Source organism: Leptinotarsa decemlineata, unplaced genomic scaffold (genome assembly GCF_025532065.1).
Source record: "Leptinotarsa decemlineata unplaced genomic scaffold, Ldec_3_MD MMD2_tig00000199_RagTag_RagTag, whole genome shotgun sequence".
Classification (NCBI taxonomy): Eukaryota; Metazoa; Arthropoda; class Insecta; order Coleoptera; family Chrysomelidae; genus Leptinotarsa; species Leptinotarsa decemlineata.
In genome coordinates, this window is record NW_027412544.1 from 13431378 (window position 1) to 13716091 (window position 284714).

At 34.7% G+C, this 284714-nt stretch overlaps 5 protein-coding genes and 1 long non-coding RNA gene across 7 annotated transcripts in view; 3 read left to right on the forward strand and 3 right to left on the reverse strand.

The window, feature by feature from the left end:
* Positions 1-5711: 5711 nt before the first annotated feature.
* On the forward strand, positions 5712-83445 carry LOC111508268 (prolyl 4-hydroxylase subunit alpha-1). 2 transcript variants are annotated; one of them, XM_074172970.1, is made up of 11 exons: positions 5712-5930; positions 62676-62860; positions 65981-66132; positions 67725-67830; positions 70183-70417; positions 70499-70681; positions 74524-74763; positions 75636-75860; positions 78272-78337; positions 78412-78577; positions 83115-83445. In XM_074172970.1, the coding sequence occupies exons 2-11, from the start codon at positions 62688-62690 to the stop codon at positions 83198-83200; spliced, it is 1632 nt and encodes a 543-aa protein (XP_074029071.1). In that variant the 5' UTR covers positions 5712-5930; positions 62676-62687; the 3' UTR covers positions 83201-83445. The 2 variants fall into 2 exon arrangements, with proteins under 2 accessions (XP_074029071.1, XP_074029072.1); XM_074172971.1 differs by having other exon boundaries at positions 5713-5930; positions 70499-70660.
* On the reverse strand, positions 42304-58183 carry LOC141481444 (uncharacterized). The gene is made up of 3 exons (XR_012464984.1): positions 54687-58183; positions 52002-52242; positions 42304-42487 (listed from the first exon to the last, which is right to left on the reverse strand). It is a non-coding gene; the product is annotated as an uncharacterized lncRNA (long non-coding RNA).
* A 102-nt stretch (positions 83446-83547) lies between the features above and the next one.
* jdp (DnaJ domain-containing protein) lies at positions 83548-142129 on the reverse strand. The gene is given in 6 exon segments (XM_074172976.1): positions 83548-85481; positions 104847-104983; positions 104986-105031; positions 116573-116689; positions 123874-123975; positions 141559-142129. Coding segments are annotated over 6 exon segments (669 nt in total). The 5' UTR covers positions 141646-142129; the 3' UTR covers positions 83548-85301.
* Positions 142130-168586: 26457 nt separating this feature from the next.
* On the reverse strand, positions 168587-169746 carry LOC141481445 (uncharacterized). The gene is made up of 2 exons (XM_074172978.1): positions 169508-169746; positions 168587-169444 (listed from the first exon to the last, which is right to left on the reverse strand). Exons 1-2 carry the CDS (start codon positions 169657-169659, stop codon positions 168733-168735), a joined length of 864 nt encoding a protein of 287 aa, XP_074029079.1. The 5' UTR covers positions 169660-169746; the 3' UTR covers positions 168587-168732.
* Positions 169747-206485: 36739 nt separating this feature from the next.
* The window catches only part of stumps (DBB domain-containing protein stumps), a 148445-nt gene continuing 70216 nt past the window's right edge, over positions 206486-284714 (forward strand). Inside the window, exons 1-4 of the mRNA XM_074172979.1 lie at positions 206486-206644; positions 257911-258047; positions 270935-271313; positions 274505-274719. Coding sequence (XP_074029080.1) covers positions 258038-258047; positions 270935-271313; positions 274505-274719 — 604 coding nt within the window. The 5' untranslated portion in view covers positions 206486-206644; positions 257911-258037. The remainder of the gene's footprint in view (positions 206645-257910; positions 258048-270934; positions 271314-274504; positions 274720-284714) is intronic.
* LOC141481538 (uncharacterized) lies at positions 213462-214795 on the forward strand. The gene is made up of 3 exons (XM_074173163.1): positions 213462-213472; positions 213522-214182; positions 214394-214795. Exons 1-3 carry the CDS (start codon positions 213462-213464, stop codon positions 214793-214795), a joined length of 1074 nt encoding a protein of 357 aa, XP_074029264.1.

Below are 284714 nucleotides of genomic sequence, written 5' to 3' on the forward strand. Positions count from 1 at the left end.
AAACAACTACTCTCGGGGCTTCTTATGTGCTTCTTCAATGGCCATAGTTTCAAATCACTCCTTATATATGTTTAGCTATAACTGGTGAAAGTGAATATCCCATTGGACAGTTCTTCATCTTGCGAAAAGAATTCGTCCATCAGTTGGAAATAGCAGCTCCGTTCATGAGCCTGCTAGTAAGTCCATGATTACTTCTATAGCAAGTTCGTTCTATCTTTCAGGTCCTCGTATTCGGATAGCTTCGATGATTGAAGTGCTTCTTCGACCGGAACGTTCGATTACCTCCAGTAATTCGACAAAATACCTTGGATTCTTCACACAAGTCTCTACACCAACTTTCCTGTCGAAAAACACTTCAAATCATACAGAGGAAGCTATCCGAAAATAGGGACCTGAAACAAACTTACCGATACAAGCATATATATATATATATAATATATATATATATATATATATTCATATATATATATATATATATATATATATATTATATATATATATATTATATATATATATATACCACCTGCACGGTACTGACGATGCCACAATAGGCTGGGACAGCTGTCTTACCGTGGCTCCTGAATTGAAATCAATATGGACATGATCAAAAAGTACTTATCTATTCATTTTTTTAGATTTTCATGGAATTATTTTCCAGCAGCTTGACTGCATATATATATATATATATTATAATATATATTATATATATATATATATATATATATATATATATATAATAGTAGAGATTTAATTGATGGGTCATGATACAAATCAAAAATGAAACAATTCGTGGACACACACACCAACATTTTTGATTTGTATCATGACCACTCAATTAAATCTCCACTGTATTTATATCCTGTACCCGGATGTCACGCAGGTAGCTATAGCTGCCTACGTGGTCATGTTAGATGGAACCACAAATGTGCGGTTGGCTTCTGTTGTTGACTCCGTGCGTATGTATTGTTTCCTGCTTTCGGCAAACAAGTGTTGCCCATCTTTACACTTTTGGAGTGTTGTGTCCACGAATTGTTTCATTTTTGATTTATATATATAATATATTATTTATATATATATATATTATATATATATATATATATATATATAATATATATATATATATATATATATAAATAGATAAGTACTATTTTGATCATTCCCATATTAATTTCAATTTAAGAGCCACCGATAGACAGTTGTTTCAGCCTATCGGGCATCGTCAGTACCGGGCAGGCGGTCTTCGGTTGAAGACAAAATGTAAATAGCCAAGAAAAGTACTTAATGAAAATAACTGCGTGAAAACAAGCGAGACATGAGTGGAGACACCCAAGTCAACTTGCCAAGTTTTATGTCAGTGTTGGTGATTTGACCAATCAGCCGACAACTGCGGTTGCAGAAATTGGGAAAGCAACCTGAAATGCCTTCGAAAAAAGAATCCACATATTTCTAGAAATGATATGAAATCGAGAAAGGTTAATGCAGTCAAGCTGCTGGAAAATAATTCCATGAAAATCAAAATATAAAAAGATGAGAACTCTGGCCATTGAAGAAGCCCACAAGAAGCCCGAATCTGGTTGAGATACGTGGACACGACACATAATATGGAAATGCAGAACTAGACACCTTCTGAAGCACATCAACAACGTAAGTCCTTCCATCACTTTCACGATGCAGAAAAAAGTCTACAAAGAATTGCCATTCTTAGACGTATTGGTGAAGAGGACCGACAATAAATGGGAAACATCCGTATACGGAAAAACCACTCAGACGAAACAGTATCTGAACCAGGAATTCAACCACCATCAATTGAATAAGAGAAGAATTATCAAAACTCTAGCAAACCATGCTTTTCAGCTCTGTATTACAAAGGAAAATAAACTAGGCATCATCAAAAATTACCTTCAACGGAATGGTTACTTCAAAGTGCTGGTGGAACAGACCTTGGCTAGAAGACAGCAAGAGCACCAAGGGAAGCCACCACAGTCAGTACTCGTACTTCCCTGCATCAGAGGATTGTCGAGAAGGATAAGAAGAACTGGGTCCAAGTAAAACATTAGAACCTGATTCAGATCTGGGAGCATTATCCGTAGCAGCCTCAAGAAAACCAAGCCACCACACGTGTACTGCGATTCCAAGAATTGCATTTACTAGATACCCTGCGAGTGCGAAGAATTATACATCGGTGAAACTAAGAGGCCATTGAAAGTTCGCATTGCCGAGCCCAAGAAACACACAGAGCGAGGAGAAACCATCAAATCAAGAATAGCAGAGCATGTTTGGACTCATCAACATAACATCAAGTGGTCTCAAGCTGAAATCATCCACAAGGAGGAACACTGGTTTAGGAAAAAAGTCAGAGAAGCTGCATATATGCTGTCGAATAACGCATTTAGCCAAACTAGCGTAGAGATACGCAACATATGGGAACCTGTAATCAAGCCGAACACGACCAACTCCCGCCATACGGTCTGCTACCGCTAAAACCGATGAAGTGGAGAGAGGGAAGGGGGCATAGGTGAAACCACTCGAATGACCTAAATAGTCAGATCTGTGAGGAATAAGTCCAGTTATCACCCGAAGATGATTGTGGATACTAACAATCGAAACGTCGTGAAGTAACTTGGCCTGAAAGCTTAAAAATTTTTATTTTCATTTCTTGTTAAAAATTTTCAATTTTCATCTCGTTCAAAATTTTTGATTTATTGCTTGTTGCTTATATATTATTTCATTATAATTTCAGTTTGCGCCTGCTGCCTTATTTGTAACACTCCTTTGCGCGTCTGCTGCCTTTGGGCTTGGTAGCTGATTTTCAGGCTCCCTCTCCGGAATCTGAAAATATCATGGTCATTTTTCTAAACAATAAACGGCTGATTGATCCCAAAGTTTAGATAAAATAAATATAGTTTAAAAAGACTAAAAAAACACGCTTTTATAGCATACGAAACTATAAAATTAAAAATAAACATAGTTTTAAAAAAACACGCTTTTAAACAACATCGAACTAAAAAGTTGAAAATATTTTTTTAATAAGCTTAAAACAATTACGAACGAAAAATACTGGTATTATTGTGAGAAAAAACGTGGGCGCTTCACCATATTTTTCTATATCAAGCACCGTCGCCTTTTTTACAATAATACTAGTATTTTTCGTTCGTTATTGTTTCAAGCTTATTTGAAAATATATTTTCAACTTTTTAGTTCAATGTTCTTCAAAACCGTGTTTTTTGTTTTTGAACTATATCTATTTTTCAATTTTAAGTTTCGTATGCTATAAAAGCGTGTTTTTTAGTCTTTTCAAACTATTTCTTGTAGAGTTTGAAACGCACACTTTGATCAAATGAGCTCTGGACGATACGACGATAAAATAAAATCGAAATATTTACTGGTAGCTGTCAAATTTTTATTTAAGCAGTAAAGCCGCTCTTCAATTAGTTTTTGTTCAATTTTCAAACACATTCGCAATGAAGTATGAGAATTATTAAAAATGGGATATGATAATCTGTTTTATACAAACCGGGGAGAATGCAGAAGCAGCAACCAATTTGTATCACGAGAGGTATCCAGAGAGAAGACAACCTGTTAGATACATTTTCCCAAGATTGCGACAGAACCTAATTGATGGTGGTCAATTTGAAAAGAAAAGGCATAAATTATATGAATCAAATAGGGATAAGGAGTTGGAAGAAATAGTCGGTTGAGGAGCTGTTGAAAACCTAAAATCTATGTATTTCAAAGATGACTCTAGCAAAACATCAAGAGTGTTACATTTTTGGAAAGGTAATTTTGAGCTTCATTGATATATGCAGGAGTATACAGACTGTCCCATTAAAAAAATAGTTTTCCATCAATAATTACTAATATCTCATATGCAAACATAAGTTTTTACACCATTGAATTTTACGTAAAAAAGTGCTTTATGGATGTTTTCATAGAAACAAGAAATGACAGAAGAAAGATTACAACCTGCTCTAATTCAGAAACGATGATGGATGATAACGATGATAAATTTGGGAATCAAAACTGCCAGAACTGTGTATTACGTCCTCGTTGAATACAACCTACGTTATGGAACACCGTTTTTGGGGACTATGCAATTCATCAGCACTTCTGTCTGTATTAGTACTGCAGAAACGGGCTATCAGGTATATGTGTAAGATTAAACCTCGTGATTCATGCAGACACAAATTCGTTGAGCAAAATATTTTAACAGTGATTGATTTGTTCATTTTGGAATCAGTTTGCCTCATTTACAAAAATATGTCCCTATTTGAGGCTTCATGCCATTCTTATAGCACCCTTTCTACTGCGTTGAAATTGCTGATTCCTTTTACAAATTTGGTGAGGAATTGTATTTATTACAATGGGGTCAAGATGTTTAATCACTTGCCCTCAGATATAAGACAAGCAAATTTGACCAACAAAATGTTCAGAATAAGAGTAAAAACTTTTTTTTGATAGACCCTATTATAATTTGCAGGAGTTCAATAATGATAAATTTGCGTGACAAAATGTGCATATTTGAATTTAGATTATAAAAGATTTTTGCTTATACCTATTCTTGTTTGGATATAAATGTTTGTTTGTCTGGTGCAATGGGTGTGTATTATATATAAGTATATATTTTTATATATCTACTATATGAGTGTTGATAATATTTTTAAACAAGTCTGTACACAACCATGTTGATACCAAATTTCGGCGTTGATCTGTAGTGTATGTTCTAACTTTACTTTTTTGTAAGTTTTTATATTCACATTTTATATTTCTATACTTACATTTGTATTTATTTTCTCAAGCTTTATCTACAAGATTTATTCTTCATGACAATAAATTATATTATTATTGTTATTATTATCGACATGCGGTTTTCACCATCAAGTTTGTCATAAAATTCGACTCCCAGACACAGCCATTAGAATGCATCTATCTAATTTGAAAACATGAGGCCGCTCACAAATACAAGCGTAATTGTACTTTTGATCACCAAATGGCAAAAAATTTCCATTTTTTTCACCGGAATATCCATCATCCAGTTGGAAAATCTTCTTCCATGAAATGAAACGCTATGATTTCACACATATAGGTATTAGATGAAATTTTCAATGAAATGTACATTAAAATCAAAACTACACCTGTGAATGCGAATAATTCATTACAGAGAGCATTTTTTCAATATAACTAAAGTACTTGTGATGGACGATTTGGAACCTTTGGTGTATAGTTATAAATATTATTGGAGTTTTTTCCCAACACCAAACCATTCACTGTTACTGTTTTTACTATTTGTAAACGAAATAAGGTGAAGGAATTACCTATACATCAGAATTAATTTTTACTTCTATTACAATTTTTCTGTTTTTCTTCACACTCAACATTCCAGTTCGAACAGATCAATGTATGCCTCTTGATATCTCAATATACCTATATTTTGGGTTACATTGTTTTTATTGTCGTTTTAGAAATGACATGTACCTCGAAAGACAATTTTCCGATCGCAAAACAATAAATAATACATATATTTGTAAATCAATCATAAACGTGTGTGCTGTCCTCTATCGGATATAATAAGTTTTGCGTAAAGTACCTTCAGAATAAAACAATGGTATAAAGCTTATAAAAAAGTTCTCTGAACCAAAGTCGAAACACATTTACTTTTGCTACTACTTAGCAGATGGCACTTGAGTCCCTTTTCTTTTCTAATCGATTTTCTGATCTGTCAAATGGCAAATGGTTGTGGTAAATAAACAATAATTATCAAACTCCACACCACACTATTCTTAGATCCATGGTGGAAGTATTTTAACATGTGTTTTATAAATCGGAGTGCACTGAGCATCAGTAGTGTCATTGTTTATCTGCACGTAGTCCGGTTTTGATTCTGTGTGGGACTTCTTCCTGTTTGAGTTGGTTTCTAGAAGACTTCTATTCTGGTGAGTAATATTTTGAAGTAAATTAAACCGTATGCAGATCTCACAAAACTATGATATCTAATATTACCGGTTTTCATAAAAGTTGCAGTGGGTTTTCGTTGAATGTTTATAAACATGAGTTTTCATTGATTACTGTTCAGATAATGTACATTTCCAGATATTTCTAGTTAGTTGATAATGATGAAAGAGAATTGATGTCATATAGGGGTTTTTCAAAATATTATCCAATGACAATCTGAGGAAGGAACACATTTGCAAAACAACTTATTGTTGACGAGTACAAAATATATTCAATGACTATCCAAAGAAGGAAAAACTGTTTCTTGAAAAGTAGTAACTCCAACTTTTAAACTTTAAATGAAAAAATACCTCCTTGGTAACTACAAGTTATTATCTCAACATATTTTGTTATTGAATTCATAAAAAGTTTGTCAAATTACCAGGACAATAAGAAATCAACAGAATTTATATTAATTAAAAAAATATAACATTTCAAAAGTCATCAAATTAAATTATGAAATGAATGTTCCTTCAATAACGGAAAATTCTTTGAAAAAAGGCTTATCGAACATTATCTACTTACTTCCTGTTTCTGGGATGAATGAGCGGATTATCTGATGACTCTTTTTTGTAACTCCTTAATATTTTCAAGAGTATAGAAATAAGTAAACAATAATGTTAAATCTGATGATCTTACTAGCCATCCTGGCAGGGCCCAAAAATTCTATAAATAGGGTTTTTTCGAGGGTTACCTGGCGATTTGAATTTTCAATATTTGGGTGGCCACCTGTTACGGGTGGGAAGGTGGGGGTCGAATATTACATGCTGAAAGGACAATTTGAAAATAGAAATCGTTTTTTTATCAAATTTGTCCGTTACTAAAATTTTATTATGTAGTTTATGGAGTGAAGTTTGGATCTGAATTTCTGATATGCAGATATCAAATTGTTAGAAAGACTGGTTTGGACATTTTGAAATTATTTGCTTAGGTTTGATATATTATATAATAATAATAAATACCTACTATCAGTAAATTTATAAAAGAACTATAAGTAACAGTTTTTCACTAAAATTAATTCTGTTATTTTTTCATCATCTAAAGTTTTCAAATATTAAAAATTTAGCATCTTATTGAAATATATATATATATATATATATATATATATATATATATATATATATATATATATATATATATTTCAATATTAAAATACTGAAAATGTAGGATAATTAGTATACAGAGTGTCTCACTTCTCATGGAAACACCCTCGTATCTTCCGTAATATTCGAGGTAGAACGATGAAACTCTCAGGACTGACGGAAATGCTCAAAATGCACCTACCACCTGAATGGGGTTGGCCAAAGTGATATACACTGTCCGCCACTCGCGATGGAACACCCCATTTTTACTGTGTAGTATTTCTATTTGTACGGTAAAACATATTAGGGGGCAAAATAGTCTCAAAATTCCTTCAGATTCGTTATCAGGACTACCAACTTACTACGAATACACTTTTTTTCTGAAAAAGTTTCAGTCCTGAAAAATCCGAATTTGTCTCACTTCTTATGGAAACACCCCCATATCTTCCGTAATATTCGAGGTGGAACGATGAAACTCTCAGGACTGATGGAAATGCTCAAAATGCACCTACGACCTGAATGGGGTTGGCTAAAGTGATTTGCACTGTCCGGCACTCGCGATAGAACACCCCATTTTTACTGTGTAGTATTTCTATGTTGTTTTTTTTCTATTTATTGTATTGGAGCTGCACCTATATTGAAATGTATTTTTAATAGCATATGTCGGTATTTTTCAGACTAGAAGTTCTTATTTTTTAATTTTTTTATTTTCAATTTTAAACTATATCTACATTCTATGTATGTTGTATGTTGTTTTCTTCTATTTATCATTGTATTGGCGCTGCACTTATATGGACAATGTATTTTTCATAGCATATGTCGTTATTTTTCAAACTACAAATTTTTATTTTTTTATTTCCAATTTCTATAATGTTAATAATATGTTTTATATAGTATTGTATATTAGGGTTACCTATTTCAATAAATATATTCTTCTTCATAAGTGTTATAATTGATTCGAATATCTTCATCTCTGATATGCATTATTTTCCGCTTGAACAAATCATCCGGTTGATAACAACAGCCTGCAAGGTCACATTCACCACTCTGAAGTTTGATACGACATGAAGGCAGATATTGAAATGCATCATTTGCATAACGAATAGCTAATGAGTAGAGACAGTAGTATCAACAGATTCATTCACAGATCATCGAAAAAGGTAGTTCTTCAATCCCTTTTTAGACTTAGATTTCCCAATTTATATCTTTTATTATGTTTTTATTTAATGTTTTTGCAACGAATGATGTTGCATAATTTTTCAACTGAGAAAAAATGCGATAATTACCTCGATAATTACTGTAATTATATATCCAAAGTTTAATAACGAACTTATTGGTTGTGATATTTATAATAAAGCTCTATAAAATTTTATAAAAATTAATTGTTATCGTTCTCAATAAAATCGAAAGTTAATGTTCACAAATTGTACAGATTGGGGCGATAAGGTAATTCAAAAACCATTCAAATTTGTAAAATAATCACTACAATTATTTTGGAATAAGTGAAAATCGATATTTTTACGATAATCGCCATTCGAATTATTTTAAATGAATGTTTATGTTGGCACTTCAATCTTATTGAAAGGCAAAGTAAAACTTGGTCTGTCATTGTTTAATTAGAATATTGACTTTCATAGGCATGGGTTGTATCATTGTAATTTTTGTAGAGGTGCTTCATTTTTTGGAAAATGAAATACATGTGAAAGAATAGTTTTCAATTAGTTTAGTTTTTGAACCTATCCATTTCAGACAGAAAAATCTTTCCTCTTCACAATATTACTTTAGTAGTAACTTTTCCGTATCTCAAGCATTTCTACTAGAAAGATAGTGAAAATAATTACAAAGGGTTTCGGGCCCTCGCCTCCCATCCAAAAGCGAGTCCAAGTAAACCAATTTTCGAACAAGCGATTTCGAAAATCGGAAATCCTCAATGAGGTATTCCTCTCTCTCCATTGAAATGATTTTCTGGTCAAAACTTGTCTTCCTTACAAATATATTGACGACTTTTTGGATTTCTGGTAAAAGTCATCTCTGGCTGTTATTCTTTCATGCGGCAGTACGTTTTCTATGTACCACCCTGTATTTGTAAAAAACATATATAGTATTTCCAATACCAATTGGAACAGCACAGAGAAGAAATTCCCGCCTCGACATAGGCGTCGGCATATTATTTTTCAGTGGTAGTTTTTCAGTTACTTATTCTTACAATCATAGCAATTGATCACCACATGAAAAATTTTTCTCAACTGAATTTTTCCACCATGGGTAATTATGAAAAACGTAATTACGCAATTTAAGGTAGTTGATTACCGAGTCGAAAACTCTAAAAACAATGAAACCACAAATAATCACACCGAATTCTCGTCAAACATATATTTACAAAATAATAGAGGCCAACAAAATTGCTAGAAAAATCAAAATTCTTCTTCCCTATATTGGGATGAGGTGGAATCATCATCGTGTTGAATAAAGATCGGATTTATGGAACTTTGCAAATAATATTTGTTCTCTTCTTTTATAACGTGGGCCACACAGTTCTTCCACACATCACTATTACATACTTCATTTACCACTCGCCTTATATTGTCAAGCACTACAGCATTCAAAGTCGGTGACTGATAACATTTCCGCAAGCTTTCTTTCATTCTGGCGCAAACCATTTCAATTGGATTGAACACACAATAGTATGGAGGCAAACGTAAGAGAATATGACCACGTGTTCCACACATCGAATCAATAATATATTCTTTTTTATGGTCGCCAGTACTACCTTTTTCGTTGGAATCTTTTCGGGTATTTCCATGTCATGATTTCGCATGAAATCAACAATATCTGCTTTTTCGTGTTATTGTTTGGTATTGTAGTCAATAACCGAGAATGATGAACCGAGTTTGAAGGAATATTTGGGAGAAGCTGCTCACTGAACCAGGTTTCGAATAAAGCCGCAGTCATATTTTCGTGGTAATCAGCAGACGAATCTTTTATATTTTTGGCCGACAGAAGCAAAGCGTTAGGTACGAAACCACTTCCATTCCCGGCATGCAAAATTATAACACGATTTCCCTTGAAGAAGATATGTTCAAAGCACAATACTTGGTTTCGTCTACCCAGCCATATTTGACAAATATTCTTGTCGGAGTTGAACAATGCGTGTCGATTCCATTATGACCATCCAATTGTTCAATTTTTTATATTTGAAACCACATGACAATAAAACACCTCGTAAAGTTTCTAAATATTTGTAATTGTAATCGGAATAGTCGAGTAATTTATACCAAATCATTTCCAACGTTGGTACTTAATTTTTTGGTATATACCATAAATTGTTCGCCGAATCACATCTTTTGTAACATCATCAACGTTTGCGAATTTTTTATTCCTTTGTTTTCCTTTCATTGCATGGTCAATGACATCCCCTATTTTAATGACTCGAAGAACTGTCGAACGAGATAGTTTCGTTAACTCGCATATTCTATTCACAATAGCATTCTGTGAAGTGTGACAGTTTTCCTTCTTCAAGCATTCATGAATATTTAAAATTACTCGCTGAACTTGAACATGTAAATCCGTATTTTCAAATTCCGGATCCTTGTCGATTGACATAGATTCCTCACAAGTAGGAGATTTGAGCCGGTTCTAAGCCTCCCCCCACCACTATGACGTATTAATTGCTTTTTTATTGGTTGTTGTTTGGTGAAGTCAATGTGATGTGACCTTGAAGGGTGTGGTGTATGGATCGTTCAGAAATTTTTTCCCGGTTCTAATCCTCCCCCCACCAATATGATGTGTTATTTGCTTTTTTTTTGTTGTGCAGTGAAGTCAAGGCGTTGTGACCTTGAAGTGTCTGGTGCATGGATCGTTCAAATTTTTTTTTCATGTGAGATTTTGTGTGTGTATGTGTGTGTGTGTGTTAGAGAATGCACGGTACAGGGTTTCATCATGTGCTTGTTTGTCTATGTACAAACATACGTCTGCATACTTCGAAGATCCTCCAAGTAATGAATGCTCCATCGGTGTGAGGGCACCAAGTTAGTAGTGGAGTGACGTCACAGCAATAACCGTTCAACGGCTAGAGAGCGACATGTTCACTCCACGACGTGTGGCAGAGTAATGCGTATTCATCGGTCTGCTCTCACCTCCCTCGATGTAGTGAAGGATGTGACGTAACGCCCCAGACTCGCCATCAATGGTGACACGCAGGCGGGCGAGGACTGTGCTAACGTCTGTCTTCTCCGAGAGCGCAACGACAATTGCTTGTTCGGCTATCGCTCTCGAAGCAGTGAATGATGTGACGTAACGCATCACCCTACCCTCGCTATTGATGGTGACACGCAGGCGGGCGAGGACTGTGCAAACGTCTGCCCTCTCCGAGAGCGCAACGATCACTGCTTGCTCGTGCCGGCAACTGTTATCGCATCAAATTGGGAGATGGGCTTGGCTGTGACGTCAGGCATCTCTAGTGGATAGCAACTAGCAATGTGAACCTTTCACGGTTTCATGGTGGGGGTGACTCGCACTGTTTAATATAAAAGAAATGCCTGGCACACTATGAAATCAGTAGACGAATATATCTGCAGCAGTTAGCAATTGGTAGAGTGTTATTCAGTTCGTAATAGAAGGAAGACGGTGAGTGTATTTGTCTGTTGGAAATTGTTTATATTTTCATATATATTATCATCATGTCCGTTTCAAAAGTAGACTTGAATAAAATTAATAATTTGATTGTACAGGAGGTTGAAATACTAGAGCAAAAGGCCTTATCATCATTGCCAATTGATGAAGTGTACATAATTAAAAATATGTCAACTTATTCTACACGATTTGGTAAATCAATTTTATTAACTTTGCAAGATGTGAGCAATGATAAATTATTTAAAACATGGCTACCAAAACGTATTTCGTTGCAATTCAGTGATGACGATATATCTTGTATCAACTCATCAGGTGGTAAATATACGATGGTGTATTTAGGACAGAGCCAACAAAGTTTTGCTGGCATGAAAACGCGATCTCTAGTTAAATTCAATATGATTGAATAATAATTGTAATAATTTATAGCGAATTTCTTTAGGTCATAGCTTACAAAGTTTTTTGGTGTGAAAACGCTAACTCTAGTCAAATTCAATATGATTGAATAATAATAGTAATTATAATGAATTTCTTATTGTTTTATTAATATTCATATATTAGATGATAATTATATGGAAATATAAACATTACTAACTTAGTTGAATACACCCACTTTGTAACTACAAGTAAAATGGGAATGTGAGTATTATATCACTGAAAAATTGGAGGTTGCTTATTGTTTTTTTTTTATTCGATTTCAGTTCCACCATTTAAAGATGTGGATGCAGTACGCAAGTCAAGATTGGGTCGATGTTGTAGATCTCAAATCATCGGTTCAACATTTGTCGTCTAAATTGAAGGTGTTGGGTGATGGAGCCGAACATGCAAGCAATTATGATATGAGTGTATGCTATGATGAAAAACAAATCGAATTATGCCTTCGTGATGCTGAGAAGTATTGGAGTGGTGCAGAAGTTTGTAACAAATTTTTGGATAATGAATTGGAATTGTGGCAACTTTGTGAGGTTATGATTGAACTGAACCTAAGAAGATTCCTGTATAGCCTCCAACCATACTTGCCAGAATGGATTATTCATCACTTTGAATTGAATGATGAAAATCGAGAGGAAATTGAAGATGGTCGCGAAAATGATGATTATGAGAAAGAAGTTATTTTAGATAGTCTATATGTTCCTGTAAATCATAAATAATGTCAAATAAAAAACTTTGAATTATTTTCATGTTTTATTTATTTAAATCTCATGAAATACAATAGAAAATGATTACAAAACAATAAATATGATATAAAATACAATACATGATATAAGTCAGTTACAAATAAAAAAAAGATCATAAAACAGTATATGATAGAGTGAAAAAAAGTGTCAATATCTGCTATGAACTGAACCATCCAATGCATTGTATGTTAAAACTGTATCATGCAAAATTAATGCATATACTTTAGTGTTGTCTGGAAACTTGGTCTTCCTCGTCTCAAACTCAATCTTTATATCAATAGTTGATGATTTTGTTGCATTCGGTTGATGGGAACAATCGATGACGAATAGTGGATTCTCTCTAAATTGCCCAATGTCCATCAGAGGTTCACTCATATCTTTATCATAATAACTTCGCTGGAAACTCTCAAAAGCATAATAAGCAGGAGCATCAAGTTTTTTATCGAAATTCAAATTCCAACGCTCATATGGATAAACTTCAGAATTCAAGTATACTCGAATACTATTGATATCAGCAGTTGTGAATTTTGTAATATCCTGTGTTCTATCTTCAGATGTGGTAGTACTTTGGAATGCGATGATGACAAAACGAGGAGTTTCCAATGCATTAGTTGTTTTGATGGCCCATATGTCTGAAGAAGTCCCACGTAATGATGGTAGTTCATAGAGGTCCCACATACGATACGCCAACTTGATTTTGGCATTCAGACCGCTTTTGTTTATTCTACTCAAAAGTTTTAGCTTGTGTTTATCATCTGGTACAATATGTCTTATTTTCCATTCGATTTTATTTATTTCCAAATCAGCATCAACCTCACCTATATACGAGTTTTTGAATGATCGAGCGATAATCAAAATCAATTCCTGTTTGGCATTCAAGATACTTTTGTTGTAATCTTCAGCAAAACCCATCAAATATTTCAGTGGTAGTTTTCCACTAAAAACATGACTGTTTGTATCCAAGATATCTTGCTTCAATTGTGAAAGTCCCCAACCAGATGTCAATAATGTGTTAGCATGAGATTGTCCAAATGATATCATGGTTTTCATTGTAGATGTTATCCCAGGTTTTCTAACAACAGCCACTTGTTCACCACCCATTTCATAACGAATTTCGTCAAAGAGAAATGCAATTGCATTATTCGAGAGATAGCATGTTTTCGCTACATCTTTGGGGGTGAATTTACCTTCTATGTAAATGAAGCTGTCGGCAATATCTAGTATAACATCTTGATTATTGATTGCAATTCTGATTTCATCCGAATTCCTGAATAGCGGTGATCCATAGGGCTTATATGTGTGCTCATGTAAACTTATGAGAGAATGATCGAGCACTGGTTCATTGAATATATTCAACTTTTCACTGTTTGTTTCGAGCACCATTGTTATTTTCTCACTTTCAATCCAATCGATTTCAAAAATTTAAGATCACTCACAGACAGAGCGTTATGTGCTAACTGTTTAGCATACACTTGTGGAATGAGCTTTTTTTTATGCACACTTTTCTTTTTATGCACACCTTTCTTTTTGATAGTGCAACTCGTTTGGGATTGTTCAATGCGATTTTGTCTATTGTAAATGAAACCCATAACAACAGTTATTCGATTTTCTTCAATTCCAAAATAATGAAAATCTCTTCTTCACTTCCAAAATCGATAAGGTTATTTTTTTCATCCAAAATACGCACTGTAATGTTGTGAATCAATTGACGACCTTCTGGACTGACAGGCATATATATAATACTGTGTGGTTCTTTAGTAAGATTGTAGCCAGGTTCAACATCAATATCGAATGAGAAAAGAATGTGAGATTCTTCACCATTTATATATGAACCTGATATTATATTGCAATCTAAGCGGATAAGTCTCACAGTTGTAATGTTTATTGGTAATGATGATTCATGTATCTGATTTGGTGGAAATATTCCATGAGCGAACCCCATCATTTCTGCTATAGAATTTGGATGTGTCAGATCAATTTCATATTTGGATCGCATTTCACATTTGAATGTATTATTATTGGCGTGTAGATAGAAAATATCATCTGCAACGACATCATTTGGTTTTTTATCATGAAACAATCTGAACCTGATATGTTTCTGTATGACGGCATTGATCTCTTCTATTTCGTAAGCACCACATGGAATTTCAATTGTCAACTTTTGGGGTATCGATGAGTTGTCATTACTGATTCTAAAACTAACTAAGTTATTAGCTTCAGTTATATTATTGATTGTATTGCATCCATAGAATCCCAAAAGTCCTAATCCATAACGACTGTTCCTATCCAATTCAATTGGTGGAAAAAAATCCGCACTCAAGACACTTGTCCCGACAGCTTGTAGCTCGAACTTTCGTGACATGACTGATGAATATTTTGAAACACATTTCAATTTATTATTGTACACAGCAACAGCACATTTGAGACAATTTACACTTTTTGGAAGGTGTTGTATTGTAATAAGTATCATTTTTATTGATACCAATATTCACATCCTCTATATTACAAATACAACACATAGATTTTCGAGGTATAGGACCATCATTAACATCCGAATCTGAATTTTGATCGTGGTGGTGCTCATAACAATATCTATGTTTCATTATATCGATGTCATCTTGCAAATGCTTAGGCAACTTTTCCCAAACATATGCAATCTCATGTGCAACACATGCAAGTATCACTTCCTTAGGCATATTTGCAAGCATCACTTTATCCATTTTTTTCAAGGTACCATATTTTGAAAACATTCTAAGTGAAAACCCCATTCCCTTGATAGCCTCCCGATCCAGTTTTGGTGTTGAATCCATTTTTATTTGGAAAATTATTTAGAGAGAAACTGCAAGCACAAGTGACCACAGAGAACTGTATTAAATTTCTGTTGTCGATCATAGTTATATTTGATTTTTACATTCGAACATTTTCGAAAGAATCGAGTCAATTCCAATGGTGGGGGTAGATCTCCAAAACTATCGAAATATGTGACTTCTTTCCCACATTTTTTATATGCCACCCAATGTGTTCCTGGTCCACTTATTCCATCTAAATTAACAATAGCTGTCTCGTTTTGTTTTGGACCTGAAGATGGTAATCTATCACGCATAAAAACACCACGAAAATGTGGAATTTTCATTTTTTGTGCATAATAACTGAGATCGAGATCAGTAAGAGGCCTCTGAGGTAGGGGTTCAATCAGTTTTTTGTTTTGTTTGTGGCTTTGTATGGTTTTAAATATAGTCCTAAACCTTTACGGTATGGTTTGAGATATATTCCACTTCCGCGTTTGCCTAATGCTACAGCCTCCATGGTTTTATTGTGACGATTGGCTTCCATTAAAGCCGCTCTGCTGGCTTTTGCCGAATTCACGGCCTTGGTAATACCAGCAGCGGCTCCCGCCAAACTTCCTAGTGCGGATAGTCCAGCAAAAATTGGTATCAATGGTAAAAGTCCACCGATCTTGGGAACAGGAATTATGCGTGGTGTGCGGATTTTCTTCTTTCCACCGGCAGCTTTAAGGTATTTACGTGCCGCCTGCAATGCCACAGTGATAGCTTTTTTGCTATTATTCGTCACAAATTGATTCCCACCAGCTTTCTTCAATACATTTCGCACTTTATGGACTATCCCAGCACCAAACGCAACTTTTTTAATATTATTTTTCTTCGATTGTTTCCTCTTACATTTTTTCTTATTGGTACTACAACCCATGCCCATATGTCTTTTCGCTTTCATAATGTTGGTGACAAGTAATGCAGCTGCTCTTTCCCCAATACTCGCGTCCTTTGATTTAACCCTATCCCAAGCGCTGTATTCAAGTTCTTTGTCGGCTAAATGTCTTGCTGCAAGATCAGATGGATGCTTAGAATATTGAATATCGTGTTTTTTGCATTCAATATCTAATTTATTGATTCCAGGATCGTTACGAGCTAAACGTTGTTTCAATTTTGTACCCGGTCCACAGTATTGATATCCTCCAGGTAGATGTAATTCGAAAGGAAGTTTGTTTATTAAATCATTAACAAAACCACAACCTCTTTTAATTTTACGATCACTTTCAATACGTCCGTATCGTTTGATGGTACACATTGAAATGAATAAGCTAATAACATTTATATAGTCTCCAACCACGGCACGATGCGCATTGTAAAACAGAAAGAAAAGTTTGCTGTAGATAATCTAGATGAGAAATTTGGGTGTGGATTGAATGGACAAAGAGTATTCAGACATGGTCCACTACTTCCATCATCAGTTCGAGGACTCATTATAGGACCTTCAAATTGTGGAAAGACGAATGCAATGATATCACTATTAACACATCCACAAGGATTGAGATTTAGAAATGTGTATCTCTATTCGAAGTCACTCAATCAACCTAAATATCAGTACTTGCGAAGTGTTTTGGAACCTATAAAAGGATTAGGTTTTTATACATTCAGCAATAATGCAGAAATAGTGGAACCCTCCGACGCTAAGCCTAATTCTGTTTTCATTTCCGATGATGTGATATGTGAAAAGCAAGATATTATTAGATCATATTTCTGTATGGGACGTCATAAGGATGTTGATTGTTTTTATCTAGCACAGACATATTCACGGGTACCCAAACAGTTAGTGCGTGACAATACCAATTTCATTATAATGTTCAAACAAGATGAGACGAATTTACATCACATTTATTCAGATCATGTTTCACCCGATGTAACATTCAAACAATTCCAATTGATGTGTGTTAAATGCTGGGAGGATCAATATGGATTTCTAGTAATTGATAAGGATAGAAAAATAGATGAAGGTAGATATCGCAAAGGATTCGATAGTTTTATATACCCATGATCTTGTTTTTGAAACTTATTCGATCACTGAATATTGTAGAGGTCACTTCATCAACGAATTGAGCTATAATTTAAAAAGGGCATTATGAATACAAAAAACGATTCTGAACATAAAAACAATGAAATGAATTTGAAACGTCAACTAGTAGAGACAACAGAAGCTGTCAGACAGAAATTCAACTCTATCAAGAATGATAATATTGAAAATCGTTCGACACTTGAAAGATTGTATGAGCCCATAATGAAACCATTGAATGTTTTATCATCAAACGCTACTTCTAAATCAGCAGTGTTATCACCAAATCGTGGATCTGTTCAATCTACTTCAAATTATCCCATGAGTACTCCAATAGGAAGAAAACAATCTTTTGATGGTGTATCATCTGTGAATAGTGACACGAGCACACTTCAAGACGATATGAGAACAACTCTATTCGAAACACCATCATCGTCCCACATCGATTCCTCGGATCCTGACATCTCACCTGTTATGAATGAAAGTGGTGAAGATGTTTTGATGAAACATTTGAATAATGTAAAATCTAGAAATCCAGCATATGATGGAACATTTGGCGTACGTATGGATCCAATTACACAAAAGCTGAAAATGGGAAGTCTAGTGGTACATTTCAAAGATGGAAACATTTCATTTTGGGATGCTAATAAAGTGAAAAAATATGAATGCGCAGGTAGTCCAGAATTATATGATATGATCTTTTTGAAGAATCCACAAGATGTTGATAATGAAGAAACTCGTCAAGTATATTCCAAAATATTGAAAATAACGAATGCTCCATATAAACAATATCATCTGAAGAATGGTTTTAAAAATACAAATTCTAAAAAATTTCGTGAAGTCATCAAACCACTATTAGACTCACGACAATATCCAATTAGGAGTAGAAGTAAAATTGGTGGAGCACTCAAACGAGTGAAAATGGAGAAAACATATAATTCTAAACCTGCGAATTATGTGTACTGGAATTCACCGAAAGAGTTAGTTGCTCGCCTACGACTATTGGTAGCATCAAAGTCAGCTGGACATACCGGACATGATAATGAAATAATTTCAATAATTGAAGAATTACGTGAAGAAGGTATAATATATTAATATATATCCATAAGTAATGATCACTGTCACATCATCATTCAATGCAGTAACATTATCACTTTTTTTCTCTTTAATCATATTGAAATAGAATGACTAATGAAGTAAGTGATATCAAACGACAAGTTGTTAATGAATTACATAGACCTGCAAGACGTAATTTTCGTAGAAGAATAACTACCATCAAAGGTTTTGCAGATCTATGGCAAATAGATCTAGCTGAACTACAACCTTATGCAAAAAGTAATGAAGGATACCGATATATACTTGTAGTAATTGATTGTTACTCAAAATATCTATGGACTGTGCCAGTTAAAGATAAAACAGGTAGTACAATAACTAATGCAATGAAATATGTACTGAAGAAAGCCAAATTTTCCCCTAAACATATACAAAGCGATCAAGGGAAAGAATTTTTTAATAGAAGCTTCTCATCTCTCATGCGAGAATATAATATCAATCATTATTCAACATTCAGCACAAAGAAGGCAGCTATAGCAGAAAGAGTGATTCGTACAATAAAGGCATGGCTCTACAAGGAATTTTCGATGAGAGGTCACCACAAATGGCTTGATATTCTTCCAATTATAACTAGTAGATATAATAATAAAGTTCATCGTACAATAGGTATGGCACCCATCAATGTTGATTCAACAACAAAATTGAAATTCAAGGGTATCAATGGAATTGGAGGAAGACAAAGTAAACCCAAATTCCAATTGAATGATATTGTACGTATAAGTAAATACAAAAATATTTTTGAAAAGTCTTACACTGCGAATTTTACCACGGAGCTATTCAAGATTGTTAAAATTAATAAAACCATCCCAACGACTTATAATCTTGAAGATATGAATGAACAGCCGATTAGAGGATGTTTTTACGAAGAAGAGTTATTACGAACCGAGAATCCTGACGTATATCTGATTGAGAAGGTGTTGAAGAGAAGAAAAAATAAAGTATATGTAAAGTGGTTAGGTCTTCCTAGCGAACAAAATTCTTGGATTGATGAATCAAATATGGTTTAAATGTATCTAATGGTGACTTTTATGAATAAAGTAATATTAAAGTTCATTATTGTTTTCATTTCAATTATAAGTATGTGAATTGAAAAATATCGCAGCGGTAAACATTGCCCCAGCCATTCGCAATGTTCTGTGTATACCAAACCAAATTAATTGTATACTCCATTCCCGCTTATATTTTTCAACTCACGATATTGAAAACACATTATCATTCCCAAAACTAATCGCCGTCACTTTGAAATGCAGTATCCAACTCTTTTTGCCAATTATCTCTCACTGATAATGCCGTCTCATAAAGCTTAGTCGACTGCTCAAGCTCAGCCTGAGCTTGCATTCTCGAACGTTGATGGAATTGCTTATCTTTACCTATTTTTGAACGGAGTTCATCAGCATCTTTAGACATTCTAGCCAATTCAACCTTCGCTAATGCAATCTTGGCATCTAATGCTTCAAGAGTTTCATTATTAGCATTAATAGCTCGCTCACTCTTTTCAAGTTCAGCAATAGTCATCTGTGCCTTTACAAGACGGTATTTTGCTTTCCTTTTCATTTCCCCAATCCGATGGAGGGGACTGAAAGAAGATAGCGGTTCAGCTTTCAAATCACTCTTCATTTCTTTAGGAGTACCTTTTGGCTTCCTCTTCGATCTGTCACTTTTCGTTGCGGGTTTTTTCTGTCGCACAACACTTTTGGATTCTTTCTTTTCTTTAAAGTCAGTGACAATCGATGAAGATGCCTTAGTAACCTTCCTCTTGATTGTTCTAGATTTCTTATCAACACCAAGAGGAAGGGTAGATGAAGAGTGTTTGAGTGATGATAATTGTGAAACGATCGGATTTTCAATAATAATTTGCTCATTTGGTTCTGGCACATCTGCAAAGTTAACGAAGTCGTTAATATCAAAATCATTTATCGAATCTTGACTGGATAAATGTAATACTGGAATATTTTCAAAATCAGTCTGATCGATATCAACAAGTGGTGAACCATCTTCAGCAATCAATAGCGGCATAGAGCTCATGATTATTAAGGTCTGAGGAATGATATGTGATAGCAATAGAATGTGGATAGGAAAGGTGATGATGTTACTGAGACCTCACCATTTATAGAAGAAAATAAACTAGCGCATGCGCTCTTTCATCAACTGGCACATGCGCTCTCTCACTAAACTATTCACGCATGTAACAATCTTTGTCATTTAAGAGGAAAACTTTGTGTTGCATGCATGTATTTTTAAATGTTAGAAAATAATACAAATAAATTCAAAATATATATATATATATATATATATATATATATATATTTATTAATAATAGAGGACAATAACGATAATAAAAAATATAAAATGAAAAATGTTAATATGTCTCTGTGGATGTGGAACGTTCTTTGACTCTATTCCTCAATAGTTGTTGCTCGTGCGTCAAACACCAACATTGAAAAAAATGGATTCTCCTATTGGGGTAGAGTTGACCAACCTTCTCACACAGATCCCAAGTACTTCTACATGCATTGCATACATGATTCCAACAATTCATGGAATATGTATCACAACGCAAACAACGTTGCAGTGGAGTTGGAACGGCAGCACAGGTACCGCAAATATTTCTACAGATACCTATATTGTTAAATATTATAGGTTCGGAACACTTCAGACACTGTAACTGTTGTTGACGATAATCCGATTTTGTTCGCTTCGGTGGATGAGAAGGAGGCGATAGTTGAATCCGCAACACGCAATCACTACACATACCAGTACATGGATTGATTGAATCCTTAGGTCTACTTATTTGACAAAAGTAGCACACAATAGCCCCTGCAATCATCATTGGGTAGACACACACTTTTGGTTTTTCATTCCACTCTTTTGGAAACGGCATTTTACTAATTCGATTAGAAATATTAAGAGATGACTTACAGAAACTCTGAATGCTCTCTCCTACACCTACGATCTCTATTTATACAAATCAACATCATGTGAAAGTATAGTGGGATAACTTCTCCTACTATTCCACTCTAAACGAGTCAAGTGGGAGTCGCATCACCTCCTATATAAGTCGACTTGCAAACCTAGAGTTCATTCATTCACTCTCTACAACTGTGATCAAACAACAACAAGATGAATACTGCAAAAATAAATGCTGCATTAAATAGAATATCTGCTGTTGATGAAAACAATTGGATAGACGAATCAGATGATGAGGATGTCAATGTTCCGCTAGAGGAAGTGATAGTTGAAGCAGAAGATGTTGGAGTCGATGAAGATGAGATAGACGAAGTTGAAAACGAGGCCAACCAAAGCGACGAAGATGATGACGTGATGGAGTTTGAGAGGGTCATGGATGAAGAAGGAGATGATGAAGGGATAGAAGCTGACACAACTGAAGGCGATGGTGCTTTGAGGATCGGTATGCGAACGCTCAATGTCAGTGAGACACTGGAAGATCCCTTGGATTTGTATTGTGCAATGGATGCATACGTATTGATCAGCACAATAGATGGAGAGAACAAAAAACTATGTTGGTGCTGCTTTCGGTTTTATTCGCATAGAAACAATAATGGAGGGTGGTATGCCCATGTCAACACCCACAACACTGTCTCAATTATGGAAATGGGGCAGAATTGGTGTGAAGCTTGCGAGAGGCCACTAACAAACTTCACTCGAGTATCTACATGTATTATATGTAATAATGTCCAACCTGTGGCACAATAACCGTGGACCTACTGGTCAAAAAAAAACAACAGCCCTTTTCAGGGCTACATTATTCACACAAACAGTAGTTAGTTGTATTAGTATTCATAGATTATATGACAAATGAATACTTTGACTAATAAAAGTCTAAGTAATTTGTTAGTCTTTGAATATCTATACATTATATGACAAATAAATTACTACTTTGACTGAAAAGTCGATATTTGGAATTTGATAGTCATTGAATATCTATGCATATGATGAGTACTACTTTAAATGAAAGTTGAAGTTGGCATTTTGTCAATCATTGTATGCATATAATGATGAATACTTTTACATACATACATTTTGTTTGAGACTATAATGTTAACAATGGTATGAACCTGTTTCTGTTTGAAAGTATAATGATAGCTCTGAAAAGAGCTATTTTTTTTATTGTTTCAGTCTTCAATTGTAGCCCTGAAAAGGGCTGTTTTTTTTTATTAATCCATGCAATGGTATGGACTAACGCTCCTCATCATCATCAGAAACAATGATGATTGTATCATCATCTGTATCTGATGATATACTGATGATGTCATCCTCATAATCATCTGAATCAGACGATATACTAATGGCATCATCATTAGCATAATTATCTAGCTCGTTATCCTCTAGATCGTCTAACTCATTGACATCCATCTCTAACTCTGCCTCTACTTCCTCTTGCATACCTTCTTCCATACGTGCCGGGAAATCATCAGGTAGATCATAGATACGTTGCAGCATTTGTGCAAAATTTGTACTGAAATGATCGAACGTTGAATCTATTCCATGTACCTGGATGGGGCCTGTACTCGTCATAGAACACTCTGGTACACTCATCGGTTCGGTGGTGGAATCAGCACTCGACATTGTGGAAGAATGATATAGAACTGGGATTGATGCTTTATTTATATTGGAAAAAAAAGGAGGGGGTGAAGTGTAAATGTAGAACAATTCAGTGTTTGAAATTCGAAAGCAATAAGAATGACAATTTTCTTGAAATTCTAAGTGATTATTATTATGAGAAACTCTGAGTGATTATTATAAAAAAAACTAATAAGGGAGAGGGAAAAAGACACTGCCCCAACCTCGCAGTGCCTCGTGTACACCAACCAAAAAGTGTGTACTCCGTGGAAGGAAAGGAAAGGAATAGAAAGGATGGGAGAAATGAGGAAACGATTACATATCATCGTCTGAATTCAGGACTTCATCAATCAGGATAGGGGATGGTGGAGGACTATCATCGGACTCATTGTCAGCGTCACCGTCATCATCGTCATCGCTGTCGTCGTCGTCTGTGTTTCCGGACTGTGTATCCCATTCGTAATCATTCCGCCAATCATAGGGATCTGGATAATCCCCATCAGACAGGTCCGCTTGATCGGTTCCAGTAACGTGAAGCACTTGTATCCGATCATCATAAATTATGTCATCATAATTCATCGAGTGAGGTGCCGTCGTGGAGGTAACGAAACCTTCAAACCTTCATGGATAGAAGCCCAGTAAGGATGTTGATGCGCTGGGTCACTGTACGGCTCAGTAGTTGAATCAGGTTCCATGTTGAAGGTGGCTGATCAACTGAATATTCCAACAGATAATTCCTACTTTTATACTTTTGAAAGGGAGTGGGGGAGGAGTGGGGAGGAGAGGGGATTAAGTGGGAATGAATTTCAAAAATGACATGAGCTATATTCCATGAAAGAGAAAATTGAAAATACTATATGAATTATATGAAATATACTTATTGATTTCATTATGAAACATATTTTCTTTCCAAGAGATTATTTACAATAGAATAGAGAACACAAAAATTGATGTGAGGTATTTGCATAGAAGAACTTGTAATTGAAATAAAAAAAGGAAATAATAATGAGACGAAGTGAAGAAAAATGCTCCAACCATCGCATTGTTCAATGTGTACCAAACCAAAACAATGTACACCCTTAATTTCACTTCTTTTTTTTTTATTTTATTTTTATTTCCTAAAATTACAAACATAAACTTAAAACTATCTTAATTAAATATTCCTAACTAACCTAAAACTAATCTTACTACACTTACACTTAATCTATGGGAAAGTTTTTATAAAAGTCACTAACTTTTTATAAGTCTCTATCGAAGAGGTATCTGCTTCACACTTTTTCTCCAGAGATGCATACTTCCGATCTAGTTCGGCTATTACTTTTTCTGCTTCCCTCCGTCGGTTAACAATTTCAGCCATTTCGCGCTTCCTTTTAACCAACGCGGCCTCACTAGCTCGAGAAGCATGTTCTGCTTCCTTACATCTCTGTAGAAAACTGTCCAACATTTCACTAACCTCTCCGATAGGCTGTCGCACTTGTGGCACTAACACTTCAGGATTCGTCACCGGTGTTGCCAGCATCGGCGAAAGCGGCACCACCGACGGAGTGAATACGATGGGAGCCTCCTCCGATGGGGACAATACAACTGGTGGCTCCTCCGGAGAAGGCGCCCTAGATCACTCTTGTCAATTGGTTCGCTTATATTTTTCAATATTTTTCTTTGCATGTCATAATGACCATCTTTTGTTAATTTAAAACCAATCCCGGGAGGACCTCGAATGACATTACCACCCAATTTTCTTTTTTACCAAACTTATCGATTGTTTTAGACATTGTGCACTCTACGATGATTCTTTTCAAACTGATATTTCTTTCATTTACATTATGCTATATACTTTACAGTAATTGGTTAGGAAAATAGAAATGAAACAAATAATATTTTTATCATTTTTTATTCATCTAAGTAACTTGGTAAAAGTGATACATATACAATACATAATACAATAATCACAAATAATCACAAATAAGAATGTTCCGGTTTGAAGGAATAAGCAATAATACTTCGAATTATAATTCAATTATTCATCTCTACAGTCAACAAATTGATTAGTTGGTCTAAGGCGCTCTCTTGAGAAAAAGAATGAACGATTTCAGACACCCAACGAATGTTATCATTAGGATCATTTCGATAAAATTCTATATCGCTATGACCCCATGGAAGAGTTCGAGTGGTATTCGGAATGATGAATCTCTTGTCGTCATGATACGATAAAGCGACTTTATTTTTCAATTCAGTGTAAATATCATGCAATACGCTTCTGAACGAGTTCATCTTCCTGAATATCATACCTCCCTCTTCAATGATTTTTTCATAGTCTTCACATGTCAATTCATTCTTTATAACAGATCGTTTCACACCTTTGGCCTTCTTCAGTTCACCATCAACAGATTTCACGTAATACGCTTTAGCACCTGTACCGTAAAAGCTGATTATTGGATCATTTGGGAATTCATCTTTGAAATTACCCAGAACTGACTTTGTCACTGGAATATTGAATTGGTTTCCTATTTTATAATTAGATGTATCGAACTTATTTATATTATTTTTGATAAATTCATAGAAATTGTCTGTATTTACTTTGAGAATAAGGGAGTCGGTATCAGTGTAGAGTAAGGACGCATCTTCTCCAAACTGTTGTTTGATACATCCATAGAAAAAATCATACATAACTGTTTTAGATAATTCTAGAATGGAAAATCCTAAATATAGTGGTTTATCATAATGAACTTTTACTCTAGCCAATTGAATGGCAACAAAATTTTCTGTAAAAATAGAGCATTTTTTAAAATTTGGTCGAGATATGAGACAACTAGCACCTATAGTTCTTTTTATATTTTCCCAATGTGTAATGAGTCTAACATCAATTCTATTGTCTACGTTTTCCATTGTTTTTCCATAGACTGCATTATTCATTAGTTTGTAGAAATCTTTTTCAGATTTGTTATTAGACCTATTACGCATTTCAGTATTCAAATCTATATAAGGCTTCATCCAACATGATTGCTTAAACCTCAATACTCTATGTGTGTTCATCACTATCAAACCATGATTGACAGCTTGCTGTAAGTTTCTATAGTGAACAATATATTTTCTTTTGTCGTTTAAATTTGGAATTAATTTGGGAACTTTCGATTTTGCATATGGAGGTATCAAACGTTCAACTAAGAATGGTAAATCGGAATGTTTATCATGAAGTTCTTGGGGATAATGTATATCCACTTCCAATACATATCCATGAGGACTATCGATATCCACATTCATTATATCAAGATTGAGAATTTCATGAGGTGCTAACCATGAAAATTCACCTGTTGGTAATGGTTGCGACATGCTGTGACCATATAGATTTGTTGCATCCAAATATGAAATGAATGAAGATGGTTCATTTGGATTATAATCCGGTAAAAATGTATTGTTTGCTTTATGTTTCCTTTCACTACATTGACTTATTCCACCACGAATACCTTTTTGAAAGAAGTGAACCATATCAATATCAGTTAGTAATTCCAATTCAATATTAGTATATTTCAACATGGCATCCCACGATAATCCGGGTGCAGTGAAGTATTGTGCCGAATCCAATTTATATTTATCAACAGATATATTTCTAAAGTTTTCAAAAATGTCACATAATAGTAACACATCTGACTTTAAATATAAATCAGAGTATTCACCCAAATCCTGACATTCGAATAAATTCCAAACAAGTTGAGCTCTCCCATAATCATTATCTGATATATGTTCACAATTGAGTTTATCATAAAATTGATTTTTGGTTGGAAGTCTTGGATGATTCAGTTTTTCGATGTCATCAACAAAACTATAGGGAAATACACCTTTCTTTCTCATCCAATTGAAATTTTCAATTTGTGGGAAATGTTTGCGCATCTCGATACACTGATCAGATGTTAAATTTGCACCTAAATTCTCCAAAGAACTAGGCATGAATCTGAAACTATCAATGAATCTCATTTTCAAATAATTCTTCTTCACCCTACCATCTTTATCCGTATAGGAGTGTGTAAAGAGATGTTTTGTGAAAGATGTATATTTTTCATTAGTTTGTGGGATGACATCCACTTTATCTTTGTTTTTATACAATTCCTTTATGAATAAATGACAATCATATCCACTGAGATTGTGAAAAATTATAGGAATGAAATTTGGCAATTTAAAATTCAAATTACAAGATGAATGAGCAGCAGGGGACCTTTTTTTTCCTGTGAGGTGACAATGATCCCTCACTTTGACTTCGCCATCATTAAATTGTTTGGAACAAATGCCACAATTTGTGGCAGAAGCAAACTGTTCCTCTTCCTCAGGAGTTTGTACATCCATAGGAATAGGAAACCTGAGATGATTTTCATAAATATTTTTCAAATCATCTTCGATTTTGCTAACGAATTTTTGGGCTGCATCCACACCCCTATACGAAACAAATTTTGATAAATCATCATTGTATGAACATTTAATCAAATAAGCAAATGAATAAGGCTCATGTTTGAATGTCTTGATCGAATACGAGTATTCAGGATTTGTTTTAGTGGTTTGAATCGGCTTCAGTACTGATTCAAAATCTGCATACACTACAAATGGTACCTTCATTTGTTTCTCAAAGTTTTCAAAAGTTAGTATATTTTCAGGTACCGTTTTCCCATATTTATTGACTTTGAAATTGGTTGATGGTGTTGTAGTACTCAAGTGATTACAATCATTTATCTTATGACGTAATAGTAATTGTTCATTAGAAAAATATAATAAACAGCCATCACAAAAATATTTCTTATGTTCATGAGCCGATAATTGGCTTGAAACTAATCTTGAAAGATCTTTGATCCAACAATAATGATTATTACCGAAATCATCTGTGATAAGTAACAAATTGACATCTCTTCTAAGTCTTCTCTGAGAGTAACGTAATGGTCCAATTATTTCATACATTATTTTACCCTTCTCGAATTTACTTTCTAAACCGTACACATTAACTGAAATATCATTCTTGTCTTCAAATTTCACAATATCTTTCAACTTTACCGGAAAATTCATACCTGTTACATCTATGACTGTACTGAAATGTGGATACGATGAAACTTCTGATGTTCTATCGATTGCAGGATGTAGTGCTGAAGTGATAGCCCATGCAAAACAATGCTGATCTTCATTACGGACATTAACCACGGCCTTCCTACGCTCAATACATTCAGGCAGCTTCACATATGAACATCCACTGAGCGGGCTGTATTTATTAATGTTCAACTCCAGAAACATGATTTTTTCACAAGTCCAACCTTAAATACAGAACAATATTACTAATCCATCCAATTAAAACTTGGTAGAAATGTTTACCTGAATCACGTTCCTGGAATTCTGTAGTTTGAGCGATAATCCCATTTCGAAATCCATCAAATAAGGAATTCAAATCAGTAGATTGATCAACTGTTCTATTCTGTGAATTAAATGATTTCGTTTCCTTCAGGTCTTGTGTTTGTAGAATATAACTCCCAAATACTTCCATATTCACTTTGATGATTTTGTGAACCCTGATATCCGATTCCAATAATTCTATAACTTTCTGCCTGATTTCATTAAAGAATAACATGTAATCGGTGGAAACAATGGAACTCTGCACCCTGTATGTCGCAATCCGACGTTTGAAGGCGCTCTTTATAATTTGAACACCATCACTGAATTGAACACATGTATTATTCTTATGTTGTAGAGTTCTATTGTGAGAATTCACTTGAGTCAATGGAATCATCACATTACAACAATTACATGTGTACATAGGTGCTGCAGCGTCATCTAATCTCACTCGTTTCACTGATGGCCCTCCTTGGCAACTCTGGAGCTGATGACGACGAAGGTTGTCACTACGGGTAAAAGATTTACCACATTCACAAGAATACATTTTCTATGATATGTTCTCACTAACTCACTCGATGGAAACTGACATAACCAACACTCGCCCGCTTCTTAAATACCATAATCCACGTCGCCTGCGCATCACCGTAGAGAGTGAGGGTAGGTAAGGACACATCGATGCATCCGCTAGAGATGCCTGACGTCACAGCCAAGCCCATCTCCCAATTTGATGCGATAACAGTTGCCGGCACGAGCAAGCAGTGATCGTTGCGCTCTCGGAGAGGGCAGACGTTTGCACAGTCCTCGCCCGCCTGCGTGTCACCATCAATAGCGAGGGTAGGGTGATGCGTTACGTCACATCATTCACTGCTTCGAGAGCGATAGCCGAACAAGCAATTGTCGTTGCGCTCTCGGAGAAGACAGACGTTAGCACAGTCCTCGCCCGCCTGCGTGTCACCATTGATGGCGAGTCTGGGGCGTTACGTCACATCCTTCACTACATCGAGGGAGGTGAGAGCAGACCGATGAATACGCATTACTCTGCCACACGTCGTGGAGTGAACATGTCGCTCTCTAGCCGTTGAACGGTTATTGCTGTGACGTCACTCCACTACTAACTTGGTGCCCTCACACCGATGGAGCATTCATTACTTGGAGGATCTTCGAAGTATGCAGACGTATGTTTGTACATAGACAAACAAGCACATGATGAAACCCTGTACCGTGCATTCTCTTACACACACACACACATACACACACAAAATCTCATATGAAAAAAAAATCTGAACGATCCATGCACCAGACACTTCAAGGTCACAACGCCTTGACTTCACTGCACAACAAAAAAAAGCAAATAACACATCATATTGCGGGGGGAGGATTAGAACCGGGAAAAAATTTCTGAACGATCCATACACCACACCCTTCAAGGTCACATCACATTGACTTCACCAAACAACAACCAATAAAAAAGCAATTAATACGTCATAGTGGTGGGGGGAGGCTTAGAACCGGCTCAAATCTCCTACTCTCACAAGTAATGTTATCATTTGTTTCAAAAGGTCTCCAGAAAGCCATATTGATGAAAGTATTCAAATACACAGATTTTCACAAAAATCGGTTTTAAACGATGATACTGGAACCTTTGGTGTAAAAGTTGAAAACTTTTTCTAGAGATCAATTACCCTAACACGAAACTGATATTTTTGCACTCGACGGTGGTTCCACTGGTTAATTACCGAAAAATCAATTAAGATGATCATCATTTAACGAACAAAGTCCACATCGGACCAAGAAACTTTAGGTACATTAACAGCTAACCCTTGTCTTTAGATTCAATATCAATTTGCTTCTCCTGAAGATGCTAACCTTGTTAACGAAACGCGCGTCGAGTGCAAAAATATCAGTTTGGTGTTAGGGTAATTGATATTTAGAAAAAGTTTTCAAAAATCGGTTTGCAAAACCACTCACTTCCTCACCTAACCCTACGAACACACGGCACTGATGAAGAAAAAGAAATATTGTGAAACGGACAAAAAATTAGTATTCAGCCAGTCCAGCTAGCCGAGCCTTTATTCCTCAACTACGTTTAGTAACTATCTGAGCGACTGGGGGCCACAGGCAAGAAATGTTTATGACTGTACTCTTATTTTTATTGCCGTTCCAATTGGGAATGGATAGACTATATTAACGCGGTATCAAAGAAGTTTGCCATTTCTACATCTAAATTATCCATTGCAGTTTTCATTTCTGCAGATTGTATGATGTGTATGATTGGCCGAGACCGCAGGTCGAGACTGTTTGACTGTATTTGCTCGTAGTTGCTTCAATTTCAAGTTATTTTCAAGAATATTGAATTGTTACCGAAAAAATCGGCTCGGCAGTACGACATAGCATATTCTTAATTTCTCAAAAATGTCTTTTTTGTACAACTGTCATTAAAAGTGACATTTCAGAATTAGAACAACTGCTGATATCAATACCTTGCGATGTTGAAGAGCCTTGTAATATATTTAAACTATCTGTGTTGACAATTTCATGGGCATTAACATTCAATTCTTGAAGTGAAGAGGACGATGCTGTAACGCTGGAGCTAGCTGTTGGGATTATTCTTTCAGCTATAGCATTTTTATAAGAAATAGATTGATCGATGTAACCCTGAGCTACTATTGTAGACTTCCATCCTCCGTGCTTCTTAATATCTGTCATATTTGCTCCTGATTCTGCTAGCAAAAACAGAAGACCTTCCGTAATGCCCTTCTACATGAAATAAGAATTACCAGTTACTTCTGATTCACTTATTGTAGTCAATGTAATATAAAAAACATATTATGTAAATTACTGTGAAGTGAAAAACCCCTGGCGGTTGAAGCTTCAATAAATAAAAAAACAAAGTGTTTGTTGGTAACCAGGTGACACGGCCACTTCACAGCAAATGTGATAACAGGAAAATAGTTAACTGACAGGAGATGTCAAAATGTATTTTTATAGAAATATCAAATTTCTCTGTTTTATTATGAAAACTGGACAGTTGTACAAAAAACTTTGTAAAATATTTGTGTTGAAAGTAAGTTTTATTTTGTTCGTGAAATTGCTCAGCTCGATACGCTCGTTTTGCAAATTTTTTCACTCACAAAATAAAACCTTACTTTTAACACTCATATCATAAAAAGCTATTTTTTGACAGTTGTACAAAAAAATAATTTTTTTCAATGTTTTTTTGAATGTTTTCAAATATTGACCAACGTTCTCTCATTTGCGTATAAACTCTCATCAGTTATACGTTTAGTTGAGAACTGAAGTATACTTCTTTTTTAGATTTGAAGAGAAAAAGTTGCATTTTGTTTAAAGAGTTTTGAACTTGTTACTATTTCGTAAATGTCCTGGTCTATTCTTTGGAAACCACTGTTTTATTGAAAGTCCTTTGTGAAAAAAAATATATTAATCAATAATTAGTTAGAATCATTAGAGTCCGTGGAGTCTTAACATCGAAGAGGTCACAAACCATCACTGAAAATGCCAATCGTAGTTATGGGCGAAACATTAATTCCTCTACTGGACCACGATCTTACAACACACATAATTTTCTCTTCGATGAATTACATGTGTTGAGAATCGAAAAGCCTCCAGCTTCAACAATATTGTGTGATTGTTAACTAAATTGTTGAACGTCTTATATTCCTCTGACCAAGCTCGTATTTAAAGTAACATTGTTTTCCATTTATTTTGCCGGTAGGAGTAAGTCAGTCAGTGTTACAACGGAAAATTATGTACAATTATAGAAAATAAGTGTTCATCAACTATACCGCACAAATCTTGATGAAATTACGGTAAAAGATATGTTCGAGATTATACAATAAGGATGTTGTAGCTTCTTACTCCTCCTGTTCAGAGAAGTCGAGACCATGTCGAGTTCCGTGTGTGAACCACAGATACGATTTATTAATTCTAAATTATGTGAAATGATGCAATCGGGAGTAATTACTTCATTTCAGTATAAACAAATACATATTCTACATAAATAAGACATATGAATAGTTTCTTTCATAATCTGCTTTTTCGACTAATTAAACAGAGCACACATTTAGCTGTGTAGGAACACGTACGAGAACAGTATTCTTTGAGGGACACTTTTTGTGAAAACTCAATGTTTTTCAAGACTGTTATAAAAAGGATCCTCAAAGGTGTAAAGAAAGTCAAGTGGAGAAGTTCATTTCAAAAACTTATTGCGTGATATGAACATGAAAATGCCAATAAATATTACTGGATTTTTTTCCAACACTAAAGCGTTATTTTTAACACCTCGACACGTGTTTCGATCACCAAGTGATCATCTTCAAGAGGAAGATCATCACATGAGTTTGATCTTCCTGTTGAAGATGATCACTTGTTTATCGAAACACGTGTCGAGGTGTTAAAATAACGGTTTGGTGTTGGGAAAAACTCCAGTAATATTCATTATTACACCAAAGGTTCCAAACAGTAAATCACAAGTATGAAAATGCCAATTATCTATGTTCCCATGCCAATTATCTATATTCTCATGCCCATTATCTATGTTCTCAAATTTTCTAGAGAACACAGGAAAATAATAGAAAGTATAAAAAAGTTACTCATTATGAAAAATTTTGTGAATGTACCTATTTGGGTAACACTTCAGTAAAAACTGAGTACTGAGTACGACACCAACCTGTGTATTCAATTAAAGAATATCCTTCCCTGGCACTTGATGCTTCTTTGATATTCGTGAAAAATCTTGTCCCAGTGGTAATGTATGGTTCGTTTTATTTGAATACTCAATATCATGTTTCAGAATTCAGTAAAAGTTAAAAAAATAGTTAGGGGAAACAAGCTTGAGCTTGTGAAAAAATATTTCAAGGAGTACTTGATTTTTGAAAATAGTTTTGGTTTTCTACTTCTCCAATGACAGACATTGTGTCTCACATATTGAATTTCCCTTTCTTATAGATTTTAAATAATGATAGTTATCATTATCAATAAATTTCAATAAAGTTCAAACAAGATCCAAATATAACTAATCAAATAGACTGTTTTTACATAAACAAAAAATCCACTGGCAATCTCGATTTTAGGACGAGGAAAAATTTACTGTAATACTTTGTATTTTGTCACAGGTTATAATCAAAAACTATATTCTGATTAAATTGATGGTATTTTTTCTGTGAATTTCGGTAAAGAAAATTATATTGTGATAAATAAAAGTCAAATTATATATCTTCGCAAAGTGAGAGGCAAAAGCAACACTATAAAAATGTACCGTGCTCTCTACTGTACTCCATGTCAAAATAACATATACATGGAGGTCCAGTGAAAACAAAAAGGCTAACTCATCATAAATGGCATTCGGGAAAAAATTCACTGGGAATCGCATATCTGAAATTTGACCATTTCGTCGTATAAGGAAAGAAAACTTTTTAGGTGATTTGATTCATAGCCAGTCTTCAAGTATGCCCACTGATTATATGCGAAAAGTTTTCTTTTCTTATACGAGGAATTGGGCAAATTTCGGATATACGGTTGGTTACCTCGTTCACAGGCAGATGGGGCGATGACAAACATGTTGTTAGTAGTCCGCTTCAGCCTAGTTCGAGGAATGATACTCTGAAGTTGCATAATACCTAATGATTGAAGCTGGTTTATCACTCACATTTGAATGATATTGTCAACGCATCATACCGTGTTACTCCTAAATAAGAATCAAACAAGTTTTATGGAACTTTTACAGTCCCAACGATAAATGTCAAATAATAACTTATTATCCAATTGCAATGATGTGCTTATGCAACTTATATATTGTGTTGATGATGAGTTTCGTTATATATTATCGGATATTCATGAAGGCCGAATCATGAATATAGGGAAGTAATTCAGTACAAAAAATGACTAGGTAATTATTTTCACCAATAGGATTCAAATGTTGTTATAACCTTTACGTCTTCTGCGAGGATTACACATCATGACACTTTCCCGTGAACCTCCAGATCCGGATTCGCTTATTCATCGATCCAAGAGACCGATCTTCTCATGGGATCATACTTGCATGTCTTGAATTCATTGAATTTGAATTATGAAAATAAGTCATCATAAATTGATTGACTGTAGATACGTAACAAATGAATTGCAAAGTAATATGATCAATCACGTTTGTTGATTGCTCTAAGAACTGCTTGATAGGTTGGAGTAATGTAATAATAATGTCTTTATTGGAACGACGTATTATATGGAACTACAAGTGCTAGGTAAATCACTGCTCAAATTTTCTGTTACTTTCATGTACAAATGTGTATGAATATTTGCATTACAATGTTTTCACCAAACTGCCAACTGAAACTTCAAAATCTATAAATCCAATATATTTCATCCCAATGAAATCATTATATTTCATTTTTGACCACAGATGACTTCGATGAACGTGTGGAATTTTGCGAAGATGTGAGTGGGCGGATAATTCCTAACCCTAATTATAGTTCCTTAATCTACTGCATTGCTGTTACGGGCCAGTTTGATCGTTAAGTAATAATGAGTTGATTTGAAAGTAGGATAAGGCGCCTTCGTACTAGATATTCGCTATTCGTTTATATTTGAACGAGACGTTTCTTATAGGACCACCTTAAAAAATAAATTCTTTCAAAATATCCAGTATTTTTAATGACTCACGCCAGCGCAACTAATAGTAACAAACTATCTTAGAAAAGCTTTAGATCCTCCGAAATTTACATAACAATTAGTAGGTTTAATATTAATGGGAGATCTTCCATTTCACTTCACATTTTGATTTACATCTCACCTTCAGAAAACCATGTATTCTATACTTGATAAAAGAAAGACTTTGATAAACTAAATAACTTTTCAAGGAACAAGCTATTTAACCTATATTACTAACTAACCAGTGCAAATTTTATTTTTGATTCAAAGTCATTGAAAGAACAATTGAATATATCTAAATTTTGGAACAGTCTGTCAAGTAGCGATATTCTTCCCAAATTTGTTCGATTATAATTCTCAAAAAACAACTATAAATCCCAAATACCTAACTCTATTCAATGGGAAATAATTGAGATTATCATCATTTGAAAAGGATTTGTTGTTTCGGGTAAATGTCATGAAGCAATATTTGTCTATATTGGGGTAAATCTCATTCAGTTGGCAGTTTTCACATCTGAAAATATGTTAAGGTTATCTGCGTGCAATATAAATTTGCAGTTGGAAATAGACACATTGGTCCGCCATTGAAACAATCGCGGTAATTTTAATTTGGCCATAAGTCCTAAGATATTATTGTTATTGTTCATTGTAAAGGGTACCTATAACATGCATAAAATTCAACATCAGTTGAATTTTATGCACCTTTAAATATTATCAAATTTTGATCCTGATTAACTCATTTATTTTTTAACCTGATTATGTTATTTTTTTTTCAAAATAAAAGGAACTTCTTCTCGGATCATCAAACAGATGCAATTCCTTTTGAGCATGCCTGAAACTATATGGTAGATGTGTAAGAAGTCTGTGTTGCGCACATATTGAAGTGAAGTAACATGCCACGAAAAAGGCCACCTACGAACAAAAATGGGCCTCGTGTTGCGTTCATAGAGAAGTGAAGTAACATTTCACGGGAGTATATTTGAACGCTAATTCGTGGAATGCCTTGGAAAATTGACATTAGAAAAACGACTCATTGGTTCTTTTTATCCGTTCATTGTTTGTGTTATCGTTCAATTGTTAATTTCTCCATAACTATTGTAAAGAATAAAGAACACGCAGAGAAAATTCAATGAATTATTCAATAATTCATAAATTTGAAATAATCAGTGAAGAAACAATGTATAGGGAATGCATACATGATAGTTAAGAGCTACAACCAAAGTATCTCAAACCTAGATGATAGAAACATAACATGTTTTTCCCTCCTACATTATGTTCAAATCGGGCCCTATTAGCAAATATTTTCGTTATGAAATAATCTGGGATACATTTTCTCCCAATTAAAAGCATATCCGTCAATTTCCAATTGCCACGTTACATGTGATCCATTATTTTGAACATCATACTGGGTATAATAAACTATCCTTGAAAAATAGAGATATTATCGTATACTATTTTGTAAATATTCAACAGGAAAGTAATATGTAGTACGTAGTTATTTTTTTATATTCCAAAGGCATTTTTGAGATGAGAGATCGCTCGGGTAGCACCACCGCCCCTACCTCTCAAAGATAACATCGTCATTTCTGAAGCAATGTATTCAAAACATCTGTTTCGTGTTCAAAAAAACCTTGTTTTTGGGTTAACCAGCTATAGCCCTCTATACGAACAACTCTCAGAAGTCGAGTTATGCAAGCGAACGATTAACTTAGTGTCGCCTTTTAACGTTCTATTCCAAGCACAAGTTTGAAGAGTGATCGTCCGGCCTCTGAGCTCGAACCACCGTTTTTCACAACAGCGGTCGCTTTAATGACTGGAACAAACCTCACGCCAAACCAACCTTACCGCCCTGAGACATTAAAAAATTATATACTCAAATTATATGCATTCAACAAACAAAGTAACCCAAACAAAGAAAGGTGCGTGATCAAAGTATGATCACCACGCACATTTGCATCTATTGGGTAAAATAAGTCTCCTTGCGCTAGCCAATCAGATTTAACTGCCATCGACTGGCGAAATTGATTGTTAGTGCCGTAGTGATTTTCACACCTATGGTGTGTGCATATACGGTATTTCGAAATTCAAAGTTTTTAAAATGTCAAGTTCTGATGTGGCTGAAGAAACTACTATTTGTGTCCCTATACTCCACCTAAAAAATATTCCTGTACCCAGCCACATATTGTTTAAAAAATGAAATTTCGGTCGTTCCTTAGTGCGACTCTGTACAAGCAGCCCTGTCTGGGAAATCACGAGCACTATGCATGATAATGTTTTGGAGCACTCTGTTGCTCCAGATGAACATACTATAGACAGACAAACGCGGACGGGAAAAACTTTATTCCATGTGGTGATGAACGATGTACAGTTTCTAAGCGCTTCTCAAAGACTTCATCGAATACATCCCTGCACTTATCTTGGAGTCACGAAATCTCGTATCGTGTCTAATAAAATACTAACTGTTGGAGTGAGGGGCACCATGCAGATTCTAGTTACGAGTTTCTCTTAGATGCCATGCTAAAATGCTGAACAATGGGTAGTCATGTATTTCATTGAATTACGTTTTTCCGGATAAATCCATTTTTGGCCAGGGAATGTTTATCAAATAACGTTTACAAACTTTTTATCGCCTCAAGAATTTTAAAAATTTTCTGGCAACCTTCTGATCACCTTGATGATTTGCACGGGTTTCTTTATAACAATAATTAAATTCACTTTAATATGGTGGATTCCTCAAAAGTTCTAATGAACTCTCGTAATTATGAATTTTGGTTTGCCTCTGAAGCTTCGTAATGAAAAGTTGTTGAACGCTATTGTGTAAAAGTAATTTTCAAGCACTGATATTAGCTCAGTCTGAAAACACAAAATTATTTCAATAAATTGATGGATGTAGCCGTTACTACGTAGTAGGTAATCATAGTGAAGAAAAGAGAAATGAAACTTTCTATGTTTTTTACCACTTTTATTTGTAACTCACGTTACTGCAGTTTCGTCTTATACGTCCTATAGAGTTTATTGTATAAGTTTTAAAATGGTCATATAGGACGAAACTGCAGTAACGTGAGTTACAAATAAAATTGGTAAAAAACATAGAAAGTTTCATATCTCTTTTCTTCATTAACAAAATTATTTTGTATGGATGTGATCGACCAAACGAAATTAATTTCTGCTTTTCATAGTGGAAAATAACTTGCGACGAATTTTCCAAGTCGAAGACGTTGCACAGGTGCCTGATGGTTTCACTTCAACTCTCTGCTCGGCATTAGCTAGGTTAGTTGTTGTTTTTCCTTTGGGTGTCTGCCACAAATGTGCGGTTGGCTCCTGTTGTTGACTCCGTGCGTATGTGTTGTTTCCTGCTGTCGGCAAATAAGTTTTGCCCATCTTAACACTTGGCTGCACTAATTACCAATAGCCAGAAACACGTGTCCGCGGTTTGCCCCTCTTTTTGGAGTGCTGTGCCCACGAATTTTTCAATTTTAGATTTGTATCATGTTCATTCGATAAAATCTCTATTTGTATTTATATCCTGGACCCGGATGTCACGCAGGTAGCTATATAGCTGCCTACGTGGTCATGATAGATGATGCCTGGGAATGCTAGGTCTTCTAATTGAAACCACAAATGTGCAGTTAGCTCCTGTTAGTGACACCGTGCGTATGTGAAGTTTTTTCATTACAATTGGCTGCACCGCGCTGATGAGGCCAATAGTCAGAAACACGTGTACGCGGTTTGCCCCCATTTTTTGAGTTTTCTGTCCACTAATTCATCCCTTCCTCTTGTGGTAAAAGTTATATTGGTGAAACTTCGAGGCCATTAAAAGTGCGTGAGAATAAACATGGAGATTACATCAGAAATAGACAATTAACAGTTTGTTTGAAGGTGATTGACAATGTTTCGTGATGAATTTCACTAGTTCGGACTTCCATTGTCTACTATATAAAATGATTTGAAATCCCTGAAACAAGAAAAAGAATAATTAAAAAAGAATAGTTGAAAATAACAATTATATTAAGCAACAATAAACCTGAAATGAAATGATAGTGAAATAACCTACAAGTAAGAATATAATAATGGAATAAATAAAAATTAAAGGAATGAAAAAAGAAAATAATAAAAAATAAAAAAGTGTAGAGATTCCAAGTCACGTTAGTTCACTAAAAGACAATTAACAGGATGAAAATTGTCAGAACACATTTTGAAAACAGTCGGTGAACATCGAGTTGAATGAAACGAGACAAAGACGTAAACTTGAAGAATCAGCTTATATCATCATGTCTGGATAGAACTATATTTCGAACAGCTACTTAGAAATCGATCGTACTTCGCTACACGTTTTGAAGAAATAGATGGATAGTGGCAAAATTACAATAAACTGATATCAGAGAACACCTCTCTTTAAGGATAGAACGCAAGAACTACAAGAAAATCCTTAAGGCTCTCTAAGAGAGTAGCGAAAGTAGCGATTCACATTGCTAGGGATTGAATCCATTTGGAAAAACGTTATCAGGAAACTCATTCCACATAAACGCAACTCTCCAAATGAAAGAGTTCGTGAACAGTGAAGTTCGAGGTATACTGAGTTGAACCTCAAAACGACGAGCCGCCACAGTCTGTTACGTATGTCTGATATTTACCGCTCTTGGTGGAATCAAATGTGCCAAATCACTTTCCGCAAAAGTATCTATAGAAGAGAGATGAATCTCTAACCTTTCTTCGATGTTCCAGACTATCAAGGTTGCAAATGATGTTCGCGTCTCCAATCAGACGGATGGTTCTTTTCCAGCAGCTTCAGGGTATGCTTAGAGGCGGAGCTCCATACATGAAATCAATTCTCTAGAGAAGGTCTGATCTGAGCTTCATAAAGTATCAAAAGTTATTGAGGTGCGTACAGTTTTCTGGTTCGGCACAGTGTCCCAAGCTTTTGAGAAGCAGCGTTTGCATCTCTAGCGACATGATTGTTCCAAAACATATTGATGTCCGTTCTAACCCCCAAGAAACGTATCGAAGCAGAAAGCGGAATTGTCTGGCCTGACAATGTTTCGGAGACATTTATCTTTTTGGAGAAAACCGATGCCTGGGTTTTTGTAGCATTGAATTGAACCTGGTTACTTTCACCACAATTGAAAATCACTTCTAGATCTTCATTGAGATATGCAACCTCCTGCTGCCGATGAAGATGTGCATCCACAGTCAATGTCCTGGAGTCCAACTGGAATGACGAGTTACGTGACTTGTCGTCAGCAAAACAATATATATACTATTCTTGGTTTTTTCATTATCGTTGATATACAAGACTTGGAGACAATGGAGACAATATGGATTCCTAGGAAACACCAGCGTTAATGGTAAAAGTATTCGAGAGATATCCATCAACGGCCACTGGCAGGGAACGTTCTTTCAGGAAGCAGGAGAGCCATACAAAAAATAATCCGGCAAGTCATATAATCGAAGTTTGGCCAGCAAACCCTCATGTCACACACGGTCAAAGGCCTTAGAAATATCCAACGCAACAGCTCTTGACTCTCCGTGTTTCTCGATTACGTTATTCCAAATATGGGTGACATATGATAGAAGGTCGCCTGTTGATCTTTGTTTCTGAAAGCCATATTGATGATCGCTCAAGATGTTAAAGCCTTTCAAATATCCAATGATATGGTGGTTTCAGCTTTCTCCATGATTTTTTATATCACTTGTATTACATCGAATGTTTCAGAAGTCAAGCATCAACTATAAAATGTCTATAAACGAACAATAGAAAGGTGATTAAAAAAATTAAACATAGGAAAATTATTCCTAACCAAGTTACTTAACGACGTTTCGATTGTTAATATCCACAATCGTCTTCGGGTACTAACTTACATTCCACTGATTATTTGATTCATCATCACTTCATTTTTATTTGAGGTCATCATCTCATTTTTCACGTAGTAACGGCTACATCTATCAATTTATATCCATGCTATCGTAATATGTGATTAAATCGAACTGCAATTTTAGTTATCAGATAATTTTTAGAATAGGATACTTTCCGAATTAAATGAGGAAACATGCGCTTCCTGGGTCGTTGACCCAGTAAATAATTGGAAAATTCATTCAATTTATTATTTTTAGATTTGGAATAAAAGATTATTCTTGCACTATTTCAGTCAAAGTTTCGTATGATTTTCATCAACCAAATCAAATTGGAATGATTCTTATTTATCTAAAGTAATTAATCTCATCCATTTGCAGCGAACGTTAGTAATTGAGAGGCAAGCGACTACAAAAACAATAATTTCTCTCTGATGCGTTTGACATACATTCGGTGGTTAAAAACAACGTGATTACATAACAATGATTATATATAAGAGGCTTGATAACTATATTTATCATTTTAAATATTCCATTCTCCACATTTGAATGAGTTTAAAAAATTACTGAGATTTTACCACAGCAATTACTTCTAAATTTAAGGTTCCCCTTCTGTAGGTCATTGATGATTTGATGATGTAACGAAAAATCCGTCTTAAAAAATACTTTTTCATAATAGATTGCAGTGGATAGAAGTAAAAAAAATGTAATTTCTTCAATAATACTCCTTAAAAAATAGATCATCAACTAATGGCCGACGGTGTCATTGGCATTGACTACATTGGTCATTAGTCTCGTGTCCTGGGTAGGCAATGTTAATATCTCCCCGAGTCACCTAGGGAGCATCATGGCTATTCGCAGTCCGTCAGCCAAGTAACGCAGCAGAATCATCCCAGCTTCAACTAGATGAATTTTTTCGAAAAGAATATCTGGTCGAGGTTGGGATCAAATTAATCATTTATCTCTTCTTTTGTGGATGAGTTTTATCTAAAATAATAATCCATATCTCACTCAGAACAATCTATATTCTCCATGTTTCATGGTACTTCGAAGGGCTTTTGTACACTTTTGAAAAATTCAAAACTCACAAGAAAACTTTTTTTTTGATCGATAATTGTACGTTTAACCAAAGACAAAATCCCAGATTCCAGATTAATCCAAATTCTTCGCAATTATTGATTCTTGAGATATCTATAATAATAATAATATAATAATAATACAATACATGAACATGTATTGGAATAGTCAGTTATATGAATGAATACAATCAAGAAGATCATACAGTCACATTAAAAAATTCTTGCACGGTATAAAAACTATAATTCAATAAAAACAATTTCAAATTGAATTTAAAAACATGGATTCTGTCAATTTCTCTGGGAAAAGAAGGTAACTTGTTGAAGTAAAAAGGGGACCGGCCAGTTAGGTTGTATTTATAGGGTTTCACATAGAAATTATTACGATTTCTCGTGTCAATACTATGATAGGAGCTATGTCTTTCGAACTTTGATTGATTTATATAAATATAAACACACATTTCAAATATAAGTATATCCGCAAGAGTTAATATTTTGTATTGCTTGAAAAGGTCTCTACATAATGTTTGAGGTTCAACTCCTGCCAAGATTCGGAGAATTTTTCTTTGTGCGACAAAAACACTTTGTGCTGATGAAGAACCACCCCAGAGACAAATGCCATATTTAATTCGCGATTCTACATGAGCATGGTAATAATTCAGTATTTGATCACTGGTTAAAATCATTTTGAGGTTTCTCATTAAATATGTGGTAGATGATAATTTGGAGGTAAGTTGGCTACAATGTCCTTTTCAGTTCAGACAGTGGTCTAATGTAAGCCCTAGAAATTTACATTCAGTGACATTAGAAAGTATCCTGTTGTTGGAATTTATTTTGATGTCAGAACAAGTTTTTTGTCGATGGTGAAATCGAATAGAAAAGGTTTTCTCAGAGTTAAAAAACAGAGAATTGGAATTGCACCATAAAACTAAATTATTTAGTGACCGGTTACACTCCTCCTTCAAAGAAATGTCGCATTTATCAGACACTAATAATGACGTATCATCCGCATACATAATGCATGTATACTCAGCGACTGCAGTATTCATATCATTACAATATAATATAAATAATAAAGGTGCCAAAACAGAACCTTGAGGGACCCCAATTTCCAGAGTTTGAGTTCTAGATTTGAATATACGCTGGTGATCGGTAAATGAGACAAACTGTCTTCTGTTTTTAGTAAAGGACTCAATCCAATTGAAGGCATTACCCCTAATGCCGTATGAATAATTTTTTTTAACAGGATCATGTTGTCGACGCAGTCAAATGCCCTACTGAGATCACAGAATATCCCAACAGGGCATTCGCCGCATTCGATACTTTCCAAGATTTTCTCATAGAATGCTGAGATGGAAGTTATGGTGGATTTTCTAGATTGGAATCCGTGTTGAGAAGAAGAAATAATTTTATGACTCTCAACAAAATTCATTATTCTCTCTAAGTATGCATACTGTTTTTCTATCCATTGCCGTTTTGAGAAAAGGTCTTGAAATATAATGATAATAAATGTTCTGAGTATTCTTTCTTGTGTTAATAAACATCGGCATCGTATATAACCACCGCCACACCAACAAATCATAACCGGCGCGGCGTCTTAAATTTGGTATTAATTTTATTTCCTTTTGGTAATACCAACTCATTAGTACTAACTAAATACTAACCTTTAGAAATAAATAAGAATGTATTATAAATCTATAAAATATCAAAATATTGTAGGAATTTTACATGTTAAAATAGACTGGCAAATTGGTTATACCAACGCCATTTGAACTCATCACACACATATACCGGGTGTCCCAGAGCTTTTAGGCCAGCAGATATCTCAGTCACCTGCAGAAAAAAATTGAAAAAAAATATGTATATCATAGAAGACCACCAGCACTTTCATGTAGCAGAGCAAAATCTACCCCCTCGCGAGCAACCCCTGCGAAACCACCCCTAATTTTTGTTTTTCAAATGGCAACCCCATGTTGTTTGTCATTCAACTGACAGCTCTTGTTATTTCTCAACCAACGATATATCATAATTGTTCGAGAAAATTGAATACGTTAGTGGGTACTATTAACTGGACTGATCGAATTTTTCTGCATTGTAGACACCAGAAAAAGTGGACGCTACGCAGAAAAAGAGGCGATAAAATGTTAGAACTTTTTGTGCTTCCTTTCATTCCTCTGATATCTGGATGACACATTGCCATCAGTCGTGATATTGTTGTTGTATATCAAAATGCCTTTTACCTTCACTCCCAACGAATGCGTTGATATGCTTTTAATTTTTGGTGAATGCCGAAAGAATAAATGTGCTGCGGTGAGGCTGTATGGGCAGCGCTTTCCTGATCGTCGTAATACGTTTTCGTATGTAGAAAATACCATGCGAACGGGATCATTTCCAGGAAAAACAGATCAAGTACATCCTACTCCCGTGCGAACTGAGGAAAATTGCATAAATGTGTTGGCCTACGCCGAAGCACATCCTCATATTTCGGTTCGTGCATTGGCGGTAGAGATTGGGATCAGTAAGTCATCTGTGCAAAGAATTTTCAAACAGTACAAGTATCATCCCTTCAAAATTCATTTACAACAAGGACTCTGACCTACCGATTTCGAAAGACGAACGGCATTCATTGCTCACATTCAAGTTTTAGTCCAAACATCCTCAATCAAATCTTGTGGAGTGACGAATCCCGCTTCCATAATAATGGTACTGTTAATCGACATAACATGCACTATTGGTCACAGGACAACCCTCACTGGATTAGAGAAACCAATTTCCAAACAATGTGGGGTGTGAACGTGTGGTGTGGTTTACATAATGGACGACTCATCGGGCCCCATTTTTTCCAAGACACTTTGACGGGCCACCGATATTTACATTTCTTGGAAAATTGTTTACCTGCCCTCCTGGAAGATATTCCACTTGAAGAACGACAACAAATGTGGTGGCAACAAGATGGTGCTCCTGCACATAACCATAATGTAGTTACTACATTCCTCAATGATACTTTTCGAGACCGTTGGATTGGAAATAGTAGACCTGTGCGATGGCCTGCACGTTCTCCAGATCTCACGCCACTGGACTTTTTCCTGTGGGGATATCTGAAACGAGTTGCCTTCGAAACACAACCAATGAATATTGACGATTTAACCCAAAAAAATTTAGAGGCTTGTCATACCGTTACTCCGGAAATGATTAGGGCTTCCTGTACTCGCGCGCTGATTCGGCGACTTGAAGCATATGTGGCAAGTGCTGGCCAACATTTTGAACATTTTCTGTAATATCATGTATCAAAATACAGATGACCTTAAACATTAATATTTCATTTGTGTTTTTATTTTCTATGATTCTGCATGTCATTCTACCTACCATGATACATCATTGACCGAGAAATGAAAAAGACTGTAAGTTGAACCAAAACAAACATGGGCGTGCCATTTGAAAAACAAAAGTTAGGGGTGGTTTCTTGGGGGTTGTTTACCAGGGGGTGGATTTTGCTATGCTGCATGAAAGTGCTTGTGTTCTCCTATGATACATATTTTTGTTTTAATTTGTGTTCTGCAGGTAACTGAGATATCTGCTGGCCTAAAAGCTCTGGGACACCCGGTATATATACATATATATATATATATATATATATATATATATATATATATATATATATATATATATATATATATATATATACATACCTGCCATACACGGCAACAAAAAATTCTCAGTTTACTAATATCATTTCTTCCATTATACAGGAAGTTCCAACGAAAACTTGATCCCCCTTGTAAGTCAGAAACGGACGTGTAATCGAAAATTTCAAAGAGCACGTCAATTTTTATTTCTAGGGGGACTAAATCATACCCGAAACTTCACTTGAAAAAAATTTACAGAGGTAATAGAGGGACAACATACCTTACAAATGATGTATCACTCGACACCCCATGCCAAAAAAAATAGGTGGGTAGTTGCTGACTGCAGGGGAGTGAAGTTACGAATATGATTTTAATATCAGAATTAGTCCCCCTAGAAAAACAATTGACGTGTTCTTTGAAATTTTTGATTACACGTCCGTTTCTGACTTACAGCGGGGTTAAGTTTTCGTTGGAATGCTCTGTATATTAACGACTAAGTTACCTCTTCACAACGAACAGACACTTTTGAAACTTCTCTCTAAAGTATCTTGGGCAGAAGTTCAAAACCATAAGGTTTTTGCCAATGGATGGAGTGATTCAAGAGGAAGTTTTTTGTGAAAAATTAATTGATGTTTTGTCTGAATTACTTGCAATATGACGATGTTATTCATGAGTTGGGGTGATAGTTCTACCCGTGCGGGCTTTCATCGGAGGCCTTTCTAATCCCCTTTGAAATTCAACAAAATAATTCAATACATATAGATCTTCAAAAAGGTATGTGATGTCTTATGTCCATTTTTCAAGGAAAGCTTGATATACTTACTTCTGTGTTTTAAATAATGATCACATATAATCTAGCAATTGGTAATTTCTTCAGATGGATATCATATTAATACTTATCAAATGAATACATTAGTTGGTTTAAACATTTCCAGCACATTTACTCGTATCCTAGGAGTTGCCGAAAAATTGAAAGTATCGCGCACAGAAGTGAATTCAAGTGGGCTTGACTATCCGATACAACACGCGTGATGAAGAAAGGTTGCAATTTCGTTTTTCCATATAGTTATTAATTTTGCGGGTTGAGATCGATTTTTTGTTTTGTGCTGGTTTGAGGTAGATAGATACTTGCCTTTTTTTTGAATGAATTTCATCAAAGGTCATCAGACATTAGTTACTGGCTGGGGTAACTGAATAAACACCAAGTTGTAAGAGATCAAAGATTCATGCTTTATACTCGTATACTTGAGTAATTTTGTTCTGGTGTAGGAAAAATGTTTTCAACAGATTCATTTCACGCTGAAGGTTCCAAATTTCATCTTTCAAGAATGAATAGAAAAGATAAAAAGTTATTTATAAGAGTTCATGAGACTAATAACTCATTTCAGGAATTTGAGCTATTTCTTCAGGAGCTGCTTCCCTTTCGGGTTCATTAGCTTTATCATATGTTATTCTGTTATCATTTTCATACTGGTGAGAGTAACGTGAAGATCTTTACAATAACAACTAGAGCGCAATTAAGATATGAATTAAACGCGAAATAACTGGTTTAGCTAGGTTAATAAAATCAATATGATTCTGAGAATTCTACTTAGGGATACAATTAGAAATAACGAAATTATTATATATGTACAGGGTATATCCAGATTTATCAAGTATCGGCTAAATTCATCTCATATCAATAGATGGGATGATTGTAATCTGAAATATTTTGTAGATCAACAGGTATCCGTTAATTTTTGTACGGCTTATAATAAGGAGTCAGATATGAAATGCTAACATTTAATTGATTTTCCTAATAGCCGTTTATCGTACACCTTATCAACTCAAAAACCTTCCTCTCTATCGAACCATTAAGAATATTGCAATTGGTACCTTGAAATGCAATCGTTATGACATTTTCTATTTGCAACTTCACAGCTGGAATTTTCCAAGAAATAAATTGTGAAATGAAGACTAGTCGGCAGTGCATTGACTTCTCAATTACAGCGTGTTCAGAGATGAAATTAGTTGCGTCTAACCACAGTGAGTCATAGGACTCGAAGTCAATTATTTGAATATGATTGACAAGCTTACTTGTTAAAAATGTTAGAGATTTTACTTTCACTATCAAAGATCATCAACGGAGTTGAAAGGTTTTCATTTTTTTTAATATGATGAACACCTGCGTACAGGTGAATTTATTCAATAAAGTAATAATGGAATATACAGGTTGACCTACCTTCGAGTCATCATCGCTTTTTTGATTGGAACATGTTATTTTTTCAAATATCTGCGGTAACTTTGCTGAAGTGATTTCAAAAATGAAGTGCTTCCAATTTGTAGCTACCAGTTAGTTATTTACGAAATATTGGATACACATGATTTTTCATCAGAACGAATTCAATAATTTGAAAGGTGTATATTTTTGGGAGACATTAGTTTGATATTTCGTACAAAAACCTCTAGCATAAAATGAATCTATTAAAAACACTTTCCCATGTTGGTCAAACCTGACGGACTATATTAGCTCGCTACAAGGAACATATGTTTCGCATGTTCGGTTTCATAGACCGGAGAAATCTAGTGTCGTTCAACATGGCACAAAAAATGACCATAGGATAAGTGTGAAATGTTTAAAATTGTTGAGACCGGTACATGACAACATGTTTCTGGATGCCTTTGAAAGCTTAGAAATCAAAAAGTGTGGAAAAGCAACAAAAGTCCTATTTCAAACAGTTCTTTATTTGGTCTTATACTTAATAATTCTAAATAAAAAACCGATAAATATTAGATATGGTCACTAACATAGAAAAAAACATAACATTTTTAAGGTATTAAAAACATAGGATCGATAACAGGTAGTAGTAAAGTAATACTAACCGGTAGGCAATAGTTAGGCAAGTAGGATATAAAAACACTAACATAGTAAAATTTAGTGATAATGATCTCCTGAGGACGCTAACTTGGTTGGCGAAACGCGCGTCGAGAGACCTGAATTTTTGTTCTGGTGTTGGGAAAGTGTTTTCAATAGAGATATTAGTTTTTGGGAAAGAATTGTTTTGGCTTTACACTTCTCCATCTTCATAAAAAAGTGTGGGACACTTTCAAAGGAAGAAAGAAGGGAATTGAAATAAAAATCATGATTGTTATACCCAGTTCGTAAACCTATTTTACAATCTAAAAGAGTACCTACCCAGTTACAGAAAATGCTAGTATTACAGAGTATATGTGAAATTAATGTTAAAAATAATGGAATATAGAAATGTATAAGAGTAAATGCTAAAACAAAGTATACCTATATAAAATATTCTTATAGGTAGAATTCCAAAAGAGGAATGAAAAATTGAGTATATAACACAAAAAATTACAAATCATGCAATGTAGCAGTACTGACACAAATGTTATTTATAGTATTATTAAAAGTGATTGCGGATACAAGATACCAAGGCGTTCAGAGAGTCGAAATGAATATCGCAATGTTCACTGCACATAAAATTCAATGGTGATCGTAGCATAACATTTTTGCGTGATGCTTCGCAATAGAATTTCAGATTGTGTCAACCTTCACTTCTTGGTACTAAGAAATTGATCACGGGTAAAAGAACCGTAGTGTCAATATTGTTGTTCAGTAATTTATGCAGGAATTTTATACCAGGGATAACTCTCCTATTTTCCAAAGATGTCATATCAAATCGTGTCAACAAAATGTTATGATCGATGCCTCTCGTGGGGTATTGACCATCAACTTTTAGACATAAGTATTTTAGGAACTTCCTTTGCACGCTCACAATTGATGTTTTTTGGTAGTCGTGAACTGGATTCCATAACACAGAGTCATACTCTAACTTAGATCTGGCATACGCAAAATATAGCAATTTCAAGGTGGCAATACTTTTGAAGTTTTTGCCATTTCTATAAATGAATCCAAGCATCCTATTTGCATCAGCAGTCATATTCCTTAGGACCCATACTCTTCATTATTTATATAAATGAAATACTCACCTTAAACAGTTCTGGAATAATATGCAGCTTTGCTGACGATACCGTTATCATATATGAATCGGAAACCTGGAAAGGCTTAAAGGAAAAAGTAGAACAGGATTTAAATTTAATCGTAGACGCATTCAACCACAAAATACTCACCATCAACGTTTCAAAAACATGGTTTCTCCCCTTTACATGCTACGCAAACAAACTACCAACATTCGAATCTTTATCAATTCATAACCACGCAAAACATATAGAAATAAAACAAGCGGAAAAAGTAAAATTTCTGGGAGTATATGTATATTGACAGGCATATGAGATGGGATGTACACATCCAACGAACAGTACAAACTCTGAGAGTCATGTTATCAAAATTCAAAAACCTAAAAACACTTCTAGGTGAATTTCACTTAAAAATAATATATCATGCACTTGTTGAATCACGATTATCTTATGGAATAGTGGGATGGGGTTCTGCTTCCCCGTACCATATGAAGCAACTTGAAGTAATTCAGAAAAAGATTCTGAAGATCATTGTGGTAAGCCTCAACGCTATTCTTCGGATTCACTGTTTTCGGAATGTAAAATTCTAGATGTACGCCAATTCTATTTCCTAAGAACAGTTACTAGAACATTTCAACAAAAAAACCTCTTTATTATTGATTGACCATAGATATGATACAAGACTGAAAACAAAAAAATGTGTGAGGGTTCCATTTCAAACGAAAACAGTGGGACAGAGAAGCTTTAACTACGTCTCGCCAATACTGTTTAATTACCTCCCAGACGAAATAAAATACCAAAAATCATTATACTCTTTTAAAGCTGCCACTAAAACGTTTTTATTTGATACATCTCGAAATGATATTCATTGCCTGATAGATCCTTTGAAGACTAATTGATTTACCGTAATCTCAAATTTGATATGTATGCGTGTATGTTGAGTTCAGAACCCTTTTTTTTTAATTGTAATTTTTAAATTGTATTGTATAATAATCAATTCCACTTTATATTAATAATTGTACTATTCATGTGTTTTTTACCTTTATGTGCATGTATATATTTTACTAAATTTTGTCTTTTTCCTTACTTTACATCTTTTGTATCCACCAAATCAGGATTATCTTAATAACCATGCTCCTGCGCACTGGCTCTGCCTTAGCAGGAATCATTGTTTATTAGCACTAAAATTCTTTTTTTTAGCGAAATACCTTAGAATGTAAAAATATTTTATATTTTATATTTTACCTGTTTGTACTGCAAATAAACATTATTCATTCATTTCATTCATTCATATGTGTTGTAAATTTTAATTTACTGTCGTATGTTATACCAAGATCTTTTTTTTTATCTCATGTACGCGGTTGATTGTAGTTTTTTTGATTGAATAATCGTACATTAAAGTTCGCTTTTTTGTTGTAAATTATATTATTTTACATTTGGATACGTTCAGTTGTAGACGATTATCATTACACCAAAGTTTGATTACATCTAATTCATATTGTACACGTTGGCAGTCAGTAATGTCGTCGATTTTATAATATAGTTTCAGGTCATCTGCAAATAGTCGGCTAGGAATATTTAGAGAGGTTGCTAAGTCATCAATAAAAAATAAAAATGAAAGAGGTCCAAGATTAGAACTTAGTGGTACCCCAGATGTAACTACGTACTGGGCCGATTTGAAAGATTCATATCCGACAAATTGTTTTCTGTTAACTAGATATGATTCAATTAGAGTAAGCAGTTGGTTAGAGAGTCCCAATTTTGTCAATTTGCTGAGAAGAACGTAATGGTCTATTTCATCGAAGGTTTTTTGAAAGCCGAAAAGAGCGTTAACATAAATAACTAGAATGTTTGAGAAATTCGTCAATGCAAGAGAGACTTATAGCTCCGAAAAACATGCCGTAAGACGCAATTTTGTCAGCAGTTCACAGTGCGCGGATTATCTCAGTATTGACCTTTTTTGATGAGATAAAATACCAATTTTATACATTATTTTTCCATGAAATGACTTTCATATAAATCAACAATTACCCGTTATTGGTCCGATGAAAATCCACATTGAATGCAAGAATTCCGTAAGGTACAACCATAAATGGGCAATGGTGATATTGGGGGAAATACAATTTTTGGTACTTCAAACTGCAGAAACTGGTTCCGACAGCAAAGCGCAGTGCACTGTGGGCGAGTTTGTTTACAGCTTCCATCGATCTATGGATCAGAAGAAGAAGAAATTAACCGCTAGAACAACTGATCTTAGTCACTTCTCTTCTTTCTGGAAAATTATTCAAAATCTGAAAATCATCTCAATCATCCAGGTAATATTCGTGACCTAGAAGACTGAATCAGGCAAGAAATGCAGAACATAAATCATACTGTGCTACAAAATATCAGAAACGAATTCATTCAATGCACGAGTCGATTCACAACACAACAAAAAAATATTTTTTGAATGTTTCCTACACTAAATTAGTCAATTTCTACTAATTTTGGGGTGATAAAAACGAAAATAACAATGAAAAATTTTTATTAGCTCTGGTTTTTGAGATACACAGTACTTAATCTTAAAGAGTAGTTATACTATACGTGAAAAGTGAAAGTACATAAAACAATATTGTTATGTTTCTTTTAGAATATTTTAAGTACAAAATTAATAAAAAAAAAACATTATTCTTAGTGTTTTGACAAATAAAAGAAGTTTGTACCACCAAATTTCAATTAAGTCCATCCGATTCATTGTAAGATCGCTGTCGTTTAGCTTGTCTTTTATAAAACACTTCTGGAGCATCCCTACACACAGACCAGCAGTAGTCTGCAAGCATTGCTTCATTCCAACGGCCCTGATATCTCTGTTCCATTAAGGCAATGTCTTGATGGAATCTTTCTCCATGTTCGTCACTCACAGCTCCACAGTTTTGTGGGAAGAAATTAAGATGAGAGTGAAGAAAATGAATTTTTAAGGACATGTTGCATCCAAGTTGGTGGTAAGCTTGAAGAAGCTCTTTAACCAATGCTGTGAAGTTATCATCTCTTTTGTTACCTAAAAACCCATGTAGAACCCCCTTAAAGGCTTCCCAGGCTCTTTTTTCATTTCCTGTTAAAATCATGTCAAAAGCAGGATCATTTACGATTTCACGGATTTGAGGCCCAATAAAGATGCCTTCCTTCACTTTAGCATCACTCAACCTGGGAAACTTTGCTCTCAAGTACTTAAAAGCTTGTCCTTCCTGGTCCATGGCCTTCACAAAGTTTTTCATTAGTCCCAACTTAATATATAATGGGGGAAGGAGAACATCCTTAGGATCTACAAGAGGCTCGTAAACTACATTTTTCTCATTAGGGTTTAGGTCTCGTGTAGGCCAGTTCATTTTTTTATAGTGAGATTTTCTATCCCGACTGTCCCACAGACACAAAAAACAACAGTACTTGGTGAACCCTAATTGCATTCCTAGGAGTATAGCAATGACTTTCAGATCACCACAGATGTGCCACTTGTGTTGTTCATATTTGATTGATTGGAGAAGTGTTTTCATATTTATATACGTTTCCTTCATGTGAACTGCATGACCTATAGGAATAGAGGGTAGCTGATTTCCATTATGCAGAAGTACAGCTTTTAAGCTTAGTTTTGAAGAGTCTATAAACAGTCTCCATTCAGATGAAGTGTGATCCAAATTCAAGCAGTCCATCAAACCATTAACATCAGAACAAACTACGAGGTTTTCTTTTTTCTCAAAAAAAGGAAGCAAATCTTTTTGACGCTGTCTGTACTGAGATATTTTCACATCATGTTTTAGAAGATTCCACTGTTGTAGTCTTGACCCTAACAGCTCAGCCTTTTCCTTAGACAAGCGAAGATCTCTTATAAGGTCACTCAACTCTGCTTGACTAATTCTGTGCGGATCACTAGACCTATCGCTTACCTCAAAATCAGGGTCATAGGATGTAGAAGGATGGGTTGCTCCTTCTAAACACTCTTCATCACCTTCCTCTAAAATTTCATAGTTTTGGGGTGGAGAAGGGACTGGCAAATTGTCTGAGTGTGGTACAGGCCGAAGAGCAGATGGGAGATTAGGGTATTTAACCGTTCCTCTTTTCTTCATAGATAAACCTTGCTTAAGGGGAGGAGTTAAGCAGAAATAACAGTCGTCTTTATGATTGGTAGGCTCACGCCAAACCATAGGTACTGCAAAAGCCATTGCCGGTTTTTATTTTTCAGCCACTCTCGCAATATGACGGAACAAGAATTACAACATATATGAGGAGCCCATGATTTATCTTGGTCCCCAACTTTCACACCAAAATAATGTTCATAGGCTGTCTTAACGATAGGTGTCATTTTACGTTTCTAAGCCTTAAATGTTATTTCACCACATATATAGCAAAAGCTATCGACAGAATTCACACACTTTCGAGGCATTTCAGATCAGCACTTAAATTAATTTAAAAATCAACTTCACACGATAATTTCAATAGCAACCACGTGCGTACAATTGACAAACTCACATAGGTTATGTTTACTACTTAAGAACAGCTGATGAGAGGGGTGTTATGTAAACAAACATGTGTACCAATGTGATGAAATATTTCATTTGTTGAAAACTCAATATACATATATATAATATAATGATACTATATCTAGTTCTATAACGACATCTTTTCATCCAATATTTTTTAGAGTTCATTCCTTATGTATTATTTTAGAAAAAATACACTCACCTTTAACTTCTTATTAAAATTTTTAGGAAACCTTTCGTGCTTTTGTCCATTCTGTACCAATCAGGCGCAACTTCGGATGCATTTTCAGAATACGATCACCCAGATCACTCCGAAAATTGAAGAACAAATGGGTGTTTCATAAGAAACCGATGATGACATCATTACTGATAACTTATCCCGAAATTGATTTAATTGAACTCTGATTTATATTTGTCTCAACCTCAACTTATCTAACTTCTCACGATTTTTTCATAAAGTAACTTTCTAACAAATACGCTTCTCAAAGGAATTGATTTTACAAAATGTAAGACCCAAATTAATTATTTTCGGCTATATAATTTTGAAGCTATTTGAAGCGTATGTATAGAAAATAAACTCACGTAAAGTTTTTTGAGGATATCTAAATTCTTGGAAATTTTGTGCTAGTATAAAACACCTCTTAGAGGATTTCCAAATAAATAATATCTTGATATATTATTACCCAGCCAAGTCTCCGTGCTGGAAATGAACTTGGCAAAACATATTTTGAGATACAACACAACTATTTGAAATTTCGTTCAAATAGTTATGTACCACTAAGACGGCCATCAAGAAAAAATTTCCAACATGTATGATTTGTTCTTTAGTCCGATCTTTTTTTCCTCTTCCACGAAATTTGACGAATCAAATTGAGTAACCGGTTAGTTTGATGGTATTTATAACCAACAATCATTGAATTGTTTCGAAGCAAACAAACAATTCTCGTTTTTTTTCACAAACCTTTCTCTAGCAAATTAACTATGAAGAACACTCACGACACATCCTTGAGATGGTGAGTTGGTAAATAAAAATATTTGTTTCTTAGTATATTTTTTCCTCTTGTTCTTTCAATTTTAAATTCAATTTTGTAGTTACCTTTCATTTCACCATTATTTTGGTGCACCGTTGATATTATCAATTAGTTCACATTCGCAACTGATTCATTTCGCTTGTAAGAAGCGAATGTAATAATTTCTTCTACTTCTTTGTTTCATAGTACCCATTGTCAGATGAAGCATTGTGCATTTATATCAACAATATTTTGAGTATGAGTACTTATCAATCACTAAGATGACTTTCTTATCATTTTTAGATAAGATTCAAAGCACAAATCAGTAATTATCTTCACTGAGTACTACTGCTGGTATTTTTTTACAAAACTCTTTTATCCAAGTTTCAAAAAAATATGTTTTTCCCGTTAACCAGCTATCGCACCCCTAAGAACGATAACCCTCAGAAGTCGAAACTTGTGCGAGCTAAGGACTAACGAGGTCTTACCTTTAAACATGTGATTCCTAACACGGGTTGGACGATAGCAAGTGGAAGTCGAGAGTTCAGCCTGGGGCTTAAATCATCCACTCAAACATCGACCGATTGACTGAGTGAACAAAGTACCCACGTCAAACCGACCGGCTACCGACTGACCAAATATAGTTTTAGGTCTCGTAACCAGCCATATTGTTAAAATCATTCAAACTCACTGGTATGCTCTATTTTTGAAATTTCTATAGGGTTTGGTTTGCTGTCATTTTCTAAAGATCTCGAAAAATTATACTACTTTTTTATATCCTATTGTTTCAGTCTAATTTTTGATAACAACATTCCTCCAAAAGGAATTGTGGTTCCAGTTTCTTCTTAATAAAAACAAAAAATTCAATAAATTACAATAGTATATATTCTTAGCTTCGTAGTAAAACACATTTTTAATCGGTATACGAATTGAAATAGTGGACGCTTGGCCTTATGGAGTTTCTCCCATATATGCAGAATTTAAAAAAATAAGGATGCTCATATCGTCAATTGAATTTTGCAAATAAATAAACCGATACATTAGAGACAATAGAATATTTAATATTCATAAATTAATATTATTTGTACTTGAAACTCTTCGAATCTCTAAATTCACCTTCACCTTCCAATTCGAAGTAAGAAATCAATCACGCTTTGGAACACTTCCAAACTATAAATACCTACAAATTATTGTCTAAAACGTGGAGTCATAGATATGTTATTTCGAGATATACCAAAGATTAACATATTATTACAATCTCAGATTCTTTCAAAATGTATCCCATAATTAGTTACAAAACTCTAGCCCTGAACTTTCAACTAAATAGGTATCCGGTTTATCCAAAGCCAATTTCATGCGATTATTCCACACATTTATAATATTCTGCAAATATCGTTGAACATTTTGTTACTACATTAAAACCGTAATGAATTTAATTATTTATCAAATCGTTATGAACAATGTGTACTATTTATTTGACGATTCTATTGAACGAATATATTATCACTCATTGGCGGTAGGTTATGTTAGGTTAGGTCCAAAGTGAGTGGGTCTATTCGACCCGCAAGGGTTTATTGTGGCTCACACCTATTCTCACTCGGCCAAACAAACCCAGCTTCTCAACGAAGCCGATTAGTTCATATGGTGAGTGATCTTTCAGGTCAGATGGTAAGAGTACGGCTCTGCCGAACTCTGAAGACCTGATTCGGTCCCCAGCGGGGCAGGCACTAAGTATATGCTCTATTAATGAGGTATTTGGATAGTCAAGTTTCAGGATTCCCACCTTGATACCCACGATAACCTTCTAATATGAGGGTTTTTGCACGTCAGCTACACCTGACGGTGAAACCTCACTTGAGCGCAAACGTTTGCTAACCTGCTCATGGGGAGTTAGTTGCCCCACCTGAGACAGATTCTGCGTACGCCGCAGATCTCGCTCCTGATCTAAATTTACAGGGAGGTCAATTGGAGTCGTAAACTCGACATCCATCTCCTCTGTAGACTCGCTCCTGAACTAAATTTACAGTGAGGTCCGTTGGAGTCGTAGGTTCGACAACCATCTCCTCTGTAGACTCGCTCCTGAACTGAATTTACAGGGAGGTCATTTGGAGTCGTAAACTCGACATCCATCTCCTCTGTATGCTCGCTCCTGGATTAAATTTACAGGGAGGTCAGTTGGAGTCGTAAACTCGACATCCATCTCCTCTGTAGACTCGCTCCTGGATTAAATTCACAGGGAGGTCAGTTGGAGTCGTAAACTCGACATCCATCTCATCTGTAGACTCGCTCCTGAATTAAATTTACAGGGAGGTCAGTTGGAGTCGTAAACTTGATATCCATCTCCTCTGTAGACTCGCTCCTGAACTAAATTTACAGGGAGGTCCGTTGGAGTCGTAAACTCAAAATCCATTTCCTCTGTAGACTCGCTCCTGAAATAAATTCACAGGGAGGTCAGTTGGAGATGTAAACTCGACATCCATCTCCTCTGTAGACTCGCTCCTGGATTAAATTCACAGGGAGGCCAGTTGGAGTCGGAAACTCGACATCCATCTCCTCTGTAGACTCGCTCCTGAACTAAATTTACAGAGAGGTCAGTTGGAGTCGTAAACTCAATATCCATCTTCTCTGGAGACTCGCTCCTGAATTAAATTTACAGGGAGGTCAGTTGGAGTCGTAAACTCGATATCTATCTCCTCTGTAGACTCGCTCCTGACCTAAATTCACAGGAAGATCAGTTGGAGTCGTAAACTCGACATCCATCTCCTCTGTAGAATCGCTTCTGATCTAAGTTCACAGCGTCAGAAAAAATTTTTCAAGTTTACTTCGTCCATAAAGGTCCCACGAGTAGCTAGGGAAAGTAGGTCAATCATGGCAGAACCCCGCATTACCGTGACAAGGCGATGCTACCACGAGAGGGCGCCCGGTATCTCGAAGGTTCCGTAGAGACAGCTCATAGGATGGTGTCATTCATCCTCTCGGCACGGATACACACACCTTAGGATTAAGCTTTCGTTGGGATGCCATTCAGTTAGGGAATAACAGAACCACAAGTGATTCTGTCATTCCCGTATCCAGCGGAGCTACGTGGAAGCAGGCATCCGATGATCGGTTTGCACAACCCCCACATCCCAAGCCAATGCACTCGCATGTACAGCATGTACAGCATGTACAGTGGTTTAGGCAGTGAAAGATGAACAAGGACAGCCAACCCGCCATCATCAGTAAATACCATTGGCAGTAAATATTTTTTCTAACTCTGGGACTATTAAGAAAACATTCACATCCGCATAATAATTTGAAAAACATTTTTTCTGGGCCATTATCAACAAAATAATCGATTTCGGTACAACATTTCAAAACTCCAGTTCAACGAGGAATAAAAATGAAGAACTGAAAAAACAATAAAAATTAAAAAGTCAAGAGATTCCAAGCCAAGTTAATTATAATAATTATATTAGAATAATAATTCCTCTTCTTAAATTTTTTAATTCTTCTTTTTAGTTATTTCAGGAATTTCAAATCATTTCATATAATATTAGACAATGGAAGTCCGAACTAATGAAATTCGTCATGAAACATTGTGGATCACCTTCAAACAAACGTTGATTTTCCTTGCCGATGAAAACTACATTTTTTTTTCTTATTAGTCAGTGGGCTATGCTCGAAGGCTGGCAGTAAAGAAATCTGATGAAATGAACTTTAAACGTTCAAGCCAGTCTCGAATATACCAACTTGGGAAGAGGAATGAAATACTCTGAATGAATTCCGATTTTCAATTATGGAATATCATTGACTTTAGGTTGATGATGGCCACCATCTTGCACTCATGAGTGGCTAATGAACCCGAAACAGGTCTGCAAATGTGCCCGTTCCAAAATTGAAGGTCGACTCTTTTAGTTGTATTGCCAATTGTATATGCAGAAAATTTTCTGTGAAGATTCCTGCACTGACGCCTATCGAATATAATCCAACGCCATTCGTGGTATTAGCCAGGGGAGTGGCTGTTTTCTGATAGGCGTCAGTCCATTCAACCTACTGTGTCGATATATTCGGGACTAGCTTGAACGTTTAAAGTTCATTTATTTAAACTACATTTTTTCCCAATTAATTTTTTTCAAATGATTATATAACCCAATTATTACCGTTACCCGTATACATACATGAAATCCTTCCTCTTCGAGAAACACGTCTTCTCAAAGCCAAAATGAATGGATCACTAGTTAAAGAACAAATCAGTTCTAAGTGTAGAGCTCTATATATTGCACATGTAAAAACTGCAATCCATACATCACTGCTGTCTCCCAAATACTATGGACCAGGAAAATCAATTCCTGTAAATTCGAATGCAGTTGTGCAGTTAATTCATTTTTGGGTTAGAATCTCTCACAACTTTTTCATTTTGAAATGATTTCTTTGGTTATTTTTCGACATTTCATTATACACAATCTTTCCCGCAATATGGTTACTAAAATTAATACACCACAATATGGATTTTTCTTGTGCCATTCATCTATAACTTTTTCTACAAGTTTATGACCATTCTCGCTCTTGAAGAATACCTTCATTTTTTGAGTTGTTGTAAAAACGTTAAACTTCGCTCTATCAGATGTAATGTTTTTGAATTACTTTTGGTAATCCAATCCATAAGTGACCCCTCTTTTCCCGTTGCTGAAATGATATTTCAACCAATATTCAAGAATCTGTAGAAATACCAAAATATTACTTACAATTTGCCCATCAGGAGGTTCAATCATACTTAATATTCTCAAAAACCTCGTTGTACAAAAATCTTGAAAAAAAAAACAACGTAGAGTTGAAAATCCTTCATCTCACATACTAAAATTGTCATAACTTCTAAAATGAATGTTTTTTCCCATAAAGTGTGTCTCTTATTACCTTTTTTATCTAATCGATATCTTGATAATATCAAAGTGCATTCAAAATATTGAAATCAAGTATAGTCTTTCATTAAGCGCCATCTTTGAATTGAAATAAAACAAAGTGTGTGTGAGATATCATCGAAATTTTTTATTCATTTGAAATGTCCAGGACATCGGCTACGGAGGCACATCTTCACCGGCAGCAGGATTGCAAATTTTAATGAGGATCTAGAAGTAATTTTGAGTTGAGGTGAAAATAACTAGGTTCAATTCAATGCCGCAAAAACCCAAGCATCGGTTTTCTCCAAGAAGATGAATGTATCTGAACCGGATATAATAGTGTCAGGTCAGACAACAGTTTTTGAGGGTTAAAATGGACACCAATATTTCTTAGCACAATCATGTCGCTGGAATTGCAAAGGCTGCTTCTCAAAACACTGTTCCGAACCAGAAAACTGTACACACCTCAGCAACTTTTGATGCTTTATAAAGCTCAGATCAGACCTGCTTTGGAGTATTGTTCTTATGTAGGGAGCTCCGCCCCCAAACATACCCCGAAGATGCTAGATTTTATCCAGAAAAGACCTATCCGCCTGATTGGAGGTGCGAACATCACATGCAACCTTGATAGCCTGGAACATTGAAATGGGCCTCATCGCCGAAGACGGTTTTTCGATGAAAATTATGGTCAGTTGCCAATTGCTCCAGAGCCCATTCAGCGAACACACGTCGTTGTCTATGGTCTTTTACCTTCAGTTCCTGGTTCAGTTGAATATTATACGGGTTCAGGCCCAAGTCACGACGCAAAATTTGCCAAGTTGTGGTCTTCGAAAGGTCGAGTTCTTGTGAGCGACGCGAAATCGAGTACCTTGGATTATCTTGCGCAGTATCATAGACAGCTGCGATGTTTTCAGCAGATATTGCGTTTCGTCGACGTACGAGTGTTGGTCGATCGTTTACTCAACCAGTGGACTCAAATTTATCCACCATATTGCGAATAGTCCTCTCGATAAGACGGTTATGGCGACCGTAAAATAGGCGAAGCTTGTGGTACTTGACCTGAACAGAACACCAATTTTGATAAAACAATTTTATTATTTTCACGTTCTATTAAATGTTATATCCGTCCATGGTGATTTGGCAAAACAGACTGTATAAATGAAAAGTAATTTGAAAAACCTTATATAAGTAGGTATATTCCGTCCAAATGCAGTGTTCACAATTTTTTGAATGTATTTTACATAAACGAGTTTTTAAGAATGTTGTATGGGAATATGGTATCGATTTCCATTCATATTGACTCCCAACAAAATTGTTAAGGTTACGCCAATGTAAATAAATTTTTTTATATTCCAGTATGTCCTCCAACTTCCTTTTTTTTCTATAAAAAATATAGGTGTAGTCACTTTTTATATGATATATATATCACACATTCCGTTTAAAGACGATTGATATATACCAAGGTAAATAAACAGGGTGTTTCGCATGTACAGTTACGAATTTCAGCAGTTTATTTCCCATGACTTTTTATTATGAATAGAAGTTTCTAATGCATAAAGTACACAATGGTATATATTTTCGGAGATATTTGGTGTTGGCAAGACGGAGTAAAAATGTATATATTTGTAGAATCTCTGACATTGCTGAAGATGAACTTGTTCAAAGGTTATGCAGTATAATGGCTTTCATAGAGATAGATGTTTGCGATACGAAATCAGTGGAGTATCAATTAAAATTGTAATAATTGTAACTTTTCAGAAATCTCATCCATTTCTATGCGAAATAAGGTGAATTTAATCATTCTTTGTGTATGAAATTGACAACATTATACGGCATAATTAAGGTTTCCATTTTCAGTAGATTCTCAGATATTTACAAAGGTGCATTCCTCATCACATATAGTTATTTTTCTCTTTTCATCACATTGAGGAATTACAGCTCAAAACATTATTATTCAACTTTCCAAAAGCGGGATAAACTCAACACTTATCATTTGTACCAAAAGTTGCTTTTCAACAGATTATAATTTTTCAATAACAAATTTCCACGAGTAGGAACCCAAGGAACACATTCGTTTACAAAAATTTCGAGATTCAAAATATGAATATTATTTTTTGTATTATTCGTTCAAACCATGTTCACCAATCAAGCGTCCTAATGTTATATTATAAATTTTAGCGCTTACTTCATAACACTTTTTCATCATATTTCACATTCCTATTCAATTTTTTTCATATACTTTCAAAGTTAAATCGAAAAACTCAGAACGCGACGAATATTTGATGAACCTTTTTTTTTCAGAAAACCTTAGAAATGCAACCGTGCCATCTATTAGTTCCTTTTGTGTTCCTTGCTAGTTATACCGAAGGTGAAGTGTATACAGCTCTTGCCGACCTAGAAGAATTACTTGATACTGAAAGGGTTCTCATTGGAACCTTAGAAAACTACATCAGGGCTGAAGAACAGAAAATCGATCTTTTGAAAAGGTACGTATATATCAATATATACTACTAAATTAAGGTGAATTTTCATTTTTCACAAAAAAATATTCGTTTATTCATCCATTTCTATTTTGTTCCATTCAGATATAACAGTTTTTCGGGATAGTCCGTCGTATAAAACAAGTTTCGTTGATATATAAATAACTAGGGTTCTAGCAAACACAAAAATTTGGCGTTTTTGTGTATTCGTTGCGTATTGACTGTTGATGCATTAAACAAAATCATGTTCAGATTATGCAATTAGAAGTGCCTTCTAAGGAAGATGTTAGGTGAGTCAGGCATACCCGATTCATTAAAAACTACTGTTCTGAACGAAAAAGTGTTTTAATCCGCAAAACATATTGGAATACTTAGTTCAATTAGTACAGATGCTCATAAATCCATTTATATCCACATAAAATGCTAACGAATGAAAATCCAAATGTTACGTTGACAGATCTGCTTGCCATACTTAAAAATCTTGATGCCAAGACAAGAAACCTCGTCGGAATCAAAAGTTGAATTGAGAGAGGTTCATAATAAAATTGCAACCTTCAAAGAGGAAAATTATGAGTTAAGGAAAGCAACTACTCGTCTAGACCGGAAACAGAGGAAGAATAATATAGTCGTGTTAGTCGGACGATATTCGTTTCGTCAGGAGCTGAAAACTTCACGACAAATATGGCCTTGCTCTCGTGGTCGAGAAGGACAACATCAGGCGTATTCGCTTGTGTGAGCCTGAAAGTGGGGAACGAATAGTTCCAATTAATTCGGCACTTCTCGTTGCCCACAACGGATTAAATATCCCCCGGAGCGTAGGGCAACACCGGTGTCTCGTCAATATCTTGAGAGTGTCGTAGATGGTAATAAAGCACTCTCAGGGCCGCGTTACTTCGATGGATATAGGACGACACCGCATATGCAGGACATGTTGACAGCAAGTGCATTAGGGTCACGGACGCCTCGCTGCACCTTGCCTGCACCTTGCAGGCCCATCACCCATCCTGAGAGCCATGATGAACCCCTCAGTATCCGACTTCAGCCCACTCGACCTGAGGAGAGCGAAAGTTGGGCGCTTTGATAAGCCAAGGTCTTTACTGTTAGTGAAAAAGCCCTCATGCATTGGCTTATCCTTGTGTTCCTGCAGAAGTGAGGTGATTTCTGCGACTTTTATATAAACCTTCCGCTGAACGGGTTCCAACTTGGTGACAGTTGTGATCACCTCATTCAGAGTCGAAAACTAAATCGAGTTCATCAGCTGCTCGGGCAGCTGTCCTAATGAGAAATGCATGATCGCAGACCATGCAGAGAAGGGGATTGGAACTCCTGAAGACTTAACAGGCTCCATCCAGTACCATTCTGTCATGTAGACACTTCAAACTCAAAAGTGCACGGCCTTCCTGTTATCGGAGGGAATACAACCTTGGAACGGACGATTTGGGATGCAAACTCCAATGGAGATGTATCATTCTTTCGTTCTTCACGTCGAGTTGATACAGCTCCACCCGAGTCCACTTCACTGCTCCAAACGAGTAGAGTAAGATTAGAACGGCAATCATATTTGTTGCAGCAACTTTGTTCTTTCCCGACAATTCCGATTCTGAGAATTTGAGAATAATCCAATTGTAAAATTTTTGTGAATATTCTGGAGTCCATCAGAGCAACTACCATCTTTATTGACTCATATGTCCTATACTTTTTCTTATCACATATACAGTGAGGACGTATGAAGTTTCCTTTTGACTTAAAACGGAAAAGGGGATCTGGATGGTGATCCATATTTTATTGGGTATTTATATTCTATATAGATCACTAGTCTAATAACAAATAATAAATATCCTAATTTCAATTAAAGTATATTCAAAAATTACCTTGAGTTATGTTCGAAATGCTGACAATAAGTCTATTTACAAATTCATTTCTCACATTACGGAATGTTTCTGGAGCAATTATGTTGCGAGAACCTCTCAATTTAACCATGGGTTCTGTAATGGACTGCGGTTGTGTAATTTACTCTTCAGATTTCACGAATCGTCACCAGGAAATCTAAGGTTGTCATATCAGGTGATATAGCGGGCCATTTTGAAGGTTTTTTTTTTTTAATATTAAACGATATGTGGAAGGGGTGTATCTATAGAAGACATTCATTTTTAGGAAAAAAATTGACTTTCTACTTCTCCATCTTCATACAAAAAATGTGAGAATCTTCTAAGGAAAGAAATAAAGAATCGATTTCAAAATATATTTTTTACAAAGATGTGTAGATTATGCAAAGGCACAAAATGGAAGAAATAACCCTCTCGAAACAACTACTTTCATATTTTCATTGAATCACACGAAAGAAAAAATACATTCGAAACAACTACTTTTATATGAACATTAGATTATAGAAAAAAAACTCCGTTCTATTCAGTTTGTACTCCAAACAAACGAAATCAAATATCATTCACAACATCGCTACATAATATCGTATATAAAATAAGTGAAATTTCACTTACATGGAACAATGTCATCCCGAATAGCGGACATCCGAAACATCATCAGATGTTTCGGATGTTCGAACGGTTTACAAGTTATGCCAAAACTAATGTCAAAAATGATCTTTTCAGTTCATATTTTCATTGAAAAATCAGTTGAACAGTATGTTTTATTTCAAGAATACCTACTGTCTGAAAATGTATTTTGGTCTATAAGCAGTTCGCTAGTTGGTTTGAATGTGCTTGGTATTGTGTTTTGGTAACTGTTCGACTGTAAAGATTGGAAATACTGACATTAATAGTTTTCTCCGTTTTTTTTCCACTGTCATTTATCTTTCGGTCGGTTAAGTAGAACAATAAATACGTCATGGTTCTACACGGCACTTAGCTAATAATTTTAAAAAGCGCAATGCATTTATGTCTGAAACTTTTGCCAGAAAAAATGTATGATGAACTTCACTTCAAACTTCTAATGGAAGCTTAAAATGAATTGAAGTGAATTCTTTCACAATCTGCATTTATAAAAAAATATTTTCCTTTGGCAGTAGTATCTTTCGAAATTGATCTTGAATTGAACTGATTGTGGGTTCAATATCCCATTTCATTAACAACCCACTTACTGGATTTAATATTCATGAATTTGTTACAGATTCGCAGATGTTTATCAGACGCAGCACAATAAAGCTATAGAGGATGTGCAGTTATATATAGCAAACCCTATCAACGCGTACACGCTGGTTAAACGATTGACCACGGACTGGAAACAAGTGGAAGATCTAATGAGCTCAGTAATCAGCCATGGTAAGAATCAAATACTTAATAGTGGACAAGATTTTTCAACAGAAGAATTTTAAGAGAGCAAATTATCTACGAATATATAGATCATAAAAAACGATCAAGAAAAGTCTGGGAAAATCAAACCTTTGCGATTCTTTACGCTGAAGTAGAAGTGCAAAAATAACTTCTTCCTCAATACCTGTAGTACTATCTATAATACAATAAAATGAGTTTTCGACATTTCTGTGTATGAAATTGTCACATCTTCATGATTTATCGTAGATTACTCCATATTAAAAGTCTATTTTTTCAAAATTCTCATTTCTTTCTCAACATAAAACTACAAGGTCAACCAAATTCTAGTATATGCATCGGGTCGTTATTGTTAACATGAGGTTATAGAGAGTGAGTTAGATTAATGAAAATGAGTTAAATGTGCAGCTCTTGATCCCAAACAAATTCGGAAAAAAAAAAGAATTATAAATTCTATTTTGAACTACATGTTCGTAGAGGTATTGAAATTCTGTCGAATTTTTGTTACGAAAACTTTCAATTAACTATTAAAATAAGAGGGGTCGTCCGACTTCACTTATCTTCATTAAATACCTCTGAAGTTTTTTTCCATTACCATTCGACCGATTATTGGGCAGTAAAGAAAAAGCTATAATTTATTCGATGACCATTGAAATGTCGGCCGAGAAGAATGTAATTTCCCAATATTATATGAATATATCCCCTTAGGGGTGGAATTTATCAAAATCCCTTCTTAGGGGATGCCTACGTCATAGTAGCTTTATGCATACAAGTCTCAGCCCGATCGGTTTAAAATTGACAAAGTTTTATACAAACCTTCATCCCCTATTTTATCCCCTTGGGGGTAGAATTGATCAAAATCCTTTCTTAGCGAATGCCTACGTCATAACATCTACCTGAATGCCAAATTTCAGCCCGATCCGTCCAGTGGTTTGGGCTGTGCGTTGCTAGATCACTATGTCAGTCATCTTTGACTTATATATATTTAGAGATACCTCAACATGAAATAAGTTTTGAGTATATTGCAATAAGTTTTGAGTGTATTTTATCGAATTTCGGTAAACACATGATTTTAATTTATTTTATATTAATTGTTGGGTTTAATTGTTGAGTTCTTCACAAGTAAGAAAGAAGTCATTCATCATTTTGTTCACATCAGTTGTATCTGTTAATCATTATTAGTTATTTCAGCCCCATATATTTCAAATACATACACGATGTGAAATGTAACAGTGGTTGAAAATTTGGAATTTGAGTTGCAGAATATTTGCTTCATCCGTTTTTATATAATATCTTTATTAAAATTTTTCAACTAGACCACCATATATTTATTTTGGAAGGAAGGTTACACACATTTTCTATCTCTTGCCATTTGAATTATATATTTCCAAATTTTCAGTACAGAGATAACTTTGAGTCACCATTGAAATAGTATAAAGTCGGTTGAATCAAAGACTCACACATTCGTTATGTTAATCTCCTTAATGATCTTGATGTCTCTGACTATTCTTAAAGAGGCATGCTCATTTCAATAATTGCCTCTTGACGTGACGCTAATATAATGGCATATTTTCACTTTCTAGATTACCTAATGAACATCACTTATTTCAAGGAAACAATGAAGTTTCCTACAGATGAGGATTTGAATGGTGCAGCAGTGGCCTTAACAAGATTGCAGGATACATACAGGTAATTTTTTTCATATTTGTTAACAAATTGTCGAATGTAATTTAATTAAAATCCATGTCGATAGTAATACCACAACACCTACATTTTTAACGATACATTTCCATTTTCAACGAAAATTTTATTGGGCAGTACCATGAAATAAAACAGCATGATATTGCTGATTATTGATGAAAAAAATGGATATTCATTTGAAAAATTTTCTAGGTCTCTGTGAATAATCTCGTTTGTTGAAACAGTCGGGACGTTTTTCAATTTCAATGGTTCACGAATTATCCTGGTGTTTTTGAAGCTTATTGTGTGGCATGTTTCAAGGTGACGTTTGAAGAGGGATGAGGGCTGGATCTGATTTGAGAACAGTTAGTTCATGTTCATGGGTTCTGTTGGACATTCTTCTATTGGTCTGGCCGATGTAAGTTCTAGGGCAGGTAGAATAAGATATTTCGTATATACCCGGTGCCTAATTGCATATCGTGTCCTTAGTTATTCCTGAAAGATTGGAGATTTGATTGTTGGTTTTGAAAACTGTTCTTACATTATGCCTCTCCGAAATTCGACTTATTTTGTGGGGAGTGTGAAGTTTGAGTTTGCTGTCGTTGAGTGGATCTCTGGATTTTGGAGACGGGATGATAGTCGTTTTGGTGAAAGGCGGCTTTTAGTTTGTATGGTTTTTTGGATCTGTTGTGGTTGTCAGGGCATCTTATAGATCGGTGTTTGAAAAAAATCAAGATGTAATTAAGCTGGGCAGGATGATGATGGGACTTAGCTTCAAGATAACGATTGGTGTGGGTAGGTTTTTGGTAGACAGTGCGTGAAAAATATTTGTTGGACTTTGTGATGCGAACGTTTAGGATTAGAAGCGAGTTAACAATTTTGACCTCCATTGCGAATTTTGGGTTATGGTGTAGGAACTTGATGTGGTCGATGACTCTGGTTTCAAAGTCCTCCAAGTAAAACCCATTGGGGCGCCTTTGCCCTGGAAACGGAAATATTTACTGGACATGCAGTGCCTTGCCGATTTTGATGTTTTGTTCTGAGAAGGGATAAGGTTTCGGATAGTGGGATATTCGTGAAAAGGTATATAATTCGTTAAAGATGACGAGGATGTCTGTTTGTTGGATATTGAAGGATTTCAGGATTTGAATAAAGTGATAGGATTTTCAGACATGTGATGAGGAATGTTCGGCTAGTGGCAAGATGTCGTCATCTTGTCGACGTAGTCGTCTTCAGTACCACCGTGGCATTTTTTTCTGCCGGAAAGACAACTATATTTGAGTTATTGTTTAGGTTTTTGAAGGATTGTTAGCTTTTCGGCTTCGACTCTGAAGCCGATCTGGTATTTATGTCCCTGGAGTGGAGGGGCGGACCGGTAGTGAAAACGATGGTGGAGTTGGTAGTGAAAGCGGAGATGTGACTTTGGGTTCCTGATTTTCTTCAGTCCTTGCAAACCTTTTCATGGAATACTTTGAAACTAGAGTCATTGAAATGTGTGACCTTCAACCAATGTATTGACTTCGATACGTAGATGAAGTACGACGAACCTCACATCTCAAACAGAGCGATGAACAGACGGACCACCCAATAGCATTTCTTCTTTATATTCATAGAGTTAACGACAAAGTGAGCCGTAATCTTAAGTGATACGATATAAGAACAGTATTCACAGCCAACAACATGATACCCAATGAGGCACACGGCACGTACGAAATACCATGTTCTACCTGCTCTAGAACTTACATTGGTCAGACCAACAGAAGAGTATCCAACAGAGCCTATGACCATCAGATTCAGCCTCATTTCTCTTCAACGATCATCATGAAACACGCCACACAGTAATTTTCGAAGACCCCAAAACCATTGCCATTGAAAAAACTCTCCAGGTCAGAATAATCAGCGAATAAAGCTATTGAAATTTTAAAACGTTCCAACTGCATCAACAATTGAGATGATTCACAAAGATCACCTAATTCATGGAGATAATTACCATCACGTCGTTACAACACTACACACCTCGCTTCTGCAAGTCACACCCCCGTTTCCACTTCCAACTCTACCCTCGCTGCCACTACCGATCGATGTAATTATAATGGCTCTTTAGTTTCTTCATCATTATAGAAAAGTTTGCATTTTCGAGAGCTTGTTTTTCAAAAACTAATCTCCTGAGAATAACTGGTTTTTCAATTTGGTAATTATAAAATTGTAAAATCATATCTACACTGATTCCACACCACATTTGAATTTCATTTCAGATCACAGTCATTGACCTACGCCCCCTTCTGAAGGAATGAACAACTTCAAATATAGTTATTTTTCATCTCGAATATTCTTCCCAATTTCAAAATTACTGTTTTGTAGGTTAGATACTTCATCGCTAGCAAGAGGCGAATTAAATGGTATCAAATACAGTTCAGAACTTTCAGCTGCGGATTGTTTCGAATTGGGCAGACAGAATTATAATAATGGAGATTTTTATCACACCGAATTGTGGATGAGAGAGGCAGAAGCAAGACTGAAAAGGGAAGCCAATGAAACGGTGGACCGCAGTGATATTTTAGAATATCTGGCATTTTCTACTTATAAGCAAGGCAAGCTATTTTCTAAGTTACTAATATGTTTACCAACAATACATCATTATATTATTCAACAATCTCTACTTCTGATTACAGGAAACATACCACTCGCTTTAGATCTGACCAATAAACTTTTAGAGATTTTACCAACACATACGAGAGCTTTAGGAAATAAAATGTATTACGAAGAAGAAATAGAGAAATCCATAGAATCGGAAAGGAAGAAGGGAGATGATGAATCTGACAGTATACAATATGAAGGGGTAAATAGTGTAAAGTTTAAAGTAATACCAGATAAGAGTATTTTCAAAGGTGTCACACGTCAAAAATAACATGTAAAAATAGTATTACTATATACACCCAAACACACCCATTGAACTGGGGCAAGTCGAACGTTGACCAAAGGATTTACAATTTTCCGAATGATTTTCAGATGATCAAGAATCCTTTTTATTTTTTTCGAAATGAGTGTCTTCCACGTTAACAATTCTCAGTTCATCCTTTCTATTTTTGAAAATGTTGATTCGTTGGAGAAGTCGAAAAGCCTATATTAACTTTTAGATGGAAACCTGGGACTTACACCACCACATCCTGTAGACAGTTTCTAATCAATGTTTGCATGTATTCTTTACTTATAACACTCACTGGGATTCGGGAATGAAAGTCACTGTTATAAGTTACAATGTAGTTTTCAGTTAATATAGGCTCGCCCAAAGAAGTTATTGTATAGCGAAACACGTGTTACATTTTTATGAAATTGTTTAGTGAAAATCTCACAAAAAAGCGTTTCATGAATACGTTATTTTCTATACTGGTCCTTCAACATTCGTTCTGAATTTGGAGGATGGATTTTTTTTTACAAACACGGCCTCTCATGCCAACAAAAGGAAACGATAAAAGTTCAAAATCTTGATATTACAAATATTGATATTGTTACAAAAATCACAATACTGGGCGTTATGTTTGCATTTGCAATCGCTACCGACTTTTGCAATAATACATTTTTGCAAGGTTACTGTCAGTGCTGAATATACACAAGCCACTACAGGTACATTCTTGAGATTAAATAAGCAAGTTTTCGGATCGATTGTACATTCTACATAACAAAAAACAGATTTGCAATTTTCATCTCATAGCAAAATTTTAATTATTGAGTTTTTTATAGATGAAAATCAAATTTCAAAAAAGCTAAAGTGATTTTGAGGAAATTTTCATGACCCTATTCAATGAGTGCAATAATCTGTTTTTGAGATTCTTCAACTCGTCTTACATCTTTCCTTAGATTTCAGCCTTGCTCTAAAAAGAAAATCTTTTTCAAATAACTACAGACAAACCATTTACTGATAGTCAGCACCTTAATAAATATCAGAAATAATACACATAATCAACGTCAGTGTTGATTCCATAGGCAATGATAGTTTATTTTTTCAGAGCTGAACATCTGAATAGATTTTAAAACTGAATGATCACTTCAATAAATGTTAGGTAACCCTTGAGATGAGGTGGTGGAAAATGAAAAGTCGGGAATATATGAAAAGAACTCAGAGAACTTTTACAAAAAATATATTAGTCACTCTAAACGAGCTATTGAAACTCTTTTCTAATATCAGGTTGCAATTATTCGATTTCAGAGAATAGAAAAATGTGGTAACACTCATCACACTTTGGCGAACTGCCATAGAGTGAATGAACAGTGTCTAAATTTTTTGAGATCGGTGCAAGACAAGTCGTCTGGATGCTTGTGAAAATTTGGAAATAGAAGAGGCATGAGAACTATTTTAAACTATGAAAGGAGAAAAAGCCTACTGCGAAGAAGTCTTGGTTTACTTCCACATGGATCACTCTGTTGAAAATTTGCAAAAATTTCGCTGATATTCACTCAAGAAATCATTGATGCATTACTAGGAATGAAAGTGTACACTTCTAGATATTAAAATACGTAGTTGAAGTTAGGAATGAATCTAATGCATTTCCTGATGTCGCTAACTTGGTTGGTGAAACGCGAGTCGAGAAGAGTGTTGAAGTTTTGGTATATGGAAGCAGTGCTTGTTTTTAACAGTGATCACTATAATTGAGATCAGTGTAGCTGAAAGAAATCTTAATGGCTTTCCAGATTCCACGTAGAAATTTTCTCGATGGGCTCTCAAGGAACATGCAACTAAGCATACATATGCTGGAGGAAGTCGCTTTCCACTATTTCTGTGAACTGTAGATCAATCATCAACTCACAGATCTTTCAAAGATGGCAGTTATATTTCAATATATGACTTCGTTTAACTTCACTTTGAAACATAATTCCTTTCCTAAAGATGACTTCTGCGTTCATTTACGTGATGTTGATCAGGTGAACTTGCTAATTTTTTTGCAAATTGAAATATATTTCTTGGAGCTGTTATTGTCTATCGGAACTGAGCAATGCCAGATGAAAGTTATATCAAAATTCGCTAACACAGTATCTTGGGAGATTTTCACTATGGAAGGTTTTTACAAAATTATAATACTTGTTTTTTGATCCAAGAGCTTACTCAAGCAGGATTAATAAATTTCTCCAACATCACAATCATTTTATACTCTAGAAACAGAAGCTATGACCTATGGTTCCATCACATAATCAATTCTAGGCTAGATTTTACTACCTGAAGAAAGGTGATATAAGCCTGAATCCGCTGGTAAAAACAGCTCAAATTAATGGTAACACATAGTAATTATTCTAAGGGTTCTAAGAACGATTATCTGGTAAGGTAGTTCAAAAGTTAATACACCTCGAACTACGCATTTCAAAAAATCGGTTCGTAGAAAGAAGTTCCAGAACAAAACCTACCGAGACCTACTTTGGCATTTTCTTCAATTGGCAGTGTACTCAAATGTTCACTTTCTGTATTTCAGGGAAGCTAATCATTGTTTCCGCAATATGATAATGATAATCCCAAAAAAACGAAGAATGTTCATAACAGGAATACAATTCAAATAGAAATCAAATAAATTATTCAAATACTAATACGTCTAATCTTCATATTGTAGTACCTATTCTTTCATTGTAATTTTTCATTTTTATATGTTTTTTTAGCAGAACATTGATATACAATGGTGTGTTTATTGAACAACTATAGTGGAACTCCACTGAATTATAGTTTTCAACAATTATTTCAGTCTTGCTCTTCCCGTTATTCATCTTTTGTATCATTCTTACCCTGTCTGGTTCATTCAGATCTACACTCTGTTGGACTGAACAGAGTGAAATATTTAAGTACTTAGCGGACCCGCCGAACGTCGTTCCGCCTAACAGTTAATGAATGAGCAGATTTAGAATTTCAAAATTGATACATAATTATTGTGATATACAAGTGTTTGCCACTTTTATTATCATTATAATTTTTATTGATGAAATATCATATTTAAATACTTATTATCCTATTCCCGATGAAGACAAATCAAATAACACAAAAATCATAAGAATCAATTCAGCCATTCTTGAGTTCTTTTAATATTACTATTGATACTTATTACCCTATTCCCGACGAAGATAAATCCAAAAAGAAATCATAAAAATTGGTCCAGCTGTTCTTAAGTACTTCTATTATTATTTTTTTTTACCGAAGTATGGTCAGGCCCTATCCCCCGAAACCCCGATACATTCGGAAGGGCGCGCCAGCATTATCAACCAAAGACCACTCCCCACACCGTGGGGTAAGCGATCATTGGGTCCGAGAATCATGTACCCTGAGCAAGCGCAGTGAGCCAAGTATGACAGCCTTCTGTATCTGTCCGGCTAAGATTTCTGCCTCAGTGCGGCAGGCCGGTATGATTTTAAGATTCAAGAGTAGAGAGGGCATCATTCCACCTCCAATAATCAGAACAACCATCTTGACAGAGTGGTATGGATAGAGTCTGCAGAGTTCGAAGAGAAAATCTCGATATTTTATCCGTTTCTCCACCTCTTTTTGGACGATATTCGTCATATTTACTCACCCTTTAAACCTTTTCTGGACTTCCACAAATAATTCAAAGCCAAATCGGTCCAGGCGTTCTCGAGTTTTGGCGAGACCCACGTACAGCAATTCATTTTTATGTATTAGATTGAAGTGTGACACCTATTGAATAACCGTCCTAATTATTATTTTTTCAGCATCATGAATATGATCCATATGCCCGAGAACATTATGAAACTTTGTGCAGAGGAGAAACCAGCATTCCAGAAGAGAAGGCTTCGAAACTGAAATGTAGATATTTGACGAACAATAACCCTTTCTTGTTGATAGCTCCTTTCAAAATAGAGGAAATACACCATAAACCTGACTTATACATGTTCCACGATGTTATGACTGATTCGGAAATAGCGACAATAAAAAAGCTAGCTACACCTAGGGTAAGTACAATGACAATATACAATACAATACAATATCAAGATTGTAATCATTCAATAAAGTCAAGTAAGTCAGCTTTGAAAATGTTCTTTTTACAAAGGTAACAATATCAGTTAACATGCTATGGAAGTGTTAATTGATCAACTATAGGGGAACTCCATTGAATTATAATTTTCAGCAATTATTTCAGTCTTGCTCTTCTCGTTAATAATTTTTTGTATCATTCTTACCCTGTCTTGCAATGACAATCAAATATATCAAAATTGTAATTATTTAATGAAGTAGTAAGTAAGTCAGCTTTGAAAGTGGTTCTTTTCGCAAGGGTGACAATATCAGTTAACGTGCTATGAATAGCACGTTTGAAACTAAGACCTCGTCAATCCTTAACTTGCACAAGTTTCGACTTCTGGGGGTTGTCATTCGTAGGAGGGCGACAGCTTTTCAACGGAAAAACAGATTTCAAACAGACAGATCAGAGAGGTTAAGTACTGATATTTCCATCATGTTTATATTTTTTTTATTATTCATGGTTCCTTCAAAAAGATATGAATACAAATAAATAGGTACAAAGAGGTGGTTTTGGTTGTACGTAATTTTCACAACTACTGTGTTTATGGAAATCATTGTTTCGTCATTTTATTACTGCAAGTCTTCGGTGATGGCCTATTTTGTAGGATGACTGAGTTTTTTTCCTTCTCAAATCTTTATATGAACCTACTTTTTTAGTTCAGCTGATTTTGCCGGTAAATATTAATGTTTCAGATGAAAAACATTAGTAAAAACCATGAATATTACGATTGATATTATCCTAATATTAATTCATTTCAGTTCATGATTCACTAAGTTACACAAAAATATTATTCTTTTTTTTTAGTTCCAAAGGGCTACTGTTCAAAATTCCAAAACTGGTGAACTGGAAATTGCCCAATACAGAATTAGCAAATCCGCCTGGTTGAAAGAACACGAACATAAACACATTGCAGATATTTCTCAAAGAGTGGAAGATATGACGGGATTGACAATGGAAACTGCGGAGGAATTACAGGTGGTCAATTATGGTATTGGAGGACATTATGAACCACATTTCGATTTTGCTAGGGTGAGTATGACTCATTCGAAAGTAACTAACAACTGTCAAGAGATAAGTTTTAATTCATCTTAAAGTAAATAATTATCTTTTAACTTGAAGTAAATAGTGTGATGATGCGACGATGAAACATAATGTTAATCTTCACTGGTAACTATAAAATTTTGATTCAACCAATAAAGACGTTTATAGTGAAAATCATACAATAAACTGTATTGATTAGTTTTTTTAATATGGATTTTCATCAAGTATCGGCCAGTTCTATTCAATTAATAAAGACGCTGTTCAATTAGTGGTTGCAGAAGCAGCAAACAATTTGTATCACAAGAGATATCTAGAGAGAAGACAACCTTTTAGAGAAATTTTCGCAAGATTGCGACACAACCTAATTGATGGTGGTCAGTTTGAATACAAAAGGCCAAAATTAAATAAATCAAATAAGGAGTTGGAATGAATATTTGTTGAAAATAATCTAGAAACGTCAACGCGTAATTTGAAAATATCAACAGGCCTACCAAGAACTAACGTTAGGAGGATTTTGAAAAAACACAAATCCAAACCATACATGACCAGAAGAGTTTATCAACTCAGATCAGAAGATTTTTAACGCCGCATGACTTTTTGCCAGTGATTCGTGGAAAGTTGTAACCAAGTGCGATTTTTCGTTTAATTGTTAAAAAAGGTGTCGCCTGTGTGTAGGAGAAACTGGTAGACATTTCGAACAGCTTCGTTGAAGAAATTTATTTTATTGTTTTTTCTTTATCATTATTATTGTTGAAGTTTCATTTATTAGTAGAAAATATAGTATACATATCAGTTTTATTGAAACTATGTGTTTTTATTACTGCTGTGAAAAGCTTTCTCAACATTTGATACCTACTTATGAACAATTTCTTTCTGTTTTATCGCCGCGTCATCCAAAGCCTACTTGATCAAAGTGTGCGTTTCAAAGTCTACATGAAAAAACATAAAAGCTCTCTATTTTAAAGATGACTCTAGCAAAACATCAAGTGTGCTACATTTTTAGAAAAATAATTTTAAGATCTATTGAAATATGCAGGAATATACAGGTTTCCCATTTACACCATTGAATTCTTCGTAAAAAAGTGCTTTGGAAATGTTTTCATAAATACGGAAAATTTTGACATTTTCAAAATTGCACATTTTCGAGAAACGTGCTATATCTCAGAAATGATGATATATTGATATGCGCTTTTCACTATTGAGTTTGTCATAAAATTCCACCCTCGGACACAGCCATCAGTTTTTATTTATCTAGTTTGAAAACAGGAGTTTTCCTCCTTTAAAAGTGTCCAATTTGACCTACCCTGTACATTAAACTATTCTGCAGTGTATTTTATATAACAGAAGTTACATAAGATAATCAGTTGATAATGGGAATTCTAGGTTAACAGATAGATATTGAGAAAAAGTAATTACCATTAATTAATTCTAGATACACAGGTAAACTTTAGACACCAAGTGGGTAATGACGAATAATTTCCAGAATTTCATGAAAATAGTTCAATAATGGTGAAATGGTACTGCTTTCGTTTATTGATTGTTCTCTAAAAGGTGACAAACATAGATAAAATAGGTCTTCTGCAATTCAAAACTTCTGTTGTGTTCAGTGGCGGATCCAGCCAGGGGATGCGTAGGGGGCACACTCTTGGTTGTGTTCTCAAATTCTATTGAAATTTCTAGATTTTTTTCTACATAAACTTTCGGGCTACATGTTATCTTGTAGACACCTGATTTATTGTCCTCGTCTGCCTTTTAGTTGTGTATGTTTGTGTGTGTATGCGCGCGCGCGCGTTTGTGTGCGTCTGTGTGAATTGTGTCTACCTAAAGTATCACAAGTAGTGTATGCTATGTTAAAATTCATGTTGAAATTCTTTTTAGTTAGTAGTCTTTTTATGTATGTCTACTATGGTGGTAAAAGTTAAAATTCGGTATAGTTAGTAGTCTCTTTATTTTTTCTGATGATTTTTTGAATGTGTTTTGTAGTTAGTATTATTTTCAATGTGAGGTATAAGTTATTATTTTCAATGTGAGGGTATACTTGGTTAGTAGCCTTCTTCTGTTAAGCATGTGAAGAATCATGTTCGGATTGGAGTTGTTATTTACTGCAAATTGTTTCACTAAATTAAGTTCGTCATTCTCTAATAACATCGGTATATTACTGAGTGTGTATATCATGCTTTGGCTGCCAATTTGTATTATTGAGAGTGATTGAATTTTTTTTATCATAGTATCATAGATAGTTGTCATAGATAGTATCATTAATTTTTATGAAGTAAACGTTCAGTCTAATAATAATGATTTTTCAACAGTAAAAATAAAATATTTCATTATAATTTCATCCAACTGACATCAAGAAATGAAAATATAAGCATACCTGACAATATATTTGTATTTTCCAGAAAGATGAAAAAAATGCCTTCAAAAGTTTGGGTACTGGAAATAGAATAGCAACAGTTTTGTTTTATGTGAGTATAAATATTAAAAAAATTTACATATTGACACGTTTATTTGATTTAACCCCCTCATCTTTGGTCTGTAGATGAGTGATGTTCCTCAAGGCGGAGCCACTGTATTTCCTGTTATTGGAGCTGCTCTTTGGCCTAAAAAAGGTGCAGCTGCTTTCTGGTTCAATCTTCATCCGAGTGGGGATGGAGACATTCTCACAAGGCATGCAGCTTGCCCGGTACTAGCTGGATCAAAATGGGGTAATTTTTTTATAATAGAACTCATGGCATCTATATTATTACATTAATACAAATGTATTCGAAAGAAAATATTTTACCAAGCGAGTTCTTTTGCACATCATCATCATAATGCACAGGATATATTGAAAAAATAAATTGGATTTCATCTATTCAGTGGAAATTTGTGACATACCATTAGTATTGAAAAAAATATATTTGGGAGTCTTAAGAAACTTTCTCTGAGAAATAATTTATTCATGTACAATTTTCAATAAGCCTCTAAAATAATTTTATTTCGACTCTGAAGAACACTTTCTGTGAGTTGCATTTTTTTCAGACGGTTCATTGTCGAAACAAATGTTTTGAGCTTCAACATGCGGTCGCCGTAAGAAGTTGCGAGATTCATATCAATACAATTGTCACGAATTTTATATATGATATATGAAGTGACGACGAATCTTCCAAATGGAAGACGTTGCACAGATGCCTGATGGTTTCACTTCTGCTGGTATCTGCCTCACAAGGAGTTTAGAACTAGATTGATTGATTCTAAACTCCAGACATCATCAAAAGATAGCAAACAAGACTTTGCCGAAACGTTGTGAAAATAATCTTTGTAAGGATCAAAAACACAGAACATGTGGCAAAACCCCAAAAAATAGCTCATCCTACTTTGTCGGTTAGAATAGGTTTCACATCTTTGAATATTCATTTAGCGAATCATTTAAAGAATTTCTATAAAGAATAATTGTATGCTGATGACAGCACGCTTGTCTCGTCATTCCATTTGGATTCCAGGACATCGGCTACGGAGGCACATCTTCACCGTCAGCAGGAGGTTGCATATCTTAATGAGTATCCAGGAGTGATTTCGAATGGGGGTGAAAGTAACCACGTTCAATTCAATGCCACAGAAATCCAGACATCGGTTTTCTCCAAGAAGATAAATGTCTCCAAACCGGATATAATAATGTCAGGTCAGACAGTTCCGCTTTCTGTTTCAATAAGTTTGTTGGGGGGTTAAAATGGACACCATTATACCTTGGCACAATCATGTCGCTGGAATCGCAAAGGCTGTTCCCCAAAAGCTGGAACACTGTTCCGAAACAGAAAATTGTACACACTTTAGCAACTTTTGATGCTTTACAAAGCTCTGTTCAAACCTTCATTGGAGTATTATTCTCTTGTATGGAGCTCTGCCCCCAAACATACCCTGAAGTTGCTGGATTCCATCCAGAAAAGAGGTATCCGCCTGATTAGAGAAGCGAATATCACATGCAACTCGATTGCCTGGAACATCAAAGAAAAGTTGGAGATTTGTCTCTCTTCTATAGATACTTTCACGGGAAGTGTTCAAGTGACTTGGCACCTCAAACTTCACTGTTTAAGAACTCTTCCATCTGGAGAACTGCGTTCCTGTAGTGCTTGTGTTCATTCCTTAAAAAATGAGTCATAGGGAATATCAAATCGAACAAATACTCATTGTTTTTTCATGTTGACATATTTATCTATGTACATTTTTTCTTGATGCGATCATTGTATAAAATACTTCAATTCAAAAATTGAAACATTGCAATATCAAAAAATCTCATGCCTTCCAATCAAGATGAAATAGAAAGAAATTGGCTAATACAATCGACGTATATATGAAAATAGTGTAAAAGAACCAAAAAAAATACTAATATTTTTTGTTTGGTTACAATATCATCATAAAATCACGATCTTGATATTCAGGGTCGGACGCGCTAGAATTATAATAATAATAAATTATTTACACCCAGATTTTCATATGATATCAAATTTTTTAGACAGATTTCATTATTCTACAATATTCTACTCCGATAGTCTTTTTGCGGGGATCAAAAAAGTTTGCACACAAGTTTCGGTCCTGTAGTATTGCTGTCATTACTAGAGTTTTGAAAAAGCAGGCACCTAGCATGAGTTTTTCACTAATGTAGTTTTAAACTTTCTTGTCTTTTTTACGATTTTTCATCTGTACTGATTGCTGATTTACCAGTATGTGTTTCATAAAATAAAGGGAATTTTTTCAATTTATTGGTGTCTAATATTTTTTTGAGAAGAGTTCCTATAGGAAGTATAACGAGAACTACTACCTCTGCAGTTTAGACTCCTAAGTAAGGTTTATACAAGACAAAAGTAATAACTTTTATTCAAAATATAAGTTCATGAACTGTACTGTACCATTTTTGAAGCATTCAGTTATTGCACTTTGTTAATCTCACTCCAAATGGTTCACCACCATAAAATTAAACACTGAAAGTGAATTTTTACGTCTTCTCCCGTTCGCTGTTCGCTAACTAGTAATCCTGTGCCGTCCTCGGCCAAGGAAACAAAGGCAGCGTTATCAGTCACATAATCCACATGACTTACACCTTCGTCCAACATCGGTAATTGATATCATATCAATATTTCAATCAACTGTATCGCTATGAGCTATAAATCTAATGATTTAAGTAGTCAATGTAATTGAAACAAAGAAAAATTATTTACATTCCAATTGACTATTTTCAATCAAACATCGATGTACATGTTTCACGCATTTCAGGATATAATGTATAGGCAACTGGTGAGTTAGTGAGAGGAGACGTGTAATTTTTACATTTTCCCGTGTCAAATAATATGATTTGGTGCACGTGAAGATGTTATCGTTTATCTTACGATAAAAGAAATGCCTGTAATGGTAATTCAGAATTCTTTGTAATGTTACTACAATACAAAACGTAACAGCGCCAACTATCAATACGTTCGTTTGTTTTTGTTGAAGTAGGTACTCAATATCATAACATAAATATTATCAATTACACGTCCACTAGAAATAGATATTAACAAAACAATAAATAATTTCAATAAACGCAGTAAATCTTACAATTATCGTAACTACACGGCTTCTTAGTATTATCCGAGAATACCTACCACAGTATTCTCGGGTATTATCTCTCAAATATGAGTGTTGCCAATCATGTGACTCCTGGAAAATGTACAACCATTTCTACGAGAATATGATTCTATTACAGTTTGTCAAATCTAGAAGGAGAGCTGATAATTCTCTTTCTACTGCTCTCATCGACTTTTAACGAACGGGCATCCAATAGTTGGACCATATCTGAATTTAAAAAGTTCTTACTACGTTTAATATGGTTGAATATCAACACGGCAATGAGTAATGGTGTAAGATGAAATTCAAATAACAAAATGGAATCGAAAACAATTGAATCATCTAAAAGAACAATTCGTTCAGGCCAGTCTCAACACCCTACACAGTAGGTTAATGGACTGACACCTATCAGAAAACAACTACTCCCCTGGCTAATACCACGAAGGGCGTTGGATTATATCCGACAGGTGTCAGTGCAGGATTCTTCACTGAAGTTATTCCTGCATATGCTGTTGGCGATACAACTGCCGCAATAGATTTTCAATTATTGGAACACACTTGCAGACCGGTTTCGGGCTGTTTGGCCACTCGTCAGTGCAAGGTAGTGTATATCATCAACATAAAGTCGATGATTTCCGATAATTGAAAATCGAATTCCGTCAGAGTATCATTCCTCGAACTAAGCTGAAGACTACAACAAACAACAGGTTTGTCGTCGCTCCATCTGCCTGTGAACGAGGTAACCAACTGCATATCCAAATTTGCCCAATTCCTCGTAAAAGGAAAGAAATCTTTCACGTATAGTCAGTGGGCATACTTGAAGACTGGCTATAAATCAAATCATCTAAAAGAACAATTCGTTCAGGCCAGTCTCAACACCCTACACAGTAGGTTAATGGACTGACACCTATCAGAAAACAACTACTCCCCTGGCTAATACCACGAAGGGCGTTGGATTATATCCGACAGGTGTCAGTGCAGGATTCTTCACTGAAGTTATTCCTGCATATGCTGTTGGCGATACAACTGCCGCAATAGATTTTCAATTATTGGAACACACTTGCAGACCGGTTTCGGGCTGTTTGGATATGCAGTTGGTTACCTCGTTCACAGGCAGATGGAGCGACGACAAACCTGTTGTTTGTTGTAGTCTTCAGCTTAGTTCGAGGAATGATACTCTGACGGAATTCGATTTTCAATTATCGGAAATCATCGACTTTATGTTGATGATATACACTACCTTGCACTGACGAGTGGCCAAACAGCCCGAAACCGGTCTGCAAGTGTGTTCCAATAATTGAAAATCTATTGCGGCAGTTGTATCGCCAACAGCATATGCAGGAATAACTTCAGTGAAGAATCCTGCACTGACACCTGTCGGATATAATCCAACGCCCTTCGTGGTATTAGCCAGGGGAGTAGTTGTTTTCTGATAGGTGTCAGTCCATTAACCTACTGTGTAGGGTGTTGAGACTGGCCTGAACGAATTGTTCTTTTAGATGATTTGATTTATAGCCAGTCTTCAAGTATGCCCACTGACTATACGTGAAAGAAAACAATTGAGAAAAGTGCTGATACAGCTTTATAAACTTTATAATCTCTTACTGTTCACTTGAAAAAAATCAGATATAGTAGAATATATGATATATGTATTTTTTTCAGTTTCAAATAAATGGATTCACGAAAGAGGACAAGAATTTTTGAGGCCATGTACCCCGGAGCGACCTCCAAATAATCTCATAGCGTGAAAATTCAACACCCAACTATTCTCAGAGAGAAGACTGCTCGACATATATGATGAACACCATTTTGAATCACAAACCACATTATTTGATTTTTTCAATACATATCGAATAAAAATGCTCCACTACTCTCAAACAAGGAATTTACACCTAAGTAATCCTGTTTTATTCTAAATAATTCTAGTTATGAGAGATAACCGAAGAAATGTAGATAATTTTCTGTAATATATAATATAAGATATTTTAACATACATGGCTTATTCAATTTTTTTTCACCAATTTCAAACTATTTACTCATGTACTCCTTATATAAATTATGCAGTAATATTAGTTGAAAATTGATAAGGCCAATAACTGTTTCAAAGTGATTTATTTTGTGAGTTACAGTTCCTTTAAAAATGTATGTTTATGAAAAAAGTATAATTTCAATACACTGGAATAGGTTATTTGTGAAACTTTTTCCATTTATTTGTGTTCTGGAAATCTATATTTGGATGAAAGAACTTTAGTAACAATGACCATTATATTTAATCCCTTTCTGTGATTTTTGAATGAGATCTATTAGATCTTGTGAAACAAGTTTAAGAAAGGTAAAATAATTTTCAAGGTTAATTATCCAGACAAATATGAAATATTGAAAAAATATTATTTTTAATTCTCATCAGCCAGCTGAATTTGATCAAGTTTCAGGCCATACTGATAGGGTCACAGCATTTCTACATTTGGTGTAACCGTTGAAATTGGGAATAAGAATTTAACTTTATGTTGTCCTTGCAAAAACTTTACATTTTTGCATAAATTGTTGCAATGGTTTGAGTTTGCCAAAGTAGTTATAATTTCTGAAAAATTTTTATTTCACTTGATCTGAATTATCAACCTCCTAAAAGCATAGCTGAGAAGCATTAATCGAACCTATATTGGAAAACACATGACTTTCGCTCTTTCTGTTTTTTTTTTCTCTATTTTAGTTATCAACATGATACAACTTTTTTCTCTTCTATAAAATGAATTAGCTCTAAAATAGTGTGAAATTACAGCAATAGACGCATTATTGTTAGAAATATCGTCCTCTGAACAATTTTTTCAAGTTTGAGATCAGAGAAGGAGGTTGGATTTGTTGAATACGATGGGTGGTCAATTAATTCCTAGGACTACTGCTTTTGACGTCACGTATCGCGACCGTTCTCATTGACATGGTTTCTTATTCAGTGATATGATTATTATCGCACACAAGTATGTGAAAAAGTTCGAGGCATTTGAGGTATCACTTTTTATGAGACTTCCTAAATTACACATATAGAGTGATAATTGGATTATCGAAGGCAATTTGCTTCAGATAGCCATGATCAAGCACTCTATCAAATGATCATCGGTATAATTTTTCTTGGTAAGGTTGCATTATCTTGATGCATAGGAGCTTTCTCAGTATCGAAAAATTTCCACACAGTTATTGTTTCACCGGTTTCCAAATAACCAAAAAGAGACGCTGTCACCTTTCCCGCCAATGTGGTAGTCTTGGAATTTTTTGTTGAATTTTGGCCATTTTTTCTCCAATAATTTGACTAACTGGCATATAATAGATACGCCGGAGATGAAATAGATTTCGACGAAAAAAATCAATATGATATATTGATGAATTTTGGGACACCTTGACATTCATTATCAAACACACGAACAAATTGAACTTTTTATTTTTGTTCGGGATTTTGACAGCATGGCAACTGTTTGAACCGATAGCGATTCTTCCTTACGTTGCAGCATCTCCTGGAAACTAGATCAATATCAAACCACCCTCGTATTCTGCTAATCAAAACTAAAGGTGGAATATGGAATTTCACACAGTAAACCCCCTGTTATATGGGGGCTTGCATCATTTGCAGACTCCATAGTTTCATAGTCGGAAAAGTTTTCGATAATGCCTAAAATAATAACTAAAAATGTTGGCCTCATTTGGTTAATATTTATCACGCTGAAGATTTAAAAATATGTTATGTTGCCTTCCACAAGGAAATGTCTCAAAATTCAAAAAGCGTAGTATAAAGATTTTTTCAATATTTCAACAAAGTAGAATTCATTCTTTACTCGATGAGAGCCAGTTCATATCATTTTATATTTCATTATTCTCTCTTCCTGCGCTGTTGGTATTCTTTCGCCCTTTCAGTAAATTAGCTCCTCCTTCTGAAGCTCTCCGATAAGCTGCTGATAGAGCAGCAGTGTTAAGACTTGAAGGACCAGATGATCCGCCACTTGCCTTTGCTTTTTGTTTCATTGGCGATTTTTTGATAGACTGAAATTGAAAATACATGATTACTCATATGTTTGATCATAAACAATTAACTGGAATTAATTTTCAAGCTGTTGTCTTTTCAAGAAAAGTTGAAAGCTGGTTATTATGGTTTTAAAAAAAACATACTTTCAACATACATGCCTTGTTTTCTCCATTACGAATGTGTGAAGGGATTATGAATAGCGGAGATTGTAATGTACATTGACAGGCTAAATATTAAATAAGTGCCCGGTAAAATAGACATTCCAAATAATAAAAATTTCGACTTAGCTGAATTTTGGACCTTGGGTCCACCAGAAGAAATGAAGTGTCAAAAGTCTCCATAGATCCCGTCCTGTTAAAAAAGTTATTCAAGGTAAAAGGTCAACTTTTTTGTTTATTTGGTAGTTATTTGGATTTTTCTCGAAAACGGTGTGTTTTATCAAAATTATAGCCGAGAGAGTAATTGTGGATCATAAAACTGCCTACAAAAAAACTGTTATCAAACTTTTTTTTCTAATAATCTCCATTCCTACGATATCGTTATTCGAAAAGTTGGAGTTTTGTTACACATAAAAGACATTTCCACACTACCTGTGAGGTAAAGTACTTCACTTGTTTTTTATTGTAGTTTCCCTGGTAGGCCACTCCACGATATGTTGTGAACAATTTCCATTGAAAAATACTGTATTCACTGCATAATGATTATTGATATCAATATATAGGTGATTGATTCAAACTGTAGTTCTGATTTCTGTTAATATTTCATTCTTATTCATACTCTTGAAATTCGACTACAACAGTCATGTTTTCTTTGATTTCTTCTTCTTCATTTTCTCCTTGCTGGATCTTCATAAATTGTTCAACTGAAGATGAATCAGCTCTCTCTATCGATATTACATGAATCTACGAGCAAGATTGGGCTTGGCAATTAATCTACACTGGAGAACATAGCAGTCTTTCTCTTCTACAGCCACATACTACAACCTTTTTTGCAATTACAAAAACTAGTGTCCAGGAGTTTTTTGTAGCACGTGGGAGTATTGTTTGAAGCAGTCTCAAAGTATTATCTATTTAATTTCGAACCCCTGTCTTTGGGGTTCAGTTGATTGCCTAGCCACAACTGAACTCGATACAAGTGTTGACGAACAGAAGCTAATGTTGAAGGAAGACAAGATAGTTGTACATGTCTCTTGTTCCCCGTTTTTCTTGCAAAAGTTAAATATACTAGTCGATACAATTAATTTTTTTTCGGTTCCATAAACAGTAAGGAGAAAGTGAATTCTTGTATTGATTATCGTTCGAGGAGGTGAGTCAATTTCTTCAGATACCTTAGTGAAATCAATTGAATTCTTTCTTTCAAATAATTTAAATACTGATGTTTTACCCCCGTCTGAACATTGCTGATGTAGTATTGACATTTGGGATAATCAGATAAACTTTTTGAAGAATATATTTCTGTTCGCTGTTGAGCCTTTCCTGGTTTCAAAAAGTAAATAATTGAAGTCCGGGTAGTAGGTATCAAGAAATCAACATCTTCACCTACCACAAAAGTTGTACGTGTTGCATTGAATTATTCAATTGCTTTTTCAATGCATAAAACAGGTAAAACATGTGTAATGAAAATTTCTGTGTTTTTTACCACTTTCATTTGTAACTAATGTATGAGTGTGAAAATGTACACATAGGACAAAACTGCAGTAACTTAGTTACAAATAAAGGTGGTAAAAAACATATAAATTTTAATTTGCCATTTTTCATGATGATCTCCTACCACCTAGTAACAAGTTCATCCGTCAATTTAATAAAACAGGTATTGCCACGCGGACAAAAGAGTAGGCAGATGTTGTTCAAGGCCATGTGGCTGGATGGGACTGGCTGAGGGAATGAGTTTCTTTTGAGCATACCTATATTCTCAAAATTGTATATTTTATACATCTAATAAACACAAATAGAAACTTATATTTAGTGCCTGACTTTGCATATACGTGGCATTTGTATATATGTAATATGTAAATCTTTCAACTTTTAGAACCTCGATATCTTAGGAATGGTGATTCTCGGAAAAAAAGTATCAGAACTATTTTTGTAGATAATTTCATGATTTGCAATTTTTGACGGGGCCGAATTTTTGATAAAACTTACCTGGGACTGAATAACTTTCAGCGCACATTGGATCTATGAAGATTTTGGCACTTTTTTCGGTAGAAATTTGAAGAACATGAATATGTACATGGAATCTGTGGGTCGAATGCAGGTATATTTGAAGATCGGTGGTCAATGAAAGTTCTTCTGGGTAAAACACTTTTGTAACCAGTTCAAAGAAGGATGGGCAAGCTACTGAAACGATTTCTGCAAAACAATAAATCAATTAATGAAAAAATTCTAGCAAGTCAAAATTATTTTCGAAAGTTTTTCCATTTTCCTAGTTATGTCTGCCATTGAAACCATTTGTGACACATTTTTATCACTTTTTCACTGCCACACGAAGTTAATATACTGAATGCATCCTTCCTAGTGCCTTTTGAATGTAACAAAATATCAATGTCGAACAAAGTTTGTTATTATTTCATTACTTTTTCAAATTGACAAATTTCAATTCTCTAGATAATGCTGGTTCATGTTTCAGAATAGGACCAATCATCTCCGTAATATTGACTTTTTTATATTTATCCATATGAAGTCGTTTTTATTTGAAATTAACTATATTAGTCAGAAAGAACGGGATCACGCAAGTGAACAATAAATAAATAAATAAATTGGTGAATTCAATTGTAATTACTTTGGAGTTAATAATTCGATTCCCAAAAGTATTGGATATGTACCTAATTCAAAGAGAGAACTGTCAAAAAAGGTACTGCAAGTTTTCTTCTTCAATTTAGGAAAAAAGTTGATATCGTCATCCCAACAGTAAATGAAGTCGGACAATGTTTTTCTTTTCATCTTCTGAAGTGAACTTAGTCCACTAAGTAATCAACACAACAACACAATAGTAATCCAGTCACTAATTATTCTGTTATATATAATAATAATAATAATAAAAAACTTTATTCACCGTAAGAGTACAGAATATAAATAAATGAACTACATGATAGAGTGGGAATAAAGACTTGAACGATAAGCGCTATTGCACTTGTTTCGTTATTGTGTAACAAGGAGTATAATTTATAGAATACGCTACAAGACAAATAAAATGTAACATAAAAGCAAAAAAAAAATAATTTGAAAAGACATGACGGTATAAGTTGACAGAAAATATAAATAAAACAATAATAATAATAATATTCGTGTAAACTTAATACAGGGTGCCTGTTTATGGTAACAATGAGTATAATTTCTAGAATACGGCACAAGACAAATAATATAAAAAGAAATAAAACAAAGACATAAACCAATATATGTTGACAGAATGTAAAAATAATAATAAGATTTGTATAAAATGTATATAATGTGACTAGGGTAATATAGCATAATTAGTTGGTATACTTTTTATTCTAATATATTTATTACATATTGTCTTTGTTTTTCGAATATAAACGATTTCAAATTCTTCTTGGAAATTGGAGTGCGGTTACTGTTTTTAATTTTATCAAGAATAATATTGTAGAATTTGGTTGATGTGTATGAAAATGCTCTTTGTGAAATTGACTTTTTCAGTGTGATAGGATACGGTATTTTCTTGTAATTTCTTGTATAGTAACTGTGATGTTCTGGTTTCATTTGATTTTTGTTGGAATTGTATTTGACGAGTACGTTGTAAAAATAAAGCTGTCTAAGGTCCATTATTTGACATTCCTTGTAAAGTACGACCGAGGAATAGCGATTGTTTCTGAACATTATAATTTTAAGTATTTTCCTTTGCAGGATTTCTAACGGGTTGAGATGAGTACGTAGAGCAGCTCCCTAGGCTACAATGCCATATTTCAAATGACTTTCAACCAGCGCATAATAAAGATTTTTTAATTCTTTAATGGGGAGGTATTTCCTTAGAAATCTGAATCTGAACAGGATTGTCTGAAGTTTCTTGATGATATACCAACTTGATATGAGTATCCCATTTCAGGTACCTATCCAAATAAACGCCTAAATATTTCACTTCGTTAACAGCTCGAATTGTTAAGTTTGATGTTTGGTTTTTGATAAGGAGATTGTCAAAAGGGCAGGAATTGTTCGAATTGCAACTAAAGGGTAAGAAATTGGTTTTCTCCAAATTAACAGTGAGTAATTTATTGTCGAACCATTTTTTTATAGCTTTAAAATCCATTTCAACTACATTTTTGAGGTTATTCCAGGTCTTTTCCTCATAAAAATGGCTGTATCATCTGCATATCCAATTATTGTACCAGCTGTATTGAGTTTGAATAGGTCGTTTATGCAGAGATTGTATAAAGTTGGTCCTAAGATTGTACCTTGGGGCACACCACATTCTACTCTTCTCGGCTCGCTTTGTATCCCTTCGATTCTTACTGACTGTTCTCTATTGAGTAAATAGCTTTCAAACAATTTCAGGCAATTGCCCCTAATACCGTAATTTTCCAATGTATTCAGAAGTTTTTTTATGATCCACGGTGTCAAAGCCTTTTGAGAGATCAATGAATAGACAGAGAGAGGATGTGGAGGTCTCTAAAGCCTTGTGTATCTTCTCAGTTAAAGTTATTAAAGCATCATCGGTGGAAATATTTTGTCTGAAGCCAAATTGTTTCTCTGAAATTAGGTGATATTTGTTTATAAATGACTTCAGCCTATTTTTCAATAATTTTTCAAAAACTTTCGATAAGTGTGTGATCAGGGATATTGGTCTGTAGTTGTTCACTGAGGTTTCATTTCCTCTTGTAAATTGGGCAAATTACTGATTTTTTGAAGGCATCAGGCCAAACACCTTTAGATATACATTGATTAATGATGAATTGAAGTGGTTCAATAATAAACTGAGAGATTGATTTTATTACTTCTGATTTAATTTCATCATAGCCTACCGATTTGTGATTTTTTAACTCATTTTTTAGTGTAATCAGTTCTTTGGAGTCGGTATGTGTTAAAGCTAATGAGTTTGGTAGAATATATTGATGTGCGTTATAATTTCTACTCGTTGAGATTTTTTGGGCTAGTTTTGCACCCATACCTGCGAATTTGTCATTGAATTCGTTGGCTATATCTTTGTAGTCGGTTAAAAGCTCGTCATTATCATTTTTTATTGGACCAGTAACTTTTTTTTTTGATTGTGTACCGGTGAGTTCCTTTACAATGTTCCAAACCTTTTTTGTGTTTCCATTATTTTTTTCAATTTGGTTCCTGAAATAATTTTGTTTTGTTCTGTTTATTGAGTTTGTTACTTTGTTTTTGTATTTTTTATATTGATCCTGTATCGCAGTATCATTAGGATTACTCTGGAGTTCTCTGAACATTTGGTTTTTACTATTGATCATGGTTAATAAGGAGTTATTCATCCAGGAAGCAATTTTGGTGTTTTTTCTGTAGTATCTTTTTCTTTCTGAGCATTGATTTAAACTATTTATAAGGATATGGAGGAAATTCTTCATTGATATATTCGGATCCTGTGTACTGTAAATTGTGTCCCAACTAGTCTTTTGCATAATTTACTGTAATTTAGGTATTTAATATATTTGTTATCCGTTTTTTGCTTGTTTTGTTTGTCAATGACTATTTGGAGTATTGTTGTTGTATGATCGGTTATATTTGTATTAACAACGAGTGGCAAGATCATGTCAGTAATGTTGCTGATTTTTGATTTGAAGAAAATATGATCCAAACAGGACTTACCTCTGGTTGGGATATTAATAGTCGAAATATATCCATGTTCATTCAAAATATTCATGAATTCGATTGTATTTTCATTATCTTGAATTAAATTTATGTTTATGTCCCCAATGAAGATGTAATAATCATCCGTTTCTGTTTGATTATTATCGAAGTAGTTTTGGAGGATACGAGTGAAGTCCTTAATGTTGGTAGAGGGTGATCTATAACATGCAGTTATAGTGACAGTATTTTTGCTCAACTTAATGTTTACTCTAAAGTAATTTTATGATTTCTAGTTCAATTATCTCATAATCCACATCATATATATTTTTTATATAGATTATTGTACCGTCGTTTTTGTTAAATTCCCCTCGATTATAGATGGATGTGTATCCAGGGATCTTATATAAATTTGTATCGGGGATTTTCCAGGTTTCTGTCAATACTACGCAATCAAGATCAAAATCGAGATTTTGAAGGAATATCTTGAATTCTTCTATGTTTTCATCAATACTCCTGATATTATTATGCAATATTGTAAAGTTGTCGTTTTCTTTATCGATCTTTAAGATTTCTTTACATTTTTTTTGGTCTGTTAGCAAAAAAGTATCCACTGGATTCACCTCAAAATCACGGATGTATTGATCCATTTTCATAGTGTTTCAATCTTGATTAGGTACAGATATAGATGTAGATGTAAATATAATAACATATGTGATTGAAATGTTAGAATTTTTAGGCAGTTTTTAAAATTTGCTTTGGAGAAATATTTTTAGAGAGGTTTTTCTACTGTTTATTTGTTGAGCCGGAACGGGTTTTCGGTTTATCTTGGAGTATTTTTTGTGTGTGGGCCAGGTGCGTAGGTTTTTTTGAGATTGGAGCCTTCGGGGTACTTTGGTCCTTCTTGAAATATGAGGATATGTTTTCTGCTGTTAATACTGTTGGGGTAGGTGGTGCACTGTTTGCTTTTTCTTCTATGCTGTCTTCTCTTTCTAGGTCTTCAATTCCGTAACTATTTTCGTCTACATATAACTTATTTCCTTCCTGTTTAGCAAGAAGGAGATATTTTTTAGAATTTTATTTTCCTTTCCTTGAGCTAGTGTTAAGTCGTTTGCAATGGATATATTTGTCCCTTTTAGCTTGTTACAATTTTTTATTATTTGTTTCTTTTTCAAGTCAGAAGTAAACTCGATTTTTACTGGGCAATTGTCCGACTTTCCCAATGAATATACGTCACTGATATCACTTTGCTTGATTTCAATTTCAAGTAATTCTTGGAGATCTTTGGTCAGATTTTCTGCAGTCACCTCTTCGCGTTTTTTATTTAGACCAAAAATTATAATATTTTTCTTGTTCTGGGCTCTTTTGAGATGTTCCACTTCCTTCTTCAAATAAATGTTTCCTTTCTCTAGTTTGGACACGGCACTCTTTAGTTCTTGTATTGTTAGTTGTAGGCGTGTTTCACTTGCTTCGATACAGTTTTTCAGTTCTGTGCGATTTTTAAAAATTTCTTCATATGTTTTTTCGATCCGTTGTAAAATTTCAGCCATATTTCTTGGCCTATGATGTTTGAATGTGCGAGCACCTTTATCAGTGATAAAAATATATGTTCTCAGTTATCAGTGAAAGTTTTTTAATACATAATACATATGTACTAGTAATAAACTAATAACAAAATAAATGATATTACTAGTACGTACTTGTTCATTACATTCCTACCTATCAAACGAAGGTGTTTGAAAAATACACACAAACTTTCATCCAGCCACAACGGCATGTCACGTATGATTTAAAAATAGTTAATAATAATAACAAAAAAGTAACGCACTATCATGAACATAAACATTGAAAAATAAAAAAGCACGTTCAATGAGAAGGCTGACACTCAGACTCATCGATAATTTTTTTAATGTTTGCAGTATAATTTGATGCAGCCATTCGAATACAATTATCCAAATGTTCATCTGTAAGTCGATTGCGATATTTGTTCTTAATAAACTTCATATTGGAAAAAGAAGATTCACACAAATAGGTTGAACTGAATAATGCTTTCACTTTCAAGGCAACACGGCATAAAACTGAATATTTGTCTTTACTTACAATAGGCCAGATACATTCAGTACTTGAGACTAACGATTTTAAGGCTAAATCATTTTGAAACTCAATGACTTCCATTTCTCTTGCAGCGATGTCTTCGCCAAAGTTCTGCATAACACAAGTTGCAAACTGTTGGATATCAATTTCCATAAAGGGTGAAATAACAAACTGCGCTACTAAAGCCATTTCATTGAAATCCTTAAAACGATTTTTGAAGTTATTCTTCAGGGTAGAAATTATTTCTACATGATATTTGTTGTCATAGGGTTCGAATGGAATGAAATGTCAAGTATTAAAACGTCTACATTGGGACAAAATTTGAAATGTTTAGTAAAGTTTCAGGACACACTAGGATATTTTTTCTTAGTCGAAAATCGGGATTTTGCATTAGCGATTTATTTATTGAAAAAATCACTGTGCCACTGGATTCAGAGTGCCTCTAAACAGGTGTGAACAAAATTTCATGAATAAATATTCATTATTAACAAAGTTATGACATCTCAAAAATTCGAAAACCCACACAGCTAACAGTCACAAAAACACCCTATATCAATAGGTATAGCCATGAGAATATTTTTTTATGATTTCTACAATAAAGTGCCGCCAGATGAAAAAAAACAAATAGCGTAAATATTTTAAATGAAAATAACGGAATTACATTCAAGTTTTCACGCAAATTAACTAAAACTAAGACCTAATATTTCAATTTAAATCTTAGTTGACATGTAAATGATGTTACAGTTTGACACTTGTGAAAGATTCAAGTATACTATTGTCAACAATATTCACCTTACTGTTCTTCGAATTATTTTGTGTCATGGTTGCAAGATTGAGCGTAAGAAAGAAAATTGAAATTGTACGCCTTTCGGGAGATGACGTTAGAAGTGCTAGAGAAGCTTGTAGAGTATTTAATGAGAGACATCCGGATCATCCTCGTATTAGCTGCGGTATGGTAAATAAAATAAATAAAATATTCAATGAAACTGGTGCAGTATCAAAAATGATGTTGAAAAGTAATCCTGCACAAAGACGAAACAGGAATGACAGGAATGATCAAATAATTTTAAATTATTTCAGAAATAATGCTAATGCCAGTATAAGGAATGCCACTTTAGATTTGAATATTCCACGAGAAACTATTTGGAGATGTCTCAAGGCGAAGAATATTGAACCTTTCAAGCCAAAATTTTTACACACACTTCAAGAAGGCGACGAAGCAAGACGCCTGGAATATTGTTGCACTGAATCGAAACATTTCAATAATTAGTTATTAGTTACGTTTATTAAATTTTTTTTGCTTCATTGTTAGTTGAATTGTGTGAATGTAATTCCGTTATTTTCATTAAAAATATTTACGCTATTTGTATTTTTTTCATCTGGCGGCACTTCATTGTTGTAATCATAAAAAAAAGATATATTGTGACTGTTAGCTGTGTGAGTTTTCGAATTTTTGAGATGTCATAACTTTTTTAATAATGAATATTTTTTCATGAAATTTTGCTCACACCTATTTAGAGGCACTCTGAATCCCGTGGCGTAGTGATTTTTTCAATAAAAAAATCGCTAATAAAAAATCCCAATTTTCGACTAAGAAAAAATATCGTAGTATGCCCTGAAACTTTAATAAAAATGTCAAATTTTGTCCCAAGGTAGACCTTTCAGTACTTGACATTTAAAAAAAAATTATTGAAATCGGGGTGTTTCCATTAAAAATGGGTCACACTGTATATATAGATTGTAGTGTAGATTTCGTGAAGAGTGCATGTATTTCCTACTGCTCGGAATAATATCATATAAAACTGTGAGTTGACAAAGTGAAAATATCTGAAATTTTGACTGGTAGTCTACGATCTTGTTAACTGCATTACGAAGAATCCGATTAGAAAAAAGTTTTCAAATTTGAATAATACAGAGATTTTATTGAGGAATCGTGCCCGATTAGACGGTTAGAGCCGTGGTCCACCAACAACCAGTAGCTCAATAACTTTGACAACAACGGTAGATCCAACATTGTCGCCAGAACATCAACAACTCTTCAAACTGTTCATTGAGGCCAATACAAAGCAAACTGAAGAACTCAAAATCGAATTCATCAAAGTAACGAAGGAAGTGGAAACACTAAACAAAGAAGTAGAAACCCTCAAAAGCAGATACATACACCTAGAACGCAAAATGAGGTAAAATAATATAATAATTTTTGGCACTGAAATAAGCTTTCTTAAAGATATACTCAAAGAACTGAATTCCACCCTGGAAATAGATTTGCGAAAAAGTGATATAAACGACTTCTACACCAGAGGAAAAACAGAAGACTCGCCTAAAGTTATTGAATTCATCTCGTATTTAAGAAAACGCACCCTGTTCAGGAATACTGATAATTTGAAAAAATTGAGAAAAAAGGGAATATCAATAAGAAACGACTTATGTCAAGAGGATAGGGAAGACCAAAGTATATTGAGAAATCATCTCAGAATTGCTAAAATAAAAAAGAACGTGTAAGAATATCTGGCCACAAGCTAATAATTAACAAAACTGAATTCACTCCAGAAGACCTTAGAAACATTGAAAAACAGAAAGATAGAGACGATAATAACGAAGAGTCGAACACACACGAAGAAAATTCTGGAGACGAGAAACCGACAAGCAAAGCGGTACCGAAAACCAAACCAAAGAAGCTAACAAAACGTACAGTATTCAGCCCACCAGTGGCGGAAAGTGATACCAATAAAACAAAACCTCAGATATATCAATACCATCCAAAGACTACTAGGAGCAGCAAAGAGTGATACCATATCTTATACATGTTGTTTTTGTTTTTTTTTTCATCTTAATTTACAATAAAGAACGAAACTGATATATCAACTATATATTAATAATTTATGATGCACTGTTTGGAACCTTTGGTGTAGTAATATTTATATTACTAATAATCAATTCATACTACCTGAAATGGACACCTACCTAAGGGATTTTAATATATCGGAAATATCAACCTACAGTCTGAGAATATCCGAGATGCGAAATAATGTTTGGTTAAGGGTAGTACAAGATTTTCTATATTCCACACCAATATACGCGATTCAAAACATATGAAAATATTGTACTACCCAAAATCCAAAAAACTATAGGTCAACATAACTTCTTATACGTGGGTCAGAAAGTATATAATAATATCCCGTATGATCTAAAAAGAAAAGTACGATATAAATCTTAAAAAAAATATTATCAAATTATTTGATTTCCAATACCATTTCAATATTTTAAAATTGTTAAATAAAATTAAACAGTAAGAGTAGAATTGGAAAAATAGGGAAAGAAAACAACTATATCTGCAGTCAAACTTAATGCTTTGTGTGTATATGTTGATTAGTTGAAAAATAATCTACAATATTAATGTAATTACATAAATATTTTTGTTGTATATTTATTCGAACATTTACCAAATGTATAAATGATGTCTATGTTTTTTTTTGAGAATAAATATCTATCTGTCTATCTAGCTATCTATATATAATGGATTAACAGGGTCTCTCAGTCAAAATATCAAAACTCTGCTCTACTTTGCCAAGCTTTCGCTTCTAATGGAAAGCTTCTTCAGGGCCTATAATTTAACGAGTTGTGAGTTTTTTCGCGATTGAAACACATCACAAATCATACTTACAGTAAAAATGAGTTAAAAACAATAAACTGAACATAAAAATTCGACTGCCTTTTCCACCGGCAATTGATAATACCAGTTTAAGTTTATGCCGTCTGGTTATGCAACGCTCCCGCAACATTTGATTTGGAAAAATTGCCAGACGGCTGCATAGCTTAACTGAAAAGAGAACAGCTTTCGTTTGTTCCCTAGATTGCCAACAAGCATTTGCTACCCTGAAGAGACATTCGACCAGTGCACCGATCTTGGCATACCCAAAAAAGGAGGGATTAGAAAAAGCAGTCGATGAGAAGCTTGAGGGGGTTGAAAATAAATTTGAAGAGGAGCTTGAGAAAGAGTTTGAAGGAGTTGACAAGAAGTTTGAAGAAGTTTTCTGGGAACTTCGCAAAGAATCACCGGACGAAAAGGTTTACTGTGGAAAAATGTAATTCGGAAACGATATCTTCCCCTTCTAGCAGTAGTTTTATTAAAACTCTAACTTTCGATGGCGAATCTTCATGGTCAATTTATCGCAGACAATTTGAGGCCGCTGCGGAAAATAATGGGTGGAGAAATGAGGAGAAAGCAATAGTTCTCATACTGGTACTACGAGGAAATGCTTCCGAAATTCTGAAAACTATTCCAGTGAATAGGCAGAAGGAGTATGAAGCAGTCGTATCAGCTTTGGAGGTCAGATATGGAAGTGAGCACCTTCAACAAGTCTACCAAGCTCAAATGAAGGTGAGAACTCAAGGTCCATCAGAAAGTTTGCAAGAGTTTGGAGCTGAAGTCGAGAGGTTAGTAAAACTCGCCTAACCAGAAGCACCAGATAACTTCACCCACTGGATAAGTGTTCATAGTTTCATCGACGGGTTTCGTGACACGGAGCTGCAGTAGTCATTGAGGATGGCACGTCATAGAAAATTTAATGAAGCCATCATTTATGACCTAGAATTTGAAGCTACTAAAAATGCTTCGCGACAACAACGAAAAGTTCTAGTGAGGGCCATCAATGAAAAGGAGGACGAAGGAACAGATCGAGTCATGATAGGTCTTGAAAAACTCTTTAAGAAATATCTGATGAATGGAACTGTGCCCAAGACAAGAGGGCGGCCTAGATGTTATTACTGCGGCAGAGAAGGATATTCAAGGCGGGACTGTCGATTACGTCCAACATCCGACGAAAGAAGAGACTGGCGTTCGAGATTACCCGAACAGAAGCGACGGGGTTTGGAAAACCAAATTCAGCCTGCGGTAAGAGAAGTACATTGGCTGCTGCATCCCAAGCCCCCAGGTATTCGATTTCCATGATTGGACGCAACAGTAGTAGCTTAGTTGTCGACGGATTTTTGAATAATCATGAGTGCCTTTTCACCATCGATACTGGAGCAACGAGCCGACATTTCCAACAGAAGCAGTTTGAAGAAATTATCAGTAGTACCTGTTCTGGAAACAGCCACTGGCGATAGATTGACAGTCAAGTGGTCAACTCACGGAAAAAAGGTAACAGTATTCATGATTGAACTCATGTCCTTCTGCTAAAAGTTGGTTTGCAAATGTGGAATTGGTCTTTCTTTGGAAAGAATGGAGTCTATAATATCTACTTAATAACCGTGTGCGTGGAGGAATTATGTATGATAACCACACACCCTTACCAGCATAAAGTTGCTGCATTCAATAGTATGCTTTACAGACTATTGAATATTCCACTCTCTGAGTGTAATTTCCAGAGAGAGCTGAGTTTGATCAAACAAATCGCGGTTAACAACGGTTATAAGGTAGATATTATAGACTCTATTCTTTTCAAAAAACTACAAAAGCAATCCATGGACTGCCCAAATTCAAGATGCGATAACATCAGTTATAGAACATTGTCATATTTGGATTAACCAACCAACAATATTGCCGGTTTTTTTGAAGAAAAAATGCGTAAACGTAGCGTTCAGAACGAATAATAGTCTAAGTAAATTTATTAAAAACAAAGACAAAACTTCGATGTCTGATAGATCAGGAGTTTATAAGCTGACTTGTGGCTCTTGCTCAAAACTGTATATTGGCCAAAAAGGGAGAACATTTTCCCATATAATTAAAGAGCGCAAAAGTAGTTTTGTAAATAGAAAGACCATTTCCACATTTTCAAACCACCTTTTATCAGAAGGACATGAGTTCAATCCTGAATACGATGTGAAGATTTTGAAACTCAATCTTCTAGAATGTTTAGAAATCAATAGATTCAAGAATTCGAGTAATTTACTGAAGGATCAATTAGAATTGAATAACTCCCCGTTACTAAATATTTTTTCAAATGTGAAAACTGGGAGATAAGCTCAGGTAATTTAATTCATTACAAACTTAGGTAAAAATCAGGTACAGTAAAGACACGCCCGAAGAAGCCATTGTATGGCGAAACACGTGTTGCGTTTTTATAAAATCGTTTAGTGAAAATCTCACAATAAAGTGTTTTTTGCATACGTCACAAAATATTTTTTCAATTCTAGTCTTCACAATTTTTTCATATATTTATGTTGAACTTAATAATGGAGTAATAGGACTATAATTTTTTTATGTTTATGTTAATGGAAATTCTGTTGTTATACCATTTATTTGTACCCCTGAAGAGGTAAAATCCTATAGCAGGGCCTCCTGATACTACCCAACTTACAAACCGTAATAAAGTATTAATGAACGTTTGCGAACTAATACCACTTCAGCAGGAGATTTTTGAGTTTTAAGCTTCTTATTGTATTCTCAACTTCAATTTGATAAATGAAATTGGGATATCAGTAGGATTATTATTTGAGATTCATCATCATTAGTTAATATATTTTCCGACAAACATCAATAAAATTATTTGAAATTAATAAATAATGAAAGTTTAGGTGCATACGATGATTTTATTATTTTCAAACATTCACATATATATTATATAATAGTTCATATCAATATATTAAACATTTATCAAAATACATTTGTGTAAAGGGATATGATCACTCGGTTGTGGTTACCCTGATGAAGAAATGACAATAATTATCATGCATATATAGTTCTACACTGTATTCATTTGAATATTTCTCATTTGGAGCATTCCATATAGAATGCTTTTGAAAGTATCTGAATTGGTATCTATCAATTATGATCTCTTCTCAAATGGCTGTCCGTTTACTATACATACAGCAGGCAACTTCCTCTACATACTTCCTATAAAGTGTCTCTAAATAAAATAATAATGACAAAGTTCTAAAAGGTAATTGAAAAAGGATAGGTATACTCTGCCTGCATTTTTGTCAAGATAAATGTCTCTCAATAAATTGATGGATGTAGCCATTAATACGTGGTAGGAAATCATAATGAAGAAAAAAAGAATTGAAACTTTCTATGTTTTTTACCACTTTCATTTGTAACTAACGTTACTGCAGTTTCGTCCTATAAGGACATTTTCAAACTTAGTTTAATGTATAAGTTTGAAAATGTCCTTAGTTTAATGTGTAAGTTTAAAAATGTCTTTATAGGACGAAACTGCAGTAACGTTAATTACGAATAAAAGTGGCAAAATACATAGAAAGTTTCAATTCTCTTTTCTTCATAAATGTCTCTTCTATAGTTCAAAACGAGTGTTCCGTACCAGCTGTCCTCATACTAACAACAAATTCTGAACCAGTGCAAGCTGAGGATTAACCAAGTCTTACCTCTCAATCTTACGACCTCAATCTCGAAATTCTGAATTTAGTCTCTAAATTTCAACCTAAGACGCAAAATTGACAACAAAATATATTCACAAAGGATAAAGACATGAACGTTTTTTGATAAGACACCCAGGATATTTTTGTACAATTTTTCAATATCTGATAATTCCGGAAAGATGTTAAGCCTAGGTGTATATCCAGAAAGTTCATTAAATTCCATTATAAATTCAAATCAGGAATTACGAAATCAATCTCCAAATTTCGAATTAATTCTCTGAATTTCGACTTAGAAATTTCGAAATAAATCCGAAATTTCGATATTGAAGTCGTAATTTTCAGATTGAGGTCGAAATTTTGAGTTCAAAATCAACATTTCATGAATAAACTTGAAATTTCGAATTTGAATTCAAAATTTTGAAATTAATATCAAAATCATGAGTTTCAAAGTCGAAATCTCCAAGAAACAAATGATAAAGATATGTGGACTTTCTGTGAATATGCCTTCCTTTAATTTTCAGTTGGTCACTCATATTTTGCATATTCAATCATTTCAAACATTTGTGCAGGTCCCCACTGAATAATCCATATCTATAGTAATACATCAAGGAGAGCAATGCAATAGCACTTGCAGAGAAAACAGAGAATGTCTATGAGCAGGTAGTAACATGGGCAAAAAAAATCAACTATCACTGAACATCACGAAAACTTCATTAATGAAATTCTTGCTGAATTCTGCTCATGACAATTTTAGCATTTATGAAAACGAGGAGTTGTATGTTGAATCTTGCTCAACAACAAAGATGCTTGGCCTTACACTTGATTACAAGCTCACCTGGATCCCTCACATCGAAACTCTTTGCGACAAATTCCGCAGAAATTGCTATGCTATGTCAAACCATTGCAGTGAACAAGTTTTGTTGAATCTGTACTATGGATCAATACACTGTCATATACGATATGAAATACTGAACTGGGGCACTGGATCGTCTGCATTGAGGGATTTTATACTACAGAAATATGCCATTAGAACTATTGCTCGTACAGGATGGAGGCAATCGTGTAGACATTTTCAAAGAACTCAAAATACTCACCGTTGCGAGTATTTATATTTATGAATTATGCATATACATGTACAAGAATGGTCATAATTTTATATCTAATCAGCATAAATACCCTGAACGCTCTAAAAACTTATTAATACCCCATATGCATCGAACCACCATATACCAAAAAAGCCACCTTTTTCTTGGACCAAAATTTTACAATAAGCTTGATGATTCGGTAAAGAATGCGCCAAATGTCAATATTTTTAAATCAAGACTGAAAGCTGCTCTCATAGAAAAAAATTGCTACACCCTTGAGGAATTTTAGGTTAGGTGTTTTTTTTTTGTCATCTTTAACGTTCTTGTCACTATTTGACATTACCATTATTTTAAACTATCTAATTATAACCATGACCATCAAATCTACTATTGTAGTATTTCCCTACTTTTATGTGTATACATATATTTGTCATCTTTTTATCTCAATTCTTTTAAAATATTCACATAAATACTTAAGTTTGAACATATGTATATGAAAAGCACAGATTCTTATGACATTTTCCTTGTTATTGTACTGTCATGTACTTTTTAACAAGCGAAATAAATGAACGGATTTAGATAAAACTTCACATAAATACATTTCATACATCAGAATAACATATAGGCTACAATTTACAAAGGTTTTGTGTAATTTTGGTCATAATATAACGATAAGTATTAAGTGAGTCGGAAAAATTCTTGCTCCCTGAGTTACATGCAAATAATGTACTGTAAGATTGTTTATATTAAATAGTTCTAAATAAAAGTCCGCGATAGCATATATCTATCTCTTATGTGTTAGCAAGAATATGCAAAATACTGAGCCATATATTGGATACTTTTTTACAATGCACATTTTAGAATACTTATCTTTAAAATCCTTTGAACATCTATATAATTGTCGTTTTATTATTATAGATATATTTTTTTTTGCAAATTTCTTTATAGGTAACATGATTCGATTCTTTAAGCTATTCATTACTTAGTACAATCGGCATATTTTTTTAGTTGTTATATTTTTAAAGTGAAAATATGAATTACTAGTTGTTGTCCGCGGCTTCACCCGCGTATAATTTGGTTTGTCACATTAAGTTTCGTGACAGACCATTTTAAACAAATAGTTACAATATTTTTTCATCAACCCAAAACTTCAGCTTTCCAACTTCAAATCTGACAAAATTCAATAAAATCTTTGAACCACTATTTTTCTCTAGTTGCCAAGAAATTCTTGTTCACACTCAAAAGTAAACATACGAGTAGAATACAAAAATAAACAGATACGATGCAATTAAACAATGAAACGATCACTGGTTTTTCGTAATTTCCGTAGACATTATTTTGATTCTTCTCTCGTGAGCGAAAAAATATCATTTTTTATTTTAACATTGTTGAATACTGGTTGACTCTGATACGACTATCATTTCGACATGATTTTTAAAATTCAAATGAACACAGTGTATGAAATTAAACATGAAAATGAATTTTTGTTCTGAACATTACTTTTATAGCTAGGATTAGAAAAGTTTATAAATGCTCCCGATTATATTCATTTTGAACTCATTCACGGCACGTTTGAACAACAGTGATATTCATGACATCATTGATTCAGAACTAGTTCTAAACTGTGACAGTTTGAGAAATCCACACGTCCAATACTTTTGAAGTTTCACTTCATTGGACGGTTCTAGTTCAACCTAACAAGGCTTATATTCTCTTTTCCTTTTTGATATCAAAAACTAAATGCAGAAAGGAGCATTTTCATGCATGCTCCGATATGAGTTTCAAGAAAATCACATAAACCACTTACAAAAATAGGTCCCTAGAGACAAAATTATTTGTACATATGTAATGGTATAAAATAAATAGGAGACAAAATGTACATCAATCAAACATAAGATTAAACAACTTTAGATCAACCATAAAATCAAACAACTAACATCACATACTTCACAAGTAGTCGTGAAATATTTTCCATTTGTTGAATATGTGAAAATTTAAAATAATGAATAGATCAAAGGCAAAGATTGTTAAATTCACATATCTTCTGTAACTGCTGGAAAATTTTTCACAACATACAAAATATTGTTTGGTCACAACGCAAAATCATCTAAGAATCAGAAAATCCAGTTCTTCTACAAGAAATTGGTCATGGAGTAACAAAGGGTGAGTAAGGGTTTCTCTACTTATTCACATACATATCGACATTAAGGGTTCCTGGAATATCACTGAAATAATGTCAATCAGAAATTTTGAATTATTCCATACTTTCGAATTGTTTCAAATGTCACTAATTCATCAATAGAGTTTAATTAAGGACGTTGCAGCTTACCAAACACAAACAACATTGCCTATGAATCTCACATCTTCAGAAGCCAGTGCAGCTATTATTAAAATAAAGAAGAAACTAATTGTGAATGAAGATATATTCAAGTGCATAGGAATTAACTAGTCGATTTGAGAAAATGTTCTCAAAGGGATTCTCATTTTCATTTAGCCTCACACAACTACAGTAGACTGCCTTTTTTATATCCGCACAGATTTTGTAATAATTAATAATACTTCCATTTGAATTATAAAGGAGCAAATTTTCAGGGAAATTTTGTTCAATAGATAGATAATGATAGAGAAATGGAATGCCAAGTTTTTTTAAAAAACTACTATATAATTTTAGAGTTCCAAATTTAGATGATGAAAATATTTTGCCATTTTCATATGTTTTGCTTCATATCTGGTAGATAATGATAGAGGAATGAAAAGCCAAAAAGTTTTTTTAAAAAACTTCCATATAATTTTAGAGTTCCAAATTTAGCTGATGAAAATATTTTGCCTTCTCCATATGTTTTGCTTCATATCTTAACAACAGATATATTCCAAAACCAGAAATAACATTCGCCAGAAGTAGCGAATATCCATAAAACAAACAAAAACAATCGCTTTCAGAATATTTCACTGATTCATCATATATGGAATCATCATCATCCTTAAACCTTACTATAAACAAAAGTCCAGGAACCCTCATTGAACAGGAGAAGAAGGACTCTACCTAAGGTAAGTATACACAAAAAATGACATTCAACATTCACTTAAATGGGATTTATATTTCATAATTTCGAAATTTGCTGACAACCTCACTCGGTGCGTCTGCTCCCCAGGCAGATCCGCTTCCACGTCCACCCCAATGAAGATTGGCACCACCTTCGGATGCCCGCCGTTGGGCGGCACTTACGGCACCTGCACCAAGACTCGAAGGGCCTGATGAACCCCGGATTCCAGCATGCGATCCTTAGTTTTTGGAGTGGTCCAATGCATCGACTGAAAAAAAAAAGTATCTGCCGAATTAAATACATAATATATTGCTGAAAAGGAAAACTGATGACTTGATAGTGTGTCGTAGTGTGATTTTGCTGCTCACTTATCACTGTCAGACATATTTCATTTTTAATTATTTACAAAAATTATTTAATTATTGAAAAACAGGTTATATATACTGTAATAAACAGAACTGAATAGGAACATCATATGTATTCGAGCTAAGTGTGGTGAGAGAGATAGTGTAACGCCGAACTAGTGGGAAGAAAATCACACAGTCGCTTGCGCATAGCGACCCGTCGCCACGGCATGCATTACGATGCCAGCAAACGGTTTTACGTGCAGCTATAGAAGTTTCACATCAAATATATGAGACTCAACAGTATGCAAGATACAGGACTATTCCAATTTCAGTCTCATGTGAACGATAAACGTAAAATATAACAGAGTTGCCTTTTTCACAATACTATTGAATTATATAAAAAATCATTTAGCTCTTTTGTTCCCAGAGATATATGAAAATGATACACGTGAGGACACGTGTTTCTGGCTATTGGCCTCATCAGCGCGATGCAGCCAAGTGTAAAGATGGGCAACACTTGTAGGAAGCTATAGCTGCCTACGTGGTCATGTTAGATGTAGCATGGGAATTCAAGGTCTTCTAACTGGAACCACAAATGTGCGGTTGGCTTCTGTTGTTTACTTCGTGCATATGTGTTGTTTCCTGCTTTCGGCAAACAAGTGTTGCCCATCTTTACACTTGGCTGCACCGCGCTGATGAGGCCAATTGCCAGAAACACGTGTCCAAAAAAATAAATGGAAATTGAAATAATAATAAAAGCTGAAAATTGAGAATTATTATTAACAAATAATGAAATATAAAAATTAAAATTAACATAACCAATTTATGTCACGACGTTCCGATTGTTAGTATCCACAATCGTCTTTGGGTGATAACTGGACTTATTCCTCCGAAATACGACTATTTATAGGCCATTCGAGTGCTTTCACCTGTCCCCTTTTCTCTCTCTCTCCGCTTCATTGGTTTTAGCGGGAGATGACCGTTTGGCGGGATTTGGTCGTTTTTCGTTTGATTAAAGGTTTCCATATGTTACGTATCTCTACGCTAGCTTGACTAAATGCGTTGTTGGACAACATATACGCGGCTTCTTTGAATTTTCTCCTAAACCAGTGTTTCTCTTTGTGGATGATTTCAGCTTGAGCCCACTTGATGTTATGTTGATGAGTCCAAACATGCTCTGCTATTTCGGATTTGCTGGTTTCTCCTCGCTGTGTGTGTTTCTTGTGCTCAGCAATGCGAACTTTCAATGGCCTCTTAGTTTCACCGATGTATGATTCTCCGCACTTGCAGGGTATCCGGTAAATGCAATTCTTGGAATCGCAGTCCGCGTTTGGTGGCCTGGTTTTCGTGAGGCTGCTACGGATAGTGTTCCCAGATCTGAAGCAGGTCCTGATGTTATACTTGGACCCAATTCTTCGTATCCTTTCCGATAATCCTCTGATGTAGGGAAGTACAAGTACTGGTTGTGGAGGCTTCTCTTCCTTGTGGAGCTTTGGCTGTCTTCTAGCTAAAGCCTGTTCTACCATAACTCTGGAGTAACCATTCCGTTGAAGGTCGTTTTTGATGATGCCTAGTTCCCTTTCGAGACCTTCCTTTGTATTACACAGCCCGAAGGCAGGGTCTAGTAGAGTCTTGATGATACCTCTCTTAGTCTATTGATGGTGATTGGATTTCTGGTTCAGATACTGTCCTGTTTGAGTGGGTTTTCAATATACAGATATTTCCCATTTAGTGTCGGTCCTCTTCATCAATACGTCTGAAAAAGGCAATTCGTTGTGGACTTCCTTTCCCATTGTGAAAGTGGTGAAAGGACTTACGTTGTTGATGTGCTTCAGGAAAGTGTCTAGTTCTGCATTCCCATGGTTCCATATTATGAAGGTGTCGTCTACGTATCTCAACCAGACTCGTGGCTTCTTGTGGGCTTCTTCAATGGCCAGAATGGAACGTTGGTATAGAGGCTTTCCACGTCGAAACTGATCAGTTGATCCTGCTCTTTGACTTCGATTTCCCCTAGTAGTTCCACGAAATGCCTTAAATTTTTCACAAAAGATGATGTTTTACCTTGCAATGGTTTAATTATTGATTGTAAAAATCGGTGCAAGATCTGAGTGGCTGAATCTCTGGAGCTAATGATCGGTCTGAGTGGAACATCCTTATTGTGGATTTTGGGTAGTCCACACAAGTGAGGGGGCTTACTGTGGTGCGGTGTTAGCGATGATCTCTCTTATCTCGAAAAATAGACTTGATGTTTTTTTAAAGTCTGGTACAACTTCCTTTCAATTGATGCAGTAGGGTCTCTTACGATCTTCGTGTATTTTCCTTTCTGAAGCACCTCTTCGATCTTCTGTTCGTAGAGATCAGTACCCATCACAACAGTAGCATTTCCTTTATCTGTAGGTGAGATCTTGATGGTGTTGTCTCTACGTAGCCCATTCAGGGCTCTTCGTTCTTCATTGCTGACATTAGAAGTTTGGAACTGGTTCTCGATCTAGCTGTTCTCTGATTTTCCATCTGGATTCTTCTGCCTCGATCTGATCCATAAGGGAACTGGTGGATTCTACTGCAGTTATTATTTCCAAAGTGGACACAGATGGTGCAATGGCGAAGTTTAGACCTTTCCTCAAGATTCATCTATATCCGTGAGCGGGGGGAACTCATGTTGATGACGTTGGTGGCTTCATAGTTGTCCTGTTCTTGTTCTGCATTTGGGGGCATTGTTTCCTCACCAACTTTCCCCACTTCCTGTTGTAGGTATTCTCCATATCTTGTCGGATCTTCAAGCACGTGCTTTTAATCTTGGCAAAGATTGGTCCATGATCCTCTTCCAAGGTCTCTCTTCTTATTTCTTCAAATCGGTCTGTGGCATCCTGCATTAGAGTTGATCTCTTCCAACGATTGTAATTAATTTGAGACCTTATCAGTGCTCGGTTGGCGCGTTCCAATATGCGTTAGGCTCTCTCTCCTGGGGTTGGCGATTTCAGCAAAAAACCTTTGGGTATGATGTTGTTGTCTCTAGCTCTGCACAAGAAGCTGAGGTGAGTTTCTTCTTTGGTAAGCTTGATCATAGTCTTTTCATATTCTCGAAATAAGTCGCTGGTTCCGGGTCCGTACCGGGTATTCAACATTTGTTTGAAGGTGGTTGACAATGTTTCGTGATGTATTTCATGAGTTCGGACTTCCATTGTCTAATATAATATAAATTGATTTGAAATTCCTGAAAAAATATTAGAAAAGGTTAACCGAGAATAACAATTTTATTTGAACAAAAAAACTGAAATTACAAAGAAATAACATAAAACCAAACAACAACCAAAAAAATAAATAACAATTGAAATATTAATAGAAGCTGAAAATTAAAAATTATTATTAACAAAAAATGAAAAAATGAAAAATTTCAAACCAAGTTATGTCACGACGTTTCGATTGTTAGTATCCACAATCGTCTTTAGGTGATAACTGGATTTATTCCTCCGAGATACAACTATTTATAGGTCACCTACCCCCTCTTCCCTCTCGCCGCTTCATTGGTTTTAGCGGGAGATGACCGTTTGGAGGGAGTTGGTCGTTTTTCGTTTGATTAGAGGTTTTCATATGTTACATATCTCTACGCTAGCTTGACTGAATGCGTTGTTAGACAACATATATGCCCAATATATACGCTACCCTCAATTTTGAAATTTTACTTGAATCATCAGTGATCATTTAAAGTTTATAAATTGAATTTTTTCCTAAATATCTGAGAGTTTGGGTAGTTCGATAATCATTGAATATTTTTGATGTGAAACATCTATAGCCGCACTTAAATCCGACTGCTGGCGTGGTGACGCAAGCCGTGGCGACGAGTCGCCATGCGCAAACGACTATGTGCTTAACTTACCACTGGTTTGGTGCTACGCTATCCCTCTCGCCACACCGAGCATGGATTCCTATAGTGTATACAGTTGTGTTTACTACAGTATACATAACCTATGTTCTACTCAATAAATAATTTTTTAAATAAACAAAAATGTGTCTGACAATGATAATTTGGGAAGTGAAAGTTTGTAGCCTTCTGCAAAGAAAGCTAAATAACACTACAACATACTATCAAGTTATCAGTAAGTTTACTATCTATTATTATTTCATAATTAAAGTGTGCATTTATCTGTGCATTAAGCCCGCGTATTAATGGACTGTTAAGATCTTCAATTCAAGATCTTCAGGAACATATTTCAACAACTAGCAATAACTAGCTATTTTTTTATGTATATTTTAATTATATATATTTTAGATATTACAGTACCCAATAATTATCACAGGGGGAAAAAATATTATTATTGATGTTTCACATCTGCCAGGTGTCCCGTGACGGCTCACAATTTTTTTTATTATGGTCATGATAATCGCTTGAATGGGAGCAATGCACCATGTCTATAATTTTCGAAAAATTTTTTGATACTACATTTTTATTAGAATAATTAAAACACAAAGATATGTTGATGTCACAACCCTTTTTTATATTCCAATAAACTTTTCATTTGTTTTAGCTCCTTCAGAAATTTGAGAAACACGTACCCCCCCCCCCCCCCATTTGACTGCAAAAGTATTCATACTCGTAGTCTATGAGTTGTTGTTTCAAACAAATACAAAACGGTAATGGATAAAAATTAAAAGGTGTTGACGGTGCTTGTTTTAATCGTTAATCAGATCAAATGTTTGGATCCTCAGTTTTCATATATTGATGACATCTTAGTCATGATGGTTCGTCAGCAGCAGAATTGTCACTTCGCATAGACAAATGCGAAAAATTGGATAGACAAAGTTTTTTCGACATGAAGTGGACACATTTTTTATTCACATAATATTCATCCAGATCCGGATCGAATTGACGCTATTAATAAATTTTCAACACAAAAAAATGTTGAGAATTTACAGAAACTTTTGGGTTTGGTAAATTTTGAAACAACTTTTTGTAAAAATTTTTCTGCAATAGCCGTACTACGGCGCGTAAACTAGAGAGCAAAGTAACAGAATGCATTTGAAAATAAAATAAAAGGAAATATTCATCAAGAAGTTATTCTGTACCATCCTAGAAAATATCAGACATTCAATGCACAATGTGATGCCACTGATAGGCGTTTATGAGCTGTTCTATACCAGATAGTAACAGGTAAGAGAAAAATAATTGGATATGCAAACCCTAAGTTACTTGATTGTAAAATGCGATATTTTGTAAAAAACCCCGTTTTGCTCTTTTCAAATGGCGTATTTATTTGATATGAAAAGAGTTTATGATGAGAACACATCACCGTTCCCTTCAGTATTTGAAAACTCATCGTTTACTATCATATGTGCCAAGTCACTTGAACACTATCTGTGAAAGTATCTATTGAAAAGAAACAAATCCCCATCCTTTCTTCTATGTTCCCGACTATCAAGGTTGCAAGTAATGTTCGTGTCTCCAATCAGGCGGATGGCTCTTTTCTGGATGGAATCCAGCAGCTTCAGGGGGTGCTTAGGGGCGGAGCTCTATACATGAGAACGATACTCCAAAACAGGTCTGGTCTGAGACTCATTGAGCATCAAAAGTGGCTGAGGTGTGTACAGTTTTCTGGTTCGGAACAGTGTTCCAAGATTTTGAGAAGCAATTCCAGCGACATGATAGTGCCAAAACATATTGGTGACCATTTTAACCACCACCAACAAACTTGTCAAAGCACAAAGCGGAATTGTTTGTCTTGACATCATTATATCCGGTTCGGGAACATTTATCTTTTTGGAGAAGACCGATGCCTGGGTTTTTGTGGCATTCAATTGAACCTGGTTAGTTTCATCCCAATTCGAAATCACTTCAAGATCCCTATTAAAATAAGCAACCTCCTGCTGCCGGTGAAGATGTGCATCCGCAACCGATGTCCTGGAATCCAAACGGAATGACGAAACAAGTGTGCTGTCGTGACAAAGCAATATATTAATATACAATACAAAGAGGGTTGGAAACAATATGGATCCCTGGGGAACACCAGCGTTGATGGTGAAAGTATTCGAGAAATATCAATCGACAGTCACTTGCAGGGAAGCTGGAGGGTTATACACAAAATTGATCCGACAAACTATAGCATCGAAGTTTGGCCAGCAAACCCCCATGCCACACACGATCAAAGGCCTTAGAAATATCCAGCGCAACAGCTCTTGATTCTCCATGTTCCTCAATTGCATTATTTCAAATATAGGTGACATACGATAGAAGGACGCCTGTTGATCTTTGTTTCCGAAAGCCATATTGATGACCGCTCAAGATGTTAAAGCTTTTCAAATATTCAAGGATATGGTGGTTTACGGATTTCTCCATGATTTTGAATATCACTGCGACTGGTGTATAGTTATTTGGAAGATTTTTCTCGCCCTTTTTGGTAAGGTGCTGAACGCGAGCAATCTTCCAATAAAAAGAAAAAATCCTTTCCTTATAAGCAGGTTGAAAAGTCTGCAAAATACTGGTGCGAGTTCATTTGCGAAAACTGAACATTGACCTTTTTTTGAACAGTCCACGTATCGAAATTACTTTTCATTATCTGGCTGTGTCGTATACAAAATTTAAAAATACAGATCATTGGCGTTTTCATGTTTATATTACGCACTAAGCATTCATGTAGCACTTCATTGTGGGATTATTATCAGTTTACAAAACCACACAACGTGTTCCGCTATAAAACAGCTTCATGAATAACTTTTATTTTAGAACCATTTTATACTTTGCAATATTAGGTACTACCTACAGTTTAATCAGGAAATTTATCAATTTATCTACCTGAATGACCAGTGAGGAGCAGCACCATACAGAAGTAAATATGTAGTAGGTACCTAATATCGGAGAGTGTAAAATGATTGAAAATTATAATTTATTCAAAATTCTCGTGTGAGGAAACTATTGTAAAACAAAACACGTGTAGGGGTTTTTGTAGAACCCTTATAGCGTAAATATTGAAGTTAATTGTATCTATCAGTTTTTGTTAGAATGGATTTTTATCAAAAACCCGCCGGTTCTGTCCAATAATTTATTAAAATCAATCAGATGAAAATTTACATTGTTTGATATATATGACGTTTCAGTTCCAATTGTCTGTAATGGAACAGAGTGAATTCATGTTCACGGTATCAGTACACGAAACAATAATTGCATTTCAACAGAAAATGTATAATTCATTGAGTGAGTTCTCCACAAGTAAGCAAATATTGTTATTTCAATATTTCATACTAATTTATCGATGAAAAGTCCTTTAAAACTTCTAATATGATCATTTTGAGATAAATAGGCATTTGAGCCATATTCTAATAGTAAAGTAATTTGCGCTTGTCGATATTCGAGGGTAATTTACTCAGTTTGCGAATTGAAAAAAACTCTTTGGTAAAATTTTGCTTCGTAATGCACGAAGAGTTCCTGATCGGGATATAATCACAAACGCGAATTTCTTCATAAACACCGATTCGTCCGCTTCAACAGGTTGCTTAGGACGAGATAAAAGCATAGAGAGACAACTCTTTTGATCAATATTCTCACATAGTTGGGTGTTGATATTTTCAAATGTTCAATAATGTGTTTGTTTTCTTGAAATCGATAACGACGATGTTTCTCATGTGGAATAATTTAATTCAGTCTAAACCATTCGACACAATATTTCGGTTTCATATTCAATCGTAGTCATGGGTGGTCAAAGAAATACACACGAGAGAAAGTAACTGAATATAAACTATTTTCAGAGTTTGTTGACTGTCGTCTGCATTTTTTTTAGCACTGTGTGTAACTACTAGAGCCCTCCCATACGTCATCGCTTTCGATAATGTCTATCGCAGTCGTAGATGAGACCTACAAACCATGGCCAACAAAACCAGAAAATAGCTTCGACATATTGCCATGAGTGCTTGAATTATTTTGCTTTTGATTTGTTAAATTTGAACACTGGATGAACTTTTTTTTGTGTGATTCATATATTATATAATGTCTTATTTTTCCGAGGATTTTTCTAAACTTATCAGTTATTCAACTCTCAATTCACCGCCTCTTCAAGTGCAAGATATCTAAAGAATCCATCTTGGACCAAATTTTTGAGCAGCAGAACTAGAATCTACATAAGGAGAAAAAGCAAACTCATCGTGAGTAATTCTGCAAACGCCTATGTTCGAAGGATGATTCATTCAAACCAGAAGCGAAAAAGCCCTACATACCTAAAGTATTGCCAGATGTACCTGTCGTACAAATGCATCATATGAAAAGTTTGTTGCGGCTATTAAGGTACCGTACACCTTCAACATTCAACAACCACAATATAGAACAACCAACTAGAATACCTTTAGTATGCCATTATACATATCTAAGCGCCCTTTCACACGGGGAGCTTCACGTCTTTCTCCCGAGAGACAGGAAGGCTCTCAGCGCAAAAATGCAACGAACTTTCAGACGACGAGCGGGAGTCGCCACACGAGAGCTCTCACGTCTCCTGCACCTTGAGCCGGGGAACCACGTCTCCCCCTCGAAATGCAAGAGGACGAGTGGGGGCTTCCACACGAAGAATGAAAACGGCTTTCCTTAGTTGACGCTTCACTATTTATCGTGGCAGATTACGATGTGGAGCTATTAATTAGTGCTGTCTGCAACAGACCCGCTCTTTGGGGTGAAAGTCTCGACATTTATAAGGACCGAATTGAAGTTATAAACAGTTGGATCTGCAAGGTGATCAACGTAAATTCCACAACTTAATCCATCCCATTTTTTATCGTTGACGTTTCTGTCGTCGAAGTTGGTATCGACAGAAGAGGAGGTATATGGCAAGAGCTCGCGTGCGATCCATTTTACGACTGACCTCAAGGAGCCAGGAATAAAAAAGGTCCCGGTGTAAATGGACGGTGGATAGGAGTCATAAACGCTTCCGTAAAGAAGCGAGATACGTGAAGCTCCCCGTGTGAAAGGATATTCCAGAAGTTGGTATGATTCTAGAGCTGCACAGTCTGACCTGGATGACTATACGTTTTCTAATTTAGGTAGTACAGGATATTTAATAGATATTCATTTTATGTTTATAATACGTACGAATATCGTGAGGATATCCATGGAATATCCATATTTGGACACCTTCCGAATGGTCACGAAATGGATATCCAGCGGATATCCATGCGTGGCATTTTGTGAAGAATTGATATGGTTCAATGGAGAATACAGTATAGATATTTTGATTCATAATTTTTCAATATTTTATCTGAAATACAATATCTGAAATACGAGAACACTGAAGAACTAGGATAAAGTAGATACATTCTAACCCTGCTTATACATTACAAGTGTTATGACTGTTGTTATTTGTTTCATGACGATCTCTTGTTTTATCTCTTATAAGTTAGGTGAGAATTGAAGGGTAGCTAAGATCTCTTTCAGATATTTTGTTTCACTCATGTAGAAACTCTAATAAATATCTTTACTAAGTTCAAAGTATTCATACTGTGCACGTTATGCTGTAAATAAATTATTATTCGATACAAATAAAGTATAATCGTTTCCACATATCAGTTCGATATATTTGTTAATTTATATTCAACCCTTTCTTATTCGATTATTTCTGGTATTTGATACATGTAATCAATCTTACGAACTCTATCTGGTGAGTTGTAAACTCTCAACTGTAGAAGGTAGGCATACTACATACTTGGATTACCGGAACAAATGGCTAATGACCATTTTATATAAACAAATATTCAATTGGTGAGATTTTTCACTCGCAAATGAAGTGTACAAAGACATCTTGGAAAACCGCAATGATTCTGATGCCAGTTAATGATAAACTGGTACTACTTCAACAGATGCCGCATGAAATTTTATAGTACAATAGTACAACAGAAAAAACGTTCATTTTGACAATTATTGATTCACGAGAGTGTCCGATGGACTAATAACGTTGGTTGAATCAAAAAAACTATAAAGCCCAAAATACTGTAAGGCTCTGCCTTCCTATGCCCATTCTTCAGGATACACCTCCTAATCAGTGTCACTATTTTTCGAGTTTGAAGGTCGTAGATTTTTGGAATTTTTTCCTGACGTTTTTCTGGCACGAGTGGCTAGCTTTCTCAGAAATTTATACATCCGGAGTTATTATCTCAAGACCAAAGACAATCTATTAAGTCTTCCTATTTAGAAGAGTCGTTTTTGGCAATTTGCTACTAATTTAGACGTTACTCGGTAGGAGCAAAGAGCTTCCAACGCCGCTTGACTGTCCGAGAATATTTTCATTGACTAATGTATGAGGTTGAATTATTTCAATCTCTCCACAACCAATTCAATTGCGTAAATTTCCGCTTGAAATACAGTCGCATCGGTTCCTAGGCAGGTTGATATGTCTGTCCTGTGTCTGCAACTGAAAACACCTGCACCGGAACTGAAAGGTGTTTTTGATCCATCTGTGAACCAACAACTATCTGCTCTTAATATTTTCATCTCTCGGAGGATCCAGTCCTCTCTACTCGGGAACAGTATTTCATAAGAACTTTCCTAGTTGACAGTTTGAGGCATAAAGTCAAAGGTCATTTCCAAAATGCTGTGACTTCCAGTGTCAACCAACAGTCTGCATAAAAATCTTTTGGTGAAACACAACTTCATAGCCGTTTCCAAACACACCAAGAAGATAATACTGAGCTTCAGGTCGGCTAAAGATAAAAGGGATCCATTATCAGCATACCGTGAACTTGTGGGTATAGGTATACAGCTGTGGTAGAATACGCACTATGTGGAGAAAACCACAGGTTTCTGTTTGAAAACACGAAACTCATTGCCCTCGACCAGGGATACCATAACCGACTGGTACGGGAGGCAATAGAAATTCACAGACACACGGATAATTTCAACAGAAAAGAAGAAGCTGTTAACCTCAATCGAAGCTGGAATCCCATTCTAAGGAGTTCAAGAATGGCAAACAGCATGACGGCAGGTAGAAAAGGGTCAAGGAATGTTTTTGATAATCTACCAAATCCAGGTAAAGGTATTATTACTACCTGAATCAACATAAGAACGCTTTACGTAACTCACCTAATCCAGATACAGGTATTAGCACACCACTACAAATACGCGTTACGCAGCGGTAATTTTCAGTCATCGGAGATAATAACTCTGGACGTATAAACCTCTGAGGAAGCTAGTCACTCGCGCTATCGAAACGTCAGGAAGAAATTCCAAAAATTCACGGCCTTCAAACCCGGAAAATAGTGACACTGAAAACCACGGCCGCGAAATTAACCATTTAGACACTTCTTAATATATCGATCACTTAGCCACTGACTACAGTTGGAAGGTTAATAAAAAAAAATGGTAATTTTCTCCACGTTAATTGAGAAGGCGGCTTAAAGTTTTACTATCATAGACAATTCGCAACCAATTTACAGAAACAATAGCTATGTTTCAATCCAATGAATTTTTGATCAAGGTTCCAGAATAAAATGCTTACCTGATGAACATGTTCCTTCATTCCTAGCCATTGTTTGTATGTAATCGATATTCCACTGTTTCTCCACTTATCATAGTTACTTTTTTTTTCTGGATCACATAATATTTCTTTGGCTTCCTGTAAAAAAATAAAAATAAACATATTCCAGTAATCCATAGTAACACATTCCATGCAAAAGCCTATATCATGTAAATCTTCACTAAACAATCAAGGAACAATTTTAGTGATGTTGAAATACAAACCCGATTTTTTTTTTCATTTTGATATTATGATGCTAATTTAAAATATAGCAAACATTGATTTATGAATTTTTCCTTGTATGAAAACCCTCAATTACTAAGAAAAACTAGTCTACAAAATAATAATACACGTCAGGTCCGCCAATGTACCATCACTGAACATAGCCATCCGAATTTTGTGCTGTGAGGCCACATTGTCATCATGGCAACACTTCTCCAGTTCTCCAGTGAACGGGACTAGGGTATACACAGTTACAGAGGCAAATTAGATCAGTTCTCAGATCATTTTGAGAATCGCGTCGAGAACAGACAAGCGTCAAGGTTAATAGGGAAATCATTTCAAAGTTTTGAAGTAGTTCGGCGGGCCTCACATACATGGAATTTAGAGCTGAAATGGTCATGCCGACAACAACTGGGGCAATTCTGTTTTTCACTTATAGGGCCTCAGGCTCACCTCGTTCCAATGGCAGAGGTGAATGGCGGCAATCGTCGACTCACTTACGTCCAGCTCACCTCGTTGAAGATTACGAGAATCGAAGCAACTCCACAAAAACAGAGTATCTTGTACGGTCCTGCACTCGTTGACAAGTGATGGTTGATCTTCCCAGCCACAAGCTCAGCACGCTCAAGAGACTGAACCGATTGGTCACTGTCGAGTGACTTCAGACATCTGCTCACCTTGGAATATCAAGTATATTTTTGAAGTTTTCTAGTGTCCTATTGGTTGGTGGCTAGTATCACCGGTGATGAAATTATATAAACTGTAGTTGAATTAGTAGGTGGTGAGTTAATAAACCAAATTACTGAGTTGATTAGGCATCACATATAATGTATTATTAATAACTCGTTACATTGGCAATGGCGGTATTGGAAAAAACAGATTGAGGCAAGTTCAGTGTATATGATGAATAAACGTGCAAATAATTACGGCGAAATGGAGGTGGAAATGGAAAAAGGAAGCAGAAAATGACGCAGCAGAAGGTGGGAAAAACGCCACACCAGGAGAAATATAATTTAAGTTAAGTAGGTACGACAATTACAAGATATCAGCCAAGAATATTTATTCCAGAAAAAATCGAAAGAAGTCGATGCAGTGAAATAGGATCAAAGTCAGAGAAGAAGCAAAATCTTTCAGCGGCCGAGTAAAAGGATTTAAAAACGAGTTGAATAAAACTATCAGGCTATGGGATGAGTGGAAAATAATTAAAATCTTTTAAAAACACTTTTTCCACATCACTACAAAAATACTATCTCTCGACGCGCGTTTCGCTAACCAAGTTAGCATCATCAGGAGATGATTAGGAATCGCGCGTCGAGAGACAGTATCTTTATTCTGGCGGGAAAAAATATTCATAATAGAATCATTCCATACCAGAAGATTCGAATTCTATTTATCAAGAATTTGAATGGACGTATGAACTAATTGAAAAAAAAACTCTATAATATCCACATAGCCAACCAACCGACTTCTGTTGGTCTGTGGAAACTGCGGCTGTATAAAAGAGTAATATTATTGAAAAAGCAACGTTGAAAGAGAAAATCTACAAATGAAGTCATCAGTAGTTCTAATAAACAACTAAAATGGCCCATCATGTGGTACTATGGTTTGACCCAATGTGAAAATCTTCAAGTTCTGGTAATTTTTCTCGTTGAGTACATGTTTTATATGTGTCGTCCATTAACAAGTTTTCCTAAGTGGTCATTCAGCTAAATAGTTAAGAAGATGGCAATAGCTACGACACTGCAATAAACATATTTATATACTATACAGTTACAGATAGTACTATATAGCTTCAATGACGGCTTCTAACAGATTAACAAATTTAGCAGAATCACCATACTGAAATCGTCATCAGACATAAAAGCGTATATTCCTTTCATCAACGAAGCGGCTTCCTTATGACAGATTCATGTTCAACAAATGATGCGAACATGCTGTTTCCACGGTTCGTCTTATTATACTTCGAACTCTATTCCTTTTTTTTTGGTTGAAGAACCCCATGTTTTTGTATAATTGGAATATATCGCTACATTTTTAGTAAGCAAATATTTACATTTCTTTTTCAGCTTTCAAATGGGGTATTTTTTGCAATATCCAATATTTTACGAAATATTTGTAAACCTACTCAGTAAACATTTCTCAGATGAAAAGGTAGAAGGAAATCATTTCAACAATAATTTTGATACAAAAATCTATTTCACCTTCAATTTGGTTTGAAATGGCCTGTTGGTTGCGATGCGGACGATCGATTTTCATTTCCTATTATCCGACCTGTGTCAGAAATGACACCTTTAAAGGTAAGACCTCGATAGTCCTTAGCTCGTAAAAGTTTCGACTTTTGAGAGTTGTCGTTCATAGGAGGGCACAGCTATTTAACGGAAAAACAGATTTTTAACAGAATATTTCATGAAATGCAGAGTGAAAAAATGAAACCTATAATTACCAATATTGACCTGAGATTTCAATACTCTTTGAAAGTGAAAGTGCGAGTGTAGAAAAAACGTATCAACATTGTTACCCCGATCGTAAAACGTTTCCTAGTTTTTGCATATATTTTGAAAAATGATGCTTCATTGAAACTAATTCTGAAAAAGAAAATACCATCACCACTGATTACAACACAGGTCTGGTTCTTTAACATGTTAAAAACCACACTAAGATATCTCTATAAAAAATCTAATGCTGAAATTTCAACTAATTCCTGCAATGGGATTCTTCTATATAAAACAAGACACCATTAATTGGAACAAGATAATCTGGAAAGTTAAATAATCTCACAAATTAATTTCTCAGTAGCTAAACTTCAACAAAACTCCTTGCATAGGAATTAAAAGCGCCAAGGTGGCGAAGTTCCATGAATATTTCAGTGAAATGAATTTCTCTTTATCAAATATTTCGTGAATAATGAAGATGTCTATATACGAAGATAACATACTCGTACTCATGTTGAAAATATGATAGATCTGACCGATACTCAATATTATTGGAGTTCTTTCCCAACACCAAACCGTTATTTTAATACCTCGACACGCGTTTCGATCACCAAGTAATCATCTTCAAGAGAAAGTTTGATGTTCTTCTTGAAAATGATCACTTGGTGATCGAAACACGTGTCGAGGTGTTCAAATAACGGTTTGGTGTTGGGAAAAAACTACAGTAATATTCATTACTACACCAAAGGTTACGATAGCGTGACGCTATCGAAATGCGAACATTAGAGTGTGTTTTTTGAATGCGATACTCGTATGAAATATTAGTAAAGACTAGTGAGCACAATCATTACGCCTTATTTTACCCCAGGACTTGACGGTCATCATAACGATTATTATGTAATGCATAATTCATGTGAACTCTGCTAAGAAATATAAAATTCAAGAAATTCTGGATAAGATCAGAAAATAAATCATAAATATTGATGAAAACATCCACAAGTTATTCTCAATACGCAAACAGATCATTGAGCTTCAGGTAAGACAGGCATTATAATCAAACAATAAAAATTCACAAATGAATTCTGGAAAATATAAAATAATGAACTGTCGCTGTGCAGATACTTTGAAATAATTGAGTTATGAAATTGAAAAAGAGAACATTGCAGAACTCTCATAAACAGTTTTTTTTAATTGTGGCTTTATCAAAACTAATACTTCTCCTTTATATCAGAACTATATGATACTCTTCTCAATGCACGTTTCATCAAAACAACTATAATATTTCCTGATGATGCTAACTTGGTGAAACGCAGGTCCAGAAGAATGTTATATACGGTGTTTCATTAAGCGCTTCCTATCTTTGAATTTAAATAAAACAAAGTGTGTGTGAGGTATCATCGACATTTTTTATTCGTTTGAAAGACCTACTGATGTAATTTATCTATTTATTCATTTATTCATTCATTCACTTATTTATTTATTTATTTATACACTGTTCTACATGTTATACCTAACTACAGAACAGGAATATAAGTCAAATCACAATACAATACAATTACAATGAGTTATAAGATAAAAACAATACATATAGAATTACCTGAAGTGAAAAGACCTAATCTCACAGATGGAACAACAAAAAATGACGAGCTGACAACATGTAGAATTGCATTTGTCAATCATGTTATACAGAGGTGAACGTTTCAGAATATTTGTACTTGGTGTTGGCAGATAAAAAGGATCAACCACTCTAGAGGTTGGTCTAGGTATAATGAAATTGAGTTTTTGCAGAATATATGGGTCAATAATTAAATCATTAATCAGTTTAAAAAGAAAAATTCTGGGGTGACAATCACGGCGGCAACTCAAGCTATTCATAGCATGTCTAGCTAACAATGCTTCATGGGGAAATCCAGTTGGTGGATAGATATTGCCTGATCTATAGGAGAGAAGTTTTAGGAAACGACGTTGTACTAATTCAACACTCTCTGTATACAACTGATGAGATGGATCCCAGATTATGGATGCATATTCTAATTTTGATCTGACGAAAGCATAGGTTTTCGATGTAGATGGATCCGAGAAGTCTCTGGCGATTCGTGCAATCTGTTTAGAAATCTGTTTAAAATCTGTTTTTCCGTTTATCAGCTGTCGCCCCCATACGAACGACAACTCTCAGAAGTTGAGAAACTTGTGCGAGCTAAGGACTAACGAGGTCTTACCTTTTAACGTGTGATTCCTAACACAATAAATCCATACATTATATTTGCAGCAGACAGAGTGGCTTCAATGTGTTGTATGAAGGAACGTTTTGTGTCGAAAGTAACACCTAGATCAGTGAATGTGAAAAGGCCGTTGAAGTGGAATATCGTTTATTGAATATTGATATGAAAATGGACGATATTTTATTGTGTACGTCACTACATTACAATTACTCGCGTTTAAAGGAAGATTGTTGCGAAAACACCATTGCTCAACACGATTCAGCTTGAGGTAGAGTTGAAGACAGTCCTCGATGCCATTGATCTCACAATATAATTTCAGGTCATCCGCATATATTAAACAGTTGATATCAATGACCACAACTATGTCGTTTATGAAGGCGTTAAAGAGAAGTGGAACTAGGTTGCTTCCTTGTGCCATTGAATATAACATACTGACGCCTGTCAGTATGTTATATGATATGTCAATGATATGAAAAGTTGGATCAGGGTCAGAGAAGAGCAATACCTGTACAATTTCGATAGCAGTAATCCGTGATCAAGTCTGTCGAACGCCTTAGAGAAGTCCGTATATATGACATCAGTTTGGGATCTCCTATCAATGGTTTCAGAAATATATTGAGTAACATTGAAAAGGTTGGTGATTGCCTAGTGACCTTTCATAAAAACATGTTGAAGTGGTGTATTTTAATTGCTCGAATGAGGATATAACCTGCTGTAGATAAAAATTTCACACTTTGGCGAAGTTGAAACCACATGTCGTTGGTGTCCATATGATCCAATTCAGGCCAAAAAGAGTTGGTAATCATTGACCTATAGTACTCGCCGTTGACAGTTATGACCTGATCAACCAAACAGTGACTTTTTTGGGATGCATTGGATCTCATGTGGATTGATATCGTTCCAAATTCGATAATTTTGTTCGTTTGCATACCAATTCATCCAGAAATGGTCCTCATCGCTGAAGATCTTTCGATAAAAATTAGGGTCAGTTGTCAACTGCTCCAGTCCCCGTTGTCTATGGTCGTTTACGTTTAGTTCCTGAGTCAGTTGAATTTTGTAGGCCCAAGTCACGACGCAAAATTCGCCAAGTTGTGGTCTGCGAAAGGCAGAGTCCTTGTGAGCGGCTGCCTCGGCGTTTAGTCGACGTACGGAGTGTTTATAACGACCATAAAATAGGCGAACCACGCGGAACGTTGCCCGAACAGAACACCCATTTTGATAAAACAGTCTTATTCTTTGCACGTGCTGTTGAATGCTAAATCCGTCCATGGTGATTTGGCAAAACATAACTAATTTGACTGATGTAGCTTCAACAAGATGGCCGTTATCAATTGTCAAAGTTGGAAGACTCGTTAGTTCTAGTGTGTGAGATCCAATTGAAGTCTTTATTCACTGAAATTTATTTTATGTACATATATGAAAGGGTAAATATGAAACTCAATGAATTTGAGTGACGCAGTTCCAGTTAATTTGTTTCTTTTTGAAAAAATGCAAGCCAATGAAGTGTCTTTTCATTTCATTTGAATTAGTCTCAACTGATCGAGATTTCCATAAAAAAAATCATCAATATTATTCTGTTTCAATTATCGATGTAGTAAATAGGTACTTAACCACTCCACCACTAGTGCGCCATAAAGATTTCCGCCTTAAAGAGATTTATTTGATTCATTAGTGGCATCATTGAGGAGATTTATTTGTTTTTCATTTACGATTTAGTTCTATTGTTTCTTTGATGCTCCTTAGATTTTCCATACGATTTAGTTCTTCAATTTTCGTCTGTCTTTCGTCAACTAGAAAAAGTACTGGCAATTTAGCATGGATTGCTTTCAGTTACATGGAACTTGTGTCCTTTGTTGAAGTAGATTTCAAACTTCTACATTACCACGAGGAAATGAAATATTTGGATTATTTTCGAAATTCAAATCAACAACAATATCTATCATCTTGGTTATTACCCATTGCTCAAAAAGTGATCATTAGCTTTTTCCTATGTTGATTTATCCATCAGTCACTTCAAAATTTTTGTCAACATTGGTAAAAACTTATTTTTCAGTCATTTGAAAACGACTAGATATGCATTTATTCGAAATCCTGCTTTTGAATAACGATAATGAAAAATTATTGAAAAAGAAATGAGATGCATTTATACCAAAGTTGATGAGTTGAGATAAACGGGTAAACAACACCAGTAAATGTAGAATAGCATAAGAGAGGTCAATAATTGTTATTTCACATATTTTCAATTGAAATGGGACTTCAGTGTATAACACCATCCATTTATATTTTTCAGGACCTCATTCTCGTATTTCAAAATTATTTATAATAATTGAAAAAAATTATATGTTTTTGGAGATGATGATAGTTAATTACTCCCACGAGTAATAATTCCACAACATGAAAAACCTACCTTAAGTAATTGGAACTTTTGTTCTGCTTCTTTGTTTCCATCATTCTTGTCTGGATGAAACTGAAGGGCCCGTACCTTGTACTCAGCATTTATCTGCTCGATCTGAAAAAAAAATAAGTTTCCAGTTTCATTTCAATAGTAGGTAATGAAGTATTCGGCGAAAAAAAAATTTTTCGAATATTTTATCAAGTATATCTCAATAATTGGAACAATTCAACGAAGCTAACTGAATCAGTCGATAATCAATTACATATATTCACTTGATGAGTAGAATTTGAAACCTCTAGCGTGAAATGAATCCACTGAAAACAATTAACTCTCACCAGAACAAAAATATTGTCTCTCGATGGGCATTTCGTTAACCAAGTTAGCGTCATCAGGAGATGACAAATTTTAGTTTCCGCCTGATGATGCTAACTTCGTTATCGAAACGCTCGTGAGAACACTTTCCTCTCACCTCCAGTATACGATATAGATAATAATTTAGCGAGTGTTGCTCAACCTTGTCATAGACGAACCACTCAGAAAATATGCAAACCGCAGACACGTGCTTCTGGTTCATTAGCTGTCATCAGTATGGTATAGCCAACAATATCTAAAGGACTTGAAAAATATGACCATCTAAAATTTCTCTAGGAAAGATACGAAGTAGTTTCTCAAAAATAGATTTTAAAAGATTCATCGCGTTAGAGTAAAATCAATCTACTGAAAACCACACGAAACATTAAATTCAACCTATAGAAAATAAAGATCGTGACTTCATGACAAGTTGATGCAGATTTATAGCTCAAGGATATCAGCATAATGAAAAAATTCAGAATGGTGATGATGAAGGCATCAAATAGCAGAAGAAAAATATAGCAGACCTGTATGATGTTGAAATTGATACTGATGAATCAGATCATGTTACAATTGCTTTATTTATTGTTTAACCTATTTTTATTTAATTTTCATTTCAGGTTGAAATAATTTGTTTTTTCACAAATTAACATTCTTACCCCTTTTTTCTAATTTTACATTCATTGTTCATTCAATCCGGTTTTTTTAGTACATTCAATAATTTCAATATTTTATTAATTTTCATTTCATTCATTCATGAATAGTTATAAAACCTATCAACACCTTATAACAAGACAAAAATGTCACTTGAGATAGACCAGATTTGGCTGAACAAATGAGACAAAACTTATTGACACCCCCATAGAGGAGTGATTATGGTAAAGCTACCTGGCACATAATTAAAGCTAAAGAATGAACCGAAAACAATTCACAGCCCTTCATTAAAGTAGAATCAAGAATCAAGGTGGTGATGTGAATGTGAATTTGAACACTGATGTTTTTATTATTGTTGTTATTCGTCAATAATTTTTCAAATATTCCTTCTCTCTTCTATCACACGAGGTTCTCTGAAGGAAGTTATGAATTAATGAACGATCAGTTAAGAGGCAGTTTTCAAATCATTTTTATGTATTTATAAAGACTTTATGAAAAAACACATCTGTACATTTCCACATCCCCTTGTGTTGAAGAACAGTTATCTGACAGGCGTACTATAAACAGCTATCGCTCAAAACATAGTTGAAATCAATAAATTTTTCAAAATGTTTATATTTCGAAGACCACTCGTAGAAATGAAGTCAAATATCTTCAGTTGATTTCTAATAATAGCTGACATGAATCGATTTCTCTCATTTAGTGATCGACGTCAAATCATGGCTTTGCAAAAGACTTAGATACCCTCAATTATTTTCGATTGGCAATTTTTGGGCTTTTAGAAGATATGCCCATGCTTACTTAACACATGGGCTAAAAAGTCCCGGGTCTAAGAAAGAAAATGCGTTTTCTTTGTTCAAAATTGGCCACTCTGAAATTTCAATACCACTTTTGTAGAACGATTTATCTTTTGCCTCAAAATAGGCCTATAACCTCTCCATTCCAGCGGAATTTCTTACCAACGAGCATTTTCTTGAGGTCTGCGAAGAGCCAGTAGTCGCTGGGAGTCAAATCTGGTGAATATGGCATATACGGGAGCAATTCGAAATTCAATTCATGTAGTTTCGCAATTGTTTTGACTGGCTTGCGACACGGTGCGTTGTTTTGATGAAACAATTTTTTTTGCCATATACAGTCATTTTATTGCAATTTCGGCCTTCAAACGCCCCAATAACGCTATATAATATTCACTGTTGATGGTATTTCGCTTCTCAAGATAGACAATGTATATTACACCATTATTATCCCAAAATACCTAGGCCATAACCTTTCCAGCCGATTGTTGTATTTTCGGGAGATTTGGACGAGGTTCACCAGTTGCTCTCCACTCAGATGACGATCGTTTTAATTCCGGAGTTAAGTGGTGGATTCATGTTTCATTCATTGTCACATATCGATGCCAAAATTCCGGTTTATATTCTTTTATCTCAGAATCATCACGGCGTTCTTGTTTTAAGTCAACAGTGAACTCGCAACTCTGAACAAAGCTTTCTCACAGTCAAATGCTCATGCAATATGAAGCCAACACGTTTTTTCTATTTGTTAATAATGTCAGCTAACTCACGCAACTTCACTTTTCGATCAGCTAGCGCCATCTATGTGTTAGGCCCGAGACTTTTCAGTCTACATAAAATTTGTATAACAATTTTTTTCACAAGCACTAAAAAAGTTACAATTTCGAAATTAACCTGAAGTTTTTTACTACTAAAAAGACACTTAGCCAAAATTTATTTGGTTCACCCCATGGTTGTAAGGGGTGGAAAACGCAACCCCTTACAACCATGTAACTTTTTGTCTTATCATTTGTTTACCATTAAAAAATGTATTTCCGATAGCCTGTTTCATTCTAAACAAGAAATGTCTCTTGGGTTTTTGCCCAAAATGAACCAGTTCGCAGCAAAAAATTATTTTAGGAACAACTACAGAGAAACATCGTCATAAATGCGAAAATACGAAACTAATCTACCTAGTTGGTCGCTATTAGCGATAGTGACAATTGAATTAATATAACGCTGTCAGTTTGTGAATTTTCGAAATTGAGTTAATACTAACTGTGTGTTATTGTTCTTTTCTCAATTTGTTACTTTAATAATTCACTTCTTATTAAAATGGCATGCACAAATGAGGAAATTGCTGATATGCATTACGTTTACGATCTGTCGCAGGGGAATGGGTTAGAAGCTTCTAGAAGATATGCTGAAATGTATCCTCAACGGCAGCATCCTTCACATAGAATATTTGTTGGACTTCATCAACGATTACGAGAATATGGTTCATTCGACAAAAGAACGCAGGATTGTGGTCGCCATCGAGAAGTACGAACACCACAGCTTGACGAAGCAGTACTTAATTTGATTGAAGAACAACCTTCTACCAGTACCAGAGAGATTGCTTTCCAGCTAAATGTTGATCATATTAATGACGGTATTTCGAATTTTAAAAGAAAAACTCTTATACCCTCACCATCTGCAAAGAGTACAGGCACTGTTATACCGCCAGACTTTCTGAACCGCCTTGAATTTTGCAATTGGATGCTTGAAATGATTAGAAGAACAGTTTTCTCTTAACGTGTGGCTCGGAGTTATTGGGGATGATTTAATTGGGCCTCATTTTTTACCTCCTCGATTAAATGGTGAGGCAAATATTCAATTTTTAAGAGAAGTGCATCCAGTACTGCTGGAGGAAGTTCCTTTGGGTGTCAGAAGGAATATGTTTTTCATGCATGATGGGGCTCCCGCCCATTTTAGTCAAGTACCATGACACCATTTAACTGAAACATATGCAAATCAGTGGATAGGTCAAGGAGGACCACAGAACTGGTCCGCTCGATCCCCGGATCTCAATCCTCTCGATTTCTCTATTTGGAGCCATTTACAGCATTTGGTTTATCGTACTCCTGTTCGCGATGTAGAAACCGCATCATCGATGCGGGTAATCAAAGAGACTACAGGAATATTTGAGCGAATACGTGGCTCAATGCGCCGTTGTCTAGACGCATGCGTAATGTTTGGAGGTAGACATATTGAACATTTACTATTATTTCTACATATTGTGTGTTTTGTTATTAATAAATTAGTTTTGTTTATTACCCTTTGATCGTTTAATGCAGGTACTAACTACAAAATAACAATAAATCCAGTTCGCATTTATGACGATGTATCTCTGTAGTTGTTCGTAAAATAATTTTTTGGTGCGAACTGGTTCATTTTGGGCAAAAAACCCAGGAGACATTTTTTGTTTAGAATGAAGCAGGCTATCGGAAATAAATTTTTAAATGGTAAACAAATGATAAGACAAAAAGTTACATTGGAAATAAATTTTAGGGGTTGCGTTTTCCACCCCTTACAACCATGGGGTAAACCAAATGAATTACTGGCTAAGTATCTTTTTAGTAGTACAAAACGTCAGGTTAATTTCAATATTGTAACTTTTTCAATGCTTGTGAGAAAAATTGTTATACAAATTTTATGTACCCCCTTCAAGGGGCTGTATCTTAACAAGGGATGCTCAGATGAAGTTTCTTTATATGGAAGATCCTATCTTTTTTCGATGAGGAATCACCTCCTTGAATGTTTTACACTTATTCAGTTACACCCTGTATATTTCGAATAATTTCTATAAAAAATTCAGTTTGACTTTGCTCATTTTAAAAAAATTCTCCGTATATCCATAGTATCACAACAGTACATTAAATATCCACTTAATAACTATGACACCTACGTTAAATTTGTTTTCAACACGCTTTTATTAGCTTCACTTGTATGTTTGTTTGTAATAATTTCATCTCATTATCCTGATCAGGATCACCAGGATCAAGTGAGAAACCACACTGTCTGCGCAAGCATATGTATTTTATATATAAACAAATGGGCTCAAAATAGCAAGCCAAATTAAAAAGTGGAAAATAAATAATAGTTAAAAAAACTGAAAAAAACACGCTTTAATGGCAACACAAACTAAAAAATAAAAAATAATCCGAAACTGATTTAAGATTGTGATCAACATCGATAATAAGTCCTATGATTTAATGTAACTGATGGCTATTGTTTGATAAGTCTGAAATCAGAATAAATTTCCAAAAAAAAAATAATTTTGTGGATGTAAAAAGCATGGGGTGCTAAATATCCATTGTTGTATATATATATATATATATATATATATATATATATATATATATATATATATATATATATATATATGTACTTGTTTTGGAGCTGTTTACCATATTAGAGCCATAATAAAAATATAATTCAAAGCATTCCATGCTTTTTACCAACAAAATTAATTTTTTGTAAATAGACTTATTCTGATTTCAAACTCATTGAAATTCATTAGTTACATCATGCCATAGCATGTTGAACACAAGCTTGAAGTACTTTCGAATTATTTTTCAGTTTGTGTTGCTATTGAAGCGTGTTTTTTCAGTGTTTTTTAACTATTATTCATTATGGATATAATGATGATAGAACTGAAGAATCTAAGAGATATCGTAGTTACATAAGTTACTCCTATACTCCAATTTATCATTTATTCGAAGAATACTTCTAAAGAGAACAAGGAACACCAAAAATAAGAAAGTAGTTTCTTTTGCAGAAAAAGTGTCCAAAAATAATATGGATTGAGTCAAGCTGAAAGTGATGCGGATCATTCAGTTGCACAATCACTTCTTCACTTCTATGATGCGGTTGTTGCAGCAGAAAATATTGATGTATACTAGTTTCGATGGCCTTAGCACTTATTTACCACTCAGCACTTCAATGTAACATTTCCACTTGAAACTGAAAACCGATCGCAACATCCTAACATTTTAGCAAATTATCTCTTCTTCATTCATGCATTCACTGAATGTAACACTACCTCCACCTTTTATAATAAGAAAACAGGAGTTCAATAATAATCAAAAAGTCACGTGCATCAGCTGAAATATTCATGGTTGGAGAACCAAGTTGAGAGGTGGGTTTTTTTTTATGAGGGTATTAATTGTATCCTCACAAGGTATATTGCCAAAAACTTGAATGAACTGCGATACAAACGCTTCATAGCATTAACTTCAAAGAAGAAAAGCTGAAATGTTTTCACCAATATACCTAATTGATAGTTTCATTCTGAATGATAAAATCAGCAGTTAGGTACTTTATAGCGGGTAGAGTCAATTATTGTCCGAGCAATTGCGAAATCGTGTTATATTAACCTACAAAGGCAAGTATTTACAAATGCGGTTTTTTCTATTGGTTGGGAAAGGGATAAAAAATGTTCGTAGATAAACAATTTAGTTTTATGTCAACGTTTCGAACTTTATTAAATCCATCATCAGGGCTCAAACATTAGTTATCCATGTCAAAAAAACGTTTAAAATATATATGTCAGACAACATAGGTACAAACGAAAGTGAGGACTAACCAAATGAAAACACATACACCACAGACTCATTAAAAATGAAAACGAATATCAACCAATGGAACGAATATCAACCAATAGAAAAAACCGCATATGAAAATATTTTGGATCACCAAACCAGGCAAAGCAAGTATTTACGATGAATAACGTTGAACTCTGTCAGTACCAGTACTGGTTTTATTAAAGGGATTTGAATAGTCAATAAATCTCTGACACTTTACAACTCAGTTCATAAACTCCTTTGCACGTTCAATAATAGAAAAATAATGCTCTAATGTACTTGTGATGCACTGTTTGACACCTTCGGTGTAGTAATGAATATTACTGGACTTTTTTCCCTTCAAGAGGATGATCAAACAGTTTGATTTTCCTCTTGAAGATGATCACTTGGTGATCGAAACATCTGTCAAGGTGTTAAACCAACGGTTTGGTGTTCGGAAAAACAAACTCCAGTAATATTCAATTCTCTAATGCCTCCTGAAGAATGTGATTGGCAAAAAGATACCTTCCTTCTCAAAATCAATCAGAATGATGTAAGTAGTATCTGTTTTCGGAACTATTTTTGGAAACATAATTTTTAAGGACAAAACACAAGTTCAACTTATGTATTTACCATCACTCTCAGACGATAATATCTATCAAAAACCAATCGCCCATTGGTGCCACAGCTATTAGGTGATATACAAAAAATATTTTCAAGAAAAATAAATAAATAAAAATAAATACCAGGCATATTGTTCAAACAATAACTCAAATTATATAAAAAAACAAAAATTAAAAAGGTCATCAAAATCGGAGTAGTTTTTGAGGACGTCAAGCATTCGTTGTCGTCATTATTCAGAGAGTACTGGAGCTCGATTAATTATTCTGTTAATATCCATATTGTTTGGTAGTGTTTTTGGCAGTTAATTGTTTGTTTGGATTGAGAAATTTCACCTGTAATCCTCAATCTATGAATCAGTAAATGATAATTTTAAAACGAATGACATGTTTCTTGTCATGAAGTCGTTACTTCGAATCAATAAATAATAACCCTAACGATATATAGTCATGCGATTTCTGTGGTCATTACCCTCTACTTTCGAGCAACAGTGACTCTTATGAAATAATGGACAATTTTTGAGTGTTATTTTTCCAGGAATGAATGGAGTACTTTCGAAAGTTTCTTGATCAAGACATACTCTGAAATATGTTTCATAATGATGAAGAATTACACATACACTGATCATCTAATCCGGCTTTGTAAGGGTAAACGTATATGCCTATGAACAATGAGAAATGAAACTTCCTATGTTCTTTTACCATTTGTATTTGTAAGTAACATTACTGCAGTTTCGTACCCTAGGACATTTTCAAACGAATACAATTAACAATGTCAACCCTAATATATATAAAATCCAATTTGGGTAATAACCGACGGTCTTTAATGACGTTATTACCTGAATTTTGTTTACCTGTGACAATGTGGGTACGCTAATCTGAAAACCGGCTAGTAGGCCAGGTCCATTTGGTCATTTAGTAGATTACATCCGCAATGCTTATGGTTATAAATTTCCAAGGATTCCAAATAGTTGAGTTTCCAACCCATGTCTACATAGTGCAAAATTTTCATATCGTTTAGATTCGGGAACTTGTGGTTTGAATGGTTTAAAAACATTGAATCATTTTTACCTACTCTGAAAGACCTTTCGTGTTCGGCATACCGTTTTGAACACAGAACATTCTCGTTACATTTGTCTGCTAACAATTCAGATAGGAAAATGGAAATAATTATACAGATAGGATATAATTATAGTTTCAGCGCAGACACAATTCAGAAGTTATTCAGAAAACATAGCCTCAAATTTACGTACAGATTAATATACCCACAGATCAGGAGACAATTGCGGAATTTTTCAGAAAAAAACAATGTGAAAGTGTGATTCAGGCCACATTCCAGGTTATCTAATTTCATTTTAATGCCATAGATAAAGTGGACAAGGTGTAGACATCTGGATTGTTAAGCTCCTGGATTTAGTGTCCGGAGTGTACTATGGATGTTCACTATGGAGAAGAAGGGTTGGAAACTCAATTATTTGGAATCCTTGGAAATTCATAAGCATTGCGGATATAACCAAATCGACCTGATCTACTCACCGGTTTTCAGACTAGCGTACACACATTGTGACAGGTAAACAAAATTTAGGTAATAAATACATTAAGGGCAATCGGTTATTACCTATGGTGGTGTATAAGGGTTAATGTTGTTAATTATTGCAGTATATAGTATTCTTTTAAAAATGTTCTTGTAGGACGAAACTGTAGTAACGTTAGTTACAAATGCAAATGGGATGAAAACATAGGAAGTTTTATTTCTCATTTTTCATGATGATCCCCTACCACGTAGGGGACATATATCAGTTTATATATTCCTATATTTTTTATTATAGTCTTATCAACTTGTCCATGAAAAATGTTCTAGTTTTTGCCTCAAGAATGTGGTTCTGAAGTTCTAGAACCGTCCAGAACATTCTAGAGTATTCGTGAGCATCCCACAGAATTTCCCAACTTTACAGAATATCTCAGAACATTATGGAATAACATAGAATGTAGCGGCATGTTAATAATAAGAACTAAAATACTCTAGAATATCTTGGATCATTATGAAACCATGAAAATAAAAAAAATAATCCGTTTCCATTTGAAAGGCATATTTTCGAAGATACGAGTAATATAATTCTCATCTCTCAGCTGGAACAGCCTATAACATTAAGGAGCATTCAACAACATTTCAAAATAATCCGGGATGTTTGAGGAACATCATGGAACATTGCAGATCAATTTGTAACGATCAAGATATTTTACCTGTGTGGCTCGAATTACTGTACCAAAAAAAATTGTGAGTCGGCACGGGACGCTCGACAGATGTGAATCATCAATAATAATATTTTGTGACCCCTGTGATAATTTTGGGTACTGAAATATTTATAAGACATATGTAAGTAAAAAATCAATGTGGCTATAATAAACTAATAAACTCAATAATCTTGTCTAGTTATTGCAGTATATTACTAAAGATCCTAAATTATAAATATTTCAATATAAATTCCATCATCATCAGAGAATAAATTATTGATTAATTTTTTGTTTCTATTAATAGCAAATGAAAAAAATATTCGTGCGCTACTCGCTATCACCTGATTTTGAAATACAATTTTGTCTTTCTTTATGAAATTTATTCTTCAAGCAAGTGTTTTTGTGCATTATTTTTCATGATAATAAAATTTTAAATATTTCAAAAATATTATATGCTATGAAAATTGTGTAAATGTCATTCTACCAAGAGAGTAGATTTTACACTGACCTTTGAGCTTAATGAACAGAAAAATGCACCCGACACAATTGATAGTAAAATAGTAAATTCAAGATTCACTTATTATTTATCATTCTCAAAATTATTTCCAAATCGACGAAAAGTCTCATTCATATAGTGAAAGACTAATGATGAGTAACCCATTGAATACTTTGCTTGCTAAAATCTTCATGGATGACAAAGAGAACTTGAATCCGTAATAATTAGTAAACTAACAGTTTCTTGTACTGGTTCAGATACGTATATGATATCTTAGTCTGTTTCACTGGTACAGATAGGCAATTTAGGTTAGGTTGCCGAATATGTCAATTCCATTCACCCGTCAATATATACAACTCACCATTGAAGGGGAGTTAAATACTTCAATAAATTACCTTGACTTGACTTGACTATTACGAAAATTATTAAAAAACATCCATTTTTTTTTGTATCAGATGGAGTAGTAGAAAGCCAAAAACTTTCTTTCCCAAATGATTTTGCAATGTCTACAAACCATCTCATACAGAAATTGTCATAAATAAATCATCCACACACCCTTACCAGCATAAAGTAGCTGCATTCGATAGTTTGGCTTCACAGACTATTGAATATTCCACTGTTGGAAAGTAATTTCCAGAGAAGCTGAGTTTTATCAAACAAATCGACACCATTCTGTCCAAAAAATTATAAAAACCAGCCATGGGCCAGGTCTACCGAAATTCAAGATACGATAACGTCCGCTACAGGACATTCTCAAATTTTGGTGAACCCATGCACTAATAATATCGCTCCATTAAAAAAATGCTTAGAAGTAGCTGACGGAACGAAAAATAGTGAGAATAAATTTATTGAAAACAATAAAGACATAACTTCAGTTTCGGATAGATCAGGGGTATATACCTAAGTTAACATGTGGCTTTTGCACAAAACTTTAAATTGACTAAACAGGGAGAACTTTTTCCCAAAGAATTGAAGAGAATGGAAGTAGTTTTTTCCATAGAAAGACCAATTACATATTTGTCACCCATCTTTATGCAGAAGGACATAGTTCAATCATGGATATGGCGTGTTACATTTAGAAGAGAAAAGTTTGAAACTCAATCCTCTAGAATATTTAGAAATAAATAAAGAAAATCTGACAAAGGAAAGAAAATTACTACGTATTTGTATATTTATAAAGTTCCATATTTCCAAGTTAGAGCCGGGATGTATAGAAATTTCATTTATGCTGTTTGTTCAATAAATAACGTGCCTTCCATCATTTGGATGCATCCATAAATGTTGGATTTTCATATCAAAGAAGTAGAATATGAAAATTTGAAGGAGAATTAGTTACCCTGTAACCTGATTTATTATTATCCAGATTCGTTCAAAAACTCATTTGCATCTATAGGAAATTTGTTTATTTCGTACGTCATCATCATCTATTTTTGTTTGCATGAAAGAGTCTGCACGAATATTTCACTTCAAATATCTAGTGATACACAAATTATATAGCTAACTTGATCATGCAAAAATTAATCGATTTCCGAACTGTTCGCTCAAAAATAAAATATAAGTATTCTCTTGAAATATTCATACGATTCATATACAATGTTGAAAACTTCGACTCATACAAATTTACTCTGTTTTTTAAAACTGCTCGGTTCAAAATTGTGACGTTCGAAAACATGGTAATATTTTTCACATTATCATTGAAATTCATAACCTTGGCAACGACTACAAAACAATTTAGAAACTGTTACCTAATTGCTCGCGTAATAATTTCATTTAGAAGTCGTTTTGTGGCTCAAAATGGTCATTATATTTCATTTATGAGCATTTTGTACGTATTTCTACTTCCTCTATTTTGAACTGATCATTACGCGTTTGATAACAGGCAGGTAATGAGTCATTCAGAATACACGTGTATTCTAAATTAATGACGGCCACTTCCATAAGAAATTTTCAAAAATGATGAGATATGTAACATTTACTCTGATAAATATGATCTCATGAATACATTCAATTGCCCAAAAGCCAAAATCAGTGGATTTTCTCTCCAAATTATCTGTAAAATGGAAATAAAAATCATATTTTAAGTGAATTTATTGCTCAACAGTTTGTGGGTTGGTAATGAATCTAGTTGTATTCGTGTATCAACAATCATTTGTTTCAATTACGTAAATTGTAAATTGTTAAAATTCAAAATGAGTGATAACGATCAAGAAATTTGTGCTACCCCACCAGATATTACCGAATTTGCAAATATTGCGATAAATAATTTTTTGCCAGTAAAATCAAGAGAAAAATATGAATATAATTTCGAAAATATTATGAGTTGGAGAGAGAAAGAAAACAACTTCGTTTTCCGAAAACGAAGATTTAGCAAAATCTTTGAAACCATCGTCATTATGGGCCATTTACCTATTCAATGCTGAGAAGTACCCTCAATATCAAGAATATTGTGGTCATGAGCAAATATTCCTTACATGCCTCTCTGAAACGCAAATGTGATGGTTATAAAGCGAAGAAATCGTCGACGCTCACCAGTGAACAATTTTTGAAACAATTTTTGAAATACTAAGACACAACATAAATGTTAAAATTGAATTATTCAACCTCAACAGCCAAGAGCCAATTATATTTCATTTGCCAGACGCCCCTAAAGCAAAGCCTATTTCTGTTAATTCTATGAACTATAACAGCCAAGAAAAAAGATTTGAAAATATTTTACAGGCCAAAAAATACCTGTTAGCATTTGCATTTGACATTATTATATTATTTTAAACTCTTCAAAATTATTTATTCAGACAAAACATCGGTAATTGCCTGAGTGGCTCAGCGGTAACGCGTGTATATAATGCATATATTTTTCCTATAACCGAGGTCAAATCGCCCCACTGCTGTATGTTTTTTTACGTGGATGATATAATTATATATCAGTGATATTTCTCAGAGGGTAGTGGTAGAATGAAAAATCTGTTTAATATCTGTTTTTCCGTTAATCAGCTGTCGCCCCCATACGAACGACAACTCTCAGAAGTTGAGAAACTTGTACGAGCTAAGGACTAACGAGGTCTTACCTTTTAACGTGTGATTCCTAACACGGTTGCAGAATCATCCCAGCTTCTACCAGATAAATTTTCTCGGGAAAAATATCTGGTCGAGGTAGAAATCGAACCCAACGGTCATCCAATCGTGATTCGGGCGCACTACCGCCGCGGCCAATTCCACAATTCCAAATGATATAACAATTTAAATTTATTTCTAGGTTGCAGTGATTATTGCTATTTTTGTAGCATGCCGAAAAAAAGAACTGAAAGATATGTAAATAGATCATATTGAAGATATGGGCCAAGAACCATACATCAAAGTACCGGACACAAACACTAAAACCGAAACTTCATTTATTGTTTCTGCCAATTTCTAAAATATAACAGTACATGAACCTGAGACCAAAAAATGTTGACGACCACCATTTTTTTTTAATTATCAAAATGAGAAATGCATTCGTCAGGTAGTTGAACTTGATAAGTTGGGTGACCAACCAAAAATTATTGCCAAATTTTTACATTTGGAAAATACAGAAACATATAATTGACACTGCTTCAGAAAATCATCTGCAACCATCCTAGTTGATGGAGGAGGTGATAATGGCATTAAAACGCCATGGTGGCTCGAAAAGTCAGACCGTGGCCGAAAGTTATGTAGATAGTTCTCTATGACATCCATAAGAAACACAAAAAATGTTCTCATGAATAGTACTGAAAACATTTGTATTTACCGTTTCAAATTCTCAACAAAACGGAATAAGACCGTCTTCTCCCCACATCGACGGCGGAATATCATAATAATAATGTAATAATGTAACTATAAATGTACATAATTATAACAAAAATGAACCCTAATAAAATAATTTGTAGGGATTTCATAAACTACACTTTAAGATTTGATCTCCACAGTAGCTTCTTCAACAGTGAATTGAATACTACAAGTTGCTTCTTACGCTAATATTTATATACTACAGATAACTACAGTTGACACTACCTCCATCAAATTACCTAAACCTCTGCAACTACGAAGGTACCTCTTCGATTATGATTACCTGAGGCATATTACCTCACTTCTACATCAATAATAATACTTCCTCGGTTTTTTTTAAGAAAACAAGTACAATAATGGTGATCTATTCAAATCCAGTTGGTTATTCATTAGAATACTTGAATTTTTTAGTTTATTAATTTTCATTGCTTCTAAATGATTCAGTTTATTTGGAAGCAATGGAAATTAATAAACTCAAAAATTCAAACATTTCAATGAATGACCAACTAGATTTGAATAGATCATCATTATTGGACTTGTTTTCCTAAAAAAAAAACGGGGAAGTATTATTATTGAGGTAATATGCTTCAGGCAATCATAATTGAAGAGGTACCTCAGGAATATAAAAGTTGTAGAGGTTCAGATAAATTGATGAAGATTGTCTCAATTGTAGTTACCTGTGGTAAATAAATATTAGCATTAGAAGCAACTTGTATAGTATTCAAATCACTGTTGAAGAAGCTACTGTGTTAGCGAAATATGTCGTGATATATTTCTCAAATAAAGTTTGTGGATATCAAATCGTAAGGTGTAGTTTATGAAATTACTATGGATCTTCATCAACTAACGGCCGAATCAATCAGATAATTTGTAGGAAATATTTTCGCCAATGTTTGAATCATTTAATTGTGTCCTGACTGACTGACTAAATTTGTTTATTATCCAGAGCCCTAATCTCAAACAAATATATTGTAGCATTTCTTTTCACGGTCAGTCGTAAAAAAAGTATAGTATGCACCTCGAGGAGGCCAATTACATCCACTCGCGAATTATCTCACTCGGCTAACGCTTCGTGCTTACAATTTTTCGCTCGTGGATAATAGGAAGCTATAGATTATGCTGTAGACGACCCCTCCCGATATAGAAGGCCCCGACAGACTGTCGAATGAGGCCCTCATGTCGTCCGTTAAAGGATGAACAGATCTTTCATCCGTCCCACCCCAGCTTGGTAGGGGTATCCCGTGAAGGGCGGCACTGATGTCTGTGGACTTCATTCCGCCAACATGATCCCATTTGTCCTTTCTTGACAACAATCAGCTAAAAGGGTAAGGGAGCTGGGCTCCATCCTGTTTGAACTGAAGACGTTTGGTCAGTGTGTTTACGTGATGAACTCGAAAAACTATTATCGATATTTTTACCTTTGTGGAATTAAACTCTTTATTGATTCATTTTCAAATATATGAACTCCGTAAATGGAATCTTATTACATATCATAAATTGAAAATGTTTGAAATAACTTGTCTAATGTTTGATTTCTCTTACATGTTAAGCGGACTTTGTTATGGTAATATTTTACCCGTTCAGAAAATATTTTGTCATATGTCTACGATAGTTACATTTCATGTTTACGTAATATAACGTGACTATTCTACGGTAGATTACTGTAAACATATAGCAAGTAACTTCTATGCATTTGTTTAAAGGTGATTGACAATGTTTCGTGGTGTATTTCATCAGTTCGTACTGCCATTGTCTAATTTAATATAAATTGATTTGAAATCCCTGGAAGAAAAATTAAAAACATTAACCGAAAAATAACAATTTTATTGAACAAAACACTGAAATTAAAATGAAATAACATACAAGCAACAACCAAAAAAATTAAAATTGAAATATTAATACAAGCTGAAAATTAAAAAATTAAAAAATATTATGAAAATGAAATGAAGAAAGATATGAAAATTAAAAATTAAAAGATTCCAAACCAAGTTATGTCACGACGTTACGATTGTTAGTATTCACAATCATCTTCGGGATTCCAAATTAATTTATATTAAATTAGACAATGGAAGTCCGACCTGATGAAATAACTCCTATGCATGATCTACACAACTGTCAAGAGTTCATTTTGAACTCAATTAGCTCTCTTCCTTCCCTCTGGAGTTTCCTACCTTTTTTGTTTAAAGAAGGGGAAGTGAAAAGCCTAAAATCCTTTTTCTCCAAATACATAAACATATTATCATAAGTTTTTCATATTTGTAAGTAAATGAGTGGCACGATTTTATTACCTAACATAAAAGTACCTATTGCACTACTTTCATTTTTGCCTGCTATTGCTCATTGTCTGAATTTAACTACTTGTTAATCAAGCCCGCTGTAATTTATGTGACGAAAGCACCTTGAACATGCAGACTGAGCCTTCGAAAACGTACAGATAGAAAGAATTGACACTCAAAGCCGTTTTCGTAAAAATCTAATATTAAAAAGGATTTTTAAATAGAACTGGCCGATACTTGGTGAAAATCCATATCAAAACTAATTAATACAGTTTATTGTATGATTTTCACTAGAAAGGGTTGTACAAAAACCGCGACACTTGTTTCGCTATCCAATAGCTTTCTCAAGCATAAAACTCCTATGCCTGAGAAAGCTTTGTATAGCGAAACACGTGTCGCGGTTTTTTTGTAAAATCATACAATAAACTGTATTAATTAGTTTTAAAAAGGATATGTGTCTGATTAGGACAAATTCAACCCAAAAACCATTGCAAAGCTTTCAACTCAATGAGGGGGGTGTCGTCTCCAATTTTTTTTTGAAGAAAATCAGGAATCGCTTAATATACCTTTATTCAACGTGCATTCGAGTTTCTATCAATTGCTGTATTGTTTTTGCTGGTTCAGAAGAAATAGATCTTCGAAATACCGGCAATATGTTTTCCGAAAAATGAAAAAATGAAATCGATGTTGATGAAGGAGTAGAAATCAAAAATCAAAGTCAGAATTTCTTCAATAAATATCGACTTTTACATTAAAAATTTTGTTAAATTCTGAGTTCAAATACATAATTCAGTAGTTTTGTTCAAATCATTTGAGGCTCTTCTATGCCGTCCTAATAATATAAATGTTAGAAAAGCCTTCGGAAAAATTTTCAGTTTTTGTCGTTCAGCAATTTTCGAGCAAAAGATTCGGACAGGCAGAGTCTCTTTAATGAATGGTAATACAGTGTTTATAAATTGTTTTATGACCTTTCAAACTTATTATTATTGGTCACTTATGAAAGAGGAACTGATTGAACTTCATCTTGTTGGAAAAATTGTTCACAAATTGATGGCAACATTTAACGAAACTGGGACGTTTCAAAATGAAAAGAGACAAGGTGAAAATCTTGATGGATCTTTAATGATGGGGGTATTAGAAAAAAATGCAATGGATGGTACGCTCAGTATAAGAACATTGGACACTACGACGAATGAAATCCATAAAAATTGAAGACAATTGCTTCTAGAAGTTCATATGCGTAATGATAGTATTCCATTCGAATGAAACTTCATGTGAATCCTTTTTCATGCGATATGTTGTGTAGTGTTCTTTGTGAATAATATCCATTTCAATTCCATAACGGATATTTTGAGTACTAACTGATTACGAAAAAGTGATTTCCGTGTCATTAATTGTTCATGTTAAAAGTAGATGTTTCGTATTAACTCATTCTCCAGTTAGTATATGTGAAGTCTTGACATTAATAATATTGATTATTCAACAATAACATTCTCTCATTCAAAAGATGGATAGTTGACTCCTTAGTAGTGATACTTCTAATAATTCTGTATTCAGTGGAGTGGGCTGAACTATTTCGTGAAATATTGTGAAAATATAAATTGCATTCAATTCATTTCCCCATTTCTAATCTTCTATTATATTTGATAATTTTCACAAGTTACTCACAATAGATCTCATAATTATTCTTGATTATCATTAAATAATCATGCCATTCACAAATATCAGAACGAACAATCGTCGAAATTGAAAAAACAAAAAAAAATCGTCTGCATATTCCATCGTCTACCTTCAACTCTGAGCCGATACTAGTAGGAACAATTAGTAATCAGCAATGACATTCATTCAACTGGATAAACAACAATCTATAGTTGGTACACTTACAGAAGAATTTTCATCACATCCCAGAATAGCGTAGTAATCTTCATCTGCTTTTTTCTTATAATCCAGAATATTATCGACATTCGTCATTTTCGGAATACACTTCCAACTTCTCACCTTCCAACGGTGAAAATCAAACTAACTCGACTCCGGCGTCACTTCTCACTCTGAAAATTCCGGGGAAATTGGAAAACCCGGTTCGAAAGGCGCGGTAAATCCGAGAGTCAGCTGTCATTAACAAAACACGATCGGATACTACTGGAACGACCGAGGTTAATTTTGTTCGTATTGGTAACTTGAAATATGGTGAAAGTTTGTAGAATAAAATGGATATATGTGAATTTCAAGAATTGAGGCAAAGATATAAGCGTTTGAATGTCAGGCATGCGCGGTACGACAGTCGGGAAATTGTATGTTTGTGGGGCAAATAGGGCTATGCTGAGAGAGAATCGATGACCCTATTCCCGAGGGATTCTGCGAATGCACTGCAAATTGTGTGGCCGTTGAATAATATTGCCCAGTTCCGTTTCAAGACTACAGACAATGTATCTTTGAGAGTCAATTCCAAACTGGTTTAAATAAATAAACAAAGAGATTTTATCTGAAGCATACCTACTACGTCATCGAGTAATGTGGTATTTCAAGCAAATAAACATAATTGGTATGAATGGTTGACCAACAACTTTTATCGCATCATTAGATAACAACATTTTTCGTTTCACAATATGATTTTGTTATATTCGATCTCATTAATCTAGTCTGCTGTTAGGCAGGGTCGGTGTTAGGATTCCTGTGATCAGAAACAGATGTTTGTCTTCGCGTATAAATACATGATCCCGAATCACATTTCAAAATAATTAAAACCAACATGAATATACAAGTTGATCAAATGCAACCCGGGTCTTGAAACCGTGAAGGGGTATTGTATATATCCTTAAATATTTGGAAGCCTTCAACGTCTTGAGCGATCATCAATATGGCTTTCTGAAACAAAGATCAACAGGCGACCTTCTATCGTATGCCATCCATATTTGGAATAACGCAATCGAGAAACATGGAGAGTCAAGAGCTGTTGCGCTTGATATGTTTAAGATATTTGAGCGTGTGTGGCATGAGGGTTTGCTGGTCAAACTTCGATGCTATGGCTTGTCGCATCATTTTTGTGTATGGCTTTCCAGCTTCCTGAAAGAACGTTTCCTGCAAGTGACCATCGATGAGTATATCTTGAATACTTCTTCCATCAACGCTGGTGTTCCTCACTTGATTTGAATTCCAGAACATCGGCTGCGGATGCACATCTTCACCGGCAGCAGGAGAATCTAAAAGTAATTTCGAATTGGGGTGACACTAAATAGGTTCAATTCAATGTTACAAAAACCCAGGTATCGGTTTTTTCCAAAAGGATAAATGTCTCCTAACCGGATGCAATAATGTCAGAACAGACAATTCTGCATCGATGAGTTCGCTGAGGGTTAAAATGGACACCAATATGTCTTGGCATCATCATGTTGCTGGAGTTACAGAAGCTGCTTCTAAAAAGCTTGTAACACTATTCCGAACTAGACAATTGTACACACCTCAGCAACTTTTGATTCTTCATGAAGCTCAGGTGGGTCCTTCTTTGCAGTATTGTTCCCATATATGGAGTTCCTTCCCTAAGCATACCATTAAGCTGCTGGATTCCATCCAGAAAGGAGCCATACGCCTGATTGGAGACACAAACATCACTTGCAACCTTGATAGTCTGAAACATTGAAGAACAGTTGGAATTTTTTTTTTTTTGGGAAAGAAAGTTTTTGGCTTTCTACTACTCCATCTGATACTACTCTCATCCCTTTTTTTGTATCAGATGGAGTAGTAGAAAGCCAAAAACTTTCTTTCCCAAAAAAAAAAAATTAATCACTCCTAAAAATATAACCCCTTCAATTCAAAGTTGGAGATTTGTTTCTCTTTCATAGATACTTTCACGGGAAGTATTCAAGTGACTTGGCACATTTGATTCCACCAATAGCGGTACATACTGTCGCTGCTCATCATTTTGAGGTCCAACTCAGTATACCTCGAACTTCACTGTTTGAGAACTCCATCAATTAGAGAACTGCGTTTTTGCTTGTTCGTCCAAATGGATTCAATCTCCAGCGATTCAAATCAAATATGAATCGTGCAATATTCAACATATTGAAAACTGGACATTTTTTCATGCAAAATATAACTGAAAAATGAATTTTGGACAAACTTGTTGAATATACTTTCATAGAAATCAAATGCCATCTGAAAAATCGAATACAGCATTCAAGCATGTGTTGAACATATGAATTTGACACGTTATTGACCATGATATCTTGATTCAGTGTTCTTTTTGTAAAAAAAAACATCGTCTTTTTCTTTTATTTGTTTTATGAGTAATAACTATAACTATTGTAATTACGTTTGCTGCATCCTTTTACCTTTTTTCTACACCTCTTTTCATATTTGATAGTTGGTACTCGATGCTTTTTCAGTAAGTGTAGACGAGTTCTTCCAACAGCATTCTTCTACAGATAAGACATTTTTTGCTTTTGAACCCATGAATTATTCAAATACTTTTTCCAGCTATATTCATTGTATTCTTTATACATTGTATTTAGTACAAAGTTCGTTAACATCTGTTTTACCATCTGTTGCGATAAATGAAGGAATTTGGATCTGTTCGATAGTTTTATCATCAGATATGTCATTTTGTTCCGTATCACTCTCTGTTGCTCCGTCATTCAGAAATTTTTCTTCAGAATCTGATTAGTCGTCAATGGGGGCAGCATCACTTTCAACTTCATCAAAAAGACACTAAAGACATTCTTGTTTTTCCTCAGAATTCATTCAACATTCATTGAAATATATGAAATGTTTCTTTAGGTAATGAGCACACGTTATTACTAGATGAGGCATACCCAGATGGTTCTAAATATTCCATATTTACTGAAGCACATCAAAATCAAGATGAAGGGTGATTCATCAATTTTGCTAAATTTTTCTATTCTTCATATCTTACGAGTCAGAGTGTATTTATTTTTCATATTCATTACGTATATTCTTCGTCAATGAAGTGTAAAATAGCGTATAAATTCAAAATAGGCAAGTTATCACCTACTTTTCGTATAACTGAAAGTGTACCCTTCTTGAGATTATACTTTAACCATAGAAAAACTTCATTACAGTAAGAAGAGGCGATGACATCTCACTTCAAGAAGACTCCATCATTGGATAGACAGAAGACACAATCCACCAATATCAGAGATAAACGATGCTCCCTAAGGCGGTCCATTGCAAAGCCAAGTTTCGATATCGATCGTCAAATGGAATGCGTTATCTGTCTTTCACTGCAAGATTTGACTGCAAGGTAAGTAAATGAAACCAGAGCTCAAACACAAAGCATTTCTGATCCAACATGGGACACGGCTGTTTCGACTCGCTAAGGTCTCATCAGTTGTTACGTTCAATTTTGACTTTCATTTGTTCAGATCCCAAATCAATTTAATCGATCATATAAGATTTTTCAATTTTCTGTTCATATATCAATGCACTCGAGAGCTGTAAATCTCATGATACGGTCCAGATCCGTGGATACAGCTGAAAAAATTGAAATAATTATTAATATTTCAATGTAGGGTGGGCGAACATCTACACCTTGATATGTATTGACGGTTGCAGTAGAATTCAGCTCAGTAATAGATTTCGTCTTGAAATTTGACTGGGAACTCGTTCATTTATGTATCCAGAAGATAGATGGAGGCTTCTTTATTTTAGGCGAATTTTCATATTTTCTTCGAAAGTGCACTTACCCAAGTGAAGAATAAAATGACGATCGAATAGTCTTGCAATTATTTCCATTATTTTGTTCAGTACTCAACATTGGAAATTCAAATTGTTTCCATCCGCATTGGATACTAGTACCTATTTTCAATTTCATGAGAGGTAATATCAATTATCTGTTTGTGAGACCAGGGAAATTTTTGTTATGAAGATGACAGTAAGGTCCTGTCATCGTTTTGTAAAGTTCACTATGTGGGATATATTTTTTGGCTTTCTTCTTCTCCATTTTTATACTAAAAAATGTGGGAATCATATTCACCTAGTCAGTATGTATTCCAAACATTCATTATGGAATTGAATCAGATATCATTCACAGCATTGCTACACAATATAGTATAATAATATGAAAGAGATAAATTTTCACTTACCAAGGAACACTATCATCTTCAATGGCGGACATCCGATGTTTCGGAATAAAACATTTGCCTAACTAACTCTTCAGCACCAATCTGGATAACATTACAAGATACAGCACTCAATTAATTTATTGGCTTTCTGATTTATACTTATATATACTTTTTAGTACCTGAGCCGATGATGCGTTCATTGAAAACTTAATGTGGAGTTGAAAAATGATTTTATTTCTGCAATGCTGATCGTACACTCATACAAAATACTAATTTGGGTGTTTCCTTTTAAAGGGTTTTTTTGCTGCTAGAGAAATCTTCTTACCATTTGAACACCTGTAGTTGATGTACAGGGTGGGCCAAGATGGAGTGTCTACTTAACTTGCTTAACATTAACAGTGAATACAGGGTGTTCACTTAATCTAGTCAACAATACCAACCACAGTACCAGCAGGGTTGTCTCACTGCGCCGTCTACAGAGTTTTTAGGCAAGTTATTCATTCAAAGTTTGTTCGCGTATTGCTTCTCTGCTAGGTACGACCGTACCTTAGGATAATTAATTTCCCCACTCTGCTACGATAGTAACATTCATTCACGAGGGCTTACTTATCGTATTGTGATATATTGTTTTCGTTCACGTTAAAATATCTGCAGTTATATTGCCGTTAATATTGTGCGTATTCATATGAATGGAATGTGGAAATGGAGGCGATCTTAGTATATTATTTTTTTCCGTTTATCCATGTGGTTCAAGTTACCACCAATACGATGTGCCTGAACTCAAGCGGTCGTTTTCACTTCTCTTGTAATTCACCTCGATATGAAAAGATCCCTGATGCTCTCGATTTACGCGGTAATACGCATTTACTCATGTACTTGCATTCGTATAAATTATCATGAAATATTCTAGTGAGTTGTACTATTGTGCCATTCACGTTTTTGTATTCAGCCCTTTTGGTAAATTGAAGGATTGGGGTAGACTTATATTGGTTGTTTGGTAGGGAACAAATTTACCTAGCCTCCAAAACATCTATACCATTATTAGTCATCCTTTCAACGAACTTCCACGTTTCCACTGATAGCCGCAAATGCTCACTTGTCATCTGTGCACACACTTGTGCAGCGAAGACGTGCCGTTATCCGTCTCTCATTGTTGCTAGGTTATCATCCCCTTGCATGGTCAGCGACCATGTTACAGCAGGAAATGGAACGTTTCTCTTTAGGGCAGCTGCCCGAGCAGCTGGTGAACTCGGTTCATTTTTCGACACTCAACGGGGTCATCGCAAATCTGTCACCTAGTTGGAAACCTCTCAGCAAAAGGCCCATATAAAAACCGCAGAGATCACTTCACTCCTACGGCAACATAAGGATAAGCATTGGGACTTCTTCAAAAACATTGAAGACCTTGGCTCATCAAAGCGCCTGACTTTTGCTTTCCTCAGGTCGAATGGTCTGGAGTCGGAAACTGAGGGGTTCACCACGGACTGCTGGGATGGTGTCTTCAATTATATAGTCTATCGCAGTCGCGTGATGGGTATAGCGGTTCTTGACACAAGGTGTAGGGCCTGCCACGAGGCGTCTGCGACTCTAATGCACTTGCTGTCAGCATATCCAGTGTATGCGGTCTCAGCCTATATTCATCGACATAACGCGGCCCTAAAGTTCTTTATTACCACATACGGCACTCTCACGATATTGGCGAGACAACGGTGTTGCCCCACACTCTGGGGGATATTGAATCCGTTGTGGGGACCGAGAAGGGCTGAATTCATTGGAACTATTCGTACTCCACCCTCAGGCTCATACAACCTAATGAGCCTGATGTAGTACTTCTTGACCACCACAGCAAAACGACATTCGTCGTGGAGTTTTCAGCTCCTATCAACAGAATATCGTCCGAGAATAGGATGAAAAACTGATAAAATATCGAGATTTTCTCTTCGAACTCCGCAGACTCTATCCAGACCCCTCTGTCAAGATGCAGAAGGCTCTCATTCATGGCTCACTGCGATTACTCAGGTCACATTCTCGGACCCAATGATTACTCACCCCACAGTGTGGGAAATGTTCGTTGGTCGATAATCCTGGCGCGCTCTCCCGAATGTATCGAGGCATCGGGGGTTAGGACCTGACCAGCGCAAACTTAGGTTAACAAACTTAATAATAATAATATCAAGAATGTATTACCCACTGTTGATACCCTAGATACATGTGATCAATCATTATGACATGCACATGCATAAAATTACATATTCAAATAGAAAAACAAACAAAATGTATCAATAAATATAGACATTAGGGATGCAATCAAAATTACAACAAACTGTGCCTTCATGTAGGTACCCGTTATATATTTCAATAAGACGTTCAATTATTTGGAAAAAAATTACAAAGAAACGGAAGAACAAACAAAAATAAATTAGAGAATAAAACATTTGAAATCAAATAAAATAAAAACAATACTTATCGGTACCGTTGTAAAGATTCATATAGAATTTGTATTTACAAAAATATCATTCATGAAGTCTTTGTAACTTTGGTAGCACTTTCTCATCAATAGCATCGTAACATTACCGTATCATTATTTATTGCTTTATCGCAATTCGCAAGATGTATTATGTCTAGCGAATATATCACATTTGTGAATTGTCATTAGAAGTGAGGCTTGCAACATTTTTGCCTATAAAGATAGCTCGGCAGCTATCCCTGAAGTTCAGATGAAATAGCGATCTCAATATTCTTTTTGAATCATAAAATTTGCTACGCGATGTTTTTGAACGAGATAATTAAATTACAATAGGGTTGCCGAAAATCAAAGCACCACTACTATGCCCGACTAGGTCAGTGGCTTGCACTAAATCGTGGGTGCAACTAATTTAAGAAAAACAAAATGATTTTCAACACAAAGGGGAAGCGCCACCATTTTTTGTTGGCCAGTGAAAAACCAGAAAACTGCCCAGTTACTGGGGAAGCCAGGCCACTATTGAAATATTTAACTTCTCATAAAAGTAATAATTCTATTTGCAATGACTAAGGGAGTTTATTACAATAATAAAAAATACAGTGAACCCTCTGTTTGCCAATTTCTCGCTTCAATTACTAGATTACCACTAGCATAATACAGTTAATAAAATTCGCTAATATGTGCTAATATCTGACGTCACGTAAAAGCTTACACCACTCATCTCAATGACGTAGCTTGTACATTTCAATATAGGAAACAAATAAACACCGGTTATTAATTTAGTCCAAACTCAGATGCTTTTCGGGTGCTCCTTCGTAAGCTGCCAGGGGATGAATACTGATCCGGCAGTATCGGTGGATACGGGCGCAGTAGGAATCCGTTAATATTCCCGATGGTTATTATTAGTAAAGGTAAAGTCCAGGAAACTTCTTCAAGAGAATGAACTGACAATCGTTATCAATTTTCCAAATTCAAACTGACGCAGATACGTTTTTCTTAGGGATAATCTAACACCCTGAAGAAGAATATTCTCATGAGAATATTCTCGTAATCAAAAAGTAAGAAAAATAAGGACAAAGTTAATTACGAGTCCCATAGCTGAGTTGAACAAGGTTGTTTGACAATACTGTACTATAACTTCCTAATAATCGGGGGAGTTTCCAACACAAAACAGACGAAGATCGTCCTTTGAAAATTGTGTGAAAATACTGACTATTTGCCCGTTTTAAAAAAAATCCTGCCTTTGCAGCAGTGGTTTCCAATACTGTCTCAAAATACTCCAAACTTCACAATATCAAAAAGGAATCACAGTTGGGTGAAAATTCGAAAATCCCTTCAAGGTATTTAACGAGCGAAATAATTCAACCAGGCAATCACTTCATTCATCCGCAATATTTCCGTCCTTATCATTATGTCCTTGTGTGTGAGGAAAAAAAGACCAAAACCCCTTTACAGACCTAGTTGGTATCATAGGCGGGTTAGAAAGGTTTTAAATATACATAAATGCGCATATGGAAATGAATAAACTATCCGATTATTAAAAGTATAAATAATATGTTTAATTTATGACAAAACAAAATTGTACCGTAACAATCTTCTGCTGAGATATCCAAAGCCCAAACCCAAAAATCTATTGAATCGTCCCCATGTTTATTGAAAACTCATTTGAAAAGTCATTTATAATGAAACTTGGTTTTAAATATTGTTTCATTCATCAATAACTTGTGGAAGGTGGAAATAACAAAAATAGTACAATAAAAACCCTGATTTCCTTCACAGAAATGTATTTCGTTCAATATCCCATTATTATTTGATATTTTATTTTTCTATTGTCAGTTAATCGGCGCACAACGAGAATAAGTATTATATACGATTCTCAGAAAGTAAGTAGAGCAAGCGATGATTCCTCCTTGAACTTTTTCCCGAAAATGTAGTAAGCAGTTGAGCATGTTGTGAGTTTGACGTAAAATACTCAAATGCAACGAAGGTCAATGAAAAATTGATTTTTCTTCACAAAGAATGACTTTTGTTCAATATGCAACGGCATTTTATTGAGAAATTAATTTCAATATGACTTTAGGAGAGAATATGTAGGATCATATACGACATATGTCATCTACGACCCCCAAGGTCATGGGTTCAGATGGTTAGAATTAAACAATGATTTTCATCTAAGTAAGAAGAGTTGAGTCCAGATTGTTCTCGAGGTGGTGGGGTGTACGCGACTATTAAAATCTAAGATCAAAGGTCACAAAAATCGATTTTTGGTAAATATCTCGTTTCCAATGGATTTTTCGCTATTTGTGTTCATTATTAATATTATAGACGATCAAACTCCCTACAACGAGATAGAGAGCGGTCAAAAACACGCCATTTTAGGTACAAGTATCCTCGTTCAAAATAACACATTTTGTTTCTGCACGCATCAAGTGGCTGTGATACGACTTTTGCGCATTTTGAAAAAAGCAATTGAGAAACTGCCAAATTCGGATCAACTTGCAGCAGCATTTGAAAAAAAAATCTGTTCGGTTCAAATATTACTTGAAAATGAAATTCAAATCTTGTTAGCAGTCTGTAATGCTTCAAAATCTGTTGACACTATCGATCATCTTCGTTATGCACAATACGTCAATTCTACAAAACTGAATAAACCTGTGCACTTATCAGATATTCCGCCAACAATTGCAGCAGCTCAACATTTCAATCGTGTTCATTATTAAGTTCAAACTTGGTTAGGGCATGATTTGGAATTCGAGGAATGGGGTTGTATAATGCGTTACGAATTCCTGGAACCTATCACGATAATTTTAACACCTGCTCCAGAGGAATTACTCAACACAATATTCTGCAACTGCAAGAGTGGTTGTGTATCGCGATGTGGATACATGACATTGTGGTTGCACTGCTTTTTGGCTTATGGCCAGTATAATGGACAAGCTTGTCTCAATGCTCTACCAGATCAAAGCGATGTCAATGAAGACAGAACCTTCGACCCCGAAATCATGGAAGACCTGAATACAAATGTTGTTGAACACGATAAAGAAGAGGACTCTGAAATACTACAGTGGTCGAAAGACAACGATGAAGCAAAAGAAGATAATTAAAATTAGATCTGTATTAAATTATCTGAAAGAACAATCCGTTCAGGCCAGTCTCAAATTACTTACACAGTAGGTTCATGGACTGACACTTATCAGAAAACAACTACTCCCCTGGCTAATACAACGAAGGGCGTTGGGATTATATCCGACAGGTGTCAGTGCAGGATTTTCAATTATTGGAACACGCAGACCAGTTTCGGACTGCATTATATTATCTAATAGAACAATCCGTTCAGACCAGTCTCAAATTACTTACACAGTAGGTTCATGGACTGACACTTATCAGAAAACAACTACTCCCCTGGCTAATACAACGAAGGGCGTTGGATTATATCCGACAGGTGTCAGTGCAGGATTTTCAATTATTGGAACACGCAGACCGGTTTCGGGCTGTTTGGCGACTCGTCAATGCAAGGTAGTTTCTATCATTAACCTAAAATCGATGATTTCCGATAATTGACAATCGAATTCCTTCAGAGTATCATTCCTGGCTTGAACGAATTTTTTTTTCAAGATAATTTGATTCACAGCCAGTCTTCAAGTATGCCCACTCAATTTGTGAAGTTTTCTTCCTTATACGAGCAATTAGGCAAATTTCGGATATGCTGTTGGTTACCACGTTCAGACAGATGGGGCGATAAAAAACATGTTGTTTGTCGTTCGCTTCAGCTTAGTTTGAAAAATGATACTCTGAAGGAATTCGATTGTCAATTATCGGAAATTATCGACTTTATGTTGATGATAGACACTACCTCGCACTGACGAATGGCCAAACAACCAGAAATCAGTCTGCAAGTGTGTTCCAATAATTGAAAATCGATTGCGGCAGTTGTATCGCCAACATCATATACAGGAATAACTTCAGTGAAGAATCCTGCACTGACTGTCGGATATAATCCAACGCCCTTCGTGGTATTAGCCAGGCCTGGGGAGTAGTTGTTTTCTGATAAGTGTCGGTCCATAAAACAACAGTGTAGGCACAGTATTTTATACAGAAATACTGTGGTGTAGGTAATTAGAGGCTGGCTTGAATGAATTGTTCTTTTAGATAATTTGTTAACAGCCAGTCTCCAAGTATGCCCACTCAATTTGTGAAGTTATAATTTGTAGTTCTTGTAATTTTTACTCAATTTTTTTAATTTCCACAATCATAAAAGTATGGACTATTTTTTAATGAAAACATCGATTTTGAATTTCTTTCTTTCTTTTTTTTTTCATAAATTTCAGAAGTTATCAATATAAATAACATTAGAATTGAAATATAATTTAAGTATCCTCCTTAACAATTCTTCAACTACACGGGCAGGGTCTTATTAAATAAATTGATACTTAATCAAAAATAGATACGTAAGTAAAATAATTATTGAATATCATATAATAGTCAATAAAAAATGAAAATTAGTAATAAGTAGCTATTTATTAACAATTAATAAACTTTTTACGTTTTTGACCGAGATTAACGGTTGAACTTAAATGATACTGTAACCGCGCGCTTTCTGCTCTCAATCTCGAAAACGATTCAACGTGTTTTAGAAACAAACGTTGTAGGGTTAATCTTATACACTCTACAATATTGATAATGAATGCAAATAGCGAATAACCCATAGGAAACGAGATATTTACAAAAAATCTAAAATTGCGAGAACGATTCAACGTATAAAATAATGTTTGCAACAAAGGTTGTAGAGAATTCAATCCTCTACCACAGTGGTTCCCAAACTATGCTCCCGCGACCTACTGGTGGGTCGCTGGAGCAATTTTGGTGGGTCGCGGAAACAGATTAAAACATTTAATACTTTTGAAATGTTTTTCTCATTTTGAATAAAGGCTACGGGAGAGTATTCAGTTCTTTCGAACATAGCCTTAAAAGAGCTGATGGGGTTTTCAACCACATATTTGTGTGAGAGGGCATTCTCCATTTTGGTATATTTGAGAAATAAATATAGAAATAGGCTTTGTGTGGAAAGTGACCTGCGTTTGAAGCTTTCAACTTTCTTCCCAGATATAGAATCTCTTATAAATCGTAAGCACCAGCTCCACAAGTCATATTGATTACATAAGTCTCATTTTTTCATTTTTTGTATTTGTTTATTTTTAAGATCCTGAATTAAAAGTCTTTTTTCGTGCTATGTTTTATCTTCAATTATATCATCTTTACCACTTTATTTTGGAGGTGTATTCCTCAATAGTGAATTTTCACGGATAATAATAATAAAAATATTAGTAATAATAATTATACCTAATATTATCAAATATGTGGGTCGCGAAAAAAAATCCACAATGAAGGTGGGTCCCCAGGCAAAAAAGTTTGGGAAACGCTGCACTACCATATCAGTTATGAATAGATGGAAATGAGATATTTGTAAAAAATGTGCAAACATTTAATTTTGTAACATTTGACCGTAGATTTCAATAATCGCGTACAGCCTTTCATATGTAGGTTTTGAGGTAACTTTTAGGATGTCAAAATACTAGTTCAAACGGGTTTATAGCTGGATATCTCAAATTCTGAGATGAACTTACTGAGCTGACTGGACTAAAATTTTTTCGGCAGGATATTCTTCTGATATGTTTGCCGGGTGAGGTCTAAAATTGAAGAGCCCGAGCATGAGTTTTTTTTGTTCTGAATTGGGGATAATAATGTCAGATGAACTAATTAATTATGTTCTCGAACACTTTTCCTTTGTTGTTTGTCTTGCAAATTTTTTCTGTGATAATATAAATATGAAACAACCTTCATACCATATGTCTGCATTTGGAGAAACGTGATTATACAGGGTGAGGCATCGAAAACGAAACAGACAAAATATCTTCAAAACACGTGTCGATTTGTTATTCAAGGGGGACATCTTTCTATCATAACCTCAACTATCACACCTCTCCTCCCACTCGGTCACTATCCCCCAAATAATTTGAATAGGGAAAGTAGTAAGTGTGATACATCATTATAAAGGTAATTTTACAAGGAATTCGGCCATTTCAATTTTCGCTCCCTAACTTTCTATTCTGGCGCCCTCTTGCGGAAAAACTGTTCTGTATTCCAAATTATGATACTTCATATACTAGTTAATTCGACACAAATTTGGTGACAATGCATTATGGAATTTTTCTAAGGGTTAAAAAAAAGGCGGCTCAAAAATGGCGAACAAGATTTGCAATTATGATCCGATTTGATTCAAAATTGATAAGTGGTGGTTTTTAGGGTCGAAAATTATGATTTGTTTGTCAATGCAAAAGAACAATATGGTGGCTCCAATATGGCGGACGAAATTTTTAATTATGATCTGATTCGAATCAAAATTAGTAAGAGAGGATATTCAGGGTCGAAAATTATGATTTTTTGTTGTCGATGCAAAAAATAAGATGCTTTGCGAAATTTGTAATTATGGTTCGATTTGACCCGGGACCGAAAAATAATTCTTCAAAACACATCTGTTGTGAAAATGATGCAAAAACACGTCGTTTTAAATCCAAGGGGGATTTTCTATTGTAACCTCAACTGTCAACCTCTCTCCCCAACTCTTGGTCACTCATACAACTTGAATAGGGAAAGTACCAAGTGTGGCACAGCATTGGAAAGGTAATTCCGTAAGGAATTCAGACATGTGAGTGTTCGCTACCTAACTTTCGTATTCTAACTTATGATAATGTATTTGAAAGGTAATGTGAAAAATTCACGAGAAAAGAACAAAAATTGAAAAAAAATTAACGTTGCATGAACAGCAGTGTTCTCCATTCACTGCCACAAGTAGTTGTTTACAGCTGATTCTCGGCCTCCCCCCACCACTATGACGTATTAATTGCTTTTTTTATTGGTTGTTGTTAGGTGAAGTTTTTTTGTTGTGCAGTGAAGTCAAGGCGTTGTGACCTTGAAGTGTCTGGTGCATGGATCGTTCAGATTTTTTTTTCATATGAGATTTTGTGTGTTTATGTGTGTGTGTAGGAGAATGCACGGTACAGGGTTTCATCATGTGCTTGTTTGTCTATGTACAAACATACGTCTGCATACTTCGAAGATCCTCCAAGTAATAAATGCTCCATCGGTGTGAGGGTACCAACTTAGTAGTGGAGTGACGTCACAGCAATAACCGTTCAACGGCTAGAGAGCGACATGTTCACTCCACTGCCCTCACCTCTCCCGAAGCGCCGCTTCGCTCTAGCCCCGCTATCGATGGTGACACAACGACAGCCGAGGACCGTCTATCTAACGTCTACCCTCTCTGAGACCGCAACGACCACTGCTTGCTCGTACCGGCAACTGTTATCACATCAAGTTGGGAGATGGGCTTGGCTGTGACATCAGGCATCTCTAGTGGATAGCAACTAGCAATGTGAACCTTTCACGGTTTCATGGTGGGGGTGACTCGCACTGTTTAATATAAAAGAAATGCTTGGCACACTATGAAATCAGTAGACGAATATATCTGCAGCAGTTAGCAATTGGTAGAGTGTTATTCAGTTCGTAATAGAAGGAAGACGGTGAGTGTATTTGTCTGTTGGAAATTGTTTATATTTTCATATATATTTTCATCATGTCCGTTTCAAAAGTAGACTTGAATAAAATTAATAATTTGATTGTCCAGGAGGTTGAAATACTAGAGCAAAAGGCCTTATCATCATTGCCAATTGATGAAGTGTACATAATTAAAAATATGTCAACTTATTCTACACGATTTGGTAAATCAATTTTATTAACTTTGCAAGATGTGAGCAATGATAAATTATTTAAAACATGGCTACCAAAACGTATTTCGTTGCAATTCAGTGATGACGATATATCTTGTATCAACTCATCAGGTGGTAAATATACGATGATGTATTTAGGACAGAGCCAACAAAGTTTTGCTGGCATGAAAACGCGATCTCTAGTCAAATTCAATATGATTGAATAATAGTAATAATTTATAGTGAATTTCTTTAGGTCATAGCTTACAAAGTTTTTTTGGTGTGAAAACGATAACTCTAGTCAAATTCAATATGATTGAATAATAATAGTAATTATAATGAATTTCTTATTGTTTTATTAATATTCATATATTAGATGATAATTATATGGAAATATAAACATTACTAACTTAGTTGAATACACTCACTTTGTAACTACAAGTAAAATGGGAATGTGAGTATTATATCACTGAAAAATTGGAGGTTGCTTATTGTTTTTTTTATTCGATTTCAGTTCCACCATTTAAAGATGTGGATGCAGTACGCAAGTCAAGATTGGGTCGATATTGTAGATCTCAAATCATCGGTTCAACATTTGTCGTCTAAATTGAAGGTGTTGGGTGATGGAGCCGAACATGCAAGCGTTTATGATATGAGTGTATGCTATGATGAAAAACAAATCGAATTATGCCTTCGTGATGCTGAGAACTATTGGAGTGGTGCAGAAGTTTGCAACAAATTTTTGGATAATGAATTGGAATTGTGGCAACTTTGTGAGGTTATGATTGAACTGAACCTAAGAAGATTCCTGTATAGCCTCCAACCATACTTGCCAGAATGGATTATTCATCACTTTGAATTGAATGATGAAAATCGAGAGGAAATTGAAGATGGTCGCGAAAATGATGATTATGAGGAAGAAGTTATTTTAGATAGTCTGTATGTTCCTGTAAATCATAAATAATGTCAAATAAAAAACTTTGTATTATTTTCATGTTTTATTTATTTAAATCTGATGAAATACAATAGAAAATGATTACAAAACAATAAATATGATATAAAATACAATACATGATATAAGTCAGTTACAAATAATAAAAAAAAAAAGATCATAAAACAGTACATGATAGAGTGAAAAAAAAAGTGTCAATATCTGCTATGAACTGAACCATCCAATGCATTGTATGTTAAAACTGTATCATGCAAAATTAATGCATATACTTTAGTGTTGTCTGGAAACTTGGTCTTCCTCGTCTCAAACTCAATCTTTATATCAATAGTTGATGATTTTGTTGCATTCGGTTGATGGGAACAATCGATGACGAATAGTGGATTCTCTCTAAATTGTCCAATGTCCATCAGAGGTTCACTCATATCTTTATCATAATAACTTCGCTGGAAACTCTCAAAAGCATAATAAGCAGGAGCATCAAGTTTTTTATCGAAATTCAAATTCCAACGCTCATATGGATAAACTTCAGAATTCAAGTATACTCGAATACTATTGATATCAGCAGTTGTGAATTTTGTAATATCTTGTGTTCTATCTTCAGATGTGGTAGTACTTTGGAATGCGATGATGACAAAACGAGGAGTTTCCAATGCGTTAGTTGTTTTGATGGCCCATATGTCTGAAGAAGTCCCACGTAATGATGGTAGTTCATAGAGGTCCCACATACGATACGCCAACTTGATTTTGGCATTCAGACCGCTTTTGTTTATTCTACTCAAAAGTTTGAGCTTGTGTTTATCATCTGGTACAATATGCCTTATTTTCCATTCGATTTTATTTATTTCCAAATCAGCATCAACCTCACCTATATATGAGTTTTTGAATGATCGAGCGATAATCAAAATCAATTCCTCTTTGGCATTCAAGATACTTTTGTTGTAATCTTCAGCAAAACCCATCAAATATTTCAGTGGTAGTTTTCCACTAAAAACATGACTGTTTGTATCCAAGATATCTTGCTTCAATTGTGAAAGTCCCCAACCAGATGTCAATAATGTGTTAGCATGAGATTGTCCAAATGATATCATGGTTTTCATTGTAGATGTTATCCCAGGTTTTCTAACAACAGCCACTTGTTCACCACCCATTTCATAACGAATTTCGTCAAAGAGAAATGCAATTGCATTATTCGAGAGATAGCATGTTTTCGCTACATCTGTGGGGGTGAATTTACCTTCTATGTAAATGAAGCTCTCGGCAATATCTAGTATAACATCTTGATTATTGATTGCAATTCTGATTTCATCCGAATTCCTGAATAGCGGTGATCCATAGGGCTTATATGTGTGCTCATGTAAACTTATGAGAGAATGATCGAGCACTGGTTCATTGAATATATTCAACTTTTCATTGTTTGTTTCGAGCACCATTGTTATTTTCTCACTTTCAATCCAATCGATTTCAAAAATTTAAGATCACTCACAGACAGAGCGTTATGTGCTAACTGTTTAGCATACACTTGTGGAATGAGCTTCTTTTTATGCACACCTTTCTTTTTGATAGTGCAACTCGTTTGGGATTGTTCAATGCGATTTTGTCTATTATAAATGAAACCCATAACAGTTATTCGATTTTCTTCAATTCCAAAATAATGAAAATCTCTTCTTCACTTCCAAAATCGATAAGGTTATTTTTTTCATCCAAAATACGCACTGTAATGTTGTGAATCAATTGACGACCTTCTGGACTGACAGGCATATATATAATACTGTGTGGTTCTTTAGTGAGATTGTAGCCAGGTTCAACATCAATATCGAATGAGAAAAGAATGTGGGATTCTTCACCATTTATATATGAACCAGATATTATATTGCAATCTAAGCGGATAAGTCTCACAGTTGTAATGTTTATTGGTAATGATGATTCATGTATCTGATTTGGTGGAAATATTTCATGAGCGAACCCCATCATTTCTGCTATTGAATTTGGATGTGTCAGATCAATTTCATTTTTGGATCGCATTTCACATTTGAATGTATTATTATTGGCGTGTAGATAGAAAATATCATCTGCAACGACATCATTTGGTTTTTTATCATGAAACAATCTGAACATGATATGTTTCTGTATGACGGCATTGATCTCTTCTATTTCATAAGCACCACATGGAATTTCAATTGTCAACTTTTGGGGTATCGATGAGTTGTCATTACTGATTCTAAAACTAACTAAGTTATTAGCTTCAGTTATATTATTGATTGTATTGCACCCATAGAATCCCAAAAGTCCTAATCCATAACGACTGTTCCTATCCAATTCAATTGGTGGAAAAAAATCCGCACTCAAGACACTTGTCCCGACAGCTTGTAGCTCGAACTTTCGTGACATGACTGATGAATATTTTGAAACACATTTCAATTTATTATTGTACACAGCAACAGCATATTTGAGACAATTTACACTTTTTGGAAGGTGTTGTATTGTAATAAGTATCATTTTTATTGATACCAATATTCACATCCTCTATATTACAAATACAACACATAGATTTCCGAGGTATAGGACCGTCATTAACATCCGATTCTGAATTTTGATCGTGGTGGTGGTGCTCATAACAATATCTATGTTTCATTATATCGATGTCATCTTGCAGATGCTTAGGCAACTTTTCCCAAACATATGCAATCTCATGTGCAACATATGCAAGTATCACTTCCTTAGGCATATTTGCAAGCATCACTTTATCCATTTTTTTCAAGGTACCATATTTTGAAAACAGTCTAAGTGAAAACCCCATTCCCTTGATAGCCTCCCGATCCGGTTTTGGTGTTGAATCCATTTTTATTTGGAAAATTATTTAGAGAGAAACTGCAAGCACAAGTGACCACAGAGAACTGTATTAAATTTCTGTTGTCGATCATAGTTATATTTGATTTTTACATTCGAACATTTTCGAAAGAATCGAGTCAATTCCAATGGTGGGGGTAGATCTCCAAAACTATCGAAATATGTGACTTCTTTCCCACATTTTTTATATGCCACCCAATGTGTTCCTGGTCCACTTATTCCATCTAAATTAACAATAGCTGTCTCGTTTTGTTTTGGACCTGAAGATGGTAATCTATCACGCATAAAAACACCACGAAAATGTGGAATTTTCATTTTTTGTGCATAATAACTGAGATCGAGATCAGTAAGAGGCCTCTGAGGTAGGGGTTCAATTAGTTTTTTGTTTTGTTTGTGGCTTTGTATGGTTTTAAATATAGTCCTAAACCTTTACGGTATGGTTTGAGATATATTCCACTTCCGCGTTTGCCTAATGCTACAGCCTCCATGGTTTTATTGTGACGATTGGCTTCCATTAAAGCCGCTCTGCTGGCTTTTGCCGAATTCACGGCCTTGGTAATACCAGCAGCGGCTCCCGCCAAACTTCCTAGTGCGGATAGTCCAGCAAAAATTGGTATCAATGGTAAAAGTCCACCGATCTTGGGAACAGGAATTATGCGTGGTGTGCGGATTTTCTTCTTTCCACCGGCAGCTTTAAGGTATTTACGTGCCGCCTGCAATGCCACAGTGATAGCTTTTTTGCTATTATTCGTCACAAATTGATTCCCACCAGCTTTCTTCAATACATTTCGCACTTTATGGACTATCCCAGCACCAAATGCAACTTTTTTAATTTTATTTTTCTTCGTTTGTTTCCTCTTACATTTTTTCTTATTGGTACTACAACCCATGCCCATATGTCTTTTCGCTTTCATAATGTTGGTGACAAGTAATGCAGCTGCTCTTTCCCCAATACTCGCGTCCTTCGATTTAACCCTATCCCAAGCGCTGTATTCAAGTTCTTTGTCGGCTAAATGTCTTGCTGCAAGATCGGATGGATGCTTAGAATATTGAATATCGTGTTTTTTGCATTCAATATCTAATTTATTGATTCCAGGGTCGTTACGAGCTAAACGTTGTTTCAATTTTGTACCCGGTCCACAGTATTGATAACCACCGGGTAGATGTAATTCGAAAGGAAGTTTGTTTATTAAATCATTAACAAAACCACAACCTCTTTTAATTTTACGATCACTTTCAATACGTCCGTATCGTTTGATGGTACACATTGAAATGAATAAGCTAATAACATTTATATAGTCTCCAACCACGGCACGATGCGCATTGTAAAACAGAAAGAAAAGTTTGCTGTAGATAATCTAGATGAGAAATTTGGTTGTGGATTGAATGGACAAAGGGTATTCAGACATGGTCCACTACTTCCATCATCAGTTCGAGGACTCATTATAGGACCTTCAAATTGTGGAAAGACGAATGCAATGATATCACTATTAACACATCCACAAGGACTGAGATTTAGACATGTGTATCTCTATTCGAAATCACTCAATCAACCTAAATATCAGTACTTGCGAAGTGTTTTGGAACCTATAAAAGGATTAGGTTTTTATACATTCAGCAATAATGCAGAAATAGTGGAACCCTCCGACGCTAAGCCTAATTCTGTTTTCATTTTCGATGATGTGATATGTGAAAAGCAAGATATTATTAGATCATATTTCTGTATGGGACGTCATAAGGATGTTGATTGTTTTTATCTAGCACAGACATATTCACGGGTACCCAAACAGTTAGTGCGTGACAATACCAATTTCATTATAATGTTCAAACAAGATGAGACGAATTTACATCACATTTATTCAGATCATGTTTCACCCGATGTAACATTCAAACAATTCCAATTGATGTGTGTTAAATGCTGGGAGGACCAATATGGATTTCTAGTCATTGATAAGGATAGAAAAATAGATGAAGGTAGATATCGCAAAGGATTCGATAGTTTTATATACCCATGATCTTGTTTTTGGAACTTATTCGATCACTGAATATTGTAGTGGTCACTTCACCAACGAATTAAGCTTTAATTCAAAAAAAGGGCATTATGAATACAAAAAAAGATCCTGAAAATAAAAACAATGAAATAAATTTGAAACGTCAACTAGTAGAGACAACAGAAGCTGTCAGGCAGAAATTCAACTCTATCAAGAATGATAATATTGAAAATCGTACGACACTTGAAAGATTGTATGAGCCCATAATGAAACCATTGAATGTTTTATCATCAAACGCTACTTCTAAATCACCAGTGTTATCACCAAATCATGGAACTGTTCAATCTACTTCAAATTATCCCATGAGTACTCCAATAGGAAGAAAACAATCTTTTGGTAGTGTATCATCTGTGAATAGTGACACGAGCACACTTCAAGACGATATGAGAACAACTCTATTCGAAACACCATCATCGTCCCACATCGATTCCTCGGATCCTGACATCTCACCTGTTATGAATGAAAGTGGTGAAGATGTTTTGATGAAACATTTGAATAATATAAAATCTAGAAATCCAGCATATGATGGAACATTTGGCGTACGTATGGATCCAATTACACAAAAGCTGAAAATGGGAAGTCTAGTGGTAAATTTCAAAGATGGAAACATTTCATTTTGGGATGCTAATAAAGTGAAAAAATATGAATGCGCAGGTAGTCCAGAATTGTATGATATGATTTTTTTGAAGAATCCACAAGATGTTGATAATGAAGAAACTCGTCAAGTATATTCCAAAATATTGAAAATAACGAATGCTCCATATAAACAATATCATCTGAAGAATGGTTTTAAAAATACAAATTCTAAAAAATTTCGTGAAGTTATCAAACCTCTATTAGACTCACGACAATATCCAATAAGAAGTAGAAGTAAAATTGGTGGAGCACTCAAACGAGTGAAAATGGAGAAAATATATAATTCTAAACCTGTGAATTATGTGTACTGGAATTCACCGAAAGAGTTAGTTGCTCGCCTACGACTATTGGTAGCTTCAAAGTCAGCCGGACATACCGGACATGATAATGAAATAATTTCAATAATTGAAGAATTACGTGAAGAAGGTATAATATATTAACATATTCACATGTAATGATAACTGTCACATCATCATTCAATGCAGTAACATTATCACCTTTTCTCTTTAATCATATTGAAATAGAATGACTAATGAAATAAGTGATGTCAAACGACAAGTTGTTAATGAATTACATAAACCTGCAAGACGTAATTTTCGTAGAAGAATAACCACCATCAAAGGTTTTGCAGATCTATGGCAAATAGATTTAGCTGAACTGCAACCTTATGCAAAAAGTAATGAAGGATACCGATATATACTTGTAGTGATAGATTGTTACTCCAAATATCTGTGGACTGTAGCAGTTAAAGATAAAACAGGTAGTACAGTAACTAATGCAATGAAACATGTACTGAAAGAAGCCAAATACTCCCCCAAACACATACAAAGCGATCAAGGGAAAGAATTTTTCAATAAAAGCTTCTCATCTCTCATGCGAGAATATAATATCAATCATTATTCAACATTTAGCACAAAGAAGGCAGCTATAGCAGAAAGAGTGATTCGTACAATAAAGGCATGGCTCTACAAGGAATTTTCGATGAGAGGTCACCACAAATGGCTTGATATTCTTCCAATTATAACTAGTAGATATAATAATAAAGTTCATCGTACAATAGGTATGGCACCCATCAATGTTGATTCAACAACAAAATTAAAATTCAAGGGTATCAATGGAATTGGAGGAAGACAAAGTAAACCCAAATTCCAATTAAATGATATTGTACGTATAAGTAAATACAAACATATTTTTGAAAAGTCTTACACTGCGAATTTTACCACGGAGCTATTCAAGATTGTTAAAATTAATAAAACCATCCCAACGACTTATAATCTTGAAGATATGAATGAACAGCCGATTAGAGGATGTTTTTACGAAGAAGAGTTATTACGAACCGAGAATCCTGACGTATATCTGATTGAGAAGGTGTTGAAGAGAAAAAAAAATAAAGTATATGTAAAGTGGTTAGGCCTTCCTAGCGAACAAAATTCTTGGATTGATGAATCAAATATGGTTTAAATGTATATAATAGTGACTTTTATGAATAAAGTAATATTAAAGTTCATTATTGTTTTCATTTCAATTATAAGTATGTGAACTGAAAAATATTGCAGCGGTAAACATTGCCCCAGCCATTCGCAATGTTCTGTGTATACCAAACCAAATTAATTGTATACTCCATTCCCGCTTATATTTTTCAACTCACGATATTGAAAACACATTATCATTCCCAAAACTAATCGCCGTCACTTTGAAATGCAGTATCCAACTCTTTTTGCCAATTATCTCTCACTGATAATGCTGTCTCATAAAGCTTAGTCGACTCCTCAAGCTCAGCCTGAGCTTGCATTCTCGAACGTTGATGGAATTGCTTATCTTTACCAATTTTTGAACGGAGTTCATCAGCATCTTTAGACATTCTAGCCAATTCAACCTTCGCTAATGCAATCTTGGCATCTAATGCTTCAAGAGTTTCATTATTAGCATTAATAGCTCGCTCACTCTTTTCAAGTTCAGCAATAGTCATCTGTGCCTTTACAAGACGGCATTTTGCTTTCCTTTTCATTTCCCCAAACCGATGGAGGGGACTGAAAGAAGATAGCGGTTCAGCTTTCAAATCACTCTTCATTTCTTTAGGAGTACCTTTTGGCTTCCTCTTCGATCTGTCACTTTTCGTTGCGGGTTTTTTCTGTCGCACAACACTTTTGGATTCTTTCTTTTCTTTGAAGTCAGTGACAATCGATGAAGATGCCTTAGTAACCTTCCTCTTGATTGTTCTAGATTTCTTATCAACACCAAGAGGAAGGGTAGATGAAGAGTGTTTGAGTGATGATAATTGCGAAACGATCGGATTTTCAATAATAATTTGCTCATTTGGTTCTGGCACATCTGCAAAGTTAACGAAGTCGTTAATATCAAAATCATTTATCGAATCTTGACTCGATAAATGTAATACTGGAATATTTTCAAAATCAGTCTGATCGATATCAACAAGTGGTGAACCATCTTCAGCAATCAATAGCGGCATAGAGCTCATGATTATTAAGGTCTGAGGAATGATATGTGATAGCAATAGAATGTGGATAGGAAAGGTGATGATGTTACTGAGACCTCACCATTTATAGAAGAAAATAAACTAGCGCATGCGCTCTTTCATCAACTGGCACATGCGCTCTCTCACTAAACTATTCACGCATGTAACAATCTTTGTCATTTAAGAGGAAAACTTTGTGTTGCATGCATGTATTTTTAAATGTTAGAAAATAATACAAATAAATTCAAAATATATATATATTTATTAATAATAGAGGACAATAACGATAATAAAAAATGAAAAATGTTAATATGTCTCTGTGGATGTGGAACGTTCTTTGACTCTATTCCTCAATAGTTGTTGCTCGTGCGTCAAACACCAACATTGAAAAAAATGGATTCTCCTATTGGGGTAGAGTTGACCAACCTTCTCACACAGATCCCAAGTACTTCTACATGCATTGCATACATGATTCCAACAATTCATGGAATATGTATCACAACGCAAACAACGTTGCAGTGGAGTTGGAACGGCAGCACAGGTACCACAAATATTTCTACAGATACCTATATTGTTAAATATTATAGGTTCGGAACACTTCAGACACTGTAACTGTTGTTGACGATAATCCGATTTTGTTCGCTTCGGTGGATGAGAAGGAGGCGATAGTTGAATCCGCAACACGCAATCACTACACATACCAGTACATGGATTGATTGAATCCTTAGGTCTACTTATTTGACAAAAGTAGCACACAATAGCCCCTGCAATCATCATTGGGTAGACACACACTTTTGGTTTTTCATTCCACTCTTTTGGAAACGGCATTTTACTAATTCGATTAGAAATATAAAGAGATGACTTACAGAAACTCTGAATGCTCTCTCCTATACCTACGATCTCTATTTATACAAATCAACATCATGTGGAAGTATAGTGGGATAACTTCTCCTACTATTCCACTCTAAACGAGTCAAGTGGGAGTCGCATCACCTCCTATATAAGTTGACTTGCAAACCTAGAGTTCATTCATTCACTCTCTACAACTGTGAGCAAACAACAACAAGATGAATTCTGCAAAAATAAATGCTGCATTAAATAGAATAGCTGCTGTTGATGAAAACAATTGGATAGACGAATCAGATGATGAGGATGTCAATGTTCCGCTAGAGGAAGTAATAGTTGAAGCAGAAGATGTTGGAGTCGATGAAGATGAGATAGACGAAGTTGAAAACGAGGCCAACCAAAGCGACGAAGATGATGACGTGATGGAGTTTGAGAGGGTCATGGATGAAGAAGGAGATTATGAAGGGATAGAAGCTGACACAACTGAAGGTGATGGTGCTATGAGGATCGGTATGCGAACACTCAATGTCAGTGAGACACTGGAAGATCCCTTGGATTTGTATTGTGCATTGGATGCATACGTATTGATCAGCACAATAGATGGAGAGAACAAAAAACTATGTTGGTGCTGCTTTCGGTTTTATTCGCATAGAAACAAAAATGGAGGGTGGTATGCCCATGTCAACACCCACAACACTGTCTCAATTATGGAAATGGGACAGAATTGGTGTGAAGCTTGCGAGAGGCCACTAACAAACTTCACCCGAGTATCTACATGTATTATATGTAATAATGTCCAACCTGTGGCACAATAACCGTGGACCTACTGGTCAAAAAAAAAACAACAGCCCTTTTCAGGGCTACATTATTCACACAAACAGTAGTTAGTTGTATTAGTATTCATAGATTATGTGACAAATGAATACTTTGACTAATAAAAGTCTAAGTTGGAAATTTGTTAGTCTTTGAATATCTATACATTATATGACAAATAAATTACTATTTGTTAGTCTTTGAATATCTATATATTATATGACAAATAAATTACTACTTTGACTGAAAAGTCGAAATTTGGAATTTGATAGTCATTGAATATCTATGCATATGATGAGTACTACTTTAAATGAAAGTTGAAGTTGGCATTTGTCAATCATTCATATGCATATAATGATGAATACTTTCACATACATATATTTCGTTTGAGATTATAATGTTAACATAATGTTAACAATGGTATGAATCTGTTTCTGTTTGAAAGTATAATGGTAGCTCTGAAAAGAGCTATTTTTTTTATTGTTTCAGTCTTTAATTGTAGCCCTGAAAAGGGCTGTTATTTTTTTATTAATCCATGCAATGATATGGACTAACGCTCCTCATCATCAGAAACAATAATTATGGTATCGTCATCTGAATCAGATGATATACTAATGATATCATCCTCATAGTAGTCATCTGAATCAGATGATATACTCATGATGTCGTCGTCGTCATAATCAGCTGAATCAGATGATATACTAATCACATCATCCGCATTATTATCGTCAACAGCATCTATGTCGTCCTGAATACCTTGTTCCACTCGTTCTGCGAAATCATCAGGAAGATCATAGATTCGCTGCAGAAATTGAGCGAAGGTTGTACTCAAATGATCAGACGTTGAATCTATTTCATGTACTTCGATGGGTCCTGTACTCGACATTGTGGAAGAATGATATAGAACTGGGATTGTTGCTATATTTATATTGGAAGAAATGAAATGGAGGGGGTGAAATGTAGAACAGTGTTTGAGATTCGAAAACATCAAGAATGAAACTCTGAGCGATTATTAGGAGAAATTCTAGTGATTATTATGGAAAAAAAAACTAATAAGAGGGAGAGGAAGGGAGGAAGACACTGCCCCAGCCTCGCAGTGCCTCGTGTACACCAACCAAAAAGTGTGTACTCCGTGGAAGGAAAGGAAAGGAAATGATGGACGAGTAGATGATTATATGTCATCATCGGAATTGAGGACATCATCATCGATTAGGATTGGGGATGGCGGAGGACTATCCTCGATGAGGATAGGGGATGGTGGAGGACGTCTAACGTCAAGCTCGTCATCAGCATCATCACCAGAGTCGTCGTCGTCATCATCGTCGTCGTCGCTACTCATTGGGACAATGTCATCATAAGCAGGGTCCCACCATCCGTCAGGATCTGGATATTCCGAGTCATCCAAGTGTCCTTCGTCACTGCCAGTGACATGTTGAACTTGCATCCTGATGTCGTGATCCCGGTATTCGTATGGCGGACTGTCGGGTTCCGTGGTGGAAGAGACAACCTGTACCTGGCTGTTATCCCAGTAATTGAAGTTGTACCCCTGATCCGGGCAGCTATAGGGTTCGGAGGTTGAATCGGGTTCCATCTCGATGCTAGCTGATCAACTGAATGTTTCATCAGATGATTTCTACTTTTATACTTTCGAGAGGGAGTGGGAGAGGAGTGGAACATTGAGTAGGGGTAAATTGTAGTGTGACATAAGACATATTCAATGAGTAGGGGTAAATTGCAAAGTGACATAAGACATATTCAATGAAAGAGATACTTGAATGGATAAAATACAAATGAAATATACTTGTCGATTTCACTATGAAACATGTCTATTTTTTATTTTTTAAATTTTCTTCACATGAAATTATTTACAAGTGATTAGAGAACACAAAAATTGATGTGAGGTATTTGTCTAGAAGAACTTGGAATTGAAATAAAAAAAATAATAATAATAATAAGAGGAAGTGAAGAAAAATGCTCCAACCATCGCATTGTTCAATGTGTACCAAACCAAAAAACAGTGTACACCCTTTATTTCACTTCCTTTTCCTTTATTCAATATAAACTTAACAAATATAAACTTAAAACTACCATAATTAAATACTCCTAACTAACCTAAAACTAATCTTATATTTACACTTCATCTACAAAAAGAGTGTCCATAACTGTCACTATTTTTTTGTACAGCTTTATCGAAGAGGTCTCTGCTTTACACCTTTCCTGCAGAGATGCATACTTCCGATCTATTTCGGCCATTTCCTTTTGGAGTTCCCTCCGTCGGTTATCCATTTCAGCCATTTGTCGCTTCATGGTAACCAACGCGGCCTCGCTAGATCGGGCAGCTCGTTCTGCTTTCTTGCATCTCTGCAGAAAAACACTTATCTTTTCACTAACCTCTCCGATAGGCTGTGGCACCAACACCTCAGGATCCGCCGGTGTCGCTGGCAGCGGTGGTAGTCGCGTCACCAACGGCGACAATATCACCAACTCCGGAGAAGGACTCCTCGGAATTTCCACTGCTGCTGGTGCTGCTGCTGGTGTGGAGGCCCTCTTACGAGAGGTCGAAAAACTACCTGCATAAGGATTAGTCCTATTGCAAGTAGCTCGGTACTTTGAAATAGGACCAACCTTTGCTGCAGGTCGTTGGCAAACCTTCTTCACAGCCCTGACTTCCTCCTCCTCCTCGAATAAGTCAGGGCTAGAAGATCTGCACCTAACTCGCGAACGCGAAGTGGTTGGCTGGTCAACCGTCACCGCTCTCGAAGATGCTGCCTCCTCCTGGTCAGCGGACACCGGCAGAATAGACGCCACAGCATTATTCACCTCCTGTGTATTGGTTGCCATTCTGAAAAAGAAGAAATAATACAAAGTTAGTTGATATAAAAAATAACATTCCTAATGTACTTACTCAAATATCAAGTTGGTCGTTGGAACGTACTGCCTTGTTGTGGAGTGGACTGCTCTCGATGAGATGACTTCTCGAACTGAATGTTGTGGAGTGCTCTCCGGAGGGTATCGACTTCGATGCGTGAGCGGTGGGAAAATGGTGGGAGCGCACATGCGCGATGAGGGTAGGGGTGTACATGCGCAAATGTTGGGAGTCGGGGGGCGGGGCTTCGGGGAGGGGAGGGGCGGGGCTTCGGAAAGGGGGCGGGGCTTGGGAAAGGGGCGGGGTATCCGAAAAGTTGGTGGCGACGGGGGGGGGGGTGGGGGCGTGGCCCTAACGGGCCACGCCCACTGCCTGGGCTCCGCCCAGGTGGGTGGGGCCTCCGGCCCCAGGTAGGCGGGACATCTGGAGAGACATCTACGCCCTCTTCGCGCGCGCGTTCGTAACATAATATGCAACCGAACACCTAACCTAACGTATTAACGTATTAACGTAACCTAACCTAGTACGCTAACCTACCGCTATGCAACCGAACACCTAACCTATCGTATGTATTAACGTAACCTAACCTAGTACGCTAACCTACCGCTATGCAACCGAACACCTAACCTAACCTAACCTAACCTAACCTAACCTACAGTAACTATTAACCTAACCTAACCTAACGAGGGAATACTAACCTAACACCTAACCTAACGTAACTATGCAGCTAACCTAACGTAACTATTAACCTAACCTAACGAGGGAATACATTCACCATGTTGGTTCCATTAATACATCATCAGTTGGTTTTGGTTTTGGTTGTATTATTCTATGATTTGGATTAATGTTCAGTCCTGGATATCCCAGTCCACCTGATGATGATGGCCTGACTTTATAGTTTCTCTCCAAAACTTCTTTATGGTTTTTCTCCAATACTTCAACTCTCTGTTCCAGTACATCATACTTTTTCATTGTAGTCCCTGTTATGTTTGACATAGCATCAAACTTTTTATTTGTAGACGCTGTTATGTCAGACATTTTTATGTCTACATCACTTGTAAGTTTGTCAAATTTACGAGTGAAAGTTATCCGAGCCTCTGCAATTTTATCGTCAAATGCTTGCCGGGCGTCCCGAGCAATATTGCCTATTGTGGATTGTATTGCAGCTTGTAGGGCTAGAAGTATAACTTCCTTTGCTCCATTAATTTCCCCCTCAAGATATGATACAGTTACACAATCACTCTTGTCAATTGGTTCACTTGTATTTTTCAATATTTTCCTTTGCATGTCATAATGACCATCTTTTGTTAATTTAAAACCATTCCCAGGAGGACCTCGAATGACATTACCACCCCATTTTCTTTTTCTACCAAACTTATCGATTGTTTTAGACATTGTGCACTCTACGATGATTCTCTTCAAACTGATATTTCTGTCATTTACATTATACTATATATTGCAGTAATTGATTAGGGAAATAGAAATAATACAAATAAAATTTTAATCATTTTATATTCATTACAGTAATACATATACATACATACATAATACATTAATATCACATTACTTCTATCATATATTATTAATTATAAATGGCTACATAAATATCAATATTGAATTTTCCAGTTTTGAAGATATTGAATGATATTTCAATCATTGATCTCGGCAGATAATAAATTAATCAATTGATCCAATGGAGTCTCCTGAGATTGTGATTGTTGAATAATATTACTTATCCAACGAATGTTCTCATTTGGATCGTTTTCATAAAATTCAATATCATTATGACCCCAAGGAAGAGTGTGGGTAGTATTCGGAATGATAAATCGTTTATCGTCGTGATATGATAATGCAACTTTATTTTTTAATTCAGTATACATATCATGTAACACGCTTCTAAATGAATTCATCTTTCTGAATATCATACCACCTTGTTCGACGATTTTTTGATAATCTTCGCATGTCAATTCATTCTTTATTACAGATCGTTTAACCCCTTTGGCTTTCTTAAATTCACCATCAACAGATTTCACATAATATGCTTTAGCACCTGTACCATAAAAACTCATGATTGGATCATTTGGAAATTCATCTTTGAAGTTACCCAAGACTGAACTTGTTACTGGAATATTGAATTGGTTAACTATACTGTAATTGGATGTATCAAATCTACTTATGTTAGTTTTTATGAATTCATAAAAATTTTCTGTGTTTACTTTAAGAATGAGCGAGTCGGTATCTGTGTAAAGTAAAAAGAGACATTTTCATCAAAGTGTTGTTTGATGCATCCATAGAAAAAGTCATACATGACTGTTTTAGATAATTCTAATATGGAAAATCCCAAATATAATGGTTTATCGTAATGAACCTTCACTCTACCCAATTGAATGGCAACGAAATTATCAGTGAAAATTGAACAATTTTTGAAATTTGGTTTGGCTATGAGAGTGCTGGCACCTATATTTTTCTTTATATTTTCCAATGTGTAACGAGTCTAACATCAATTCGATTATCTACATTCTCCATTGTCTTTCCATACACCGCATTATTCATTAGTTTATAGAAATCTTTAACAGATTTGTTGTTAGACCTATTACGCATTTCAGTATTAAGATCTATATAGGGTTTCATCCAGCATGATTGTTTGAATTTCAATACTCTATGTGTATTCATTACAATCAATCCATTTTTGACAGCTTGCTGTAGATTCCTATAATGAACAATATATTTTCTTTTATCATTCAAATTTGGAATTAATTTGGGAATTTTCGATTGTGTACGAGGTGGTATTATTTTTTCGACTAAAAATGGAAGGTCAGAATGTTTATCATGCAACTCTTGTGGATAATGAATGTCCACTTCAAATACATACCCATACGGACTATCAGTACTCACATCCATCACATCAAGATTAAGAATTTCATTTGGTGTCAACCATGTAAATTCACTTGTTGGTAGAGGTTGTGACATACTGTGACCGTATAGATTTGTTGCATCTAAATATGTAATGAATGTGGAAGGTTCTTTGGGATTATAATTGGGTAAAAATCTATTATTTGCTATATGTTTCCTCTCGCTACATTGACTAATTCCACCTCGTATACCTTTTTGAAAAAAGTGAATCATATCAATGTCAGTTAGTAATTCCAATTCAACATTAGTGAACTTCAACATGGCATCCCATGATAATCCAGGTGCAGTGTAATATTGTGCCGGATCTAAGTTATATATCTCTAAACTTGTGGTGCGGAAATTTTCAAAAATATCACATAGTAGCAATACATCCGACTTCAAATACAAATCAGAGTATTCCCCCAAATTCTGACACTCGAATAAATTCCAAACATTTCTAGCCCTATCATAATCAGTTTCCGATATATGTTCACAATTGAGTGTGTCATAAAACTGATTTTTTGTCGGAAGTAATGGATAATTCAATTTGTCAATGTCATCAACAAAACTATATGGAAATACACCTTTCTGTCTCATCAAATTGAATTTCTCAATTTGTGGGAAATGTTTGTGCATCTCCAAACATTGATCGGAGGTCAAGTTTGCACCCAACTTCTCCAACGAATTAGTCATAAATTTATAACTATCGATAAATCTCATTTTGAGATAATTCTTCCTAACCACACCATCTTTATCGGTATAGCTGTGTGTAAAGAGATGCTTCGTGAAAGATATATATTTCTCTTTAGTTTGCGGGATAACATCAACTTTCTCTTTATTCCTATACAATTCTTTTATGAATAAATGACAATCATAACCACTTAAATTATGAAAAATGATAGGTATGAAGTTTGGTATTTTGAAATTTAAATTACATTTCGAGTGAGCGGCATGTGATCTTTTCTTTCCTGTGACATGACAATGATCTCTTACTTTGACGTCACCATCAGTAAATGCTTTATTACATATACCACAAGTTCTGGCTGCAACAAACTGTTCTTCTTCTTCGACAGTTTGTGTATCCATTGGTTTAGGGTTTCTGAGATGATTTTCATGTATCTCTTTCAAATCATCTTCAATGCTACTCACAAATTTCTGAGCTGCATCTACACCCCTATATGTAACAAATTTTGTCAAATCATCATTATATGAACACTTTATCAAATAAGCAAATGAATATGGGGCATGTTTGAATGTTTTAATCGTGTATGAACTTCCAGGATTTGGCTCATTCACATGAATCGGTTTAAGCACTGATTCAAAATCAGCATACACTACAAATGGCACCCTCATTTGCCTCTCAAAGTTTTCAAACATTAGTTTATTTTCCGCAACCATTCTACCATATTTATTGATCTTTAAATTAGTAGTTGGTGTTGTGGTACTAATGTGATTACAATCATACATATTATGACGTAAAAGCAATCTCTCATCAGAAAAATATATCAAACATCCGTCACAAAAATATTTTTTCTGTCTATGAGCTGATAGTTGATTAGAAACTAATCTTGAAAGATCTTTGATCCAACAATAGTGACCATTACCGGAGTCATCAGTTATAAACAACAAATTGACATGTCTCCGGAGTCTTCTCTGTGAGTATCGCAATGGACCAATCACTTCATACTTCATTTTACCCTTCTCAAATGTACTCTCTAAACCGTAAACATTAATTGAAATATCATTCCTATCTTCGAATATTTCGATACTCTTATTATTAACTTTAACCGGAAAATCCATACCTGTGACATCTAAAACAGTGGAAAAATGTGGATATGACGTAAGTTCGGACACTCGACTATCTGCAGGATATAATGCTGATGTTATAGCCCAAGCAAAACAATATTGATCTTCATTACGAACATTCACAACAGCTTTCTTCCATTGAATACATTGAGGCAGCTTCACATATGAACGTCCTTCCAGTGGACTGTATTTATTAATGTTGACCTCGAGAAACAATATTTTTTCACAAGTCCAACCTGAATTATAAAAAAAAAATATTACTATTCAATCTTATTGAAATTTTTAAAAAATAAATACCTGAGTCACGATCCTGGAACTCAGTCGTTTGAGCCACAATTACATCACGGAATCCATCAAAAACAGCATTCAAATCTGAAGATTGGTCCACTATTTTATTTTGGGAATTAAATGACTTCGTGTCCCTCGAATCATCAGTCTGAAGAATATAATTCCCAAAAACTTCCATATTCACCTTGATGCTTTTATGGATCCTGATGGCTGATTCCAGTAATTCAATGACCTTCTGCCTAATCTTATTGAAAAATGACATGTAGTCACTGGTTACAATCGAACTCTCCACCCTGTATGTAGCAATGCGGCAATTGAATGCATTCGTTATAATTTGAACACCGTCAGACAATTGAACACATGCATTATTTTTATCACTCATGGTTCTTCGGTGAGAATTCACTTGGCTCATAGGAATTGTCACATTACAACAATTGCACGTATACATAGGTGTTGCATTATCCACTCTCACCCGTTTCACTGCAGGCCCTCCTTGGCAACTCTGGAGCTGATGCCGACGAAGATTATCACTACGAGTGAAAGATTTACCACAGTCACAGGAATACATTTTATATAATAGTTCTCACTAACTCACTTGATGTAAACTGACATAGCCAACACTCGTACGCTTCTTAAATACACTCTGATAGGACCTGTCAAGACGTCATAGCCAACCCCACTTCTCAACTACATGCGCCAAGATTACCTCCCAACTGAATGCGATAACAGATGTCGATATACGAGCAAGCAGTGGTCGTTGCGGTCTCGTAGAGGGTAGACGCTAGGCAAACGGTCCTCGGCTGCCGTTGTGTCACCATCGATAGCGGGGCTAGAGCGAACCTTCATCGCTTCGGGAGAGGTGAGGGCAGACCGATGAATACGCATTACTCTGCCACACGTCGTGGAGTGAACATGTCGCTCTCTAGCCGTTGAACGGTTATTGCTGTGACGTCACTCCACTACTAACTTGGTGCCCTAACACCGATGGAGCATTTATTACTTGGAGGATCTTCGAAGTATGCAGACGTATGTTTGTACATAGACAAACAAGCACATGATGAAACCCTGTACCGTGCATTCTCCTACACACACACATAAACACACAAAATCTCATATGAAAAAAAAATCTGAACGATCCATGCACCAGACACTTCAAGGTCACAACGCCTTGACTTCACTGCACAACAAAAAAACTTCACCAAACAACAACCAATAAAAAAAGCAATTAATACATCATAGTGGTGGGGGGAGGCCGAGAATCAGCTGTAAACAACTACTGCCACACATGAGTATAAGTTCGTCTCAAAACGTTGTCTGTCGTTTTGGAGCATGTCTGGGGTTTCACTAGTTCGGACTTCCATTGTCTACTATATAAAATGATTTGAAATCCCTGAAACAAGTAAAAAAGAGTAATTAAAAAAAGAATAGTTGAAAATAACAATTATATTAAGCAACAATAAACCTGAAATGAAATGATAGTGAAATAACCTACAAGTAAAAATATAATAATTGAATAAATAAAAATTAAAGGAATGAAAAAAGAAAATAATAAAAATAAAAAAGTGTAGAGATTCCAAGTCACGTTAGTTCACGACGTAACACTATCCGTAGCAGCCTCACGAAAACCAGGCCCCCAAACGCGGACTGCGATTCCAAGAATTGCATTTACCGGATACCCTGTGAGTGCGGAAAATCCTATATTGGTGAAACTAAGAGGCCATTGAATGTTCGCATTGCCGAGCACAAGAAGCACACACAGCGAGGAGAAACCAGCAAATCAGGAATAGCAGACCATGTTTGGACCCATCAACACAACATCGAGTGGTCCCAAGCTGAGATCTTGCACAGAGAGGAACATTGGTTCAGGAGAAAATTCAAGGAAGCCGCATACATGTTGTCCAACAACGTATTCAGCCAGGCCAGCGTAGATATACGAAACATATGGAAACCCATCATCAAACGAAAAATGACCAACTCTCGCCAAAGCGGTCATCTCTCACGGAATCAGTGAAGCGGAAAATGGAAAGTAGAGAAAGTGAAAGTATTTCAACGACCTATAAAATAGTCATCTCTCGGAGGAATCAGTCCAGTCATCACCCGAAGACGATTGTAGATACCAACAATCGAAACGTCGTGAACTAACGTGACTTGGAATCTCTACACTTTTTTATTTTTATTATTTTCTTTTTTCATTCCTTTAATTTTTATTTATTCAATTATTATATTTTTACTTGTAGGTTATTTCACTATCATTTCATTTCAGGTTTATTGTTGCTTAATATAATTGTTATTTTCAACTATTCTTTTTTTAATTACTCTTTTTTACTTGTTTCAGGGATTTCAAATCATTTTATATAGTAGACAATGGAAGTCCGAACTAGTGAAACTCATCACGAAACATTGTCAATCACCTTCAAACAAATGTCTGGGGTTATTTGACAACATTCGGTTACTTATAAAACGTTGACGTAACTCTTCCAACGAACCTGACTGAGTGGTGTATATTTAACTTTTTAAATGCCACCACATAAAATAATCTAAGGGAAATAAATCGGGAGATCCCAGGGGCCATTCAATACATTATTCCAATCCAGTGTCTAGGACATCTTTCATCAAGGTACCGACGAACTGCTATAGCAAAATGTGGAGGAGATCCGTCCTGTTGGAATATTACGTGATCCTCAAGGGGTATCGATTTCTATTATGTCCGTTGACATTGGATCAACGGTATTTTCGAGTAATTCCAAAGACATGTCACTAGTCAGATTACCTAGTAGGAAAAATATACCAATAATACGATAGCCAAATATTCCAGCCCAAACGTTTAACTTCTGTGGGTTTTTCCTGAGTATTTGATGAAACACTCTTGGAATACACAATCCCGTTGCGATAAAAACTTCATTCATCCGAACAACAAATGTGGAAAACGAAATTTGAATCTTGTATAGCACTTTCACTCATGATTTCACAAAATTGTAAGCGACAATCAAAGTCGTCTTCGTTAATCTGAGAGCTTTCAAAATTCGCCCGACGCGCGACGGTACGTCGACTTACGCCAGGTAATTTGGCAAGTTTTCGTGTACCAACAGTTGGATCCATAGCAACCTGTCCTAAAACGGCTACTTCTACTGCATTGTTTCTTACTGGGTTTTTAATTTGACGTTTTATATTTGCCACAGATCCCGTTTGTCGAAATTTGGAAATTAGTTCAAAAGCGTATTTACGATTTTGTTTGGGTGTTGCTAATTCAAAATTTTACTGGCTGTATTGGCATATTGATTATTTTTTTAATAATATTCAATTATTTCCACCCTATCCTGAATAGAATGAATCATTTTTATATTTTATTCGTTAATGGACCTGAAGCACTACTAACAAGAAACTAACACACACAAGCACTGAAACGTTTTTTATTATACCAATACATAGGCGTAGTAAGTCAAATTCTATTCCAAAGGTACGAATGTCGTCAAATAACTCCAGGAATGCTCAAAAACGTCAGACGGCGTTTCGAGAAACTTATTCTCATTCATGGCAGTTTATGCCGAATACTTTAGGCATCTACTGTGAATGAATGTAGTTTGGGATGATAGGATTTGAATGTATGCAAGGTTTTCCATTTTTTTTTCAAAAGGTTTCCTTCAACTTGTTCCCGGATAGTTAGTATGTATGTATGTACGTGTGTGGGACAAATCTTGCAGCTGACTTTGGCCCACTTCCAGTTGTCTGATCAATTTGAACCGAGACTTGAACTCTGGTAGGTGTTCATCATTGCGATGACAATGCATTATGGAAATTTTGTTGGGGAAAAAACAATACAATTGCAGGTCCAGGATGGCGGCTGAGATTTGTAATTATGGTCCGATTCAAAATTGGATTGTGGGGATTTTGGTTACAGATTTCCAGCATGACTAAAATGAATTGAATAAAATTGAATAAAAAGCTTTTAAATGCGATGAGAAGAAAAAAACTTGCCCCGAGTACGAATTGGGTATTCTTGCGCGGTAAAATTTTGATTCTGTAACCACAGAATTACCTACGCCACACATGAAAAAAATATATAATTTTCTTTCCATCGCATTTGTATAAAAGCTTTTTTTATCAATTCGAATAATTTTTTTTTTAGTCATACTGGAAACTTGTAAAACCTCCATATGCCAACTTTGAACCGAATCGAACCGCAATTACAAATATCGTCCGCCATCTTGTTTCTTGCATCTACAAAACAATCATCATTTCCTACCCTAATTTTGATTAGAATCGGATCATAATTACAAATTCCGTCCGCCATCTTGGAGCCACTATATTAATTTTTTGCATTGACAAATAAATGATAGTTTTCTACCCTGAAAAACCACCACTTATCAATTTTGAATCGAATCGGACCATAATTGCAAATCTTGTCCGCCATTTTTTTTCCCTTAGAAAAATTCCATAATGCATTGTCACCAAATTTGTGTCGAATAAACTAGCAAATGAAGTATCATACTTTGGAATACAGAACAGTTTTTTCCCGCAAGGGTGCGCCAAAATAGAAAGTTAGGTAGCGAAAATTGACATGGCCGAATTCCTTATGAAATCACCTTTATAATAATGTGTCACTCATCCTACTTTCCCTATTCAAATTGTTTGGGTGATAGTGACCGAAGGGGGGGTATGACAGTTGCTTAATGTGAAGTTAGCCACAGTTTTCTGGCCACACTTTCTGACATAGGGAAAATTTTATGTGGTATAGGGAGCAAACGCGAGCGGTGTTGTTAGACTTTCTACTTTCTTAGTTACTGATGATTGAAGTCCTTCCGGTGTGTAACATTATCCTACGGGAACATAATGTGTTTGTTCTTTTCTACCCAAAATATTTCGAATGTCAAAAATTCTTATATTTCACAAAAAGGAAGACATACAAAAGATTATACCGCAATAGGCGAGGAAAAATAATTTCTCGACGCGATCATCACTGAACTATCAGAAATATTTCGAGTGCCAAAAATTCTTGAAATTCACAAAAATAAAGACATACAGATGAAATTATATACAGGGTCTAAACAATTTGTTTGGCCGTAATAGGCGAGGAAAAAATAATGTCTGAAAAAACTTCAAGCAAAGTATCCGAAATATTTCGAGTGCCAAAAATTAGTAGGCTTTATAGGAAAGAAGATATATAGAAAGTCATATATACTGAGTCAAATCAATTTGTTTGTCCGTAATGAGCGAAAAGAAAAATAATGTCTGACAAAATTTCAAGCAAAGTACCCAAAATATTCCGAATGCCAAAAATGAGAAGGCTTCGTATGAAAGGAGACATATGGGAAATCATATATACAGGGTCAAATCAATTTGTTTGGCCGTAATAAGCGAAGAAAATAATTATGTCCGACAATATTTCAAGTAAAATTCTCGAAATATTTCGAGTTTCAAAAATTGTTGAGCTTTGTCGGAAAGACGACATGAAGTAGGTAATGTATACAGGGTCGAATCAATTCGTTTGAGCAAAATAATTCATTGCGAAAGTGTGGCTGAGCCAAAAATGAGTAAATTCCATTTTGTGTCAAAAAATTGAGCTCTGTTTTCGACAACAGATATGTCGAAGTTCATATCTAGAGAGGCAAATCAATTTGTTTCGCCGTAATAGACGAGGAAAAAAATAATTTCTCGACGCGACTATCAGTAAACTATCAGAAATGTTTCGAGTACCAAAATTTTTATGTGTTTCGCAAAATATAAGACATATAGATAAAAATATAAACAGGGTCAAAACGATGTGTTTGGCCGTAATAGGCGAGGAAAAAAATGTCTGACAAAAACTTCAAGCAAAGTATCCGAAATACTTCGAGTGCCAATGAATAGTAGGCTTTGTAGGAAAGAAAATATATAGAAAGTCATATATATAGGGTCAAATCAATTCGTTTGGCCGTATTAAGCGAAGAGAAAAATAATGTCTGAAAAAACTTCAAGCAAGGTACCCGAAATATTCCTAGTGCCGAAAATAAGTAGGCTTCGTAGGAAAGGAGACATATGGGAAATCATATATACAGGGTCAAATCAATTTGTTTGGCTGTAATAAGCGAAGAAAAAAGTTATGTCCTACAACATTTTTCAAGTAAAATTCTCGAAATATTTCGAGTTTCAAAAACTATTGAGCTATCGATAGAAAAATTAAATATACTATAATTACTCGAAAACTGAAGGCAAAAAACAAAAAATACCATTGAAAAGACCATGAGAAATAACCAATGATTCCATTATACAATCCTTTGGACCCCCGTCGATATATCGACAGGAAAATGAAATATATCCTCGTACTATAATTACTCGAAAACTGAAAGCGTTGCCACGAAACAAAAAATACTTTTGAGAAGAACATAAGAAATAACGAATAATTCCGTTATCCAATCCTTTTGGACCCCCATCGGTATATCGATAGAAAAGTGAAATATATTCTCGTACTATAATTACTTGAAAACTGAAGGCGTTGCCACGAAACAAAAAATACTGTTGGAAAGACCATAAAAATAACGGATAATTCCGTTATCCAATCCTTTTGGACCCCCGTCGGTATATCGACAGAAAAATTAAATATATCCTCGTACTATAATTTCTCGAAAACTGAAAGCGTTGCCATAAAACAAAAAATACTATTGAGAAGACCATAAGAAATAACGAATAATTCCGTTATCCAATTCTTTTGGATCCTCGTCAGTATATCGATAGAAAAATTAAATATATCCTCGTACTATAATTACACGAAAACTAAAGCCGTTGCCACGAAACAAAAAATTCAGTTGAGAAGACCATAAGAAATAACGAATAATTCCGTTATCCAATCCTTTTGGACCCCCGTCGGTATATGGACACAAAAATGAAATATATTCTCGTACTATAATTACTCGAAAGCTGAAAGCGTTGCCACGAAACAAAAAATACTATTGGAAATACCATAAAATATAACGAATAATTCCGTTATTCAATTCTTTTGGACCCCCGTCGGTATATCGATAGAAAAGCTTTCAGTTTTCGAGTAATTATAGTACGAGGATATATTTAATTTTTTTATCGATACCTCAATAGTTTTTCAAACTCGAAATATTTCGAGAATTTTATTCGAAATGTTGTCGGACATAACTTTTTAGTTCGCTTATTACGGCCAAACAAATTGATTTGACCCTGTATATATGATTTCCCATATGTCTCCTTTCCTACGAAGCCTACTTATTTTCGGCACTCGGAATATTTCGGGTAGGTGTACCTACCCGTATATATGACTTTCTATATTTTTTCTTTCCTACAAAGCCTATTTAATATTGGTACTCGAAATATTTCGGATACTTTGCTTGAAGTTTTTGTCAGACATTTTTTTTTCCTCGCCTATTACAGCCAAACAAATCGTTTTGACCCTGTTTATATTTTCATCTATATGTCTTCTCTTTTGCGAAACACAAGAAATTTTGGTACTCGAAATATTTCTGATAGTTTACTGATAGTCGCGTCGAGAAATTTTTTTTTCTCGTCTATTACGGCCAAACAACTTGATTTGCCTCTGTAGATATGAACTTTGACATATCTGTTGTCGAAAACAGAGCTCAATTCCTTGGCACAAAAAGGAATTTACTTATTTTTGGCTCAGCAACACTTTAGCAATGAATCACTTTGGTCAAACGAATTGATTCGACCCTGTATACATTACCTACTTCATGTCGTCTTCCCGACAAAGCTCAATAGTTTTTGAAACTCGAAATATTTCGAGAATTTTACTTGAAATGTTGTCGGACATACTTATTACGGCCAAACTAATTGATTTGACCCCGTATATATGATTTCCCATATGTCTCCTTTCCTACGATGCCTTCTCATTTTTGGCACTCGGAATATTTCGGGTACTTTGCTTGAAATTTTGTCAGACATTATGTTTCTCATCGCTCATTACGGACAAACAAATTGATTTGACTCAGTATATATGACTTTCTATATATCTTCTTTCCTATAAAGCCTACTAATTTTTGGCATTCTAAATATTTCGGATACTTTGCTTGAAGTTTTTTCAGACATTATTTTTTCCTCGCCTATTACGGCCAAACAAATTGTCTAGACCCTGTATATAATTTCATCTGTATGTCTTTATTTTTGTGAATTTCAAGAATTTTTGGCACTCGAAATATTTCTGATAGTTCAGTGATGATCGCGTCGAGAAATTATTTTTCCTCGCCTATTGCGGTATGATCTTTTGTATGTCTTCCTTCTTGTGAAATATAAGAATTTTTGACATTCGAAATATTTTGGGTAGAATAGAACAAACACATGATATTTCCGTAGGATAATGTTACACACCGGAAGGACTTCAATCATCAGTAACTGAGAAAGTAGAAAGTCTGACAACACCGCTCGCGTTTGCTCCTCTATTCCACATAAAATTTTCCCAACGCCAGAAAGTGTGGCCTGAAAACTGTGGCTAACTTCACATTAATTGACAGTTGAGGTTATGATAGAAAGATGTCCCCCTTGGATTACAAATCGACGTATTTTTGCATTTTTTTCAGAAAACATATGTGTTGAAGATATTGGATCTGTTCCTCGGTGCCCCACCCATTGATGATGCTTATTCAAAAGGTGTTGAAACTAAAATCACAACCACTTTGAAATTCGCTTCAAGAAGACTAATTAATAACCCATCAATATCCCATAATTCAATATAAATGATATCACAATGTTGATGATTATGTATTTGAAAGTTAAAAAAAATCTCAAATCTGTTTTTCCGTTAATCAGCTGTCTCTATTCAGTATTCGCTTTTTGATTCTATTGACTATTAGCTTCATACATATTTCGGTTGTTAATGTGTGGATCGAATTCGAGAGTTCTAATAATCAATGGATATCTATCGTATATTGTTTTACGATAGCTAATGGCTTAGGTGATGCGAAAACGTTATTTTTAAAATTCGTAACTTGTTGAAAATTCAAAGCGATAAGGGAAAGACTTCCTTTATAAGCGCAATGACCGCCAGTTAGCCGTATTCTGGGACGAATTTATTCAACACAATAAATGCGTTGGGCTCTGGTTGTCAATAAGTTGCCTGCAGTGAAAGCTCATGAAAGACAGTGGACGAATCTTGTCTGTGGTAGATGTCGAAGTTTGGATTTGCAACTGACCGACTTGAGGACCTTGTTTATTTTGATATTCAAGGATTGAGATACTAATACTCCCGAATTAAGAAAAAGGTGACCATTTTAGAGCGTGTTCAACTGACATTTTGAAGTTCACGAAATGTAGATTATGTGTGATACATCAATAGAATTGTCGCCAAGAAGGTTGACTCATAACAGGTGATTGTTTTTTCCGATCTATAAAAAATTTAAAATTGGTCATGGTTTTTCAAAAACTTTGGATTGAAAATCAGTAAACGCTGTCTTGTACAGTTCGAAACGTGGTAATGAGAGAATGTTTTTCAATATAGTCAAATAACGTCAGGACAAAATCAAAACAAAATTAACAAATTTAGGTTTGTTTGAAGGTGGTTGACAATGTTTCGTGGTGCCTTTCATTAGTTCGGACTTCCATATTGTTTAATATGATATAAATTGATTTGAAAACCCTGAGAGAATCTTTAAAAAAAACAAAAATATTAGCTGAAAAATAGAAATTATATTAAGCAAATTAAATTGAAATCACAATGAAATAATATACTAGAAACGATCAAAAAATAAAAAATTGAATTATTAAACTATTAACAAGAGATGAAAATTAAAAATCAAAAGGATCCAAGCCAGGTTACTCCACGACGTTTTGATTGTTAGTATCCACAATCGTCTTCGTGATTTGTTCAGGGATTTCAAATCAATTTATATCATATTAGACAATGGGTAACATCCATCTCTAAGGTGGAAGCTTAACTTCAATGATTGGACTTATTCTAAAATAATCACCAGAAATGCAATACTCTTCTCGACGCGCGTTTCACCAGCCGAGTTGGCGTCTTCAGGAGATGAAAAAATCCATTGTTCAGTTCATCTTCATATTTGTTAAATTTCAATATGCATGTCAGGTTGAAAGCGTTTGATGTTATTAAAGCAAAAAGATTATTTTTATGAATTATTAACCACACAATCATTAAAAATTTTCTATTTTATTATAGTGATGTATTATTTTACTATACATATGTTTAAGTTCAACGGATATTTTTAATTAATTTCTCTTTCTCGAATTTCAATTATAGGTAAAAACAAGCATTGAGAACTTCATTAATCATTCACTCTTTCCGAAAAATGTCTAACCAAAAGGTTCTAAGGTCGGATGGTATCTTAACATAGAGAGTAATGAGCGGCAATTATCCTTCATTAATTAGCAGGCTCCACCCAATTAAGTTGATATTCTCATTGATATGCTCAACAGGCCATGTACCGCTAGAATATTAAATCCACTTCCGGAGATAACAACGTTTACTTCGGAATTGTGTAATGAATCAATCGAATGAGGCAAAGTCTATTCGTGCGTGTGTGGGCCTAATATTTATAATTCGAAAAATAAAAAATATCAAATCACAAGCCCATTATACAAATTATTATTACCAATGAATAGAAATTGTGATAATGCCATAAGGAGGTCCCAGGCAAACATTGCTTTTGCCAAATATCGGTCAAATGATGTCGTTCGTAAGACCTCTCCAGACGTTAGCAGTTCTAAATAATTACGTTCGTAATGTCACAATCAATCATATGAATAATTCAAAAACTGTGCATAAACGATCATCATTCTAATAACATTAATTGTGAAATATAATACAAATAAACTATTTTTCCAGGTTGAAATATTTAGTAAAACATACAACATCATAAATTCAATTCGTAGATCATTTTTTTAGGTTGAGAAAGTCTCTACTTTTGGTGATGAATCTAATATGTTAGGAACAGATGTGATCCAAAATAACTATATTATCTTGAAAACAGGGATAAGAAAGATATAAAAAGCAGCAATCATTTCATTAACTGACAAAAAGACATATATTATGTGCTTATGACTAGACTACCATCCAAAAAACTATAAAAACACGTTTTATTCAATTAATGAAATTTTATTTCGTCTTAAATGATAATAAAAATTCATTCGAAGGTCGAAGTTGAAGGTAAAATCTTTTTCTGTTTTCCAAGAGACTAGAATTGTTCGCATTCATCTCTTATGAAACTATGTAGTCTTTATCGTTTAGCGTTCACATTTTCATAGTATCAATATGACACCAAACAGCATACTCAAAGTTCCCGTCATGTTTTGTATGTACTTTCCAAGGCTCAAATATTATTATATTGATCAGAAAATTGCCTTCAAGAAAAATATCATGAAATTGTCATTATAATGCTGTTCGTCCATTTCCAAACGAAAAGCAGAAGTTTCTTTCGCGTACACAGAAAAAGCTGCATTGTTGAGTTGACGTTAGATCGAATGGAGAGTGCTTATTACGTCAATGATATTATGTTTTTACTTTCATTATACATAGAAATAAGGTTTCCGAAATTCCCCGCCAAAAGACGGGATGTCAATGATGTTGACTTTTTTCATACTAATAACATTTTTTTAATCAATTAGACCTTCGATTGTTCATCACCTCAAGAGAAGAAGATTGTGAATATTTTGAATTCATGCAGTTTTTATATGTGCAAAATGCATTCGCCTAACACAATCCTAGTTCATAGTAATACCTCATCATTATAGAGGATTGGATATTGATGAACTTTTTTAAATATTTTCAAAAACTACACCTCACGATTTGATCTTCGCAAACTTTATTTGGAAAAATATAATTGATTATATTTTTTCAAATAAAGTTTGTGGAGATCAAATCGTGAGGTGCAGTTTTTGAAATTACTATGGATCTTCATCAAGTAACGGCCGAATCAATCAGAAAATGTTTTAAATATATTTTACCAAATTTGGGGGTTATGATTAATTTGATACTATGTTTCATTTGATTCATGAAAGATTGAGTAAAAGAAAATACAATACATTTTTATTTCGTAGTATAGGTATGCAAAATCTGTATGTATTTGTTTCTAAAAAAAGTTTTTCTGTTTCAAAATGGGTGTTTCCGTCAATCAGCACTAACTTAATCATTGATGAAAAAAACTCAAGCGTGAACTAAGTTCACGCTTGGATTTTCATCAAGTATCGGCCAGTCCTGTTCAAATATTAATCATCGATAACAAGGATTCGCATTGCTGCAATCCACAGCATATACTTGACTCCTTAGATGAATTTCTCGATTGCCGGCAACCCGATTCAAATCAGTCTATGGATACGTATTCAATAGCCTGCCTATCAAACATTTCACTCAACCGAGGTATGATTGATTATTTTTAATACATACATATAATATTTCTCTCTATGTTCAATAAACTGAAAATATACATTTTACAAGTATTTCAAAGAATTGAAGTCGCGAATATTGTAAAGAACTTCAACCAATGGAATTGATGTTTTCTGAATACTTTAGATTTCTTTTAATGAATTTTCACACGTGATTTCGAATATCATTGGTAAGTATAAAAGATATATTTTCACTATCCACAAACTCAATAGCAATTATCCCAACATCCAAATAAATATCCATATAAATATCCAAATCAACAATATCTGCATATAACTTCAACGATGCATTCAGATTCAGTTTGGACCTAGAGTTGATATTGAAAAAAAATTAAGATGATCTAAGACGCTAGATTGTGGTACTATACAAGTTATATTCTGAATTGGTGAAATCATATATTGAATTATACATATTATGTTCATTTGGTTTATATAAATTTAAATAGATGAATAACTTTCAAACTATGTATAAGAAATAAAATAGTTGCAATTCTCGAAGTTCTGCTAACTGGCTAAAATGAATGACAATAGTAGGACCGATTCCAAAAATACTCGTATAGGACAAAAACAAATTCAAATAATTGTTTTCTGTACAATATGTTGTTTAAGAAAATTATTTTTTATCCAAAAGTGTTTTGATATGGCGGTAACAAATCCTTATTTCTCCGTTTCATATTTTCTCGCTCACCATAATGTTTGTTTAAGTACGGAACTGGAACGTTCTTTGAATTTTTCAAGCACACAAATCAACATTCAATAATCATTTTCAGGTAAATTCGACTATCTGCAGAATAGAAATATTCAGTGGTAAATTTTCTTAACTAAGCACTGAACCAATTTCAAAAAGTGTTTACTAATGAATTGGAAAAGATTTTCTTATTGAAAAAAGTATGATCTTGAACTGATCATGAGATTGTAATGAGATTTGTTAAAAAATACACTCAAGTTGCCATTTCGTCTTCAGCTTTCGAACTAAACAGTGTGGACACCTATAAAACCTCCTAAGGCCTAAGTACATAGAAATTCACGTTTTTTTCAACTCACTCTTTCGAAGTAGAAATTGGCAGGAATTCTTTGAAATACTATTCTTACCCGGCAGGAATAACTTCAACTTTCTAGGATAACCAACAATAAAAGTATAACAGAAATATCAACTCCAAGAACCATAATCTCAAGTTATATTTTTCATGGAAAAAAAAAACTTTTGATTTTCTACGTATTCATCATTATATAAAAAAAACTTACGAAGCGAGAAAAAAATAAATTCACTAATGATTTGACTCAGTGATTTGTTTGAATATGTAGATCAGCCGCAGAAGTTTTCTTCAGATACAAACTGAAAGAAAATCAATTGAAACAAAAATCCAGTATTTTTTGCAGACATTTTCCAAATCTTGCTGTATTTATATTCTTTCAGTCTTTGTCCCTTCTCGACTGAATCGTCATACTATTTGATTTCTGTTCGAGTTGTTGAATTTTTGGTACTTTTTTAATTACTTAACAAATCTCGTACAATCACAGCGGAAATGAAAATTGCAACACTACTGCAAAAAATGCATTACAGTTAATAATCCTTATCTGTTAACCAAAAAATGTGTTACCAAAATAAAAGCAGATTTTTTAAAGTAATCATAATACTACATAACGCAGCCCTTAGAGTGCTTTAGCTTTTTCACCATCTACGACGCTTCAACGGTTGTTGTCCTACGCAAGCTAATAAGCCTGATGTAGTTATTCTCGACCATCAAAGCAAGACGAGACCCTAATGCACTTGCGGTCTTAGCCTATATCCATCAACATAACGCGGCCCTTAGAGTGCTTTATTACTACATACAGCACTCTTACGGTATTGACGAAATACTGGTGTTGCCCTACGCTTCGGGGGGATATTGAATCCGTTGTGAAAAACGAGAAATGCTGAATTTATTGGCACTATTCATATCCCCACCCTCAGGCTCATACAAGCTAATACGCCTGATGTAGTCCTCCTCGACCACCAGATCAAGACGACATTTGTCGTGGAGTTTTCAGCTCCTGACGAGACTAATATCGTCCAAAAAGAGGAGGGAAAAAGGGATGAAATAACGAGATTCACGCTTCGAACTCTGCAGACTCTATCCAGACCACTCTGTTGAGATGGTGATGGGAGTCCATGGTGGAATGAAGGCTTCTTTACTCTCGAATATCAATATCATGCCGGCTTGTCGCACGAAAACAGAAATCTTGTCAGGATGAATGTAGAAGGCTGTCATTCTTTGCTCATTGCGTCAGCTTAGGGTATATGATTCTCGTACCCAATGATCATTCATCTCACGGTGTGGGGAGTTGTCACTGGTTAATGATACTGATGCGCCTTTTCAAGTCTGTCGGAGCCTCGGGGACAGGGCCTGACCAGCTAACCCTTCGGTAGAAAAAATAGTGATAACAATAATAATATTTATTTGTATACTGAACAAAATATCGACATAGTACAATTTGCATATTATAAAACGATGCTTAAAGAAGTTGTAGATATATTCATAAAGCTTTAGTTCAGCCAATTGTATAGTTTTTCTACAAAATTTATTAATAAAGTATTTTTTTCGGAAAAATGTTTCTTCTTCAAATTGAGGGAGATTTATAACTGTTTAGCTAGCTGATGGCAGGCATTTGACTTTCGATCAAGTCACAGTTCCTTACAGTATCATTAACGTTACTTTAAACAAATCTAGTCGTAAAACAAGTTAGTTTTATTCATGATGAAACATGTTCCTTTTATTTCAACATCACTTCGCAGTCCCCGCTATAAAAGTTCACGATACATTTAGTTTAGTCTGAATAAAGGAACCCATAAAAAACTTGACAGTATGATAATTACTTGTGACACGCTCCCATCTCACCCCTATTTGGCGACGAAAGATTTAAAATCAACCCCAAATGAAGACTTACTAGCAAGACGGTAATTTCTGGTGGAATCTGATAAAAAATGCTGGTTCCAGACGCGAAACGTTAAATTTGTCACGCGCTAGCGAATCTTGTAAGCGAGGGTGAGAAAAGGAAACACTCGAATTGCCCAAAGTTTACTTTGTGAAGAGAAGCAATATTAAAGCTTCATTGATTTGTGAATCAAATTATTTTTCTTTCCTAAGAAAAATCATATCGGCAACTTCTTCACGATTGTTCGATCTGAATAATGAATCCTGTTAATTTTTCACTCGAACAATTTGACGTTTATGTAATTGTATAACGTGACTCACGGTCGATGGTTGGTTAGACGTTCATTGTAAACGCAACGCAGGATTTTTTTGAAAATTTCACATCTTACATTTCCTTAACAGTATTGTCCTCATTCAAAGTAACAGGTTTTGGTAATGTTGAAGGTACTTTAACGTTGAGCCATAGTTAAGAAAATTATTTTGTAACCTTACAAATTGTTTGGAGGTGATTGACAATGTTTTATGACGAATTTCATTAGTTCCGACTTCCAATGTCTGATATTATATAAAATGATTTGAAATCCCTGAAGGAACTGACAAAAAAAGATGAATTAAAAAAGAATAGCTGAAAATAACAATTATATTGAGCAAAAAAACTGAAATGAAAGAACAGTGAAATAATTTATAATGAAAAATAGAACAATTGAAAAAACATTTGAAAATAATTGAACAAAAATTAGAAGTAAAAATAAAAAGTTGATAGAATATCTTTTATAAAAATAAAAAGCTAACTTTTATTTTTATTTTTGGTCAATTGTTCTATTTTTATTTGTATTTTATTTCATTGTTATTTCATTTCAGGTTTTTTACTCAATATAATTGTTATTTTCAGGTATTTTTTTCAATTATTCTTTTTTTATCAGTTCTTTCAGGTATTTTGAATAATTTTATATAATATCCGACAATGGAAGTCCGAACTAATGAAATTCCTTACAAACTTCCTCTCGTTCATTGGTGGTAATTCAGGATACATTTGGTTGAATTTTCTGCAAGTTCTGACAATGATTTGATCACTTTGTTCATGTGTAATAAATAATTTCATAAGAATTACGTTTGAATAATGATAATTGCTATCATTTTGAAAGATGTTTCGAAACACCGTCGATAACTATTTGTAAATTACTTGTGAAAGTAACCAAACTGTAATAATCTTGATGATTCCACTGCTACTTACAACCAAATTTTTAAAAAGATAATGTTTGCAGAAGAAGTGACTTTATTAAGAAACCTTTGTGATTTAGGTATAGAGACATAATGTATCATCTTGAAGCATTTTTCATCATCTTACAATTTATCAAGCAATATACAGGGGGTTTCATTGAAAAACATGAACTTTCGACCACTAAATAGTAATTTCAGCTCGCCCTGTATGATATGGAGTTGCTTTCATGGATCTGATGAAATATTTCGAGTTTGTCCGAACTATCATCAAAATGTTAACTTTTCATGAGAGTACTGTTGTACTTAAGTTCAATTAAAGCTATGTTTTGGACCATATTTAGCACAAATTATTTTTCATCTCGAAAACCGATAGAGATAGGTATAGGACATTCTCGACAAAAAAGTATTATATATGGGGTATTCTATTTAAAAAAATGAAATTGCTAGGACTTTTTAATAGAAGTGCAACGCCGCAATGCTGGAGATATTTTTCATCGATAGGACAGGTAAGGAAATGTAAGGTGTGAAATTTTCAGAAAAATCCTGCATTGTGTTTACCATAAATGTTTAACCTACCATCTACCGTGAGTCACGCTGTATATAATATCCTTTATTATGATGCTGGAAACCTTTCTCTTCCAGTGATATAAATGATTACAGTGTAATTTGATTTTATTAATCCACAATAGTACTTTTCAATCGATTTTTTATCCGTTTCTTCCGTTTCCTCCGTTTGAAGAGTTTCAATTGATATAGAACTTTGTGCTGAGAGATTTTCTCTAAAGTAGACCGCAACATGAGTTTCACTATACCTAACATTGCTACTTCAGGCGTGACGTTCTGTACCTATTGAATCGCTGATAATAATTTTACATTCCAGGAACTCATTGCATTGAATAAGTAATGAATCGAAACTATTTGCATATATCAACCTCACTTGCTATATTCAAATCATAACCAAGTTCATCATTAGGATAGATATTCGTCAAAGTATAATTATCAAATTTTATAGTGTATGAAGCAGAGTATTGAATGCTTCCACTCGATGCTGATATAGACGTGTCAAGGATTCATGTACGAGAACAATGTTCATATAAAAATTATTCAGTAGTGAACACGCTTGTTGAATCTATTGTATAGTAAAACACGAATTGCGGTTTTGTGAACTATTTAGTGAGAATCTCACAATAAAATGTTACTTGAATTCTTGATAGAAGGTTTCCATCAAATATAACCAGTTCTATCACGAACAGTATGTTTAACTTTTTTCCTTCCTTCGGAATTTGTGATGCAATCGGCCGATATTTGATGAAAATATATAACTTATTCGAAGAACAATTCATGAGATTTTCACTAAACAAATTTACAAAAACGCAACACGTGTTTCGCTATACAATAGCTTCTTCACGCGTGTCTTCACTGACTATACTTCAGGCGTGTCTTTAGTAAAGACGCACCTGAAGAAGCTATTGTATAGCGAAACACGTGTTGCGTTTTTTTAAATTGTTTGGTGGGAATCTCACAATAAAATGTTACTTGAATTCTTGATCGAAGGTTTCCATCAAAGATGACCAGTTCTATCACGAACAGTATGTTCAACTTTTTTCCTTCCTCTGGAATTTGTGATGCAATCGGCCAATATTTGATAAAAATATATAACGTAGTCGAAGAAAGATTCATGAGATTTTCACAAAACAAATTTACAAAAACGCAACACGTGTTTCGCTATACAATAGCTTTTTCACGCGTGTCTTCACTAACTATGTATACTTCAGGCGTGTCTTCAATGAAGAGACACCTGAAGAAGCTATTCTACAGTGAAACATGTGTTGCGTTTTTGTAAACTGTTTAGTGAGAATCTCACAACAAAATGTTACTTGAATTCTTGATCAAAGGTTTCCATCAAATATGACCAGTTCTACCACGAATAGTATGTTCAACTTTTTTCCTTCCTTTGGAATTTGTGATGCAATCGGCCGATACTTGATAAAAATCCATAACGTATTCGAAGAACAATTCATGAGATTTTCACTAAACAAATTTACAAATACGCAACACGTGTTTTGCTATACAATAGCTTCTTCAAGCGTATCTTTACTAACTGTACTTCAGGCGTGTTTTTAGTAAAGACACACCTAGAAGCTATTATATAGCGAAACACGTGTTGCGTTTTTGGAAAACTGTTTAGTGAAAATCTGACAATAAAATGTTTCTTGATTACTTCCTTCGGAAGTTTTTCACTATCCATATACTAGTGAAGACGTAGGAAGCTAGGAAGGTTTTTTCTCATCACACCATATCGTTTTAAAATAGAGTAAATCGAAAATAGACAGTGGGTGAGTCTGTAGAATTTTTTTGAAAGTATCGTTTCATTTCCGCCCAGCTAAGAAAAACATTATTGTCCTGAACCATAGCACGTACTCAAATAACTCTTTGTTGTGAGATTTTCTCTCAACAGTTTACAAAATTGCAACACACTTCACGTGACAGGATGGTTCAGTAGGGAATATTCGTGAAGAACCTATTGTACAGTGAAATACATGTCGCGTTTTTGTGTATTGTTAAGTGAAAATCTCACAATGAAGTGTTACTTGAATCATCAAGTATCGGCCAGTTCCATTGCATGAACCATATCATCATATTTCAAGTACAATTGTATTCAATCTAGTAACGCAAAATATCCTTTTATGAAATATGTAAATATCTGCAGTACCCAACGGAGTGGTTAATTTCTCAAACACAGATTTCATTGAATTTCACTAGTTCGGACTTCCATTGTCTGCTATATAAAATGATTTAAAATCCCTGAAACAAGTAGGTAAAAAAGAATAATTAAAAAAGAATAGTTGAAAATAACAATTATATTAAGCGACAATAAACCTGAAATGAAATGATAGTGAAATAACCTACAAGTAAAAATATAATAATTGAATAAATAAAAATTAAAGGAATGAAAAAAGAAAATAATAAAAAATAAAAAAGTGTAGAGATTCCAAGTCACGTTAGTTCACGACGTTTCGATTGTTGGTATCTACAATCGTCTTCGGGTGATGACTGGACTGATTCCTCCGAGAGATGATTATTTTATAGGGAGTTGGTCATTTTTCGTTTGATGATGGGTTTCCATATGTTTCGTATATCTACGCTGGCCTGGCTGAATACGTTGTTGGACAACATGTATGCGGCTTCCTTAAATTTTCTCCTGAACCAATGTTCCTCTCTGTGCAAGATCTCAGCTTGGGACCACTCGATGTTGTGTTGATGGGTCCAAACATGGTCTGCTATTCCTGATTTGCTGGTTTCTCCTCGCTGTGTGTGCTTCTTGTTCTCGGCAATGCGAACATTCGATGGCCTCTTAGTTTCACCAATATAGGATTTTCCGCACTCACAGGGTATCCGGTAAATGCAATTCTTGGAATCGCAGTCCGCGTTTGGGGGCCTGGTTTTCGTGAGGCTGCTACGGATAATGTTACCGGATCTGAAACAGGTTCTAATGTTGTACTTGGAACCAATTCTTCTTATCCTCTCCGATAATTCTCTGATGTAGGGAAGTGCAAGCACTGGTTGTGACGGCTTCTCTTCCTTGCGAGGCTCCTGCTGTCTCTTAGCCAAAGTCCTTTTCTACCATCGCTTTGGAGTATCCATTCCGCTGAAGATCATTTTTGATGATGTCTAGTTCCTTCTCGAGACCTTCCTTTGTATTACAGAGCCCAAAAGCATGGTCTAATAGAGTCTTGATGATTTCTTTTTTTGTCGATTGATGGTGGTTGGATTCGTGGTTCAGATACTGTCCCGTATGAGTGGGTTTTCGGTATACAGATGTTTCCCACTTAGTGTCGGTCCTCTTCACCAAAACGTCTAAGAATGGCAATTCGTTGTGGATTTCCTTCTCCATTGTGAAAGTGATGGAAGGTCTCACGCTGTTGATGTGTTTCAGAAAGGCGTCTAGTTCAGTATTCCCATGGTTCCATATTATGAAGGTGTCGTCAACATATTTCAACCAGACTCGAGGTTTCTTGTGGGCTTCTTCAATAGCCAGAGTTTCAAACCACTCCATATATATGTTGGCTATGACTGGTGAAAGTGGCGATCCCATTGGCAGTCCCTCATCTTGTGTAAATAATTCGTCCTTCAGTTGGAAATAACAGTTTCGTACACAGCATCCTAGTAATTCCATAATTACTTCTATAGGTAGATTCATTCTCTCTTTCAGGTTCCCGTCTTCGGATAGCTTTCTCTGTATGATTTGGAGTGCTTCTTCGACCGGAACGTTGGTGTAAAGGCTTTCCACGTCGAAACTAATTAGTTGATTTTCCTGTGTAACCTCAATTGACCCTAGTAGTTCGACAAAATGCCTTGAATTCTTCACAAAAGACGATGTTTTTCCTTGTAATGGTTGTATTAAAGGAAGTAAAAATCTAGACAAGTTTTGAGTAGCCGAATCTCTGGAGCTGATGATCGGTCTAAGCGGAACGTCCTTCTTGTGGATTTTGGGTAGACCATTCAAGTGAGGGAGCTTACTGTGGTGCGGTGTTAGCCATGATCTTTCCTTGTCCGAAAAATAGACTTGGTGTTTTTTCAAAATCTGGTACAACTTCCTTTCGATTGATGCAGTAGGATCAGGGATTTCAAATCATTTTATATAGTAGACAATGGAAGTCCGAACTAGTGAAATTCATCACGAAACATTGTCAATCACCTTTAAACAAACAGATTTCATTATAATTACCAATGAAATCTTTGAAAGGAAAAAAATATATCTTTTTAGAAATTCTCTAAAAAGTGAACAATATTTTCCAAACGAAGATGAGATATCCTGTCATAAAATCGAAAAATATTTACAAACAAGAAGACTATTCGGAAAAAGAAAATATTAAAAAAAAATAAACAAATGATCAGTTATCCTGGTAGTTATTGATAACAGGTTGAGCACGGCATGGCATTAATGTTGTGCCACAGTAGAACATTACAACCCGTAGGCTCTCTTATCACGTGATCCGCCCGAGATGATATTCTCACCAAACGCGTTCAGTGCTGTAGTATCGAAGGATTTGACGGTACCACGGACATCGGATTAGTTATAATAAACGGTCGGATATTGATATTGTGTTTAGTTTATTCGCTGTTGTTATTATTGTTTTTAGTTTTTGTAGTTGGTTATAAGTAATTTACCACAAAATATTCTATGACCTTAAATTTCGTTTTCAGATGAGCGCACACCTATGGTAAAAGAACGAAATTGTCTCCGCACTTCGTTTCGAGGTTACCGAGAACTTTGTGAATTTATGAATGAAAGTAGTGGGAGTGGACTTACTGGTTGATTTTTACTATGGTTGTGCCTCACCGTCCAGTGATTTCATGTATCATCAAGACGGCGCGGGGTGCCATTCATGTAAGTCACATACATTTTCTCAGAGGAAGGCGTGATTTCGTGAAATGTCCTAATATAGCGGCAAATGCATAATTTTCAATTTTTCGCCGTCTGTGTGAACCTCTCCTAGCTTTGGAAATAACTTTCTAGATGCAACAATTCAATTTGTTTTTCATAGCTCTTATGAGTTACACTGAAGTTTTTCCCTACACTTAACCGTTATTTTAACACCTCGACACGTGTTTCGATCACCAGGAAGATCTTCCTCTTGAAGATGATCACTTGGTGATTGAAACACGGGTCGAGGTGTTGAAATAACGGTTTGGTGTTGGGAAAAACTTTAGTAATATTCATTACTACACCAAAGGTTCCAAACAGTCCATCACAAACTCTTATAAGCTAAAAATAGCAACTGATACAATGATGTGAAGAGCACCTCAACGAGAAATACATCTGCGGAGCGCTTCAATGAGGCTGTCAGATCTGAGGCTAATTCTAAGTGCATACCTTTAGTGGTGAAACACACAAACAGTCAAATATAGCTTTCCTATAACTTGGAACCTCTTAACATTTCCATGGTTATGTGAGAGAGGACCAATATAATCCAACCCAACACACGAGAATGTTTTGAGTTGTGAAACCCTGAGAGCAGGCAGATTTCCCATAGGAGGTTGATATGACTTGGGGGATGATTTCCAATATTTTTGACGTTTTTTAACTAGGCTTGATATATCTCATTTTGACGAAATTATCAAAAAATGTTGAACTAAAAAAATGGTTGAGGTTTGTACGTCAGGATGTGAGTATAACCTATGAAAATATTAGAAAATTAAATCCGTTAATGAGAGTTTCCTGGAAAAATAATAAGATGTTTCCTATCGTAAGTCAAACCTGAGTTCGTAATGTGACCGCCAAACCTCAAAATCCCATCATCATCGACAAGAACATATAATTTTTTTGTAAATTTTTTCGGTTTAAATTTCTCAAATTAGAAATATCCTCAGCAAAATGGAGACTGATTGTCCTATTTTGACAATGAATATTATGGTCCTATATAATTCAAAAATGGTGAATGTGCCGGATTTCTTTGTATTTGGAAGACGGCAATTATAAATAAAGTGTAATACTTAAATCAAATGAATAAAAACACTTTCGTATAAATACCACTGGAAAATTTTATTTATACGACCTGTTTCGGGTTTGATCCTATTATCAAGTATAAAACTGAAATCTGAATTTTGAAACATCGATTTTATGGAATTTTCAGGTATGCTGCAAGGACAGGTATTTAAGAGAGAGGATTCCAACTTGAAATACCATCCTGAAAATTCTAGGGGATGTTAAACTCATAAATTCAAGAGAGGAGACCTACATAAATCAAGTTGCTCGTTCAGGAGTATATGTTTCTGATTTTTAATTGATTTGTTAATTTCCATGTCCTCCAACAGATTCATTTTTCTCTCTTTATTACATATATGTAGGATTTTGAGGTTATCTTCATTTATCTTGTGGTTTGATTCTTGAAGATGTTCGTACATAGCAGATTTTTTGTCCAAACAGACGTATTCACGCAGTCTTATTTCAAAATGTCGACCGGTTTGGCCTGTATGTACTGCAGAGCATTCGCCACACTCTATTCTATATATACCTGACTTTTTCATTCTATCCCGTTTGGGTTTTGCATTAAATAGGGTTCTACCTAAATTAATATTACTTAGAAATTCTTTTCCGGTAAAGGGATTGCAAGATGAAATAAAAATAAGGAAGCAAATTGCAGTGAACAATCAGATACCAATTTCCCTAATAAAAAAGATAATATTAGGTAAAACTCACAAAACACTTATGAGTGAATTATACCCAAACTGTCAAGAATACAATATAGTCAAGTACAATAGCATCAATAACTCAGGTAAAGTTTCAGATAATATTCAAAATTATTTCTCTAAATACAAAATTTCAACAGCTTTCACAAGTAATAATAATTTAGGTAGAGCCCTGTTTAATGCAAAACCCAAACGGGATAGAATGAAAAAGTCAGATATATATAGAATAGAGTGTGGCGAATGCTCTGCAGTATATACAGGCCAAACCGGTAGAAATTTTAAAATAAGACTGCGTGAACACGTCTCTTTGGACAAAAAATCTGCAATGTACGAACATCTTCAAGAATCAAACCACAAGATAAATGAAGATAAATTCAAAATCCTACATATATGTAATAAAGGGAAAAAAATGAATCTGTTGGAGGTCGTGGAAATTAACAAATCAATTGAAAACCAGAAACATATACCCCTAAACGAGCAACTTGATTTATGTAGATGTTCTCTCTTGAATTTATGAGTTTAACAACCCCTAGAATTTTCAGGATGGTATTTTAAGTGGGCATCCTGTCTCTCAAAAACATGTCCTTGCAGCATACCTGAAAATTCTAAAAAATTGATGTTTCAAAATTCAGATTTCAGTTTTATACTTGATAATGGGAACAAACTCGAAACCGGTCGTATAAATGAAATATTTTCCAGTGGTATTTAGACAAAAGTGTTTTTAATCATTTCATTTAAGTGAATTACCATAAAGTAAACAAGTCATCAATTACACATATTGAAGCGTAATACATAACTAATTTTGTGAATAATTCTGCTTGAAGTAACACTAATTTTGTTATTTTTAAAGCAATGAATCAAAAACTGCTTCTTAATGGAAAAACGTGGTCGTAGAGACACCGATGAAGCAGAACGCAGTGGACGTTTCAATGAGGCAGTAACACCAGAAAAAACACACAAAATCGTTTTGAATGATCGAAAAGTGAAGTGTGAGATTGTAAAGATATCAAAAAAACGTGTTGGCTTCATATTGCATGAACATTTGACTATGAGAAAGATCTTTTCAACGTGGGTGCCGCGCGAGCTCACTGTTGACCAAAATCAAGAACGTCTTGATGATTCTGTGCAAGTGGAAAACAACTGGTGAACCTCGTCCAACATTCGGCTGGAAAGGTTATGGCCTCGTATTTTGGGATGTGCGTGGTGTATCGACTATTTCAAGAAGGAAAATACTATCAACAGTGAATATTATATAGCATTATTGAAGCGTTTACAGGTCGAAGTTTCGAAAAAACGATCCCATTTGAAGAAAAAAAAAAGTGCTGCTTCATCAAGACAATGCACAGTGTCACGAATTGATGAAAATGATGCCAAAATCACATGAAATGGACTTCGAATTGCTCCCGTATATGCCACATTCGCCAGATTTGGCTTCCAGCTGGCTGTTTGCAGACCTCCAAAAAATGCTCACCACTTAGAACTTTCGTTCGAATGAAGAGGTTATTGCTGAAACTGAGGCCTATTTTGTGGCAAAAGATGAATCAAAGTTATCGGAATCGATTGCGGTAAGTGTGAGTTTTCTTTCTTTATCAGATACTAGCTCTGCATTAGAGAAATAATCTTGAGCAACCAAGACGGAATATGGAACCATTCATTGCAGTTGATAATTTTCGAAAGGAAAAACCACGTGTTGCACAGTCAGTGACATTATTTTCCAAAAAAATATGAATCTAGTGAGACGAGGCTATTATTTCCTTAATGTGAGTTACCTTGTTACTGACGAATGATTTCCAACTGTGCGGTGAGAATTTTATCAAACGTTTAACAATCAAACTGTCAGTGTATGCAGAAATTTCTGAGAATTTCAGTTTGCCTTGTATTTTTTTAAAATCATGGAAAATAAATTCGATAGTGAAACTGCCGCAGAAAGTTCTAAGCGGGGAATAGAGATTGTTTTTAGTGGTGCTACTTTAAACTCAGCACAAACAAAATATGTTTCCTGAAAGGTATCTGAAATAACTTTAAAATATCAAACACATGCGTAAGCTCGTTCACTTGCATCTGAAAATGCGTGAATTTCTGTATTTTGATAACTATAGAATACTAAACACCGAGCCGTGATATTCACACATCGAATAAGGGACTGTTTTATATTTACACTATAGTTTACATAATTCTTCAGGAGGCGAGTTATCCCAATGAATTCCTAAAATTTTTAAAAAAAATCCCAAACTCCAAAGAGGTTGCATTAAAATTTTAGCATATACTGTTATCGGAGTTGAACTTCCCAAAAGATCAAAAATACGAGCTACATCTGACAATATAGCACGTTATGTGCATTCGAGATCATTTGAAACTATATTATAGTGGAAAATATCTGAAGCTGATTGTCATTTAAATCCCAAAATTTCAACCGTTGGGTCAGATTCATTATCGAATGAAAAGCTCTGTGATTATAAATGACTTTTGGGTATTTTCTCGAGATACGAACAGTTTTATGACCATTTACGTAACTCGAAAACGGACCAATAACAAATTTCAATAGCTTTCTCCAATGGAATAGTATCGTGTAACTATGTCATCGACATATATATCATTTTCCAAAACCTTTGCTGTCAGCGGAAATTTGGCGCGTTCTTCTTGTGCTAACTGAGTCCGACAGCCGATTGCAGGTAAATCTGATTGGCCAGCGTAAGGAGGCTTGTTTATTTTACCCAATAGATGCAAATGTGCGTGGTGATCATGCTTTGATCACGTATCTATCTTTGTTTGGGTTACTTTGTTTGTTGGATGGATACATGGACAGAATTTAGCTCTTTTTTCAACCAGGAATTTTTTCCACAATACCATATCAAACCCACTGCTAATAATACTAATAATTGATCTGATCTGTGAATGTTAGTTCAGTAACCACTACAAAATCTTGAGTAAAATTCAGCATATCTTAAGAGATTTCATCTCCTAGCCTTCGGTACTTCTTCCTATTTCATTACTATATATATCAAATACTATATGTTAGTAATCACTCATATTTTTCTCTTCTAGTTTCTCTCATATGCTGAGAGTTATTATCAATAAATGGCAGTTGCTTCTGATGGAGGTAGGAAATTCATCAGTGTTATGTATAACCAGATACTCTTTAGTTAGTCATTCTTTCAATATTTCTTCTCGTCGGTCTCCGAACTGAGAACTCCAGTGCGATGATTTGGTGTGAAAATCACCATCACCTGCTATCATTTCCCTGTCTTACGATTTCATATTTTTCTGTAGTGTAGATAGCTCGTATGAGCTCCTCAGTCACTGATTCTGTTTTAATCCAAACGAAACGATATTCTGCAGTATATCGTGCAATTTCGAAGTCTCTGTTATTGTTCTTTAGGACCATATTTATATGTTATCATCATTGCCTGCCTTTTTTATATCACTCGATCCGCCGCTGCCACAAAATGCTACTGTTTATATTCTGAAATAACTGATACATCAAGTGGAGCATAGAAATATTGACGAATTACTTTATTGAAGACAAATTGAAGCAAATATTCCTGCTAATAAAATGTATTTGAATCCGTTATTGTCGATTTTGTATTTACCGCGCTCAGACAGACCGACGGATGCGGTGAAGGATTTTGTTTTATAATATGTTGCGATATTCCTTCAATAGATTGCATTCAAAAACACTATTGAAATCAGCGCTGGAATTTATTAGAAATAATCCGTTTTGAAATTACATCATTGAGTTATAATCAACTTTGACTTTTCATCAAGCAAATCTCATCAACTTCTTCATTGGCATTTCAGCTGATCCCACTAGTGCTATCTTAGGTTGAAAAGGTTGAAAAGTTGAGAAGAGTTGCTTATGAGGACAATATTCAGATATGTATCACATTTTCCGACATTTCTCCTTGGTATATCAAGTACATAAACAACTATTTTTTTGCTGTGATATAGCAATAGAAAATTTTGACCCCTATTGAATTTAAAAAGTTTTTTGGAACAGAAACGTCGAGAAATACATGGGTCTCGAACATGGCCTAATTTGTGGTCGTAATTGCTTCTTGACCAACATTCGTACCATTTTACGAAATCTCGTAAAAAAGCATAGTCATTTACATTTTCCTGCAGATGATATATTTGAAGTTATTGGAGTATCGGTCTTTACTTTTTTGAAAAATCTCTTACGAGATTTTATGACCTGACTGATGATATTTTTTTGAAGAGAAACATAGAAATACATATGTTGTAACACATAGCTGAATTCATTATGATAGTGCCTACTGAAATTGTAAAAACTGTAGATCTGTTTTGAAAAAAAGTGATGAAAGTGATAAAGTTCCTTTGCCTTATTTTCATATATTATATGAAATGGATGATGTAGAACCAACAATAGAAATCCAGTGTTTTCCGAATATACTTATGACGCACTGTTTGGAACCTTTGGTGTAGTAATGTATACCACTGGAGTTTCTTTCCCAATACCAAATCGTTATTTTTAACACCTCGACACGTGTTTCGATCCCAAAGTGATCATCTTCAAGAGGAAGATTAAACTAGAAACTAACGCGAAGCTAACGCTATTTATGCTATATAGGTATACCATACAGGTAAACCCTACAGGTGTACCACCCATACAGGTATACCACCCTAAATTAATTTTACAATTTTGCCTTATCTATTATTTTACAATATATGTTTAAATGTTATAGCTGTATATAAAACAATTTTCAGCTGTATAAAAATGAATTTCACAATATTGCCTATCTAAATTTATTTTTGCAATGTGTCCTAATGTAGTAATCAGTAAACCCAACAATATTATTTTAACAAGCTATATAGTATGCTATTTCATATAGGTCCGTCATCGTTATTCATAATATTATTGTGTTTACTTATTTCCACACTCTCCTAGGCATCTAGTTGTCTGTTGTTGTTAACTTGTCTAACTAATCTTAATGAACTAAAGTCTATGGAATGGTTTTGTTGCAAAATATGATGAGCGACTGCTGATTTTTCAGGTCTGCCATATTTTAAGTGTGCTATGTGTTTCTTATATCATACTTTGATAGATCTTTTTGTCTTTCCATAATATTTTGCATCGCAGTCCTTACATTCAATTTCGTAAATTTCAGACTTTTCCGAATTCTCGACTTTGTCTTTTGGACTTCCCAAAAGGCTCTGTAGTGTATGACTTGCTTTAAAAACCACCTTCATACCTAGTTCCTTGAAAATCTTTCCTAAGTTCTTCATATATTGGTGGTATGGAACTGAGAAGTATTTATCTTGATTTTTGTCCTTTCTGAAAGTCAAGATTTTGTTCATTCTTAATCTTAACTTCTGCTTCCTTATTATGTCATCTACAATACCCCTCGAAAAACCGTTAGTGGCTGCTATTTCCTGTATTGTACGTCTTTTTTTTGTGAACCTATCACGTGTTAGAGGGAAAGTCAAAAGACGATGCACTAAAAAATTCAATCCAGCACGTTTGTACTGTCCACAGTGATGTGAAGTGTCAGGAATATACCTGTAAGTGCTTGTTTCTTTTCTGAATATATCGTATTCTAACCCTCCATATTGGCTCCTTATTACCAAAACGTCAAGAAATGGTAGTTGTCCCTTATTTTCAAACTCATACGTGAATTTTATTGATGGACATCTATTATTTGAAAAAGGAAACAAAGTTCTCATAATTCGATTTTTTGGTATCGAATATCGCGAAAATATCATCAACATAACTTAGCGAAAGCCTAGGAAAATACTTTGACTTTTCTTTGGTTTCCATTTCGAATCTGCTCATGAACAGGTCTGCCAGGTAGGGGGACAAGAGGTTTCCCATGGCTGTTCCTTCCTGTTGTTTATAAAAGCAACCTTCTACCTGGAAACGATTTTGTTTCATACACAAATTAGTAAGAGAAACGAATTCATTGATTTCGTTATTATTGAAATTATTTTTCTCTAGTAATTCCCTGAGGTATTGCAAGGTCTGTGGAATTGGGACGCTAGGAAATAAGGAACTAAGATCAAAAGAAAGCAAAATCTCACCTTCTTGCAGAACCATGTTTTTTGTATGTTGTATAAACTCTAAAGAGTTTTTTATACTGAAACCTGGTTCCGCAATAGACAAGGTTTCAAATTCCTTAGTGAGCCATTTTGCAATTTGGTAGGTAAGAGCTTCAATAGCTGACACGATGGAGCACATTGATTTTCTCGGTTTGTGGATTTTTGGGAGGCAATATAGTTTTGACATCGTTATGTTGGAAACTTGTAACTTCCGTTTCAGTTGAGGGGTCAGTATGTTGTCGCTTTTTTCAAGGACGTCTTTTACTTCGACAATCATCTTTGGTAACGGGTTCCTGGACAATTTCGCATACGGTCCGTTAGTAATGAGAGTATTGACCATTTCGTAGTAGTCCGACCGTATGCGAAATTGTCCAGGAACCCGTTACCAAAGAAAATTGCTGAAGTAAAAGACGTCCTCAAGAAATGCGACAACATACTTACCCCTCAACTGAAACGGAAGTCACAAGTTTCCAACCCAACGGTGTCAAAACTATATTGCCTCCCAAAAATCCACAAACCGGGAAAATCAATCATCGTGTCAGCTATTGGATCTCCTATCTACCAAATAGCAAAATGGCTCACTAAGGAATTTGAAACCTTGTCTATTGCGGAACCAGGTTATAGTATAAAAAACTCTTTAGAGTTCATACAACATACAAAAAAACATGGTTCTGCAAGAAGGTGAGGTTTTGGTTTCTTTTGATGTTAGTTCCTTACTTCCCATTGTCCCAATTCCACAGACCTTGCAATACCTCAGGGAATTACTAGAGAAAAATAATTTCAATAATAACGAAATCGATGAATTCGTTTTTCTTACTGATGTGTGTATGAAACAAAATCGGTTCCAAGCAGAAGGTTTCTTTTATGAACAACAGGAAGGAACGGCCATGGGGAACCCCTTGTCTCCTTACCTGGCAGATCTGTTCATGAGCAGATTCGAAATGGAAACCAAAAAAAAGTCGAAGTATTTTCCTAGGATTTGGCTAAGGTATGTGGATGATATTTTCGCGATATTCGATACCAAAAAATCGAATATTGAGAACTTTGTTTCCTTTTTTTAATAATAGATGTCCATCAATAAAATTCACGTATGAGTTAGAAAATAAGGGACAACTACGTTTTGGTAATGAGGAGCCAATATGGAGGGTTAGAATACGATATATTTAGAAAAGAAACAAGCACGTACAGTTATATTCCTGACAGTTCACATCACTGTGGACAGCACAAACATGCTGGGTTGAATTTTTTAGTGCATCGTCTTTTGACTTTTCCTGTAACACATGATAGGGTCAGAAAAGAAAGACGTACAATACAGGAAATAGCAGCCACTAACGTTTTCTCGAGGGGTATTGTAGATGACATGATAAGGTTAAGAATGAACAAAATCTCGACTTTCAGATGCAAAATATTATGGACAGACATAAAGATCTATTAAAGTAAGATATAAGGAACACATAGCACACTTAAAATATGGAAGACCTGAAAAATCAGCAGTCGCCCATCATATTCTGCAACAAAACCATTCCATAGACTTCAGTTCATTAAGATTAGTTAGACAAGTTAACAACAACAGGCAACTATATGCCTATGAGAGTATGGAAATAAGTAAACACAATAATATTATGAATAATGATGACGACCTATACCAAATAGCATACAATATAGCTTGTTAAAATAATATTGTTGGGTTTACTGATTACTACATTTTGACACATTGCAAAAATAAATTTTGCTAGGCAATAATGTGAAATTAATTTTTATATAGTTGAAAATTGTTTTATATACAGCTATAACATTCAAACATATATTGTAAAATAATAGATAAGGCAAAATATGGGTGGTACACATGTAGGGTTTACCTGTAAGGTATACCTATATAGCATAAATAGCGTTAGCTTCGCGTTAGTTTCTAGTTTAATTTTCCTCTTGAAGATGATCACTTGGTGATTGAAACACGTGTCGAGGTTTTAAAAATAACGATTTGGTGTTGGGAAAGAAACACCAGTAATTTTCCGAATATCTCAAAAATTGCCATTGATAGTGCTCTGGAAAAATATTTTCATTGTGCCACTATATAAATAACTTTTATCTAAGTTATCGAATCTCTTATCCCTTACTATTTCTGTTATAGCAATAATGGGCTGAATCATCTAAAAAATATTGGTCTGTATTATTTGAAAACATGTTAATCTCTGGTGATATCGAATATTAAATTCCTGATTCTGTTTGGATTTTTTCAGCTGTTGTCACAAATCGCGTTCCCCACTCCACCCACATAAAACATCCCAAACTTCAAACTGCAGTCACGGCATGCTGAGCTTTATGGAAACCATCAGTTTTTCACGCAACACGCTTAGAGAAACAGCTGAACGTAAATTCGACAAGACGCGCGTGCGCCTGTATGTGTTTTGATCCGATTTGAAACATAGTTCTAACGGGAGTTATTTAAATCACGGTAAGTTTTTATAAGTTTCGCTGTTTTTGTTATACTTGAGTCACAGAAGTGATAAATTGAATTGAATAATGTGTTTAAAAATAATCCTGCCTACCCTTCGTTCAAAACAACATAATTTATTACTCATATCCATTTTCCGAAAAGTAAACAATCAGTTACCCTGAATATATTATTTGACTGGCCAGATATTCAATACAATTCCATTTCTATAACTCGTTCGTTATTTTTTGATGAACATATTATTCCCAAGTCACATGTATATTGGACACAACCCAAACAAACACTCTAGTGGTGAGTATCTCATCTGATACTGAATAATTATATTTTTCAATAGTCAGTCAATAATTCCTAAGCCCCCAAAAACAAACTACACATACACACCAATAACATAATAAATATTCTATCCGCAAAACTCGTTGATGAAATATTAATTTCATATACCAGAACTACAATAAATCCTGACTCGTTATTCCTGAATTGGGTAGGCAGCATCAGAAAATCAATTTGCATTGTCAATTTTATTCGTATTACTTCAAAGAATTTTTGACTAGGGATCCAGCTCACAGAATTTTTTAATTTAGTGGAAAGATATTTGTAGAGGGACAGCAACTGGTCAAACATCTAGAAAAAAGTAGATATTCTCAAAAATTGTTCCACACTGTGAATTATATTAATTATATACTCTCTATTAGACAATATTTGAGATATTTCACTCCATGTGGTGAACGGTTCAATTGTTTTTACCACATTTCGATTACACATTTTTTTCTCAACGAAGTTGTTGAGAGAGTAAAATATGGTATGAAAAATAAAAATAATAATACTGATCCTAATTATCCACAATTCAAGTTGAAAGAAATTAGTGAATTTCAAATAGTTAACTTTTTTTAAAGAGGAGTCGATGTTACCAATCTCAGTACGAGTTTATTTTATTTCAATGGTTTTAGGAGAAATACAAAGTAAGTTTACTTGTGATGCACTGTTTGGAACCTTTGGTGTAGTAGTACATATTAATGAAATTCTATCCCTTCACCAAACCGTTATTTTTAACACCTGGGCACGTGTTTCAATCACCAAGTGATCATCTTTAAGAGGAGGATTGAACTGGATTGAGGATTATTTTTTCTCTTAAGGATGGCTACTTGTGATTGAAATACGTGTTGAAGTGTTAAAAATAACGGTTTGGCGTTGGGATATAACTCCAGTAATATTAAAAGTAAGTTTACTTCAAAAATTAGTAACAGTCATCATCGTTGATGCCAAGGATGAACAACGACAATGGTCCTTCCCACAAAAGGAACATCCCATATCATTTTGAGAAGAAAGGAAATTATAAGTTGTGATAGCCCCACCATGTCCCATCTATGAAAAAGTTCACCATCCCGAAATATTCTCAAATGTTAAGGAATAGTCTGGAAGGTTCGGGAACATCTTGGAACATTTCAGATAATTGTGGAACGGTTAATGGAGTTATATGGTGAGGTAGCTCTCTATCCTTCATCCAAGAAAAAAAATTTCGTTTTAACTTCTGAAGGACGCACTATTCTCGATAAATGGGGTAGGTTTCGCCTTCTGAAAATGTTTAGAACACTTCAGAACATGTTTTCGAACATGTATTCGAGAGCACTCACATTCCAGAACATAGCGGAACGTTTTCGAAAGTTCGAAAATGATCTGGAATATTCGGTATTCTGGAACACCCCAGTGAATCGTGACTAGATCAAGGGAGTTACATGGTGAGATAGCCCTCCTGTCCCATCCAAGAAGGAAGTTTTAGTTTTCAGATCTTAAGGTGTACTTTTGAAGATGATGAGGACTTCCGTCCTCTAAAATCACTCCAGATTATTCGAAAAAAATTGGGAGTATTCAATAACATTCCAGAACATACCAGAATATTCTGAAGTTTTGTGAAATGTTCAAAAATGATCTAGAACGTTTGGGAACATCTCAGGTTTTTGTGGATAGGAGTATATAAAGATCCGGCGCCCTTTCAGTTTGAGATTCTTTTTTTAATCCAACCACCACTCATATCAACTCTCTGAGCGAAGCCGAGTACCCCAGCTAATAACTAATAATAATAACTTTGAATAAAATTCACACAAAAAAAGTATATCCACAACTAATTTTTGAATAGGTGAGTAGACACTACCTGAAGACAACATGTAACAAAAATACAACCTTGTCGCATTGATTTGTCAGGCTGCTTGAATTTATTTTCTCACATGATACTTTCAATTTTGTGAAAACTCCTAATATATTGATCATGAAATGTTCAAACTAACTAACGTATTAATTTGATAATGATTTATATCCTATCCATCTAAATAGCCTTCCCATTACCACATTATATCTGACCATTCATTATTTTAAAAGATCAAATGGTTATAGTATGCTATCCTTAAAAGATAGACATATGGCATCGTGTACTATATTGTAGACCCATAAAAAACAATATGTATTGAATTGTTTTGTTATATCTGAAACGGTTTACGCATATTTTTTTATTGAATCTCGTAGGATAGCACCATAGCCCCGACTTCTCACAGATAACATCACCATATTTCTACCGTTTCAGACCAAACATCAATGAATTAAATAAGTATATAGGCATTCCTCTTGAATCACTCTGCCAATTAGTGAAACCCGTAAATAAATCCTTTCGGTAGCATTTGAGTTTATGGCGTTCAGACAGACAGACAGACACGTCGGGGATTTCAATTTACGAGTACTTATAAAGTCTGTTTTTTATCGAAATGTTGGAATATTGGGACAATTCTGCCAAAAAGACTTTTTATTATTTTCGAAGCATTGACACAAGTAAAGGTTGTCTTGTAGTCACTTCTCTAGAAGTCATAGGTACTCATCCTCCTGATTGGAAAAATAACGGGATGCGATTCAGACAGTTATTTTCTACGCTTCAGTACATTACATTGAGTGTGCAACTTATGAAGTAGTGTATCACATAAAATTCAGATGGAATGTTTGGAGCTTTGTAATATTAAATGATATTACGTTTTAATTTGTTTGAGAAAATTATCATTTAACCGGGCGTAGGTTGATGCTGAAAAGTTGTCAAATTAAGATAATGTGTTTATGAATTAGTTACATAGTACAAGTAGCTGGAATGATATCCATTAAAATCGAGTTATTAATGCGTATTGATAAAGTGTCGACGATACAAAATCCCTCAATCATTAATGCAACTCACATTCAAAAATGTTTCAGTAATTTAAAAATACACCTCTTTATGACGAACTGCGACTTACCTGGCGTGCGCACCAAATAATTAAAAAAATATGTTTAAAATATGTTTTTTCATTAACCAACTATCGCACCCCTACGAACGTCAACCCTCAGAAGTCGAAACTTGTGCGAGCTAAGGACTAACGAGGTCTTACATTTTAATGTGTGATTCCTAACATGGTTTGGACGATAGTGAGTAAAAATTGAGCGCTCGGCCTGCGGCTTGAATACCATCGACTCACACATCGGCCGATTGACTGAACCGCCTAGCTATCGACCGGATATTTTAACCATTGTAATTATTGTTCATATGGAAAAGGCAATTATTATAAACTATGGCAGGTTGATTAGAAGTAGTTGCTTGTTCTTGATTCAGAGATTCTTGAATCGTCTTTGCCGAAGTTGAAACAGACCTCATTGCCGGAGTCCATTTGCAGATATGGTTTTATTGAGTGGCTGCCACCATGACCGGTTATTTTAATCAATTGCTGTTCTCCAATTCCCGTTTTGGCTAAAGTTGAAACAGCAGTGGCCCTTAGAGAATGATTTGTTATTTTGCTCTTTTTAACATCAATTCCAATCAATGATGCAGCGGATTTGAACCAGGAAGATATTGTATTATGTTCTTTCACCAGCCTTTGGAACTGGGATTCTTCCAGTTTGGATTTGGCGTAAAAAATAAACGCTTCGTTTTGATGGGGCCCCGCTTGCTCGTTAGTTTTTTTACAGCCTCACTAAGCATATTTCTTCGTTGAGTGTATTCGGTACTAGCCACTTACTGTCAGCCATTTTCTTTGAACTGCCTTGAGAGGTTTTGGAGAAAACCGAGTTATACTCAATGTATCCTGTTGGTTCCCCTCTATTGTCAATTTCCTCCACAAAATATTCGAGTTGTGCTGCCGCTCCTTCATTTCCTCTCCAGGCCAATTCATAACCAGCAACGTGGAAAACATTTTTCTGCAGTCCTTCCGGAGTGTTTTCGTCCCAAAGCTCAATAATTTTTCTCAGCTCGTCTGCTGATAGTGCAGATGAAGTTTCCTTTCTCTTGGTTGGATCCATTTGTAGTTTCCGGCGCTCAGTATTTTTTGCAGCTCCTGCGTTAAAAAGTTCTATGTCAGAGAATGGATTAAATTTGCGATTATACTTTTCAAAAAAATATTCCTGCAACTGCTTGGCTGTGGAATTCCATAAAACTTTGATTACACTCTCTTTGTAGTCTTCGAAGTTCTTTTTTCGCATGTTGAACCCATTGTCTTCAATAATAAGCGCCAGTGCTTCCGCAGGTATAGTCGAAGTAAACTGTATTGTGAATAGTTGAAGCTATCGGCATCTCAAAGGCCAAAAAAACCAATACAGAGAAATAATTCCGCTGCCAACTGATCCACGTGGACTGAAGAATTGGCGGTTCGTATTGGATAATTTTTACTAACCGAGTTTTATGATTGGCTGAAGAGTCATAAAATTGAATTTGAAGTCATGTTACGGTCACCAATAGAATGTGAGGATGATTAGAAGAGTCGTGTTGTCAGTGTTCAATTCAGGAACTGTTCGCGAGTTGAGTGTTGAAATTCCATATTGTTGAAGTTATAATTACTCAAAACTGGCGTCCTTGGACAAGTACTAGTAGTAATAACGAGTGTGATAACAACGCAGACTTTTTCCTGTGTAGTGATTCCAATAGCGATAGTGAACAATGCGAAAAAGCGATACCAGTGAATAAGATTCGCATGCATTTGAATATTGAAACACAGAGAGTATGTTTCAATGTATATCTCAATCTACATCTCAAATTTGGTTTCGAGGAAAACAAACTATTACAAGCAACATCAGATTTGACCAAAATTCCTTTCTCAACTGTACGTAAAATAGTCAAAAATAAACCTTATGAACAATTTCATAGATTTAATGGAAATACTCACTTCAAATAAGATATTGCGATAATTTGTAATCATAAAAAAGTCCACAGGGATTCGCTGAGTTTTTCTTCACTGAATGGATCAGTTTCATTAGGATTGATGACAACTGAAATTATTTTTTCTGATAATGAGTCTATGCGATCATCCAGATCCCACATCTCTGCTTCGATTCTGATTGTTTTGTGGATAAATTTTTCCCAAGCTTCTTGGTCGAATGTTTCTAGAGCACTGTATAGGAATTTCTTTACTTCACACAGTTTGAAGGTCTTGTTATTCCTTGCGATGAATCCTTTAACTTGAGTCCAAACCAACCCTATTGGATTCAGTTCACAGTCTTTCTTCGATTTAGACATCATCAATCCATCTTTCACGAATCCCTCACTGCTGCCTATGTGAATGATGATCAGACGATGTACTTTTCCAACTGGAATTTTCAAACCAGTTGACCTACTTTCCATAAAGACTTGTCTTCCACTTTCGATGTTCTGGTCTTGCCAAATCTTCGAGACGGTATGACTTTCATTGACCCATATTTCATCCAAATAAAAAATAGATTCACCCAGTGTTCTGGCTTTATTTATTTCTTTAAAATAGTTTCTTCTTCTAACTTCAATCTCTGATTTTTCTATTAACATGATCTTTCTGTCTTGTTTTTCAAAAGTGAAGTTCAGCTCTTGCAATATCTTCAATAAGATGGTTTTTCTTATATCAGGAATTATGTTAAATAGCTTTTTATCCAACGCGCTCTCGAAGTGAACTGAAGAATATCACGACTACCCCTCTACCAAACTGCCAACAGAAAATAATATAATATTTTCTTCATATGGAAAAAGCCAAGGTGGTTCTATTGATGAGTGCAGTATGTCTATCGCCGGTATAATTCAAAGGAATATCCATCTATACCGCCGTCAAAAACAATGTTTTTTCAATTCCCTTCAACTAATACTTCTTTGTTGGAGGATGTCTTAGTTAGTACTGGACATATTTTCACAATTGTTGTAGTTGATTTGTTATTTTGTTTGTTATGAATGAGATTTTTTTATATTCATTTATTCAATGCGTTAACAGTAAATGATATGCCACTAATATATATAGCAGTCAAGCTGCTGGAAAATAATTCAATGAAAATCAAAAAATAAATGGATAGGTACTTTTTGATCACTCCTATATTGATTCCAATTTAAGAGCCACCGATAGACAGCTGTTTCAGCCTATTGGGCATCGTCAGTACCGGGCAGGTGGTCCTCGGATAAAAATAGCTGCGTAACCGCAAGCGAAACATAAGTGGAACCACCTATTGGTGTGACACCCAAGTCAACTTGCCAAGTATATATATATATATATATATATATATATATATATATATATATATATATATATATATATATATATATATATATATATATTACGAGGTCGTAATCTCAAAGACACAAAAACATATTCCACATTACTCACTCGAAAGACCAAACTCCTCTGTGACCTCGCATTCCTTAAGACCTGCAGAACACATCAAGTCTTACCTAAGGCATTCGAAATCAAATATCACAATAAAGCTGAAGAAATTAGACGAATTCTTGGCCGATCCAGCTTTGCCTTCATTCGAAAAACCATTCAGAACATCAGACGTGATCTTCATTACACGACTTGAGTTTGTACCAATGTTACGGACGTTTATGAAATTAAAAAATTCATCCAGTGATTTGAGACACATTTCTCAGGATAAACTATGAAAAAGCCGGACACATCAGTGAAAACAAAAACACTCAGTTAAGAAAGCTAGACTCACTTATAAAACGAGAAACACCTCAGCCAGTCGCTTCCGATCCCCCCGTCCTAGTCTACAACTTCTCCAATACCCCATTGGATGATAACACTCCCAGTATCCTGTCTAAAGGCTTCAACTTCTCCATAACTCCCAGATCTGTTCCCATCGAAATCATCATTACCCAAACAGAATCGGCCATTGCTCACCTACCTGAAAACCTAGCTGAAGCAGCACGTCAAGACTTTGCCACCACATTAAGGAGAGCAAAAGTTCCGAAATCCAATGTTACCCGAGCTGAAAGACAATCTCTCAAAAACCTGTACAACAACCCAGATATAGTCGTCCTTCAAGCAGACAAATGCAATGCCACGGTGGTTCTCAAAACCACAGACTACATCGACAAATTGACGACATTACTCGACTCTCCGGAATACCAAATAACCGCTAGAGACACAACCGTATACCTTGAACAGAAGACCAAAGCACTCATCAATAATTCCAACATTTCCACTGAGAGGATGAAACCTCTCATTCCAAGAGAGAAATCTTCTCGTACACCCCGCTTGAATGGTCTTTCAAAAATACACAAACAAAACATCACCCTTCGTCCCATCGTAAGCGCATTTGGTTCACCCACACACGCCCTGGCCAAGTATCTTGCAAATACCGTTCAACCACTAACCGAACAATCCTCATCATATGTCCCTTTTCACAAATATCCCAGTAACTGAAACTTTGTCTCTTCTCAAAACAAAACATCAAATCCCACAAGATACGATCAACCTCATCAGCCACTGCATGTCCAGCATATATTTCCGTTTTCAGGACAAATACTACAAACAAGTCAAAGGCGCCCCAATGGGTTCTCCTCTCTCTCCAGTCCTTGCAAACCTCTACATGGAAGACGTGGATAACGTCTTCGTTATATGGCCCCATGGATCCGAAAATCTTCATGCATTCCTGAACCACATCAACTTCTTACACCCCAACCTAAAGTTCATAATGGAAGTTGAAAATAATAACTCACTCCCTCTCCTGGACGTTCTCATCACAAAGTCTAACAACTCCTTCTCACACACGGTCTACCGAAAACCTACCCATACTAACCGCTACCTCATTGCCAAGTCCCATCATCATCCTGCCCAGCTAAATTCCGTTCTGAATTCCCTCATACATCGTTTTATAAGACTCGCTGACAACCACAATAGATCCAGGAAACTATACTAACTCACAGTCGCCCTTCACCAATACGACTATCCCGCCTCCCAAATACAAAGATCCATCCAACGACAGCAAACATAAACATCACCCCACGAGTTACCCGAGGAACAGACAAAAGCTTTTCTCCCCTGCATCCATGGAATCACTGACAAAGTGAGCCGAATTTTGAAGAAACATAACGTAAAGACAGTATTCACAGCCAACAACCAAATATCCACTATGTTAAGAACATCCAAGGACACGATACGCAATAAAGCACAGGGCATATACGAAATACCATGTTCAAACTGCCTCAGAACTTACATCGGCCAGACCAATAGAAAACTTTCCAATAGAGCCTATGAACATGAGCTAGCTGTTCCCAAATCAGATCCAGCATCATCTCTCTTCAAACACCACCAGGAAACAGGCCACACAATAAGCTTCGAAAACACCAAGATTGCTACGGAGAAAAATCTTCAGGCCAGGATAATATATATAGATATGTATATATTGTTGTTCCTGCGTGCACTATGCATGATAGCGTTTTGGATCTTGCTTTGATGGACAGAGTTCACTCCTATACATTTTGATAAATGGAAAACTTTCTGATTCATCCAAGATTGAAGCCTCATGGTTTTTGTTACTTTTTTGTAACATTTCTTCAGATCAAATGGTTAAGGCTTTCGCGTCCGAGATTTTCAGTACCACTGTTTTCACTTGGATTTGAAGGCCGTCGATTTTGGAATTTCTTCCTGATATTTCGCTCGCCCTTCAGAGGTTCATACATTCTGAGTTTTTCTCCGAATAAAAATAGTGACATTCTTTCAGATATATTCCTACTTGAAGGCAGTTCTATTCAATAATACCAGAACGTGTTTTCTGAAATTTTTCACCTACATTTATTTTTTGTTCAAAGAATTACTACCAAGGTAACTGTAGAAAATGAAACGTTCAGTTCCTGATTACCTATTGAACTACTCCTTCGAGAAATTCCGTTACCAAGTGTGCGTACTAGCTCTATATCTCCTATTTGAAATTCAGAGCACACCAGACCTTCGATTGTTAACACTCAATAAAGATAATTTACATAAACGGCAGGTATTTTTCAGTTTTAGCGAACGATGTGCCAATCCCCTTACCGATTTGGAGTATCGTGGTATGCAAAGACATTTCTGTCGAACATATGTGTCCAAGTACAGAAACGCACTGAGCAGCTGTCGTGTCAATGTCGAAGAGAGTCACTCCCGAAATAAATCCCCCAAAGAAATATACGAAGTGTTCTGGAACAGATTTTACAAACTACAGCCCAAACTTTCTATTTTGCATGACGTAAATATATTTTTACTAGTGCCAAAAACTTGTATAAAAAATACCTCTTCATTTGGGATTGTGCTCATCTTTTCACAGGGAACAATGATTCTGCGGCATGTGATTACAGGATTGATTTTAGATAATTCTCGTATGATAAATACGAAAATAGTAATATATTGTCTGAATTCACACACATTTTTGTAAGACAGAAATATTCTGTTGAAAATAAAAAAAAAATTATGATCCCAATGAACTCAACTAAATTTATATAAACAGAAAAACATAAAAAACGTTTTATAAGTGATCTAGATCTATCTAGATGGCTATGGATAGCCATCTAGATAGATCTAGCCGCTAACTGTTTTCTCTCAAACCCTTCTATTCGTGATTCACAATGAAAATGTTGTTTCCACCATGACCCCTCCAGGATTGAGTGCCCTGAGATAAAAATTTCATAACACGGTTAATGTTTGCAAGAGTTAGAATCTAATCCGTCTAACGCCACTGACTGACGAGTGGTCTTCAAACTGCTGCTGACATTTCAGCAAGATTGATATCTACCTCTTTTGGGATTCTTCATTGTTGAAGTTACGGAGAGTCAGCTGATTCGAAAGTATCGTAACTTGCGTATTGAAGTTCTTTCAACAAGGCACCTTTGCATCTTTTATATTGAAACTCCATATTCATAAGTAGCCATTCAATTCGAACTAATTGAGACTACCAAACACCTATTAGTTAGAAAATGTAATCAGCTGAAACAACAATTTTTCTGAATGTTATGTTGAGGACGTTACAAATTTCACTGAGGTTGTTGATTCCGCTAGCTGGGAAACCTTTCCTAAATGGATATGGTCGTAATAATATCAAAAAATAATATGCCTAGTCTGCCAAAACGGAAATAGATGCTTTACTCAAACACAAATTATATTATTCTTTTGTTCTTCCAGTAGCACAGAAAATTCTGTTTTTAGCCTACACGCATTTCCATATGATAGTTCATCGAAATTGTTGAATGAGTTAATATATCATTCGATATTCAATAACAATAAATGATAAATGCTGCTTGAAAGTTCAAATTCACTGCTTTTTACCTTTTTCATATTCAGTGAGAATTATGGTGCATTAGCAACTAAATCTCTTTGTGGCTTGCGTATTTTTTTACTGTAGTAGCAGTAAGAATTTTAATGCTCATGAACATGTTCTGATAATCTGCTGCCTTCATTGGAAAATATTTGGCAAAGGATTATTTTTTCGTCCCAAAAAATCTTAACAATTTGCTTCTCCAATATTCGCTTCACCTTCGTATTCGCTCAATCTGTGGCAGAAAATGAAATTCTTCAGCAATTAGTATTGAACAGCCTATTCGAGTCGAATAGATTTCTCAAGAATCTAATATAAATTCAAACAGGTGATTTCACTGATTGCTCAAGAAGATAATAGTTAATTCAAGTGGGTCATCATAATGTCAATATCCAGAAATTTCTGGAAGCACGAAAGTAAATTCAAACGATAGTCCAGTTGTTGAAGGAAATTACAGGCAATTGCCTCTGAATTGTTTGAACCTCATCTTCCAATATTATTACCAATTTATACTTTTTGTTTTTGAGATGCACTTTTATTGTTTCTAAATTTAAAAAATACTGTCAAAATATAAAATATGAATTCTAAATATACTTTGTCAGTATACATCAAAGCTACAAAAGCGATAGAAATAACAAATTTACTTGCCAACAATTTGCAACTCACTCCACAGTTGACTTTCAAAAAAATACACCACCCCTATTTCCTATGTATGATCCTTGAAGCCAGGCTAACATCAATAAAACTTTTGGTCCTGATGAAGTACTTTTTATCGTACTCAAATATTCGTCATTGAATTCGCACGAGTATCATTTGGAATGTGTCAATATTTTAAGCGACCATCAATATGGTTTTCGGAAGCAACGATCAACAGGTGACCCAGATTTACGTAGGTTACCAACATTTGGAACAATGAAAGAGTTAAACACCAATAATTACGGGCTTTAGGACTTGATATTTTCGAAGCCTTTGACCGTGTCTGGCATACGGTTTTACGTGATAAACTTCGATGTTATGGCTTGCCAGAACATCTTCGTTCGTGGCTTTCCATCTTTCTTAAACACCGACCTTACAACTATCCATAGATGGTTCTCTTACGGACACTTTAAATATCAACACTGGTTTTACACAGAGATCCATATTATCCACAACACTTTTTCTATTGTACATCAATGGTCAATTGAAAAAATCACAAATCCAGTATTTTGCTTTGCTGACGATAGCACACTCGTTTCTTCTTTCCATTTGGATGCCCGATCGGCACCTTCATGGCCAAAACAAGTAATTTTATATCTCAGTGAAGCTATAGAAAAAATTGCAGTTTGGGATAACAGAAACCAAGTAGAATTTAATGTTTTGGCATAATCACGTCACTGCTATAGCAAAATCAATTGCTCAGAAATGTCGAACCAGAAAACCGTACAGAGCTCAACAACTCTTAATGTTTCATAGAGCGCAAATTGAATCTGCTTCAGAATAATGCTCACATAAATGAAACTTATCCCCTAAGTAGACCCTGGAACTAGATTCTATTCAAAATACACAGGTAACGCTTGGAGCTCCTAAGGGACTATTTTGAATTGCTTGTGCATGTTTATTGAAATTAATCACTCTCAGGTTCTTCCTCTTTATGAGAGCATAGACTTTTACGGCCGAAGTTACGATTGAAGAGAACAACATCCAGGTTGGTAGGACGTAGTCGAATGCAACCTGGAGAACCAAACGTTTCATGATAATTATAACAGAAATGAAACGTCTTTATTCACCTGAAGTCAGAACATACAGAATAGACAAAAAAATATTGAGGTGAATGGGCCAGCAAAGCTGATTTTACACTCAACCGTCGAAAAAAAAAATTAAATTTGAAATGAATAAAAGAAAATTACAGTACATACATACATCTTCAAAAAATAATATTTATTCGGTTACCAAATCTTCTGCGTAAACGGCATCAAAAGTTTTTCATCGTGTAAGATCTGGATTCACTGGGCAGGAGATTGTAGAATTTAGCTGCGTTGTATGAAAAGCTGCGAGTAAAAGCAAAAGACCTGTGTTTAGGAATGACCAGGACCGACCTATTTCTAGTAGAAAATATGATAATATTTAAAAAAGAATTCAATTTTTTTCAAATGATGTTGCATTCCGGTGTTCAAGACTTTATTTGTGTTTGTGCGTAGGTGCAGTGTCCTGAGTTTCTCTAGTAGCAGCCAACCTGATTCCTTCATAACCGGTGATATGTGGACGTATTTTCGAATGTCAAAAGAAAACTGCAACTATTTTCGATTCGTTGAAGACAGAATGAATCAGATTGAAGTAACGCCGGGCCATATTGCTATCGCAATATAAAACTTTCGAAATGATAGCGCCTCACATAGTTTTAGTTTGCGTTGTTTGGTGAGTAAGTTCCGATTTGGAAACAGGCTAATGTGTTTTGTAAAGCGCAATTCAGAGTCAAACCACAGACCTAATTTTTTTGCTTCAGTTACAAAAGGTAGAACGTCACCATTTATATGAATATGAAGACTATTTTTAGCAATATATCGCAATCTATTCGGTCCAAAGATCATTACTGCCGACTTATTGGAATTTAACTTCAATTCATGAGCTGATAAAATATCAAATATGGTCTGTAGATCACGATTGGTAAGGTTTTGAGCAGAATCAGTGTCAGGGAAGTGAAAAGAGAGTCACAGTTGAGTATCATCTGCGTAATGATGAATGTTGCATTTTTCACCGGCACATATACACATATCACAAATATATAAGCTGAATAGTAAAGGACCAAGGATGGATCCTTGAGGAACACCTTGGGTTACGGGCAGAGTCTGTGAGTTGATACCGTCCACCATAACTATTTGAGTCTACTTCGATAAGTAATTTCTAACCAGAGACAACGCATTCACAGAAAAACGGAAGAAGCTGAGGTTATCGCACAGGATGTCGAAGTCAAGAGTTGGATCATCAGTGGTGACATATTTTCTGAGCCGCCTGCTTTACTTTTGAGACGGTTTGGGAACGGTATCGTTTTAATAATTAAATTTTGATAGTATGAACACTCAGGTTGGGGAATTGAACTGAAGTTTATGTTAATAAGGTTTGCGTCATTATTCGTTATTCGGGATTTCTGTACTGTTACTTTTTCTCAAAACTTCTAGTGATATGTGTTTCAAATCGCTTCAGAATTTTCCTTCGTAAGAATAAAATCGAGGTTTGTTTTTTTCCCACGATGAATAGCTCCGATTGTGTGATTTCTGAGATCTTTATAACTATTTCAAGCAGCAGGAGAATGAGTTTGTTAAAATTTCTTGAAGGTACGATCTCTGAGAGTCAATCATTTCCTTGATAGTGTCAGTCAGCCAAGGTTTTCCTGAGTACTTTATATAGATTTTGCATGCCGCATGAAAATATTTAGGGGCGTGACTTATAAACTCCAGGCGTGAAACTTGGAATGCGCTCGAACATCAAAGATGTCGACCGAAGTGAAATGATGGGTGCCCATGTTTTGTCACAATCCTATATTTTTTTGAGGACGATATCATATCATCAGTAACATATAAAGAAATATTTCCGCCTCATGTTTTTATTATATTTTATCTAGAAATGTTCCTTCATAACTTCACAAATAGTTTTGAAGATATTTTCTGATGAGTAGTCAATAAATCTATTTCAAATGTAATGAAGAAAAAAAATAAATATTTCTTCAATATAAATTGAAGAAAAATCTAATTGGGCCAAAAAATGGATCGAAAAAATTGCGAGTAACTTGTCATATTCATAATTTTTTCATTGAATTCATCTCATTTGATAAAACGGATGTGTATCTGTCGAATTACTGACAAATTAGTTTTTTCTGAAATATTTATTACGCCATAACTTTTTGGAGTGAACTTTCAGGTGGCCTTCATCACACTTTAGCAAATTCTTCATTATTAGAAATTCATTCACTTTTCATAATACCTTATTGAAATTATTCTATGACAAATGATAATCCTCAATTCAATTATTCCAATCAGTTTTTTGGGCTAGTACCATACTGGATGAATCTGTATCCATTTAAGACACGTGCTAAATTTCAATATAGCTGGCGTCAATAAAATCTTGCAGAACAGACTTGTAAATGTGGTAATATTTTTAGAATGATACACTTTTTCGTTTGTTTATTTTTTCTATGGGCGTCTTGTTTTTGGCATGTGTCTCGGGAAAATTCTCTATTAGTCAGCGATTAACGAGAAACGGAATGAGCTGGTCATGACATACGATTCGATCAAAGTTAATTACCAATCTAGAGGTTAGGATTATACATACGCTCTCCTGTCTAATTAATGAACCCCCGTGGGAGCATTCTGGTTTGGTGAGAGAAGTCTGGAGGCCACGGATAATGTTGATAATACAATGAATTGGGATCACTTTAATAGTAGGTTGAATTTTCTCAGAGAATATCGCATCCATGAGCTGTTTTATCTTTATTTCTACTGGATTGCGCTTTTTTAAAAATGAACATAGCATTAAAAAAGGGGGACTTTACTTTGAGCACCTATTCAATCGAAATGAAGATGAATGCACTTTTTCCTGCTACAGGGATTGATTTCTGAGATGATCACATTCGTAATTTCAAAGCATTTCTGATAAACTGAAACTTATCCAAATGCCATTATATATGTGTTTCACAGAACCATTATGTACCATATTGAACTCCATTAGACGTTTTCAGACAAATCATATCGATACCAAAATAATAACTTCTCAAAAAATATGGAATTGGTAACATTGTATTCAGAAATAGCCAAAATAGTGCTAATAATGAAACTAGTGAGCAATTATAGGAATTTATTTTAACATTTAGTGTCTGATATACTTCCATCGGTTCATAAATGAACAAGTCATGTTGAATAATCACGTCAAAATTTTGTTAGAAAAAAATATAAATGAAAATTATGTTCAGTTCAATTTGGTTTGAATTTTTGTTGACTGACTAATATTTATATATAAATCTATAATTTGTAAATGGATTTACTCATAAATTTGAGATAGGCAAATGCAGTGGAACTGTTTGCTGTTTGAAAATCTGGGAAAACCCAAAAACTGAAGTCCATGTGAACTGTCAAGTTGGTCACTGACAGATCTGCAGAATGTTGGTATGCCCTATATTCAAAATCGTCGATATGATTTTTTTTTAATACTTATCTTCTACTTTAGCAACATGTTCACACCGCTTTTTTCAATCATCAAAGTTAATTTTACAAAACTCTGTCTCTACTAATTTTTTTACATCTTCTAGTTTGAATGTAACATTTTCGTGTCTGGCGATGTTTTTAACAGTTGCCCATATCAATTTTATGGGATTTAAATCCGGTTGGTATGGAGTTAGCGTAAAACGGTGTGACCATGTTTTCGTGAAAGTTCGTGGAACTGGTGAGTTATAAAGCGTTCTTTATTCGACTCAATCAAATGATATAGTTCAGGTTTTGAACAAGTAGGATTAAAATGAATATTCTTTTGGATCAGCTATTTAGTCTCATCATTTTTCCTTGAATTGCTTTTAGGTGCTGGATTAACTTGTTCAGAATGAAAGGCGGCATTATCACAGACAATTATAGAATTTCCAGGTGAATTTGGAATTAGTTTTTCTCATAACTATTTGCCATAATTCGTGGAAATCATTTCAGAATAATATTCTCCGGATTTGGTACCAGACTTGAAAATTAATGAGGCGTCTTGAAAATAAATCCCATTTCACCACCTGCATGAACGATTATTAGCCGTTGATCTCTCGATATATCCATTATCAAACTTTTGGTTGAATCATCTGTCCAACTTTTTGAAGATATATGTCCGCTGTGCACGTATGTCTCATCGAAGTGAACAATAGGTCTATTTTGCTGTCTGTTATGTTAGATTATTCGTAAATAACGTATTCTCACAGAATACGTAGAATTCTTTGTAGAGACGTCTCGTATGCAGAAATATCCAAATCCTCTCTAACCTTTTGCTGTAATTTTTTGACACTCACTCGACAATTTTTGGTCTATTGAAAATCATGAATTATACGGCGTTATTTGGCCGTAAATTTTCAATGACCGCTGAGCTTCTTGTACCTACACACTGTGTTGATAGAAACTCCTGTAACAAAAGTATTTTACTTTAGAGCTAACTGAACGTTATTCAAGTTGAGTAATCGAATAACAAAGTTGCGTATGTCTAATTATTTCTTTAAGTGAAACATGTGGGAAAACATACCATTTAAAAACTGAGTCCCCGATATTTATTAATACAAAAATCATCAAACTATTATATATTTGAAAATATTAATTGAAAACAGCACCGTAACATTTTTATTTAAATTCCCGATTCCCTCATCAATTTTTACAAATTATTTAATTGTGATTGGCTATTTATTAAAAAAATATGTTTATCTAATGGTCTATGTTTATTTAATAGTTATTTAATGAAAATAAAAAAATTGGTCACCCTGAACTCAATAAATATTATTGAACTATAATTTAAAGTGATTTACCTGTTGCTTGCGATGTTTTAATTTTTACCATTAAGTGTCCGATTCATCCATTCTACTTTCAAAGTAATTTAAAACTTGTAAAATTGCCCTTTTAAATTATAACTTTATTTACGACCTAACTTATAACTATTTACTTCTGACTGTTGCGCTTCTGACAATGCGAAATATGACTTAGGTGGGGGAAGTCTTTTAACACGATTTTACGTTTCTGCGCTGACTCATTTTAGTGGGTATCGACTATATACCTTTGTACTTTTCAACCAATAAATAAAAAATCTTAATTTATATCATTTTCCAAAATACCATTGTAGTTTATTCAGCAAAAATTGTCGTTATATGCACCTAACATCTTTTAAAAAACGGGTGAAAATTTTACCTTTGGGTCCTTGTTGCCAGCGTTATCAAATGATGAATCAAATACTCAAGTGAGGAAAAATCTGTTAATTCAACACTGGCATCAACGACGTCGACTAATACTACTCCAATTTGTAGGAAATGTTGAACATTCCTGAAGCCTGTCACTAAATAATTCATTCCAGGTGTATCGTTCATATAACATACAAGATTAGAATTTGGCAGCAACTGCACCACTGCAATCTAATTCATAAAACGAGCATTTAGTGAATGAACTACTTTATTTCTTATTTCAATATTAAAATTAGGTGGGCAACAGCCAAGTCTTCATCTAAAATCTGTCAACAATTTCAAAAATAAAGACAGATCTGAAATAACTCATCCTAAATTTTTCGTTCAAAAGGTATATTGTGTATGAAGGTTGAAATTAAAACATCGAAGTAGTATTTACCATGCCTTTTTCTGCATGACCCCAAACTCAATTCTACAAGGAGAAGGTACATCATTCCTTGAGGTTGGCGAAACGGAATATGAAATGAAATCTGGGCTAGACAAATATTCATCGGAGAATTTCAAATGTAGAGGAGAAAAAGTACTTGCTATGGATGTATAACTTCTGGACCATAATAATTGTTGCCATCGATTGTTGGCATTTCCGATTTCACTCTGCCATTTCGAAAACATGTTATATATGTAATATGTAATTGGTTTCTAGAATAATGCATAATGAATATTGAAGCGATTGGGGGAAGAATTTTTCTGATTAACTACTTTAATCATCATTTATACATAACAAGTTTCCTTTAGATTGTGCCTGCTCTGTATAAATTCAGACACAAATCTGTATCTGTGTTTTCAAAAAGTCTCGATAACCAAACTCTGAAAAAATACTTCTCATTATATAAATATTGGAGTTCCTGGTGCAATGTATTGCCCAATTTCAAATTAATAAGTGTAGTTGTTTTAAATTCACACTTTGGATCAACAATCTACTGTACTTTCTTAACTGAGGTTGAATTCGATAAGACAATAAAGCCGTTATCACAAACTGTGTAAACATAAATTGTATGTCTGCATTACTGCCGAAGAACCTGAATTAACTCAACGCATGTCTTCAGAAATTCCTAACAGGCTTCTTTGATTTATCAACATCCCTGAAGTATTTCATCTTTTGTTTCCTGTATTTCAATTTTCTCTTTCTCTTATTACTTCTTCGCGGTGATCTCCTCTTCAGTCAGTGGATGTAAACAGAATTAGTCACTGGGACTATATCAGATTCAACTTCTTCAAATATTTGATTTATCCTTGCAATATGTAATATATCAGTTTCCGAGAAGCATTAAAACCGTTTATGATTATCAATTCCAAGACATGGTTTGTAACTATTTGTTCGTGTATGCATATATTAGAGATTTATGTGAATATTTTCCAACTGGATATGCATGGATTATGCAAATGGTTTAGTTTTGGGGACTTCTACAATATTTTCTAATCATTATCCCCATCTAATTTCAAAAATGTTTTAAGTGAGTATCTAACTGAACATTATTGTCCCACACCGAATAAAAATTTAGAAGACGTGATTTCAACAACTGTACACTAAGAAATATGACGACTTTTTTCGAGAAGATATAAAAATAACATAAAAAATAATTATTCAACACAAAAATCTGAATGATAGCGATAATACCAAGTATCAAAAAAACAGTATTGAAAGGTTTGCATAAAAACATAGATCTCCCATGTTTGTATTACCCAAAGTAATGGTGTTAGTATGAACTTCGGGATTATTTCATGTTTCGAAGAAATTTACAATTATTTCCAGTCTAAGTTAACCTCAACTTTCCCAAACATTCAGTTTGTAAAAATTTGTTGGGATGAAATAAAAACTTCACCTTCACCTTCACTTCACCAATTCAAGTCATTATCATTTGTTTGGTTACATGAAGAAGAGAATAATCTAAAGAATATTAGAAGATGAACAGTCTATAACCAATTCTATAACGAAATGGCTGATGATTTCTCAGTAGCTCAAAAACATAACTTCTTTCTCCCTTCATTCTGAGCTCTTCGAACAACACCGTCCTGTCATCGATAGCTTTCAACTTTTTCGTTGTTTTCTATTGTCAAGTGTTCACATTATCATAGCGTTCAATCTGGTGACATCGTTCAATCATAAATGAATAGAAATGCATATTTCCATACCTATTCAATGGTTTCTGAAGCCTCCTTGCTACATTGATTTCTTGTTCGAGACGTTTTTAAAAATTAATTTTCGAAATTATACGGAATGTAATAACCCATCATTAGGATGGCCATCTTAAATCCTGAAAGACATCACGATGTTTCTTCACGTCAGAACAGCCTCTGCTTTCAAACACCAAAACTGCAACTGCAGAACTGATTCAACTCCTGACGACACCAATTTGGTTGGTGAAGAGCTTGACGAGAAGAGTGGTGCAGTTGATAATGTCAATAATAGAATGTCCAGCATATGTAGTCTATATCCATCGACATAACAAGGCCCTAAGACTGCTTTATTATCATCTACGGCACTTTTACAGTATTGACGGGACACCGGTGTGGCCCTACGCTCCAGGGGATTTAAAATCCGTTGTATGGAATGATAAGTGTTGAACTATTGTTCAGTTTTTAATTTTTACTAGCATTTATTTGGAGAGAATGCTGCGTAGAGGTAGAAATCAATGACGATATGTCCTCATTTAGCATCTACATTGCGGTATTCATGTCCGATGGGTATCATCGGCGTATAAGTTTATTTTTAAGTATTTAACTACGTTGAAGAAGTTCGAAGTATGAAATATAAATAGAAGAGGACCTAAAATCGAGCCTTGTGGAACACCGCGATTCCTGTTCAAAGGATTGGATACAATAAAATATTTGCACTCGCTCCCTTAAATAGCTTCTGAAAAATTGAATCGCGATATTTGACAAACGAATGGATTTAAGGATAGTGAAGATAATAATACAGTTCCAAACTACGACGGTCTTCAAACTCGAATGAAGATCTTAACACTGAAAAACTAGACCGCGAAAGCCTTAACCAATTTATCATCCACAGTTTCACTCATAATACATGAGTATATGAAATATTGGTATCTGAAGAACGTAATTTTCACTCCAGGTTGAGAATGAAAATGTCTTAGATTGTAAATTAATCACTTTATGTAATCAAGATATTGAACTTTCACAAAAACTGTTGGGACTCTAATAAGACACTATTGAATAACACTAAACTAACGATACATCCTTTCTATATTCAGTATCAGAAAACAAATAAGAACATTATCTCTCAGAAATAAGAGAGCGAACACCAAAATATAAATAGGTTGAGAAACATTTCAAGGTTGACCCATCTCACGTTTATTACTTCATCAAAGAAAAAAAATAAAACTATGTTAAAACATCTCATGTTCGTTGCTTCATTGTCTTTGATAATATCTACCGCAGTCGAATACGAAACGCCTTGCATAAAAATCTGCAGTCCACGACCAACCATCTCGGAAAATAGCTTTGACGTTTGGTTCTCTATTACATCTAGTACGTAGAAGTCTTCTTCGCCATATCAAAATGACAGCGTCCTTCCTGAATCTGATTAAATTGTATATATATTGTATATGTATATTTCTGGAATTTCAGAGTTTAACATCACTGTAAACCATGACCAATAACAGTTTTTTCAAATCATTTAGCCACTCTCAATTGTTTTTCCCTAAAAATCTAAAAAAGTACTAGCTGCAGACTATTCCCGAATATTCCACCACGTTCCAGAATGTTCCGGGTTTTCGAAGATTGCTTTTGAATATTATTGAAAGTTCTGGATTTTTCTAGATCTTTGTAGAGAACGAAATTTCCAGCTCTCATATCTATAACTTTCTTTCTGGACAAGCAATGACAAATAAAATTGTAAGCATATATGTATGTACAATATAAAAGAGACTATCGAAGTTTCAAGTTTAACAACAACGACAATTAATGTTTGCTTTTTTTCCTAATTTCCAACTTTGACAGATTTTGTTCTGGAAAATTAAACGCACGATGTGATATGTATTTGCGCGCTACAAGAATACTATAAGGGAAAGGAAGGTTTTAGCTTTCTACTTCTTCATCTTCATACAAAAAAATTTTGGAATTTCTCAAGGAAAGGAAGATTCCCACATTTTTCGTATAAGGATAGAGAAGTAGAAAGCCAGAACTTTTTTTTCCTCATAAACTCTCATGAAAATATACCCCGGTAAATTTAAACTATTGAAGATTCCTGGCATTTGGTGTTCAATTTCAATCGTTTTTTTTTGCTTCGAAGGAAATTAACAAAAGTGTACCAATTGTGTCAATAGTTTTCGGAATTCTGCTAAGAAACTAACTTGAGAGTATAATAATTTAATAAAATATAGCGAGTCCATGAATTATTTTAACTTATTACACCTGAAAGCGATTTGAAAATCACAGAATTTTATATATTTTCATCGAAAGAGCTTGATTTACGAATGATATATGTTGAGATTATTTTCAGAAAAAGTTATAGATCTGATATATCACTATACTCAACTCTAATAATGTCGACAGCACTTCTGGTGAGTACCGATTTCTGATTTTTAGGTCTGTTTCTCTTTTGCTGCGATATGAAGGAACCCTTTCACCCCCAATCTTCAGATTAGAAATATTGTGGCGTATTCTGTTCAATTTACAATCAAGTCCCTATCATGTTCAAACCTACTGTTTGCAAAGATTCAAGAAAGCCTATAAGAAACACTTGCTTTCAATGCAATCCTGATATACATACGATGGAAATTAGATTTGATATAGCTGTAATTGTTTAACTTTCATTCTTTTATTCGTTTATATTGTTAAATTCAACACACCTAGCGATATACTTAAGGTTAAGTGGAAGAAGAGTTTATGAGCTGATTTTATAACATCTTATAAACTGAACTTCGCCTTTTGCTTTGGGCCAAATTCACATATATATGTATTATTTTCATTCTATACATGGAAGCAATAAAGTCGTTTATTATTACTACTATTATTAAATTCAATCTCCCAATCTGAATTCTCATATAGTTCACGATTTGATGGCATAATTTAGTAGTACTCAAATATTATGTAGATTTTCGTAACAGAAATCATAAAAGGTGATCGACCACTTTGCCCCTTTCTTGCAGGCTGAACATTCTGTTATTTGTTACAGATGTCCCACTCAAACACCACATGAATACTTAAATAAGATTTGGCAAACATAAGAGTTTACTAGTGCAGAAAAAAGAAGTATAAATAAAGGGATGACAAACTACTATTATGTTTTAATCGTGAAATTAGCTAGTACTCGTATATGAAAAGTAAGTGCGAATATTGTCTTCTTATAAAATATCAAGCTATGAGTTAATTTTCAATAAAAATTTTGATTCATCCGAAATTGATTTTGCTATTGTTAAAATAAGAGTTTCATATTAAGTAACAGAATAAATTAAATCCCAGTAGAGTGATTTTTCAAATATTGAACACAATACATGAAAAAATATTTTTTAAACGAATTGTTCCTTTAGATGATTTGAATAAAAATTGACTCAGATTAGTTTCAAATCCAAATTCAAGACTCAAACATGATAATGAAATTATGTTCTACAAGAATCGTTTTTTACCCTTATATTATTTTTAGGCGATGTAGAAACATCTCCTTCTTTTCCATCTTACTCTTTGAGAAACAGTTTAGTTATAATTCCCTTCTGATTGCCCTGTAAAAAAAAACAATTTTCATCGAGAAACTCATTTTATTTGGGAAATCTGAATTTTTGAAGATCATGAGCTCCTTTCCTCCCATAAGTAGCTATTTACTCACGAATTCAACAAAACTACTTCTCTCACATACCAGAAGTATATACTGATGATGACAGCCAAGTTGTCATCATCAGTAGGTGACCTGAACATATTGATGAATTCCATTATGATGAATTTATATCAATACACAGGGTGCTTCCTAACCATGAAACAAAACTTCAGGTGATTTGTTAGGTCGTTTAAAAAAAATTTTTCCATGAACATAAATCCGAAGTTGTTTCGTTTCTAAAATACAGGGCATTGAAGTTTAAATAAAAAAAAACCGTATTTATAAAATATAATAAATATTCTTACATTGATTTGGTTGAAATTTGCTACAGTTATTTGAAGTAATAAGGCGCTTATTTTGCCCTAACTAGATTGAAATCATTAGGTCCAGTGGAGTCTCAGTGGGCACCACAGTCAACAATATTGGGGAAAAAAATACGCCACTGACTTAGTATTGTAGTTTTTTATTTTTCAAGATTGATCAGCTGAAAATACAACTTTTTCGTTGCTTGTATTTTTTTTATATCTAGCTTCGTTTTCGAGAAAAAAAATTAAAGCTACTTTGCATATCATGACCATCTGCTTTGGAGATCAGCTGACAGTGATAGTGTTGTCATATTAGTGAAAGTCAGAGTTGTCAATCAGCATTGATTCCATCATGGATAATTTTGCTAACACTGAAATGGCTGACGTGCACTTCATTTATGGATTAGCAAATGGAAATACGCAAGAAGCACGGATAAATTACCAGGACAGATATCTTAACAGAGTTATTCCATGTACCAAAACATTCAGAAGGCTACATGAAAAATTGTGGTAAACTGGGTGTTTTAATAAAAACGCAGGTGGTAGAAGACCAGAAACTCTAACAACGACTGAACTAGAAGAAGCTATACTTGATGCTATAGAAAATCCTCCAAATAGTACCACTAGACTGCAGCTGGAAGTCAGCCCAAAAACTATATGGACAGTTCTGAAAAGGAACTTCCTATTTCTATACCAATATCACATACAGCGGGATCAAGTTCTAATGCCTCGGGATTTTCACCCAAGATGAATGTTTTATTTACGGACGAAACTGATTTTTCACGAGATGCTATTATGAACTTTCACGATGACCATTTTTCTGCCGACGAGTGTTGTAGTTTTGGCTGCTCATTCTGAAAAAATAAAAAACTACAGAAAAGTCAGTGGCGTTCTTTTTTTCCTCAATATTGTTGGCTGCGACGCCACTGGCCCTAATAACCTCAATCCAGTTAGGGCTAAATAAGCACCTTATTACTTCAAATAACTGTAGCAAATTACAACCAAATCGGTGTAAGGATATATATTATACTTTATAAATACCCTTTTTTTAAACTTCAACGCCCTCTATCCCAGAAACGAAGCAACTCTGGACACATGATCATATGAACTTTTTTTCTTGAAACGACCTAACGAATTGTCCTCTGAAGTTTCGTACCGTACCTAGGAAAGACATTTTATTCGACATATTTTAAGTCATACATCAATGTATGACAGGTGACAACTCTGCCGAAAGGGGTATTTTAACGAACACCCCTGTATTGAGGGGTGATTAACAATAGTGGGTGATAATTGTGACTTATAAATGATTATGGATAGTAAGAAATGGTGTTTGATGACTTTGTACTTCATCGTCATCATGTTATCACCATCATCGCCTGATGATGCTAACTTGGTTAGCGAAACGCTCGTCGAGAGACAGTATTTTTGTGCTGTTGTGGAAAAAAAGTTATCAATAGACTTTTGGCATGCGAATAAAATGACGAAGACTGTGGTCCACCTAACTGAAGAATGGAAATATTAGATAAAATTGCACTTCACGAGTTGGCATCGATATTACAATCAAAACAGAATTATTCAATTTTAAAAAATTTCCATTGGTGGATTCGCAGAAAAAAAAATTGGAAAAATAGAAATATTCATATTCAAGGAACATACTACTCTCCTCTTTTTCTGTACTTCTTGATTCCACTAACAAACACCGAAATCCCAAGTGTCGTATTCCTTTCTAAGAACAATCTAGCGGTCTGCCATCATGTGGCTCCAAATATAGTCCAGATTTTCTTTTCTTTCTGCGTAATTTTCTTCAAGCTGTCTCATGGCTTTGCTATAGTAGGTTGGACAATTCGATTCATAGCAATTCACCATCCCAGACTCGGAGTAACCCGTCATAAGATTTCTGATTTACTCATGGTTATGGAAATAGTTTACTTGGAACGCATTCCAACGCACATGCTATTACTTAGCTGAATTTAAAGCAGATATTTGTTATTGTTCTCGAATGAAAACGAAGTGTTAGGTGATGGAATAATTCTCGGTTATCTTAACAGTTTCTGTTTTGCTCTTCCTTGAGTGAGTAATTTCTCATAGAAAAATGTTGGTCACCTATCTAGGTCAATTCAGTCCGTTGTGTAGTTTATTTTTCTATTTGTATTTTTTCACTTTGGACATAACTCGGGTACCCATAATTGAATTTGAGAAAAACAGAAAACTTCTCTGTTTTAAAGTAGAGAATAGGAACTTCTAAAAAAGAATGATAGGTATACATTGAATACCAAAAAAATGTGAAGGCTTCTCTAATGTTTTTCCAGGTGATAGTAAACAAATATTTTATTGAAAACAACTACTTTACTTCCCATATACAAAAATTTAAATAGCTCCTTATAATAATTTTATTAATAGATTGATTTGTACTGAATACATTAAAAAACAATGACAAAATCAGTGAATGGATGCCGGAGATATTCACCAAAACACATTCAAATGAAGGAAGGAAAAAACAAATAAATGTATGTAAATTTGAATGTAGTAATCCAACAAAAAAAGTTCATGAATGCACTTCATACAAGAGCCAATTCATGGAGTTTTAAAGTCTGCAGAAATCCACGAAAATCATTCAGTCAGGGGCGCTATAGATTTTGCTATTGATGACCCTTTAGAGGCTTCAAAAATCGCTTTTGGTTTTTATCACTTTTTTTCATGAAACCTCTTATGAAAGTGTTTTCCTTTCTTATCGAATGAAATTTGTTATTTCTTATTGAATTTCTCGCTCGAACACTTATAAAAATCACTTTTAAATTTCAGTAATAATTACTGTATGATTGAAAGAATGACTATATGAATTCTTTTTTTCTTTACTCCGATGACGTTTTTCAGTCTTTTATAGAAAGTTTTATATTCAAGTTAGCAAGTCATACAGGGTCTTTCAAACTATGAGAGATACGAAGATGGTTTAATTGGGGCAAAGTTGCGCATTTACCTGACTAACAATATGCCGTTGAAAAAGTTCTGAAATTCCGAGTATTGCCGGAGATATCCTGAAAAAACAGAAATTTCGGGAAATGGTTTTTATTTTTTTCTGGTTTAATTTTTCAAAGGATTCAAAAGTAAATTGCCCTTTTACATTGCCACTTTTCCCTGCTACATAAAGGTGTTTTGTTTTCAGATATACTATCCGACGTTTCGTCTTCCGGCCACCATCATCAAATTTATTTTTTCTTATGGGTGCTACATTGAATTCTTTCTGTTTTGAATAGAACCAGATTTTCCTTTTCAATGATGTATCATAAGTTATCATTCTTTTTCGAGTATTTGGAGGTATTGAAAAAAATGTATTCTTATCATAATAAGCTCTGACTTTGATGTTTCTGAATTTGACTTTCAATTTATTACACTGAATGACATTTTGTTATTGTACAAGTCATTGAATTTTTGGAATGAAGAAAAAAGAGATGATACAAATTTATCACAAATACGATAGAAACAGTGACAAACCTTCACTGAACATCAGAGATATTTTGAAAGTAACAAAAGTTTAAAATCGTAGGTCGATTGTATATTCTATCCAAACACTTGATTGTAACATTTATAAATAGACAAAAACGACGAGTCTCTGTTTTTCCCAGTATATCAGTAACCATACTACAGATAAATATTATGAATGTGTCGATTTGTGGTTTTCGCCACATTTCATGATGTGAACGTTCTAGAATTTTTTGGGGAGTCTTGCACATTTGCAGGAACTCAGGCATATTGAAAAAAAAACTTTTTTTCTGTCACAAAAATGTGTAGATCATACACAGACGTGTATGAAGAAGAAAAAGCCCTTTCGAAACATCTACTTTCACATGAACATTGGATTATCCTGAAGAAAAAATACATTATGTTTTGTTCGAATCTATAGAGCAAAAGATCCAAATATTAAAAAAATTGTAAAGACGTCGAAGTGGCAGTAGAGAGTCCAAATTCTGAGGTATAAAATTGGAAACTGAGCAACTTTTTTCTTTGGCATTTTTCGAAATTCCCAAAAAACACTGATATTTTTGAGAATTTTCGAAAAAAAGTCAAATTTGATAGGTTGAGAGTAGCACATGACAAAAGGGTAGAGGCTCTTTTTCAAGCACAAACTAACTGCAAAGTCAAATTTTCATTATATCTATTAATAAAAAACTTCTCCCAGTTAGTTGAATTTCCTGAAAAGTAAGTTGCAAATATGAAATAACTTTCAACAACGCGCCAAGTATACACATATTATGTGGCATCCTTTGATAGTGGTTAATTCGAATATTTCCCATCATTAGGTTTCAATAACATATCCCAACGTTTGTTTCCACATGTTCAAATAGCTTTAAGGCTTCCAAACATGCTCTTTTAAAATTAGTTTTGCAGAAATAAATAGAAATATCATTAGATGTTGACTAAGTTCTTCGCTTTTCATATCATACTTTTCATTATAGTCTATTGTCTGATAAAACTAAATATCCTGTTTTGTAAACACATATGAGCCGATATTTCTCCTGCAATCGGATTTATTGATTGTGGTACGACCATTGATCATCTTAGATGTCTATAGCCAATACATATACTGGAAGACTGAGTAACTTCGGTAAACGATTATACCAAAGAACAGATTTTAAACTGAAGTTGTACTTAGTTTAAAAATGACAAATGAGATCTCCTAGTACATGGATGGCTGCAAAGTGAGGGTATCTGAATTCATGGCCAATTTTAGAGGTCAAAAATGCTAAAAACCTTATATTTCAGTCCGATTTTTTTCAGTATTTTCAACAATCCCAATATTTTATTCTTTTCATTGTATTTCATTCAGTCTCCCATAGATTTCTAACTTGTTAACACCATTTAGACAATAGAAGTCCCAACTAAAAAAAAATACATGTGCTTTCCAATCACTTCTGATCCAAAAATATTCAATTCCAAATCCTATTGAAATATAAACAACAAATATATTGTCACAATTAGGAATACTGCCAGCATACCCCCACATATTATAATTACATATCCTAAAATAAAAACCCCAAAAATGTCTGTTTAGAGTTATGTGATCTTTCAAAAATCTTATAAGCTCTCTCTTGGACTTCCTCTTTTGAAGAGTATTCCTTTTTTTTTCAATTAATTCGTTTGAGACGTGGACAATCCTTGTACCTCTTTCCATTCTTCTTGTCAGACATTGTGATACATATCTCCGAAGATATGTCCTTGAAACTTTTCTATAGCATACAAAATTTCAAATTTGAATAAATATTCGTTGATTATTCGTCTCACACCCGAGCAAGTCCACCTTTGGTATACTGCTGGAAAACGTGTTGAAAATTAATGAATTTCTGAAAACTATGTATCGTATTGTGGAGAGAGAATATTGAATAATTCACCCCCGAAAAAAATATAAATATTCTAATAACATCTAATAATAATGCGTGTTCTATAGCTGTAACTATGGAAATTTCATTCTGTTTCAATTAGTTTTTGCTGTAGAGTCTAGAGAATATCAAAAACTTCACGGAAATCCAATAAGATCAAAATTGTTACTTGGCTCCGATCGGTGGCTGCTAAAATATCATCCGCAATACATACTGAAGCTGCGATAGGGTAATAAAATAATGTTGTTTCCAGACACCATCTGGTATACAGGCAGAATATAGCTGGGATTCAGTGAGCGGGGAGAAATTTAAATCACAGTTGCCCACTCGGTCAAAACGATGAGCAGCCACGCCACAATCCGTCGCCTATTTCTGATATGTACCGCTCTTGGTGGAATCAAATGTGCCAAGTCATACTTCCCGTGAAAGTATCTGTAGAAGAGACATAAATCCCCAACCGTTCTTCGATATTCCAGACTATCAACGATGCAATTGATGTTCGCGTCTCCTATCAGGCGGGTGGCTCTTTTCTGGGAGGAATCCAGCAGCTTCAGGGTATGCTTAGGGGCGGAGCTCCATACATGAGAACACTACTCCAAATAAGGTCTGATCTGAGCTTTATAAAGCATCAAAAGTTGCTGACGTGTGTACAATTTTCTGGTTCGTAACAGTATTCCAAGTTTTTGAGAAGCGGTTGTGGCAATTCCAGCGACATGATTGTGCCAAGACATATTGGTGTCCATTTTCACCCCATACAACTTATCGAAGCAGAACGCGAAATTGTCTGACCTGACATTATTATATCCGGCTCGGAGACATTTATCTTTTTGGAGAAAACCGATGTTTGGGTTTTGTGGCATTGAAATGAACATGGTTACTCTCACCCCAATTCGAAATTACTTCTAGATCCTCATTAAGATAGACAATCAAGTTGTCTTTGGGGTACTGATAAACTCAAAAGTGACATCGAGAATGGTCTGGGAATGCCTTGAAGAACTGAGAAAACTAGTGGGTACTATGTGTACCCACATAGTCATAGTGTACCCACATAGTCATTAGTGTCATAGTGGGTACTATGACACTAATGCATCGCCGGCAACGAAAGACCTGATGATTATGCCAGACACGTATGATCAACTCCTTATATAGGCCCAATGGGCCCACCAGCAATGGTGGTACCAAAATATTTGGTACGGAACTTGACTGGAAAGTCTGCCTATCAGAAAAAAGAAGTATACTGAGATGACATTATACGAACAGTAACAAACGATCGAGTCTGCCAAACATAAATTTCTTCCTCGCAGTAAACGCATATACCATCGATGATGTCTGCCGAAGTAGCAGGAGAAATGTTCAATACTCTAGGTTCCATTCGACCACGGTCTTCAATCGTGACTCGAGCCGTGAAAGTCTATGTTCTCATATAACCCAAATTATATCCAGAAGAATATGACCTGTACAAACTAGTAAAGAGATCAAGATTGTTGGAATGGATATCATGGAAAATATGAGAGAAATATGCAATGAGCCCATGAGGTTGCAGTGTTTCCCGGAAACTTGGGAGAAATAGACAACCCATGTGGAAAAAAATAGGGTTGAAGCCTTACCATTCCCAACACAAAATCAGAAACAAATTTCATAATAATTTCTCCACACGGAAAAATATTATAAATACTCATAGAAAACAATAATTTTATTGATCTAATTTTCACGGTAACAATACGAACTCTCATAAAATTCGGTCAATCAGAATAAAATATAACCCAAATACGTTCAATTAAAATGATGAATGGTTTAATGACTTAATTTCATTATAATGTATAATCTGATGACTCAGACTCCGTTTTTTACTCGGATTTGTCACACAGACACAGACAGCTCCATTCAACAGCAATAAAGAATGTAAATCATCCCATGAGGAAACATTACACTAATGAAGTTACACGAGATATTATAGCATTAAATTCTTAGCATGTTACTCGCGGCCAAGATTATATCAAGAAGACAATGTGCGTATGTAGATTTGTCCTACAAATGTTACTTAAACACGGCGATTATTCAATTGAGCCACAAAATCCCTAATTGTATTTTGACTGAGGGGTTCACGAATTTATAGTAGTTTGCCATTGGCGGAGTTTCTAATCACTAATAAATGTTTCTTTTGGTTAAATACGGAATGGTGAGGAAGTTGATCCGATATTGTGTGATAGAAAAAAGTTTTGCCACCAACAATTGAGAATTTGTCATTTCGGTCCATAGAAAGTAAACCAATAAAGTTAACAATCCCTTTATAAGTTTCTAAGCATAATTAACACCTTTGTAAAAGTAGAGAATAAGGAACTTTGTGACGTTACAGAATAAATGTAATATGATTTTGATGATGTTTCTCATTGTAGATAATTAAAGGAATTGAAGGATTGAGATTTTCTTGGTTCACCTTCGTTTTATTATTGAAACAATCCAGTTGTATTTGATTTTTTGAAATATGTAGGTATTTAAAAACCATTTATCTGGACTTTGGAATATTCTGAAATATAAGTAAAGAAAAAAAATTGTCATGAAATGACATAAGTTCATAATCCATAATGAACTTATTGAAATATACCTTATTGTATTTGTTTTTCCATAATATATCCGTTTCACTGTCTATCCGTTACCCATTTTTCTTAATCTGAATCGAGTAATGATGTTATGAGTTGAAATTCAATGTAGGAGTCATTACTTTTTCATCAAATTGTAACCAAAATTCCCATTTCATATTCTAAGGGTAACATATATTACAAATCATCAAACAATCAAATGTAGACAGTGTTTCCAGCAATGCTAAGCAAATAACCATGGTTTATTTATGAAATAAAAAAATCAGGTATATATAGAATAGAGTGTGGCGGATGGTCTGCAGTATATACAGGATGAGTAAAGATAACCTCAAAATCCTACACATATGTAATAAAGGGAAAAAATGAATTTGTTGGAAGCCATGGAAATTAACAAATTGATTAAAAACCAGAAATATATACCCTTAAACGAGCAACTAGATTTATGTAAGTCTCTACTCTTGAATTTTTTAGTTTAACAACCCCTATAATCTTCGGTGTTAAATTTTAAAGTTGGCACCTTGGTTGGTTTAACTAGTCGTCCTTAAATCTTACCTAAAATCTCCCAATATAACCGAGTTTTCAAATTTCACATTTTAGTTTTATACTTGATAATGGGGTTAAACTCGAAATCGGTCGTATAAATAAAATTGACCAATGGTAATTAGACAAAAGTGTTTTTATTCATTTCATTAAAGTAAATTTTATTTATTCATTCGTTGATACATACGAAATATATTAAACTCCTAAAATTTGTGTTAAGAGTTTTACCGCAACAATGATCTTAGGAAATATTCATCGCAACAATCGATTTTTTAACGAGGAGAAATGAAAAGCATATCGTTCAAGCAAATTTCCCGACTTACTCAGAAATTGACTTGATTAACTGGCAAGTAAATTTGCCCTTGATTCTCGAATTGACGAGATGTATATTTATTCATTCTGTATTTAATTTTAATAATTGCACTAGTGCCATTGTCAGTAAAAGCAAATAACATTTCGCTTGCAGAAAAGAGCCAATTTGTCGCACGAGAAAAATACTCAATAGTAAGTCACAATGAGTAATCAAAAGCAGAAGATAATTGATATAATTTCATTATAAACCCAGAAACAATAGAAATATAATTTGATAATGTTGATGAAACTGTTGAAAGATCTAACAGATCTGTCACTTCCAGATACACATCGGTGATTGCACAAGAAATTCCCTTGGGGAAGTTCCCGATCATTTCAACAAAGCGATTCATATGATAGAATGTTTGAAATGGTACCTTTGTCACTTTTCATAGTACTCATGCCACTTTTTGAGTGTGTTTTTCACTCCTAAAACCATCTTGGGCGAAAGGTTTCTTAATAAGAGATTGAAGAGGTTAATTTTGCAGAAAAAATCTTGTAACTTTTTAGTTCTGCATATTGTTCCATGTAAGTGTAATTATCTGATGTCTGTTTCAATTCTGCTTCCATTCCACAACGATATGTTTGGAGTGTAAACTGATTGAGAAAAAGTTATTTTCGGGTACCTACCAATATTCCTACGAAAGTAGTTGTTTCGAAAGGACTTTTTCCTCTTCATGTAATTTGATATTCTTGTGGAAGCAGTTGTTTCGAAAGGGTTTTTTTCTTACATTTTGTATCTGAAGGAAACGTATATGCATGATTCACATATCTTTATCGAAAGCTTCTTCATTCCTACAGTTTTTGTTAAATGATGGAGAAGTAGAACGCCAAAATGCTTTTTTCCCAAAAAAATAAAAAATTTTAAAAACTTTTCAATTCACTTTGAAATATATGATCCCAACGCCAAAATTTGAACTAGGTTTGTTAATGCTCGCAACAACTGCAAATTTAGAATAAATATATGTTTAAAATATGTTTTTTCCGATACCAGCTATCGCACCCCTACAAACGACAACCCTCAGGAGTCCAAACTTGTGTGATCTAAGGATCAACGAGGTCTTACCTTTTAACGTGTGATTCCTAACACGGGTTGGACGATAGCAAGTGAAAATCGAGCGTTCAGCCTGGGGCTTGAACCATTGACTCACATATCGGCCGATTGACTGAGTGAACAAAGCATCCACGTCGAACCACCCGGCTATCGACCGGCTATCGAACTTCACAATCAGATAATAGAATAAGAGATGAACTGCTTGCCAATCCCTATGGGTCTAGAACCTTCTGCTTGCTTCTCCTTGAAAAAATGCACATTGAATTATACTGATATCACACAAAGCAAATTTCAATAATAAGCAGTAAATAATGGGTTTTGCGAAATTTTCAGTTATCAAATGGTTAAAAATATAGGTTCATAATTTTCAAATATATCTATATTGAATCCATTATTTACATTTGATAATCTGAATACAAAAACATACTTTGAATTTCCTTTGTGTTGATTTGTAAATTATTCTTCTCTCGTTCTTTCAATGAAAAATTATAATGGTAATGAGGTCCATAAAAAGATTGTTTCGGTCATTCCTGACGTAATAACCGACTGGAATACATTGATGTAAAACAATTTTGTACAGGAAACATATGTGTAAACAAACAAGTCTTCATTAGTCAGTGTTACGAGAATAGGAAAATTCAGCACGGGTAGGTATAGTCAAATAAAGCTGTATGCATTTTCCTACAAACCTCATCAAAATTGTTATTGGTACATTGTCTACAATAATTTTTTTGAATTCAGATACAAAATATAAGAGTGAGAATAGAAATCGAACTGAAAATTATGGAACCGAAATAATCGAACCATTTACTTAAAAGTGAAGTGAAAATAACATCAAGTTATTGAATATAAAGAGTTTTGAATGTACAACAAATGAAAAGCTGATCTAGATATTTTAGAAAAAGAAACAATGAGAATGAAAAATTTGGTGCATTATGAAGCTAATGAAATATAAACAGCATCGAGATCAACACTTTTATTCATTTTCATTTTTATGGCGAAAATACATTTTTTGTTCCTGTCACTAACAGGAGTCGTTAATTCTATCACTTTTATTTTTTCTTCCAGTAAATTGTATCAGTGGAGCTTGATATCCCTATAGTCATTTTGTGAATTCATTATTTACAAGCAAAACATATCTGGTGATTCCATTTTTGATAGTGAGCGACTGCTAGTATAAATAGAATGTTTCCTAATCATGCGGTATATTCGAATCGAGGATGGGAATTTTAATCATATTCATTTAACAGTGTACTCCTAAACGTTTATTATAATTCTGTCACGTTTACTCCAGCATATTGAACATCACCGCAAAGCATATGCTTTCAAGTAATTTGTGGTTAATAATAGTGAGTCACATGTAAAATATTCGCAAGAAATGTCATTTAATGAACATACATTAAAGTTATGTCGTAATGAGGGATTCTGATAGAGATAATATTTTTCACATACTGTTTTGTAACTTAATCAGTTCTTTGTCCTCTCTTTCAAAGAATTTCAGTATTTATTTATTCTCAGAGAAATTTGGGTAAATCATAATACCTCGATCTGAGCTTCCTTACTTTACTTCAATCAGACTTATTTGGATTTCTGCTACTAGAGTCTATTGATTTTAGAAACAACTTCAATTTAAATGGACGGTATTGCCTCATTTCATTCATGAGAGTTGCATTCATTGTTAGATACTTTCAATTCTGCATAGATTGATGCTTACATATATGAATCCGGCAACAATGGTATAGTATTTCCAATAGCAATTGGAACAGCACAGAGAAGGAATTCCCGCCTCGACATAGCATCGGCATATATTTCTTCAGTGGTAGTTTTTCAGTTACTTATTCTTACAATCATAGCAATTGATCACCCCATGACTGAATTTTTCCACCATGGGTAATTATGAAAAACTTCGAAATTTAAGGTAGTTGATTTCCGAGTCGAAAACTCTAAAATACAATGAAAACACAAATAATCACACCGAATTCTTGTCAAACATATATTTACAAAATAATAGAGGCCAACAATATTGCTAGAAAAATCAAAATTCTTCTTCGATATATTCGGATGAGGTGGAATCATCATCGGGTTGAATAACGATCGGATTTATGGAACTTTGCATATAATATTTGTTCTCTTCTTTTATAACGTGGGTCACATAATTCTTCCACACATCACTATTACCTACTTCATTCACCACTCGCCTTATATTGTCAAGCACCACAGCATTCAAAGACTGATTACATTTCGGCAAGCTTTCTTTCATTGTGGCCCAAACCATTGTTATCCATAACAATAACCGAGTTTATAGGAATATTTGGGAGAAGCCGCTCACTGATGCAGGTTTCGAATAAAGCCACAGTCATATCTTCGTGGTAATCAGCAGACGAATCGTTAATATTTGTGGCCGACAGAAGCAAAGCGTTAGGTACGAAACCACTTTCATTCCCGGCATGCAAAATTATAACACGTTTTCCCCTTGAAGAAGGTGTGTTCAAAGCACAATACTTGGTTTCGTCTACCCAGCCGTATTTGACAACATCTTAGGTGTCAAACCAAGTTTCGTCGAGGTCAACAATAGATTAAAAACCTGAAAAATTAATTTGCAGGTTGTGGTTCCACTAGTTAATTACCGAAAAATCAATTAGGATAATCATTATTTAACAAAGTCCACATCGGACCAAAAAACTTTAGGTATATAAACAGCTAACCCTTGTCTTTAGATTCAGTATCAATTTGCTTCTCCTGAAGATGCTTACCTTGTTAGCGAAACGCGCGTCGAGTACAAAAATATCAGTTTGGTGTATGGGGTAATTGATATCTAGAAAAAGTTTTCAAAAATCGGTTTGCAAAATCACTCACTAACTCACCTAACCCCACGAACACACGGAACTGATAAAGAAATATTGTGAAACGGACAAAAAATTAGTATTCAGCCAGTTCAGCTTGCCGAGCCTTCATTCCTCAACTACATTTGATGGCACGTTTACTAACTATCTGGTCGACTAGGGGCCACAGGCGAGAAATGTTTATGACTGTACTCTTATTTTTATTGCCGTTCCAATTGGGAATGGATATACTACAACATTTTAGTTTCCAAACGCCATCATTTTATATATTCGTTGATTTATTATGAGTGGAGGAATGTGATTCAGTTTCAATGTTAATGTTTCTCAAGTTACTTTGGCTTTGAATCCGTATTTGAATCTCCTGAAATAAGTCAATTTTGGAAAGTGTGCAATTATTTGATTTTCAGAGTTCTCGAGAAATAACATCAAACCGTCAGCGGCATACTATCTTTGTAATATTGCTGACTATGAAACCTCGACCCTAAATATGTTTCAATTGTGTTGGAATCATAGGATTCCAACAATATTCAAATCTGAATTTGTTTTCGCAACAAATCAATCATTCATCAGATGATGAATAGATATATTATTTTTTTTTACCGTAGTGTGCGCTGGTCAGGCCCTATCCCCCGAAGCCCCGATACATTCGGGAGGGCGCGCCAGCATAATCAACCAATGACCACTCCCCACACCGTGGGGTAAGTGATCATTGAGTCCGAGAATCATGTGCCCTGAGCAAACGCAGTGAGCCAAGAATGACAGCCTTCTGCATCTGTGCGGCTAAGATTTCTGCCTTAGTGCGGCAAGCCGGTATGATTTTTAGATTTGAGAGTAGAGAAGACATCATTCCACCAAGGACTCCAACATTCAGAACGACCATCTTGACAGAGTGATCTGGATAGAGTCTGCGGAGTTCGAAGAGAAAATCTCGATATTTTATCCGTTTTTCCTCCTCTTTTCTGACGATATTCGTCTAGCCAGGAGCTGAAAACTCCACGACAAATATCGTTTTGGTCTGGTGGTCGAGAAGGACTACATCAGGCTTATTAGCTTGTATGAGCCTGAGGGTGGGGAACGAATAGTTCCAATAAATTCGGCACTTCTCGTTCCCCACAACGGATTCAATATCCTCCGGAGCGTAGGGCAACACCGGTGTCTCGTCAATACCGTAAGAGTGCCGTAGATGGTAATATAGCACTCTTAGGGCCGCGTTATGTCGAAACGTTAGGATGTAATTCCAAACTACGACAGCCTTCAAACCCGAACGGAGATAGTTTCTGATATGTACCGCTTTTGGTGGAATCGAATGTGCCAAGTCACGTGAACACTCCCCGTGAAAATATATATATATTGTAGAAGAGAGACAAATCCCTAACCTTTCTGCGATGATCCACACTATCAAGGTTGCAAGTGATGTTCGCGTCTCCAATTAGGTGGATGGCTCTTTTCTGGATGGAATCCAGCAGCTTCAGTGTATGCTTAGGGGCGGATCTCCATGCATGAGAACAGTACTCCAAAGAAGGTCTGATCTGAGCTTTATAATGTATCGAAAGTTGCTAAAGTGTGTTCCAAGTTTTTGAAAAGCAGCCTTTGCAATTCCAGTAACATGATTGTGCCAAGACATGTTGGTGTCCATTTTAACCCCCGAACAAACTTATCGAAGCTGAAAGTGGAATTGTCTGTCTGTCTTGACTTTATTATATCCGATTCGGAGACATTTATCTTTTTGGAGAAAACTAATGCCTGGGTTTTTATGTAAATGAATTGAACCTGGTTAGTTTCACTCCAATTCGAAATTACCTCTACATCCTCATTAAGATATGCTAACTTCGGGTGCCGTTGAAGATGTGCATCCGCAGCCAATATTCTGAAATCCAAATGGAATGACGCTGTTTTTTCTAATAAGTTGTTGATATACAATAAAAAGAAGGTTCGAGACAATATGGATGGTAAAATATTCGATAGATAGCCATCAACGGCTACTTGCAGGAAACGTTCTTTCAGGATGCTGGAGAGCCATACACAAAAATTATCCGACAAGCCATAGCATCGAAGTTTGGCCCTTATGCAACACACGGTCAAAGGCCTTAGAAACGGCCCTTGACTCTCCATGTTATTCCAAATATGGGTGACATACGATAGAAGGTCTCCTGTTGATATTTGATTCCGAAAGCCATACTGATGGTCTCTCAAGATGTTGAAGCCTCCCGAATATTGGAGGATATGGTAGTTTACGGCTTTCTCCATGATTTTTGATATCACCGATAGCGAAGCGACTGAAGTGTGACATCTGATATGCCACACAATCTTCTACAGAAATTTGAACAAAATCTGTGTTGATGTATAAAATGGGTGACTTTTTGAGAAGAAGTAAATGTTCACAGAACTGAAAAACTGTACATTTCTTTTCGAAAAAAATATTTTTACATAACTAGGGAACAATAAAACACAACTAAGAAAGAAACAATGTAGTTATTTGGACTCGCAGTAACTGAAATATATGGCCTAGTTTCACTAATTCTAAAATTATTATTGGACCATATGATTCTCAAAGTCGTTTTCGAAACGAAACTGGAATTGAAATCTATCAAACACGCTATCATTATAAAGATTTTTGTGCCCTTTCAGATAAGATCTCGACCCCTTTCCTATTGAAGATTTTCCCTTCGAAACCAAAATCGACGTTTTCAAGCATTTTTTATGAAATATCTTCGAAAACTGAAAAATTAGGTGGATGCTTTTAGTCAGACTAATCTTTAAAAGTTTACATGCACCATATTTTCAACACCACATCTTCTATTATGAAATGAAAAACTGAAATTAATGAGTTAATATGAGAAATTTTTTGTGATACAACTTTTTGATAACAAATGTTTCAACCTAACCCAAGATATATAGAAACCCTGGTGTTTAAGTTTAAACTGATTCACTTTTGTTTTTTCAAAAACTCGCGACGCGAGAAATGAGATCAACTTTGTACAAATGTTGATAGATGGTGCAAAAAACGAAATCTGTCGCGCGTATTTTGTTCAGATTTTCAATTTATGGACCAAAATTGAATTTCACTTAATCAAATCTTTCCCAAATGTAAAGACCATTGAAAATTGAAGTGGCAACTTGACATTGTCAACTAGTCTCACTTAAGGTTCACTTCTGTGATTAGAATGGGTACATTTATTTGGATTCCTTTATCGTTCCTTCATCTAGAGTGGCACAGTTCGCAAGATTTGACAAAATACTTCACATGGTGAAGGGATCCAAGTTGTCATACCAGAGATATTCTATGCATTTCGACCTAACCTAACCTAAGTCACAGTTGCGTTTAGCTTTTTCACACAATGCCGGTTTCGAAATTAAATATTATTCTGGCGCATTAGATACAATTTCCCCATTTAAAGTATTGATTTGAATACTAGATTTTGCACACACAGTACATGCTTATATGAGTTGAAATTCAGAGAACACCTCGACGGTGATGCCTCAAAAAAAAATTCAGCTTTTCGATATAGATTAATTTTGAAAATTTTGGTGAAACAAAAAATTTAATAAAAATGTCGAAATATTTTTACAAGTGGGAAAGTTATGTGCAGTTGAAATTGCACCTGCAAGCGTACTTTCGTCAGGCATGTGAAGTCATATGACCAATACAACGATGTTATAGAATACGAAAAGTTTAATGATCGATTCATCACTACATTTATAGACGAATTTTCAATTTTTATTTTGCTGATTCCACTGTTATTTATATTTTAAGTTCAATAAGAATAATCTGGCAATAACAATATCGTATTGTTCAGGAAATATTACAGAAAAAGAGAACATGTGGCTAACCCTCGCGTTCTTTCAATTGCATGGTGATCGATTTTACGCTGAAACATAATATCTTGTTTATTTAGTTTATTCTGTCGACTAATAGTCAGGTAATGGGTTCAAGTGAAAATAAACTGACATATTTACTAGCAAGAAAAAATCTGTGGAAGGGAATAATTACCAGTTCTCTTAAAACAGGAAGAAAATCAAAACTGCTGGTAAGGGAGGGAGATAATTTTTGACCTAAAATCGCAAAGCTTCCAAATTTCTAAACTGGAAAGCCACTTCTCAATTTCTTCAGGAATAATAAGGATCAACTGATAGCTCAATAAAAAGGGCTTTTGATTTCCTATTCATTGCTGTTCAACTTTTGAATTTGCAGGATCATTCTCTATATTATTATTAAGAGCTGGGCCGATAGCATTTTGTGGAATTACAAAAAAAACGAAATTTTTTGGAAAAAAAGAAGGAAATTTTCAAGAATACCAGCTCACACGTTGAACTTTTGGAAGTTTTCTGTGTGTACTGTTTGAATAACCTTGGGAGTGCTATCGCACAAATCGAATATCATGATCGAATTTGTACTCATTTAATTAATATTCACTGGGCATTTCGACTCGCAATGGCAGATTTTCCTATGTTAAAGTATTATTCTTTGCACTGCATATCTATAGTACAGCGGTGCACACCTAGAAGTATTACGATCAAAAAACTTCAATGACAAACTTCAATGACAAACTTCAATGACAAACAAAAAACTTTGAAAATCCAAGCCAAAACACAATATTCAAAAAGACGGCATTTTCAATTTTTCCCTTCGCCTACACTGAAACGTTTTAAATTTTCAAAAATATCAATTACTCGTCAAGCGTCATATTTGCATCGAATATTCTTTCAATATGACAGGTTTTTGAAATGAAATTTGCGATGAAAAATTTTTTTAGAGATCTCTCCGTGAATTGCGCCTGTCTGTGATTTTCTCTAAAACTTGTCGCTTTTACGCTGATAAACTTTTCATTTCGTATCGTAATACAAATTTATGGACCAATCTGTGGTGCTAATAGACGGAAATCTGAAAATATTTCTATATAGTTTTTCATCTGTAAATTTTACTTCGAATGAAAAAAACTGCTAAATTAAAAAATCATACGATGAAAATATAACGATGAATGATTGAAGAATTTCAATACACCTGAAATTGAACGTAACACCAAAATGAAACGTTTTTTCAAATATTCAATTTGTAATCTGGCAAGTTTTTATTTACCATAAATTGGCAACCATCCGTACGAAAAATGTCATTAGTATTTTTGTTTGCAATACTTCAATGCAGCAATCAAAATAGATTTCATCCTGATACTCTTCCGTAGTCGGGTAACTCGTTTTTTTTTGTTTTTATGGATGCGCCGCTGTACTAATATACAACATCGTTGTATTGGTCATATGCTTCACATGCCTGACGAAAGTACGCTTGCAGGCGCAAATTCAACTGCCCATAACTTTCCCACTTGTAAAAATATTTAGACATTTTTATTAAATTTTTTGTTTCACCAAAATTTTCAAAATTAATCTATATCGAAAATTTCCTAATCCCTTGACAACAAGGAGATTGTGTTTGCTGTATTTATCGATATCAAAGCAGCATTTGACAATTCACTACCCAATTATATAGGATCAGCCCTGGCTGGAAAAGGCATAGAATCGACCATAACTGAATAGATCTATGCCATGCTGATTAACAGTACTGCAACTACGACCCTTCAAGACAAGGCCATTAGGTTCATGGTCACCAAGGGCTGCCCTCAAAGTGGAGTACTATCTCCCCTTCTGTGGTTACTCCTGATGCCCTCGTTAGAAGAGAAATATATCTCCAAGCTTATGCAGATGACCTTGTCATCTTGGCACGATCCACGTCGGAAAGGGTAGCGTGTAATATCCTCCAAAGTACGATGAATGTGGTTCACAGTTGGTGCCAGAGGAAGCAGATGTCTGTCAACCCCAGCAAAACTGTGATAATCCCCTTCACTAGGACTTCCCCTCACTTCCCACTTTCCCTAAATGGTCAGGTCATTCCATTTGGAACGAAGGTGAAATATTTCGGCATTGTCCTTGGTGAAAAACTCACCTGGAACGCTCATTTGGAAAAAGTTTCACACAAATCCAGGCTGTCCCTATGGACATGTCGAAGGATTTATGGTAGAATTTGGGGTTTAGGTCCCAAACAAATCTATTGGATATATGTGGCTGAGGCGAAGCACTCTGGTTTACAGAGACAGGCTTGCTTGACTATCTGTGGTGCCACACCGTCAGCGGCCATGGAGATCCTTCTAGAACTACATGCTCTCCACATTTTTCTGGAAAGAGAGGCTAGATGGACTGCATATAGATTTGTGCAAATCGCCAATGCACAAAGCAATCTAATGCAGAGTACTCTAGACTGCTGGCTAACAATGGAAGTCACAGTATTCTGGGAATGACCTCCGACATCATGCCTCCAACTGTCAACTACGAACTGCTTTATGCAATACTTTTCCCGAGTAGAGAGGATTGGATCTTCCGGGATAAAAAATTTCGAAAGCAGATAGTTGTTGGTTCACGGACGGATCAAAAACACCTTCGGGCTCTGGTGCAGGTCTTTTCAGTTGCAGACCCAGGACAGAAATATCAACCTGCCTAAGGACCAATGTGACTATATTTCAAGCGGAAATATATGCTATTGAATCGTGTGCGGGAAGATTGGTAGAATCCAACCTCACACACAAGTCAAAGAAATTTTTTTTGAACAGTCAAGCGGCGTTGGAAGCTCTTGGCTCCTACCGAGCAACGTTTAAGTGAGTAGTAAATTGCCAAAAACGACTCTCCTCAATAGGAAGATTGTTATTGTCTCTGATCTGGATTCCTGGCCACAATGGCCTGGAACATAATGATGCTGCTGACTTCCTTGCAAAGGAGGGTGTTGCAAGAAGCTTCATCGAACCAGAACCAGTCCTTGGCTTTGCTTTAGGTTTTGCCAAACAAACATTGAAACCTGGATGGCAAGAAGATATAAAGACTTCTGGCAAAATCTTCCAGGATTAGCTCACTCACCCTTCGAAGCTTGAAACCAAACAGTTGTTGGACTACAGTATGGATTAACTACGATGACTAACAGGCTTTCTCACAGGACTATTGAAAGACAGTGTGTGCAGCTTCTGTTTGGAAAATGATAAAACAGCAGAGCATATACTTTGTGCCTGCTCTGCTGCGGACTGAATCAGGTTTTCAGAGTTTGGTAGAACCACACTTCTACCATCTGACCTGAAAGATCACTCACCATATAAACTAATCGGCTTTGTCAAGAATCTGGGTTTATTTGGTCGAGTTCGAATAGGTGTGGGTCACAATAAACCATTGCGGGTTGCGGTGGAGGGACGAATAGGCCCACTCACTTCTGACCTAACCTAACTCCATAAGAACATGAAAAACATCTTGTAGGTAGTTCAAAGCTCTGTATGTTCTAAAAGAGTAAATCGAGAGCCCATTGCAATAAAGTGTCCCCCAATCCCACCCCACTACTTAAAAAAATGTGTAGATGACCCTTTCGCTTAGAAAATTGAAAGTTTTACAAGAGTTTTTGGCTCAAAACTAATTTCTCTTGCGAACAAACTTGACAGATTCTTGGATTTTTGTGAAAAGTTTTTTCTCTGAAACCTTGCGTTAAGTTTTCGATGGCCCACACTCTATAAACCCCAATTAGAGAGCTTCGAAAATGCTTGAAAATGTCCTCATTCATTGTGGAATAATTGCACACCTTATCACGAGATAACAATACATTTGCGACTCGCTGCACTCCACAGCGGTACATTGAAAAGAGGCAGCGGCACAACATTGTTGTGATATGCATGTCGTAATAATAGAAAATACAAATATTACTGGTGATCCTGAAATTATTTAAATACCTTAAAAAATATTTAGTTTTCAGTGAGTAAAAAAAAATAAAATGTTTTTGTTGAAAATCATACCTTGCATACTGTCCATCGAATCAAATTATTTTTAGTTCACTCCAATTTTTCTTTTTTCATCATCCCCTATTCTTTCTCGAGTTTTTGTCTGAATTATAGGTATGAGATCCCAGTTCATCCAATTAGTTATAAAGGGAACTCTAAATCTAAATGTGTTTCCCACCAAAATTGATAATTACATGCATATTACCTATGGTTTTTACATATCAAATATGTTTTTTACGGGTCCAATTTTTTTCATCATTTGAAAAGGAAATGCAATTACGATATTAGAAAAAAATTACCTTGAGTGTTTTCGTTTCATTTTCATTTCATATTTGATTAATTATTCACAGAAAGTTCATTTTGAAAAATTGAACTTAGTGGTCTTTAGTCTTCAAGCAAATATGATTTATTGGTATACAGTCATTACCTAGAGTGAAAGAGAAATTGAAGATCCCGATCACTTCCTCTTACCAAATTTTTCCAATATCCTTGAGGTTTTTTCATAGTTTATATATTATGGAAATATTATGGAAAAATATATTCATTTGGAAGATGACAACGCTTTTGCGAAGTATAGTTGGTGAATTCAATAACATATGCTTCTCAATTTTCATCATACGTATTTAGTTAATAATAATAATAATAAAACACTTATAGGAATGTAGGCTTTCACGGCTAGTGTCAATGTTTTGGTTATTTTCCGGGCTTTGCCATGGTCTTCTTTGGCTTCAATCTCCAAACATTTCAACTGCAACTGCGGCAATTATCTACAGTGGCGATAATTGCCGCAGTCGAAGTACTCTCTTTGACGTATCAACTGAAACTCAATTTCAGTTGATACCTCATGAAGATTACTTCGACCACGCCACTGAAGATGACTGCCGCAGTTGCAGTTGAAACGTTTGGAGATTATAACCAAAGAAGACCACGGCAAAGCTTGAAAACCAACCAAAACAAAGATAACAAGGAATATCAACTTTTCAAAACAATTGATTGGGCATTTCGAAAAATAGAGTTTTTGTTCACTTCTTTTTGGTAACAGGTTCATTTACAAGAATTAATTGAGAAATAGTTTTGTGATTTCGTGGGGGAGAAATGACTATGGATCATAGTTTACTGTAAGCAATGATTTCTGCCTCTCAATCAATCTCAAAATGTTCTAGGCCGAAACAAATTCATCATCATAGTCTTGAAATAGTTTCAGCGTTGTCACTACTAAAAATATATAGACGACGTCTAACAAGACAATATATTTTTGTTGCGTTTCCCCCGTGGGTTTGACAATAATTGACTACGGACTACAATGTACAATTAAACCCAACTTTATTCTACTGCTACTCAGACAATACAACACAAATACTTCAACTGAAACTTCGGACTGAAACTCAAATTCCTATCGTCTTATCAGAATACTTCTTACCGCACTTTCAACTGATTTTCTCGATCTGCGTGTTGGTAGTGTTTATATATGGTAATGGAAGTCTGATTAATTATATAGAATAATAGCAAAAATATAAAATGTACATTGACTGGTAAGTAACGTAGTTTTGAAATGATTATTGAACAATTTTAGTTGAGTTTCACTCACCTTTCGTATTATCCAAACATTTTCTGTTTGACAATCTCTCACATAATAAAATAAATTATTGTTGAAAACATTTTTGAAACAAATTTTCATTAACTTTCTCTAAAATAAACAAAATTAATTTCAAAATAAATCAAACCCATCATTTTATAACATTACATTATTTGAATGATATCTAGACTTATCACGACATTCACCTACTTTATAAAAAAATATTCAATTTTTTCTCATGCCATGTCATGTCAAGGTTAAGTTGCATATTATATTCTAAACTGGTGAATCTCGCACGCGCCGATTTTAAATCAAATGAATTGTGTATATAGTGTATTCCTGGATTTGTATCTATTCGAAACTTATTTTGTTTTCTCCAGAGTATGTTCCTAAAAGCTTCCTTCATTTATTTCATATTTTATTTTTTTCTTATTTTTTAGTTGTCGCTGGAAATATACCAACCTTAGTCATTTTAAAAGATACGTCATTGTTATTGATCCCTACAAGATTTGTAAAATAATAATAATAATAATAATAATAATAATAATACCACACTTTATAGTGTGGGAAGTGCTCATTGATTGATAACGCTGGCGCGCTTTCCTGAATGTGTGGGAACTTCAGGGGCAGGGCTCTGCTAACTTATATTTCGGTGAAAAAAATAATAAAAATACTTATTTTGACTCCAAGTGGCTTATGATCCTTCAAATCGATACCGCCAAAATGAAAAACAAAAATAATAACAACAATAATGGCTTCAACCTTTGCAAAATTGTTATGGAAGACATCTTGTTTTGTGATAATATGATTTTTTTTCTGCTTGGATCCTGTCTTTTGCTATCCAGATCATGTGAGAAAAAGAACATAGTCCACCATTTTTGGGATTTTGCCACATTGAATTTCTAATGACGTCATTTCATTTTCCTTTTATTTTCAGGAAACCTTTTCATTTGATACACATGTATTTTTTTCAGCAAACCCTTTTATTTGACAACCATATCTAGGAGGAGCATAAAAAAGCTAGTCCGCCAACTTGGGTTTTTCGACATATTGGATTCGTAGTAACTTCATGTTATTTTTCATATTATTTTCAAAAAACCCCGTCACTTAATCTTGGGTGATCATTCACCATACTATTTTTGGATTTAGAGTGACGTCATTTTATTTTTTGTATTGTTTTCAACGAGTCTTTCATTTAATACCCATAATGATGAGTATCAAAAAAATAGACCACCATATTGGATGTAGAATGACATTACTTTGTCAATCATGCATTATCATCCAAACTTAACGTGTATGCAAAATTTTACCTCAATCTGTTTAGTACAAATGCTTCAAAATTCAAACTAACATACGTACCTACGTACACATACAATACATTATTACAAAAAAAGACGTTACTTTTTCTACTACCCCAACAAACTGTGCCTTGCGCTCATTCTTCTATTCTCTGTAACATCTGTAATCCACCTGACTTCGAAATGTTTGGATTTGTGACTGAAACTTGTCTTGAATAACGATCTTATTTTACCCATTCTTGCGCATTTCTCATAAATACTTACCAGTCAGAGCGCCAAAGCCAGGTATGAATAGCCCAGATGAGCATCTGTTGTATTATTGTAATTCTGGTCAGTAACAGTCTAAGAGCCGGTAAGAGATCGACTTACACTCATCTGATAACCAGATCAGATATATTTTTTTGAAATTGTATTAATTAATGAACACGCCTTCGATAGCTTGCCTATCACTAAGCTGTCATCACTATTTTTAATAAAATTTATTTAATTTTTTTCATCTCCTTCACTCTATTGATAACCAACCAAATTCAGTCTCAAATATAATGGTATAGGTTTGCTTTAAAAAATCGGTTCTAGGTCATAGAGAGAGATTTAGAGCTTCCGAAGTCCTATAGGAGAAGAACTTGGCTAGAACCTTTAGCTACACTAGAGTTGGAGTCTACAAAAGAAATGCTTATAACTTAGAATCCTGAGTTCAAATATGAAATTCAACAAGAACAAATACATTAGAATATCATATCTTACGTTTTCCTCCATGGACTTCTCTCGTTGTTTCTTTGATATCATGTGTTTCCTGTATGCTGCGATCCCTCCCTGTATGCTCCCAATGAAAAAAATAGTAATAATACGAAGATTGTAATTGTATTTGTTCCTATGTGATTGCTGTCAATCTATTGTGAATTTTACATACGTACATTATGTTCCATGTCTGCAAAGTATTCCAGGTCTTCTTCATCGATGGATTACAATTTCGTTGGCGGAGGAAAAGAGATTGACTTTTTTCTATGTTTCCCAAAATATTGTTTATTTGTCTTTCTACATCTTGAAACATGAAAATTTACCTTCAATATACTCTCATTTAATGAATTCACCTCCCAGAGTGCACAAATAAAGACACACTGTATATTGTATTCATTCACAGGATATAGTACATATTATTTGAAATATTCGAACTCTTCGTTCGAAGTTCTGGAACATCACAGATTATTATTACTACATTAAATATTTGTGGTAAATAAGGAATCACTTTTCAGTGTTGACAAGAACGAATCTTCGTCGCATCTTAACTAAATTATCATACCTATTATTCAGGTTCCTCTTATTGGTTCTAGAGGTTTCTTTTAAATGTGTTTTGACTTATAGTCAGGAAGTATGTTTTATTTTCTTAATTCATTGCGAGGTGTTGAAAATTTGGAGCTTCACACCCTCAATCATTTGTCTTATGTTATCCTTTGATGTTCGTCTGAAAGAGTGGCCATCCTTTCTGGAGGTATGTTCCAAAGATTTCCTTATTCATCGACAGACTTTTTGAAAATATTTCATTTCTTCAATTAGATCTATCGCCCTTTTTTCTTTCACCGGAAAAATTGAAGATTTGCAATTCAATCACCATTGTTAAAAATCTGTTTTAAAATCTGTTTTTCCGTTAACCAGCTGTCGCACCCCTACGAATGACAACCCTCAGAAGTCGAAGCATGTACGAGCTAAGAATTAACGGTCTTACCTTTTAACGTGTGATTCCTAAAACGGGGATATAACAACAATTGGAGTTCTTGCCGTAACTCTTCTTTACCAAAAATATTTAAAATGTCCTTTCTTGCAAATTATTAACCAGGAAATGTATTGGAGGACGTTCTGAATCCGATCCCGATAAATTCAATTTGAATCATTCAATCTGGAGAGGCCGTGGTAACCATGATTATGATTCGAGGTCAGATCGTTAATATTTTCATACGAAAACCAACGTATTATTTAATTTCTCATTCCAGGTTACCTCACAAGTTTCATTTAATATCTGATATAAAATAATATTTGGCATCTGTTGATCAGTAATTGTGTTGCTACGATTTTTTTTGTGTACACATGTGAATCCAATTTGATCTTAAGGTATTTGTAAATGTTTAAGGCTTACTCAAATTATTCTTAAATCATTCACTGGGAGTGGGCCTTACCCACTACCAGGTGAACAGCTGCCGGTACTTTATGCACATACTATTTTTTGATTTTTTCAATAAAAATGTTTTCGACACCTAGTCCCATCATAATTAAAAATGCACCAGGACCATTTTCAGTTTGCGAATCGCATCAAGGTAGAACACTTCGGCAGTTGCCGCATCGCCTTTGATAATATCTGCCGCATTAGCGGACCAAACACGTATAAAAACCTGCAGACTACAGCTAATGAACAATTTATATCCCGAATCTTAATTTATATGTATAATCGGGCAGTGATTTGTAGCATTATTGATATATGTATATTCTTATAGAATCGCTGAAGTTTGCAGATTCTTGATTGAAGATACATTGTTGAAAGCAACGGTCGGAATCAACTTGTCTGCTTTCAATTCTGCCTCTTTCGATCCTATCGACTGCGCCAATAATATTTTTCTATTAAGAAGAAGTCTTTTTGAAAACTTTTTCATTCCTTAACTTTTCAATGACCTCCAGGCCTTCAGCATTAGGATAGTTTATCCTTCTGTACGACATAGCCTTCATAATTAGGATATATCCTAATGTATGCCTGAAGTTCATTGAAAATGAGTCGGTGGGATTAGAGAAGTCATCAATAGAAAGGGCCGTTCGTTATCTATAACAATTGTAACAATTGTATAACTCACAGAAAATGAATATATATTAAATAAATCAATCATTCATTTGTTCATCACCAAATAGGCAAAGTTAGTGCATGGTTAATGTGTATGTAATATTTGATGAAACTGAATGAACATCCTACATAATGTTGTAATGTAATAGTTCAATCTATGTAATATTTATTCGGCTATGTTTGAGTCGTTCATCAGATTATGGTTATGAAACGTTGTTTGTAGCAGAGATTATCATTGATTGCAATTGATTGGTAAATTTCAAACAAGGATTTTGAAAAAAATAACTGGAAGGATTTCAGCACTGTTGATTTTTAATACAATTTTTATGGAAATAATGGAGCCTATATTTTTCGATGTTGTTGTAGAAAATTATTCTGAATTATTTAAATATTTTTTATTATTTAATTCAAATTCGGTTTTTGATATTGTAATTGATTTTGAATTACAGAAACATGAGGTTATGTTCTAACAAAAGGAAATCACAGTGCATGAAAACATCAATAATTTCAAAAAGTAAAAAACTGCAACCTCTGACGTAGAATAACTACACAGCGAGAACTTGTCCGAATCACGAGAAATGCAATACTCTTTTCGACGCGCGTTTCTCCAAATAAGTTGGCGTTTTCAAAAGATGAAGAAAACAGTTTTTTCTAGATAGGAAAACTGTTTCTTTTGAATTAAAAATATCATCAATGGTGAAAGAGCTCAAATTGAATGGCTGTGTTTTTTCGCAGATGATGTAGAACGTCTCAGAGACAGTATCTTCATGAAACACAATACATTTTGTATTCATCAGAGGTATATTAATGGAAGACATCGAAAGTTTTTCGAAAATGAAAAAATTGGTGGGACGGTAACCTGATGGGTTGACGTGGGTGGTTTGCTTCATTCACTCAATCGACAGACAGACAGACAGAAAATAATTATTAGATATGAAGGATGATGTTGATGAATTATTTTCTTTCCTATATATTGTTGAAAATCATTTTTCCAAAAAAAATTGATGGTAGACAGACATATTACTGACCTGGTTCGAAACTTTCATTGGGTGTTATTCCAACTGATTCGAAAATATAAAAGTTTCGAATCAGTTGGAACCAGATTAGGTTTTTTCTGCAATATTTATATACCTTCACATTTTGAAAAGTAATTTCATTCCATGCATCCGAAGCTTCGTCTACACCGTTTATCTTTCTTCATTTCTAACCTAAAATGGATTCAAGTTATATTTCTCACCCTCATCCAATTTTGTTGACGCTCTCATTTATATTGTACTAGAGTGTTGAAATGAAATAACCCATCATATTACCCTTACACACCCTTAAACATTCACGTAGTTCTGGTGTTAAAATGAAAGGCGGATCGCCGGCTTTCAGTTTCACAAACAGGAAGTGACCTCGGTGCAGTCACACATTATCATAAAAGATGCGTTTTATTAATAAAATAAATAAAAAATTCTGATGTTGTTTCAGGTCCCTGGCAGCGATTTCCTATCACCATCAACCAACTGGTCGCAGTGGAGAGAAGGAAGTTCAAATGAGTTCTCCCAGTCACGTCTAGAAACAACAAGTGAAAAAGGTCCCAACGTCCACTACAACAATGGACTTCGGTGAGTGAATTATACGTTTATTATTCAAATGCACTTTTTTATTAAAAGAAATTATTAACTATCTTCGATTGCCATTGTTGAATGATAAACGTGGCGGTCAAGTCTATGAACGAATTATTCAAATTGGCGGAGATTTTATATTTTCAACGGCAATTGGTTCATGTTTTATTCAAAGCGGATTTTCAGTTCGACGTTAATGAAAATTATAGTACTTCATAATGTCAGATTCGATAACACTATCATATATATTTTACGGAATGCTGATTTGTAATCGTTTTTCTGGTGATAAGCTTTCTATATTCGTTGCTAATACAAAATATTTTAAACTGTTTTAATTGGAATTTTCATTGTGAATTCATGATTGGATGTCAAGTAAACATTTTGAGGTGTGAAAATTATTAACCCCAACATGAAAATTCTGAAATGAATAAACAAAAAGTTGAACTAACTTCAATAAAGCTGTGATGAATGTAGCATCAAGATTCTACCGACGGAGGAGAAGGCTGTCAAGCTGCAGTTATTTCTTCACCAGGATTCGAAAAATTTCAATAATGAAAACCGAACAAAGATCCAAAAAGTGACGAAATAACAAACATTTACAAATATTTTGAAATTTGATAGAAAACTTTCTCAAATAAAATCAAAAATATTTTTGAAAACTCGATTATTAATTCTGAAAATATGGGATGTATTATTTCATTGGAGATAATAACAATCCACAATTTTCTGCCACCAAAATGAATTCATCTGAAATTACAAAACTGAGTCAAAAACGTTGATATCTACCCCTAAATTATAATACTCACTCATTCATTTGAAATGACTGCTTAATATCTACTTTGTACGAGTACATGTCCTCGAGATTTCAGAAAAAGTCTCGTCATTCATTAAAGAATCGAATCCAGGCAAACCATATGAGCTATGTAAATAATAAAACAATTTCAACATATTCAAATCTAGAAGAAAATCATATATATAACGAAGAGCTCGAAGTTTTTTACATAGAAAATAAAGGATTGAAACTGAATCATTTGGAAGTAATGGAAATTACAAAACTTAAAAATTCAAACATTCTAATGAATGACCAACTGGATGTGGATTGATCACCATTATTGAACTAGTTTTCTTAAAAAACCGAGGAATTATTATTATTGATGTAGAAGTCAGGTAATGCTTCAGGTAATCATAATTGAAGAGGTACCCCAGGTATATAAGATATGTAAAGGCTTAGGTAATTTGATGAAGGTAGTCCCAATTGTAGTTACCTGTAGTATATAATTATTAGCGTGAGAAGCAATTTGTGATATTCAAATCACTGTTGAAGAAGCTACTGTGTTAGCGAAACATATCTTGATATATTTTTCAAATGAAGTTTGTGAAAATCATATCGTGAAGTGTAGTTTATGAAATTACTATGGATCTTCATCAAGTAACGGCCGTGTCAATCAGAAAATCTCGTCAATCCATTTGGAATTCAGCACATTGACTGCGGATGCATATCTTCACCAACAGCAGGAGGTTGCATATCTTAATGATGGGCTAGAGGGGATTTCGAATTGGGGTGAAAGTAACCAGGTTCACTTCAAACCCAGGCATCGGTTTTCTCCAAGAAGTATGTATTTGTCAGTCAGAGAGTTAACACCTGTTTCTGAAGTTCCATAAAAACATTTATTTCTCGGCGATTTGTGATTAAAATCAGTTTGTTGTTTTTGATAAATAGTTTAGCCTTAGTTCTTTAGTAGATGGTGAATAGTCTCTTTTGTGAAAATATCCACAAATGCAATAAATTTGGATAATATACAAAATAATCCCATTCAAAGTGTGACATCTTGTTTTCGTCTCTTGTATATAAACAGAGCGATCAGTTTAACTCATCTTTGCAGTGGCGTAGCTAATTATGAAGAAGCAGATTGAGACCCTGAAGAATAAGGTTAATGAGCTGGTCAACAAAATCAACTCCATTTCAGTGGCTGATACCTATCAAAATCCAGCTGCTGTCATGGAAATCATCATCTGCGAACTAGAAGAACATCGTAAAAGAGTGAAGAACTTAATGGTATCTAATATTCCAGAATCTAATGCTACCACCATTAGTGATAAAATGAACCATGACACCAATAAAATTAAAGAAATCATTATTGGTTTGGGCTTGGATATTGGAGTGAAGAAAGTAACCCGTGTAGGAAAACCTAATAATACAGACCAATCAAAGTTCTACTGGAAAAATAAAGACGATGTATTGTAAATTCTCAAAAACAAGATTAGAATTCGACAATCAGGTGCTAGAGTTAGTTCAGATCTAACCATAACACAACGCAATCATCTCAAGGATATTAGAGAACAACTAAGTACTAGAGTAGCGAATGGGGAGGATAAGATTACAATAAGATACATTAATGGATCTCCAAAAATTGTAAAAAAAAAAAACTAAAAAGGGGTAACATGCTCAATGAAATTAGTGATACAGAAATATACTATCAAAATGTACGTGGCATTAGAACAAAACTAAGGGACCTCGATCAAAATATAGCATCAACTGACTATGACATTATACTGAGAGTTGGCTGGATGATAGCATTGATAATGAACTCTTTATAATAGCAACTATGCAGCCCAAGCGATGATTGATACTTTTTCTTTTCAAAATCTTTTTCAATTGAATGATAAAAATAACTATTACGGTGTGATTTTAGATCTCTTTGGTCTTCTTTATTTTCTTCAGGTTGGAAAATTTTCCCTTATCCTTTCAACTGTCTTCTGTTAGGGGGACGAGTGGTTCATAACTGAAGGTGTTTTTGCTAACGACATAAAAATCAATGACCTCTATGCCGCTCTGGCCCTGTGTACCTCTTCCTGACTGGGGTATTTGATGAACAAACTGTTCATTTTAAGTGACGTCCTGGGGCCTTCACTCAACCGAGCGACGGAACCTTCTGAATAGAGTGGGGTCGTCTATAGTGTAATCTACAGCTTTCCTAACTAATTATCATGAGTTTCCGCTGACTCGAAAACTCTCTGATTTCTCGACTGAATGGACTGCCATCAAATCTCTGCGGATGGCTTCATTCCGCACGAACCATGGAGCATTCACCAGCATCCTGATTAATTTGTTTTGCAACCTTTCCAAAATGGAAAGGTTTGACGGAGCGGTTTGTCCTCAAGCGCCTGAAGCATACATAATGACAGGCTTGAACATTGTATTGCATAATAAAATCTTATTTTTAAAATTGAGCTTGCAATTTCTGTTGATCAGCGGATAGAGTTTGACTATCCTCATTTGTACTTTGCTCTTGATATAATCGATGTGATTTACCCAGGTGAGTCGGCGGTCTACTCAAAGACCTAGTTACGTCTGCTCTACAGATTGTGCTTGGCATTGAAGTCACCAGCAGCAATTGTGGGGGTATCTGTCAACATCAGCAGTTCATCTAGTAATTCTGGGAGTAGACGATTCCGCGGAGGGTTGTAAACTGAGATTAGTCTATGACGACCTCTTCTCGGTTGGAGTTCAACGCCCACGGCTTCCGTGCCGTGTAACTGGTCCGAGTCAATGCCGAATTGTACGTGAGGAAGATTACGTTGGCACATTTGATTCCGCCAAGAGCAGTACATATCAGAAATTCAGGGTATGTTTAGGGGCGGAGCTCCATACATGAGAACAATTTTATGTTAAATCGTTTCCCACTGAAATCTCACGAAACAAAATATTGTTCACATGCGCATTATGATTACAATATAACCATAATTACATCATTAAATACAAACTGGGAGATTTTATTTTTTTCATGTGTGCTCTAGTTTGAAATTCTGAATTGTGGATCCATTTAATCAATAATATATATTTCAATAGTAACCCATTTCTTATGAATTATGAAACTGAAAAACTTTTCGTTTATTTATAGTGTCTGTAGTACATTTCCTTCTCTCTTCGAAACATAAGATCTTGATCACAAATAGATTTAAAAATATAATATTTGCAACAGGATTATTGAGTGACATATTTCAACTCTGTTTCAATGTTCTCAGAAACGCCTTAGCTCAATAAACTATTCTGAAAACAGTTTGCACACATATTCGCACTTTTCGAGAATAATTAGCAATGATATGTTACAACAGCTGGTAGTGAACAGCTGTAACATTCGCTTGCCTTGTCTTACTCGCCTCGTTCTAGACGTGGATATCTATCACAACTTCATTCATAATTTTTCATTCATGTTTTTCCATTCATGAAATTTGTTATTGCGGTCATTATATTCGAAAAAATTGTGATCAATGTACTTCTCGAAGACACTGAAAAATGGCTTCATTACTTTACCGAATATCTTCGAATAATCCGGTATTTAACCTCTGGTTTTAGAGATAAGTTAAAATCATTTGGGATTTTTATCAAAACGTCAAAACAAAAACATATATAAGTTTTCGGTGTAGTAAACAAAGTACAAAAATAATGAAAATTATAATAAACTTAGCTTGATCATTTGTTTATATTTTGTTTGTTTTGCACATTTTTGGAGCAAAACCGTGGACACGTCTTTCTGGCTATTGACCTCGTCAGTGCGGTGCAGCCAAAAGTGTGACGATGGAACACTTATTGGCCGAAAATTGTACATAAGCACATTTGTGGTTACAGTTAGGAAACTCATCATTCATCTAACATATAACATGACCATATATATAGAGGAGAGTTTTCACTCCAGGATTCACCGGAATGGCTCCGGTTTTAACTTTTCAAATGGAACACCCTGTAAGTTGTAACATTTTTAGATTTCTAAGACAATTCTGTTTCTGTTTACAATCTGAATGGCTCCGGTTCTGAATTTTCAAATGGAACACACTGTAAATTGTAACATTTTTGGATTTCTGAGACAATTCTGAATGTGACATTTTTCAAAGTTTTTGCGCCCACTCAATTTTCTTAGAGTCACTTTTGAAATTGTATCTAGGTGGCCATGATCGGACGTATAACCTAATCTAAGGACCTAAACCTAAGGTGATATCAGAAAATTACATTCGCAGAGATTCAGTGACTTGTATGTTGTATATGAATAAAACAAGTTGGTTAAATTACATTTTTGTGTCTGTGGCGACCGTTTTTCAGCAAGCACTTTCCGAAAAAACGATTTGTTGACGAATCCAACGATACCAATTTATTTGCAATTGGATCGACCAATTCAACAAAATTAACTAGCAATTTCAGCGATGCACTTACATTTTTTGCAATATCATAATTTCGTTGAAAATTTCACTATAGTAAATTTTCAAAGTGGATTCCTTCTTGTTCAAGACACATTTCAACTCGTTCAATTGTTTCACTCAACAGGTTTTGTAACATTTGAGGCGTTATACTTCTGAATACCTGAGTTCAGTTCTTCTAAGATTTCGAGAGTACCTGGGACTGTTTCATAGTAGACCCTTTCTTTAACATATCCCCAAATGAAAAAATCTGGCACAGTCAGATCTAGTGAGCGGGCAAGCCACGGTACTGGACCATTGATAGCAATACCTAATTAAAATGCTCTATTAGGTAATCAAGAACATTTCTGGTATTATGAGTGGGTGCTCCATATTGTTGGAAGTGAATGTACCGTAAAACTAGAGGTGGATTATTAAGATGATCCTCGATTTCCTCGGTCGGTCGGTAGCCGGTCGGTTTGATGTGGGTGCTTTGTTCACTCACTCAATCGATCGCCGTGTTAGTCGGTGGTTCAAGTCGCAGGCTAAACAATCGATTTCCACTTGCTATCGTCCATCCCGTGTTAGGAATCACTCGTTAAAAGGTAAGACCTTGCTAGTCCTTAGCTCGCACTTCGACTTCTGAGGGTTGTCGTTCGTAGGGGTGCGATAGCTGGTTAATGGAAAAAACCCATATGTATGTATATATATATATATATATATATATATATATATATATATATATATATATATATATACATATATATACATATATTTTGAAGAAAACTTAAGTTCATAACCACTGTTTAACTGACCTTGAAACAATATTGGCCCAATCATTTTGTCTCTAACGATACCAGTCCAGCATGTTGATTTTGTTGGATCCAGTACCGAAAATTTTGCTTATAAAACAAGCAATTAATTGTAAACCGTGATTCGTCGAAAAATGAAATAAAGTTGATAAAATTTGTATAATCCTATGATTTTGAAGCAAACAATTACAAAATACTACTCGTCTATCGTCAGCATACAAATGTTGATGTAACTGATATTTAAATGCTCGATATCCGTGCTTTTTCAGTAGTTTTCTTGCTGATTCGTGTCTTATCTGCATTTCTCGACTATTTCCGTTTTGTCAACCTTATCCAGAATAAGAGCATTAATCTCAGTCTTCTCATTCATGATAAACCTCTGTTCTGCCTCTCGATTTCAATCTTGCCTAAAACGATTCTCAACATACGGAAAATACTGATGATCTATCCCATCAGTATTTTCCGGTTGGGATATATCTGAGTATACAACTCAGCAACATCCTCTGAATTTCTGTGGCATTCTCCAAATAATAACAACATACCCAATTTTTCTATTGGAGTATACATTATTTTGACGGAAAATTAAACTTAAATTTAACGAAAATTAGGAAACTTTCGCACAGGCACCGCTCTCAGAGCACCTTGAGGATTTTCTTGTAGTGCTTGTGTTTTGTCCTTAAAAAGAAACTTTTACCTTCTGCCCATAAAGCTTATGTCACTGTCATAACCTAAGTGAGCGTTTTGTTCTCCAAAGAAGACTTGATGAAACTTACTGCAAAATATTATGCATCATGCCTCTCCATGGCACACTTGGCAAAAGTATTTTCCTCAGTAATATTCAATTTATGTTTTTATTTGTAATCGAATCGCTAATAAATTAGTATCGTTAGATTTGTCAAAAAACCCTTTTTTTGGAAAATGCTTGTCAAAAAATGGTCGCCATTTGAAAAATAATAGTTAGACACGAAAATGTAATTTAGCCTACTTGTCTTATTCATATTCAACAAACTAGTCACCAAAACTCCGCGATTGTAATTTTCTGATATCACCTGAGGACCTTAGATTAGTTTACGTCCGATTATGGCACCTAAATGCAATTTCAAAAGTGACTTTGAAAAAATTAAGTAGGCGTAAATGTCACATTCAGAATTGTCTGAGGAATCCAAAAATGTTACAATATACAGGGTTTCAGTTGATACATCAAGAAGAGAACTTCGACCTCGCCACTGAAGATGACTGCCGCAGTTGCAGCTGAAACGTTTGGAGATTGTAACCAAAGAAGACCACGGCAACCCGGAAACCAACCAAAACAATATCCAGGGTGTTCAAGTTAAAAATTTAGAAGCGGAGCCATTTCTGGTGAAACCGAAAATGACCGGAAAGTGAAAAATATGTGAGAACTCTTTTCTTCACATACCTATATGGAACGCCGTTTGACTTTTTATTGTCACAAATATTCATTCCTCAATTTATTCAACTAACAATTTATTTGTTTGGATTTGATTGATTCATGAATTTGTTCGACACATTAAAAACAATTGTTCGCAAAATTTGTTGTATTTCAAATGACACTTGATTTAAAATGTCACTTGAATTAATTTGTTTGATGAAAAGTTGCGAACAGTTATAATATAGATTCATTGTTTGAGATTTTTGGAAGCAAATGTTTGTCATATATACTTTTTTTGTAACTATCGAATAATTTACTACAATTTCTGTGAAACATGAATAAAATTGTTTGTTGATAATTATAGTTACATGAATTAAAACGATTGTTGATAATTTTAATTCAGCGCTAGCGTCGAGCGGATTCTTACAGAAGCTGAATTTTTAAATCTGGCAACATGATAGTCTGGTGATAGTAACACAATATTCCGTCCGACCGCAGGGACGAATAAAAATTATCAACAATCAATTTAATTCATGCACCTAAATGCAACAATCAAAACAATTCATTTCCACAAAATACTAAAAGAAAGTAAAACGGCGTGCCACGCCGTTTTATTTTTTATTAATATTCATTCGAAATGAGCTGAATTATTTTGTTTGTTGAATTTCAGTGATACATAAAATAAATTGATTGATTGATAATTTTTATTCGGCGCTGACATCGGGCGTATTTTTGTGGAACTACTCAACTGCATATATGTATGGCGTTGGTCATAGTACGGTAATAATCCGTTCGACCGCAGCGACGAATAAAAATTATCAACAATCAATTAAATTCATGTATCACCTAAATGCAACAGTCAAAACAATTCATTTTTACAAAATACCAATTATTAATATTCCTTTGAAATGAGCTGAATTATTTTGTTTGTTGAATTTCAGTGATCAATCAAATTGATTGTTGATAATTTTTATTCAGCGCCACCGTTGAACGGCGTTTTGTCGTACTATAAATGAACTAGCATGTTGTCATATGTAACACTTAAAGCTCTTGATAAATCCGCTCGATACTAGCGCCGAATTAAAATTATCAACAATCGTTTTAAATGAGTCTTCCGAATACAACAAACTTTTTAAATCATCAAAAAATTCAATTCTTTGTCAGAAATTAGCCTTTTAAAAAGTTTGATGAAATAATATGATACTTGCTTGAGAATGGTTTGCACAAAAGTCGTAACCAAATTTTAAATTGAATGCATTAAAGTGAATGTTGGAAATATTCAACACTTCCGATAAAATTGAAATATAACAATATTTATTATTCATAGAAAAATATTTACTATGGAAAGTTAATTTGCTATATTTTCAGACAAACTAAAGTCTATTTTTATTACCAACAATGTTTCATGGAAAAACTTTGACAGTCATTCAAATATATTCATTGATATTTCATTCCCAAACTTACTTTTAGAAAGTGAATTTAAAGTTTCATTATTCAACAGTCATATAAATAACTAACATTTTATTCAAAGGTTAAAAATATTAATTTACTCGAATAATACATTCCATTGACTGTTGAATAAAAATGTTTGTTCATTGCTGAGTTGAATTATATGTATATAGATTATTTTTCAGCATTATATATAGTAAATTGGCGTTCCATTTTCCAATACCCTGAAACAATATTTTTCGTCGGAAACAATAAAAGCTTCAAGTTATTTCATTAGTCTTTTTTTATTCAAATAACAATTTTATTCATGTAACACTTTAAATCAAGTGTCATTTGAAATAGAACAAATTTTGCAAACAATCGTTTTCAATGTGTCCAACAAATGCATGAATAAATTAAATTCAAACAAATAAATTGTTAAGTGAATAAATTGAGGAATGAATATTTGTGACAATGAAAAATAAAACGGCGTTCCATATACCTATCCATTTACGTACCAAATCTCATTTTGATATATGTTATAGTCTAGAAGTTATGACTTGTCTAGTAGTTTCATTGACACCCCGTATATACATCCGTTTGTCTTCCATAGAATACCCACGTTTCATCACACGTGTCATATTCATGTGCTCTGCTTGGTAGCTGAAGTAGAAATTTCATGTTCAGCTACATCTTAGAGAACAAAATCCGGAGTTGTAGGACATAGTATAATAGAAAGTTTCGTCTGCCACTATGGCAGACATTTTCAGTGAGATAATCATCAATTGCGAGAACGAAGGTTGTGTCTTAAAATTTATGTCGCAGTAGCATACCAAACGTTAGCCGCGATTTTGCTTTGTCTAATCGTGACTCCAGCCATGAAAGTCTGTGTTTTAATATTCTAAAATTACGTTTACTAAAACAATTTCAGCGGGATTATTCTACTAAGAAGCTCCAAAAAAATTACAGCTAAAATCGATTACAACAATATAATAAGATCCGAACAAAAAACATCATATTTACAAAAAATTCAAGTAGGCCAAATAACGGCTTCTAGTAGGTCTACAAAATTAGCAGAATAAAGCGTTTTTTCTTTTTGCTGGAAGAACACTCGAGTTCATCCCAAACGGCAAAAAACTCTCCGAATCACTATAGACCAGTCACTTCCCAATTAGTGATATCTGAAATCATGGTGAAACTGTAAATACATCCTTAACATCCATATCAAGCGTCCATCACTGGAAGTTTCAACAAGCAAAATGAATTTTTCTTTAACCAGCTCTCATCTTCATTGCCAACATTGCCTCAATTCTTTCTTGAAGGTTCCTAACTAAAAATACTCCAATTGTATGGTTTGCAATATGTAATCTTGTCAAACTGTCTCAGATCTTTGGTTATCTCTCAGAAATATCTATGTTTTATAAGGATGTTTTACTAGGATCAATATTGTCTCAAACTCCGTTTTTATTACCCATTAACACCGTTCATACAAAAAATCGCAAAACACTCTTTATTTTTCAAAGTAGATATTCGACTTCGAATGTATTTCTTCCTATGCAATAAGAAGTTTTAAATCTATCATATTTTGTAAAAAAAGTTATTCAGGATCAAAATATTGTGAGAGAATATTTATTGTTTCATAGGGTACACAGGGCAGCTTCAAAATTTGACGACTTGCTCACCAACCAATCACTTATATGGGAATCCTTTTCTGTTTTGAATATTGACGTGTACAAAATTACAAACAGATATCTCATTCGTACCTGCAGCAAGATTGTTATTCAAGTTTTGGCGAGAACATCCAAATTACGAATAGGAATTTCATTCGCAAATATGTATCCTCTGAATTTGATATCAGATTTCCCACGATTGTTTTAGTATAGAAGGTTTATTGGACCGTTTGGATGGCATTCATATGGAAGGAACAAAACTTGTTCATCATTTTAAAATTATGTTCCATTCGATGTCAGTGTTGGTAAACACTCATCTAACAATACACTATCAATTTCTTGGATTGAATACATAACTACTAAGAATATCGCATCTCCGAGAGTCCAGAGTTGGTTTCAGTAAGTATTGGTTAACAAAATTATTTTACTATTTCGCCTTTTTTGAATATTATAGAACAATCCAGAATAATCGAGAATATTCGAAAACATTCCAGAATATCCCGGAACATCTTGGAATTTTTGGGAACAGCTGGTTAACGAAAAACATATTTTAACAAAAACAGATTCTGGATATGGTATGCTAGCCCTCTTTCCTCCATTTAGGAAGAAAGCTTCTGTTTTCACCTGTCCAGAAAATTCGAGAGTATTCGAGAATATTCCACAACATTGTAGAACATACTGTCATAGTCTGGAATTTTGTGAAATGTTCACGAAAAATCTGGAACGTATGGGTGGAACTGCCCATTGGTAGAGTTATGTACGTAAAGCAAAATCCGTTAATCTTTGAAGTTTATTCCAACTGCCATCTAATGTAACATTGACTCCGTTAGCGAAGCTGGGGGGTGATATCCACTCAAACAAAAATGTATTTTCAACTATCAATTACAGTTCTGAAAAAAAGCATCTATTTAAAAACAATGTTTGTCAGGCCATTGAAATCAATTTTCTCACACGATAGTTTTAATTTTGATATAAATCGTAATATATTATTCTGGATTATATGATGTAAAGAAAATATAAAATGTTGATGAAATGCCTGAGGTAACTAACGTATTCATTTGATAAGGATTAGTATAGTATCCGTCTAAATATTTTTACAACTATCAGATTATATGATTGAACAATAAAATGGATGAGGGAGATGTCCTCAACAGATAGACATATGCCATCGCGGACTTTTGTGTAGAACTATGAAATAGAAACAACATGTAGTGAATTGTTCCGTTATATCTCAAAAAGATTAGTTAGCGTTTTCGATGAAATCTCGCAGAGTAGCATTACTGCACCTCCGCGACTTCTCATGAATAACATCGTTATATTTCAGCCGATTCACACGAAACTTCAATAAATTATATCCATGAACTTTCCTCTTGAATCACTTCGCCTAATGGTGAAAAACGTATGAAAATCTAAAAACAAAGTTTATGACAAGACGGGAGACTTAGAGTACACATTGAAACAAGCATTGAGTACATTACAAGATAAGAGTTTACAACTTCCCAATCATCAAGATAATATCCAAAATATATCATTTTTTTCCTCTGAAGAGGATTGACGTTGAAGTAATTTTATTCGCTATTTGTTGTAACAGTCAAAACGTATAATATATATCATCATGCTACATTTTTTTAAATCAATAATTGCATCATAACCTTTCTTATCGTTGCTCAAATTTTGACATGTATTGGAAATCGTTCTTACCTTTGAAGAAACTGTAAAATTGAATATTTCAATAACATATTTTGAACATTCATCTATTTTATAGTATTCATGTCAATCAAATATGAGGTTTGTATCATTTTAAAGTAACTTCTGAATGTTATACTCTCAATCTCTACTGAATAGATTTCATAGATTCAGAATATTTTCAAAATATATAATTCAGATATTTTCTAAAATAGTTTTGAATATCGAATTGGAAATCATCATGATTTTTGAAAGGTTTATAGGTCCCGGGCTCATTTCGTACGTCCTACGAATCGCCAGTTACGTTTGACAGCATTCTATTTTAATTTTTTCAAGAAAATTCAAGTTTCATCATTTTTGTTTTTCCTTTTTTTTTAACAACAATCACAATTCAACAGCATCACCCACATCTCATCAAATGTAAAGAAAACTTCAGATCAAGCTTACTTTCGAACTTTGAACTTTACTATTCATGTCCACCTTCCTTCATTACACATGAAGTCTCAGCCAAGCCGCCCCTGCCAAGAGTATCACCTTAAAATGCGCCACCTAACCTTGCCGTATCCTGTCGGAATCCTCATACTTCCTCTTTTGACCTCCCTCCTTCCAACCACCCCCACTCACCCATTAACATTTGGATGCAAGCCATCTTAACCATAAATCCACTAGACAAGAGTAGTATGCAGTGTTGTCGCTTCTTAGCTACTAGTTAACTCATGTTGTCCACAGATAATCCCTCGTACTTCAATGTGCCCGACGAACGGAAAAGAATGGGTGATAGCTGTAGTAGTGCTTCAGAGTGTTCTTTAACGAGGCAGCTAACTCCTCCAAGAGGAAAGAGCTTCTGTCGGGACAAGAGAAATTTTCTCAGATCAATGAGCTCCAACTCCGCAGACTCTAATCAGGAACTGCTGATCATGGGTGAACCAAGACTGAGTGACATCGCACCTGATATCGTTTTCAAAAATCCTTCCAGCCGATCAAACTCTCTGAAGCAGAATAAAGTGAATTCTAATGGAGATGTTGGATACATTCCGCTTGCTACTAGTGAAGAGCAAGCAGATGCCTCCGAAGATGAAGAAGTGTTCATTAGTGAGGATTCGGCAAGGTCAGTATATTTTTTCAAAACTACTGTATTATGAATGATCGTCATTGTTTCAACTCTCAGTATTCACCTTTTGAATTTCAATATTATTATTCTTGTTGTCATTAAAATCCTTGTAATTTGAATTACACTTTAATTGAAGAAATATGAAATATTATAATTTCCTGAATCAGTGAATCCACATAGTATCAGAATTTTTTAAAATGCATCCGAAAAATTTTATTACTAATATTCATTTCAATATATTCAAGAATTAGTTGTTTTTGTAGAACGCTGCTGAAAGTCAATATTTTAGACAGGTCACTTTTCATGAACTAAAACGTCTTCAGATTTCGAATAAGTAAAACATGAACTCTCTTGGGGTTCTGTTATTTATAGTTCATAGTTATAGATTATGTTATGTTTGTGAGATCGAGATACCTATTTATAATTTCTATAAACTCTCAGAAGCCTCTTCAGAAAATCTGAACAATGGTTTCCATTCATTAATTGAAATTCAATGAGGGCAATGGATCGATAGTCCTATTTTATTGTTGTCATCGTCTGATGATGCTAATTTGGTTAGCGAAACGCGATTTTCATTAGATTCATTTCACGCTAGAGGTTCCAAATTCCACCTATCAAGTATTACTTGATATGATGTAGAGACCTATCCGAGTAAGGACATATTTTGATTTTTCAATAAGGTCACATGTAGGGTAAATTTCAGAATTCGGTAAAATGACATAATCAGGAGGCAGACTGGTTTATTTTTCGTGAATACTCATTTGGAATTTATAATATTGCTAAACATATCACGTCCCATTTTGAGAATCCAGTCAGTTAAACAATTTTTCTATTGACTATATTCTCCAATATTCTGAATCTCATGAGATATATTCTAGGTGCCAGGTAATTGGCTTTTGCTGTTCGATCGTTTTCTCACATCGGGGTAGAAATATAGCAACATTTGTTCGTGTATTGTGAACATTTTCATGAACTTGTAATATAATTTTTCCATTTTTAATGAATGATATTTCCATACACAATAGTTGTCTGATACCCATAATTTGGGCTTCTTCATATAAGACATCTCTACAATAATCACGTGTCTTGCATCTTACACTGAATGTTCCATATCTCAATTTTCAAATATTATTATCCACATTATAAACTCATAAACTTTCATAACATAACGCTTTTAATACTAGCTACATGTCTTTTGAACCCATTTATTATTTTCATTATTTGGGGTATTTCTTTATAATATTTGACTTAACATTAATGGTTTTCATCCCCATACCTCTTAATTGTTGTGCTATTATCACCATTGTCCACTAACAGGGTACTTGAAGAAAATTGGAAAGATAGTTTTAGGAATTCTGTAATTCATTTAGCTGATTATTTATGAGTCATCTTTACTGGATGAAGGCATTTATACTTTTAATAGAAGCGCAACCAAAGATCACATTTTATCGACAATAAAATAGTTCTCTCTCTCTCTCTAGATTTCTTGGCCTTTGCTTCTGTTCGGCATATAAAATTAGTTGTTTTCGTGCTATTTAACTAGTTTTTTCTACGGTGATGATCATATTTTGAATACACAGAATTAGATATGAAGATTTTTCTACTTGAGTGGCATAGAATTATTTAAAAAAAAGAACATGCTGAATTTTTTTTCGAAATTTGAACTTCGTGACCTTCTAATTCACTTTTTACGACTTGAAGTCAACGTTTTTCATTTAGTATTTTTCACTTTCGTGAAACGAAACTATTGGGATGTTAAGAATTATTTTTATGTTTACTTTATGTAAAACTATCTCTTTAATATTTTAAACTAAGCCTTATTCCCTTTAGTGGTTCAGAACGTTCATAAATGTCTTCAATATGTCCGGCAGTGGAAAATAATCACTCATAATGGCTATCCCAAAATTCCTTAACTATATCCAGATGTTGATGGTCACTGATTTGTAGTGAATCAAGTTAATTGTTGAAGCTCAGGTTATTTTTTCTATGGCTGTGAATCTGAAATCGATACTTATTTTGAGAGTACAGATCAGTGGAATTGGAATTGAACAGCATTTGAATTTGTTTTATGTGGATCAAATTTGAATTTCCACTACTTTTGAATTATTGGAAGGCTAACACTATTAGTATTCTGCAGTGACTACTATAATTTTAATATTGATAATCATACCTTAAATGATATTTTCCTTGCTTGTCTTTTCTTCTTCGAAATGTCTGACATTGCCTTCTCTTCAAAATAAACTGAATTTTCATTCAATTTCTGTTCTATGACATATTTTATTTCTTTATAATGATGTATATTTTCAATTTTGATCTGAGTTCCAAAAAATATCCAGGAATAGTTGATTAGATACCGATGAAAAATTGTCAGTAGTTTTGAGGCCGTATGTTGAGTAGTGGCAACCTTGTTCACTTTCCCAAATCGGGTTCATTTTTGATAGTATCCCAACCACAGTGTTTCGTGTGCCATATCAGTATCATTTTTTCAATATATTTGATATATTATTCCTGGATTTTACACCAACATATCCACAACTGACTTGAATATGATTATCCCATTGAAGCAATTGCCGCCAAGCGGATAAATCAAAGGTAGAGGTTCTCAGAAAGAATATTATCGGGTTGTTAATGTAAATCTTGAATGCATGTTTATGTGATGATGGGAATATTAACGATGGGTAGTGTGGGTACCAGTGTGAACAATTGTGTTCTGGTTTCCATTTGTTAGACGTGTTAATTCATAACAATGATTGAATGCCATTTCATCTTTTGATTTCGCTGATCATTTTTTCTATTCAAAATTAATAATGATTCATATATAAATACTTTATCTTCCAGTTACGAAAACGTTTTCTCAATTTCTTCTTTTCTTTTTTCTACAAATGTATTTATTTGATTATTTTATGAAAACCGTTATTCAATAATTTCGAAGACTTGTTGTCCTTTTGTTGCTCTAGCAATAAACAGTTCATCATAATTTCCCTGTCATTTTTTGTCTATCTGTCCCATTCGTATTTCATTCCAATATTTATATATTTTTTCAAACCCCTACCGCTTCTTCATCTAAATTTTTGGTTTGTTTTTTTTTAATATCGTAGTTTCACATTTCTTCGAGAAGAAAAACTATAAATATTCACATAATATTTCAAACAACTTCAGTTAGTACCAATCATTATTTTTTATTCAAGGTATTACAATTTCCCTGCTGTCAAACGAAATGGTCAAAGAAGACATTCAATCAGCACATTCGTCGGCAGAGAAAGAACGAATAGTGTGGCGTCGTCATCGAAGAGTTTCAAAGAAGATTTTCCACAGAGGGAGAACGAAGAAAATATCGATATTGACGAGCACTCTTTGCGCCATGCTTCTTACCCTAGGAAGCGCTGTCTACGATGCACAAGAGGTGAGTGGAAATTGAATCTATTACTGATTACTACACGGAGAAAAGTATTCGTTGCTAAAAAATAACTATTTGGGTAAATCGAATAATAGTTTTCCCTAAACTGGGGGACAGATAAATATCCCTTTTACTGCAAATAAAGGCGTTTCTTGATACAAACTATTTGTAACAAATAAACACAGTCCATTGAAGGTAATAATAATAATAATCGATTTTATTGCCAGAAAATCACAAACATATACATATAACAACATATACATATGATAAAGTGAAAAATTAAAAAAAAAAAACAAAATATATATTGTCTGACAAATAGCAGAGTTCGTGCTTTCTCAGCAGAAGTTGAGAAGCAGCGCTCTTCAACTCAACCTACAAATTAATTTCAACACATGGTTTTGATAAGCACATCTTAAAATTTATACTTCAGGTTAAAAAGCTGTATATAAATAAATCCCTAGATAGTTAAATAATAAAAAAAGGAAGAAAAAACAAATACTAAGATATAAAATAAATGAACTTTCCTAATAGAAATATTTGAGTTTATGTGGCACCTGCAAATACATTCAGAGACAGGAAGGTAATAATAATTATATTGTTCAAAATTACATTGATGATATAAGCACAGTAATAAATTATTTAAAAAAATTCAAGGTTCAAACCATCAGGCATTTCGCATAAGCTTAGAGATGTGTTTATTAAATCTCATATCTGTGTCTGAAATTACCCCAAGACTTTTCTCCGAATCGCTGAACAGTAGTGAGTGTCCATCAATTTGCAGCGAGATTTGACCCGAGATCCGAGTTCGTACAGATTTTATTCCAAATAGCGGCCTTAGATTTTAGAGGGGTTAATGCCAAGACTATATTTTTTTGAAATTCCGTGTAATCTCTGGAGGTCCTCATTTATCTTTCCACATGCATATTGCGTATAAGTCTCAGAGAATTCCTGGGATAATTGGGTGTCATCGGCGAAGAAAAGGACTTTTACAATATGATATATGCCTATGAAACTGCGACGTATAGACCGTGAAAAGTAGCGGTCCCAGTATAGATCCTTGTGGGTCCCCTGTATTGACTGGATTTGGTAGTGACGTCTCATTATCTATCATCACAACTTGAAACCGGCATGACAGGTAATTTGCTATAAGGCTTACGGAGTTGTTAACGAGTCCAATATTATATTATAATGATGAAGTAAAGAAATAAATAATTGATGGTTCATCCTATGGAGTAATCCAATAAGACTAAAACACATAGTTGGTTGTTATCAATTGAATGAAACATATCATCTGTCACTCTTAGCATCGCGGTTGTACAACTATGTCCTTGCCGAAAACCTGATTGATGTTCCGGAAGAATGTTGAAATCAGTGAGATGTAGCTTCAACAAGATGGCCGTTATCAATTGTCGAAGTTCGGAAGTTTCTTTTGGAAGGCCCGTTATATCTCATTCATAATATGTAGTAAACAATTTACATTTCATTTTCCACATATCATTTTCCATCAGTACTTTTCCATTTAGGATAAAATATGGTTTTTGGATTATATTTGTTGCAAGAATATTTATTACATTTCGGTTGATTTGAAAAAGTGCTTGTTTTTGGATTTATCAGATAGGTAGATAGATGTATAGATATAGGCATAAGAACAAAGGCTTTCACGGCCGGAGTCACAATTAACTTGAATAAAATCCGGGCTAGTTGGCCGTGGTCGAATGGAACCTAAAGTACCAAACGGCTCGTTTGCTACTGTAGTCGACACATCATCAGTGGTATCAACTATTAATAAAGAATCCCATATGATACGGATTTTACTGCCACACTTAAGTTAAATTTGATTTTTTTCAATTACATCGTTCAGTAATTCTTGGATCTTCCGACGAATTTCACCAATAAATAGTGCGTGAAAACATAGCTGATTGAGATGTCTTACCAACGAAGATATATTTTTTTATTGAGAACACATTTCCGTCACCAAAACTAAAATACTGTTTATAGACACGCGTTTGGTGAGCATCATCGACGCGCGTCGAGAGAGTATTTTTGTTCTGGCATGGGAAAACTGTTTCCAATAGACTCATTTTACAGTGGTTCCAAATTGTACTTGTTAGGAATCAGACGTTGAAAGGTAAGACCTCGTTAGTCCTTAGCTCACACAGGTTTCGACTTCTGAGGGTTGTCGTTCGTAGGGGTGCAATAGCTGGTTAACGGAAAAACATATTTTTAACAACATATTTAAACAACAAAAAACTAAATAAAATATTCAATCGCAATGAAAGTGAAAGGGTTATCTTTCGTACACAGTAGTATACTTCTTTTCATATATCGTCACCTGAACTGTTTGGATAACCATTATCACTGCACTACGAATTTCATCAAGATCAAGAAAAGTTATAATATTAAACCCAATGAAGAAATAAATTCATCGCCTAAATGGAACATATACATTATTTTATAATAAGTTCACAAACTTCATATTATCCATATTATATTAAACATATTTTTGAATACTAAACAGGATTTGTTCGTGAACATGGATTGAAAATAGTAGCTAAAATAAAAATATCTGAACTAATATATTTCAATCTTCACATAATCAGTTCTTGTTGTCAGTGATAGACTGACACGAAATTTCACTTATGGACTAGTTATTACTTTTTTCACAAATAATATCCATAGATTGTTGTTTATTTGAGAATCGGTGTTACAAAATAAATATAATCAGTTGTAGATCCTAGTTCAAAGACGTGTTTCATAACAACCATTAATAAATTCAGTTGAATGCGCACATTGAGCGATGTACCTATTTAGAGAGACCAAGTCGATTGAAGTGAACCAAATTATCTAATTCATCTCCCTAGCATCTTCATCTTCTCGGAGACGATTTGGTGTGCTAGCATAATTCAATTTAATGAGCTTTGATTTGTAAATGAAGTCGATAAAGAGAAATGGGGCACAAAATGACATAAGTTCACTTGTCTATATCAGTTCAGACGTATATAATCAAACAGATAAATATTATACAGAATAGTGCAAATGGAAGCAATTTTTCGGATTGCCAACATTTTCATAAATTCACATTTATATTTTGCTAGAATCAATAGGTCTCTTATATCAAGCAATGTATATTACGAGGTCCTCAGCCCAGACCAAAACTGTTCCATTCAACGAGTTAAGCTTCTAGGTCCTCTGTTGAAAAGGATAACATTGGAAATTTGTTTTTGATAATTCTGTGTTCGTCTATCATTTGATTTTTTGATGCACGAAAACTTTCCAACACAACAACATATCTGTTGGGGTTTTTAACCCTGATCTGCAGTTGTCTGTGACTGACGTTTCATCTACGACTGCGGTACGTTGCAATTAGGCAACTAACAACATGTTCTAGTTATCCACACTACAGATACATTACCTTCCGCCACTGAAATGAAACCGGAGACACAAACCATCAATGCAGTATAGTAGCTGCAGTAAGGAAAATTAGCACACTTTTGTTGTCTCAACTCTTGTGATCATCTTTATCACAGTCGTTGACATAATAGGCATAATAACCTGGAGACCTTGGCCAACAAACTCGGAAAATAGTTTTGACATACGTTGTCTCTGACTGAGAAATTTTACACTATTTGATAAAAACATTTAGTTTTATAATTCATTTTATTTTTTTGAGTTTTTTTTATGATAAGACCTCATAAGAATGATATATATAATTGCTAATTCAACCCTCAAATGGACACAACTGAGTATTATTCGTATAACACCTTGTATTCGAAACGGCTTTGATATCAAATGTTAGGTATTCACATTTTGTTCACATCAGAGAGTACTACAAAAAAGTGTATATACTGATATAAAAAGTTGCCTTTCTAATAACAAAATTTGAAAGTGAAAATATCAAAAATTACCTAGAGAATATTTTCGTGTGTAACATAAAAATGTTTCGTGCATTTTTGCATAACTTCAATAGCCCAGGAATTATTTACAGAAAATCAATAAATGGATTTGATATGGTACCTCAAAATCTCAAATTAGAAACGTGGTCACACAAACTATTGGTATCAAATTATATCTAGTTATCACAACTACTATCCGGTCTATTGAGTATTCACATATTTGGCAACCACTGACAGCTTTGAAGAATTTTCAACGATGACGATGACTCCTCGGGAGTTGACCTCCTAGGTCATCGTCCATCCTGTCATTTTCAGGAAGGTGGACATGTCACTAGGAGACATCTCCTTCATATCGGCAGGTGTAGGCCAATACTCGCCGAACACACACTCTCTTATTGAGGATAATTCCGGACACTCACATAAGACATGCCTGACAGTTTCATCTTCCTGTTCACACATTCCGCATAGAGGTGTGCCCACAAGCCCATGATATGGATGTGTTTTTTTAGTTGACAGTGGCCAGTCTGAAATCCCACTGTTGAGCGTAGGTTTTTCCTGGTTATCGCCAGATATTTCTTCGGCGCCAGCTTCCCAGGGTCGCCCGGGGTGATCCTGGCAAGACTGCGTAACACGTTGTCTGTTGAAGGCTAATAGGGATTGTCTACTATCAGTGCAGATTGTTATGTTTTTGGCAGAAATTCCTTTCCTGGTTATTTCTTTTGTGGCGATCGAGATACCAGCCAGTTCTGTTTGAACCACGCTGGTATTTTTTCCCATTCCCACTTAATCCTTAGGCTTAGTGATCTGGAGTAAGCTGCACATCCTGAGCCTTCTGGTTTTTGAGCCGTCTGTTATATGCGTTATGCATTTGTAGCATCTGACTCTGCGTTCTGTTTTATTTGTATTTTGTAGGGTTTATTGAACACAAACAGGTCCAGAGGGGTCAGACCAGTAATTAATTCAATTGCCGCGGTTGGTGTTGTTTTCATGGTGATGTTGTTGGTCCTGTGATGTTTAAACAAGCCAATCGCTTAAATTTGAATGAGTTGAATTTTTTGACAGTCAACTTTTATCCACTACTTGACAACTACCAAATAATGTAAACACAAGTAATCCAATGGCACTATTGCATTTCGACTGTCTAACGACAATTTCCAAATGAAACAAACGATGCAATTCTTGCTTCCATTTTTCGTTGATTGAACAAACTTGAGTAAGGTTTCGGGGATATTGTACAGAAACCACTCTTCCAAACAAGAAATATATACATTATATTATTTTCGCAGCATGCAGAACCACCGTGTTTTTTACTCATTAAACTTCTTTGTCTTGTAAAGCTTTGTTATTTTTTTTTTCTACTGTGATACTTTTCTCCGCCATCGTAATTGAAGACTGCGTTAAACTAATCGAGTCATCAGTCAGTGAACAATCTATGACCCCAAAGAAATGAAATTACCGTGAAACATTAAGCTTATCGGAATGAGGCTTTTGAACTAAGAATATTGATACCAGTTTAGATGATATTCACGTCGTAATAACACGGGGTAATACGTTTCCAAACAGTTCCTGTAGTTCGAAAATCATTATTGGAGTGTCATTCGATTTATAATTCATCCAGAGTAATATACGATATGAGCCAAACACTTTTCCCAAACACCAGACGAAACAGAGATGTATATTTTTTGAAACGGCTGGTTGGGCTCACGCACGTGTCGCCCAATTCGAGCGGTTCAACAAGAAAAACTGTTTTAACCCTTTGAATGAGGATTTTAGGTACTTGCAAGTTGAATTAACAGTGGATTCCTGGTTAAAAAAATTATTGTAGTTTTCCTGCTAATTGCGCATTTGTTAACTTACACTTTTTTCTAAGTTGAAGGTATACATATACCATAGGCTATATAAAATTAATTTCACAATTTATCTCATCTACTAGTCTTAAATTAATTTTGCAATGTGTCCTTATGTAATAGGTGAATCTAATAATTAAAATATTATAAGTTATGTATTTTAACAGATATATAGTATACCATTAGGTATTGCTAAGTGTTCCTTATTTTAATAGATCTTTTTGTCTGTCCATAATATTTTGCATCGCAATCCTTACATTTAATTTCGTAAATTACAGATTTTTCTGAATTTTTGACTTTATCTGTTGGACTTCCTAAAAGGCTCTGTAGTGTATGACTTGTTTTGAATACTATCTTCAAACCTAGTTCCTTGAAAATCTTTCCAAAGTTCTTCGTGTATTGGTGGTGTGTAACTGAGATACATTCATCTTGGTTTTTGTACTTTCTTAAAGTCGAGATTTCGTTCATTCTCAACCTAAACTTCTTCTTCCCTATTATGTCATCTACAATACTCCTCGAGAAACCGTTAATGGCCTGTTTTGTACGTTTTTCTATCATGGGTTAGAGGAAAAGTCAAATGAATTTTATATAGCTTATAATGTTTCAATTATTAGATTCACCTCAGTATCACATAAGGAAACATTGTAAAATTTATGCAAGACTAGTAGATAAGGCAATATGTGAAATTAATTTTATATAACTTATAATATTCCAATCATTAGATCTACATAATAATACTAATGATAATAATAATAATAATAATAAAGGCTTTATTGCCCGAAGAGCATTAGGTCTTATTGACAAAGCTGCAAATTTTCATGAGTCATCATAAACATAAGCATATATATATATATATATATATATATATATATATATATATATATATATATATATATATATATATATATATATATATATATATATATATATATATATATAATATATAATATATATATATATATATATATATATACATATCTGTACATACACATACATATATAGGGTACAAATAATGTTAAAATATTCAAACACATTGATCAAAGTTATCATACAATTAAAAATACCAAAACAGTTTGAAATGTTCAAATGCAGTATACTATACTTTGTTTAATAAAAAATACAGTTGGTAAAATAAATTAGAGAAAGCGGTCCTCATAGAACTCTTCTAAGCTATGATAGGGTCTACCATATAATAAGTCTTTTACTGATTTTCGAAATACACAGCTATCCTCTGAAATTTTAATATGGTCAGGTAAATGATTAAACATCTTGAGACCATTATAATATATAGAGTCTTTGACTAGAGTAGAGGCTGGTGTGGGTAATCTTAGGTCGTTAGATTGACGAAGGGCATAATAATTGGAGTAACCGCTGAATATCAATTTATGTTTGTTAATTAAACTTACTGTTTCTAAAATAAAGATTCCAAAACTGTCAAGATTTTATGTAATTCAAATAGGGGTTTGCAGGAGTCTCTAGTTTTGGCACTACATATGAATCTTATAGCCATTTTCTGAATAATGAACACCGTCTGTATTTGAGTTTCGCAACATACTCCCCAGAAAGGAATTCCATACCTTAAATGTGAATCAACAAGTGAGAAATAAGCCGATTTAGCGGCAGACAAACCAAGATGTTATTCTCGCTGCAAAACACCCTGAAGCTATCTTTTAATTGAGGGTTACAATGTGATCGGCGAATTTGAGTTTATTGTCAATTATTACCCCCAAAAATTTGGTACTAGGTCTGTTTTCAATTATCCTGTCCGCGTCCTGTGTTGGTAAAGGAATGCTGTCAATAAAGCAGCGGAATGATCTTGAATTTGTTTTGGAAACATTGAAATACAGCAGATTAGAGTCGCACCACTTTTTTATTTTTTTATATCTGCACTTATATTCTCGTGGAGATAACATAAAGTCTCATCACGCCACAATATTGTGGTGTCATCAGCAACTAGGGTGAATTTTCCTTTTATATCGATAGATGCTGAATTGTTTATGTATAGCAGGAAAAGTATCGGTCCCAGTATTGAACCTTGTACGCCATTTTTTATTTCGCCTTCTGATGGGGATGATGAGTATTACATGATCTAAACAGTCAAAGGATTTAGAAAAGTCACAGAACACTGCTGCTGATGACTCTTTTTTCATTAATATTTCCATAAACGTCATATAACAAAGAGAAGATAGCATCATGGGTGATCTTTTTTGATTGAAAGCCAAACTGGTTGTTGCTTATGACATTATCATTATTTAAAAAAATTGTCAATCTTAATTTAACCAGTTTCCATAAGGACACATTGTAAAATTATTTAACACAAGTAGAAAAGGCACATTGTAAAATTAATTCAAGATACTCAAGACGCATGTATATACTTGGAAAAGGTATCTGTTATACAGTGCTAGTCAAAAGTCCCCTCCCCCCCTCGTATCTTTTGAACGGGTATACTTATAATAATGAAATTTGGAGTGTGGAAATAAACGGATGTAGGCTTCTTAATGGTCATAACAGGTGACGCAATAGTCATAAATGACGTCACAAGGCCACTGTGACCAAAAATTTTAAATGGGACCCTATGGCAAGTGACAGCTCGTTTGAAAGGTATTGAAAATACCTATTCAGTCATACCAATTTTGTTTGGGTTTCGGTGATTTTGATTGATAAATTGAAGAAATACGAAAATTATAGTTTCGCATTTAATTAATAAAGATTTAAGAACCAGTTCTTATAATAAGTGTTCAAAATGTGCTCCATCTACTTCCTGGCAGTAATGCATCCTATTGCTAAACTCTTGTCGTACTCGTCCAGTGTGTCGGCGGAAATTGCCCTACATTCTTCAACAATTCGTTGTTTCAGAATGGCAATACTGTCAGGTGCTGTAGCGTAAACCTTAGATTTCAAGTACCCCCATAGAAAAAAATCTAATGGTGTAAGGTCCGGTGACCGAGCTGGCCATTCGATCGAACCTCGTCGTCCAATCCATCTACCACGATATTCTTCATCTAGGTAACGTCTTACTGCACCGTAATAGTGTGCAGGAGCACCATCTTGTTGAAACGTTATTTCCAAGTTGTCGAATTCATCTGGATTATCTTCTAGAATTTCAAGAATTAACGCCTCAATATCAGTTTGTAACATCTCCAGATACAATTCACCGGTTAAGTTAGCATTGAGAAAAAGAGGCCCAACTATGTGGTTTCCCAAAATACCTGCCCAAACATTTACTTTTTCTGGAAATTGAGTATGTTTTTCACGAAAGATGTGAGGATTTGTGTCACTCCAATACCTCACATTTTGAGTGTTAACATTTCCATTGAGAAAGAAAGTACTTTCGTCACTAAAACAAATTGTCTGTATGTAGCCTGGTTGTTTGTTCATTTTATCGGACATAGTTTCACAGAATTTTAGTCTTCGGTCGGGTCATCATCTGAAAGTTGGTGCACCATTTTTAATTTGTATGGATGAAATTTTTTTTAGCCAACACCCTATGTACTGTCCTTTGACTGACTTCACAGATAGACGCAACTTGGGCTGTGAAGAAGTAGGGTTCACTACCATTTCTCAAGTATGTCAATTTTTTTGTCATCACTAATTGTTGGTCGACCACATCGTTTGGCATCTTGAACACTACCTGATGCTTCAAACTTCAAGAAGCTCCCTCAAATAAAACCTCGATATAGGGCGATCGGGGTACCTCTCATTTAACAGTCGTTCCGCTGCATGGAAATGTTTCTACATTCACCAATTATTAAGATAGCTGCTACTTTGTCGGCTACAGTACGTACCATTTTGCCTATGTAAACACTTAAACGTCTCGTTAAACAATAGCTTAGGTAAACTTTCAAGGTATAAACACTTTTGACAAGTAGATAATTCAAACACGTCACCCTTTTTGACAATGAACCAGAGGCGTACTTTAAAATCTTTATTAATTAAATGCGAAACAATAATTTCATATTCTTCAATTTATCAATCAAAATCAGCCGAAACCCAAACAAAATTGGTATGACTGAATAGGTATTTTCAATACCTTTCAAACGAGCTGTCACTTGCCATAGGGTCCCATTTAAAATTTTTGGTCACAGTGGCCTTGTGACGTCATTTATGACTATTGCGTCACCTATTATGACCAGTTAAGAAGCCTACATCCGTTTATTTCCACCCTCCAAATTCATTATTATAAGTATACCCGTTCCAAAGATACGAGGGGGGGAGGGGACTTTTGACTAGCACTGTATAAATAGGGATAGCTTTGTAAGTT

Coding starts and splice junctions, on each gene's coding strand:
- LOC111508268 (XM_074172970.1), top strand. CDS start 62,688: ATGCAACCGTGCCATCTATTAGTTCCTTTTGTGTTCCTTGCTAGTTAT. Junction 66,133..67,724: donor GAGCTCAGTAATCAGCCATG/GTAAGAATCAAA, acceptor TTCACTTTCTAG/ATTACCTAATGAACATCACT. Junction 67,831..70,182: donor AGATTGCAGGATACATACAG/GTAATTTTTTTC, acceptor ACTGTTTTGTAG/GTTAGATACTTCATCGCTAG.
- LOC141481445 (XM_074172978.1), bottom strand. CDS start 169,659: ATGTGCGCTCCCACCATTTTCCCACCGCTCACGCATCGAAGTCGATAC. Junction 169,445..169,507: donor ACGACCAACTTGATATTTGA/GTAAGTACATTA, acceptor CTTCTTTTTCAG/AATGGCAACCAATACACAGG.
- LOC141481538 (XM_074173163.1), top strand. Junction 214,183..214,393: donor ACATCACCCTTCGTCCCATC/GTAAGCGCATTT, acceptor TTCCGTTTTCAG/GACAAATACTACAAACAAGT.